This window comes from Marmota monax, unplaced genomic scaffold (genome assembly GCF_021218885.2).
Source record: "Marmota monax isolate L192 unplaced genomic scaffold, Marmota_monax_Labrador192_F-V1.1 WCK01_AAM20220418_F8-fsc00009, whole genome shotgun sequence".
NCBI lineage: Eukaryota > Metazoa > Chordata > Mammalia > Rodentia > Sciuridae > Marmota > Marmota monax.
The window spans coordinates 28,947,074-29,228,524 of NW_026694710.1; the positions used below are offsets into that span (position 1 = coordinate 28,947,074).

A 281,451-nucleotide genomic window follows, 5' to 3' on the forward strand; every position below is an offset into this window, starting at 1 on the left:
CCTTCTTCCCACCTCCCGTGGCCTCCATACCCCATCCCCATGGCCTGGTGGCAGGGCATTCCCAGTGGGTCCCAGCTCACCTGCCACTTCAGCATACCCTGATGGGCCGGCCGGTGGGGTATGGGACCAGGGTCTTGAGAGTGTCCCCAGTCTAGTGGAGTTCTGCTGCTACAGATCCCATCTCCTGCCCAGAGGAAGCACCTGCCCGCCCAGTCCAGTGAGCCCCATGCCTGCTCCAGCGCGAGGTGGTGCTGCATCCAGGTGCCTCCACTGCCCTGTGCAGCCCAGTTCCAGGGACCCTGCGGCCCCTGTGGCCTCAACTCCACGGGTGGCACGGCCTCCACCCGCAGCCTGGGCAGCCTGCTTGGTTCCCTGCCTGTCTGGAGCACAGCGTAAGACCAGGCCGTCCTGGGTCCAGGAGGGTCACAGTTCAGACGACAAATGAGCATGGGTGGGCGCTAGGGAGAGGACAGCTGGTCGTGGCTCCCAGGGAGGAGCTCCAGGCAGCATCACAGAGTCCCACACTGGGACAGAGAAGGGGCACGCAGGATGGCACTCCACCCTGACACCGCCCCAGCCCACCCACGGGGCATGACTGCTGGTTGTGGGCCACAGACACACCATCTCCACAGACTCAGCCAGCGTCCTCACTATCCAGCCACCAACAATCCCAGCCATCCTCAACGAAATGACTCCTCCTCCTCCCCTCCTCCCTCACTCCCCCTCCTCCCTGTCACTCCTCCCCCACTCCCCTGCCTGTCACTCCTCCTCCCCCTTCCTCCTCCCTCACTCCCCCTCCTCCCTGTCACTCCCCCTCCTCCGTCACTCCTCCTTTCCGTCACTCCTCCTCCTCCCCCTTCCCCCTCCTCCCTCACTCCCCCTCCCTGTCACTCCTCCTCCCCACTCCTCCTCCCTCACTCCTCCTCCTCCCTCACTCCTCCTCCTCCCTCACACCTCCTCCCTCTCACTCCTCCAACCTCATTCCCCCTCCTCCCTCACTCTCCCTCCTCCCTCAATCCCCTCCTCCCCCTCCTCCCCCCTCACTCCTCTTCCACCTGACTCCCCCTCCTCCCTCTCTTTTCCTTCTCCCTCACTCCCCTTCCTCCCACACTTCCCCTCTTCTTCCTGAGTTCCTCCTCCCCTACTCCTCCTCCCCTGCTCCTTTACATCCTCCCCTGCTCCCTCTCCTCCCCCTCCTCCCTCACTCCTTTTCCTCCTCCCCCACTCCTCCTTGTCCCTCGCTCCCCCTCCTCCCCTCACTCCTCCTCAGTGTGAACAGCCCAGGGTGAGGGAGGTACATCCTTGGGTTCCAGTGCTCTCAGGACCCTGGGATAAGAATGGGTGGGCTCCTCACCTGGGTTGCTGTGTGCCAGGTGAGGGCCAAGTGCAGCCCGACTGTCCCATACAGGGCCAGTCTTCCTCCTGGGCCTCAAGGTAGAGCCACCTGCCCCTGCTGAGGAATGCACAGGAGCCACCTGCTCAGCCGGCCTCTCAATGTCCTGTCCAGGTCAGGGGCTCTTGCCTTCCCCCAGCCACCGGAAGCCTCCAGTCCCCTTGAGAGCAAAGATCCATCGGTCCAGGGAGGACAGCATCCTTGGATGTCCAGGTGGTCTGGCCCTCCTCCCCTCCCTCTCCCCTCATGATGCTTTTCTGTCCTGCGGATCTGTGTGGCCAGGGAGGGCATCTGAGAGCCCTGGGTCAGGGTCAGGGCACCATCCTCCCTGGGCCTGTGCATGGAGGGCCCCAGAGTCTGGCTTGGGCATGGGTAGAGCTGAATAGGAGGGCCAGCTGGGCCTGGGAGGCAGCTTGTTGGCCATCCAGCAAGGGGTGGCATCCCCTCCTCGTCCCCAGTGCTTCCAGGCCACCCACCTGAGCCAGGGCTGTGCAGGGCTGTGTGTCCAGGTGGTGGCCAGCCTGGCCGGGGCCTCACTCTTGGGACTGCATCCCTGCCAGGTGCAGGCCTGCTGCCCAGTGGCGGGTGGCTCCGGTGCTTGTTGATTTGCTCTTGGAAGGCTCTGTGCGCTGTCTACATCTGGATTCTGGGGTCTTCACCCCTGATCTCTGCAAAGGCAGGATCTAGCTGAAGCATATCCGGTGGCCCTGTGGTGCCCATTACTGGCGTTCAGCCTGCCTCCTCCCTCTCCTGACATTTAAGAAATTTGAATTATCTTGTGTATATATCTGGCCCCAGGGGTGCTCTGCCACCAAATTCACACCACCAGCCCCTCCCCGCTTTCTTTTTCTTTTCTTTTTTCTTTTTTAATTTTGAGACAGGTTCCAGCTAAATTGCTGAGGCTGGGCTCCAAATTTTGACTCTCCTGCCTCGGCCTCCTGAGATGCTGGGATCACAGATATGTGTCAACACACCTGGTTCCTGAACTTTTTCAAAAACTGTAATCTTGTTTTCCCAAATCTTTCCTCCCTACTAGGCACCCTGTCTCAAAATAAAAAGGGCTGGGTGTGTAGCTCAGTGGTGCAGCACCCCTGGGTTTAATCCCAGCATGGCAGAACAAACAAAAAGACCCTCCTGCCCACTCTCCTGGGGCGGCAGCCAACAAGGAACACGTCAGGGGTGGTTATTTAGTCTCAGATGTCCCACAGGCTGCTCACCCTGTCAAAAGCCAAAGGAGGACAGCGGCACTCCTCTGTCAGCTCCCAGGCTGGGCTTGCAGGGACCTCAATGGGCTCAGCTCATAGACTTCACTCCTGGACTGGGGGCCCTGCTCTTCCCCCTGCCCAGGGACACTGGCTTCGGCACTCAGTGCCACCTCTGCTGTCGAGGAGCTCCGTGCCTCCCCATTTTCCCAGCAGCCAAGTGGGCAAGTGGCATGGCTCTGGGCCTGGGAGGAGCAGCCTCATGGCAGTGTGGGCCCAGGGGCCTCCCTCCCTCTGCTGTGTGCTGCCTCCTGCTGCCCACCTGGGCCTTGCTGGACGGGTGCCCTCCTGGGGCAGGTCCTCTGCGCTGGCACAGCACACACCCACTCCTGCTGCACCCCAAGTCCCATCTGCCCGGTCACTCCCCACACACCAGGGTCTGCTCCAATTCTGTTATCCGCCCATGCCCTGTAGACACAAGGCCCATGACGCCAAGGGGACCCAGTGACAGCTGGCGCACCACAGACTTCCTAGGGTCCCGGTGCTGCAGGGCCAAAATAGCTCCTCCTCCTGCCTCCTGGGTGGAAAGCACTCCCAGAAATACCCACACGTGACACGCCTCACTACAGTGTCACTGGAGGGGGAGGGAAGCCATGTGTCACCAAGAAAGGCTTATCTCAGCTTTCCTACCCTGCCTGGCTTGGCCAGGGCACCAGAGAGGGAGACAGCCCCAAACTCTAGCACCCCCTGTGCTCATCATGTGAACAAGCCTCTGCCACATCCATGCCCCTGAGGACTCACAAAGCCTCCTCCTCCCTGCCCTCAGCTTTGAAACCTGCTCCTGGGTGGTGGCCACTACCAGCAGGTCCCTCAGGCACTGGGAGTCCCAATGCCACAGCAAGAGCTCTTTGTTCCCTGGCTGCCGCGTCTGGGAGCTCCCTTTCCATAGGGCCAGCTCTGCTGTCCACAGGCTGTCCCCATGCACACCCCAAGCTAGGTGCAGGGCAGAGCCCCAGACTTCTGACTGAGCACCTAGCAGTTGGAGGGCTCTGGCCCAGGGTGGGCAACCCAGGACCCAACCCTGTGGCCCAGGAAAGCCATCCAGTAGGGGCTCAGTTCTGAGCCTGGAGAAAGTGGGGTGCTGGACGCTCCAATGGCTGGGTCAATCCCGTTCAGCCTGGAGCCCCCTGTCCACAGTGGACATGAGCCCCTGGCTGCCTGCAAGGCCCTGAGCATGCCCCAGGCCCTGAGACCCTCAGGGGTCCCCCTGCCGTCCCATGTCGAACTCACTCCTACATCTGTCCAGGGTCTGCCTGGGGTTGGCGTCCGGGGTTTCAGAAACCAGAGAGGTGGAGCAGTGGGCTGTGGGCTGTGCTGAACCATGTTGGCCATGCTCTAGGCACCTGGAAGCAGAAAGAAGGGGCTGTCCAGACTCAGCTGACCTCAGACCCCCTCAGTGAGGTTCTCACAGCCACTTGGCCAAACCCCAGACCTGTGGGGTCTCTGGCAGGCTGGAAGCAAATGTTCATGCGGTGAATATGTTTGCATGTGTGTGGGGTGACCAGGCCATCCCTGTGTTCAGGGGCTGGACCAGCCTCTGAGAAAGTGGAAGGGAAGGTCACAGTAAATGCCTGAGAAAGGGGACAGGTGGTCAGGGCTGGCCTTTGGGATTGTAGAGAGCAGAGCTGGTGGCCTGCAGCAGCCCCACTTTGGCCCACTTCTGGGGCAGGGCCCTCGGCTTTCCAGCCAGGAGGCTTTTCACCAGAGGCTTGGAGGCAGTGATTGCTGGTATTGAAAGCCAGGGCCCTGAGGCCAGGCACCCTGGAACACCCACGATGCCCCAGGCCACTGCCCATCAGGATGCCCTTCCTGTTTTCTGGGGCAAGCCCCACTTCTCGCAGCCTTGGGGAGCACATGTGGTGTGAAGGGTGCCAGACCTTTCTGGCTAAGCTCTGGGTCTGTGGCGAGGTGGGCCAAGGCCTTGATGGTGGTCACTGCCCTTCCACCAGCTGGCCATTGCAGTCCAGACCCAGAACAGGGTCCAAGGCAAAAGAAGCCACTGCAGGCAGGACAGAACCTCTGGTACTGACACCTGGCCAGATGCCTCGCCAGGGCTGCAGGTGGACACCAAGAGACCCTGGAAGTGCTGTGAGGGCTCTTCCCTGGCCCAGAGTGGGTGGAGCCCTGACACGTAGGAGCTGCTGTGGCAGGGCTGTGGCGCAGCCTTTCTGGGGCTCTACAGGACCTGGGCGGAGGGCTGGGGTGGGCCCTGGGTGGAGGGCCCTGCCAGGGCAGGGGTCCTCACAGAGCCCTCTGTTCTCGTGGGCCTTGCCGGGTTGTTCTCTGGAGGGTGGAGTGTTTGAAGCCAATTGAAGGGCAGCAGAGGAGGGGGCTTAGCAAGGTGCACACCAGGCTTGACTGGAAGAGTACACAAGCCTTCATGGCTGGCCTCTGGGTGGGACCCTCTCGTCCTGGCTACAGCTCCTGTGCTGCTCCTCCCTGGCCTCTGGCCTTTCCCTGCCCAGGAAGGAGCCCCATACCTATCTTCCGTATCTGTGCAGAAGCCTCTGCTTTTTGGTCAGCTGGGGGTTGGGGCTTCAGCAACACCCATATCTAGCTCTCAGGTCAAGTGGAGCCTATCTGCCTGCAGTGCCACCCCCTTGGCCCCAGGAGCAGACATGTGGTGGGGGGGCTCCTGCCACCCAGCTGTGGCCCCTGCTTGACTGGGCAGGCAGTGTGAGTAGCTCAGCCCCAGAACTTCCTGAGAAGGCTTCTCAGCCCCAGCAGCTTCCCCTGCTCAGGCCCCAGGTGCTGGACCTGGGACTGTCACCACCCTCATCTGTCTCTGCCAGGAGGGTCCTGGCTGGGCTCTCTCCCCTAGACCTGGATGAGTGAGAGCAGGAAAAGGAGGCTGGGTATGGACAGATGTCAAATGAGATGGAAGAGGCAGAGATGGGGGCTAGGGGGGAGGAGGGACAGGGGGAGAGACAGACGGAGGAGAGAGAGAGACATGGGGACAGAGAGAGAGAAAGAGATAGAAAGTGAGACTGAGGGGAGAGGGAGAAAGAGAGACACAGGGGAGGGGAGGGACAGACAGAGAGGGACAGAAAGAGAAAACAGAGACAGACAGACAGAGAGACACAGGGACCTAGAGGGACCTAGGGAGTGGGGATCAGAATTCAAAGTCCAGCAGAGATGGTTGGGGGGTGGTGCTCCCCCAGGCCTGGGCTGTGCAGTGGGTGCAGTTGACCTTGAAGTCCAGCACTGATGCCCTGGATTCCTAACTAGAGGACCCTGTCCTCCCTAACCTTGAGTAGACCATCTTAAGACACTGGGTTAGCTCCCTGCCAGGTGTCTTATAAAGGTGGCTGAGGTCAGCTGTGGGACATACTCCTGGGCTCAGGAGGTCACCCTGGGGTCTTCTGTGGGGTGGGTTCCACCTGATGGAGGGGTGGAGAGAAGAGGTGCTTGTGGAAAGAAGTGACCACTCTCTTACCTGGACTACTTCTTCTCCTTTGCCCCTCTCCCCCTAGATTCTGAGTATCCTGATGGCCAGGCCAGCACACCGGGAACAAGGACTTCCACAGAGCAGCCACCTGGACTGGATGGGGTCTATGTACCCATCCTCTAACGTGCAGGGTGAGGGTGAGGTGAGACTGAGTTGAGAGGGACAGTGCCTCTTGTGGTCAGCCAGGGTCCGGGGGTGGTCACTGGGTGTCTTTGGCCCTCTGGGGTGCTGTGGGTCCTGCGGACCCCCCCACTTGGTCCAGACTCAGTGCAGAAACCTTACTTATCAAAGGGAGCCACATGCTGAAGGGCTCCTGGGGTCCTGGACATGGGGCCCCCTGGGAATGGTCTCCCCTGGGTTGGTAATGCTCAGTGGAATGACTCAGGCTGGAGGGAATAAGGACAAGTTAATGCAGTGTCCACCACCACCTGCTGGCCTGGAGCCAGGCTCCTCAGGAATCTGAGCAGCTCTAGGTGGCCCCAAGCAACCAAGGCCAGGGCTGAGCCATGCCAGGCTGGGAACTGCAGAGACTGCAGGGCCAGGGGCTGCAGCGACCCACCAGCCTGCAGTGCAGTGGTGGGGAGCAGATGGGCCAGGGGAAGGGGTGGCTGACCCGCGGGACTACTGCGACTCTCTGGGGGAATGAGCACCCAGTCGTCCTCTGGGACCTTCAGAAGTACCCCCCACCCCTTCCAGCTCCCCAGGCTTGGGAGTGGGGCAGCAGGGTCTCTTGGCCTCTGTCCCACCGAAGCCAACCTTGGCAGCTCCGCTGCACAGCTCACAGCTTGGAGGAGGGCCCCTCCCGCGAGGGTCTCGGTGGGTCTGGGGTCTGAGGCAGCTCCTGCCCATCCTGCCTCTGCAGGGCCGGACCGCTCGCCAGGAACCCCGTCCCGGGCCGCGGGCTGGGTGGAGACGGTGACCCCAGCCATGCCCTTGCCCTCCGAGGGGTCTCAAGGCCCCGCGGTGCTCCGCACTCCCACAGACACGGGTGGGATTCGAGCCAAGTCGCCCAGGCACGGAACCAGAGACCCCGGGGCGCGGTGTCGCGCCCCCCCCCCGCCCCCGCCCAGCCCGCTGGCGCCCGCAGAACCGCCGCGCCCCGCCCTCCTCGTCATGCGGGACGCGGGCGGGGGGCGGGGGCGCCTCGGCGTGACGCGCCCTCCTCGCGGTGCCCTTCAGCCGCCGCCGCAGCGCCCAGGCACCACATGGACCCGGCCGGCCCGAGCGCGCGCTGCCGCTGACCGCCGCCGCCCGCCCGCCCGCCCGCCCGGGAAGGTAACCCGCGCCCGCGCAGCCCGGCCGCCCGCTCCGCGCCCCGGCTCCCGGCTCCCGGCTCCCGGCTCCGGTTTCCCCGGCTCCCGGCTCCCCTGCGCCCCGGCTCCGGGTTCCTGGTCCCTTCCCGGGCCCGGACCCGCCTGGCCGAGCGGGCGCTGTCCGCCGCGCGGTGCTGAATCGGCCCGGGGTCCCTCGCTTCTCCAGCGAATCCGCGCCCCTCTCCGGTGCTCTCTTATCCCTGGAGCGCGCCGCCCGAGGCCTCTCGCGAAACCGAGGGTGCGGCGGCCCTGAGCCCGAGCGCCTCCGGTTCTCGGTTCTCGCCGCAGCTCCCGTAGCGCCCGCACCTCTCTGCGGCTGGGCCCGCGGTCCCCTCCCCCAGGAACCAGGGGAGAAGTTTGGAAGAGAACAGGCTTTGCGGCAAAGGCGCCCTGTTCGCCAGCACTTAGGGGGTAGATCCCTGCCCTCCACCGTCCCCAGTCCCCACGCGGTCTCCGTGGTCTGCAGAGGGAGAACCATGAAACAATGGATCCCTAGGGACCTGGGGCTCCCTTAGAGGAGAGATCCTCACAAAGAGGGGCACTGCAAGGCTGTGGCTTTGCAAGAAGGTCTCGCCACCAGAATCCACCCAGCTGGGCACTCACTCCTGGCCACTGACCTCACAGGGACACAGGTGGGGGCCATCTGCCCACTCCCACTGAAAGGCTGGCCCCTGCCTTTTGTCCCCTCAACTTCATCCTCCTGCTGCAGGCATTGGGATCTCCCCAGGGACAGAGACTGGCCTCCTGACACTGACCAGAAACCACCTTCCCCAAAGGGCACCACTCAGGGCCTGCCCATCCTAACCCTTCTCCACCCCGCAGACAGACCCCTGCCCCATTGTCCAGGGACCAGCAAGGAGGCTGAGCAGCCCCATCCTGTGCTGGGAAACAGAGCAGTGACCTTCAAATGCCCCCTGGGCCCTGCCCCCACTGCACGCAGACTGGCGCCAGGCTCCTCTGAGCAGTGCCCCCGGGCTGGGAGCAGCCCTCCTCCCTGCAGTAGCTGCTGAAAACAGCCTTCAGAGCCGGGTGCACCTGCAGTGCTGGACCTGCCATCCTGGCTGGTGTGAGGACAGACGCCTCCTCACACACACACTCTCCCAGGTGCCCTTCCTGGGTGGGTCGGCCCTACAGGGTGCTGGGAATCGGGGATGAAGATGGTCTCTGGGGAAGGTCTTGTCAGGGCGCCTGTGACTGTGCACTCTCCCCTAGGTAGAGGACGCCTGCCCCACTTGAATGTGAGATCCAGGAGTGGTCCCAAGGAATCAAGCCATCACCATGGAGTTTGTGATGAAACAGGCCCTGGGAGGTAAGAGGTGGGACAGGCAGGGAGGGGGCTGTGGGACTGGGCCACCAGGGAGGGGACTGGCAGATACAGGGCACCCAGAGGTGTGTCTCCCAGCTGGCACAGACAGCAGGGCCCCACGGCCACCTTGGACTTCACACAGGCCAAGGCAGCACCCTCGTGCCAGCCCCTCTGAGCCTCCTGGGCAGCCTTGGGGGCCTGGAGATGGAGGCCGGGGGCGGCATGGTAGGACAGAGCCTCTTAAGGGCTGAGCAGCCGCACCCCCACTTGGGGAAGCAGCACCCAAAGGTAGGCTTGGAGTTGGTCCTGTAGCAGAGCTCCAGAAAGCCAAGGGGAGGTGTGGGGTCTGTCTGCTGTGGGGTTGGGCTCCGTGGTTTCATGCGGATAGGGAGCCTACCGTCCTCACAGAGGCATGGCTAACTGGACACAGGAACAGATAGGACAGCTCTGTGGCCTCCTTTGTGTATGTTGGGAAGGGCAGGCTCCTGCAGCCTGCAGAGTGCTGTTGAAGGAGCCCTGTCCCCACTGGCCCAGGGCCATCACTGTGGCCAGAGGCTGCCTGGACTGAAAGCTGCTAGAAGATAGTGGGCTAAGTCCCTGACTGGCGTGCCAGGGCAGTGGACAGAGGGTCTGGTCCACGTTGCCACAGGTGTACTTGGTCAGGTCTGTTGAGTCAGCTCAGGCCCACAGAGTCTTGGGACTGTCCTGGTTGGGTCTCAAGTCCACCCACAGCTGTCCACTCTTGGCACCTCAGCTCCCTTGGTGCCCAGAGCTCCCTGTGAGAGGAACATGTGGCCAGTGCCCAGTTCTCCCACTCCCTTGGTGGCCTGCATGGGGAACATCCTGGCCCTGTGTGGCTTCCAGCTGGGTGTTGGGCGGGGGGGAGGGGTTGAGAGCTGCAGTGCCCAGGAGGAGGAGGCTGGGGCAGTGCCACGCAGGGCACCTCCTGGAGGCAAGAGCACTTCTGCCCAGACATTGTATGGCAACCTGGCCCGTGCTGAGGGTGCACGGCTGAGGCAGGCTGAGGTTGAGTCTGATTATAACCACCACGTCACCAGACGTGATTCAGGGACAGGCTGGCACCCTGCATCGGGAGGGACCCGGGCTCCACCAGCCCATCCCAGGCTGTCACAGATAATTAATCAGGTGGCTAATTCAGGCCTGAGGTGGGCTTTTAGGGAAACTGAGCCGTCTGACTTGCTGTCTGCGAGGCTGGAATTAGCGGGTAATTGCCAGCCGGGAGTCCCTCTTTGTTCCATGTCAGCCCAAAGTTTTTCCTGCAGTGGTGCCAGGGCGGGCTGTGCCAGCTCCGTGGGAGCCCTGGGGGTGGCCAGTGGGCGTGCGCTGGGCTGCGGCCCCATGCTGGGTGCCAGGCTGCGCAAGGTGCAGAGAACTCTGGGTTTGTTCTGTGTTCCTGCTGTGGAGACTGCAGTGGCCAGCGCTGGGCGGGGCTAGCAGGCAAGGCTCTCTGGCAACCTGTCTGGGCTCCAAGCTCTTCTCTCCCTGCGGGCGTCACTTTGGGCTCAGAGTGCATGTGAGCAAGATAGAGACAGAGACTGGGACGGATGGAGGAAGGGGGACAGCTCCACAATGAAGGTCAGAGGTCGGCAGAGACCCCAAGGGACAGACCAAGCCCCAGACCTGGAGAAACCGGCAGGTGGGAGAGCAGGAGAGGCCCAGGAAGCCACCAGAGAGCCAGGGACAAGAAAGGAAAGAAAAGAGCAGCCCAGAACCAGAGATCAAGGAACAGAAAGAGAAATGCACTCAGGATGCAGGGGACAGACGGAACGGAGCTGCCGGGAGTGAGACTTTCAAGCTGAGAAGCAGAGTCGGCCAGGACCACACAGAGGCTCACGCGGGAGGGGCCTGGGGAGACTCTGGGTCCTGGTGACCTGCTGCAGACAGGCCTCACTGCCATGCTGCCTAATTCAACCTTCCTTCTCTTCTGCAAGCTGTGTCCTTTGTGAGGAGGGGGACATATGTCTCAGGGTCTTGTCTGCTCTGTCTCAGGCAAGGCTCTTGTGGGGACAGAAGGTGTGGGGCAGCAGCTGAGGTCGCAGGCCACAGGCTCTGCACGTACGAGGCCCTCTCTGTTGGTCTGGTCCCCTCTGGGACTCCAGGTCCAGGATGGCATGTCCTGTTGCAACGCAGGGCCCTAGACGGGGGAGGAATGGACTCTGGATCGGGCTGGGCCATGGACACACAGTGCCCCTCCTTTCCAGGGAGACCCAGCCCTTGCACACACCCCTGAGCTGGTGGACCTGCAGGGTATGGGGAAGGGCCTGGCCAGCAGTGCCTCCTCCAGCCCGGGCCCGTTCCCTGGTCAGCTGCCACAGAGCTGGTACCATGTCTGCCAAGCTCAGCCTGGCAGGCCTCTCCCACCCTCCTTTCCACCCAGCCCAACGGCCCAGTTACCGTCCCTGGCCTCGCCACGTCCTGTGACCTCTGCACCATGGTCCCTGCACACACAGCCACCAGTGTCTCCTGCACTGCATTCTCATGGCCCCCTGATGTGCCTTCCCCACCTGTCACCACCAAGGTGCCCTGAGGGAGCAGCTGACTCCAAGGCCCCTCTAGTCCACGTCCCCAGAACTGGGCAGTCCTGTGTCCCTTGGGGCTCACAGTGTGCTATGGGTTGACCCCTGCCACCCTTAAGGCCACAGTTCAAGGGCAGTGCTGCCTGGCAGGCCTGTCCACACTGCCAGCCTGGCCATCGTGGACACCCTGGGATCATGTGCCCCTGGCCAGGCAGGGCTGGGAGGAGAGTTCTCTTGGGACCAAATTGGGGCACTTGGCATCCAGCTTGAGGCTGTTGCTTCTCGTAGGAGAACGCCCTTGTGGCCTCAGCAGGCCTTGGACCCCCCAGGGTGCATCATGGCCGTGATTCAGGCCTCTGCCACCCTCTGTGGGGACAGGCCACCTCCTGTGGTTTTGCCCCCCCTGGGACTCCAGTTCCAGGATGGCATGTCCTGTTGCAGGTGGCCAGGTGCTCTGGCCACATCTGTGAGGACCTGGGGCTGGCTCCTGAGCCATAGGGCACACATGTCTGGAGGTGGCCTAGGCCCCGGGCTGTGTTTTCACCAGGGGGAGAGTGGGCATTGCGGGTGGTGGCCCAGATGATCTCGTTCTGCCATACCACCTTAGTGTGACCCTCTGTGTCCAGAGCATGCCCAGGTCCTCGGGAGTGGTGCAGGGATGTGGGGCCCTGGTGGGTGAGAGATGGGACGGGGGGTGTGAGCATGTGTAAATGCCAGGACCTCAGGGGCCAGGGCAGGCTGGACAGTGCTAGCCCACACTGTCCAGGCAGCTCCAGGACCCCCCCAGCATGGTCATTGTGGACAATGTCCTATGGGGAGTCTGCCCTGGGCTCTGTGTCAAGGATGAGGCATGTCCCTGTCCTGTCCCACCCCCAGGGCCTGGATGGGCTGATCTGCTGGACCGTTTCCTGTCCACTCTTCCCTTGATTGGGTCTCAGTAGCTCTATGTGTTGGGGCCTCCTGGCTGTCCCTCCCTGGCTGACCCTGAGTTGGGCGGTCGGGGGATGCTGCCCAGGCCCAGGTCCTCAGGAGTCTGGGAGGACACTGGAGCTGTGTGCTGAACTGGGCAGCATGTGAATAGTTCCAGGTGGGGAGATGGCTTTCAGAGGGCAGTAACAGAGCCAGAGGGAGAGCAGCTCGTGTGGGTGACAGGGGTCAGGTGGCTTTGGTGCCTTAAGTGTAGCTTTCCACTCTGCCTGCTCCTCTAACTTCAAGGTGACTGCTGCTGCCCCCACATTGCATCACCAGTCCAGGGAGGCGCTGAGGCACAGCCTGTGTTACCTGTTCAGCGCTGTGTTAGTGGAGACTCTTAGTTTCCATTTAGGCATCCCTGGCTAGAGGGCTCACACCCAAGAAGGGAAGTACTAATTTCCAGGACCCCCAACCTTGAGCCCCTGCGACAGGTGTGTCCTCCTCCCCCACAGGTAAGTGCTTGAGAGTGAAATACCCACACTCGTGCCTCTCTGAGGATGCCGCGCTCCTTGGCCGGCAGAAGCACCTCTTGCCCCAGATCCCTGGCAGCCTGAAGGACACTCCAGGCAAGAGCCTCCCTCCGCAGCCCTGCAGCTCCCCTCCCCTCCGGAGGGCGCAGCTCACGAAGGCTGGCTGGTCCCCTCATTGGCTGGCAGGAAACTGGCTGGGATGCGAGCTGTGTTTTGACAGTGCCCGCGTGGGGGCTCTCAGCAGTGTTTGCCAACATCCCCCGCTGGGGGTGGGTGGACGGGCGGAGATCCACGATGCCTCAAACAGCTGCAAGTCCAGGCCCCCCACCCTGTGCCACCAGCCAGGGGCCAAGGAGGGCGGGGCCAGGGGACATGGCACCCCTGCACCCTTGGGCCAGGGGAGGCCCTCCTTCCAGCTCCACCCAGCCCCTGGGGGTGCTGAGGCTCCCGTTCCAGGTGGCACGGGACAGGACGCAGTCCTTCTGAACTGCCCTGCCTTTGGCTGGGGACTCCCAGAGGTGCAGCCTGCAGGGCAGCAGGGAGGGGGACTCTGGCAGGGGGCTGTGGAAGGCCCAGTCAGGCCCCGTTTCTCCTGCCTCTGCTGCAGGCTCCCAGTTTCTCAGTGTTGTCCTTGTCCTCAGCTGGTGCCCTGGGGGTGTCCAGTGACACTGCTGAGCCACATTTCCTCTCCTCCTGCACCTGGTGAACATGGTTCCCCCTCTGTTCCATAGGGCCAGGGCCTCTGATTTCCTTTTTGCAGAGTTAATGACCTAGCAGGGTGTAAAACGTTGTTTTAGTAGCTCCTGTGTGAGGGGTCTCAAAAATGTTCCCATGGGAATAGGGATGGGCTCTGAGGCTGAGGTGCTAGGTGCTCATTCTGGGTGCTGAGCACTGGTACTGGGTACAGGTACTGGTGCTAGGTGTCAGTGTTGAGTGCTGGGTACAAGTCTGGTACTTGGTGCTAGGCACAGGTGTTGGGTGCTGAGTGCTTTGGCTGGGTTCTGGTGCTGACTACTAAATACTGATGCTGGGTGCAGATGCTGGTTCTGGATGAGGAACACTGGTGCTGAGTGCAGGTGTTGGTGCTGGGTGCAATGTTGAGCACTGGGTGCAGGTCCTGGTATTGGGTGCTAGGTACTAATGCTAGGTGCTGGGTACAGGTGCTAGGTGCTGGGAACTGGTTTGGGGTGCTGGATGTAGGTGCTGGGTGCAGGGCCTGGGTGCAGACTGCAGTCCGGGAGGTGGAGGACTGGTTGACGCAGCGCCTGCTCCTGGCCTCTGTGTTCTGACGTTTCTCAGCTGGCTGCACGCTGCCGGAGGGGCAGGCCCCTGCTGCTGAGCCTGTGGGAGCTCTCCAGGGCCCCATGGGCCCTGCCCAACTCTGTCCTCTGCCCCCTCTGCAGAAGAGGTGTCAGGCAGCACTGCCTTCTTTCCCACCAGGGCTGGTGCCCGGTCCCATGAGTGGCAGCATGAGTGGAGGGAGGTGACGGCCATCCCGAGGCTGGTGGCTGTGCCATCTGTCGCCATGCCTGGCAGTTTGGTTTCATTGATTGGCGTTCTCATCTCGCCTGTCTCCTTTGTCCTCTCCCAAAGGCCAAGATCAGACCCTGCCTGGCGCCCAGCTCCATGGGCAGGGACGCAGTGCTGGCTGGGCATTCCTCCGAAGGAGGCCTCCCTGGAGCGTGCCGTGGGTGTGGCGCGGTCTCAGGCCAGCACACGAGGGTTTGCAGACCACGGGAGCAGAGGAGGGGAGAGGCTCCTGGCACGTGGGGCACAATCCAGACCAGCAGCAGGCAGACCAGGCTTTGCCTTCATCCCCTGCCCCCAGGACTGGCAGAGCCGGCCACTGCACGGTCCGAGCTGCCCAGCAGGGTGCCCTGGGCCATCCTCACAGGTCAAGGTGAGGGCGGGGGAACCGGGGGGCCAGGGCCAAGCAGGTGACCAGGATGGGCAGCAGGCTCAGCCTCACAGCACTGTCCAAGTGCCCCCCACCGAGGGCATGGCACTGGGGCTCAGCAGGCCCAGCTCTCAGAGGGGCCGGCAGCTGCCTCAGTGCCACGCAGGGGAGGGGTCTTCTGACCTTGACCAGTGGGCCGAGAAGCAGAGGCGGAGGGGCCTGCTGGATGGCAGCCCTGGCCTGCCCAGCGCTCTGTCTCCTTGATCTGGTCATCTGTCCCCCACCCTCTCTGGCCACAGGGTCGACTTGTTGGATGGCCAGGGACGGGCAACTGACCAGGGGATGTTCCCAGAGGAAACCGGAGGGTGGCTGTAGAGCACCCTCTGCCCTGAGTGGCCAACACACAGAGACCCTGGCATCCTGCCTCATTTAAAATTCCTCTGCAGAGCCTGGCACCGTGGTCGCTGTGGTTCCAGCTACGGGAAAGGGGCCCCCATGAGCCTAGGTGCTCAGCTGGCCTCGGCAACACAGCCAGGCCCCCCTCTATACCCACAACTAAAAGCCCCTTGTACATAGCCTGGAACCGCCCCTCTGGGCTCGGCTCTGCTTGGACTCTGCTTGGACCACTGCTCCTCCGGCTAAACCAGCAGGCCCTGGGTGCCTGGCTTGGCCTCCTTCAGAGTAGCCCACCTCTGTCCATGGGGCCTGTGCTCAGTGAGGAGGCTTGCAGCCCATCTTGGGTCTGACCTTGGTCATCTTAACTTGCAAAAATTTTTCCTTAGGCCTGGGGCTGGGGCTCAGTGGTAGTGCACTTGCCTGGCAGTGTGAGGCAGTAGGTTTGATCCTCAGCACCGCATAAAAATAAATAAGCAAAATAAAGGTACTGTGTCCAACTACAACTAAAAAACAATGCTCCCTTAGAGGCTCCATGTATGTCATCTTACTACAGGAACAGAATTCTGTTTCTAAGACCCACACACCCTTTAAACCCTCACCGCAGCTCTAGCTGCCAAGAGGGGCCGGAGGTGCAGTGTCCTTGCCAGGGAGCCAGCCAGCTCTGTGTGCTTTAGAAGGTGTCTTTTCATTCCTAGTGGCCAAGAGCAACTGACGCGGAGACAGTGCAGGACATGGCCCGTGTCTGGTGTCACACAGGGCACTGCCAATGCCCCCGCCAGACCCGTGCCACTTCTTTGTGTGACATTCAGAGGCCTCCCTTCTGGCCGCCCTGTCCTTTTTTTTAAACATTTTTTTTTATTTGTAGAGAGACAGAATCTTTGTTTTATTTATTTATTTTTTTACATGGTGCTAAGATCGAACCCAATGCCTCACGCACGCGAAGCCAGTGCTCTACCACGGAGCTACGGCCCCAGCCCCTTCCCTGTACTTTATGTTATTTTAATCATTTTTTTAGTTGTAGATGGATGCAATAGCTTTATTTTATTCATTTATTGCATGTGGTGTTGAGAATCAAACCCAGGGCCTCACGTGTGCTAGGCAGGCGCTCCACCACGGAGCCACAGCCCAGCCTGTGTTTATGTATTGCATTTTACTTTGTGGTCCTAGGGGTGAAGCCGGGGTGCCTTGCACTGAGCCGCCCTTGCTCAGCATTTTTGTTCCCTTTGAGGCGGGGTCTGGCTGAGCTCCCTGCCGAGGGGCTGGGTGACAGGAGTAGTCGTGGCCCCGGCTTCTCCTGCTCCCTCCCACCTCTCGTTCTCTGGAGTGCAGAGGTGGAGACTTCACACGACCTCTCTTTTCTCAGTAGGTAGGAAGCGTTTTGATCTTGGCTCTGGTCACACAAGTGGTATTTACGAGCACCTTTAACACACAAGTATATTCTTATAAAAGTAGTGACTTCCACTGTAGAGAGCGGAGACAGCAGCAGAAATGCCCAGCTCTGATATGGAAAGCAGCTGCTGGGCCTGCCGTGGGCCTCTGCCAGGGGCTCACCTCTGCCCAGCCCGTCCTGGGCCTGGCCTGCACTCACGCGGGACCCCAGGATGCCCCAGGCTAGGGAGCGGAGTGGCCGGAGGCGACTGCCCGTGAACTCCACAGTGGATTCCCCGTCCTGTGGAGGCTGCAGGATGGCCTCGGGATCTGGGATATTTTAAAGGGCATGAATGAGTAGCAGGGTGAGGTCTGGGTGGGTCGCCAGGCAGGGGCCCCCCCGGGCCACCAGCCCCCTGGCCGCAGAGGCCCCTCTGGGTGCTGCACAGGTTCTCCAGCTCCTCCCGAAGCACCCTGTGACCCTGGAGCTGCCTGCTCAGGGAACTCTGTCCGTCTGGCAGGGTTGGTGGAAGCTCTGTCCTTTGGTGACGAGGTTCAGGATAAGTGTGGCCTGAATCCAGGGACAACCTGGTGTGGGGACTGGCCAGTCCTGCGGCCCTGAGGCCTGAGTCAGCAGGTACTTACGGAGTTTTGTTGAGTACCTTCGCAACTTGTGGCCTCTGAAGTCAGCGGTGACTTCAGCCAGGATGGAAGGAGGAGCGGGCACATCCTCGCCCGCGGCCGCACTCAGGCCGTAACCTCTCCCTTCGCGGGTTTCTTCTGATGCTCAGGGCATCACACTCCCCACGGCCGGCCCTCAGCTGATGGCTGAGTCACTGGACTGTAAAACTGCCCCCGAGGAGCCAGACAGAGCGTGGCTGAGCCTCACCAAGCCCTCAGTCTGTTCGTGGTTAGCCTTGGGCTCCTTGGATCCCTCCCTCTCCCGGCAGCAGCCCCCAGCACAGTATTTTTACGCAGGTAACCGTGCCAGCCACAGGGTAGGCATGTCTCCCTCCCGAGCACCTTCCTGCCCTTCCTTCTGACTGGTGGCTCTGGAAACTGTCACTCAGTACTGTCACTGCGGAGCTGTTTGTGTGCCTGTCCTTTCTGAGACAGGTGCGTGGGTGGTAAGGAGGGATCTTTATCTCCGCTCTGGAGAGGCATTTAGGCTGGGTATGGGTATAAAACTGCAGGTTGGAAGAGTCCCTTGGACTTTGAGGCTCCTCTCTGCTGTCCTAGACCACGATGAGGCTGGGGGGAGTTGGAGCCAGTTCTGGTCCAGGGCTTGGGTGCGACCCATATCTCTCTGCTGGCATTGAGAAACCGCCAGGTCTGGAGGCCTTGCCTCGCCCACCCCCTGGTGTGAGCTGGAGTCTGGGAGCCCTGTTCCCATTGCTTCTTGGTGGGATCTGTCTCTGCCCTGCTCCTGCCCTCTCTGGAGCTGGCACTGCTGCTTCCTGACATTCTGTCGACATCTTTCATTCTACTTTCTGGGATAGTTCCAAAACCTTTTCTTCTAACAACCTGATTTTCATTTTCTACATTTGTCATTTCAAGGCTCTTCACTCCTGGGGACTAAGCTGGGCTCCTTCTCATCTGAGCCTTGGTGCTCTGTTTATAGGGAGCATTGGAGTGGCAGATCCTGGCCTCCGGCGCGGGCCTGAGCAGTGTGGACGTGGCATTGGACTTCCAGTGCCTCGCTGTGTCCTCCTGTCCTTTCCTGGCCTGAGTGTTTGGTTTGCTTCCTGCTGGGAGTGTCCAGGTGCACGCCCGGGTTCCACGTGCCGGGGAAGCCTGGCTGGCAGTCCGTCATGCTCCTGTGGGGCACTTGGGCTCTGAAGGGGACTGACATGGGTGTGTTCAGGGACTTCCCCCTGGGCAGAAGGACCCTGGGGAGCTGGACAGCCGTTGGAAGCAGCTATGGGAGGGGCTGAGTGAGGACTCTCCTTTCAGGACATAGGTCTCCCCACTGCCCACCTGCAGCTCCACGGTCCCCTGCCCTGCACAACACCTGGGGACTGGTCAGCTGGGCATGTCCGTTCTGTTTCTCCAAGGAAGTGACCTCTGGATATCCCAGTAGGGCTTGGGCACTGGGGTCTCCAGGGAGGGGAGCCCGTGGCCTCCCACATGCCTCAGCCCCAGGCCTCGCCGGGTGCTGTGCTTGGCCAATGGCTTCCACTGTCACTGCTCTGGCCTGCACATCAGCCCCCACCCAGCTTGGTACCTCTGTGGCCCTGTTCTCATGCTGTCCGTGGCCTCTGGGAACTGTGTGGTCGGGTGCCCTGCTCTCTGCCCAGCCTCGGTCAGCATGCGTACAGCTCTTCTGCCGGTTGTGGTGGGGGTCTTGGCGCAGCACTCTGAGGGTCACTGGGTGCAGGTGAGCACCGCAGCCCAGGTGGTGGTGCTGTGTGGGAAGCGGAGGGCAGCAGCTCTGCTGGCCATCTGCCATCGTTTTTCTTTAGGGAGCTGAGCTGGGCCTGGGCCCCAGAGTGGGTTTGGCAGATGCTAACCTGAGCCCCACCCCTCCTGTCATCTGGAGGTACAGCTGTGGCCGTGGTGGCTGGTGCTTCAGGACATATCCTGTTGGAGCATCCACAGGTGGGCTCAGATCCCCGGTGGTCCTGGGGGGTTATCTGATGTACATGCCCCCCACTGTGCCCCAGCATAAGGCCTGGGCACACGGCTGCTGGTCCAGTGGCACGTCGGTCTCACCTTATTTTTTGGGAAAGGGCCTCACAGAGTTGCTCAGCTGCCTCTGGCTTCCATCCCAAGCCCCATGCATTTCTGTGGTCCGGCTTCCCCCCCGGGGTGCGCTGGCCTGGTGACGCCTGACTGGCCCAGACGCCCACCTCTTGGGGTGTAGGTGCTGGTTTCCTGGTGTGTCCCAGGCCCTGCACCTGGGCCAGCTGCTGGGACCCACGGGCTCCTGTCTGGCCTCCAGGGTGAGGGTGGGCAGAGCCCTTTGTGCCTTGCTCCCGGTGCTGCCTGGTACAAGACCCAAGGCTTCCTTGCCTCTGGAAACTCTGGTTAAAAGGCAAAGCTTTTCAACTTGGGTAGAAACATTACGCTCCAGCCCTGGGAGCTGCAGACAGCCCATGTGAGACGAAGACTAGCAGAGAGAGGGGACACGAGATGCCATGGCATCCACCCAGAGAGCTGCACGGCCAGCAGGAGCCCTGCCCAGGAAGGAGTCACTTCCATGGCCAAAGACACAGCTGTCCTGCCCAGCCCCACATGGAGCTGGGCTCCCACCGCAGGGACCCAGGAAACACGGACACACTGGGTCTTGGGTGAGAGTGCAGGCCCACCCTGGAGAGGCCCGGAGCCGAGCACCGTGAGCAAGTGTGAGGCTGGGCAGCACTGGTACCATCCAGCCACTGTGGACATGCACATGCTCTGAGAGTCACCCGCGGGGGGCGGTGAAGCTGGCCCCACAAGGTATTGGGTTCCAGGGCTGCACAGGGTGCCCCTCGACTACAGTGGGACGGAGGAAGAAGAGCAAGGAGCCGCTGGCCTTCCCAGCCGTGACTCACACTGCAGGCCTGGCCTGGAGGAAGCAGCTTTCTCTGCTCACAGTTCAGAGGCTTCTGCCATCGACATCAGGCTCTGTTGGTGGCTTTTAGCCTGTGGCCCTATATCCCACCCTGGCAGAGTGCAGCGGAGGAAGCTGCAGGAACGGCCAGCCCTCAACATGGCTCTGGCCCCAGCCCTGGCCTGGCCCACCTCCTGAGCCCCAGAATCTGAGTGACAGACTTCCTGGACAGCCAGGGGGTCAATGGCGATCCCAGGGGAAGCAGAAAGTACCGTGAGTGGATGGACACTGGGAGATGGACACAGTGTTTAGAGGGGAATCTGGGTGATGTGACTGTCCGCGGGCTCCTGGGCCCACGTTAGCGTGGGCAGTGTGAGTGGAGGACGCCGTGACTCCAGCCTCACGGTGGGGAGGCCCTTCTGAGAGACAGCAGGCAGAGCTCTGAGAGGTGCTCCTGGGACCGTGAGGACCCCAGAGGCAGAGTGCCATGATGGAGGAGTGGGGCAGAAACCAAGAAGACCCAGTGTCCACTTGCTCAGCCACTGCAGTGGCCCCTGAGGGGTGCTGGCGTTGGGGTCCTGGGTGGCAGCAGAGCTGCCGAGCCACCCTGCCATTCTCCTTAAAGCTCCCCCGTCCTTCTTTGTTGTCCAGGGACTGAACCCAGGGGAACTTGACTATGGAGCTGTATCCCCTGCCCTTTTTATTTTGAGACAGGGCCATGCTAAATTGCCTTGAACTTACAGTCCTGTCTCCCGAGCTGTTGGATTACAGGTGTGGCCACCGTGCCTGGCTGTGGCTGTTCTTAAACAGTTTATTCTTGAGAATACAAACCATGAGGTCTATATTCTCCAAAGAGGATGAGGATGACTAACAGACTCACTGGAAGATGCTCAGCCTCCTTAGTCATGAGGGAAATACAGATTCAACTGTAACCAGGAGCCACATCACACCCACTCAGGATAGCGAGGACCGAGAGGCCGCGACAGGTGGTCAGTTTGTGGGGAGGCAGGCTGGGCACACCACACTGGGGGAAGCGTGGCAGTTCCTTAGAGGTGAAACCTAGACTCACTGCACAACCGCACCATCCCTTGCTCAGAACTTACAGGCAGCTGTAGTGCACTGACCTCCCCGCGGGCACCAGCAGAGCTGCCGGCAAGCAGGTGTGTCCACAGGGTGACGAGGGCCAGGGCCGCAACACTCTGCATGGGTGCAGCTCCACATGGGAGCCCTTGCAGCCGTTGAGCCAGCCGCCGGCCATGAACTGTGATGTCCTGAAGGAGGCAGTGTCAGGCGCTGGGGTGGAGGGGCCCCTGGGCCACCGTCTCCATCAGGATGTCTGCAAGATGTGTGCAAGTGCCCCAGCCCTACAGGGTGCCGAGTGTCGCTCACACCTCCATGCGGCTGCTTAAAAAGGGGTTCTAGCTGGTGTGGTGTCGCACGCCTGTAATCACAGAGACTCAGAAGGCTGGGCAGGAGGATGAGAAGTTGCAGGCCAGCCCCAGCAACTTACTAAGGTGCTCTCTCAAAATAGAAAGTAAAAAAGCATGGGGACATGGCTCAGTGGCCCAGCACCTGGGGTTCAACCTTGGGTACCAAAAAGCAAGTAAAAATAAAAGTGGATTCTGTGCACATAGCACACCTGCCCCTGTTTGCGGCAATTCTGTCGCGGTTGTGTCATGGGCCCCTCTGTCACCGAACGAACCCCTTGGCCATGTGTAGAGAGAGGGGGCAGTAGACAGGCAGGGCAGGGGTTTCTGCTGGCCCTGGGCCCCTTGCAGAGGAGAAGGGAGAGCTCACCAGCCCTACCCGGCCCATCCCTGCCCGGCCCCAGCAGTGGGGATGCAGGACATTGTCAGCTCCGAGTCTGCAGGAACAGAAGGCAGAAAGCTGCTGGGGGCGTGGGGTGCCCGGAGTAGCACGTGGGGCACGCGGCTGATATGGTGGCTGTGCCTCCGGACAGTGTGGGGTCAGGAGGCGCAGGACACTGTCGTAAGAGCTGCTCTCAGGCCCTGAGAGAGTCCCTGGCTGTCTTCCTGTAGAGTCCTGGGGACACAGAGTGCTGCCCCTTCTCTGATGGCATCTGCGCTGCGATGCAGGCTGGAGCTGGTCCTGCGCCGTCTCTGTCTCGCTGTCTGACTCTGGGTTGATTGTTAGCACTGCTTGTATGCTAATTTCACAGAAATAACCTGGAGGATTTCCTTCTGTCTTCTCCATTCCAAGAACATTCTAAATATCACGGGAATCATCTTCTCGTCAATGTTGAAAGATCCCATCTGTGAGTTCTTAGAGATCGTTGCTTTTTACATTTTTTGGAGAATGTACTTCATTCAGCTTGCGGCGTGTTAGGACAGAGAGTGCGGCTGTTTCTGCTGGCCCTGGGCCCCTTGCAGAGGAGAAGGGAGAGCTCACCAGCCCTACCCCGCCCATCCCTCCCCGGCCCCTTTCTGTCCACAGTATCCCCAGCCTTTTCCCCTGCTGCGGGGCATCTCATACTTGCTGCCTGCCCCGGTTTGCAGAGCCACATCCTGCGCCAAGAAGTCTGGGCTGTTGTCTTCTGAGGCTCAATGCTGCTGTTGGCTCCAGGTCCTGTCCTCTGTGGAGGCTGTGGGAGCAGTGTGGCCCTGGTCCCCAGCTGTCAGGAACCTGCCTGCTCAGGACCACATGGCGAGCCCAACCCTCTGGTTCTGCAGGGCTGGAGCCTCACTATAGATGCCGTGCTGGGCTCTGCACGTGCTGGTGCATCTGGTGTCTGTCCTGTTGTTCCTGGGCCAGGCCCTGTCCGGCCAGGTGTGCTGACTCTGAGAAGCACGTTGAGTCTCTGAGGCTGGCTGTTGTGGGAGACAGAGTTATGAGTCATCTGGGATTTACATTTCTCTTTCTATAGTGATAAGATACATATGACATGGAATTTACCATTTCAGTCTGCTTACGTGCAGGGCTCAGTGGCAAGAGCCCAGCCACAGTGCCATGCAGCCAGCTACTCTGCTTCTAGAATGTTCTCCTCCAGCCAGCCCAGCCTCCACCTCTGCTCCAGGCCTCACACGGGGAGTTGGCAGGACTGCCCTGAGCACCTGCTGGCTTCTTGCTCAGTGCAGCCTTGCTGCTGTGTCGATTTCTGTCTGAGCTGCTGGCCACGTCCACTGCTCTGTCGAGGCATGAGGGTGCCACTCTCCCTGCGTCTCTGCCCGCACTTCCTATTTTCTGCTTTCTGGTGGTCATGCTGGTGGGCCTGGGGGTCTTCCCTTGTGGTGCAGACTAACTTCCGACTGGTCTTTGTAAGAACCCTGTGAGACTTGGAAAGGCCCCCGACACGTTTCCAGCTTGGTTCCATGCCAGCCTGGCATGCAGCCTCTGCCCTCCTCGACCACAGGAACCTGCTGTGCCTACCCAGAGCTCCCGCCTCGCTTTCCTGCAGCGGGATCTGTGACATGCCCATCCGCAGGTGTCCCCCACCCATCTTGGCATGCTGCACCCTCCGGGATGCCTGGGGTTCCCTTGGGCTGTGTCCACTGCCCAACACAGTGCCCTGTGTCCAGCCATGTACAGAGGCATGGTGTTAGGGCTGTGGTGGTCCTAACGCCTGTGTCCCTGTGTCCCTCCATGGAGTGTGTGCTGTGTGGAGCCCACGTGTGCTAGATTCTGCAGGGTGCCTTCCCCACGGCCGTGGTGGCCTCTTTCCCCACAGAGCCTGAGCTTCCCCAGCAACGGCAGTGGACATGAGCATATTGGGACACCTCCAGCCAGAGAACCCAGTGCCCCTCTGCCCTGAGGTCCCCAGTCCCGGGAGTTGCTTTCCCCTGAAGGCACATGCTTCTCTGGCATTTATTCTGCCATGGGAACCTGAATTCTATCCAGACTCCAAAAACAGAGGCTGTGAGGACTTGGAGGTTGGATTGGAGGTGTGAAGGCTGCTCATGACGACAGGCTGGCCATGGACACCTTCATGACGCCGCCATCCACCAGGACCCGTGTCTCTCCCAGCCTTAGACTTTAAATGGATGATATCATCTTCAGCTACAGGTTTCCTCATCAAATTTATGCTTAAGCAGTTTGTGTCCTCTGTGCCCAGCTTGGTGTGAATGGACGGGCAGTGTTGTGAGCTCTCGGGGGTCTTGTGGAGCTCTGCAGGGGTCATCAGGGCTCCAGGGACGTTCAGACACTGGCGCCCCTGCCCTGTTCCTCAGGCTGCTCGGTGGGGCCTCCAGGAAGGTGGCCTGTGCCTGCTGAGCCCTGCCCTGGGTCCTTACCGCAGGTGCTCTCACCTCTCTCAGGGTGAGGTGAAATTGCCCTTTTCCTGTTTCCCTACTGTAGAATTGGGTTGTGGTGGTCCCCACAGCCTCAGCTGTGGACCTTTCTCATAGACACAGCATCCCACGTTTGCTAGAGTTAGCCAATCGAGGATCAAAAACAATGTGGGAAGCCCTGAGTTGTCCTGAAAGCATAGATGACCCTGGAGGCAATGGTGCAGGTTCTGTGCAGACTCTGGCCACTGTTGGAGGGCAGGGGGAGCGGTGTGCTGTCCGAGGGAACCCACTGGCCACAAGGAGCAACTGGGTCGTGTTTATTTATTTTTCCCTTATTTTTTATCTGTGCATTGTAGTTATACCTGTGGATGGGATTTATTGTTACATATTTGTATCCTGTCTATTTTTAACTCTGTCTCAACTCCACAGTTTGATTTGTAACAGCCCCAAATGAGCTGTGTCAAGAGCTGAGCACCCAACCTGGCATGCCTGGGATCCCAGTGGCTCGGGAGGCTGAGGCAGGAGTCCAAAGCCAGCGTCAGCAATGGAGAGGCACTAAGCCACTCAGTGAGGCCCTGTCTCTAAATGAAATACAAATAGGGCTGGGTTAGGGGCTCAGTAATTGAGTGCCTCTGAATTCAAACCCCGGTCCCAAAAGGAAAAAAAAGAGAGAGAGAGAGAGAGCGAGAGCTCAGCACCCATGGGAGGGCTCAGCTGCCCTGACAATGCCCTCAGGGGAGTGGGGGGAGAGACACTATAAGGTGCCAGCACTTCCCAAAGCGGGAAGAGCTAATGGCCTCCCTCATTTCAGTGTGAATCAGCTTGTTCTAGAGGCAAGGTTTGCACAAAAGCAGTCCAGATTGCTGCTGTGGTGACGTAGGCCCCTTCCTGGGTGATGCCCAGCCCTGCTCCCCAGAGCCACCACAGGGCCACGGCTTGCCTGGCACCTGCGGTGTGGGCTGTGTTATAGTCTGCCCTGTGGCCCGTGACACAGGAGATCAGGGCCATGTTGGGGCCTGAGGATCAGGAGCTTGTGAGGACAGTGGTGGCTGGCAGGGCAGGAACTGGGGCCTTGGTGCCAGTGCCAGGCAGTGTCCTTGCTGCTGCCATCCTGGCCCAGACTTGGTGTCTGCATGCCACCCTTCTGCTCACACCCTGGAGGCCACCCTCTACGGGACCCGGGACCCAGGAGGACACAGGCCAGCACTCGGGGGCTCAGACACACATGCGTGGCCACACTGCGCCTGCCGACACAAGCCCTCCCCACTGGAGGGCGCCAGGGCCTGTGGCCTGACTCTGCCTTTCTGTCCCCAGGAGCCACCAAGGACATGGGGAAGATGCTGGGTGGTGACGAGGAGAAGGACCCTGATGCCGCCAAGAAGGAGGAGGAGCGCCAGGAGGCGCTGCGGCAGGAGGAGGAGGAGCGCAAGGCCAAGTATGCCAAGATGGAGGCCGAGCGCGAGGTCATGCGGCAGGGCATCCGCGACAAGGTGGGCACCACCTGGGCCGCCAGCGGGTCACCACAGGCTCTAGGATGTAGTCCTGGGGTCTCATCTGTACTAGGGGCTTGCCGTGGGCTGGCCCTCCTGCTCCTGAAAGGTTGGCCCTTTCTCCCGGGGCCAGGAGAGCCCTGCAGGAGGGCGTGGGCAGGACCCTGGCCTCCCTTGGGGTCAGTCCACCCCCAGGGAGGGGGCCCAAAATTTTGCATCTATAGGTGGCTGGGCAGTGAGGCCTGAGGAGATGTGACAGCCAGTCATGCCTGCTTCTCAGTTCTCTGGGTGACCTTTGACCTGGGGCTGCCAGAGAGGACTGTATCCTTGTCACAGGTGGGGAAATAGGGGCAGAGTGGGCTCTGAGTTCAAGACTGTGTTGGCAGAGAGGCCCATGTGTCTAGACTCTGACTGCCACTGGGTCCGTCCCCCCCAGGAGCACAGCCCTGTGTGTCCACCCTCCTCCCTGCAGATGGGGTGGGGGCTTGGAGGAGCCTTGGAGGACGGCAGAGGCCCCACCCCCTCTGTGGGCCTGCAGTGGCTGGGGGAAACCAGGTGCAGCAGTGGGAACAGGGGTCTCTGTCCAGGGTCGCTGGGTGGAGCTGGGTGGGCAGAGTGGCCATGAGGCCACCCATGGCCCATGTGCCCAGTGGGGATCTTTGCCTCCCACACAGAGGTGGGCTTGGGGTAGGTTGGGACAGAGCTTTTCCTGGGTCCCTCCTGCAGCTGGTCTAGTGCCTAGCTCTGAGTGCCATAGGCCTGGTGGCCAGGAACATGGGGAGGGGGCGTTGCCGTAGTCCTCTGGCTCAGACTCCCTGTGATGCCCAGGCTGGGGGTGGGACAGCTCAGACCCTGGAGACAGCCAGCTCTGCTGAGCCTTGCGTAGAAACTAGACATGGGCAGAAGAAGTGGGTCGGGGTAGGTGACACAGCCAGGGCCCACAGAGGGCCATTTCAAGGGCTCCCCTCCCCACCCTGCCCCAGGAGCCTGCACAGCGCAGAGCCCTGTCCGTGTACACCCCAGTGACACCCCCTCCTCTGTCACGACACCCCCTTAGTCCCTGGATGGTTTCTGGGGTCCTGCAGGAAGCACCTGCTGGTTTTCCCTGGACAGCAGCTCATGTGTCCTCCCTGGCCCCACAGACCTGACCTGCTGCAGCCTGAGTCAGGCTGGGCCTCAGTCAGAGGTAGGTGGGGAGGCAGACCCCACCTGGGCCGTGTCCTGGCTGGCAGTGTATCAGGAGAGGGCATGGGTGGGAGGAAAAGGGAGAGGGAGTCACAGACAGAGACAGCCATTCAGAGGAGAGACAGGCAAACAGGAAGAGACAGAGACAGGGAACAGTGATGGTGGAGAGCACAGAGGCGAGCGGAGGCAGGGATGGTGTGGGATATGCAGAACTCGGGGGTCAGGAGGAAAGGTGGAGGAAAAGGCCGGTGCCTTCTCTACTCTGTTTCCTTGTTTCCTGGAAATTTTAAAGAAATTCATCTTCCAGCAAGTTAAGCAGGGAGAATCTACAGAGGCCTAACCCCCTCCACCGCACCCCCACCCCTGCGCCAGGAGCTGCAGGAGGAGCCCTGCTGTGCTGCCTGGTCCCACCCAGCAGGGAGCTCAGGAGGTGGTGGGCTCCCATCCTCACACCTGCTGCCCAGACCCACGTCCTGATGCTGGCACAGCCCCTGACCTTGGGCCTTTGCAGCTGGTGCCCCGTGCCCTGCTCCCCACAGGTGCAAAACCCAGCCCTGCCAGTCAGTTGTGCCTCCCCAGATGCCCTTGCTGGCCAGACCCTGCTGCTCACTGGCCCTGACCTCCCCAGCCTCCCCTGGGCGGCATGTACCCCATCTCAGGAGCTGGGGGGTGGGCAAGCTGCTGTCTAAGGCTTCCTGAAGATGTGGGGCTGAGGGCTGAGCCCAGCTCCCGAATCTGTGAGCCTCCAGTGACCCAGGTTCCAACAGAGGGAGAGAGGTGGGCATACCATTTGGGTCTGTTTCAGGTGGTGGAGATCATTCCTAGAGCAGTTCCCTCAGTCCCCATCACAGAGCTGTGGAGTGTGTTGGGGCCAGGAGGGGAGCCTGGCACACCCATGCTTGATTTGCATACGCATAACCTGATCTGTATGCTTACCATCTGATTTGCATATCCTCACCTGATTTGCATGTCCACCCCCTGTTTGTGTGTGAGCTGCTGGATTTGCATACGAACCACTGATTTGCATGTGCTTCCAGCCACCCTCGGTAGGTGGCTGAGCCAGAACCTTCCTTCTGGGAAGGAGATGAGGCTCTGGCAGGAGTTGGCCTGTGTGGGTGCCCACCCAGAGTCTCCCTCCCTGAGTCCCCTATGCTGGCTCAAGGCTCAGCCCGACCTTGTGCGGATGCTGACAGGTTCCACAGGGTGGTCTATCTGGTCATGTTTGGGGCTCCAGTCATGGATTGGCACTTGTGGCCTCTCAACAGAGCTCTCAGGACTGCCTGTCTGACCTCCGATGTCAGCCCCTTGGGGCCTTGTCGTGGTCTGGCCAGTGGCCCTTGAGCTGGCTAGTGGCTCCCAGGTTCTCTTCTCGGGGTGCTGCGGAGCCAGTCCTATCTGTGTGCTGGCCTGACCTAGTTTCTGGCTGCATCTCTGTCCAGCCCACACACATCTCCCCCCTCCCCTTCTGGCCCCAGGCTGCCGCCTGTGTGGGGCAAGGCTGTCCTAGGAGGCAACCTAGGTGGGTGTGACGAGTGCCCGTTGCTGTCCTCTCACCCCACTGAGCTCCTGGTGCTGTAAGGTGCTGGCAGGTCATCCCTGTCAGCATGTTCTTGGGCTACCCTCTCACCTGTCACTGAGACCCTCCGCTCCCACCTCTGTTAAAGATGAGAGGGGCTGAGAGGACAAGGAAAACCCCCTTTACCTCTCCTTGGTTGGCAACCTCTGGTCAAGGTGTCTCTTCAAAGCCACTGTCACTGGACTTAGGGCCTCACAAACCCAGAATGATCTCATCTCCATCCTTACCTTATCACACCTGTGAACACCCTGTTTCCACCTGGGTTCAGTGGCTCACACATGCAATCCTAGCTCCTTGGCAAGTTGGAGGCCAGCCTGGGCCCCTGGGCAAACTCCTGTCTGGGGATGGGACTCAGGGTAGAGTGCTTGCCTAGCATGCTTGAGGCCCTGGGTTTTCTCCTAGCACTGGAAAAAACAGGAGACCCTGGGACAGCCCAGGAGATGAGAAGTGGGGTAGGCAGAGATGTGCAGGTGTGTGGGCCAAGGTCACACGTAAGTGGGATTCCAGGGCATTCTGGCAGGGAACAGCTCACTGGCATCTAGGGCCCTTGGCTAAGTTGGGGGTGTGAGACCAGGTGGAGGACAAGGGACTGGGATGGGAGGCTACAGTGAAGGCTCTGGTTCTGAAGCTGGGCTCCAGGCTTCAGGGAGCAGGGCTGGAAGAATGGGTTTGGGCCCACACCTGCCCAGGCTATGCCCCACCTCCAGCGCCTTTTAGATGCTCCTCTGTTCTCTGGGTTTCCCTCCCCACAGGGACCCCTTGTGGTGGGATCACTTCTCCTTGATGGGTCCTCCAGTGGGTGGTGGGTTGGGGGATTCCTCTCAGGCCTTTCTCAGCCACTTGGAGCACATTCTGGGTCCCTGGCTTGTCCCCCAGTGCAGGCCGTTGTCTCGGTCCCCTGGCCCTTTCTGCCTGGTGAGCCCCACAGAGGCAGGACCATATGAGCACAGCCCCTTGCCTGACCTGCCCTCCCTGCCTCTCCCTGCAGTATGGTATCAAGAAGAAGGAGGAGCGGGAGGCGGAGGCACAGGCGGCCATGGAGGCCAACTCCGAGGGCAGCCTGACTCGTCCCAAGAAAGCCATCCCTCCGGGCTGCGGGGACGAGCAGGAGGAGGAGGATGAGAGCATCCTGGATACGGTCATCAAGTACCTGCCTGGGCCACTGCAGGACATGTTCAAGAAGTAGCGCCTGACCTGGACAGCGCCGGGAGCCGGAGCCCCCGCCCCGCCCCCTGTACAGACAGACCCTTGCGGAGGCCCGGAAAGGACATCGGGAGCAGAAGCAGCACCCCCAATGCCAATATAAGCCATAGTCCTAGGTCCATCCTGCCCGCGCCCCTCCCGCCTCGGGAGCCTCCACCCTTTCCCCGCACTGCCATCAACACCCCCAACCCTGGGTAAGGGCGCAACCCGGGGCCCCTGCAGTCCGTGCCCCTCTCCGTGCTCCTTTGCCTGCTGGTGGTCGGCCCACCCTCCACTAATGTCCTTGAGTTTGCCATCCACCCAGCCAGGTGGAGGTCAGGGACCTTAAGGGTCAGCCCCTTGACCCTGGGTGCAATAGCCCTGCATGGGTGGCGCTTGTGGGGGCTCAAACTCAGGAGCACAGCCATAGTGGGGGTGGGAGCTGGTTGTGCTGATTGGGCTGGGTTTGGGGGGTGAGCAGCTGGTGCCTGTGCCCCTCCTGAGGCCGGCCAAGCTCCAAGCCCTTACCCCATGCACCAACCTGGGTCGCTGGACCCTGCTTCCGTCTTCCTGTCCGCTGGCTGCCCACGCCCCCACCTCTCCATTGCGGCCCCAGCATTCTCTGTCCCTCTCTTCTAAGGAATACCATGCCATGGGGAACAAAGCAATAGGTTTGGGGGATTCTTAGACAATCCTCTAGTCCCTAGGCACCCCTTTGTAGCACGCACCAAGTCGGGCCTCTCCCTGGTGGCCTGTCCTCCATGGGGGTGGCTGTTGTTCCCCGGGGAACCCGGTAGCCACCCACTCCACTCCCACCTTCCAGAGCTAGGGAGGCCCGAGGTGCGGGACCGACTGTCTTGGTGGCCGGAGGGTGCGGGCCCTGGGCTGGGGCCACCAATTGGTCCCTCCTGCAAGCTGGTGGAGTTTAGCCAAAAGGCCCGGCCACCTCGAGCCGCCCATCCCTGTTTGCCTCCATCCTGTTTAATTTGCATCACAATCCGTTGAATCTCAGGTAAATGAGGTCTCTGTATTTGATGAGTTTTATCTCCACCGAAAGGCCGTTGTCTTGGTCCCCTGGCCCTTTCTGTTCACATCAAAACTTCATTAAGTGTCCACAGAGTTGCGAGCCAGGGGCGTGGCCTGGGGCCTTCATGACCTTACATAGCTCTTTAGAGAAGCCATAACTATTAGACTGCAATACTAACTATGATCGCCCCTCTGTCTGTGGCAGCGAGAGCTCACCTGGCACACATGCGCCGGGTTTGCCCTGCGCCGCCCCTGCGCCTCTGGGGTCCGCGTCTTTTTAAAATGCCTGTTATTACACGTTGAGCAGACTGGGCGTTCTCTCGCGTTAACCCCGCATCCTGTTCCCAGCACACGGGGCGCCCGGCCGCCAAGCTTATCGTAGACTGTGGGTGTTACCTGTCCGTCTGTCCCTGCGCCTCCTCCTGCATGCCGGGGGCCCTCACGTGTGTTCTCTCCAGATGGAATCACAGCCAATAAACAGTGATTCATGCCATGTGGCTACTGCTTCCAGAGTTCCCACTTCGCCTGAGCGTCCCTTTCACCTGTGGGCACCTATGCCCTGCTTGGTAGGCAGTACCTCGGCTCCTGCTGCAGCAAAAACAAGTTGTCCCCAAGATCCTCACCCATCTCCCAAGGGCAGACGTACCCTTTCAGGCCCCACAGGTCACCTGCAAAGTCTCCTGACGGTGACAGGCTTCCTCCCTCCCAAAGCTCTCCCAGGCCTCAGGGTCCAGATCACTCTGTTGCCCAGGAGTGGGCCCCCCAATTCTTGCCTTGTCCAAAGGTCCTGTCCTGAGTCCTCCCTCCTCCCTGCAGCACTGGGGGACCTGCCAACTCTCCAGCCTGGGACAAGCACCTGGATCCCAGCCCAGAGAACTAGCTGGTCTGCTTCCCTTCTGGGTGTCCTGCCATGACAAACCTGCTTGACACTCAGCCTCCCTGAGGTGTATGACTGCTCATTCTGGGGGGCCCTCTCCAGGGAGGCAGCAAATCTGGATGTTCTGTGACCTTCCCCACACAAGGACCTTCCAGCAAACCTTGCCCAGAGTTAGAAGGCAGAAAGGCCCCCCACAGGAGTCCCAACCCATTGGGTCCTCCTGGGTGCAGGGTGGGGTCCCAAAGGGAACATGGTTTCCTCCAACCACTTGAAGCATCTCCCACAGCCCCTCTCACTGCCTCCAGGGGACACTACTGAGCTTCCCAGTGAGTCATTCCATTTGTTGGCAGGGAGCAGTTCTCTCTCCTGGGGTCTACATCTGTCTACATCTACATCCACATCTCCGATAGGACTCGGTAGCATGCTCTGCACTTTGGCTGCTACCCACTATCCCAGCATAGCTGCTCATAGAAGGGGAAACCAGGTCTACCCACCACTCATCCTGCCCCATCCCTGCCCTGGTCTGGATTCTGCTTAGGCTTGAGCAGTGACCTGAACATGCAGGTGACCCAGAACATTAGTCAGCTGGTCCTCTAGTTATTGATGGGTCAGACTCTGGCCCCATTGTTCACCCTCAGGTAATGGGGTCTGAGGACTCTGGGGAAGTACACTGGGGTCCCTAACATAGCTGAGCTGTGCTCTAGGCCTGGGGATAACTAAGGCCTCATCCCTCCAGACGGGTTTTTGTAGTGATGAGAGACATGAGGCATGATAAATATGTACTGTGCTCAAAGTGGCGATTTCTATTTTGGAGGAAAATTGAAAATTGATAAGAGGGCAGAGTGAAGGCAACAGCTTCCATTTATTTACTTATTTTTGTGGTACTGGGGATAGAACTCAGGACCTCACACATGCTAGGCAAGTACTCTACTACTGAGCTACACACCCCAACCCTTTACATTTTTTTTTTTTTGTTTTTATTTTGAGACAGAATTTTGTTAACCTATGCTGAGGCTGGTCTGGAATGTTCAGTCCTCTGCCTCAGCCTCCAGATTACCTGAGAATACAGGCATGCACCACCATGCCCAACCAAAGCTGCTATTTCATGAGTGGTCTGGCGGACCCTCCGAGGAGAGATGTGCAGAGGCCTAAAAGGGAGGGAGCTAGGAAGCCCCCGTGGGCTCCAGACGGAGGGTCAGATGCCTGGGGACGGGTTGGCAGAGCAGTGAGACAGGTGTTGCAGGGAAGCTTGCCCCATGCGTTGCCAGGCCTGGAGGCCCACTCTGTCCTTAGGAGTCTTTTCCTTCTGGAGAGTTTAGCTGTTATCTTCAACATTGGAACTGCATTTGCAGCAGAGACGACCGCTACCCTCCAGGCTCTGCAGGGGGCCAGCCTCCCAGTGGGCTGCACTGCTGGTACCAGTGCTGTGACCTCCTTCACTCAGTCGTTTCCAGTTACAGCCACTGAACCAACCATCAAGGGTTCCGGAGAAATTCTAAAAGGTGCAGCAATTAACCATTTTGTCTAGCTCTGTTAATCCGCTGCTAGACTAATCCCTCTGTACACCACGAAGCCAGCGGGGCCGGGGAACCCTGGGTCTAAGCCACCTGTCCACACAATTCCCAAACAGCCCGGCTCCTGTGGTCACCGGTTCCTGAAAGGGTGGGCCAGGGTGTGTGAGGGTGAAGCCGGGAGGGAGGGGGCCGGGCCGACGAGGAAGGAGCCTCAGAGGAGGACCCCCTTCCCGCGTCGGGACTGACGCCGCGCCATTCAAACCCGCCACCGCCGTGATCCGCGCGGGGTGCGGAAGTTCCGAGGGCCGCGGCGGAGAGGGCGGGGCCAGGGAGCAGCCTGGGCCAAGGACCGCGTACCCCAGTGGGTTTCCTCAATTGGCTGAGACGGCCACGTGTAAAATTCTGGCCAATCAGAGACGTCGTCCCGTTTTGGCTCCTCCTCTCCTCCAAGGCCCTCCTCCTCCTGTTCCGAGGGCGCTCCGGGTCTTCAGGCTGGTGTCCAACCTCCCGCTGATCCTGCTGCTACGCCCGTGGGTGACGATGCCAACGGGGTCCCTCCCTGGGCACCGAGTCCATGTCCGAGGAGGGCACGACCAGAGTCTATCCCACCCACCTTCCTGCTCTTCTCAGCTCCTGAACTCCCACCCTGCCCCAAGCTCTGTCCCGGGGAAGAACAGGGCGGGAACTAGCTTGGCCTCAGCCTGAGCTGGCCAGGAGGAGGGCCCCTCAGCCAAGGTATGCCCTGGCACTCAAGACAAAGGGCCAAAAGGGGCAGCACAGGCTGGTGGCTCTGAACCCACCTTAAGGTGGAAGGTTATTCAGAGACCCTCACCTGCATGGCCATGACCTGGGGCCCCGTCCCACCAAGCCCCTCGGTGTCTCCACACTGTTCCCCACTGCCCCGCACTCAACTGGCCTGGTCCTGGACACAGGAAGAGGGGGACAACCTCTGTCCTTCCAAGTCCCCAGTCGGGGGGAGGGTGCAGTAAAAGGTTCATGCCTCTCCTTGCCAGGTTGAAAGGCCTCCTTCAGCATAGACCCTCTGCCCCATGGACAGCACCTGGAAGAGCCTTCCTGCCCTGCTAGTGGAAAGGCCATTCTGACTTACCCATTTTTCACAGTCCTGGAGACCACTGTGCCCCAGGGTGGCCACAGGGCTGAGTTGGATGAAAATACCCACAGGCTTCACAACCCAACCCCAGCAAGGCACCAATTCACTGGGAGGGGCTGGCTGGGACGCCTGGGGTTTCTCTCAGCCCATCAACTGATGGCCCTCCCCCTGCTGGCCCAGGGCTGGGCTGAGGGAGAAAGAGCAAGTCAGCTTTCCTTCTCCATTTTTTCTTTTTGCAGTACTGGGGATTGAACCCAAGGCCTTGTGCATGCTGGGCGAGCACTCCACCACTGAGTTTGTCCCCAGCCTTGTTGTGTGAGGCCTTGAGTTCAGTCCCCAGTACCTGAAGGAAAACCACCACAACAAAAAGCCCGTCATCCAGCAACAGTAGGATCACAAGCTAACGTAGGATCACAAGTTCTGGGCCAGCCTCTGCAACTTAGTGAGAGCCCATCTCAGAATTTAAAAAGAGAGTGTTCCTTGGTTAAATCCTGGTCAGCAGTGCTTCTTTACTCTGCGGTCAACTGGCCAGTAGGGTGCTGAAGCTCAGGGAAGACCATGGCCCACGAGATGGGCCAGAGTGTGAACTGTCCCAGCACTGTTTGTGTGTGGTGTGCTTCCCTGCACCTGGACCCAGGATCATTGGTGCCTGGGATTTGCCCCACAGATAATAGTCATCAGATTTTAAATTCAGTTTTCTTACAAAACAAAAAAAGACTATTTTTTTTTTTTTTTGCTCTTTAGTAACTGCACTGAGATTTGTGCTGCACAGAGAACAAAGGGAGGCTGGACTAGGGCCTGGAGAAGTACTGAGGGCAGGGTCTGCTGACTCAGGCAGGAGGCCAGGAGGGGACGGAGGTGGGTAGCATCTCTTGCTCTGCAGTGAGCATGCACAATGGTGCCTTCTGCGTGGCTGTGCACAGGGCCTGCCCTGCAGTGCTTCATGCGTGGGATGTGTCACAGATGCACCCCCTCAATGACCCACCCACGCCAACCCAGGATAGCAGCCTGGAACAGAGATGGTGCTTGGCTGGACCCCTCACAGAGTGGTAGACAGGTACCCTGTGTGGCTACAGCTGCAACAGCAAGAGCAGAAATATAGCTGAGTAATCTGAGTTCACCACTGAATCCTGGGCATGGATTAAGCAGGAGACTCTAGAAAGCAAACAGTGATGGGTGTCAAATGGCCAAGAGAGATGGCCAAGCATACTAGGGGTCAGGGCTGAGCAGGATCACAACCCAGGTAGAGAGGAGAATGCTCAGGCCCAGGACACTGCAGATACCAGTGGGTGAGGACAGATTCACCCCGTAGGGGACTCCCCGCAACCTGTGGGGACAGGGCCCTCAGGAGGGGTGCACTGCTCATCCAAGAGTGCAGGCTGCACAGGGGACCTCCATCAAGGAGTGCAGCATGTAAAGGGGAAAGGGTGACACAGGAGCCACACTGAAGTCACCAGTGGCACACTACATTGGCAGCATAAAACTTTGAGGTGCTGAGCTGATGGCCACACGACTCCTGCTGACTCCCTCTCAATGCCCACCATCCTAGCCTAGTCACCAGAACATCAGGCCAACCTCAGATGAGGGCCATCCTCCAAAGTGCCTGACCAACGCTCCTCAAACCATCAGGGCTATCAGGAGCAAGGGCTGGGAACCTACTACAGCAGACAGCACTTGGCAGATGACTTCAGGCCAGAGCCCTGAGCAAGAGCTCAGCTGGCATCTTCCTGGGCTCAGAACTGCACTCGACCTCAGGGTCACATCTGACCTTGAGCACGGGAGGCCTCCGCCAGCCATCCTCTAGGACTGGCCCTGAAGGGCATCAGTATCCAGAACACAGGAAGGCCTCAAACACTCACAGCCCCAAACAGTCCCATCAATAGCTGGGCAAAGGACTAACAGACCCTTCTCAAAAGAAGAAATACAAATGGCCAACAAATACATGAAAAAAATGTTCAACATCATTAGCAATCAGGGAAACAAAATCAAAACTACCCTGAGGTTTCATCTCACTGCAGTCAGAATGGCAGCCACCAAAAATACAAACAATAATAAATGCTGGAGAAGATGTGGGGGAAAAGAAACACTTTTACACTGTTGGTGGGACTGTAAGTTAGTACAACCACTGAGGAAATCAGTGTGGAGGTTCCTCAGAAGACTTGGCATGGAACCACCATGACCCAGATAGACCCTTTTCATCTTACTGCAGTGACACATTCACACCCATGTTTACAGCAGCACGATTCACGGTAGCCAAACTATGGAACCAGCCTAGGTGTCCATTAGCTGATGAATGGATACAGAACATGTGGTATAAATACACAAGGAGTTTTATTCAGCTACAAGGAAGAACGAAATTATGTCCTTTTCAGGAAGATGGATGGAACTAGAGACAATCGTGCTAAGTGAGCTAAGGCAGACTCACAGTCAGATGCTTTCTCTCATATGGAGAACTAGAGAGAGAAGGAAAGAGGGTCCCAGTGAGACAGAAGGGAGCACAGAGGAAGGGGACTATGGTGGGGGGGTGACAAAAAGGACCCAGGGTGCTGCTTCCCACTGGCATGAGTGAGTCACAGCAATCCCGGTCAGGTAGAGTCACAGTGTGTGAACAGAAGAGCACAGGCTGCTGCCTGGTCTCCAAAGTGTTGGCTTCTACCTCCCTTGGCAAAAGCCAGGAGCAGGCTGCCTGAGAGCAACTGTAGTCTGTTTGCCAGTGTGATAAGTGTGTGACCACTGGGTCAGGGGTCAGCTCTGCGAGGAGTCTGGCTTTCAATACTGGTTCCATTGGCATTTCCGCACAGCTGAGGGACAGAACACTTTCCTGCGCTGCTAGCCGCCATGTATCTTCCTTTTGAGAAATGTGGACTCAAATCTTTTGTCTACTTTAAAATGGGTTGTTGTCCTTTTGGAAAGTTACTGGACTTAATTTTGTGAGCAGCTTTAGGGTTATGAAAAGTCGAGAGGAAGCACAGAGCTCCGTGTGCCCCTCGGTCCAGCTCTAGTCCTAACACTGAATCAGGACAGCCAGGTGCCAACGGATGCTGCTGGGAGCAGAAGTCCAGTCCACCCCCGGACTCACTGGGGCAGTGCAGGGGAAAGCTGTGCAGTGGAGCTCCTGCACCATGGCGGCACCCCAGGGGGGCTCCACTGGATGGTCTCCCTCCCTGCCCCTCACCAGAAGGTCCTACAGGTGCTCTCAGGGTTCACCATCTTTCACCCAGTGGTGTGCATCAGGTCACCTGGGCTGTGTGGCTTGGCAGCTCAATTCTTTTCTTCCCTCCCTCCCTCCCTCTTCCAGCGCTGGGACAAACCAGGTCTGGCGTGTGTTTGGCAAGGGCTCTCCAGTGCCGCAGCCCAGTCCCATTTCTTTCCTCACTGCCTCGTGTTCCTGGCTCGGATGGACCACATTACCACTGAAGGATGTCTCAGCTGTTCCGGGTCCACCTCTCCCCTTCCCCTCCCCTTGCAACATAGTGTAGGTGCTCTACTGCAGGGCTGCATCCCCGCCTTTTGTTTTTTGAGGTAGGATCTCTAATGGTTCCACTGGCATTTCCGTACAGCTGATGGGACAGAACACTTTCCTGTTGCCCAGGTGGCCTAGAACCTGCACCTCCTGCCTCAGCCTCCAAGTGGCTGGAATCACAGGTGGTGGCTGCACCCAGCTCTGAATGAAGCTGCTGTGGATGCTCATGGAGAGCACTGTGCACCCAGGTCTACAGAAGGCAGCACGACTGTGTCCACCGTGGCAGTACCTCTCAGCCAGCCCCTCCAGCAGGCCTGTGGCTGTGCCTCCACATCCATCCAGCTGGCAATCCCCGATGATGTGTGACTCTGAGCACCTATTAGCATGCCTATTTGCCATCTGCATCTCTTCTGGAGAGCTCTCTGTTCAGGAGTTCTGCCCGTTTTAAAAACTGGGTGGTTTGTTATTGTTAAGATGGTGTTCTTTGTGCATTTAGACACTAGTTCTTTAGGAGGTGACTTGCAGATACTTTCTCCTGTTTGGGGATTATTTTTCATTCCACTACAGTGTCTTAGAAAAGAGAGGTTTCTAAATCATGAGGAAGACCATCTCACCAGCTATTTCTTTGAGGACATACTTTGGTGCCCTACCACAAAGCCACTGCATAATCAAGCCCAGGGCTCCCGTGTCTTCCTATGGTGATATACTTGAGAAGCCACCACACACCCAGGCCCAAGTCTCTCTTGCCTCCTTTTTGGGCTCAAGGTTTCAGTTCTCCCCCAGGGGTGTGGTCTCTCACGACCTGGCTCCTGTGGGATGGTGTCCTCCCACTGAACGCCGCTGCTCCCATCACTGCGTAGCTGGTCGTCGACCACTGCAGCCAGGAGGACCTCACCCCAGTGAGTGTGCATCCCTTGGGTGGTGCCTTTCTCTGTTCCTTCTGTCAGAACATGTGGCATTCCTTGTGCACACTGCGTCTGTTTTGTCAGAGTTATATCTGTGAGCTTCATTTCTTTTAGTGATAATGATATTGTATACTTAATTTCATATTCCAATTGCTCCCTGGTTGGTGGTGCATTTTATTTTAAATTTCTTTTTAAAATTTTCATACTCAAGATTTAAGTGTGTGTAGCTCTGTTTTGGAGATGGGTCTTGCTGTGCTGCCTGGTCTGGCCTGGAACTGCTGGGCTCCAGGGATCCTCCTGCCTCAGCCTCCTGAGCATGGAGCCTCCCCATGGAGGCTCCCCTTGGGCCCAGCACTGCATCCAGCTTCAGGTCTAGGGACTCGGACACACGTGCAAAGGCAACGATCAGTTGGTGAAATGCCGAACGCTGTCCTCCCGAGGTGGGGAACAAGGCAAAGGCATCCTTCCTCCACTCCTGGTCAGTGCAGTAAGGTAGAAGGAGTGGAAACCATGCAAGTGGGTAAAGGAGCTGGGCACTCCCTGGCTTCCCTCAGTAGAGTGCCAGACTGATCTGAGACAGCAGAGCCTCTCTGAGAGCTGACGCTGAGCTCCACACGTTCACAGGACCACACACCAGAACCATCTTATTGGAGCTGGTGCCGTGGCACATGCCTGTGATCTCAGTGATGTGGGAGGCTGAGGCAGGAAGATTGCAAGTTTGAGGCCAGCCTCAGCAACTTTGTGAAGCCCTGTTTCAAAATAAAAAATAAAAGGACTGCATAGAGCACTCCTGGGTTCAATCTCCAGTACCAAAAACGAATAAACAAACAAAGCACAGTTATTAGTATATATAAGCAATAAAGAGTGTGAACACTGAAATTTAAAAACCAATAGGCTCCCTGAAGAGGGGAGGGAGAATGAGAATCAGGCATAAGTAGACCAGATGTGCAGGGGATCATAGAGCCAGGAACTTCAGAATGCTGACAGAAACCAAAGTGGCCCCTGTGTGGAAAGACGCTGCGGCCCAGGACTGGGCATCTCCCCAGAGTGACCTATGAACTGACACAGTTCCAGAAACCCCAGCAGGGCTTTCTGTAACGTAGACAAGACAACTCTAGAGTTTATATGCAGGGGCAGACAGAAAGGGGCACTAGAACAATTCTTTACAAAGAAGACCAGGCGGGGTGTGGCTCGGGGGTAGAGAAACTGCCTCCTATGCAGGAAGCTCTGGGCTCCACGCAGCACCACACACATACACACGTATACCCATGCTATAGATGGGGGGAGAGGAAGAGGGAGGGTTTGGGAAGGGGTGAGAGAAGGGGAGGGAGAGGAGGGAGGGAGAGGGAGGGGGGAAGGAAGGGAAGGAGGTGAGGGAGGGAGAGGGGGAGAGAGGGACAGGGATAGGGATATAGATATAAATAAAAGAAGAACAGAACTGGACCCAGCCCACCACTCATGTTGACATGTTCCAAGCATTGTGGTCTGGCACAGGGACACAGTCGGAGGTCAGAGCAGAGTGAGGGAAAGACCCCACACAGGGCCACTTGCTACAGTGGTGCAAAGCAATCTGTTTAGCCAGTGGTAATGGTACATGTGGCACCCAGACCTGAACCTGAACCTCAACCTCAACCTTGAAGTCACTTTTCACACAATCAACCGAATACATTACATACACGTGAAACATGAAAATACAAAGCACTTGGAAGAAAACAGAAAAATATCTTTGGGACTTGGCATTTGGCAAATAGTTTATTAGATATGACGCCAAAAGCATAGTCAAAGAATCCAAAAAAGAAAATATGGATAAATTTGACCTCACCAAGATGAAAAAGATAATTGATCTACCAAAGAGAAAGAGGAGAAAAAGACAAGCTGAAGAGCCGGCAACTTGGCCACAGACCTTGCCACTACAGGCCAGGCTCGGGGTGCAGCCAGTGCGGCCCAGAGGACTCAACACTGCTCACAGGGCACAGCAAACCGCACAAAGGACAGCCTCACTGTGTTCCACCAGGAGAGCCACTGTCTCACCTCCTCTAGGAAAAGCAGCTGGGCACAGGCACCCAGGGGCAGCTGCATCTTAGAGGAGGCCTCTGCCCCCACAGGACATCTGGCTGGAGTGGGGCTTGAGTAGCGGCCAGCGTGCAGAGGCCCTGATTATGCCCTGTCACTACCCAGTCACTGCTCTATGGACACAGGCCCCACTGTGTCCATAGAGTGGTGCCCCTCCGAGCTGGCACCACTGACCTTCCTGGCACATGCTGCCCTCTGCCAGCCTGGGTGGCAATGAGCAGGAGGTCCTGAGGCTCTCGTCCCACATGCTCCGGTTCACTCCAGCACCTGGGACAACAACACCAGCACAGGGTTCTGCAAGATCTTCACACCCGTACAATGGGGCCGGCGACCCGCCAAAGGTAAGAAAAGCAGAGGTCAAGTGAGATTCCCAAGATCACACTCACCCCGGCTCCGACTGTAGCCCAGCAGCAGTCTTCCTGGCCTTCCAATGCTCGTTTCCTCAGGTTTTCAACACTGTGTTTCTGGGCAAACCGTCGAATATACAGTGGAACACGGGCCTGTCATGCCCCTGCTGGGGCCAGCACACCTTCCAGCAGCACCCCTGTTGGCAGAGCTGCTCCAAGCCAACAACCTCTGCAAACCCGATGCCCTTCGCTAGGCCACTGAAATGACCTCCATGCCAGGGCAACATGGAGCATGAGGACACAAGCCTGGAAGGACCGTGTGCTTGTGCACACGTGTGTGGTAAGCACGTGCCCTAATGCAGGCAAGGCAGGCCTGAGTGGGCTGCACACTGCAGCATCTCCTGCCGCACTTACAGGCACCCAGGGATTGTTCCCAGGACCCGCCCATGATGCTGCCTACCAGGCTCACTCGTCTCCAGGTGATCTGGACTGCCTGGTATAAGGTGAATGCCAGGCAGATGGCCCTCGGCCACACTGAGGGGTCAGCAAGTCTGCGTCCTCAGCTCAGGCGCAGTCTTCTCTGACGGTTCCAGCCCAGGCACAGGCAGGGCCAGCTGTTCTCCAGCAGGTCAAGGGTCTCATGCTCACAAACACCTGACGTAATAAACTTCCAGCCCAGGAGATGCGGTAGGTTTTCTTCTGCTTTTATTACAAGCATATAATATGGAGTGGCAAACACTGAGTATAAGCTCCACGGCCGTGAAGTCAAGCATCAGGAGTATTCCCCAGAGTTCAGACAGAAGCCGCCACCGAGGTACAAATCACACCAACGAAAGGATGAGCACATGAACTGCAAGCCACACATTCAGTGCCCAGGTCTGCCCCATCACCTGCCCAGGCCAGGGACACCAGCCAGTGCTGTGTCCCAGCCCTGCGTCCCACCTGCAGCTGGGCTGAACCACTGAGGTGACGCTCCCCTGAAGCCAGGCACCTTGGGCGCTCAGCCTGTCCTTCCCACGCTGACCCCTGCCTGGTGGGCACGGGCATGGTGAGTCCACGGTGCAGTCCTAACATTGATCATTTCCAACTTGCTTATCTCCATCTGTTTCCTTGGTGTATTTCAAGATCAAGGCAGAGACACACTTGTGTTTTGAGCTAAGGTCATGTGATATGGGGAGCTGGCGTGGGTTCCTGAGGAAGAGGGGAAATGATTGTGACCTAGCTACCCGACAATGCCCCTGATGCTCTAGACACGCCGCGTGCTCACGTGTGTCGGGGAGGCTGCCCACAGCACACTACAGACCGCCAAGTGACGTCTTGCGTGTTCTATTTAGAAACCAAATCAGACTCCAGGGCCACCTCGGGTGTGGCCCAGCCTGGCCACATGAACTGGGGGCCATGGGCCACCCTGCTGAACACCACTAGCAGATTTCCCACAGCCTCAGGAGCAGCGTCCTGGTGACAGCAACCAAGAGGAATAGCCAGACGGCTGCATGCGTGTGTTTTGGGATCCCATCTGCCCTCCCTTCTCCTGCAGCAAAACCGAGCTGCCATGGTCTGCATGCGGCTCCTGGAGGCACGCTGGGCCTATCGAACAGAAGCAGGTGAATGCACGTCACCTTGCGAAACACAGGTGTGACGCTACGCAGAGCAGAAGCTCCAGACACCTTGAGTTCATCCCACACGCCAGCAAGTAAAGCTGGACACCGAAGCTGGAGGAGGGATGAGAAATAGGATAGAAGGCTTAAAGTAGAATAAATAATTTTATAAAGTTTTCTTTAACCCACCCCCCCGCATTTTAAATCCAATATTATATATTCTATCTGAGTCTTACACTCCTGTGAACAGGGCACCTAGTGGACCACGTGTGGGAGGTGGGTGCCAGTCTGTCCAAGTGGCCCCGCGAGCCACCTCACTGCACTCGCTGCATGAGCACGCCATGAGAAACCGCCCCGCAGGCTCCTTCAGCCAGGAGGCTCTGCAAGGTGTGCTAACTGGCCCTGGTGGTCATGCTGGAACACGGGCGGCCTGGAGTCAGACAAGCTCCCTCAGGCCTGCAGGCGAGGCAGGCTCGTCAGCTTCAGGCTCTGACTAGGTAAGGCTACGCATCAGACCAAGGGTGAAGGGCACTGGCCGTCCTGCAGAGAAGACAGCCACGCGATGGAATCTTAGAAAAATAGGTACTTTTGCTGCTGAGGTTTGGTCAAGTTACTGCAGCGACAGGAGCAGGGCTGCTGGCCGCGGCGTCCACCATGCTGCGGCAGAGCTCTCAACTTAGCACCATAGCACATCCCGGGACTCCATGGCATCCGCAGGCCACACACACCCCAGAAGGCTGCACAGTGGGGTTCATTCTTGTGTGAACCAGCTCGATTCGAATCTGGAGGCTCACGTGTCAAACCTCTCTTTAGTTTCACCACACAGGACGTACCCACATTCTAACGTCACACTTAGAAGTGCTCTGTGACAACGTGGCTCTGTGGGAGGCTTCAGCAGTACGTGTTTTGAGGTAGACAGGTAATGCTTGCTCATAAATCCTTGTAGAGCAACCCTAGAGACCATGTGCTGAACAGCAAGCCTGGAGCACTAACTCTCATGGCCCTGGCTTATTCGAGGAGGTGGGCTCTGACCAGCCCCTCACAGCACGTGTCTGCTTCAGAAGGACCAGGAACTGGACCAGCTACTCCGATGCTTCCTTGCCCCTCACACTAGGTCTCACGGCTGCTGCTTCCGACATTCTGTGTAAGTGAAGCAGGAAGCAGAAGAAAATAAGCAGAGCTGGATGCTGACAGCCCACCACAGCTTTCCAAGCAAATCCCAGGAAAACCCCAGGCCTTGGTGAGGCCTCCTGGTGACCTGGCCTCAGACCGAGACTCCCATTTACCCAACAAGAACTGGTGGGCAGCACCTGGCAGGGACCATGGGGTCAGGGTAATGCTTGCCCTGCAGGGTCGAGAGAGGGGTCCCAAAGCTCCCCAGAAACACCAGGACTCCTATGCTGGAGCTCCAGGACCGCCCCTCTGCCGTGGGTGGGGGTCTGCGTGTACTTGCTGGCAGAACTCATCCTCTAACTCAACAGCAACGCGATACTGGGGAGCAGGGCAGGCTGGCACAAAGCACCCTGCCTGTGACCAGGGAAAGATGTGCTGGGGGAGCTGCTTCCCCTGGGCCTGCCCACCCCAACCCAGCACCTTCCTGGGACAAGGGTGGGAAAGCACAGTGGCCTCCATCTACAGGAGGGAGAACCCTGCTGGTCTTGCTTGGAGGCACCCAGCACCAGCACCCCAACCCCACACTGGTCTGACAAGCCCCTGCCCAACACTCTTCCTTAGCACAGAAACGGGGAGGACAATGTAGGAAACTAAATGATGGCACCAAACAATCTGTGCCCTTTTTAATAAATGAGATTTTTAAAAACAAGAAGGGTCTTTAGGCCCGTGCTGAGCGGGCTGAGCCACCTCTGGTCTGCCAGCCGGTGCGCCAGAGCCACGCTGGGAGCCTGGGTGGCACGGGCCCTCCAGCCCCACACGTGTACCTGGACGCATGCCTGGACTGTGCTGCCCGAGGTGGGGTGGACACTAGTGCCCACTCAGTACCAACGCAAGCCTCTTTTGGTATGCTTTAAATTAAATCTTTATATATCTTCTAAGTCTTCAGGAAGCTAAAGGCAACATAAATATTTACCATGAAAAGACTTTTTCAATAACTTAGGAAGGACTCAATAAAAGTACGGTATTTTTGAGGCTTATTAAGAAACCGATCCGTGAACTAAACTGAAATGAACTCAGATTCTTGAGACCTGGAAAGCGAGCGGAGGTCTGTGGGATGGTGACCTGGAGCCTCGTGCCGCGCCTGCCGGCCGAGGGCCTGCGGTGGGTAAGCACGTGCGGCTGCGCAGAACTGCAAGTGTTTTCATCCTCTGTAAACACGTGCTGGTAGTGTCTTGTAGGGTGTGGATTCTCTTGTACAAAAGTTATAAATATTCTCTATTCAGAAGTCTGGTCCACCCGGCACCCAGAAGCAAGTTCTGTTGCGGGTGCTGCGCATGGCTGTGTGGCCCCTGGGACACAGGGCCAGTCTGAAGAGCCAGGCTCACAGCAAGTCCATCTTGGGTCTGTAGTGCAGCAGGAGGGGGGCCTTCTGTAAGACAAAGTCATGGCGCTCAGTAGGCCACCAGGGTCAGTGGACACGCCACCTCCTAGGAAGGCAGGAGCCATGCCCCATGCTAAAAGACCCACAGTGCCACCCTCGACTCCCCTGGTCCAGGGCCATGCAGGGCTGCTGGGGACTGAGCCCCACATCCTTGGTCCAGGTAATCCAGAGACCACCTGTGCGTTGCTCAGGTCCAGTGCCAGCCCCTCCACCTGCTGCCCCTGCCATCTGTGCCGGCTGTGGTCTGTCCTGCTCCAGGTCTCACCCCTTTGGCCACGGGAGCCCTGACCTCATTCAGCCCAGTCACCTCCTGCCCTTTCTGCCCAGGATGGGGGTTCCACTATGGTTCCCTGCTTCAGTAAGCCACCAAAGGTTTGCAGGTTTGCTGAGCACAATGGTCACTGCCTCCTGCCCCAACAAGGAGCGGGAGGCTGAGGACCCCTCCCGAGGAGGCCCAGCCAGGGTGAGAGCCCAGGAAGACGAGAGCTGCATGGTGGGTTCTCAGGGCAGTGAGCACCATGGAGCACACAGGCACAAGCTCACCTTGAACCTCCACCGTGTGACCACCACGAACTTGAGGGTGTGGTCCTTGCCCAGGATCTCCTCGTTGCACAAGATGTCCAGCTGGTGGAAGAGGGGCTTGCATTAGGGACATGCTGGCTTGTGGCTAAGGCCCCACTGACCTGCATGGAGACCCATGACATTGCCAGCAGGAGAGAACATACTCCCGGGCATCTGTGATGTCCCCTGAGCACCGCAGAAGGGCGTGACTCCCTTGTCCACCTACTCCTGCCCCACAGGAATGGAAACTGGAGCAAGCACAAGGTGAGGTGTCAACTGCTCCTGAGGGGCAGCCTCCCTACACAGGCCCAGGGCTCAGCCACAGGGGACCTGTGGACAAGGCCTGGCCACTCTAGCCCCAAAGCTGCACATGCTGTATCCTGCTCAGGCTCATAGCTTCTTGGGTGAGCCCCGGAGGGCTCTTGCTGTCCTATCTATGTACTATCTATGTCCCTGCCTCCATTCCCTGAGGAGCAGGACATGTGTCCACTCCTGAGCAGACAGCCTCAAGAACCTGGAAGGTCAGAAGCAGTTTGGTCAGCAGCAAGGATGGCACCAAGGTACCTGGACAGTGCAGGTGGGAGGGAAACTGAGAGGTCCAGTGGAGACTCAGTGCACACCTGTAATGACCTTGTCCATCACATTACCAGCCAGGCTGCTTCCACAGAGGTGCCCTGCCCATCGGCCCCCTCCCCACCATCCTGGCCCCCACTGCAGTGAAGAAAAAGGGCTCCCAGGCTTTTCTTACTATACACAGACTATTTTTGGAGCCACTTTAGGTCCCACATCACGCTGATTGGCAGAAGAGCTCCTGCCTGGCCCACCCAGCCCCAACACCCAGGTCCACACCCCAGGGTGCCTTTGTTTGGTGCGTGAACCTGCACCCACACAACAGGGCCTGTCTGTAAGGAGCCGCTCAGCGGCTGCTCAGCATCCACATGACAGGGCTCTGGGGTGCTCCTGGTTCGGAGGCTTGCAGCTGGCACTCTCTGACTGCATGCAGTGGTGATGCAGGGGGCATGCCAATGGCTCTGCTTTCATACACCCTGTGCTACGCAGAGCAGTGGCTGCTGTGCCCTGCGAGGCAGGGTGTCACCTGTGACGTGTCCTGCGCCTCTTGTCCTCTCACACAGGCTCCTCTGTCCTGTGAAAGTGGCTAGAGAGCAGACTGTGGGATCCCGGAGCTCTGGGACCACAGCAGACACCCCAACGCCTCTTGCCACTCCCAAGGACAGCTCTCTGTGCCAGGGAGAGAGGCTTACCCAGGACCACTCCCCTCCAGGGTGTACTCGTGCTCCCTCTAACAAGCTCTGCCTCCTCTTACACAGAACCCCAAGTCCCCTCACCCCTTCCAGGCCAGCTACCAGTGGGGCTGCTGTTCAGCACAGAAATGCAGGCCAAGCCACAGCCCTTCCCTGTTTTCTCCTCTGCTTTCTTCCCAACACAAGCTGCATCTGGACTTGGTTTCTCTGGGTTCCAGGTGGCTGGCATGTGTAGTGTGTCCTATGGGGCTGTGCTGGGCCAGGACTGGGTCCCTTCCTGGCCTCCTGAGACTTGGCTTTGTGGCCCTGCAGAGGCCCTTGGGGCCTCTCACATGGCCTCTGTGGCTGTGTGCAGAAGCAGACTGGGAAATCAGCAAGGAGCAGGGGCCTTCTACAAGCAGGGCTGCAACTGCTGAGGGCCTCTAGGCTACATCCTCACAGGCCCCAAGAGCAGCAGACAGCAGGAGAGCAGTAAGCCTGTCCTGACACCTGAGCCACCCTGGGGTCAAGTCCCGACCCGGGGCTGAGGGACTGAGAGGACTCCATGAGTCTGTCTCACCTTCTACCGCCTCATTCCCATACAGGGCTCTTTTGTTATTAGATTTAGGGTCCAGAAGATAATCTAGGATTATTTCATTTCAAGATCACTAACATGATTATGTCCACAAAGACCTGATTTCCAAATAAAGTGCGTCCGCAGGTTCTGGCTAGGCCATGGTTCACCTGCCAGGCCATGTCCACACACTGCTCTCCTCAGCACACCTCGTGTCAGCCACCTGGGTCCTACACAACACCTTGACCTTTCTCTCTCACAGCTCTTACCACTGGCCTCTCCTGCCCCTGTGTCTGTGCCCCAGAGCTCACTTTTCACCCAGCCCGAGGGGCCTATAATGCTATACCACCAGTCATGGAGCCTGGCCTGGGCCCAGAAGAACTGGCTCCTGCTGGCCATCTGCACCTCCATGTGAGGGCCATGGTTGCTGTGGTGACGCACTCTCTTCCACAGCCCCCGATGCCCAGGCTCTGGGTCAGACAAGTTTCACTACTGTTACAACCTCAAAGCTGGCAGCCACCCACCCACTTCACCCACCCATCCTGACCATCCACGCAGGAGGCAAACTGCAGGAGCAGGACTGCTCCTCAGGACAAGTCTCCAGCCTACTCCAAGCACCCTCTCTTCCCACAGCCTCTGTTGCTTTTCCTGTGGACGACCTGGCGGGGCAGGAAAAACCAGCAGGAATTTTGTTGTTATTAAAATTTCCAAAGTTGTGGGGAAAAAACAACAACAACAAAGAACTTGAGAAGGATCTCTCACGAGTGGGGAGCGACGCCTATCTCCTCTGCTCAGAGGAGCAGTTACCTCGTTGAAGGAGGAGAGGTTTAGCTTCTTGGCGATGAACTTTTTCAGGTGTAGGACCGTGGCCTGCGCTGAGCAGCGGATCCATTTCCGCTTCAGACCCCGCAGTTTGCTGCTGTTGCATTCCAGGCAGATGCTCACCTGGGGACAGAGGGCCATGTCAGCAGTCAGTTGTCAGCAGGTCTCTGATCTGCAGGCCTCCACTGATGGCCCTGCCTTAAGGCTAGGAGCCGGGCCTCTAAAGTCAGAAGCTGCTTTTCTCCATCGCTGCAGTTCTCCTTCAGGTATTTGGACAGTCTCCTCAAACTGCCTGCTGTCACCCTGCCCTCTGCAGTCAGCCCGCCCATCCTGCCTTTGGCAAACAGATGCCCTGAGGGAGCCTTGGCAGAACCCTGGCAGGGTGGCTGGAGCATTCAGAGAAGCTCGGAGGGACGTGGCATTAGGTGTGGCCTTGAGGATGAGGCAGACATGGAGACCAGTGTGGCCTTGGGGAAAGGCAGTCCCTAGCAGAACCGCAATGTGGTTGTGCAGTTCTCTGGAGGAGCAGCAGCCTCCAACTGTCAGGGCAGGGGTACCACAGGATTCTAGTGCTGTGAGCCACCCACCCACTTCACCCACCCATCCTGGCCACCCACAAGGCAAAGGCAATCTCCCAGGACTGCTGCGGAAGCCTACCACCTCAGGAGGTGGGAACAGAGTACCTGGAGAACACTGAGGCCCCTTAAAATTCAGATAAAAGAATCAACTGACACATGATGTCTAAAGTGGTAAGAGACGCAAAAGGGAGAGTTACAAGTGTGAGATGCAGGCACATCATCAACTAGCAAACATGAAGCTAGAACCCAACAGCGGCTGGCCGTGGTCCATCTCAGTGTGGAGGGTTAACCTCCGAGAGATCTCTAGAGGAAGCTAACCACAAGAGGCACAGAGACAGGCACCAGTTGAAGTAGGGAAGGAAGCAGAGCACCAACAGAGGTGAGCTGGAGGGACAGCCATGTCCAGCCAGTGTGTAGGAGCTGTGGGGCTGGGGCAGGGCCCCACATGGGAACACTGGACAGGCGTCCTAAATGGTGAGGCACAGTGGACCTCAAGTCAGGAAGAAACAGAACCAAGCAGATAAATAACCGAGAGTGTCAGGATGGTGGCACCCCTATCATCCCAGTGACTCTGGAGGTTGAGGCACAGAATCAAAAGTTCCAGCCTCAGCAACTTAGTGAGACCCTGGTCTTGAAATAAAAAAATGCTTTAAATAGGGCTGAGGGTGACCCTGGTAGAGCCCTGTGGGTTCAATCCCAGTAAAAAAACAAGACAAAACCAACAAAGAGAATGAAGCAAAGTCAGCAGCAAGCAACTGTGAAAAGCGGAGCTCAGGGGGAAAGACCCTGGGGAGGAAGAGAGATGAAGGAGGAAGAAAGAGAGGGTCCAGACAGGCAGGTGGGCAGGTGCAGAGCGATGCTAACCCTGGACCTTCAGCATGCAGACGTTTGTTCACTTGAGTGATCTGTGGCCACTAGACGAGCTGAAGCAGAACTTACAACCTGCAAGCGAGTGGCAGCAAACAGATTACAGAAAATTTAGCAATTCTGTCACCAACAGCACCTGGTGCCAGAAAGGGGAACAGAGAAACACGGGGCTGTAGAGTGGCAGAGACCTGCTCATACTCACCTGTGGTCGCGGGGAAGCAAAGCTACTTGCCAGGTAAGGAAAACTTCTGATTTGGTTTAAAAATCCCTAGCAGATAGCTACAGAAAGCATCACAGTTGTTTAAAAACTAACTCCAGGCACATGTCAACCAAAACAAAACTGGAGAAACATCTGAATCTGTGTGCACCAGGAGCTGAGCCACAGTGACAGCTTGGAAGCACCCCCCTGTGGACACCCATGGGGTGGACACCCACTGGCACAACTCAGCGCAAGGGCCACTGCCCTTGCAGGTGTGTGCTGGCCATGTGTGGCGCTGGTTGAGGGGCCACGTGTGCTCAGGAGGGGACTGATCACAGACGGCTGACCCCAGGTTGGGTGTGGCCCAAGTGCAGTGGCAGGCACAAGGCACCCTTCACGGTGTGGGGTCTGAGCCAGACCAAGACACGGGTCTGCTGGGCCCAGCTGCCTGCTCCAGCCAGGGTTCTGGTGAGGAAGCTAGCCTTGTGCCCAGCCTGAGCTCAGCTCTGTGGAAGACAGAAGGCAGGCAGGGCCTACTGACGGCCACATCAGGAGTCCTCCCCTGCCAGGGGCTGCTGCCCAGACCCTGAGGCATGTGGGTGTGCAGAGGCCACTGGGGCAGAGTGTGCTTGGCTGTAGGATGAGTTCAGCGAGGACTTGGCTTTACAGCAGTGTCCCCAGCCATTTCAGAGCACCCAGCAGAGGCAGTGGCAGGATCAGAAGCAGTGCGCAGTCATCGGCCAGGCTGGTCTCATCTGCTCATACCCAAGTCCATCAGAGCTGCACATAGAAACCTTCCCCAGGCTTCCTGCACAGCCCTGTCGAAGGCAGACCCCTGCCAGGAGGCCTCAAGGCTCACCAACCATAGAGGCCCAAGGACGAGCACTCCTCTCTTAGAACTCTGCCTTTTCCCAACAAGAATCTACAGACACTCGGATTCTCTCTGGTAAAGGTTCCAAGGACTTGCTGAGGAAAGCCGGCAGCTGGTTCCCAAGGCCATTCAGAGGAGCAAAGCGCCAGTTACTCAAGACAATCTTTCTCTTTCCTTTTTTTTTTCCTTTGGCATGAAGCCCAGGGGCACTTAACCACTGAGCCACATCCCAAAGCTTCTTATTTTTTTTCATTTAGAGACAGGGTCTTGCTAAGTTGCTTAAGGCCTGGCTGATTACTGGAATGACAGGGTGCACCACCACCTCACCTGATTCTCAAGATGATCTTGGGAACTGTCCTACTATATCACAGCTCAGGTAAATAGTTCAATAATGAGGCGGGGAGGGTTACGTGGGGCTTGCTGGACAGAACAGACCCGTGTGGTTTGCAGGTCTCCTGGTAGATACTCCTGTAGCAAATGGTGGTGAATGTACTGGTCGACTCATGATGGCCAACTGCACCTCCTTCCACACAGCCAGCTGTGGGGGTTATAGCCTGACCACAAAAAGCCAGCTTTACACTGGAGAAAAGAGCCTTTTTAACAAATGATGCTGGGAAAACTAGTTACCCATATGTAGAAGGAGACTAGATCCTTATTTCTCGCCTTGCACAAAAATCAACTCAAAAATGGATCAAAGACCTCTGAATTAGCTGGGCACAGTGGTCCACACCTGTAATCCTAGTGGCTTGGGAGGTTGAGGCGGGAGGATCATAAGTTCAAAGCCAGCCTCAGCAAAAGTGAGATGGTAAGCAACTCAGTGAGATCCTGCCTCTAAATAAATACAAAATAGGTCTGGGAATGTGGCTCAGTGGCCAAGTGTCCCTGAGTACCAAAATCCCTGGTACCCAAAAAACAAAACAAACAAAACCAAAAAATAACAAAAACAACCCAGAAACTAAGCAACTCCTAGAAGAAAATAGGGTCAACACTCCAGCTTTTAGGTACAGGCAATGGCTTTCTCGGTAGGACCCCTAAAGCTTAGCCAATAATTCCAAGAGTTGATAAATGGGACAGCAACAAATTAAAAAGCATCTATACAGCAAAGGAAACAACTAGGAATCTGAAGAGAGAACCCACAGAATAGGAGAAAATCTTTGCTAGCTACTGTTCTTACAGAGTATTAACATCCAGAATATATAAAGAACTCAAAAAAGTCACCACCAAAACAATGAATAACCCAATCAATAACAAATGGGCAAATGAACTCAACAGACACTTCTCAAAAGAAGAAATACAAATGGCCAACAGGTACATAAAAAAATGTTCAACATCGTTAGAAATTAGGGAAATGCAAATCAAACTACCCTGAGATTTCATATCATACCAGTCAGAGTGGCAGTCATCAAAGATACAAACAACAATGCTGAAGAGGATGTGGAGGATGTTGGTGGGACGACCACTGAGGAAATCAGTGTGGAGGTTCCTCAGAAGACTTGGCATGGAACCACCATGACCCAGCTAGACCTCCTTGGTATTACAGTCATCTTACTGCAGTGATACATGCACACTCATGTTTACAGTAGCATGGTTCACAGTAGCCAAACTATGGAATCAGCCTAGGTGTCCATTAGCTGATGAATGGATATAGAAAATGTGGTAAAAATACACAAAATAGTTTTATTCAGCAATAAAGAAAATGGAATCATGGCACATTCAGGAAAATGAATGGAAGTAGAGACCATCATTAAGTGACATAGCCAAACTCAGAAGGCTAAGGGTTGTGTGTTTTCTCTCATGTGCTAAAGCTAGAGAAGCAAAAGGAAAACAGAAGTGGGGTAGATTTCATGAAAATCAAGGGGCGATCAGTAGAGAAGAGGGATCAGGAGATGGAAGGTGGGGAGGGAGGGGAAAGTGCTGGGGAGTGAGACTGGCCAAATCATATTGTTATATTGTGTATTGTGTGCATGTACAACTTTGTAACAACAAATCCTGTCAATATGTACAACAGTGATACACCAGGAAAAAATGTGGGAGAGAAAAGCAAAACTTTAAAATGGGCTGGCAAGAGAGCACACAGCACAGGACATGGGGCACCCGTGGCACCCGTGGCACCTTCAGGGCAGATCCCCCACTGCAGGGCAGGCCACACAACACGCAGCAGGCAAGAGCACACAGGAGCACGAGACCAGTGAAGGCACCTGTGGGAAGTGAGCAGAGGGCAGCAGGCTCTAAAAGTGCTGTGGTCTGCATGTGCGGTGCCCAGAGCTCCTCCCAGACATGCTAGAGCATCCACAGATGAACAGCTGGACCAGGACTGGGCTGAGTGGGCGGGGACTGCAGGCAGGGGTGTCATGGCTAGGTGTCTCTGGGGCAGGCCCCACAGCACTGCCTTTCCAGGGGCCCTGCCCCTTCCCACTGCTGCCTGGCCACCGAGAATGGAGCCACCACCATGTCTGTCTGCCAAGAGGTGCTGCCTCATCTCAGACCAGAGCCCTGGAGTCGCCCAACCCAGAACCAGACCGAGCTTCTGGAACCATGAGTCCAGATCGACTTTTCCACCTCCAAGGTGTTCTTGGGTATTTGGATCACAGTAACTAACGCTGAAATAAAACATGCATTGTCAAGCATAAGGGCACAGCAGACAGGACTTTTCAAATTAGAGTTGAGAAAACCAGTGTGTGTGTGTGTGCGCGCGCGCACAACAGGGCCTGCTCTCATGCACACAAGGCCACCTGAGCATGGAGTTCCAGGCACTGCGTGCGGCAGCAAAGATCAGTAGGTCAACAGTGGAAAAAACTTGAGCTGCAAAGTGTAAGTCAAATAGAGCAGAACACTAGGTACAATCCTCCACCACCTATAGCACTAGGTCCAGGCGCAAGACCACATGGTCCAGGCGCAGGGCTGAGTCCCAGGGAGCAGAGGGGCTGCCCCCAGACCAGGGGGACAGGGCTAGGAGACAGGGCCTCATTTGAGCAACCCTCTAAGCCACCTTCAGATGGTGACTGACACTCATAGACTCAGGACCAGACAGCAGCATGGGCTGGGGCCACACCACCAAGGTGACCTCTGCTCTAGGGCTCGGGCTGCAGTTAGAGCTGCCTTCATCATACCCAGGGCACCCGCAGCCCTGTCCCTGCTTCTGGCAAGGCCCACCAAGTGTCATTAAAGTGCAGACGTGGATAAAGAAACATCAAAGGTCCCTGTGCTCTGCCCCAGCCACATTTCAGCCAAGCTGTGTTCTGCTGTGGCCAGCCCAACCCTACCTCTGCAAAGGTCCTGAACTGAGTTGGCAGGAGTGTGCCCGGGGGTGTACCTGGCAGCTGGTTACTACCTCCCAGCTGCTGGGACCACAATACAGGGCAGCTGGGGACCGCCCCTCACAGCTCCTTTCCATCTAGGGACGTTGAGCGAGCCTTTTTGGCTATGGACAGTTCCCTGCAACTACCCGTTCCCGCATGCTGAGCTCATCACCCTGGAGCAAGATCAATTCTAAGCATTTGCAGGTGACTGCGTGAGGCTTTGAGAAAGCTGCCATGGGTGGGCACCAAGGCCCATGTCGCTCTCCCACATGTCCTGGTTCTCTCCCCAGCATGGCCAGGGTCTCCAGACCCACTGAGCAGCAGCTCACAATAGTCCCTGGCCCTTGTTTGAGTCAGACAAGGCTCTGCTTCACCATGAAGCAGGAAGACTGCTGGAGTTTGCAGAGGACGATGCATGTTAGGGAGGGCTGGCAGCAGGATGTGAAGGCTCCCTGGTTGCCTGGTCATGTGGGAGTAGCCCAGTCCCTCTTACTGCCCACAGGTGCTCCTCACAGCACAGAGCGTCTGGGAGGAGGAACCTGAGGGGACTGTCATGTTTAGGTCTGGAATATATAATGGACAGCACATACGTGTGTCTGGTAGTACACCAAAGGGAAGAAAGAACAGCCGGCATGGCGCTGGGAGACTCGTGGGGCCCACCTGCTCGTCACTCCGGTGGTAGTCGTCATCCTCCTCCTGCTTCTCCTCTGTGGTGGCTTTGTGTGAACTGTCGTCTGCTTTGGTCTCACCTGTCACACAAAGAGAAAACACTGAGAGTTGGGGATTCCCTCCACTGAAATCCAGAGGCCCTGAATCCCAAGCCACTGAGCAGTGGTGGGAACCCAGGGGTGCTAACTGCATTGAGAAGGCCTGATGCCATGCTCTTCTCAACCCTGAAGCACAAAGTGCCACCAACAGTCTCTCTCTGAGACTGGCCACAAGAGCCCAGTGGAACTCAAGCCTGTGCAAAGGTCTGCCAAGACAAGGTGCCCCAGGCTGCAGGGCTCCTGAGGCTGCCCGAGGCTTGGGGAGCCTGTCTGAGAGCACAGAGATAACTGAGCAGTGGGCAGCAGGACCAGCGCCAGGCTCCCACAGCACCTGGCTCCAGAGCCTGCCCCAGAACCCCAACAGGGTTAGGGCCAGACTCCGGCCACCTCCCCGGCCTGGGATGACTCCTGAGAACCGGGTGGCTGGCTCTCCACATGGCGGTGGCCAGGGTCCTCCCCCGTCTACACATTGTCAGGTGTACTCAGGGTCCTCCCCCGTCTACACATCGTCAGGTGTACTCTGGTGTGGTCCACCAGAAAAATACCAGGCCTCAAAGATTTGAACAATGTTCAGTATGCAGAGACTATAAGGTGCCATCGACTTCATACCCAAACCAAATGTTATTTTGCCATTTTATGGTAAGACAGCACAGTCCAACCTTAGGAAGCTCACCTCCCTCACCTTCTTCTTCCTTAGGCCCTCTGCCCTTTGACCATGACCTCCAGGCACGTTCTGGTGTCTCTGGCTCTCTGACCCACACCCCATGCCCGCCCAGCACCCCTAAGGGCTGCCTCATGGGTGGTGAAGCCACCTAGAGCTGCACCAGAGGCCTGACGGAGCCCAGGCATATGCAGCCACGGAGCCACTCACCATTGCGGGGATCCAAGTGCTGTCTTGCGGAGCACGCCTCCCCCTTGATGTCGCCCGGCACCTCCAGGCCCAGCTTGTGGTAGAACTCCCTCTGCTTCCTCATTTCCGCTATTAAAAGTTAACAGACAGCCTTCAATCTTCAATAGGAAGGGATTCAGCAAGACTGCACAGATGCCATAGAAGGAATGCAGATTTTGGTTATGAATCCTGAAGACTGCTATTGCCAAGAAAGCAGCAGGTGAGGCAAGAGCTCCTGGTCAACGCAGCACTGTGGGACCATGCAGCGGCGCACAGGAACCAGGGCGAGGCCCTACCACACAAGAACCTGGCGAGTGGAGAGGCTCCCTAGCCCTGTGACCCGACCCCCTCCGCTGCCCACAACATCATGGAGTGGCCCCACAGAGTGCCGGGGTGTAACAGAGGGAGCTTTGGTGATCCTTGGGTATCACCACTGTGCGTAAACAGCTCAGCGATCCAGATGTGCCGTCTGGTGCCCATGGCCATTTTACCACAGGCAGTGCAGGAGTGCTCTCACGGGCCGAGGGTGGGCTTGCCAGTAGGAATGGGACCAGGGCAACAGTGCCTGGAACCTCCCGGGTACGGACAGTGTCCACCCGGCACTGGGCCAAGAGTGCCCCCTGGTGTCAGCATCCAGCAGCAGAACAGGGCAAAAATGGAGGAAACACTCCCCAGAGAGAAACTCCCCCTGAAGACAGGCAGAAAGTCCCTTCCATCCTTCTACCTCTGCCAGATCTGCCAGACTGCTGGCTGACAGGGCAACTCCGCCTGCCCCAGGGCAGGCAGCATGCAGCTCCTGCTGGCTGGGTGTATGGAGGGCCTGAACACAGCTGCCAACCTGCACCCTCACTGGACAGCAGGCCAGCCTGGCACCTTTATTCCAGGGAACCATCAGTTCCCTGCTACTGAGTGACTCTTAGCTAGTGCTCCACCCATGTGACTAATGCTCAGACCTCAGGAAAGAAGCAAGAGGCTGGACACCACCACTCAGGACACACAGGTAGCAAGAAAATTTAAGGGAGTTGCTCAATGACGGCCCTATTAAGCATCTCTGTGATAACTAATTTGTGTAGCTGACACAAAAGTCCTTTATTGAATTTTTTACCTGCATATCTGTTTTTCCCTACAGACAACGAGCCCCAAGACCACCTGGACAGAGTCCTGGCTGTGTCCAGCCCTAAACAGCTGCTCTGAAAATGCCCAAGTGTGCAGAAAGGAAGACGTATAGGCTGAGCACTGCAGGAGCCATGGGCATTGCTAGAGGTGAGAGGCATGTGCACTCTAGCCTGAGAGCCAGCAGGGTCAGCTCAGAAAGGGGTGTCCCCCCACTGTACAAAAGCAGCCCAGACGGAGGCACGGCACCCTGTGCATGACATGGGACAGCATGGCAAGCCCACAGGACATGGGGACATGAGGCAAAGCAACTTGGGTTGGACACCTTGGCTCCTGTTGTTTCTTTACTTCTTACCCATGAGGACACAAAAGAATAAAAATAAGGGCCCCAATGCCATGTCTCTACACACTGAAACATTAAATGGGGATTGTTTTTGGTGTCATGTGCCTAAAACACTTTACACTTTAACAATGACATGAAAATCCTACCATTAGCCATCTATTCCCAAAGAACCAGGGAGATCAGGAGGAGGAGATCAGAATCCAGCTATCTGCTGAGTCCTGTTTGTAACGCTGTAAGATTGGAACTGCTTTAATGCCATGGGTCCCACCGCGGGGCTGGCCCTCCAGACAATCCTCAGCAGCACACAGTGCCTAAGCCTTCATGGCTGCTCCTACAGAAGCTGAAGCACTGGCCAGTCACAGCAAGGCAACCCCACGCACATGCCGCCCTAGGATGAGCAGCCATTCACCCAGGGGAACCTCTGTCACAGTCGGACAGAGATCACATCTGCTACAAAGGAGCACACGCCACAACACACATGTGCCATGACACGCAGACTTAGACTCCATCTGCAAGATGCCCCTTAAGGAACGGAAAAGGAAGCAGCAATATTGAGACCCACAGCCACTCCTAGGAAAGCCATCGGCCACCTGGGCCAGTCTGACAGAGGTGTCCCTGGGCCCATGGTGGGAGCCAACCTGGGGGTGGGAGGCTGAGCCCGCAGACCAGGGCAAGCCCTGCTCAGCATGTGCGCCAGCCTGTTGTACATCACTCAGGGCAGGAGCTCTCCCTGTAGAGGGCAGAAGGACAGAGGGCAGAACTGAGGCTCTGCACAGCCCAGTTAACAGGTGAGATACAAATCCCCAAAAATTTTTATTGAAGAAATTCAAAATACAGTGACAGCCACCAAGGGCAGTTTTCCAGAGTGAGGATGGAGCCCCTGTGGGGCGACGCTATTCGCCTGGCATCAGGGTTCACATACATGTCCCCATGCTCGTCTGCCACGAGGCCTGCGTGTCTCACTTGAGGTCCCCACACAGGCTTGTGCTGTGAACCTCTCCAGTGTGCAATGAGGCAAGCTCAGAGGCCTGCTCTGTGCTGGCCTTTCACCACACCCAGAGCCGCGGGCGTGGTCCTCCAGCTGAGGCCGGGTGCAAGCCCCTCTACCATGTGGCTGACTTCCTCTGGACTTGTGTCTAGGCCCCAGACGGTGCTGCACCAGGAAGCACAGCTGCGGCAAGTCTGGACAACGAGGTCCTGCCTCTGTGGTGTGGACCAGCAACCCCCAAAGGCCCAGTGCTCGAGGCTTGGTCTCCACATCGGCCCTTTAGGGAGTGGTAGAGAAGAGGCTGAACCTAGCGGGAGACCCTCTGAAGGGACTGATGTGGGGCCGCAGTGCTCGCAGGCCTGGGGTGAGCAGCTCTGCTCTGGTCACACTCTTGTCAGGTTGTGCCACTTCTCCAGAGGCCTGAAGCAACAGGCCAATTGGCCACAGACTGGAACCTTCAAAACTGAGCCAAACCAGCACTTTCTCTTTGTGGGCCGACTGTCTCGGCACTCTGTGAGGGCGAGGGAAAGCTGAGGGCAGGAGCGCATGCCAAGGTCCCCCCCACACACTGAGGTCCTGCACTCTGGGGTGAGCGTGGCTTTGCCCTGTGGCACCAGGATGGGCAGGAAGAAACAGTAGGTCTGAAGTGAGAGGCTTCCAAAGTCACTCAGGGTCTGGTAGCACTAAGCAGAGATAACTTCGGCCCTTAGATCAGAACAAAACCAAAGACCCAGATGGCTGCTGCCAAGTTGCTGAAATCCGTGTGGCCGTGTGGCTGACGTGTGTGGCAAATGTGGCTCCTGCCAGCAGACAGGCCAGTCAGGCCTCACTTCAGCCTCACCGTCGCTTCCCACTTTCACGAGGTGGTTCTGCTTGCTAAGCAGGTCTGCTCTACGTGCTCTCAGGAGGGCAGTCAGGTGTGGGCCCGCTTTCCTCCTTCCCCAGCTTGGACATTCTGGGTGGCATGATGACAGAAAGCTTGACCAGCACTGGTACAGGTGCTCGAAGGCTCTCACTCTGCAGGCATGAGGCTGAGATGTGCAGAGTGCTGCCTGCAGCTCAGAGCAACGAGCGCACGACCCTTGGCTTGCAGCAGGCACCAGCCTGCCACTGGGAGGGAGGCAGACCAGAAGCCAGGCATGGGCTGCCGGATGCCAGCACCTGTGCCAGCCAGTGCAGCAGGGCATGAGATAAAACGACACGCAGGCACCATGTCCCCAGCAGCTCCATGGCCACAAGGGACCATTCAGAGCAGAGGAAGAGGGGCAGGGAGGTCTGCTGCTGAGTGTGTGAAAACCCTCCAGGCCCTAGGCACGAGGGGAGGGAAAGCAGGAAGGTGGCCTCAGGTGTGAAAGAGGCAACCCAGTTAGCTCAGAGTACAGGTCTTGCCAGGGGGAGGCAGGTTTAAATACCACAGAGCCAAAAAGAAACAGCTGGCAACTAAATGGATTCCGGCCTCTCACAAGCAAAGCAAGAGGAGAACCCAGGAGCTGTCCCAGGGACACAGATGCCACACTCCGCGATCCCAGGTGTGACTCATGGGTACGAGGCCCTGCTTACTTGGAGACTTTGGCCTGAGAATGAGGTTTACGAACATTGGCACAACCAAGGAAGCCAGATGACCTGCAGCCTACCTCCACCAAAAAGGAAGTGAGCTGCTGCGTCAGGGTGAGACTCACCCGAGGACCACCTTGACAGAGTGAGAATACTCGAGAAGGACATCCACCCCAGAGGAAATGTGCCGGTCAGAGAAGAGTGCTTAGGGTTGCGCCAGCAGGAGGGCTAAGCCCAAATGTGCGAGCCTCCTGCTCAGGACGTGAAGCTGAGAACCTGGCTCTCCAACTCGGGTCCTCCAACTTCCAAGTGGGGCCAATGGTGCCATGCTGGATGGGTTGGTGTGGTGGGGGAGATGCAGTGCCCAGGAGTGAGCACGTGCTCAGTCCAGCTGGCCTCCCACACCACCACTCTCCTCCAAGCAGCAGTGCCAGAAATGGCAGTGGAAAGGCAACTGCACTGCCTACGGCCTTGGTGTGTACTCCCATCTGTGGTGAAAGTCGTGGGTAGCCCCAGCACCTCCTGCCCTGGGAGCACTGGCCACCCAGGCCGCCAGGATGCCACAGGGACCCTGGCCCAATAGGAGATGTCTGCTGGCCATAGACATGACCCAGCTTCAAAAGGACCCTAACGGCAATGTACAGGTGGCCAGGGTGGGCGGAGTGTCGGGAAAGAGGATGGAGGATTCTGTGTCTGTCCTGCCTGCGCTACAAACAGACCTTCAGGGAACCTGAGCAGCAGTGTGTCTTTGTCAACATCTTCCAGCCAGGAGAAGAAGGGAACAGCAGGAGCAGTACAGCATCTCCACTGCCCGCCCAGAAGCAAGGACATGGTGAGCCCCTCACCTCCAGAGCCAGACAGCACCTGCTCAGGGGTAGCCAGAGCAACTTGGAGCTACCGCCAATTCCACCCACCCCAGGAGGCGGGTCCTCTGCAAGTCCAGACCTGGGGGACACCCCAGGATAAGAAGTGCAGAGGCACCCTGAGGAGGCTGTGGGTCAGTCCTAAGCACAAGCCCTGTGTTCATCCTGCCAGAAACAACCAGAAACAAACACAAGCCAAAAGCCAGAGCATTCACAGGATAACCAGAGATAACAGCAGGAGCGGCATCTGGCAGGAAGCAATCCCCATGCCTCTCCCACCAGTCATGTGGGCATTGGGTTAAGCAATCCTAAAGGACAAATGCTAACACCATGGATGAGCCGCAAGGTGCAGCGGGTGGCGCAGGAGCCTCGTGGAGCTGCTGGACGGCTGAGCACACAGCTCCTGGTGAGCTTGTGGAAGCAGCTCAAGCACTGCTGCAAACACATTTTGAGGTCTCAGCGTCTCCCTTGGGGGTGTTTTTGCCTTTTCCCAGAACTGAGACAGTCCGCACCCCTCAGAAAGAGTGGAGGAGAATCCAGCAGGAGTCGGGAGCAGGGTGCACAAGACGGTGCCACTGGGCTCTGCGAGCTCGCCCCTCAGTCAAGGGTCAAGCCCCCGACCTAGCGCAGGATGTGAGTCTTACCTTCCTGGAGGCCTGGCACCAACTTGTAAACGATGTCCTGCATGGTTCTGTCATGACTGCAGAGAGAAGAGTGGGGTGTCAGGGGACATTACTCTGTGACTCTCACATTGTCCATGTGGTCAGCACAGGTTTTGGTGGGGTTTTCCTTTCAGTTTGCATATGAAAAAATGTGCTGCCCAAAGTTCTCAATGACCTGAACTGAGGCATCATGTAGTTGGATTCCAGCTGCTTGTGAGTGTTTCAAACAGTGATGGCAGGTCAGAAGGTCACCCCAGCAATGATGCCTGTCCTGCTGGACCTGGGGCCAACTCACGGGGCAGCTCTGGCCTACCCACACTCTGCTCCTGCCCTCCTGCCTGGGGCCCCAGCTCCATGAGGTCAGGCCTGATCCCCTTGGAAAATTTCTGACATTGAGCTGGGGCTGGGGCTCAGCAGTAGAGTGCTTGCCTAGTGCATATGAGCACCACATAAAAATAAATAAATAAAACAAAGGTTAAAAAAAAGAAACTGTTTTCTTTTTTAGGTCAAAAACGGTTACAGAATTGTTAGTTTTCAAATCAACTTTAATTTCTAAACATAATTTCCACAAAAACAAAGCCTTTATGCACCAAATTAGTGATATCTAAATAACTGACAAATTTTAAAATTTCATAAAATTCACAGAAATCTAGCCATCAAGGGCCAGGTGCAGAAGCTGTTTACAAGGACGGCGGTCTACTCCATGAGCAGAGTGGAGTGTGGAGGGCCACGTGGGCTCTCAGGCCCCCCTCGCCCATGTCCTGAGCAGGACACTTGTGCTCAGCAGGCCTTCAGTGCACACAGTGCCACAGACACCTCCCAGCACGATTCTCTCCCACCAGATCTTGCCCACCCCAGGACACACTGGGCTATGCTGCCTGCCACCAAGCTCTACATCTGGGTCCCTCATGACGCCAGGCTTTGCCACCTGCCTAGGAGTTGCAGGGACCTTTCTTCAGAGCAGATGCCAAACAGATGGGGAAGAATGGCAAAGAGGGCTTTTGAGTGGCAGCCCCTGGAGTGAAGCCCCTTCTCTGACACAGGCTGAGAGCCGCTCTCTCTCCCTTTGTCACATGCTCCATGGCCTCTGCCAGACCCTGGAGCCCAGGTCCAGCACCTATCTGGGATGTCTGCCAGGCTGGCCACTGTAAATCCTGAACACAAATGCTGAAGCTGAGAAGACAGTGCCACACCCAGCCTTGGTGTGGCAGTCCCTGGTCAGCCTGCCTTGCCCTGTGAGTGCAGGGTGGGCACTTGAGGAGGGTATAGGGGCTGCCACCCAGGTTGTGAGGAGGAAGGGGCTGAGGGCCCAAAGGCCAGGGACCCTCCACAGGGGAGGTTCTCCACCCAGCTCACAGCCATGAGTCCTAACCCAGAGATGAACTGGAGACGAGAAGCAGGACCCAGCCCTGTGGACCCAAGCCCAAGCCCCCAAGGCCTTGCACCTGGTCAGCTCCAGTCCCAGCCCCACCCCTACTCTCTCCACATTAGCACAATAGCCTGATTCTTCGAGGAAAGGGTCTGTCCCCCAGGCAGTACCTGGAGAAGGGGCGGCCAGCATGAAGGCCCTTACATCTCCTGCCATCAGTAGTTCTTGTGGGGAAACCCCTCCCTCAGGTTTGCACAACTGTACCCCAAGAGAGCAGACACAGAGCCACTGCAATCAGCCCATAGGAGGACCTCTATAAGGCAGAACCAGAACAGCAAGGCACCAGAGGTAGATGGCACCTGGAGAAGAGAAGCCCAGACTGCCAACTGACACCCGAAGGGCCACAGGACCATGAGGGGCTGCCTGGAGGCTGGCAGGGCCTCTGAGGACTGGTACCTTCCCCTGTGTTGCACACTGCACAAGTTTAAGCAGAACACAGACATACGCCAAGCCCTTCGACAGTTGCCTTTAGACTTTTCTTTGCTCCCACAGGTGGTATAGGGGCACTGTGTTTCCTCCAGTGGCCCCCCAAATCTGAAACTCCACCTGGCGAGCTCCTCACCTCCTGGCCCCATTCCAGGTTCAAGTTATTTCCACAGAAAGTGGGTCCCAGGCCTGACTCACACTTCAAATTGAACTTCAGCCACTCCATTAAAACTCGTGAAACCCCAAGTGGCCTGGAGATCTCTCCAGCAACCTAGGCCACTGCATGGCCTGATGTCTAGGTGCCTGCGGAGCGGCGGCTCCACAGGGAGGGGCAGACGCCTGTGGCTGCTCACTCCCATTCCACCTGGCGTGGTGTGCACTCACCCAATGTACTGCAGCGGGTGGCTCTGGTGGATCACTATCCTGCAGGTGGGACAGGTGTTGTTCTCCTCCAGGTACTTCACCAGGCAGCTCCTGCAGACTGTCCAAGGTGCACTCGGTGAGAAAGCAAGTCCAGAAGGGAGACACTGGTTCACACCTGCCCCCCCCCCCAATGGCAGCCAAGGAGGACACCTCTGACTCATTTGCAGGTGTGACACAGAAGAGTCACATTCTTACTCCTGAAAGAAAGCACCGCCCCTTGGGCTTTACTCAGCAGTGGGAACTGGGGTCCTGGCTGTCCCGCAGGCAAGGGCACAAGGGTGGAGAGCTTTCCTAAGCTGGCCTGAAAGACTACAGCATTTTCTTTGTACAACACAAAATGATAAAATTCAACAAAAATCACCTGGTTATGCCCAATGGCTTCTAATGCAATTAACTTAATAAAGTGTGTATTGAAATGGGTGAGTGTTTTCTAAAGGGAGCAGTGCGGAGTGGGAGGTCATCTGTGCAGAGCCTTTGCGTTAGCAAAATGCTCCTCAGCGGCCACCAGAGGCACCATCACCCTGTAGGTGACCAGTACCTGCTTTGCAAACAGAGAAACCCACACAAGCCCAGATGGTCAGAACAGGTAATCAGTCCCTAGGAGCAAACCAGTAGACACCCACCTGAAAAGTGCAAGACTTCATTTGAAATGTAAAACAGGCCTCTCTGCCTGCTGAAGGAGAAAGTCGCCATGCCATAGGCCCTATGGCAACAACACAGTAGCTCTGTGTCCCGTGACCCTAGGGAAGTCTCATCTCCAGGAATCCCAGGGTACTTCTTGATCTCTCCTGGAGTCCCTGCTCCTTTCCTGGCCCTGCTGCCCTTGCACATGAACTAAAAGCTTTTGGTAAGACACAGCCAAGTCCCCAGGAACACATAGGAGGAGCTGCCTACCCACCCCCGTCACTGTGGTCCTTGGAACCATCTGGAAGGCGCAGAGTTGTAGGCGGACTTACACGTGTGCAGACACTCGGTCACCGTGGTCGCATCAATGAGGTACCCACTGCACAGGCGGCAGGTGATGTGGGCATTTATGTCCCAGAGCTTAATCTTCCTGGTCAACATCTTTGGCTTCTGCAAGAGAAACCTATGACAACTTCCATCTAAACCACTCCGATGTGTTTCACCTAGCCTCCAGCAAACACTGTCTCTCCAGGGATGGCACAGTGTGCCATGGCCTGGTGTCCACAGATTAGCTGCTTGGGCCAAGTCCTCTTCCTAACTGGAGGCCCATCCCTGCCTCTCAGGTGGGCATGGAGCCAGGCCAGCCCTCTGGTCCATGGCCTAGCCCCTGGATATGATAGTAGGTGGAGGATGGCCCTGACTCTAGGAATCCACCACCAGCTACTGCTGTGCACCAGGGCCTGTGGCTGCCAGGAAGACACCAGAGCCCCAGGGTGGGGAGGACTAGTGCTATCCTGTGGGCTTGACCCCCTCTGCGCCAGTCTGAACCAGACGCCACCCCTGACCTGCAGGCACTGCAGCTGAGGCTCAGGCCCTCCTGCTCGCAGCTCCCACATGAGTCAGGAGGGGAGTGCAGTTCAACCCCTCTGCACACCCAGGAGACAGCTGGTGGCTCCCACAAGGTGTCCCACACAGCCCCGTGGGCTCCAGGTACACACCTGCTCTCCGCAGTCACAAGTATGGCACGAGTGCTGGCGAGGCCATCTGACACTGCACCCCTCCCCATTGTGCCTCACCCCCACAGTCTGAGACACCACCATCTTCACCCCCCACCATCCGGTGGGCCTCACCTCCTCTGGACGTCTGCGTGTCCCTCCTCCCGCGTGGCATGGAGGCTTCAGGCCACCACGCGGATGCGCCGCTCCTCCCTCCCTCTGCTCTCTGGCTCACTTGGGCACCTCCCTCCTGGCTTCTGCTCTGCTTCCATCTCCTAGCACAGAAATGGCACTGTTACTTTAGTCACGTCACTGAAACTCCTGCATTCAGTCCTGCCACTCCGTTCTCAGTGGACCAAGCAAATCCTGCAGCAATGGGGACAGAGTCCACTGGACACATTAACCCAGAGGAAGGCACTGGGCACTGAGAGTTGCTGTCGTCGACGCCACCAGGGAACTGCAGACCTGCCCGTGGCCACGACACACTGACCCAGCATGACTCTGGGAATTGCCCATTGATTCAAAGGCACAGGAGGAGGGAGGCCAGCTCAAATGCACTCACCTGAGAGTGGGGGCCGGGGGTCCCGCTACATCGTGAAGCCTGAGGAGAAGCAGAGACAGGCATCACTACAGGACACGGGGCAAGGTGCTGCCCACACAGGGGCCCACCGCCAGCAGCTCTGAGCCTTGGGTGGTTAAACATGTCTGCTCATTTACTTGCTTAAAAAAAAAAAAAAAAATTGAAAATCAATGATGGCGAAGAAGGGGGATTTACTATGGAGACAGGTGAAGTATCTGCCTAGTGTGCCCAGCCCAGCCCAGCCCAGCCCAAGCCAAGGGAAACTATGAGAGCAGAAACCTGGCTCATGGGGACACAGAATGGAGGTGGGGGCTCTGTCACACTGCTTTGGACCCAAGAAGGCAGGAAGGGGGTCCATGGACTTCCCCAAGAGAGGCAGTGGATTTCAGGGTGAGCTGCGCAGGGATTCTGGAGAGGGACTGCGAAGAACAAATCTGTCATTAGATTCCTGTGATACCCATGACTTCTGCAGCCTCATGCCCACACTGAGCACTGTATTCTTTCCTGGTCAGACTTCCCACCCACTAAGAGAATGTGCATGAGGAAACATGTGGGCACCTGGCAGGTGCGCGGCTCAGGGGAATGAGGACATGAGCTGGGCGCTTGCAACAGTGAAGAACCAGAGCAACCCTGGCAGAGCCACATGGGCTTCCAACCACATGGCCACCAGGGACTGTGCTCTGGGACAGGGCTAGCAGTGATTGGCGACCGCTGTATGTTGAGGGGAGCTCAGGAGCCCAGCCAGGCCCCCCTAGGTGCGTCTCCTGAGCACTTGTCCAGGGCTCTGTTCTGACATGGGAGCAAGTGTCCCCAGAGAAGGGCTTGAGGATTGCCTGGAGCAAAACTCTGGAGAGCGCCAGGGCTCCAGGACAGAGTGAGGCATGAGTTTGAGAACAGTGCTCAGATATGGCCTTACATGTGCTTACACCCATCCTGTACCATGTTCTGTTTCAGGTATTCCCATAACTGCCTTTGACTAACAATCCTGAAGCTCCGTTAACTTCCCCAAGGAAGGGACAGAGGAGAGTCTGTCTTCCCGGCAAACTGAAGCAGAACCAACAGGCCTGTGTGCAGCCCTTAGAAGGTGGGGGGATGAGCCAGCTTGTGGCCAGGGCTGTCCTGAACTGTCCCCGCCCAGTATGGCAGCCACTGACCACCCAAGGCTGCTGAAACTCCAACGGTGGCTCATGTTACAGAGGAGATGAAGTGTTAGCACATGTAACTTTTAACAAGTCACAACCAGTGGGTCCTGAACTGGGCAGCCATACACATAAATCCCCACTGCCTACGTCTTGACAGCACCAACAATAACAAGCAAGCATAACTGGGTGGGTTACCGAGGACATGAGAAGATGACATGAGCAGGCATACGGGTGGGCATCTGCAGACAGCCTAGTGAGTGAGCACAGAGCCGCAAGGAAGGCGCCTGGCAACATCAGTGCTGTGCACAGCTTCAGGGTGACAGAAACCCAAGTCCACATGCAACTGGCAAATTCCTCAGAAATTGACTCCTGCCTGGAAGTCCCCAGAGGGACCTACAGGGCAGCCAGGACACTCCGTCCTCTCAGGAAACAAGGCAGCTTGGGCAAAGTGCTTGCCTAGCACATACCAGACCCAGGCTTCTGTCCCTAGCACCACAAGAAACGCAAAGACAGCTCTTCCAACTCAGTTTGCGGACCAGTGATGCACACACCAAACCCTGCCGAGGTCAGAGCAGAGGGAAAAGGACAGACGCATCACCCAACAGGACCAGCTGCCTCAGCCACCGCTCTCCACCAGGCAGAGGCTGCCTTGCACTATAGGGAGAACACCTCCTTAGAAGAAAGGCCACATAGTCTACAACAGACACACAAACCACTCGACAAAATCCAACACCCGCTAGTAATTTTAAACACTCTTAAAACTTAGAAGGAAAAAAGTTCTCCAAGAGTCATTCACTAAGAGGGAGCCACTCAAGTGTGTGTGTGAGCATGGGCAGTGCTCTTGGGGAGCCCGGAGGAACTGAGGACTCCCTGGGCAGAGGCAAGCTCCACAGAGAAGGCATGTACAATGACAATCCTTGGTCCTCTGTGACATGGAGTTCAAGCAGGCAAGACTCAAGTTAGGACTGTAAGCTGGTGGACCTTGTGTGAGTGACCTCAAGAAAAGAACAGTGTTCAGTTTACAGCAAGATGCAGACATCACCACAGACCTGCCTGCCCGTGTGGATGAAGCCATGTGGGAGCAGACCCTTGCACCTGGCAAGGCCTTTCTGCCCCTGGAGAGCCTGGTGAAACAGAAAAGAGGCAGCAGGTATGAGGGAGATGGCCAGCCGGACTCCCTGAGCACAACTTCACTGGATTACTGGAAGCTGTCACCCCACTGCAACAGTGACAGCAAGGCACGTGCGGCAGAAGGCACACAGCGAAGCTGACCCTCTGGGTTAGCAACACCCTGCAGGGCCTGTTCTTGTCCTGCCCACAGCAGCAGCAGAGCTCAGCTTGCCCTCAGCCCAGGCTCCTCAGAGTGCCATGAGGTGCCATGAGGCCACTGGGATGCAGGGCTGGCTGGGTACTTAGTGCTCCCTCCACTAAGGCTACTTCCACTTTACACTGAGTTTATTGGGTCAGGACCCATTCTGGGGGTCATCAGGACACCAGGACCACAACCAGGGCCAGCAGCTCAGTGGCTCCCAATGGAACAATTCTGTCCTTTGCCCTTCTCTAGGCACAGAAAGAGCGTCAGAAAAGGGAAACTCCAAATGAAAACGCTTAAAACACTGAGCTTCATCCGTAAACTGCAAGTGCAGATTTGACACTGGGAGATCCAGTGACAGGCCACCATGCTGGCAAGAGGAGCCCTTGGCAAGGTGTGCTAGCCAGCAGTGGAGCCTGGTATCAGCTCAGGAAGTGGAAAGGCACAGCCAGGAACCAGGTGGCCTTCCTTCTGCAAGAGCCCCCCTGCCAGCCTCTGCCCCACGGCCCCTTCCTAGGGGCTCTGGCCTCAGGCAAGCCTGCCTCAGCAGCCATCCCAGCATCCTCTGGAGGCCCTCTGAGCACCACGTTTGCCTAGTACCCCACTGCACTCAGCTGTGTGCAGGGCTGCAAGGGCAAATGTGGGACTGAGGAGAAGGCAGTGATGCATCGCGAGTTCTGGGCTGGGGAGGCTGGGAAGGAATGGGCTGGTGGCTTGTTGGGCATGAGGAGGTTGTCAGACAGGGACTCCTGTGTAGGCAGCCTATAAGCCACCCATCCTCACCTGCTTCAGGACAGGCACCACCGTGTGGTGTGTCTCTGGGGATGCTCATGCACTATATCATGTCTGCTCCATGATTGGGGGACAGGAGCAAGGGACTGCATGCTTCTTATAGGCAAATGAGAGCAGAGTTCCCTCTGTGGCAGGCCTGGGCCCTGGGGCTCTCTCCTGCCCACTGCACGCAGATCACTCTGCCTCTGCCTTAGCTGTTTACACGCCCAGTTCTATTTGACCCCTGGTCATGGGGTCTTAATTTACAGTTTCTAGACATGTGGAAACTTAAATAAACTTCTAAAGCTGAAAAGTTAAACTCTACCTAAAAATCCTGGTTCTGCTCACATATTGGTGACTATGTGCCTGGCGCCCAGCTGCATCTTCTGCCATCAGCAAGTCGGAAACACCCTTCAAAACCCACTCTTGACGAGATGCTGTCATGCTAAAGCATGTGACAAGAGCCTGCTCTCCTGTGGGCCCCAGAGCTTGTCCCAAGGCTCTGATGGGGACCAAGCTGGCCCCCAAACCCCAGGCCTGCACACAACAGGGCCATGGTGGTACCAGACTGAAGGAAGGTTTCCAACAAGAAACAAAACACGTATTGATCTATCTCATCTTCCTTTTTCTTTTTTAATGGTCCTGAGGTTAGAATTCAAAGGCTCTCTTCTCTACCCATGAGATACACCCCAGCCCTTTTTACTTTTTGAGACAGGGCCTCGCTACGTTGCTGAGTCTGGCCTTGAGCTTGTGACCCTCCTGCCTCCGCCTCCTCAGTCACTGACAGTACAGGTGTGCACCTGCACTGTACCTGGCAAGTACAGACCCTTTTACAAAATAGAGGAGCCAGGCAGACCTTCAGCTGCTCTGACAGGTACCTCCCCGGCCTGTCCCAGAGGCAAGGGCTCTCCATTCTGAGCCTTGAGACCCACCCACACCAGTGCTATCCTGCACAACCTTGTGTGGCGATGGAGGCTCCCACTGTGCTGACCATCCGGATGGCTGGGAGCGACTGGCCCTTGACCTGGGGCTGACGACATCAACACGTCAGCCCTGCCCCTACCTCTCCTGTCAGTCCAGCCTCTTCCAGCACTCAGTGACCTGGGAGTCTTGCAGATTTCTCTCCCCTGGCTAACAGATGGGACACGTCCTCAGACAGCTGTCCTTTGGGAGGCTGGTGGTGGGCCCTTGGGCAGCATCTGGGACTCGGCTGGCAAGAGCGCTCTTTGCTGAATGAGAAGCACAGGCTGGGTCTAAACACAGCCATGAGGTACTGTGTGGATTGTGCTGAAACTGCATCCTCCCAGTCTAGAAATCACTTCAGTGCTGGGACAGTGGCTCCCATGTGACATCATAGGCTGGTGCTACAGAGGGAATAAGTGTGTCTGACCCCTGTGCCTCTCCCCTGAATAACTAGCCAGTCCTCTCATTACAGCAAACGTTAGCCAGGAGGAGAGCCAAGTCCTGAAAAAATGCCCAGCTGCAGGAGGACATTGGTCCAGAAAAACATACTATTAGAAATACTCTGTACCCAGAATGTCTCACTCCATACCCACCTAAGTGTGGTCAGGAGGGACATGACACCAACCAAGATCAACCCCCACCCCCGAAGTGGTCAGGAGGGATGGACACCAACCAAGACTGGCACCTCCCCAGTGTGCTCAGGAGGGATAAACACCAGCCAAGGCTGGGACCTCCCCAGTGTACTCAGGAGGGATAGACACCAACCAAGGCTGAGACCCCAGTGTACTCAGGAACGACGGACACCAACCAAGTCTGGCACCTCCCCAGTGTACTCAGGAGGGATGGACACCAACCAAGGCCAGAGAGGACCAATCAAGTTAAGGGAAAACATTATGGAAAAACTTCCTAAGACCACTAGGGAAAATACAAACGGCCTGAAAATGAATTATTATGTGGATGGCATGACCGCTCTCTTGGTGCCACAGTGGTATTGCAGTTGTGTGAGGGACCACTTCTGACACTCTATATTGTCTGAGTGATGTGTCATGCTGTCTGTAGCTACTCTCCAATGCTTCCATTAGCAAGCAGTCACGTACAGCAAAAGACGAAGCAAATGTAGTCCATAACAGAACCGAGTTTCTGAGCATGGGCTTCAAGGGTCCTGCTCCACCCTGTTCAGGCTAAATACCCTGAACTGAACAGCGTGTAAAAAAGAGAGATTTTCTTGTCCATGCTGGAGGCAAGAAGTCCAGTCAAGGTGCCACAGGCTGGTGGCTACCTAAGGCTCCTTCTCCAGGGAAGCTTGTGAGGCCCACTCCCACCGCTATCAAGAGGGGCTGGGATTTCAACATAGGGACTCGGGGAACACAAACATCCAAACAATGGCAGAATTCCCTATAGCTTTTCTTCAGGCCTTTTTTTCTTAATGAACATTTGGATAAAAGTAAAACAAACCCTTGAAATAAAAGGAAGCTTACCCTTCTTCAATTTTGCCTCCTAATGTGGGGGTACCTGTCCCCTATTCCCACAGCAGGCAAATGGGTGTAATCAGGGAGTGTCCTAGTTGACTTTGGCAAACAGGGTGGTATGTACAAGACCCTCAGAACTGGGCCACAGAGGTGTCCCGCAGGAGCATCCACATGGTCACTGGATACAGGCCAAACCCTCCTAGGAACCAGAAGATGGAGTAGCTGACAAGACCCACGGACCTCCAGACCCCCCCACGAGACCCAGGGGCCGCCTCAAGTCCTGCAGGACCCCCAGGACCCATAGGCAGTGGGGCTTCATGGCTACCTATCGACCCCTTTCTAGTGTTCACATGCTTCTTATAAATATCTACCAAATCCAGCAAATATCAATGAATTTATCCAAAAAAGAGACAAATTAACCTGTACATTCATTTAAATGCTAGAGTTTCTCTTCAAAACAGCAAGTTGGCCTAACCACTATCGAGGAGTCCCCACTCCTGATGAGCTCACTCCCAGAGGTGGGGTTCTGCTTGACTCAGGGGGCGAATATTCACTCCTGCCCTTCATCCTGTCCTGAAGTCCACAGCTGTAGGAAGAAACTCAGATTAAAAAAAAAAGAATGTTCTTATTTTTAAAGGCCTCACACTTTTTAAATTTAATGATAAACTGCCCACTTGTAGAACTGAAGACTAGCTCCAATTTTTGAAGTCCAATGAATTGTGCAGCATTTTTGTAATACAAGCAGCACACATCACAAGACACTAGAAAACTGTCCATGAACCTCAACATTTCACAGTAAAGGAAAATTACAGCTTCAACTTAAAATCCAATATCAAATTTGATATCTGAATATCAAACAAATAAGGCTGCAAATGAATAACAATCCTGTCATTTAATAAAGAACAACAGGTAGACCCAAATGAGCCTTGCTTTATGGTCCAAACAACCCACATACACAATTCCAGTTAATAGCGAAGAGTCCTTCCTCACCCAGCCGCCCTGGGTGGAATACCCCAAGTCTAGAGACGGCAGACAGGTGAAAGGTGGCCAGAGGGCCGTGTCCAGGGCAACCCTGAACGGGTGCCCAGGTGCAGCTCTGGGTCTAGGCCCCCCCTGGGCAGGCCTTGGCCAGGGAGCCCACAGAAGACAAACATTCCACTTCAGAGATGCCACACCTCGTATACTACTTTGAAGAGGACACATAAAACAAGTGCACAAGGTCCAAAATGACAGGAGAAACTTTCTCCACATTTAAATGGTTGAGACAAACACTTCTCACAACATTCTTTCTTTGGACCAGATCACTGGTAGAAATACCAGTGAGACTGTGGGAGACTGAAACCCTTGCACCCGGGCAACCAAGGACCCCACGGCTCTGTACCCTCACGACTCCTGAGGGCAAGCTGACACCTAGGGATCTCTTCTGTCCATGACTCATCTCTCGTCATGTGCCAGATCCCAGGCAGCACAGCCAAGCCGGAGCCCCCATTCCACCAACATGGTTCTTAACTTCTTATGGGAGCTTTTCAAATATCACTGATGAAACCAGCTAAGTGCCATGCTCACAATGCTGCTGCAGAGTCCACCCACCTTGCACCACCCTGAGGGGCCCCTTCCCCTCAAGTCTGCACAGGGCCTCACTTCTCACTTCTAACAAAAAGAACTCACCAAAGTTATGGGACACCACTTCCAAGGTAGGCTGCAAAGCCAGTGGTCTCCTTCCCCTCCCCATTCCTTCTCAGCTGCCTCTGAGAGGCCTACAGGAGGAGCTGGCCTCTCCTGCAGGCAGCATGGGAGGGGCCTGAGGTGGGTGGCCCCTGGGGAGGTGCCCAGCCAGCACCTGACTGTAGGCCTGTGGGTGCTGAGCCAAAAGACCTGGTCGGCCACCTTGCGTTCTTGACCCAGAGACTGTAGGATCATAACTGACTGTTGGCTTAGAGAACTAAGTTCTGGGGAAAACAGCTGCATGATGACATAAAATAAAACCACTCAGCACTACCACACTTTCAAAAATACAAAAAGGAAAACGTAGGTTCTGAACACTTACTCAAGTTTGCATGTCTTTTCAAAACTTCAAAAGGCAAATTAAGTTTTAACCACAGTAAAAAGAGTGTGTCAAAAGAACAAGTCAAAAGTAAGCACCAAGGACAAAGTCCCAAATGCAGTTATGTTTGGCAATGCACGCTGGACATGCAGGGACACAGTGTGGTTGATGTTCAGTGCTAGGAACCTAAGGTGGTTTTCTCCTGAGTAACCAGAACTGACTGTGGCTCAAGATGAAAAAATGGAATTGACCAGTTCAAGCATCTCTCAGGAGCCCAGAGTTTGAGACTCACACCTCATCCTCAGTTTGCAGCTGACCTACAGGTGCACCTGCCTTCTACTCTTCTCTGGCACCCACTCTTCAGTAATATGCTGCCTGCTGCCCACACCAGGCAGGCTTCAGGTGCTGGGTAGAGCCAAGTTCCTGCCCTTGGACTTTCCATTCTCAGAGAACACACATGGAGACTGCCCTACTCAAGTGCAGCACACTGCTGGCCCATGAATACCTCTCACAGCATAAAAGCTGCACCCACTTTTCATGGCCAATTCCGTGGAATGTTTCAGAGAAAGAAAGACCCCCTCCCCAAGATCCAACAATGCCCTCCTCTCCTGGAGTGGAACTAGCCTCTGACTTGCTCTCCCACGCAACCTTGCTGTCCAGCTTTCCTGCCCAAAGCCTTCTGCCCCAGCTTGCAACCCACCCTTCCACCCATTCCTGAAGTCCCCCGGACACTGGAGACATTTCTAGACTCAGGATACACCTGTACAACCTTGAGAAGGATTAGGGGAGGGACAAGAGGGTAATCCCGGGGTCAAGACAAGGAAAGGACAGCATCGCCAAAGGAGGGGCTAAGAGCAACAGGAGGCAGCTTTCCAAGTCAGTGGCACAGAGCACCCCTGGATGAGGAATTCCCCTGAAAACCTGAGTCCCAGAGCCAGAAGGATGAGCCCCAACCTTGCCTTGCACCTGCCTCCAGGTCCCTTTCCAGGCAGTACTTGCTATAGGTCTTGGGCCCAGCCCAAGAGTTCATGATGTCAGGGTGCTCAGGGTCTTGTGTAAAGAGCCTTTTGAACCTGTGGGGCTCAGGTGAGCAGGATCCCACATGCCTGCACCTGCACAGCAGGGAGCCAGGTGGTGAGCTGGACAGATTTAGGACACCTCTGGATCCCACTGAAGGCTCAGCACTTCCAACCCAGTCTAGATGCTCAGAGTCCCAGGCCACCCTGGGGACCTGTCTTAAAAGTTTTACTTCTTATCAGGGTCCTCTATGAGTCTGTCCATGTCATGAACTTTTCTCAGGTATAGACTCAGGGTCCTGCCTCATGGGGACAAGAGGCCACCTTAGGGTCCCCAAAGTGCTCACAGGCCTGCACCAGGGCTGTGGACCTCTGGGGCCAGTCTGAGTGCCCCAGTCCTCCCAGTGAGCTTTTCCCGGAGTCCTGACCTTCCTGTGGCTTTGTTCCAGGATCCTGGCCCTCCTCTATGACCTGTCTTGAGTTAGACACTCCTCAGTTTTCTTGGCATTCTCTGGGTCCTGTCTGGTCCTGAGGTCAAGTCCTCCTCAATGATCCTTCCCAGAGTCCCAGACTGTCAGGTCCCCAGGACTGACTGTCCCTGGTGGCCCATCCTGGAATCCCAGCCCTTTTCAGTGACCTGTCCTGGGGTTGAACTCTCCTGAATGGCATGTTCTGAGATCCCAAAACTCTGTGGGTCTTCCCTGGTCCCAAGGACTGACCCTCCTCAGTGAATGGCCCTTCAGTGACTGGTAGGACTCCTGTCTGTTCAAGGGTCCCACCCTCCCTGGGTCCACCCTGGCCCAAGGTCCTGCTTGGTTCAGGGTCCTGTCCTCCCCGGATCCTGCCTGGTCTGGAATCCTGCCTTCCCGGGATTCTGCCTGTTCCAGGGTCCTGTCCTCCTGGGCTCCTGCCCGGTCTGCAGTCCAGCCTGGTCCAGGGTCCTGCCCTCCACGGGTCCAGCCGTCTGGGGGTCCGGCCCTCCCGGGTCCAACCTGGCCTGGGGTCCGGCCCTCCAGGGTCCCGGCCGCCTGCTGGCCCTCGGGATCCCGCCTCCCCGGGCCGGCCGAGCGGCGCCGGGCTTGCAGCCCTCAGCCGGACACGGGCCGAGGCCGCGGCCTGAGGAGCGGGCGCGCGGGCCCAGGCCGGGCGGGGCGGGCTCACTGACCTGCGTCTCGGGCGGCGGGCGAGCGGGCGCACGCGGGGGCTCGCCGGGAGGGGGAGGGGGCGCCGCTCCCTCCGGGTCCCCCCCAGAGGAGGAGAAAAAAGCCGTCCGGAGTTTAAAACAAAGAGGCGGAAATGCCCGAGCCGAGCCGAGCGCCGGGTCGGGGGCGCCGCGCCTGGAGCATGCGCGGTGCGCGGCTCGGCTCCCACCCCGCGGCCGAGCGGGGGCGGGGCCCGGAGGGGGCGGGCCCGGGCGGAGCCTGAGGGCGCAGGCGCGTGTGGTCCGCGCTCGGCCGTAGCGGCTGGCGCGATGGGAGGGGCGGGGCCGGGGAGGGGCCACAGGGTAAGGGGCGGGGACCGTCGGGCGTGGTTGGGCGGGGCGTGGACGGAGTGCACCGGGCGCGCTGCGGGTCGGCGTGCGGGCGCTGGACGCTGACCTGCTGGGGTGTGGGGCTGGGCGGGGCTCCCTGCTCTGAACGTGGCAGGTGCGCTGTACGCCGCTGACCTACAGGGCCCCTGCCTTCGGTCTCACGGACCTGAAACAGCCCGGCTGACCCCACAGCTCCTCTGCTTGTCGACCTGTGCGAGACCCACCCTAGAACCGTGAGCAGTGACCGAGAAGTTCACGCCCTCTAGGGTCTTCACTGTAGTGGGAGAGGCAGCAAGAGGGAAAAGGAAGTGTAGTGTCTTTAGGAGACTGAGTGGCACGCTGAGTGGATTTCCGCATGGGGCTGGGGCAAGGAAAGGACTGAAGGAAAGGAGCTCAGCTGGAGTCTGGGGTGGTGAGGTGCGCGGCAGGGAGTCCCGCGCATCCTGGGTCCGGAGGGGTCGCTGGAGCTCCTCTGTAACTGCAGGCGTTAAGGTTAGGGCTGGGATTAGAGCGTAGGGAGCAGGAGTCAGGTGGTCTGGGGGTGTGGGAGCACACGGGGCAGAGCTGGGCGTGGGTCAGCAGTGCCCCTGTGGGTGACCAGTAGACGTGGGCATTGAGTCCTGTGAAGCTCCTTAGCTTGTAACACCTGGAAATGGTTGGTCAAAGGAGTGACCACTGAGGTGACTATATGAAATGGAGTCCTGGAGTCCTGGAGGAGCCCACAGGAAAGACCCAGCTGGAGCAGCCCAGGGCAGAGCCACCGCCTGTGGGCGGGTCTGGCTTGAGTTAGCTGCTGGGGGTGTTTGAGAATGCCCATGGGGCTTTCAGAGGCCTTGGCAGCAGTATGGATGCATCATAGTGTGGAAACTGGATCATGGCAGGTTCGAAAAGTGCATTTTCGAAAAAGACACATTTTAAGGCCTTTTGCTGTAAAGGAAAGCAACAAAATGGGGCTCTGTCCAGGGGAGGTGAGGGGCAAACAGGACTGCTTTCTTTCTGGGTGGGAACTCTGGTGGCCTTGTGGTGCTGCGGGGACAGCTGACTAGAAGGACAAATTGGCCATACTGCAGAAAAGGAAAGGCTGCATAGACGTGGGACCTGGGCCCAGGTGTGGCAGCCGGCCTCTGAGAAGCAGGGGGCCCTTTGCTGTCATGGGGGGCAGGGTCCTGATGCAGGGGTGTGGAAGTGGGGGAGGGAGGCAGAGCCTTGGTGTTGGGGGCAGCATAGAGGTACAAATGAGCAGGCCAAGAGCAGTCCTGGGCTGAGGACAGAGTGACCCCAGGAAGTTTTCTAACTTGATGGATAGATGGCCCCCATGACTTTCTGTCTGTCGGCTACAGGTGAAACTGTGTTGAGAATTCATTCCAGGCCCAAGGTCCCTTCGTCCAACACCTGGGCTGCCAGCTGCTCTTCCAGGTGAGCTCATCTCACCAGCAGCACCAAGGCCACTACTCTGAGCCCAGCTCTGGTGTATAGCCATCCACTTTTCCACCAGGAGATCTTCACAGCGTGACAACTCCAGGTCATTCTTAGAGACTATGCCCTCATCCCACGCCTGCCAACGCTGAGGACAAGACATGGGGCCTTCCTACCATCTTTCTCTGTGCCTACACCAGCCTTCTGCTGACCTACCAGAGCCCATCAGAATCAGGCCGTGTGACCCTTAACTCCACCCTGATTCAACCCCCTGGGGTAGTGAGTAGCTTCCCTCTTCTGTCCTTTGCTCTGTGTCCGTTTTCAACATGATATAGAGACTCTCATAAAAAATTATTCAGGGCATCCCTCCTCTGCTCAGAACCCTCCAGGGCTTCACTCAGCAGAAGCCTGAGGGTGGGGAACCCCAAAGGAGGATGGGAATCTGTGTTGTCTTGGTGGTGAGTTCACAGGGTTACACACATCCCAGCCCACAAAGTAAATGTGTGTAAAGATGGACCCTAAAATCATGGCTCCAGGTCAGACTGTGGGGAGGGGAGGTCCTCCTCCCTGTGGATGAGGGGTCCTCATTCCTGTCTGTGACCAGCCTTCCAGGGGTGCTGGCCTGTCCTCCTGTGATCAAGTCTCATTTTGAGGAACCATTCCAGTTACCCACAAACCCTCGGTGAGGCATCTGGCTCTACAGAGCAGGAGGAATCGAGTTCTTTCTTGATCCCACACTTCTCTGCAAGTTCTCTCTCAAACCCATCAGTTTTTCTCCCCCATCCCCAGGACCCTACTCAACAAGTGCCCTGGTCCAGATCACCAGGACTTCCCAGGGCTAACTCCACCTCCATAACCCCTACATTTGACTGTGTCCTGCTCTCCTGGAAAAACCCTAGTTCCTGACCCCAGGCCATCCTGAGATGAGCAGTCAAAAAGCCGATCCCTAGGCGCCGGGGTCCAAGTATGCCAGCTCTACCAAGCTACTCACTGGCTGCCCTGCCTTGTGCACCACCCCTGTCCCTGGAACTCAATTCCTCCATGCTCCTGGACATGCTCCCACACTGCGCCTCCCTCCCCCCAGATGTCTTCTTACCACCAGCCCCCTCACCCCCCAGCTCATCTGCTGACAAAATCCCCAGTGTCAATACCCTATTGTCAAGACCCAGAACCAGGACACGAGTGTGTCAGTGCTGAGTGGAAGGGAGCTTGGTGGCATCCAGCAAGTGACATAGGAGTCTAACTGTTAGCCCAGCTGTCTCCAGGGAAGAGTGTACCCCATGACACACCAGGAAAACTGCAAGCAGAGCAAGACTGTAAACTGCAGCATGGTTTACAGTTCATTTGGTGCTGGGGATTGAACCAGGGCATGCCACCTCTGAGCTTCATCCCCAGCCCTTTTTATTTTTTTGAGACAAGGTCTTGTTAAATTGCTGAGGCTGACCTTGAACTCGAATCCTCCTGCCTCAGCCTCCTGAATTGCTGGGATTACAGGTGTGTGATCACTGCATCCAACCTGTGGCAAAATTTATAGTAGGAAAAAAAGGCAGAAAACTGTCTACGTGGCTATCTACATGGGATTAATTGGAAAATGATCAAACCTGCACACCTTGGGCACCTACAGCTGTAAAAAGAAGGAGTGAAAGATGCGGCCGTACTGTTAGAGTGACCTCCAAAGCACACCATTCAGAGGTGTGAGATGGACCCAGGTGTGCAGCAGCTGCACCTGCCTGAGAGCTAGTGAATATGCCATGCAATTGCCCATGTCAGAATCCTGTGGATTTGGGGACGATTGTGACAGGAGTGGGAATTTTTGGATCTGCCCCAACCCCCTCATGAAATATAGAATAACAAAGCAGAACTCTGGTGGGCAGCAGTGATGACAGGGAGGACGTTCTCACAGGCAGTGGGCAGAGCTCTTGTCCTCCTCCCTGTGGCTGCAGCCCTGGTGCCATCAGCCTCTCACCATGGCAAATAAAACAGTGGACAAAACAGATCAAACAGCAGGTCTGCTCTCAGAGACAGCTTTAGGACCTTGGACATCAGCAACCAGGCCTATAACCCTGAGAAACAGCGAGGAAAAGCCTTACGGAAGCCCAGCTGTGTCCCATAGGACAGTGCCTGGGAGAGGGAGATCTGTCCCGGTGGAGCTCTGAAGATGCACAGAGGGTCCCAAGCCTTAGCCCAGCACTGTGCAGACACATGACGACTGCCTGGGTTGGGAAGGAAGGCCTGAAAGGAGGAGCGTGCCAGGCAGGAGTCCCGTGTTCCCACTGACCCAGGGTATCCCCACAGCCCACGGTGCCCACTAGGCTTCCAGCAGTGGGCAGGAAGCTGAAGGGCTGCTCTGTGCAGCCCAGCAGGGTGGGAAGGATGGAGGAATTTCCTGTCATTTACTCTGTTTAGCACACAAGTATTTGGGATGCTGACAGTGAACATCTAGCTGAGAGCTGTCATTCACACAAGAGAATGTGACCTGCAAAAGGAGCTGTCCCTGAGAGCAGACCTGGAGCAGTGGTGGCAGAATGAGAAGCACAGCAGAGCCGTGGCTGACCCATGTTCCAGTGTGAGAGTGGAAAGTCCAGTGGTCCATTTTTAGAATATAGTATTTAGCTTTAATTGGTAAGATCTGATGGTAGCCATTGTAACTATACCCACTCCCTTTGCCAATCATGTAGACTGTAACCCTGAGCTCCTCCTAGCAGGGCAAGAGGCAGTGATATGTTCAGGATAAATGCAGGTGGACTGCCCTGCCAAGGTGGGCTTGCTACCAAGGTTAGGTAGCAGCCCTTCTGCAGAAGTAAAGTCTGCCTTGCCCACCCACTTCTGAGCACATGTTTGATTCCTTGTGGCACCCCAGTATTTCTGCATGTTTTGGTGCCTGGCATAGGGCTCCATACACTGCCTAAGGGGTCATGGGAACTACCTCCTTAGAGGAGACATGTCCTGCTGCCTTATTGTTGTGGCCTTGGAGTGGAGGAGAAAACTACAATCCTCAAGGCTGACAATAAGCCCAAAATGGAAAGTGGACCAGCAATGCTGGAAAGGGCCCAAGCAAGCACCCCACAACCAGGTGACTCTCTGCATGGACCAAGGAGGAAATCTGTTCTTGAGAAAAAGTACCTCTTTGGTGGTTGGGACATCCCGGAGGTTGTGTGAGTGTGACTGAGACATGAATGCAAAAATCCCCAAAAGGGGGATGGAGCCTCTACGTAGAAACACAAGACTATACCCAGGAAAGTGGAATGAGGGGTGCAGGAAGTCTCCAGTAAGTGGTGGTTGACCACACAGGGGGAAACTTAATTACAGGAACCTACAAAAAATGGGGAATAAAAATACTAGGTTTGGGGACATAGAAGAATAATGAAAAGATCCCATCTTCTTTTCCTTTGAAGAAGAGCAAGCACGGAAAATAAACAGTAGCGATTGTGGGATTAACCTGTCCCCTGGGGATGAGTGGCCACCGGATCCTTTGATTTCAGTGTTCACCACGGCTGCACAGCCCTTTTCATGTCTGGGTAATACTGTAAAAAATCTGCGCCAGGGTCTATTTTAATGTCTAAAAGCTGAAGTCTGATAGTTCTTTTGCCTCCTACTTGTAGGGATTTAATATCTGGCATAGAGGCACCAAGTCTTTGCTTCCTGTCTGTTTGATGGATGTTTGTGCATACCTGCAACCTGTATGTCCTGTCTGTATACATGCTTGTGTATTATCATGTACATAGCGTCAACATTGGCTTACAGGTAAATGAGTATTTGAATCCATTTTGGATTCAAATGCCTTTCAGTTCACTTAAAAAAAAAAAAAACTAACAAAAAGGATAAATCTGAATTGGTAAGAGTAAAGATACCTCTGAAACTACTACTACTCACACGTTCTAGGTAGCCAGCCAATCAGACTGTTGGTTTCCATAAAATGTTTTAAGTGCAATGTCCATTGCTTCTGAAGGTTTTTTTTTTTTTTTTAGTTGTGTATGGACTCAATGCCTTTATTTGTTTTTATGTGGTGCTAGGATCAAACCCAGTGCCTCACACTTGTGAGGCAAGTGCTCTACCACTGAGCCACAACTCTAACCCCTTCTGAGTGTTTTTCTTTGGCAGAAATACTGACTTAAAATGTTAACTAGACTTGTTTGATACCTTGGTTTTCATGAGTAGCCTAAGTAAGAAATGTATAAATTAGTTTTAACATAAATGGGATTAATCTTTATAAATGTGTTTGTTAGAGGAGACATCTGATTAATTTGCAAAGTTAAGATACTAAAACATCAACTAAGTATTTGCAAGTATTCTTGGCTTCTTGAATTCCATAAGGTAACATATATTTGGGTCTATTAAATATGTTTTTATAAATTGGTTAAAAATAAAAAGGTTCAAGATTGCTTATTTCTAGGTCTTAACCTAAAACAAAGTCACTAAGAATTAAAATTTTAACAGGTATGATTCCATATGTGTACAAAAAAATTAAGCTGTGTTTTTATTAAAGTACTATAAAAAAAGCAAGGTATCATCTTCTAAAAAAGGAGTAAGGTTTGCTTGAGTGTGAGAGGATGGAGCTCCAGTGATGTGAGGCAGAAACCTAACAGAGGGTCCCCCCCACTTGGGTGTACTGGCCTGCGGACTTACAGCGGCTGGATAAAGCATTGGTCAGAGTCTGCGCTGAACAGATATTTTAAAAAGTTGGGGCTAATGATTGGACTCTGTATCTACAGGCATTGGGAGGGTACCAGGACAATTGGCTTGGCCCATGACTTTCTAATTGACTATGCCCGTTTAGTCTTTAAGTCTGGAATTTTTCTATGACTTCATTTGGTTTCACCCCCTTCCCATGTACCACTGCTCTGGGACAAAGGAATTGACTGGAATGTTTAACTCCATGGGATAGCCTTTACCTTTGGAAAAAGCCTTAATTGGAGGCCATTACCCTGAGTGTCTGATGATTAACTATCCTATCTTATTCAGAATGAAAGCTACCAGTCACTAAGGACAAATCAATGGATTCCAGCACTATTAGGTCATAACCTGGGGATAAAAAAATGGTCTTCCCTTCTAAGATCTAGCAGGATGCCCCATTTGGCCAGGGGATACTTCTGGGTGGAAGCCTCCCTGCTGTCCACAGAGCTAAAATACAAGGGCCTCCTGGAGTCCCCATGTATGCAGGCATCTGTGTCTTGGCCATGCTGATTTCTATATAGAGAGGTCCCTAATAGTCTCTGAGGGTCATTATGACCTTCATTGGACAAAGGGGACAAACTGACATAACCCCCTCACAACTAGTTAATGGTGCATTTATGATATATAATGCTTAGGAGGAACAGAAACAAAAGTCAACTTATGTTTTGTTGGCAACCTATGCAAAAGGATCTTCAAGAAAGCCTAAAGGATGAAAATGGCCTCCTCCACTGAATATCAATATGCCTCGTGTAATAAAAAGGCCCCAAAGGAGCATCTGAGTATAATCGACAGTGGGGAACTCACTTAAAGTTGATGGCATTATGATAGTGATAAAGGAGACAGGTCAGGCTCAACAATATCCTGTGCTCCAACCCCTTGAATGCAACCTGGGGAGAAAAAGATTTAGACTGTTTGTTTTTTTGTATATATCCAGATTGTCCATCCCTCTCCTGGAATAAAACTTGTTATGTGAATTAGATGCACAGATAACATTCTCACCCAAAGAGCAACAACTTCAGTTGCAAGTGCTGCCCAGGAAAAGGAAACAAAGCCTGCTTTGCTGGAGGTCTACTAACAGTAAAGCCATCTGGGCCAAAGGGACCCTGAGAAAGGTGATCAGTGTTATCTCAACCAAGATTTTGTTTAAGGAGGAAGTAATAACTTGCCCCAGGAAGAAGAAAAAATATATAATATAATATAATGTGTATATACATTTTTTCAGAGAGAGGCATTAATGGGGATCCATTGTCTTTCTGACAAATTTTTAAAACATGAATTGAGTCAGTTTTGCCAGACACACTAAATATACGTGACTAGAGAAATGCACAAAACTAAAAGCTTAGGGGAACACTTTACCAAGCTGGTATTCTCTAAACTAAAGTGGCATATAGAGGTAATCTCCTTCAGATTTATATAGAAATAACAAATTTAACTGGGGATTTATTTATGTCATTTAGTGCTCTGTAAGTGGATAAAGGTAACTTGTTATCGAAAGTTACACACACACTCACACAAACACATATAATTTTGTCTTACTTTCAACGTTGAGATGGGAATTTAGATGCATTTTTGAAAGACAATAAAGAGACTCTGATTTGTTTAAAGGTTGACACTGTGAAACATGAAAGCATTTTGCTACTTTTCCCACAAAAATAAAGTTAGTTCTCTTAGTTTTTTTTTTTAATTCATGTCTGATATAATGCTGTATTGTGTTATGTGTCAAGGGGCTGCCTCACCTGAGTCTCTCATCTTATTGCATGTTAAGATGGCTCCAAAGTAGGCTAGACTTAACCTCATGTAAATTTTTGCTCAAAGTATAGATTTTTGTTGTAAAGCTTACTGAGATCTCAAAAATAAGCAGGAGATATAATATAAAACATAAAGCTTATGTAAAGAATTGGATAAATTATAAAAGGTATCTAAGGAGGTAAAAGTTTCAAAAGAAAGTAAAATTTGTAAAGGCTCTCAAATGTGATTGAGTTGATAAATTTATAGGTCTTTGTGGAGGCAAAATATATACCAAAGATATATTAGTGTTTTTATAAAAATTATGTTTTTTGGTTCAAAGCTGTTATGTAAACTAAGTATGTTTTGATGTCTTGTTAATTTTATTTTGTATTTTCCTTATAGAACTTTACAACTAGAACCTGCTAGTGTTTTGAAGAAGTACTACTTTTGATAGAACAACCTGGGTTAATTTGAGACAAGAAGCCATCACGTAAAGGACAGATAGGATATAAAGTATTAGTACTGGAAGTACTGGAAGAATACTAATAATATTAGAGTACTAATAAAGTATTAGTACTTCCAGTACTAATAGTGACCACAATTAAATGGAAGGGGTAACTATAAAATTATAGACATTGAAATTAAAACCCAGTACTCCTACTCCAAGACTGGTGAAACTGACCTGCTGGATGTTTCAACCCAAAACATGGAGACCAAAATCAAGGAAGTAAAAGGGCCAAGGAAAAAGCAGCCAATATTCTGGGTCTTGCCTTCTAAGGTCAACCAGGAGAATGACAGGACCCTTCTAAGGATAACTGCAGTGAGTCATCTGACCTCCCGATTGGGGGATCACGAGGACCCTAGAGAACAGGAAGCCACCCAGTGCACATTCTGCAGAGGAGGGTTGCTAGAGAGGGGAATGTCTCTGATGTTTCCAGGGAAGCCACATGTGGTCAGCAAGACCCTGGCCCATCCTGGCAGATGGCACAACTGGTAGAGGAAAAGCTAAAGGAGCCAAGAGGCTTTTCACAAGTTCCCAAGAGTGATCCCTGACAAATCTCAGCTAACTCTAACAGTAGAGAGGGAATAAAGGCCAATTTTGACCAACTTGGTCTTAAACACCCAGCAGGAGAGCATAACCAAAGCACAGCTGCATGTGGACATTTAAAAGATAAGACAGGTTCTTTTACCTGAGATGTACATTTGTGTCAGTCCTCCTGAAAGTAAGTAAAACTGGGAGGTTATAAAGGAAGCGTCTTTATACAGGAGTGTCTGATAAATATTGCAAAAAGCTCTGTCAGAGTCACAGGTGTGTTCTGAGCCAATCTGAGACCTGTCTGTGCTTTTTTTTTCTGGTATGATTATCATGAGCTGCTGCTCAGACTCCTCTGGAGTTTGCAGTTCACTTCCAGCCTGGAGACTTGGTTTTAATCAAGACCTGGAAAGAAGGCAAGCTACAGCTGAGTTGGAAAGGACCTTACCAAGTGCTCCTCATCACCAGGATGCCTACCTGGTCTCCTAAAAGGGGAGAACTCATTACCATGGGTGATTTCCACTCAATATATCTAGGATGGATGGCACAAGAACAAAAATGAAAACGTGGCCAAAGGGTATAAAAAGAAAAGGGGGAACTTGTGAGAGACAGAAAGTCCAGTGGTCCATTCTCAGAATATAGTATTTAGCCTTAATTGGGATGAAAGATCCAGTTGTAGCCAATTGAACCATGGTCCTTCCCTTTGCCCTCCCCAATTTTGAAATTAGCCAGTTGTGTAGATTGTAACCCTGAGCTCCTCCTATCAGAGCAAGAGCAGCACTACATTCAGGATAAAATTAGGTGGACTACCAGCACAGTAGTGCACGCCTGCAATCCCAGTGGCTCTGGAGGCTGAGGCAGGAGGATCATGAGTTCAAAGCCAGCCTCAGCAAAAGCGAGGCACTAAGCAACTCTGTGAGACCCTGTCTCTAAATAAAATACATAAAAGGGCTGGGGATGTGGCTCAGTGGTTAAGTGCCCCTGAGTTCAATCCCCTGTACCAAAAAAATAAAATAAAATCAGGTGGGCTTGCTAGCCAGGCTGGGTAGCAGCCCTGCTGCAGAAGTAAAGTCAGCCTTGCCAATCCACTTCCAAGCACACGTTTGATTCCTTGTGGCACCTGGTATTTCTAACAGGGGCTCAGGGAGCAAGTCAGGAAATGGGCAAGAAGACAGCTGTGGAGACTAAGACCCAGCGAGGCTCTGCCAGTGAAATGGGGTCGCAGGTCAGCGTAGAACAGCAGCAGCAATGGAACAAAGCACATTGGTATGTTTGTACTACCAAAGAGTAATGCTCCTTCAGCAACCAGCCAGAGGGCTTGTAGGACCTGGGGACCAGCTCCCCAGGGAACAGTGTCACGGGAGATCTTTATCTTCCTGGGTAGCTGCAGACTTGATGAACGTTGGCTTCTCTATGTGTACTCCGGCTAATTAGTGAAGAAGGGACTGTGGATTAAAATGGCCACCTGAGGTCATGGACATGGGCAACAACTGGGAGCCATGCCTGCATCTCCAAGACTGTCAGCCCATGAGCCCCTGATGGCTGCACAACCCCCTGTACCCTGTGGGTTCCTGGGAGTTGCTCCAGAGGGGCCTCCTCATAGACCTCAGCTGGCCACTGACACCGTTGGCCTCCCTGCAATGCCCATCAGGACATTTCCTGCCTTCCTGTCTCTTCTCTTCTGTTCTCACTTCCTAAGACCCTCTCCCAGATAGAGCCCCTGCCCATCCTTGCCTCAAGCTCTGCTTCCCAGGGGCCAACTGAGACATTGACCAGACCTCCAGTCTCACAGCAATTTTTAGGAAATGCAGGGCATGGCAATGGGTGAAGACAGCTTGGAACACAAGCAGATATGCAGGGCCTAGCTGTGTGAGCCATAAGCAACCCATAGGGATTAAAAATGCAAGGAGAGGGGCTGGGGCTTAGTGGTAGAGCACTCGCCTTGCATGAGTAGGTACTGAGAATGGAGAAGATTGATACAGTATGTTTGTGTCTTGTTTTGTCTCAGTGTATTGTATTGTCTTTATGATGAAAATATGGAAGGGGTAAGAAGTAAATTACTAAGGGAAGAAGGCACCCCAGTGGAACCAAGAATAGTTAGGGCATGTGTTGATAAGAGCCCCGGAACTCTAGTCAGAAAGAAAAAGAAAGTTCAGAAGAAGAAGGATTATCAGGAAAAAAGTTGCAGCAAAAGGCTATTACTAAATACTTTTCGTTACCGGAGGGTGCGTGAAGCGGAGAGGTGGCTGCCAAGTGTGCAAGCCTGTCACAGCGCAGCAAGGATTTTCCAAGAGGCGGCGGCGACTGGCCCTTCCCTGCCTCCTGGCCGGGGAGCTGGCTCTTCCACTGCCGTGAGCCCAAATCTAGACCTGACCTGGAGGCACAGTCTCGCAGGCTCTTGCTCCCTGTGCCCAGTAGCAGTTTGAGTCCGGGACACTCCCCAGGGCCATCTGGGGCTGCCCAGGACACTGCAGCCGGCAAAAGAAGCTACTGGCGTCCCTGATGTGTGGTCATTTTCAATGCCAATAACTAAGCTACAATGGCTCTCCCACACCTGGAAGCTGATGAGTAATGAGCACTATTAATGCTTATTTCAAATGCAAAAAAACCCTTGAGATAATGTACTAAATTGTTCAGAAGGTTGTTTTCTTAGTAGAATGCTACAGGATTTTCTTTAGCCATCCGGAGTTCCTGCCTTCCTCCCAGTGCCGATGAAAACAAAGGTGGAAGAATTTCCAGTGTTGCTGAGAACCAGACGAAACTTCAGCTGAGAAATGGAGGAGACTTCAGAGCTGTTGCTGTTTCTGCTACTACAGCTTAGGCTAGCTGCCTGCAGAACTTACCTGGACTGTGATTTAAGCTAGCTGCCTGCAGAACTTACCTGGACTGTGATTTACCTGAACTGTGAGTTAATCTATTGAGACACTGCTTTACCTGGACTGAGACAACAAACTGTAATCTACAACAAATTGTAACTCTGTATCTTTGCTAACGGTGTCATTGCTGGTATAATTTTTCCAAGGGCTTCTTGCATGGAGCCATCAATTGGCTTGGTATTGTGGCATTTTGTATCCTCCCTTTCTGTTTGTAGCAGGTTATTTATGGTGTTTCTGTAAAAACCACTATGGTCGTTATTTAAATTAAACAAAAGGGGGAAATGTTAGAGTCTGTAAACAAGTCAAAATAACACCTGGCATTTTGCCAGGGGAATGTTAGAGTTCGTAAACAAGTCTGGATGGTGCCTGGCAAAATGCCAGAGGGAGTGGTTTGAGAAGTAACAAAAGCGAGCCATTAAGTGTGGAGATTCCTGATTGGTTGACTGATGTATCTAGTTTATGCTAATTAGATAAGCTGTGTGGAATGTATAAATACTGCTCCTGTCCTGCAATAAACGGCTTCCACTCCTGCTGTATCAATCTACACAAGTTGCTCGTCACCCCCCGGTTATTTTGCTGCAGCCGGACTGCGGCAGAGATTGATCCTCAGTGCCACATAAAAATAAAGAAATAAGAATATTGTACCAACCACAACTAAAAAAATATTTTAAAAAAGTGCAAGGAGACACTGGTCAAAAGGAAGGGGGCACCACTGTCTCGGCTTCGGTCCTCCAGGTCAAGGCCATGCAGTGTCTGAGACACGGAAGACACAGGGGTCTCAGGGTGTGCTGGCCATGCTGGGCATTTCTGGAGGCCTCGACATGTATAGAGAGACTCAAATGAGAGCAGGGGCCATTTGGAGGAGCAGAGAGGGGCAGACTGGGGTGAACATGAGACTGGCCCTTAATGTGTCCGAGCAGGAGATGGCAGTGGGTCTGGGGGTTTATGATTCAGTTCTCTCTCCTGGTCTTTGAAATATTCCACAAGGAAGACTCCAGAACTTGGCCCACACTGGCCATCCCCCTGCCCTGTCTGCCCGCCACTTGCCTCAGTTGCTGCTCTAGTCCCTTGCTGTTGCCACCCACTCCCTAGGGGATGGCTGTGCCCCTGCCACCTGCCACCTGGCCAGTGCCTGTGCGTGTTGAGCAGATACACCAGCCGGGCTGTGCAGCGGGGGCACATTTTGGAAATAAAATTCATGGTTTTGACCCACCAAAAAAGCCACAGATGGGGATCAGTCAGCAGGCGTGTGCCCATGCAGAGGGCAGTGAGCAGGACAGGGAGGGATGGGTCTGAGGAATACAGGGCTTTAGGGCGGTGACACTACTTGGGTAGTGCTTAATAGCGGACACATCTGTCAAAACGGAAGGCTTAACACAAAAAGCACCCTGTGTAAGCCACAGACTTCAGTTGTGACGGTGTCAGCACGGGCTCCTCACCATACCAAGGCAGACCTGGGGAAAGTGATGGTCAGACCATTCGTTTAAATAGCAGATTACTAATAAATGCAATAAAAGTGCAAAACTTAATTCCAAAAACATGTAAACATTATTGAAAGAAATTAAAGTACACCTAAATAAACAGAGTTCCCATGTTTGTGGATAGGGCATGTGGCTATGATGTCTGTACTCCCCAAATTGGTAATTCAACCCAAAATCCCAACTGGATTGTTGTCAGAAATTAATAAGACATTGAAATTTGATCCCCAAATTTGGAGGTCAATTCAAGGGACCCAGAATAGCCAAACAATCTTTAGGGGAAGAAGCAAGTTAGCAGGGACATTTCTTGATCTCAAAGCTTGCTGAAGAGCTGTGCCCATCAAGACAGCGAGGCACCTGGCATGCAGGTGGGCCCAGACCACAGGACAGAACTGGAAGTCCAGAAGTGGACCCTCGTGCTTGGCCCAGTGTCCAGAAGGGTGCCAGGATGATTCAGGGCAGGGAAAAAATGTTTTTGTTTTTTTTTTGCCCCCAGCAAACACCGCTGGAAAAAACTGAATGTTCATATGTAAAAGAATGAAATTGGATGCCTATCATGACATACATAAAACTCAAGTGGGTCAAAGATGTAAATATAGGAGGTAAAATTGTCCATCTCAAAAGAAACTGAGGCACAAACCTTCTCAACCTTGGAAAAGGCAGGATTTCTTGGGAAAACAAAGGCACATTACCAGAGAAAACAGGTGGAATAGGTTCCTCAGACTGAGAAGCTCCTGCTTGCAAAAAGCATCCTGAGCAAAGGAGAAAAACGACTCCGGTGGAGGAGAGTCTTGGAATGGTGTCTGGCGAGGGCTTGAGTCTGACACTGTGAGACTATGTAAGGACATAAAGAATGTAAAAACTATGACTCAACAATGAAGATACAAATACATGATTAAACATGAACAAGATAGCTGGGCACAGTGGTGCACACCTATAATCCCTGCAGGGACTGAGGCGATGGGATCGAGAGTTCAAGGCAGCCTTAGAACTTAGTGAGACCCTAAACAACTTAAAAAGGGCTGGATGTTTATCAGTGATTAAGCACCCCTGGGTTCAATCCCTACTACCAAAAAATAAAGGAACAAGTGACCCAAATAGATGATTTTTCAAAGAAGACTTACAAATGGCCAACAAGCCTGTGAGAAGCTGCCCATTACCATTGGCTATCAGGGAAATGCAGATCACCAACAGGGGACGTCACTGCATACCCAGCAGGATGTCCATCATCAACAAGATAGGCAAGAGGTCTAGTGCGGCTGTAGGGAAATTGGATCCCCTGTGCACCATTGGTGGTAAAATCAAATGTGCAAGTGCTTTGGAAAACAGCCTGGAAGCTCCTCAAAAGGCTGGTCACAAATCCAACACAGGTGCAGAGCGGGAGGCCTGAAGACAATGTCCACACTAGACCGGCTCACAAGTGGTCACAATAGCCCAGAGGTAAAAATACACCAACTGTCAATCACCTGAAAAGTGAATAAATACAAAGTGCATACCCAGACATTAAATATTAGTTGGCAATAAAAATGAGGCACTGACACCTGCTATGACGCGGATGAACTTTGGAGACCTTCTGCTGAGTGGAGAGGCCATGCTCCACGAGCCTCTCATGTTCTTGCAGGACCCTGGCCTCAGAGCCAAGCAGTCAAGGCCAAGTTGGGGCTGTCCATCTAGGAGACGCTGTGGCAGGGGAGGCCGAAGCCACCCTCCTGTTCCCAAGTGAAAGGGAAGCTGTGACAGGTTTGGGCCCATTCCAGAGCAGAAATCAGCCTCTGAGAGGAGGTGAGGGGTCGCCATGACCCTGAGAAGAAAGGCATTCCGAACCCAGGCTCTCCTGGAAAGGGCCCTTCCGAGTGCAGGAGCCACCAGCAGCACCCGGGAGACTGGGCTGTGGAATCCGAAAGTGTCCCCAGTGACCTTCACCTCAAGAACCGCCCTGCTCGTCTGGGCCCAGGGTCCCAAGATTCCTGTGCAGGGAGGTGTGGCGCTGTGTAGGCACCTGAGCTGAGGGAGAGCCCGGCCCTGCATCTCACATGCAGAGTGGAAGCCCACTGGCACATATGCCCACAGACGCCCACACAAACAGAAGTAGGGGATCACTTCCCACCACTTACACAGAAGAGAACCACTGTCTCACCACATGCCAAAGCCTACATGGCCTACATAACACACGAACTCAAACCAACTCCCAATCTAGACACACACACCACACAGGAACCTCAGATCTTTCACAAAACCAGATGCGCAGGGCATGGCTCACACCACGCACACATACAAGGCTGCCTGACCCCCTGCATGCACATGGGTGAGAGAACCAGGGCCTCGACCTCTCGAGAGATGGACAGGCTTCAAGGGCAGGGGCAGATGTCAGGGTGCCTCTTGGGGTGGGTAGGGAGCAGGCTGAGACTTTGGGGTTGGGTGGGGAGGACAGGAGGTGGACACCTGAGGGACCCTCTGCTGGGGCCAGCTGGAGCCCAGGCAAGAGTGACAGAGCCCTCAAGACTCAGTGGCAGGCCTGTTTTCAGTCCTCAAGCCCTTGCACATCTGGGGATCGAGTTGGGTTTCATTCCAGGCAGCTAGTCCAGACCCTGAAGTAGCCTGCGGGCCTCAGCATGGGCCAGCGGGAGCTCTGGGGGACAGGTGAGTCACAGGACGTGGGAAGCGAAGTGTGCTGCTGGGACAGGCGGTGCAGGTGTGAGTGGGGACGGTGCCTCCAGAGCCTGCCTGGCAGGCTGGGCCAGGGGCCCGGGTGGGAAGGCCAGCCTCCGCCTCGTTGGTTTTTGCCTAGGACATGTGCTGCCTGGTTCTTCCTGCAGGCTTTTGGGTGGACAGACAGGCTCCCGCCCTGGCAACCCTGACATTCCCTAGGAGGAGCAGAAGAACCACGTCAGTGAGCAGCATGGCCACACCACCTCACAGTGGGGTGTCCAGAGAGGGTGGCCTTGTCTGGGCTCCAGCTGGCCAGGCAGCCTCAGTTGGTTGCCTCTGAACTAGATGCTGTTGGGGGAACACAGAGGTGGGAGAGACCTTGGGTAGGGTTAGTTTGGGATGTCGGCAGAAGTCCACATTTGGCTGAGAGATGATGAAACCCTAAAGGCAGATTTAGCCACAGTGAGGGGGAATTCTAAGGAAGCTCTGAAGGCCATTTCCCTAGAAGGCAACAGGTGACCTTGTCCAGTTACCAGAGGACCTCTGCAAGATGTGGCTATTCCAAAGGGGAGAGGACATCCTGTGGCCCATGCGTGGTGCTGTACCTGGATTCAACACACCAGCAGCTGACGCTTGTGCTGAAACTCTTGTCCATTTTGATACAAAACTGTTAGCACTGAGTGAGAGAGAGGAATCCATTGCTTCCAAGACTTCATACTCTGGGATCCTTAGAACTGAGCTTCTTGTTGTGACACTGGTAGATTCCATGCAGTTGAAAACACAACACAGAGAGGGCCTGTCACCATTGCCAGTGTGCCCCAGGGTGACGTCATGTAGAACGCACAGACAGCTCCCGCCTCCCTTGGTTTCTTCAGCCCTGCTTCACAGGTTGAAGCCTGGGCAAGGTGCAGGTCACACCCTGTTTCTCTCACTCATGTGCATGTAGTGGGACAGGCAGCCTTGTGAGTGTGCACGGTGTGAGTGTGCCCTGCGCATTGCCTGTTGCCCCTTCACAGCCCAGTCCCTGTCCCTGGCAACTGATACCTGAAGCAGGAACTTCCAACTTAGTGATGGTGAAAAGGAAATCGAGTCCAGTGAGAGCAACCTGCAGGCAAGGCTTCAACTGGAGCTCAGCTCAGGGGGCAGCACTGATGGAGTAGCCAGGCTGCTCCCCGAGCAAGGGAGACACGAGCTGTTGTGGCCTTGCTGGGGTGGGCTAGGGTCCAGTCAGTGAGTTCCACTGGCCAGGGGCAGATTCCAAAAGATGTTTCTTCTCATGGTGGCCTTATTGGGGGACTGCTGGGTTGTGATGCAGCTGGTCCCTTTGTCCTGTGCACACACCTGGCCTGTGGCTCCATCTGGGCTGATGGCAGGGCTGAAGGGCTTTGGGTGCTTGGGCTACTGTCACTCCTGGACAGGCACAGGGCAGGTGGAAGAAAACACCTACCAGCCTCCATGGTCAGCTATGACTACCCACAGGACCCAGTAGAATCGACCCAAAGGGTAAGGTGGCCAAGGGGACAGGACCAATGTGAAGACAGAGACCCCACTCCAGTCACCCAGCAGACTCCTGCAGGCCTGGGGAAGAGCCAGAGTCTCCAGTGAAAGAGGCCTTGGGGTCCCTGAAGAGCAGCTGGGCCTCCACTGTCCACATAGCCCACGCAGCAGAGGTGTGACTCGCAGCAAAGCCCTAGGGAACCAGTCATATGCCCTAGCTGTGTGACCTCCCAAACAGGCAAGTCTCAAGTTAACTAAGAAAAGGTGAAGCTAGAGGATTTATTAGGTTTTCTCAGGAGAAATCTCATCTTGTGCAAACATTCTACTTCTCTGGTTGGATTGGGTCTTGTGACCCATTTGTTCAGGAGGGTAGAGAAGCAGCAGGTCCTGCCACTTAGGGGACTCATTCACTGCACCCCAGGGTCACTCCCTGTTCCCAGCCTTTTGTCCCGTCTCATGGCCCTGACAGATCCATCCAGACTTGTATGCTACCAGCTTCTTGCTCCTGAGCTGTGTTTCATGCTACGGAGGTGAGCAGCTAGCTTAGCCATCCTGCTAGGGGATACCAGGGGGTTTCCAGTTTTGACTCTCACAGAGAAAGCGGCTGTGGGTCTGGGCTCAGGCTTTTGAGGGATGAATTCAGGAGTGCAATTGCTGGCTTATGCAACAGCTGCATACTTACGTGTATAAGAAGCCGCCGCCTTGTTTTTCAGAGACTTGATAGCATCTGGTGTTGTGCTGTTCTATTTTAGCCATTCTGAAAGGCGTGTGGTGACAGCTCACAAAGATTTAACTTGCATTCTCCTGGTGGCTAATCAAGTTAGTCACTCATTCCTATTGCCCTCTGTGGATCCTCTTCCATGAGATGCCTCCTCATGTCTTGGCCCACTTTCATGCTGAATTTTTTAAACTGTTGAAATATATATCCTAGCTACCAGTCCTTTGTTGGCTATGTGGTTTTCGAACATTTTCTGTCAGTCTGTGTGTTTGAAAACCTCTGATGGGAATTGCATCAAATCTGTAAGTCAATTTAAGGAGAACTGGCATCTTTACTCTGCTGTTTCCCAATCCATGGACACAGTATACCTCTCTGTTTATTCGGTCTTTTTGATTTCTTCTGTTAATGTTGTATAATCATTAGCATCGAAGCACTACACTTGCTTTGCTAAAGTATTTAATTTTCTTTGAAGTAATTATATATGTACCCTGTCTTTAATTGTGGTTTTCACATGTGTTGGCACAGTTCAAAGAAATACAGTTCATTGTAGTGTGCTGATCCTGTGTCCTGCAGCCTTGCTGAGCTCACTGCTCACCCCAGACCCCTGAGGATATGGGAGGAGGAGTTGACAGAGACTTGGATAGGTGGAAATAGCCACTTGGTCACCCTGTTTTAGGGTAACAGGCTGAGACTTTACTAGGCCTGCAACTGGTGAGGGGCAAATCCTATCTAGCCATGTCCTCGACATCGATACCTATGCTGTCCCTCCCTATCTGCCAGGAGTGGTAGGAAGACATGGAAGTCCCCAGTCCCAAGCAGTACCAGGCCTTGGGGGAAGGCTGTGAGGGCCAGCTCCTCGGGGTCAGGGTTAGTGGATGGATGGGGTGGGGGCAAGTAAGGAATGAGGAGAAGGGGACAGGGGAGCTGGAAGGGACAAAGGTGAGGTGAGGACAGTGGCACTGAGCAGGAGGACCACAGGGCCCCTTCAGAGGTTTCAGAGAGTGGGCTGTCCTTTTGGAGGGCACTGGGGAGAGCCCCATTTCCCCTTGGTTACTCAACAGTTCTTCACAAAAGAGACCCCAAAGTGTGTGACTCCATCTGACGCACACACGACCCTGGTAAGAACACACAAGGGCTGGGACCACGCAACTGCTTGTTCAGAGAGGGATGTGGGACAGTGGTGAGTAAGAGAAGCAATGAATAGGCAGAAGGAAACTTGAAGGAAACAGGGACAGAGACAATTTTAACTGAGTGTCACCTGCCTTTCCAGGCCGGTGCTTTGCATGGCCTGTCACCCACAAGCTTCTAGAAAACCTGTGATTCTCCCTTGTCCTCTGTTAACTAGCCCACAAATAAATATATCAAGTAAAGAGATATATGACATTTAAAAAACCCCTATAATTTGGGGGGGCTTTCCAGCAACGATTACTGATCAGACAGATAATGGAGACCACGCCGGCCTGAGGATCTGGAGAATGACCAGACCACCATAAACCATCTTGAGATCCCCAGACTGACGCCAACCCCACACCTCCTGTGCCCACCCCTCATCAGACTTCTTTAGAAGAGCCCAGAACCCAGGAACAGGGGCCTGTTCTCTCTGGAATGTGTGCCCCTGCTTTCCTAACCCTAATCCTGCTCCCTGATAGACAGTGCTGTCAATCTTATCTGTCATGCATTTCAAGGACCCCACTTGTGCTGCCGGAATCCCCCCTTCCCTGGGAATTCTTCAGATGACAACCCTCTTCCAGAGACATCTCCTGTGACAGTGACACCTGCCAACCCTTAAGACTAAGAGCAGGAACAGCCTGCTCCGGACCACAGAGGCGAGCCTGAGGGACAGGAGGCCTCCTTGTCCACCTCAATCTGGATAAGGAGACCCCACTCTACATGGGCCTGCCTGGCAGGGCCAGGAACCAGCCAGACACAGGCCCTCTGAGCCAGACTCACGCCCACTGAGCCAGACTGGCCTCCCTCCTGCCTCCCACCCATAGGCCTCTGTGGAGACAAACAGAAACCTGCCCAGCTGCTGGGCCAGCTGACTCCCGGGGGAAGCAGCAGAAAACATCCGGGTGGGAGGGCAGGCTGCCTCCCCTAGGGGCTGGGCCGACGGGATCTTCAGGCCTTGTCCTCCCCAGCTCCCACCCTTCCGGATTCCCCTAGCGGGAGGTGTAATGGCACTCTGGATTCCAGGCTCTTTGCAGACTGACACCAGTTTCCTCTTCCAGGCTGGCCTCTAGCCTCTCCCTGCCGCTTGTTTGGATCTCAGTAGCTTGGGGGCAAAGAGACTGCAGGTCCCCTTTCCTGCACCCACCCCCGCGAGCATGTTCACGACGGGTCCTCACAAGCTGTGACCCGATTGGCCACTACAAGAAGGGACTTTTTCCTGCCTCTGAGGCTCGGTTTCGATCCCGGCTTCAGCAAGACACCCAAAGTGGGGAGGGCAACTCCGCCCACTCGCCCCTCCCACACGACGCGTCGCCCCAGCGGATCCTTGGGGGCGGGGACTGACCCTATTGCCCCGCCCAGTCCGGCGCCACCCGGCCCGCCTACGCGGGTGCCTTTAAGTCCTCTGGAGACCCTCGGCCGGCCGCGGCGATGGCGGGGCCCGCGGGAACAGTGGCGGAGGCTGCCGGGGGCGCACCGCGAAGCCCCCGCGCCTATGCGCGCCGCTGGGTCTTCCTGCTGGTGGTCAGCTTGCTGAGCTGCTCCAACGCCGCGGTACCGGCCGGGCGGGCGTGGAGCGCTGGGGCGGGCCGGTGGAGCGCTGGAGCCGGCCTGCTGCACTGTCCCTCAGCCCCGGGGCCGGGGCCGCGCGTGTCCGGTGCCCGGGTACGGGGACCTGGGCCTCGGCCTCGGGCGCCTTCTCCTGGTCCGCGCTGGCCGCCCAGTAAGGGGCCAACGTCTGGCCCAGTCTGCCCCAGCTCCAGGGCACTGGCAGTCGGCACTGAGAGGGACCAGCAGAGAGATGGGCTTTGCCATTTCAGGTGTCCCACCCCACAGCCTGCAGCTTCCTAGACTCTCCGCAGCCCCCACCCCTGCAGCCAGAGGCCTAGGCTGCCTCACAGCCCTTGTACCTAGGTGGGCTGTGTGTGACCCTCACTTCCTCTGTGCCAGGCTAGTCTTGGCCACCTCTCCATGTTGCTTAGACAGGCATCCATAGGTGGAGGGAGGGCTTCCAACCACCTCACCACCATCTGACCTGGTGGCTGAACAGAGTGGACTGTGATGGGGGCTCCCAGGCTGTCTGGGGTGTGCACTGGGGTCTGCAGGCTGCAGTAACTCCAGAAACCTCTTCCCTCTGCCAAAGCTGCCTGGATGAGCCCTGATTTGCTGCTGTGGCTTGGCTCCCAGGCCCCTGTGTCTAGACAAGGCTGTGGCTATGCCATCTGGGGATGTCTGGACAAGGCTGTGGCTATGCCATCTGGGGATGTCTGGACAAGGCTGTGGCTATGCCATCTGGGGATGTCTGGACAAGGCTGTGGCTATGCCATCTGGGGATGTCTGGACAAGGCTGTGGCTATGCCATCTGGGGATGCACTCGGGCCTCCTCTGGAGCTTCTTCCATGGGTCTGAGAAGTTCCTGGGTCGCCCAGGTAGGGTCCTGCCATTGTGGAGCAGACAGGAATTGTGGTCCCTGCTGGGTCTCCACTGTGAGCACTGGGCTTCATGTTTGCCCTGGCCAGGTTCCTGTGCCCCTGGGTCACTGTTTGCAGCTGGTGACCAGGGCTCCCAGGTGCTGAGGGGACAGGTAGCACAGAGCTTGGGGTGAGGCCTGGAGACAGCCCAGCATTCTGAACAGGGTTCTGTGTGGGGCTCTGCCTGCTCCTCAGGAAGATGAGGGGCGAGCAGGGAAGGGCTGGGAGCTGGTTGAAGGATTCCTTGCACAGCAGGTGAGTTGGATAGGTCATCTCCTGCCATCCAGGGTCACAGCTCTGGGAGGAAGACATGGAGCTGCTGCTGGCTGTTTAGGGAGGAGCTCCAATCAGTTCTGTAGAGCAGGCTCTGTAAACAGATGCTGACGCCTTCAACTGCTGGGTTAGGTCAGGCAGGAGGCAGCTGAGCCTGTTTGCTGCTCTTTCTGAGCTTGGGGATCAGCCCTTGCACTGTCCTGAGGAAAGAGGAAGACAGTCAGCCCTTGCTTAGCTGGCGGTCATGTGAGTTTGGCAGTGGGAGCCTGGCTCTCACTGCCCACCATGGAGGGTGTGGCCTAGAGCTCTGGCATCCTGAGTTGACTCATCGTGACCTTGGACCGTGATACACCCTCGTGGTTGGTCCATGTGCCACCCTCCCACCCCACCTCTGGGTTAAGCCTTGATGACCCCTCCTTTCCTCCTGCCCCCTCGTCTTTTCCAGAAAGCCTGCCCCATGGCCCAGTGTGGTGAGTGTGCTGTTTGCTGAGAAACCATGGGTTGCTCTCAGCATTTGGTAACTCCTACAGTTGAAGAATGTCCTCTGCCCTGGGGATGGCCTCACCTGCAGGACACCTGTCTCCTGTGGGGTGGGGCCCGCACACAGTGGAGGTGTTTCTACCTGAGATTCCATCGTCCAGCTTGCAAGAGATGACCTGCCCCCCTCAAAAAATGTTCCAGAATCTGAGCTCTGCTGTCCCTTTGGCACTGTCCTCAGCCCTGCTGGGGCCCTCCTTGTCCCTCTGGGTGCTGCTGCCTGCAGCCTCACTCACACCTAGGCTCCCAGGGCTTCCCGCCCTTGCTATCTGGACGTCTGGCATGGTGTCTCCTCTAGCCACCGACTGCCCAGACTGTGTCAGCTTAGTGCTCATCCATGTGTTGGGGGGCCAGGGCTGCCATCTTCCCTCTCCCCAATGTCCCTTGCCTTCTGTGAACTGGTGCTGTGTCCAGGCAACTCCATCCCTCCGAGGTTCTGCTCTTGCTGCCTCTCCCTGCCCACTTGGCAAGCCTCAGCTGCCCATGTGCCCTTTCACACCCATAGTCCACACAGCGCTTCCCAGAGGGTGGGTGGTCCCCCTGCTGACAGCCCTCAGGCTGTCCTCAGGGGTCAGGTCCAGTCCCAGTGGGGCTCCTGATCCTGCAGGCTCTGGCCATATCATCAGCCTCAGGGCTGGTCCAACCTCCTGTTGCCCTTACAGGCGGACTCATGCTGTCCTGCCGAGGGATGGATGAGAGGGGCAGCAGGCAGCCAGGGAGGAGTGGCGGGGCAGTGTCTGTGGGCCCTAGGCTGACTCCGCATGTCCCCACAGCTCTGGCTCAGCTTCGCCCCAGTTGCAGACGTCATTGCCCGGCACTTCCTCCTGTCCATGGCACAGGTTGGCTGGCTCTCGCTGATCTACCTGGTGGTGTCCATCCCATTTGGCATCTTGGCCATCTGGGTCCTAGACTCTGTGGGGCTCCGAGGGGCGGTGAGTCAGACCCCACACCATGGCCTGCCTGGGATTATTAGCAAGGTCCTCTGCATTTAGAGGTTGGGTGCATGTGCTCCCCAGACCAGGGCCCAACAGCCCTGCTGGCTGGGACCCCAGGCAAAACTGCCAGGGAGGAGGGATGGCTAGAAATTGGGATGTGCCTGTGAGCTAGGGTGGGCATTTGGGGACATGGGTTGGGGAGTCCGAGATGGCCAGCAGCCTTCTGACTGTCCTGCAGACCATCCTGGGTGCATGGCTGAACTTTGCTGGGAGTATGCTCCGCGCCCTTCCCTGTGTGGCTGCCTGGGTCCCCAACACATTTGCCTTCTTCATGGGTGGCCAGAGCCTCTGTGCCCTGGCCCAGAACTTGGTAATCTTCTCTCCAGCCAAGCTGGCCGCCTTGTGGTTCCCAGAGCATCAGCGAGCCACAGCCAACATGATTGCCACTATGTGTAAGTGCCAGGGCTGAGGCCTCTGCCTGCCTGGGTCTTCCACCCCTTGAGCTCATGAGCCAGGGCCCCAGGGCCAGGAAGCCTTCCCCCTGGGCTGGGGATGAGGCCAGCCATGGCTGAGCTGACCTGCTGCCTGGTTCATCTCTCCACCCAGCAAATCCCCTGGGCATCCTTGTGGCCAATGTGCTGTCACCTGCCCTGGTCAAGAAGGGAGAGGACATCCCTCTAATGGTGAGGAAGCTTGTAAGGCGCACATGTGTGGTGTGTTTCTGCTGTCTGCTTGTGCATGTGTAAGTGGTGTGTGTGCATGTGTGGTGTGAGGGGTGTGCATGAGTTGTACGTGCATGTGTGTGGTGTGTGCACACTGTGCACATGTGTGCACATGTGTGGTATATGAATGTGTGCGTGCTGTGCATGCATGTGTGGTGTGTGGTGTGTGCACACCTGTTCACTTGTACTCTGACATGCCTGGGTGTGTTTGCATGACCTTCTTCCTACGTGATTGTGCAGCTGGCCCTTAGGTGCTACTCTGTTCTGGGTGGTCAGGCTGGCCTTGTCAAGGTGGGAGCCATCCTTGAGGAATATTTTGATAATCAGGGCTCTTCATGAAACCCCCAGGAGCAGGTGAGGGTGGTGCAAAGCAGCCCACCACAGGCCCTGGGTTTACTGGTGACTCTGGAGGTTGGAGGGTGGACAGAGATCACAAGGGGATAAGGACCTGGGCCCAGAGCAGGGCAGAGGCATGTGGGCACAATTACCTGTGTGGCTGTTTATGACACCCATGCCCTCTCCCAGCTTGGAGTCTACACCATCCCTGCAGGCCTGGCCTGCCTGCTGGCCACTGTCTGCCTCTGGGAGAGTGTACCCCCCACCCCACCCTCTGTGGGAGCCGCCAGCTCCACCTCGGAGAACTTCCTCCAGGGGCTCAAGCTGGTGAGTGTGGTGGGACTCTGGGGGTGGGAAGGCCCTGGCTGGAAGCACCTGGGCTTCTGGGCTAAGAGGCACCTCCCCTCCAGCTTCTGCAGAACAAGGCCTATGTCATCCTGGCTGTGTGCTTTGGGGGTGGCATCGGGATCTTCTCCAGCTTCTCGGCTCTCCTGGAGCAGATCCTCTGTGCCAATGGCTACTCCAACGTGAGTTCCTGCAGGGCAGGGACTCTGCCTCTGCTCGGGTTACCCACTGCCTCTGAGTGTTCAGTGTCCACGCTGGAAGAAGCATGGAGGGCCAGCTGTAGGACTTGTGCATCCCTGGGCCTGACCCATACCTGTTGCCCTCTGCCCTGTTCCCTTTGGCTCAGAGCTGGGTGTGGGCCTGGGGCATGTTTCCACTTCTGCCCTAGGTGCAGGGCACTGAGGGCCTGTGGATATCTCTGGTGACTGGCTCTTTTCCTTAGTGGGGTGCTCAGTAGTGGATCCCACTCTGGCAGACAGCCAATAGTGTTGTCCTGCTTTGGCCTTGGGTACTGCCCTGGTCACAGGGTATGTCCCAAGGAACTCTGGTGGCTTCCTGCCCCAGGATGTTGCCTGAACTTTCCCCTCTTCCAGGGGTTCTCGGGCCTCTGCGGGGCTCTCTTCATCGTGTTTGGGATCCTGGGGGCACTGGTTCTTGGCCTGTATGTGGATTGGACCAAGCGCTTCACTGAGGCCACGAAGATAGGTCTCTGCCTTGCCTCCATGGCCTGTGTGGCCTTTGCCCTGGTGAGAGTCCCCTGCTGAGCCCCGCTGCAGGGGTGGAGGAGTGCCCGGGCAGGTGGCAGGCAAGAGGCCACTGGCCTCTCAGGCATGGCCTCTCCTGCTGGGGGGCCCATGGCGGGTGAGGTGTCCCTGCCTCCAGCCATGCGGCCTAGTTGGCACAGCTGGCTGTGCTGACTGCTGTCTCCTCTGTTGCCTGGCTGCTCCCAGGTGTCCCGACTGCAGGGGCAAGCCCTTGCAGTGGCTGCCACCTGCTCGCTGTTTGGGTTCTTCGGCTTCTCTGTGGCACCTGTGGCCATGGAGCTGGCGGTGGAGTGTGCCTTTCCTGTGGGTGAGGGTGCAGCTGCAGGCCTGGTCTTTGTGCTGGGGTGAGTGTCCACCTGCCCTGGCTGCTTCCCTGGGCCTAGATGCTCTCCCCTGGCCCACCCCAGGCTGCATGGCCCAGGCCCCTGTTTGGGAAGAGAGGGGCCTGTCTGCTCTGGTAAGGGTGGGCCATACACAGGCCTGGGCCAGCCTAGGCCACATGGACTAGGCTCCATGCTGCTCTTGGAGCGTCAGCGGGCGGCGCAATGTCGGTCCCTCCCAAGGTGGCATTGGCTTTGAAAGGTGGACAGTGCCGTGGCCCTGGCTGAGGGCTGTGCATGTCCAGGCAGGCCCAGGGTGTGCTCATCATGGTGTTGCTGACGGTGCTGACTGTGCGGCCCGAAGATCCATCCTCCTCCACCTGCCAGCATGGCGAGGACCCGCTGGACTGGACAGGTCAGTGTCCATACCCATGACCCAGGGCCCTCAATGAGTAGAGGTAAAAAGGCCAGGCCTGGCCAGTTGGGGCAGCCCTGGAACCCCCATTCTGGGCCCTGTCTCTGGGTGCCCTTCACATGCCACCTACACCTGAGCACCTGAGCTCAGCGGGTGGGTGCAGCCCAAAGACCCTGAGAGAAGCCCAGTCTCAGTGCCCCCTCGTGAGCTGTTTTAGAGCCAGGAAAGAGAGAGAGAAGTGGAGAGACACGGGGGCAGAGAGTGGGGAGGGTCTGAGAGGAGAGGGACAGGGACAGAGAGCACATTCGGAGCTGGAGTGGGCAGTGATGACAGTGGGGGTCAGGCACCCTGGGCACAAGGCCTGTGACCCCCAGGACTGTCAGGATGGGGAGCAGGGCTGCTTTGGGGATGCATTGTGGCCATGGTGGGTCCAGATCCCCTGGGCTCTGCCATGGCCGAGGGCTCCTCTGGCTAATTGGGCCAGCTGAGAGAGAGAGCTGTGTGTGTCCCCAGTGTCTCTGCTGCTGATGGCCAGCCTGTGCACCCTCTTCACCTGTGTCTTGGTGCTCTTCTTCCACACCCCATACCGGCGCCTGCAGGCTGAGTCTGCAGGACCCCCCTTGCCCTGGACATGTGCCCCAGAGCTGAGGGCACCACCTGAGGCTCCTGGCTCAGCACCTCCAGCTCAGAGGCTGCAAGAACCTCCTGGCCCTGCCTCCTGCCTTCAGGAGCCCAAGGACTCACAGAGACTGTGAGCAGGGGTGTCTCATGAAGGGAGGTGGAGAGGCAATCTCTGGTCACCGGGACTGTGACCACCGGCTCAGGGTTTTTGGCACACCCAGGGCATGGCAGGATTTGGCACTATGGACCCTGTGCAGACTGTATAGCTGAAGCAAGAAGAGCTGCTACTGTATGGACACTGACCAGGGAAGACAGCCCAACACAGGGCAGTGTAGGTTGGTGAGGTGGCCTGGCACAACAGCAGGGGCTGAAGGGGAGCTGGGTATGAGGGACCTGGAGTGGACAGGTGTGGGCACTTGCTAGAAGGAGCCAATCCCTGAGCCTCTTCTTCTCTGCTCAGTATGGGGTGACCACACACTGAGGCTGATGCTAAGACAGGTGGGCAGGGCTGCCAGCACAGGGGCCCCAGGCCGATGCAGACTCTCGGGCAGACACTGGCAGGCAGATGTGTGGGTCCACATTTATTGAACTGGACACAACCAGGGCTGAGTAGCCTCACTCCTCCTTCTCCTCCCCATGGGTGAGCACGTAGCTCAGCGCCTTGTAATCCAGGTTGCCCGCTGCGTCGATGGAGGCGAACTCCAGCATCTGGTCCACCTGAATGAAGGCGAGTTGGTGGGTGGGGGGTCAGGCCTGGTGGAATGGGTGGCAAGAGGTCCCCACACCTCAGCCTCCTAGGTGCTCTGGATTACAGGTGCTGAACTCCAGAGGCTCCTAGTGTTGCTTCTCTGCCAGGAATGGGGAGGGATCTTGGAGGGGCAAGCAGGGTGGGCATGGGGCCAGAAGGAGAAGCAGGTTACCGAGCTGGTCAGTGGTGCTTAGGGTGGCCACCTGGGCAATGTGAAGAATGGGGTGGAGTTCTGAAGTACAGATGGGGGCTACCCTGTCCCCTTGGGCTAGGACAGTAAGTCTGTCCCCTCAGCTAGGTCAGACCACCAACTGGCCAGTGGCTTCCAGCCCTGACCTAGCCCAGGGCCACCCCCCTCTCCCAGGAGCCCCTGCCCCAGGGACTGTTCTTACTCCTGCCCACCATGGTCCTGCAGCCTGGGGCTGCTGTCCCTCAGTGGCCCTCTGGGGCTGCAGGCCTACCTCAGTTGCAGTCATCTTGTCAGCCTGGGACATCAGCAGGCGCTTGATGCTGAGGCCAGGAGGAGCAGGGGAGTGGTTAGGCTCCCTGAGGAAGGGCTGGCAGCTCACACCAGGGCACCTCCAGCGCGGCTCAGAGTGGCGTGGGCTCAGTCCTCACCCCACCTTCCCAGCACCTGGTGATCACCCCAGCCCATCCTGACCCCCATCGGTCATCCCCAGTCCGGAGGAGGTGTTTTATGGGTCACAGGCAAGTGCTTGGGAGGGACACCAGGCTATTCCCTCTCCCCAGCCCCTGGATGAGGTGGCCCTCCTGTAGCAGGGTCTAAAGACAGTGACACCTGGAGGGACCTGGTGGCCTAGTCATGGAGACTGCCCCACTGGGTGGGACTGGACTTCCTGGGTCATCCTGAAGGACTCCGCTCAGGCCACAGAAGGCCCCGAAGCTGGAGAGACCAGGAGATGGGCTTGGGTGTGGGTGCTGCAGCCCCTTCTGCCAGCTGGGACCCTCCCTACAGCTGCACTCACTACTCCTTGTGGATGCTGCCTTTGCCGTCAGGATCGAGCATCTTGAAGGCATTCAGGATGGTCTCCTCAGTGTCTGTGCCTGCAGCAAAGAGGCCATAGGGTCCCCTACTACCCCAGGGCTCTGAGCCCCTGCCCAGCAGCATCACTGCCAGGAAGCCTTCCCACTCCTGAGCCCCAGGGAGCCTGCCCTGTTGTTCCCACCTGGGGGAACCATTCTCAGGGTCCCCAGAGTCAGTCCATGCCTGCAGCTGGAGCCAGGGATCTAGGAGTGAGGGACAGAGACCACTGGACAGCTGGGTAGATGGGAGGTTTGGAACTCAAATGGCTCTGGGTGGCTGACAGGATCTTAGGGCATGGGGAAAATACAGGCTTCTATGTGCAATGGCTGGATTTCTAAGCACTGGGAATTAGCTAGGCACATACACACAGCTGTCTGATTGGCCTGAGGGCTGCCCAGGAGTGCTATCCCTGAGAGGGACCAAAGAGCTCACCAGTCAGCTTCTCCCCAAACAGGTTCAGGAACATGGTAAAGTTGATGGGCCCTGAAGCCTCCCGGAGCATGGCGTCCAGCTCATCATCCTTGACGTTGGTTTTGCCTGTTGCAAAACCAGGAGGAGGGTTTACCAGAGCAGGAACGTCACCCCCTGCCCCTCTGCCCTTGTTGACACTGGCTACCCACTCCTGTTGTTCTCCAGGGTGATCCCAGAACAGTGCTGGGCTCTTGGGGAGAGTGCTCTCAGCCAGGTGTGTGGGGTACAGGCTGGGGCAGGTGAATTCACCCCAAACCCTGAGCCTGGGACACAGCTGCTGAGGAGGAAAGGGGAGATCAGAGGTGGGGAGAGGGGAGGCTGGGTTTGGGGACAGGGGAGGTGTCTTTTCTATGTTTAGGCTTAAGGAGGGTTGAGAGGGGACTCTACCATAGGAAGAAACCTGCCCACCTTCCCCAGCTCCTGGGGCAGGACCGGAAGCCTCAGGCCTGGCCTGAGGAATTCCCCATGGGGAATTTTGGTGCAGAGGCTTTGTGCCCCTAGGTGGCCTTGGAGAGGGCTGGAAGAACTGGGTCCAGTGTGACAGCATAGGCAGGCCCCACGCCCTCTCCTAGCTCCATGAGGCTGGGCTGAGGCAGGGTGGGCTCAGCCTGCATAAGCTGTGGCTGTGGCAGCCCACTGGTGTTGTCCGCTCCTGGGATCCCCTGCTCCAAGCCCATCCCAAGTGGTCGTGTGTGGGCAGTGGGCCACTGGCTGGTCTGCCCTGGGCACCCTGTGCTGACCCTGAGCAAGCCAAGTGTGCAGGATGTCACCAGCCTGTAGGGCCAGTGCCCTTGATCGACTCGAGGCAGAGTGATGATGTCCAGGTTGGATGTCACGTGCTCACCTTCTAGTGGCACTTACCCAGGGAGGCGTAGGTATCCTTCAGGTCCTCCTTGTCAATGAAGCCGTCTCGGTTCTGATCCATGAGTGTGAATGCCTAGAACCCGGGCTGCTGGGAGCGTTGCTGGTAGCCCAGCTCTGCCTCCATTCCTGTGCCTCTCCTGGCTCCTCACCCACACCAAGGCGAAAGGCAGCCACAGGCCTACATGGGATCCCCCCACCCACTGGAAAAGGGACTTGGACAAAAGAGACAGACCCACCTCCTTGAACTCCTGGATCTGGGTCTGTTCGAAGTTGGAGAAGACATTGGAGGATGCCCTCTGGGCACGCAGCGCCCCGCCCTCCTTCTTCTTGGTCTTCCTGCTGGCCTGAGGCAGGAGCACCAAGACTTAGAGTCCTGGCCAGCTGCGGGAACCCCAGGACACCCCATGATCCTGCTGAAGGTCCCTGGCCAGCTGGAACCCCAGGGCATCCCAAGATTCAGCAGGCTTAACACAGAGGAGAGGATCAGGCAACATGGTGGCCCCAAGCCCAGGTGTATGGGGGAGGACAGGGACTCCTTAGGCCCTGGCACAGCACAGGGCTCAGACTACCTCACCGGGCTTGGCCTGGGGGCTCCAGAGCAAATGGACTCCATGAATGGGCCTGTCCTGGGCACCAGGTCTCCTGTGGCCCAGACTCTCCCACATGCTTCCCCGACTGTCACCAGGGTGGCTGTCCCTGGGTGGCCGAGGCACATACTTCTCACACCCACACTGAGGTGCATGTTCACATGCTCTCACACACTCACATGCACATCACACTCGTGTGCACACACAGCTCTCACATGCCCCTGCCCAGTTGTCTGCCTGCTCACCATGCCTGGGTCCTCCCTGCCCAGGGCTCCAGTCCTGCCTGTCTTAAGCTTCTGCCTGGTCCCCCAGGACACTTCAGACTTCAGCTGCCACTCCCTACAAGGACAGGCTCAGGGCCACCCCAGGGGACTGGACAACTGCAGAGTGAGCCTGGGCAACCTGCCGGTGACTCAGACACCCCTCTGCCCCCAGGCACCAGGAGGCTTTGTTCTGCATAGGAGGCTGTGTCTCCAGGGCCATCTGCCAAACTTTTGGCCAGGGCCTTGGTGTTGAGAGCCCTCTTAGGCACTGTGGGCCCTGCTGGGACTGCAGGAACTGTAAGTGTCAAAGGAAATTTGGCTTCTCCAGATCTGTACAGAGGTACTACAAGGAGCCCAAACATTGCTGAGCACTCATTTTAGTATTTATTTATTTATTGATATTGGTGATTGAACCCAGGGGTACTTTAACACTGAGCTATATCCCCAGCACTTTTTATTTAGAGACAGGGTCTGCTAAGTTCCTGAGGCTGGCCTTGAATTTGTGATCCTCTACTTTAGCCTCCCAAGTTGCTGGGATGACAGGCGTGTGCCACCGGGCTCAGCCTGCTGAGCACTTTGAGTATTAGAGCTCCCAAGCACCACCGTCCTCACCTCCCTGTCTCATTGGTATATACGACAGTGGGGCCTATGACCCTGGCCTGACCCTTTGACCTCATGGTGGCAGCTCTTTAGTTTCTGTGGCAAGAGACTTGGGGATGGCCAGGCTACCCAGATGACCTGGTCTGGGTCACTCTTGGCTGCCAGGTCTCCCTCCTACTGCCTGACCTGAGTTCTGGGAAGGGACACAGCCTCAGTCACACAGCTCCCTTCGGGTGCTGCTACCTAAGACCCCCAGAGCCAAAGGGGTCTTCAGGTAGGACCCTGTGGAAGCATCACCTGCTGGGAGGACCTGGGGGACCAGGTATAGGGGCTAAGGATCCAGAGCCAAGGGCCCACTTCCTGGGGCAGGGCTGGGTGTGGCCCTGCAGGCGTCTTGGCTTGGCTGCAGGAGGGGGAGCTCCAAATGTGAGAAGGCTGCAGATCTCCAGGGAGCATCCTGGCCCAGTTGGGCTCTAGGTCCCCCTCCAGGACTGAGTTCAGCTCTAAAGATAGTGACACAGACAGGGGTATCAAGATTCTGCACACATCTGACCCTGACAGGTGCAGAGGCTTCCACTGGTATTTCAAGACAAGAGAGACCCTCCTTCCCTCCCCTAGCCCCTCAAAGAGCCCTGATCCAAGCCAGGTCTCCAGCAGTGCCCATGGGTGGTCTTGCATGCACCAATGTGCATGTATGTGTTGTGCACTGACCCCCAAAGCTGCTGGTATGTCCTGTCCCCTGTCGTCACCTGGGCCCCAGAGACACTTATTTTCAACTTTGGAAGCTTCAGCTGCTGAGGAGTGCAGTTTATTTTAAAATCTGGTAAAGAGAAAGCCCACTCGGTCACTTGAGGTCATTTGGCCAGTGGCCCAAGGGCAGGAAGGGGTGGGGGGCTCTGCAGGCTGATGTCTGTGTGAGTGGAGAGCTCTGTTTTGTGCACTTGTGGATTCCCCAAAAGCCAGAGGGCTCAGGAGGGCCAGGGTCTGCATCCACCCCACAAGACTGGGCTCTAGCAGGAGTCCTCAGGGGCTCCAGGCTGGCCTCATCCAGGGCAAGAGAAGAGCAGTTGGCCCTGCAGGATTGGCCAAGGTGTTCCCATCTCCAGCCCTGACTTCCCAGCTGGGGAGGCTGAGGGCTGGGACTCCAGAGCAAGCTGAAAAACGGGACAAGCTCAGCCAGGGCTCTTAGAGGGCCAAGGCAGTTGGGCTCTAGGTCCCCCTCCAGGACTGCTGAGCACCCATGGGCCTTGAACTTTTCATTGCATTTATTCACTTTAGATTCAGTTATGTTGTCTTTGGAAACAGGAATTCGAGGAAGAGTAAGGAAAGGTGGACTTCCCCAATTCCCAGGGAGGGGGGGGGGTATGGACTTGGATGGGACCCAACCCTTGGCCTTCAAGACTACCTGCCCAGTAAGGCAGGGTGGAGGAAGCACAGGTAGGCGTGAGGTCACTGCTGGGGTGAAGACAGCTGATGGGGTGGTAGACCACCAGGCTACGGATGGCCCCATTTTGGGCAACCGCAGCCAGGGCTGGCTCAGGTGTGGGGGACAAGCAGCCATTCTGAGGTACAGAAGCGAGCAGAGAGACTGGAGAGGTGGCCTCGGGAGAGGTGCACCTGGGAGCTCACAGCTGCGAGTTCTGAAGGCTGGGTTGGGGACCTGGGGGGGGGGGGCTTGCTCTGGGTGGCCTTCTCATGAAGGTTCCAGTCCCTCCTGCTATGGGAGTAAGCAGGGCAGGAGAGCTCAGGGTGAACAGCCTGGAGATAGATCACTGACGAGCTGCAGCCATCGCCGCCCGGATCCCGCACGCCTGCGCTCCAGGCCTCCGACCCCTCGGGCACGCGCTCTATACTGCTGGTTCGTGCCTGACCGAGCGTGGGGTTCGGTTAGTTCTCCTCCAGGTCCAAACCCGGGCAGGCGGGGCGCGGACGCTCGGCCCGTACACCCAGGGCCGGGTCGCTTGGTTCCCTCGCTCCCAGGGAAGGGACACAGTATGCGTGCCGTACCCTTCCCTCCCGGTCGCGCGCAAACTTTCCTTGTGCACGAGCGCGTCCCGTGACGTCACCCGCCGGGGAGGGCGCTCGGCCTCTTCCTACCGGCAGGGGGAGCCGCTCGCGCTCCGGCGCATGCGCCCGGCTAGGCTGGCGCCCCACGGTCTTCCGGGCCCTCGCGGCATTCACCTCCGCCTCGGCTGCGCTTCCGGTGCGAAGGTCAGGGACAAGATGGTGCCGCCGGTCCAGGTGTCTCCGCTCATCAAGGTGAACCCGGCTTCGTGGCAGCAGCACGGTTGTATAGGCTGGGACCCCGATCCCTGCCCACTACCCTCATCCCCCAGACCCTGCAGGCCGCGCCCTGCCTTTCCGCGTCCTCGCCTTCCTTCGTGCCCGACCCTGCAGGCTGCGCCCCCGACCCCCACACCCTGCAGGCTGCGCCCCCGACCCCCACACCCTGCAGGCTGCGCCCCCGACCCCCACACCCTGCAGGCTGCGCCCCCGACCCCCACACCCTGCAGGCTGCGACCCCCCGCGTCCCCCGCCCGCGGCCTGCGGGCTGCGACTCCCGCCGCGCCTGACGCCCAGTCGCCTTGTTCTGTCCCGCAGCTCGGCCGCTACTCCGCCCTGGTCCTCGGTGTGGCCTACGGAGCCAAGCGTTACAGTGAGTGCCGGGGCGGGCGGGCTGGGCGGCTCGGGCGCAGGGCGGAGGGGTCGCAGCTACCCAGCCTCTTCACGCAGCGTTTTTAGGGAGGAGGTTAATCGAAGCCCCCACCCCTCCAGGTTACCTAAAACCCCGGGCAGAAGAGGAGAGGAGGGTAGCCGCGGAGGAAAAGAAGAGGCAGGATGAGCTGAAGCGGATTGAGAGAGAACGGGCCGAAGGTAGGAGCGAGCCTTAAGCTGCCCATCCCGTTTTTAGTGGAGGGAGGGGTGCCGCCTCTGGCCTGCCCTGTGGGGAGCAGCCCTGGAGAGTAGGCGTGCCGCTGGCCCCAGCGTGCTGATCCCCGTAGGCTGAGTCAGGTCGAAGGGAGGAGAGGCCAGGATCCATTTTAGTGAAGTGCAGTGGGGGTCCTTGGATTGGATTCCGGGTTAAAGTCTGAGGTTCTGAAGGGGCCTCCTGGGTTGCCTGAGTGTGTCTTTTCCAACCTTTCAGCCCAAGATGACAGCATACTGAAGTGAGGCTCCCCAGCCTGCCTCTCCCCAGCCCAGCAGATGAATAAAGCTTCCTCCTCCGTGATGTTTGGCTCCCTCTCATTACTGCTTCTCCAGTGGTTAGGTTCCTGGACTCTGCTCAGCAATTGTGCTGTCTTTTCCTCAGGGTGAGGCCTCTTAGAGGGGATTTCAAAGGGATTAACGAGCATCACTCATTACTGACCCAGAACACAGCTCACAAACAGCAACAAGTATAGAAATGGATGCCTATTTTCTGGGGTGTTGAGGGGGCCTTTGAGTAGTCAGTTCTAATGGAGCAGTCCCTAGAACTGCTCCTTGCTCTACCCTGCTTCTGCCAGCAGCCCAGGCTCCTGGATAGGCAAAAGAGGGATTGGAAGGTGGGTGGAGGTGCTGATGGAATTTTAAGTTGGAAGCTGGGTCTTCTGTCCTCAACTCACAATCCTTTTCTGTTATTTCAAGGTGGCCAGGGCAACCTTGAGACAGAAGCCCAGGGAGGTGGTCTCTTAAAGGTGAGCCCTAACCTCCCCAGACTGGACTCCTGGCCACTGAGGCTGTGAGTTGGAGTTGGATGGGTGGGGTATTGCTGCTTCCCGGCTGTGTGCCAGGAGCCAATCCCTTAGGCAGAAAGCCTCAGTTTTTGTAAAGTGAATATATTTGTAAACATATGGAAATGGCTTACAAATGTTTCAGAAGCCTATTATTTGGTTTTTGTGGGTGAACGAGCACTCCCACCCCCCAACCTTGAGCAGTGGTGTCCCAGCACCTGGGTCTTCAATGGTTGCTGTCCCAGGCTCCTGTCTGAGGCTGTCACCAGGTGTCACTGAGGTGAGATGAAAACCGGCTCCCTGCTGCAAGTAGGCAGATGGTCCCAAGGAGTGACCCTATCCTGCAGAGTACTGTCCAGTGGGGAACACACATGATGCTCACTGAGTTAGTAACCCTTGTTTTCTGCAAGATGATACTCACTTCAAAGTCAAGGCCCACTGGACTTTCTGCCTTTGCCGGTCCCCTAGTCCACCAATATTAAGTCATGAGAGGCAACAGTTCTTCCTTAAGACTCCCTGGTGCAGGGTCTGAGCCAGCAGAAGCTTGGCCTCAAGTCCACCCTCCAGTGTTCATTACAGACCACTGCCATCTGACTGCGCTCTCTAGTCCTGGCCTTGAGCTTGCCGGCAGAGCTTTCAAGCACTCTTTTGTGTCCTCCACAGTAACTAGTGTGTAAAAATGGACAATTTGATCTGTGCTTTATTCTGAATTCTTGGGCATGTTCTTCCTGAAGCAGGTGAGACAGGGATGCTACATTCCTGTGTACACACATCCGTGCAGTTCTGAACGTTCCCCACTCAGCAATTTCAGACAGTTCACAGGCCTCTTTCAAAGATCTCTGTGGGAACTGTATTCAAAAAAGAGTGATGTAGGCTATACTCTTTAATAAATGATTGAGAGTTTGCTTAAGTTTATTAAAAAAAACCTTATAAAAATTCAAAATATTTCAAACTGTCTTCAGTCATTTTCTTGGCTTCCTAACTTTTTACTCCAAAGTGCAGGAGGCAGAGCCCATGTTCCAGAGGTTGAGGGCCTGGAGGGAGCTACCAGTCCCCTAGACCAGGGCTTACAGGATACAGCAGGTGGAAGACTTGGGTGCTGGGTCACCATTGCAGATTTCTGTGCCCACTGTGAGAGAAAACAGGGTGAGTGGGGAGCCTTCGCCCTCCTGCTTTGTGTGCTCTCTCCCCTTCAGGGAAAGGGTGGAGTGCAGGTCTGGCCAGCCCAAGCAGGTTAAGTGGAGCTGAGCTGTTCTTAGTGCTTCACCTCTCTTGACACCACACCAAGATTGCTCTCAGTCCTGGCCTCCCACAACCCTATGGCTGCCTTCTTCATGCTGGTTTACCCCATGGCACAGCATGCAGGGAGTAACAAGGCCCAGACTAGGGAAGCCAGACAGTGCATGGAGGCTCTGATCTGGGTATGCTGACTTGTCACCGAGTCAGGCCCTGTGACAGGACTGTGGGCACTGCAGGACTAACTCCTGCGCAGCTCACTAGTTTCCAGTTTTGCTGTTTGGTTTCTGAGGGTGGCATGGGCATGTGGGTGCAATTTACAAGCTACTTAGGGTTCGACTCCTCGGTGGTGGAAGGGAGCTGCTGAGAGTTGAGTGAGCCTGCTTCCCTTTACAAGGGCAGCAGCGCAGTTACTTGGAGAGACTTGAGCTCAGCCAGGAGCAGTGAGACCCTCCTGGCTCTGTCACTGCACAGGTGACCTCCCCACTGTGGACGGCATCCCCCGTGGGGCCGCTGGGCATGCACCCTTCCTTTCCCTAAGTCTCACAGCTTTGTCGGGGGTAAGCCGAGTCCCTGCCCCAGGCTGGCCAGGGCCCAGACCTTTCTTGGCCGCCACACTCTCTTCCTCCTCCTCCTTCTCCTCCTCCAGGGCCTTCATTTTGGCCTCGTGCTCGTCAGCAAGTGCTTTCCACTCCTTCCTGTTGTTCTGTAGTTGGTCAAACATGGGCAGGATCTCTTCATGGAAACGGGAGAACTCCTGGAGGAAACAGAAGCCACATGTGTGTCCCCTCTGCTCCTGGAGGGCTAGGATGGTGGTCTCCCTGCCCAGCCCCTGTGGATGGAGTTGAGGAAGGCAGAGGGAGTCACCCTTGCTGGACTGTGACCTTTGGCCACTTTAAAAGGACATGTCCATGTTGACCCTGCTTGAGTGGCTGATCAGGGCCACTTCACCTAAAGCCAAATAGCACCCTTCTTAGAGAGGGGGGTGGGGCATTGCCTGGTCAGGGAGTCAGTCAGACCCCCACCAGGTCAGTGTCTTCCCAGTCCCTCCCTGTGTCCTCAGAGGCCCAAACAACAGAACTCAGGCCCAGCAGGGCATTGGGTCCCTGGCCACTGGGCAGGAACATGGCTGCATTCCCATGTTCTGTAGGTCATGTGGGCAGGGCACACTAGCAGGGATGGGCAGACCCAGGCCCACTCCTGAGGGCTTACAGACACCCCCAAAGGAACCCATAGGCAAGTGGCAGTCATTGCCCTGAAGACAGGTGCCCACCATTGTGCAAGGGCCCCACAGAGGCAAGGTCCCTGAAGAGAGACCTCGTGGGGTGGGTTGGGGGGGCATTCTTGGTGCTTCTAAGGACAGCTGGTGGCAGGTCTCATCCCCAGTGCAGGCATGAGTACACGCCATGGCTGAGCAGGTGGGGGTGAGGCTGGGAGGGAGGTACCCCCATGGGTGGCAGTCTGCACAGGCATTCCTCCTGCTGTGAGGTCACTGCTAGTCCCGCCCACGCCCCCTGTGGGCTCCTGGCTGCTCTGTCAACACCCACGGCCCCGGGATTCCCACCTTGTACACGAACGTGCACACGAAGTCAATGAAGCCAACCTGCAGCTTGGGGAGCTCATCCGCCTTACTCCTGTCCATCATGGGCTTGTGGAGGAAGCAAAGGCAGCTTACCCAGTGCCATCTCCTCAGGCCCTTCAGGCCCCAGCTGGCACCCACCCCTACACTCTAGTGAACACATTCATGAGAGAGAATGAGCAGAGCCCAGGGGCAAAGGTGCAGCCCATAGAGGGCCAAGCTCAGCTACCAGAGCTGGCCTAGAAGCAGAGAGCCAAGATGCCCCTCCTTGCCAGCTGCCCAGGCTGCCCCTTCCTACTTCTGAGCCTCTGACCCTCATGTGGGATACTGCTGGTTCATCTAAGCGTCTTCTGTCCACAGGGCACTGTCCCCAGTGTTGCCCTTATGCCCCAGCTGCTGGCCTGTCACTAAGCTGACCAGAACCCAGATGTGCTGTGGAGCCTATACTTGGCATGCAGCCTGCTTCAGACAGCCATTTGCGCTGGTTGAATCTGGCTTTGGGATCAGACTTCCCATCTTGTGCCATGGGGCTGAGCAGGGTGGCCAGGAGCTGTCCTGTGCTAGCAGTGTGTTCTGACCGCACTGCACGTACCTTTCTCGCACGGATGCTGGTCTTGCCCTGGACTCTCACCCCGGCTTTCCCTGCCCTACACTGTCCCTGGGGCCATCCTGCCTGGCCGGGGAACATCTGGGAGCTGCCTGTACTTGGCTTCTGGTCCTGAGACCACCTCCATGCCCTGTACTCCACCTCACCAGGGGTGAAGCCATCCATTCTCATGTGGCACAACTACACACAGGAGGCAAAGACCTCAGAGTCCCTGTTCCCCAGCACCACAATGGGGTCTTGTCCCCTCATCAGGGCAGAAGCTTCTGGAAGCAACACTTACGATGGGCTGCTGATCCAAAACTGTCCTTTCCAAGTCACCTTGTTCCCAGAACTCAGCTGCCACCAGAAGAGCAACCTGGTGGCACACAAAGGCAGTGCAGTTGGTTCTGTGCTCTCGGGCCCTGCCCTAAGGCTGCACCCCAGCCTGGGCCCTCACAAAGGTGGCATGGTGCAGTTTCACCTGGAGCTCTCAGGCTCTGCTGGTTTAGGCGCTAGGCACCCCCACTGCTGTACCCTGGCAGGCCCATGGCCGCCTTCAGCATGACTGCAAGCTGCATTCTCCCCCCCTCTGAGGCTCCCCAGATGCAGACCCAGGGGCCCTGGAAGGGTGAGTTTGGGTCTGGCCAGCCAGGCCTGACCTTGCTCTGGACTTCCCAGGGCTTGGTGATGGCAGACAGGTCACAGGCAGTCATCATCATGGCCCTGCCGGCAGACAGAGCAGAGTCATGAGTTCTTGCTGGTGTCCTGGGCTCCTGAGACGGCCTGGGGAAGGCGCTAGTCCTGGGGCACCGGATCGAAGATGAAGGAAGGGAAGCTGAGAGTGAAGTGAGGGTTGCTAAAGGCCAGAAACCAAGGACATCCCATTTGACCCTAGATCCTGCACTGGCTCCTCCAAACCCAGCAGTGCTGTCCCTGAGGGTCCTCTCCCAGGTCTGCAGGAGGGAGTGCGCTCACATGACTATCTCCTTCCGCGTTGTCTCCAGGGACAGGTACTCCACCCAGCTCTTCTTGTCTGTGTAGTTCTTGGACTCATCCACAATCTTCTGGAACATTGTCCTCTTCCTGGACACAGGAAGGAGGGAGGGCAAATGGTGGCGAGTCTCGCACCAACATGCCCCCGCTCCCGCCCCTGCCATCCCGGGGTGGGGTGTGCACTTGAAGTAGAGGGCCAGGTCCGTGGCGATAATGGCGATGTCCATGAGGTGGATCACATGCTCATGCTGCCGCCGGTTCAGGTTCTGGTAGATGTTCAGGCTCTGCGAGTGTCAGTTGGTGCAGGTCACTGTCAGGCTTGCACAGGGCCCTTGGCTGCAGCTCTCAGGCTAGGCACCTCCTCTGCCCCAGGCTCCTGTGTACTTCGCCAGGCTTATGCCTGCTCCTGCTCCTTGGGAGGGCGGCCCCCTTCCCTCCCAGCTTTCTGCCCTCCCTGTGGACACAGGGAGAAGCTCTGAGGCAGCTTCTGCTGTGGCTGTAGTCTCTGGATCTAGAAGGCCTTGCACCTCACTTCACAGGGAGAGTCCTGGGCCCGTTGCCCTAGTACCCCAAAGCCCCAGGCCTACCCCACTGGACACCATCTGTGAACCTGTCCTGGCTCCTCACACAGCCACAGGTCTCTTGCAGCCAAACCCACCCTGACCCACCCAAGCCCTGTGGGTCCCCGGAGCCAGTGAGGGGCCAACCTCCTCTGCCAGCAGGAACTTCCCAAACTCCAGGTGGTGCCGCTCCAAGATGGAGGAGCCGTGAAGCTTGGCTAAGGGATTCTGGGATCTGTTACAGAGTGTATTCAAAACGCAAGCAGTCAGAAAGGCAGTGGGCCAGGCCAGCTGTGCAGATGACCCCAGGAGGGTGACCCCAGGAAGGTGACCCACGGCTGTGCCAGGCACCTACTTCATCTGGTACAGGTTGTTGGTGCCTCGGTGGTCAATGTCATGGCACAGGCCTGCTGTGACCATGGCGAAGGCTTCCAGGTCAGTGTAGTAGCTTTTCAGCTTGCCTGTCTGTGGGGGCATGTCCATGCCTGGGTGCTGTTTCTGGCCCAGCTCCGTGCTCCAGTCAGGCCAGGGCAGGGGTATCTGTGGGCTGGACCCCCTCCTGCTCCCCTGCCCAGGGGCCCTCTGCCCACAGCCCGGCTGGGTAAGCACTGGCTGGAGGGTGTGGGCTGCCTCCTTCCCTTGGCCTAGGGAAGACTCCCACCCCAGGAGCCAGGCAGGTGGAAATGGCTGTGGTGCCCTGCCCACCCTGCCCTGTCCACACACCATGAGCAGTGTGAACATGGTCTGGGCCACGTTGAAGCCGTGGCGCCAGTTGTGGTAGGTGATTCTCCGGTAGGCTTTGCTGACAGAGAACAGGAACCGCACCAGGACCTGGGGCAGAGGACATGCAGGTCTTTGATCAGCATTGAATCCCCAAACCTCATGTGTGAAGGCTGGTCCCCTGAGCCTCCCATTCCCCTAGTTCCCAGTGGAACTGCCTGAGCTTCTTGGGTACCTGCAGGGGTGGTGGGAAGCCTGAGCTGGGTGGGAAGAGCTGGCTGCAGCCATTAGGAGTTGGTGCCTTGGCCTATGGCCTAGCCCGAAACTGGGGAGGGGACCCTGAGGAGACCCTAAGAATCAGTTTTAGGTGTGGATATTTGAATGGACCAGATATGTGGTCTGTGGACAGAAGGGTAGGGACTCTGCAGGCAGTTATCATTGGGGCTCAGAGGAGCCTCTTGCTTCCCTTGTGATATTTAGGGTCAGAAAATTATTTGGGAATATTTTTATTCTGTTAGTATTTTCTATAAATTCTTCTTTTGTGTTTTCCCTTAGCATTTACTAAAGCTTCTTCCAAAAAAAGACAGCCTGTGGCTCCTGTTCTCTGAGGAGCATGAGGAAAGGTGATAGACTCCCTCATCTGGGCTGTGGGAAGCAGGTGTGGAGCTGGACGCAGGACAGAGCAAGAAAACTGCAGGTGGAGCAGAATTGTGGCCCAGAGCTGAGAGAGCCACCCCTTCCCTCCAGGGCCCGCCTGTGGCCAAACCCAAGGGACACTAGGTACTTTCTTCTTGGGTGAGGAGCTGCTTCCATTCTGCACCCCATGCCAACTCACTACTGCTCAGGGATGCACCCAGTGAGAAGGTTGCCTGGATTCTTACTAGTCAAACTTTCTGTCCATCCTCCCATCATCCATCTGTCCACCTGCCCACCCACCAACCATTCATCTACCAACCATACCCTCATCACTCATCGTGCGTTCACTCACCCACCCACCCACTGGCCCTTCCATTGTCCATACTCCATCCACCCGCTCACCTACTTTTCCACTGGTCTGTCCATCACCCACCCCCACCCCCCACATCCATTCATCCATCTGCCCATCCATTCATCTGTCCATCTATCTACCCAGTTATCCATCCACCCTTCCATCCAGGCAGCCTCATCCACACATTCTCCATCTGTATACATCCATTCTCCATCTATCTATCTACCTATCCATTCATCTATTCTAGGCATACTTTGTGGTTTTACAAGAAAATGTCCCCAAAACTTCCCGGGACACTGATTACCACATTCTACTCACCTCCTGGAAGATCTGGGAGCCCCAACCATGCCCCCCAACTCCTGGAGATCAGGGATCCTCAACCATGCCCTCCCACCTCCCAGGGGATTAGGGACCCTCGACCATGTCCCCACCTCCTGGGGGATCTGGAACTTGCGGACCACGCCCAGCTCATAGTACATCTGGATGCCACACTTGACCAGCTCCAGCTCAGTGCACTCCAGGTCAGAGAAGTGGAACTCATAGATGTGAAACTTGGTGGGCCCTGGCAGCTCTTCCTTCTGCAGGGGGGTTGTGAGCTGAGGGAGGCAGGCCCACCAGCCCTACTTGCTCCCCATCCCTCCTCCTCTCAGAACCCTCTCTCCAGCTAGATGCCCTGGGCATCTCTAGTGTGATCTTCAGCCTATGGCCTGGGATGTTCACATCCTCCTAACTCAGACGGTCCTCCCTCTCCTCCCACCCAGCTGAGCAGACATAATGATGTCGGGGAGGCAAACTAGCAAACACAGATGTGTGCAGGAAAAGATAAGCACACATGGACAGAGGCAGGTAGGCGTAGGCACGTATATGCAGACTCATGGCAGACACTTTCACACAAGCACAGGTGACACAGACACTGGGGACAGTCATAACTTGTCAAGAATGATCACATGCTCCAAGACCACACAGTGGTAAATCACACAGATGACAGAGCTGGAGGTGTCACACGACTGCCAGGGTGATCTGTGATGTTCTCTGGGAGACACACAATCATATGTCTGTGTGTGCTGTGTGTGCTGGCCCTCCTCTAGGGGCAGCACAGATGGACACTTGGTCCAAGTCATGCCTGCAGAGACTAAAGCGTGGACAGTTCTGGAAGTACAGAGGAGACAGGCGGGCATACAGATGCACTTGGCAGTGCAGAAGTCAGGTCAGCCCCGGCTGGACGTGAGCTCAACACACTGGCCAAGAAAGATTCAGAGCCAGGGTCCTGTAGACAGAGGTCTACTGAGGAGTGCAGACACACCCGACCACAGGCCCATTTGGATGACAGCCAACATCCTGAGATGGCATCCTGTCCCAGGGGAACTCCCCTGCTGGCAGGAGCTACCAGCACCCACTGAGGAGCAGAGACAGGTCCTCACCAAGATTTTCCCCAGCTCATCCTCCTCACAGTCAGCAGGCTCCTTCCCCAGGCGCTCCCTCGTTGGCTAAAGGGAGCAACAGGCAGGTCATGGGAGAGAGAGATGGCACTGCTCTCACCCCTTGAGGGAGAGAGGGACCACATCGCCTTCACACGTGAGCACATTGGACAAAGGGACCTCTGAATACTGATGGGCAGCCATCTCCTTGGGCCAGGGTACCCTCGATTCCAGACAGATAGGCACCCCCATGGGAGGGAGCAGGTGCTTGAGAGCCCCAGTGTGTGTGACTGTGTACGTGTGCATGATTGTGTGTGTGTGTGTGTCTGTGTGTGCACGTGTGCACCACTCACTCTCCTGCCTCTTGGCACTGATCTCAGCACTCTGCATGGATGACAGATGGAGCCTTGCGTGATAGGCAGGAGGGCATTGGGCACACCCATCCGCAGCTGAGCCCGTGGCATTGGACAGATCCTAGGGCTGGGCAGGCAGTATGTGGGTGCCAGGGCAGGTCCCGGAGCTGGACCAGCAGTGTGTGGGTCCCGGAGCAGGTCCCAGGGCAGGTGCCAGGGCAAGTCCTGGGGGAGGTCCCTGGACAGGATCGGCAGTGTGTGGGTGCTGGCGCAAGTCCTGGGGCAGGTCCTGGGCTGGGCGGGCAGTGTGTGGGTGCAGAGGCAGGTTCCAGGGCTGGCTGGGCTGGCACTGTGTGGGGCCCTGGCCTAGGCAGACAGTATGTGGATACTGGGGCAGGTCCTGGGGCAGGTGCCAGGCCAGTGCCTGGGGTCGGCCCGGTATGCGTCCCCGGCTGGGCTGCCTGCCTCCCTGTGCAAAGGCACTGTGGAATGCAAGTTGCGGTACCAGTATCATCTGGATCTCGTCCTTGTCACATCTCACGTGGTATAGAACCATGTCCTGGGCGATGTCTCTGCGGTTCTCCAGCTTGTTCACCTTGTCGTAGGTGTCTGTGTTCAGCACCGACCAGCCCAGGAACTGTGTCAGCGACTGGAGACAGAAGAGCAGTGTCACCCACCTCTCTGAGCCCCCTGAGGAGCCCTGCTGACCATTCGGTGGGCAGTTGCCTGGCCACCTGCTGCACAGCTAGCGCCTTCCAGTGGGGCCTTCAGGGACAAGGCCTCGCAGTCTTCCCTTATCCGCACTCTCCCTGCCCTAGTGCTGGGGAGATGCCGAATGCAGGGAGGCACCCCACTTGCGGGCATGTCATACATCACGCAGGGCCCCCTCTGCTGGTTTACCTCCATGAGGACTTCATCCTGCTCGTCAAAGGGCTTCCCGTCTTTTCTGTTGTAGAAGGTCGCCACCCCCACAATCTCCTCCTTCTTGTTGACGATGGGCATGGAGAGCACATTCTTGATGACCCACCCAGAGTCATCCAAGGGCCCCTCCTGTAGGGGCATGAAGAGCTGAGGGTGGCCTTGGGTCTGGCCAGGGCCAGGCGTGTTGCCCAGGGAGAAAGCCTGATTTGTGCCGCCCTCAGGCCTGGAGCCAGGCTCCTTGCTGACTCTTCACCCCCCACCTTGTCTGAGGACTTGGTGTCTATGGTCTTTGTGTCATGATTTTTCCAACTAAGGAGGGTATTTTTCCATGAGAGCTGGCTTCTTGGGCATGTGAGGGTGGTAGTCCCACAGAAGCCCCTCTCAGAAGGCCCCAGGCCACCCTGCTGTCGATGTTGTCCACGACTGCTGGACACGGGCCTCACACTTCCAGTTTACCCTGGGCCCTGCGTATCATGTAACTGGTCCTGTCTGCTGTCCCAAAGACACTGGGCCTGGATGGTGGAATAGGGACTGTAGGCTGGTTCTTACAGGAGGCGTTGAGAGACAAAGCATGTTCCCATCAGTCCATGTGACCTCCCCAGAAAGAGCCTGCCCTGCCCGTGGTCCCCAGATGAAGACATAAAGAGCAGAGAAGTGCTTGCTGGGGCTCAGCCTGGCCCAGCTGAACCCACGTAGCCCATCCAGTGAGCCCAGACAGGATCAGCTGAGCCCAGGCAGGATTGGCTGAGCCCTGCCAAGATAAGCTGAGCCCAGTGGAGCCTAGACAAGACCAACAGAGCCTCAGCAGAGCCCAGCCCACCTGCAGATCTGAGAGCACAAATTCATGCTTCTCATCAGCCACTAGGACTGAAGCAGTTTTTTAAGCAGCAAGAACTAAGTCAGCCTATCATTTCTGAACTAAAATGCTTTCTTTCCTAAGTGAAACACTCTCTTTCCATCAATGACTAGACAGATACCTGAAACTTGAACATTTCGTCAGTGGAGGTGTTCATGATGTTACAGATCTGGAAAAGGATCAGAATTGGTGTCACTTGGAGCAGCTGCATGCACACTGATTCTGACCGCACTCACCAGCCCAGCCTTGCTTGAGAGAGGTGAACTTCTTAGCAAAGCAAAAGGGTGGCAGGAGGGACAGGGGTGGGGGAGGCAGGGTGTGCAAGCATCAAGCACCAGCAGGCACAGGTCTGGGTCCAGGGTCACGGCACTCACAAAGCCACTTTCTGCCACATAGGTTGGAAGGCCGCTGGCCAGGGCCCAATGATCATCTGGGGGTGTGCTGGGGGAGGGAAGCAAAGGATCAGATGGATAGACACTTGAGTTTTTGGTTGTGAAGACAAGTGACTGTTCACATCATGCCCTTCTCTGAGCTCAGGTGGAGGTGGGGATGGGGCTGGGAACCTGGTGAGAACTGGAGGAGGCCAGAGGATGAGGCTCGTCTCACTCTGTCAAGCTGGGGACTCTCACTCTGCGAGGACTGCTCCCCGTGCAGAGGAGCTATGCATAGCTCTCAAGCTGCGGCTTCTGTCAGCCTCCTGGGACTCAGTGTCAGCCACCTGTCCTGCAGTCCTGGCCAAAATTACTTGGGCCTGGTACCCAGATCCTTGTGCCTGTTTGGAGCCTGGGGTGGGGTCTTGTCAGGCCTATGGGTCATAGGGTCACTGACCACACAGTGTAGGAGTGAAGAGGGCACCCCCTCCCCAGTCCCTCTAGCCTGAGCTCTGTACTGAACTTCTTGAGGGTGAGAGGTCAACCTTACCTCTGGGGCTCCATCTGAGACCGCTGGGCTGGCCAACCAAGAGACCCTTCACACTGACCTCTAAGCCACCTACACAGCTTACCTGATCCCACTGAATGTCTACTCTGGATGTCCAAGTGCTCAGGCTGGCCACTCCCTCCTCACCTCCCAGGTCCCTCCACGCTGGCTCTGAACAGGAGGCAGCTGCCCTGACCAAGTTTCAGGGCCACAGGCCAGGTGGGAACTCATTGCTCCAAAGGCTGGGCCTGGTCTGGGGGACCCCACTGATGCTGATGCTGCAAGAACCCGGCACTTACGGAATGACCTTGATGTCCTCCTTGCCGTGGAGGATGTAGTCGATGACTTTGTAGAAGACGATTTCCTGAGAACCAAAACACAACAGGGTGGGGTCCTGGCCCAGCTCCTCGAGAGGGGAGGGAGCCAACACCCTACCCAGACATGCATGTGCACAGCACACACAGGTGACAGGTACACACGTCCACAGACACATGCCCCAAGCAAGTGTTTCACACTCACTTTCACACGCCCGCACCCGGCATTTCACCTTGTGTGCCTGGTCAGGGATACACATTGCACACTTGACTTAGAGCCAGCTTCCTCTGTCCCCCTGGACCCTGAACACCCCTTGGCCACATGTGTGTGTGTGTCTTATGAGGGGACATGCTGGTGAAGCCATCCCACCCTGGGGCAGGCAGGCTGCAGTGGGGAGATGGCAGACAGGCAGGCGGGTAGGAGTCCCCTGCCCCACTTCCCTCCGGAGTTGGGGCCAGGGAATCCAAGCTATGAGCTGGGTGTGGCCCTGCCACCACCACTCACCCGGCCATCGGGTGTGCATGGGCCTGAGTATGGCTGGGCTTCTCCCATCAGCACAGGCCACACATCAAAAAATTCCTGGGCAGAGGAGAAGAGAGGAGAGAGTCACCCTGCAGCTGGGTCAGGCTGGGCAGGAGGGCTCCCGAGAGCACCAGACCTCACCTTCTCCTTGGTCATGTCCAGGAGGCCCACAGAGTACCGGTCACAGTTCAGATAAGCCCGCACTGTGTAGAAGGCCTTGTGGAACTGCCTCTCGATGTCTGTCAGCTCCTCAAACACCTTGTTGGCTGACCAGAGCAGCACCTGGAGGGGGTGGCACACCTGTGGACCTGCAGACCCCAGCTGTACACAGAAGCACACGGACATCTGACCACAGAGCCTGGGAGGACACTGATCCCTGTATGCAACCCAGGGTTTCATCTGAGCGTAGGACTCTGTTTCCTGACCCAGGGGCACCCAGGGATCCACAAGGTGACAAGGTCTCTGGGTTTTGGTCATGCCATGCACTGCCCAGCATTGGCCTCACATTTGGTTAATGAGTGAAACTTCAGAGGGAGGAGAGAGTGAAATTTGAAATTAATTGCTCTGGGCTTGCAAGACAAAAATCTGATGGCTGTGCCTCCCGCTGCCTACTCTGCAGTTGGCCTCGGGGAGGCTGGGGTTTGAAGATGTAAAGTCACTGGACAAGAGCCTGTGCCTCGGCACAGGGGAGATGGGTTGCTGATATGTTCCCTCTGAGCCTGATTGCTTGGCCTCTGGCTCCCTTCCTCAGCCCAGCCTGCCTGGTTCAGAGATGTGGGTGAAGCCTGGCTCCCAGCCTCCTTCACACTACGCATCTCAGCCTCCTTATTATCTGTGAAGGTGCCTGGGTGTCTCCTCTCCCCAGCGCTCAGCCTTTGCTACCCGGGCTCCGCTGTGTCCAGGGATGCCCGTGCCTCCCACACTCAGCCCCCTGCACCAGGACTGCTAGTCAACAGCGCTTGGCTCCACAGCCAGCTCTCCCACCCTCTGAAGCTAAGTGTGACCTCCTTCCACCTGTACCCATCACACTCAGACACAGCCACAGGAGTAAAGGAAACATGGATTCCTGCAGCACTCACAGCAACTGAGGGATGAGTCCAACCACCCACCCCAAAGTTCACAGGGTAGAATGCAGACACCCTGTGCACTGAGGAGAAGGACATACCACCACCCACGGGAAGACAGACATGCCAGTCCACTGTGCTGGTGGGGACACTAGGAGGAAGCGCTCTGGTTGCCTCTCACTCCCAGAGTGGTGAGGGAGACAAGTGCAAAGGGACAATGCACCCTGGGGAGGGCACCACCCCTCTCCCCTGCCCTGGAGGCAAGGAGGTGTTCCACCTGCAGCTTCCTCCTGTCCAGGGCACCCCCATGCTCAGCGATGTGCGATCCTCTCCCTCTCCTCAGGGGCCAGCCCGTCAGTGCTGCATGTCCCACCTCCTCTGGAGGGAGGTCACTCCTTCCATCAGCCCCCCTCCTCTTTCTCAAACCGTTCTTCTGTGTGCCTTCCGGGATCCCACCCAGGAGCCACATTCCCCTCACCCATGCTCCTGCTCTTCTCATGGGGTGATGGTGTTGACCCTCTGCCTCCAGCATCTCCCAGGCTTGCTTCCTCTTGCCTCTGGCTGTGGCCAACTGGTCTGCCTCATCCATGGCTCTCTGGCCTCGACTGCTCCAGTACCATCCCCCTTGGTGCCCTGTTGCCCTGGTGCCTGCTGCAGGCACAGGCCTGATCAGTCCAGTCCTAGGGTAGTGAGTCTAGATGAAGACTTTTTCTAACAGTTGAATATGAGGCACTCTCTTGTAGCTACAGCGCCTACTGTTCTGTCGAATCTTGTTGCGGTGGCAGATGTGTCAGAATGTCAGGTGCATTTTTACTGTGCATCTGACCCTTCATGGGTGGCTATGGGAAATGGGCTCCTGAGACCTGGCCCCACCCCCACCACTCCACAGGGAGGGGCTTTGCTGACATGGCCCCACCCACCTTCCCCCTAGCTGGACTTGTATGTAGGGACTGCTCCCACCCCATTTGGGGCTCGGCATAGGCTCTGTCCTCCATCCTCAGAGCCCTGTGCCAGGGCTTTTCATTCTGTAGTTTCAGCCTGATTTCCCCAGGGCCTCCCTGATGATCCACTGGTGCTCCTCGACAGCGCCTGTCCCAGCATGGGGGTGCTGGACAGGAGGAAGCTGCAGGTGGAATACCTCCTTGCCTGGGGGGCAGGGGTTAGGGCTGGTGCCCCACGGGTGCCTCTCTGTGGTCTCTCACTAGGCCGAATTTCCATGGAGTCAGGATGCCTGGTTTGTTCATGGCCAGAGCAGGCCTCACACTCAGTGCCTGGAGGCGGGTGCTGCCTGAGTGGAAGGGTGATCCAGCAGCTCTAGGGCCAGCAGCCTGAGTCCAGGTGCTTGTAGCAGCAGCTCCCGCGTGGCTGTCTGCACAGGCCTTAGAAGTTGGGGTGGTCAGCCACCTGCTGCTGGAGAATCTTGGCCCTGGGGAGGAGAGCCTCCAGCAGAACTCCGACCAAGAGCTGACCCTTTCCCTGATGGCAGGGGTCAGGATGTAGCGCCGCCTCCAGCTGGCTGTGTGCCTCAGAAGGCTTCCTGGCTCTGGCGGGTCCCCTGGTGTAAAACCCACAGTGGTGATGTGCTCTCAGGATGCTGGGAGGACCTAGCCAGCCTTCCAGGTCGCCTGACTCAGGAGTCCAGTGTGGACCTAAGAGTGTGTGAGTCGCTGTGTGTCTGTCCCGTGAGCTTCCAGGCCAGGACCACACCTGCAAAGGTGTCTACAGGTGCCAGCCATAGCTGTTGACTTTCCTGTTGGAGTAAGCTCAGCCTGGCTGCATGTCTGACTTTGGAACCACTGGCTGTCAGTCCCCCAGGTGTGTTCTCACAGGGAGAGGGATAGATGGAGCTCACACTGCAGGTAAGGGCTAGACTTCTCTCCCACCCCTGTGCAGGGTCTCCTGTCACCCACACTCTCTCCTGGTCCCTGCTGCCACCAGCACCACCTTTGTTCACCAGCGTCATTTCCTACAGCCAGGGAGCAGGTGCCCAGTGAAGGAGGCCACCTGTCCAAGTGGTCTGAACCCAGGCAGCCTGCCCCCGGCCTCTGCCTCCCCCACCTTGCTTTTGTCTGACTTTCCAGGTGGTGCCCGGTGCACACAATGAGGGAGGTGCAGCTTCTCCCTTCAGAGCACAGCTGGCACATCTACACACGTTTTCCAGTGCCGATGACTGACCGAGTGCACGATGAACTTCATCTTAGCGACTGCACTGTGTCCAGTGCTCCAGCCATGTGCAGCACCTTCTGTGAGGTCTTCCTGGGGAGCTGTCACCAGGTGGCCCCTCTCTCCCTGCTGGAGGGCACTGCCTGCTGGGAGTTCAGCATCTCAGTCCTGTGTGAGTTTTGCGCTCCTCTGTGTCTGCACAGCCTTGATCCAGTCCTCTGATTCCCCATACCGGCCTCTCTGTCCCGGTGTCTCCGGGATGAGGCGTGTCTTCACCCATGCTCCTTGGCTGACTGCAGGAGAGGTCTGCCTGAGGCTAGTGTCAGGGACTGCCAGTCCCAGGAGGGCGAGGCATTCGAGCCTCAGCTTTTTTCAAGGATGCTTTGAACCACATTCTTATTGCTTGACTTCAAAAGGTAGGAAACTTTCCCCATTTTCTTCTTCTTGTTTTATAATTTCAGGTCTGTGATCCATTTGAGTTGATTCTTGTATAAGAGCTGAAAGGTTCATTTTGATTTCTCTGCATGTGGATAGCCAGTTCTCCTGGCACCATTTATTTCCATGTTGTATGTTCTTAGCATCTTTTTTGAAAACCAATCAATTTGGGTTTATTTCTGGACTCCTATTCCATTGGATGTGTTTATGTTGGCAGCATGCTGTTCTGATTACAATGTGATCAACTTTGTAAGACATTCAGAAATCTGGGAGGGTGATACCCCCACTTTTGTTCTTCTCAGTCAGGCTTGCTTTGGCTATCTGTGGTCTTTTGTGGTTTCATGTGAGTTGTAGGGTTGTTTTTCTATTTCTATGGAGAATGACATTAAAATTTTGAAGTGGATTGCATTGAATCTATAGATTGCTTTGGATAACAGACATTTAAACTATGTTAATTCTTCCAACCCATGAACATGGGATGTCTTTCCATTTATTTGTATTCAATATTTTTCATCAATATTTTGTAGTTTCCAATATGCAGATTTTTCACTTTTTTGGTTAAAATCATTCCTGAATATTTTTGGATGCTATTGGAAATTAAATTGTTTCCTTAATTTCTTTTACAGTGTACTTTTATAAGTTGATTTTGTATCCTGCAAAATTTCTGAATTTGTTTATCTGTTCTAACAGTCTACATGACATAGGTCTGAAAAGGGTTTTGGGTTTTTTTTTGCATGTACTAAAATAGTATAGGCTACAAAATAAAAATAGAGACATAGGACTTTACCAAATTCCAAATTAAATAGCCCCTTTCTCAAGAGAAGATGTACAAATGGCCAACGTATATATGAGAAAATGCTCAACATCTCTAGTCAGATGCAAATTAAAACAACAATGAGATATCACCATTTGTCGAACTGGCTATTTTGAAAACATGAAAGGTAAGTGCTGATGAGGATTCAGGAAAAGGGAGCCGACACATTGTTAATGGAAATGCAGATCAGGACAGCTGTTTAGAACTCAAGGCAGAGGTTCCTAAAACACTGAAAGGGAAGTACTATATGATCCAGCAATCCCATTTCTGGGTATTTACCCAAAAGACTTGAGTCAGTATGTTGAAGGGATGCAGCACTATTCATGGTAGCTAAGAAATGGAACCCACCTCTGTGTCACAGGTGAAACCCTGAGTGAAATGGGTTCAGGGACAGATGCTGCACCATCTTGCTCGTGTGGAATCTGGGGAGGCTGAGCTCAGCCAAGTGGAGAGCTGGGTGGGTGGGGTGGGGTGGGGGGAAGCAGGCTGCAGCACAGGTTCCAGTTCCTGGGAGCAGTGGCTCAGCTGGGGCTTCTGCAGGACTCAGCCCCATGAGATCCCACCTACCATGGGGACTGTCTGTCCCCAGCAGAGCCCCACCAGCAGGAGGCAGTCATTATCCAAGGTATGCAGAGTCACCTTAAGAGCTAAGACATCATGGCGGATTCCAGAAGGCCCTGCTCAGAGGCTCCCTGCTGCTTCCTGGTTTCTGAACTCCCACTTGTTCCCAGTGAGTCCCTGGCGCGGAGGTTGCTGGGCTCGCTCTTCCATGCCTGTCCTGGTATGCTGCGTGTGCCCACAGGCCTCTGTATGAGCCATCAGGCCCAGACACACAGAGGGTTGGCTATTGGCCACAGACTGCACCCATTGGGCCTCGTCCAGTCTTTGCAGGTGATGGGCAGTGGGAATTGTTCAATGGAAAGTGACCAGGAGCTGGTGTGGTAGGACAGAGAGGTGTTCCCAGGTCCAGGGCCAACCCTGTAGCTTCCTTTGTTCTGTTGGCTCTGAACAGAGTGGTCAGGAGCTCTTCAGAAGGAGCTCAGCTGGGAGGGAGATGGGCAGGGGGAGCACCTGCAGGGCCTGTGGTGCTACCAGCAGGAGGGAGGGGCAGAGTGAGCTCCAGCTGACCATAAGTGTGGAGGCACCAGCGTCTGTCTTGTGCCTCCACAGTATGGCCTGCGGCCTGAGAGGCTGGGGGGAGCTGCAAGGTCTGTGATTCCTGCCTAATTCACTTGCTGCCTGGATTAGGGATGGGGAACCACCCACAGAACAGGGGACACGGACCCTGCGGCTTGCTCTCTGATGCAGGGTGGTCTGGGGTTTGTGCTCCTGGTAGAGTGGCCCAGGCTACAGAGGGGCCTGCGGTCATGTGCAGAGAGGGGCCAGGCTGCAGGGGAGCCCCAAGGCCCAGCAACAAGACCTGAGTTGTAAAGTGTGGCTCTGACTGCTGGGGGGTGGACTGGTAGGGTGTTGGAGGAGAGGGATGCTGAAGCACAGGGCTAGGGAGGGACTAGAAAGGCAGGAGGTAGGGCAGTGGGACGGGACTGGTTGTAGACCTTCCAGATAGAGAATATGCAGGGTCCCTGAGATGTGGCTCCTCGGGGGACAGTGCCCTGGTGAGACCCTAGAGGGCTGTATGTGAAGTGGGGCAGCCCTTCACAGCCCCAAGACGGCCCCCACAGTAGCACCTGGGGCGTGTGGGTGGCTGTGTCTTGGACAGGGTGTCAGGGGCCCAGCAGCCCTCCTCACTCCTGGCAGTGTCTTCTGTCCAGGGCCAGGGTTGCTGGACTCAGGACACTCACTTACGGCATTTCTGTACCTGGACAGTGAATTCCCGGGCTGTGTCTGCCAAGGTGCCCCCAAAAGCAACTGTGCTTTTCCACAGAGATCAGGGAGTTCTGGGGAGCCAAGCTGGACACGCCCATGGCACGGGAACCTGCAGCCCTGGTGGTCTCCAGGTTCGTTTTGTGGGGGAATAAACACCTCACGAACATTGCAACTGTGTTTTATTTATGTTTTCTTTGTGGTGCTGGGGATGGAACCCAGGGCCTTGAGCATGCTAGGCAGGCCTCTGCCACGGAGCCGCACCTCAGCCTGCAATTGCTGTTGAGGTTATCAGGGTGCGGACCAGACTGAAATGACTTAGGCCCATGGGGATTGAGGACTCAGCACCTTCCAACTCCCGCCCAGGCCACAGACACAGTGAGATCTGCAAACGGGGACCCAAGCCTGCACCCACGGGGGCAGGGGACGAGGTGGTGTGTGGACCATGGTGGGAGGCGAGGGGAGCCAGGGGCCCCAGCTCAGTCTTGGGACCATGCCTGTTTTTATTTCTGGGATCCTGGCAGGTCCTTTAGGTGAAGATCTCCTGACTGTGCAGGCAGAGGGAAAGGGAACCAACTGGACGTGGGCCCAAGAGTTCCCATGACAACCACCACCTGGTCTGAGGGCGCCGTGAGCAGCCCCCTCCATCCCTCCTGTCTCACTCAAGGGAGGAGAAAGACACTTGGAAGGCTCTCAGCCGAGGGATACAGCATGGGCGATTCAGCCCAGTTCTTGCACGAGTTTCCCATCTCCCGGGCTCAGGCTTCATCTCAATGGCAGAGGGCAGGTGGGTGAGCGTCAAGGCTCAGATCCATTTAAGAGAATGGCACCTAAAGCCACTCCTTAGAGGAGATGCATCCTGCTGCCTTTTTAACAGTGGTCCACTTCACCTTTTGAACATAATTCTGAGGCTTATTTTTAAAAGGGCCATATTTTCCTTTATCTCTTCTCCCTCTCCCCCGCTAACCCAGGGGGCAGGAAATAAGATTTCCTTGAGTTATCTGTGCTCCACAGGAAGGAGATGTCTGCTAGAGGGTCCAGGAAGTGAATATCTCCCAAGATTAGCAAGTAAATCCTAACAGACTACCAGGACGCTCTGGGACCCCCTGTGAGGGCACACCTGGAATGTAGCCTTTGAATAGCTCCTTTAAAAGCCCCCTGTTCTGACAGGCATGGTTGGCACACACCTGTGATTCCATTAGCTCAGGAGGCTGAGGCAGGAGGATCATGAGTTCAAAGCTGGCCTCAGAAAAAGCAAGATTCTAAGCAACTCAGTGAGATCCTCTCTGTAAATAAAATACAAAATAGGGCTAGGGGTGTGGCTCAGTGGTGTAGGGCCCTGAGTTCAATCCCTGGTACCAAAAATAAAAATCCCCCTGTTCCCCTGGATGGGCAGAATCACAGCCTCTGGGACAGGAGTCCCCGTGTTTCTCCTTTGCTAGCAAAGCAATAAAACTTCTTTTTCCTTTTCCTCAAAACCGTGTCCTCATTATTGAATTGGCATCAGGGACAGGGACTGAGATTTCAGTTACACCTTGTTGTGGTGGCCTCGGAGCCACACACAACCTTCTTCTCAGAGGAAGCTGCCTAAGGACCTAAAATCCAAAGTGTATCAAAAATGGATCGGCAACACGAGGAAGGACCCCAACAAGCACCACAGTGATGAGGTAATTCTGAGCACGGACCAAAGCGGGAAAATCTGTTCTCATGCTTGAGAGAGGAGTACTTCCTTGGTGGTCAGAACATCCTGGAGGTTGTGTGAGTGTGAGTGCCTTGAGAAACACAAGGTCACCCCCAGGAGAACAGGAGGGGGCTGTGCAAGTCACCATTAAGGGGGCTGAGCACAGAGCAGGGCCCAAGTCATAAGAAACCTCCAGTAAAGTGGGTGGGTGCACAGGGGAGATTCATTGCAAGAGACAACAGGGAGTAAAGACCCAAGGCCTAGGGACAGGGAAGGACAGCAGAAGGTCCCCTGTGCACAGTGGCGATAGTGGGAGTGAGACTGACTCCATGAAGCACCAATGGCCACGTGCACCTGGGTTTCCACGTCCACCCTGGTACGGACTGCACGCCCAGCGCAGCTCTGCTGAATGTCTAGTCAGGGTGTGGACATCTGTGACAGGCTGTCTTTTAATTTCCAGAGGGTTAACTCTAATAGAGACTTTAATAAACACCTGCAGCATACTAGATCTCCTACCTGTGGAGATCTAGTACCTTCTTAAAAGCTACAAGGTCCCTGCTTCCTGTCTGCTTTGTGTATGTGTGAACACCCATGTGTTGTGTGTTGTGTCTGCATACCTGCTTGTGTCCATATATCATGAACATAGTATCAATTAGCTTATAAATGAGTACTTATTAATTTAATTAATGGATCCAAATACCTTTTCAGTTCATGGGACTTAAATAAAGTTTTAACAAAAAGGGTTGATTTAAATTGGTCAGGACAAAGATACTTTTGAAACTACTAACCCATATTTTTTTTTCCTAGTTGGCCAATCAGAATGTTGGTGAGTAAGAAGAGTCAATGGTCAGCAATCAGAAGTGATGGGCCCCAGCTGAGGTCTTGTTCAAATGCAGAGACCACACCTGGAGCCCAACCAAACTCAGGCTAAAGGATAGAGCCCATAGCCTTGATGACTTTTTCCCTGCCTGTTTAACAGATGTGACCCATGCGCACACCCCAGAACCATACACACCCCTAAGCTGGAACACCTAAATGAGCTTTCCTGCTACCAGGCCCCTTTCACATGGTGGGAGTTCTCTCTCTTCTCACTCAAGTAAATCCCACTCTGTTTACTCTTCCCTTCTGTTAATGTCCATGGATCTTATTCTTCAGATGTGTGAGACAAGAACCCAGAAGGCAATGGGCAGAGTGGGGACTCTGGTCTCACTCAGAACTCTGGTTTCATCTTGGAGGCCCACAGGGGGATATTCAGAAGGTGAGTGAAATGGACTAAAGCTCTTTCACTTTGCTTTCTTCTAGGAGTCCTGTACTCTGTCTTGTACATTGTCTTTATCGAAAACCCCAGACCCTGTCAGCCAGTTGTTAAAAGTGAAAAGCAGTTAAGTGTGGCTGCCGGACCCAAGGCTCAGGGGATGCCTTGCTGGAGCAGGACTCTGCAGTCCCTCTCTGTCTCTGCAGAGGGTCTGATCTTGCTTCAGTCTCCTTTCATGGCCATCCATTCAATCGAGAAACAGGTCTCTCTTAGAAGTCCCCTAAGTCTCTGGCTGGGGCTACCCGCTGGTGTGACTGCAGCGTCTCTAGAGGTGGCCAAGAGCCAATGGATGGCACACAGAAGCTCCGCCTCGGCTTTACTCTCCCTGCACGGCCTGGCCTCTTGCCTGAAGGCGGAAGGAGGGCCTCACTCGGCAGCCCCTTGGGTCCCAAGCTGAGGTGACTTCTCGGTGTGATCTGACGACTCTGAGCAGAGCCTTCCTGGCTACCTGCCAGTGCCTGAGTGAGTTGCCCCTTTCTTTCTCTTTCTCTGCCTTGCAGCAACCTCCCCCAGGAAATATGAAGTCTAGTCTCAGATCCTGCCCCACTGATCCTCAGTTTTTGCCAGTTTCTACTTTATTGGACTACAGGGAAAGATTTTATCCTCTTAGGAATAAAGTTTGTCTACTACCCCTACGTCCGAGGTTAGGCATCTTGAAACTCAGGTCTATTACTGTGGGGACAGCAGCCCTGGCTGTATGAATGAGATTCCTTTATGTAACAGCCAGGAGGACAGTACTTTGGTGGCCCTAATCATGAGTAAAATGGCAAATACAGACACTAGCGAAGACCAACTTGTCCAGGGCATGTGGCTCTCAGGAAAGCTATTGGCCTGTCTCCTCTGGGATGCTCAACCCTGTCTACAGGGCTTCCAGAGTTGGGGTCAACACAGTGTCAAACAAAACAAAACAAAACAAAACCCCCAAAACCCTGGGGTTTCTCCATTTAAGAGGGAAAGGACACACACACACAAAAGGGGGCCTAGGTCCTGCCTTGGTAAGAGACACTCAATCCAACTGCCCAAGGTCTAGTCGGGCCTCAATATGAGGTCACTAATCCTTTGTATCTTTATTGATTTGTCAGGCTAGGGTTCGAAGCCAGGGCTTGATGCATGCCAGGCAGACACTCTACCACAGCCCTTGCTAATGTCTTGACACTCACAGAAGATAAAGGGGACTTTGAGGGCTGCATCAATAAAGGGCATCTAGTTCTGCTGACTCAAGCGTCCTCGTCAGGCCTTAAGGGTCACCCCCCACAGCTTTGGGGCCCACAGAAGATCAAGGTCACCCTCTCTGTTCAGATGTCGAGGATGCCAAGGGCCCTTCTGCACAAGCGCTCCCACACTGGGGTTCCACTGACTTTCAAACCCTGTGGCAAAGGCCTGACGTTTTCTGTGCTCAGTTCTGGTCCTACTACCAGTTGGAGGACAGGCAGAGCTGGCTCTTTAGAGAAGGAAGAACCTGCACAAACAAGTACCCAAGCCAACCAGAGACCAGACAACCAAGTGTCACTTTTAAATCCCAACCGTTATGGCACACCCTCATACTCTGGGGTTCTACTCTCTCAGTAAGTTTCAGAAAAGGAGGGAAAGGGAAGAGGGTGGAAAGGCCTCCTCCACTGAAGACAACATGCCTTGGGTAAGAGAAACGCAGATGATAATAAAGGAGATGGCTGAACTCAAACAGACCCTGGGCTCCAACCCCTTGAATGGCACCTGGGAGAGAAAAAAGATTAAGGCACAGCTTTGTACCTGCCAGATTGTCTGAACCTCTCCTGGGATGAAATGCATTGTGTAAATCAAATGCACAGAAAATATTCACAAGAATTGTTTCAGAATATGAATTTAAGAAAAGGTCTGAAACTAGAAAATATAAAAGAAAAGAAAGTTATAAGTATGTAAATATATTTTAACATGGAAAACTAGATGATAAAAGAAATGGCTTTGGATGAGAAAGTATTTTGTGTGGTAAAGTAATATTCTTGTGCTAAAGTCCAAGATAAAAGAGGGGGTGAAGAGAAGGATGTAAACAAGTTGTAGAATGTCTAAGTCACAGAAGGTTTAGGGTAGGTAAATCTCAAAAAGTTTGTGTATGTGATTAGATTGGCTATAATTAACACCATCGGTTAAAGTTATTAAAATTTTAATTTACTGATAGGAATCAAAGTCTAAACATTGATCTGCTCAAATCTATCAAGATAATTTTCTCATGTCTGTTAGGTTTTATTATTTAGGGAAGCTAAGTCTTAAAAGAATTAGGGTTTGAACCTGTTTTAAAGCATTTTAAATGATTACTTCATAACTGGCTAAATAAGCAACAGTTATTTTAGGGTATAATAATATAGTTGACACCCTAAATACATGTAACTAGAGATATGTATACATCCAAGAATGATGTTTGTATGAGCTTTGTCTAAGTATTATGTAAAGGTTTGTAAAATGAAAGTTTTTGTAGATTTACCTGCAAGGTAACAAATAAGTGCTCTCTCTTTTTTTTTCATTTTTTAAAAAAATCGATTGTATTTTTTTTTAAATAACAGCAGAATGCATTACAATTCTTATTGCACATATAGAGCCCAATTTTTCATATCTTTGTATGTAAAGTATGTTCACACCAATTCATGTCTTTATACATGTACTTTGTTTTTTTTGCATTACAATTCTTATTGCACATATATATCACAATTTTTCATATCTCTGTTTGTATATAAAGTAGGTTGACGAACTGTGTCTTCATACATGTACTTCGGATAATGATGTCCATCACATTCCACCATCCTTGCTAATCCCCTGCCTCGTCCCTTTCCCTCCCACCCCTCTTCCCTATCTAGAATCCATCTATTCCTCCCATGCTCCTTCTCCCTACCCCACTATGAGTCAGCCTCCTTATATCAGAGAAAACAATCGGCATTTGTTTTTTTGGGATTGGCTAACTTCACTTAGCAAATGCCGTGATTTTATTCTCCTTTATTGCTGAGTAATATTCCATTGTGTATATATGCCACATTTTTTTATCCATCCATCCACTGAAGGGCATCTAGATTGGCTCCACAGTTTAGCTATTGTGAATTGTGCTGCTATAAACATTGATGTGGCTGTGTCCCTGTAGTATGCTGTTTTTAAGTCCTTTGGGTATAGTCCAAGGAGAGGGATGGCTGGGTCAAATGGTGGTTCCATTAAGTGCTCTTTTTTACACACTGTATCTGACATAGAAGGGCCACACTGCCATTTAAAGACCTGGCTTATATCTGTTTGCTTTGACTGAGTCTATTTCTGATCATTAACAATGTTTCCTAATGTATAAGAGATTTAAAGTTACCCTTTAATTTTTGCTACTACTGCTAACCCAGGAAGACCTGTGGTTATTGTTACTATATACTATGGGTTCTATATTTTACTTTAAAAATCTAAACTTAATGTAAAAATATCTGTGTAACTGTGACACTAACCATTAGTGGCTTCTTTGTATAGTCAGTGCATTCATGATCTTCAAGTTTACAGGCCTTTTAAAGCATAAAGCCTGGAGAACACTTTATCAAGTTGCTGTTCTCCAAACTAAAATAGTTCATAGCCAATAGTCCCCTTCAGATTTATATAGAAAAAAATTTGTTGGCATTCATTTATGTCATTTGATGTTTTATAACTGGATAAAGGTAACATGTTGTCAATAAGTTATATGAAATTTTATGTTACTCTTTACAATGGAAATTTAAATGTATTTTTGGAAGGTAACAAGAAAAGCCTGATTTGTTCAAAGGTTGACACTGTAAACCAGAAGCATTTTTGCCTCTTTTCACACAAAAATAAAGTTAGGAGCTCTCTTAGTTTTTGTTTGATTCATGTTTCAGATGTAATGTTGTGGGATTGTCAAGAGGCCTGTCTTACCTAGATAAGGCTCTGCCTTTCACCCTATTCCATGTTAAGATGGCTCCCAAGTAGGCTAGACTTAACCTCATTTAAAGTTATGTTCAAAAGATTTTTATTGTAAAGATTACTATGATCTCAAATTGATACAAAATTAAGTAAAGTTTTGGGTAAATTATAGAAGACATGTAACATTAAAAGAGATTTTTTTTTGTTGTTGTTGTCATTGGGGATTGAACTCTGGGGCACTCAACCACTGAGCCACATCCTTAATCCTATTTTTGTATTTTATTTAGATACAGGGTTTCACTGAATTGCTTAGCACCTCACCATTGCTGAGGCTGTCTTTGAACTTGTGATCCTCCTGTCTCAGCCTCCCAAGCCACTGGGATTATAGACATGCTCCACCTGACCTGCAGAAATTTTTTTTTTAAAAAAGTAAAATTTGTAAGGGATCTCATATGTGATTGAATTGATAAATGTATGTGTCTTATACCAAATATATATTAGTGTTGTTATAGAAATTATGTTTCTTGGTTCAAAGAAAATAACAAACTAAATATGTTTTTGGTCTTGTTAATTTCAATTTTGTATTTCCCTTATAGAGCTTTATAACTTTTGCCTCTTAGTGTTTTGAAGAAGTACTGCTTCTAACAGGACAACCTGAGTTGATTTAGGATATTAAGCTGATACCTACAGGACAAATGGGATATAAGGCTGACTTCTAGTACTAATACTAACCCCAGTTAAAGGAAGAGATCACTATAAAATCATAGATATTAAAGTTGCTGGTGAAACTGACCTGCTACATGTTTAAAACCAAAACTTGGAGACCGAAGATAAGGAGGTAAAAGGGCCAAAGAAAAGGCAGCCAATATTATGGGCTTTTCAGGAGGCATCACGATACCAGACCTTAAACTATACTACAAAGCAGTAGTAACAAAAACAGCATGGTATTAACACCAAAATAGACATGTAGGCCAATGGTACAAAATAGAAGACACAGAGACAAACCCACATAAATGGTCATCTCATACTAGACAAAGGTGCCAAAACATACACTGGGGAAAAGATAGCCTATTTAACAAGTGGTGCTGGGAAAACTGGAACTCCATATGTGCCAAAATGAAATTCAACCTCTGTCTCTCACCCTGCACAAAAATAAATTCAAAGTGGATCAAAGACTTAGACACTAGAACAGAGACCCTGAGCCTAATAGAAGAAAAAAGCAGGCCTAAATCCTAAATCCTCATCATGTTGGCTTAGGACCTGACTTTCCAAACAAGGACTCCTAGAGCATAAGAAGTAAAGTCAAAAAAAATGGGATGGATTCCAACTAAAAAGCATCTTCTCAGCAAAGGAAACAATCAATAACAGGATGAGAGAGCTTATAGAATGGGAAAAAATATTTACCACACACAACTCAGATAGAGCACTAATCTCCAGGATATACAAAGAATTAAAAAAAACTTAATACCCCCCAAACAAATAACAAGTCAATAAATGGGCTAAGGAACTGAACAGACACTTCACAGAAGAAATATAACTGATCACCAAACAAATGAAAAAATGTTCAACATCTCTAGCAATTAGAGAAATGCAAATCAAAACTACACTAAGATTTCATCTCATTCCAGTCCGAATGGCAATGATCAAGCATACAAGCAATATTAAGTGTTGGTGAAGATGTGGGGAAAAGGCACACTCATACATTGCTGGTCAGGACTGCAAATTGGTGCAACCACTGTAGAAAGCAGTATGGAAATACCTCAGAAAACTTTGAATGGATCCACCATTTGACCCAGCTATCCCACTCCTTGGTTTATACCCAAAGGACTTAAAAACAGCATATTACAGTGATGCAGTCACATCAATGTCTATAGCAGCTCAATTAATAATAGCTAAACTATGGAACCAGCCTAGATGCCCTTTGACAGATGAATGGATGAAGAAAATGTAGTACATATACACAATGGACTATTAATCAGCCTTAAAAAAGAATGAAATCATGATGTTTGCAGGTAAATGGATGGAACTAGAGAATATCATGCTAAGTGAAATAAGCCAATCTCAAAAAACCAAAAGCTAGATGTTTTCTCTGATAAGTGGATGCTGATCCGTAGTTTAGCATGGGTACAAGGAAGAATGCAGGAACTTTGGTTTGTAGAGCAGAGTGAGGGGAGAGGTGGGGCTGTGCGGAAGGGAAGGATGGTAGAAGGAGACAGACATTATTACCTATATTCATGTATGATCACACTAGGGGAGTGACTCTGCACCATGTACAGCCAGAGGAATGAGAAGTTGTGCTCCATTTGTGTACAATATGTCAAAATGCATTCTACTGTCATGTATGACTAATTAGAACAAATAAGAAAAAAAAAAATCTGGTTTTTGCCCATGAAGGTCATCCAGGATCCAGGGAATGACAAGACCCCTCTAAGGGCCCTGCAACTCCAGCCAGTCACCTGACCTCCTAAATAGGGGGATCACGAGGACCCTAGAGAACAGGAAGCCACCCAGTGCACATTCTGCAGAGGAGGGTTGCTGGAGAGGGGAATGTCTCTGATGTTTCCAGGGAAGCCACATGTGGTCAGCAAGACCCTGGCCCATCCTGGCAGATGGCACAACTGGTAGAGGAAAAGCTAAAGGAGCCAAGAGGCTTTTCACAAGTTCCCAAGAGTGATCCCTGACAAATCTCAGCTCTTACAGTAGAGAGGGAATAAAGGCCAATTTTGATCAACTTGGTCTTAAACACCCAGCAGGAGAGTATAACCAAAGCACAGCTGCATGTGGACATTTAAATGATAGACAGTTCTTTTACCTGAGATGTACATTTGTGTCAGTCCTCCTGAAAGTAAGTAAAACTGGGAGGTTATAAAGGAAGCGTCTTTATACAGGAGTGTCTGATAAATATTGCAAAAAGCTCTGTCAGAGTCACAGGTGTGTTCTGAGCCAATCTGAGACCTGTCTGTGCTTTTTTTTTCTGGTATGATTATCATGAGCTGCTGCTCAGACTCCTCTGGAGTTTGCAGTTCACTTCCAGCCTGGAGACTTGGTTTTAATCAAGACCTGGAAAGAAGGCAAGCTACAGCTGAGTTGGAAAGGACCTTACAAGTGCTCCTCATCACCAGGATGCCTACCTGGTCTCCTAAAAGGGGAGAACTCATTACCATGGGTGATTTCCACTCAATATATCTAGGATGGATGGCACAAGAACAAAAATGAAAACGTGGCCAAAGGGTATAAAAAGAAAAGGGGGAACTTGTGAGAGACAGAAAGTCCAGTGGTCTATTCTCAGAATATAGTATTTAGCCTTAATTGGGATGAAAGATCCAGTTGTAGCCAATTGAACCATGATCCTTCCCTTTGCCCTCCCCAATTTTGAAATTAGCCAGTTGTGTAGATTGTAACCCCGAGCTCCTCCTATCAGAGCAAGGGGCAGCGCTATGTTAAGGATAAAGCAGGCGAACATCCTGCCCAGGTGCCCTTGCCAGCCGGGTCTGTCGCAGCCCTCCTGGCAGAAGTCTGCCTTGCCCACCTACTTTTAGCACTCGTCTGATTTCCAGGGCAGCTCAGGTGTATCTAACAAGACTGCAGGTGTGGCGTGCTCCCCCGGCATGCATTCCACATGCAGTTGGTCATCACTGTCATGGTGTAAGAGCACTTCTGGTGAAATTGCCCAAGGACGTGCCTCAGCCACACATGGCCACACTGTGATGACAATCTAAACTCGATGTCTTAGATAAAATAGATTGATTCCCTCAAAGACACGAATACTAAAACTTACCAAGAAACAGAATAGCCTGGACAGACTTTGAAGTATCAAATAAACTAAGGTAACAGCTTAATTAACAACAGCAACAACAACAACAAATGCACAGTTGCTGACAGGTGGCAGGAGAATCCCAGCAAATGTTGGGGTGGGGCCCAGGATCCTGTCTCTCCCAGGACGTGGGCCGCTGGTGAGTTTCTGAAGGTGTGTTTGTGTGTGGTACTCATGTCTGTCAGACCACCCTGGGGCCCTAGTCCTGAGCAGGACTCTTTCTGTTTGCTGATGACTGAGAGAGCCTGGTGGCTCCTAGAGAGGGCAGGAACTTGGAGCATTCTCTAGAAAAGGGAGGGACACAGGTGGAGTGACCACAAAGTGGCCATTGGAGCCAGTCAGACCTGTACTTGAATCGCAGCCTCTGCAGCCTGAAGGGACAGCCTAGTCGGGTAGCAGAGAGGGAGCCCCATGGCCCTTCTCCCAGCCCTCCACCTGGGCATCTCCTCCTTTGTGTGCGGTCATATTTTTTCCCTGAGTTCTGTGAACTGCTCCAGCAACGTAACTGAAGCTGGCGAGGCATCAGGGGAGATCCAAGCCTACAGTCTGGAGGTGGTTTGGGTGTGTCCCACAAAGGCTCCTGTGTGGGAGACTCAGTCCCTATAGTGGTGATAGAAAGAGCTGTGAACCTTTAAGAGGTGGGGTCAGCTGTGATTACCTCAGGGGTGCTGCCAGGGAAGGGATCAATGCTGGACTTGCAGGATTGTGGGTGGCAATAAAGAGGCAAAGGTGGGTCCTCCCTGCACTCTGGTTTTCTGCCTCACCTGATGGCCTCCTGCACATTCCTGACACTGGAGATACCAGCCAAACCCTCACCAGAGCTAAGCAGAAGCCAGCACCATCCTCTGGAACCTCCACAGCTGTGACTGAAATAAACCTCTGTTCATCAAGTACAGAGCCTCAGGTATTTTTTTTTTTTTAGAGCAACAGAAAATCCTAGTACCCCTGACCAGTACCACTGCTTCATAGCTGGTTGGTCACAAGCACAGGTAAAGTGGTCTGGAGCTAGTGATTGGCATTGGGAGTTGGGGGAAGTCTTGGACTGACCTTTAGCCTGTGGGATCCAATTCCATCTCCAGGTGGGTAGTGTTGGACCTGAAGTGGATCAGAAGACACCCCACTGGTATGCCCTGCAGCTGGGGGTCACAGAAGCATTCTGTTCTGTGACAGGGTAGGGGACAGTGAGTTTGCGACTTCATTATACCCAGGATGGGAAGCACTTTTTAACACATTCTATGACCTGGCACTTCCCTACTACCAGCACCAGATAAGACAATGCAATAAAGAGAAACTGCAGACCAAGGTAGTTCATGAACATCGATGCTAAAATTCTGAAGATCTTGGCAAAAGCCAATTTAACAATGTATGAAAAAGATGATATTTCACGACCAAGTGACATTTATTCCAGGTGTACATGGCTGGTTCAACATTTAAAAATCAATTAATGTAATCCATCACATGAAAAGGTTAAAGGAAAAATCTTACCAATTAATGCAGAAAAAGCATTTGATCAAATCCAACACTCATTCAGAATAAAAACTCTCAGAAACTAGAAACAGGAAGAATTTCCTTAACTTTTGTGAGTTGAGCCCAGGGGTGCTTAAACACTGACCCACATCCCCTGATATTTTGATATCAGGCCTCACTAAGTTAATGAGGCTGGTCTTAAACTTGAAATATTCCTGCCTCAGCCTCCTGAGTGTTTGGAACTACACACATGTACCATTGTGCCTGGAGGAATTTCCTTAACCTTTAAAAAATTTTTTACCTGCCCATAGCTGTTGTCACACATGATGAAAAGACACCAGATGCTTTCCCCTAAAACTGGGCCTGGGGAAGGGATATGCCCTCTCATCACTCCTACTCCATACTTCATTTGATTCACCACTCAGCCACAGAGAGCAGAACAGAGAGGAAGGGAGGGACAGAGACCCAGAACCTCACAGGACTCATCACAAAGCCACAGAGGGGAGAACAGAGAGGAAGAGAGGGACAGAGACCCAGAACCTCACAGGACTCACCACTCAGCCACAGAGGGGAGAACAGAGAGGAAGGGAGGGACAGAGACCCAGAACCTCACAGGACTCACCACTCAGCCACAGAGGGGAGAACAGAGAGGAAGGGAGGGACAGAGACCCAGAACCTCACAGGACTCACCACTCAGCCACAGAGGGGAGAACAGAGAGGAAAGAAAGGGACAGATACCGAGAACCCCACCAGAACTCATCACAAAGCCACAGAGGGGAGAACAGAGAGGAGAGGAAGGTACAGATGCCCAGAACCTCACAGGACTCAGCCCTCAGCCACAGAGAGCAGAACAGAGAGGAAACGGGGGAGCAGACACCCATAATCCCCATGAGGTCTCAGTACCGATCCACAGAGTTTTACCACATGCATAAAAAGCAGAAACAGAGACCCATATAACTGTTGACACCAAGACTTCTGAACTTTGATTCGGAGGGACACCATCAAGACAGAGATAGTACTGTCTTTCCTAAATGGTTGAAATTGAGCAAGTAGACACCTACATTAAATCATGAATCTAGGGCTGTAGCTGTAGCTCTGTGGCAGTGAGCTGCCTAGCATGCATGAGGCCCTGGGTTCGATCCTCATTACCATATAAAAATAAATCAAATAGAGGCATTCTGTCCATTTACAACTACAAGAAAATTTTAAAAATTAATCTAGGCCATAGTTTACAACTTTTATAAGATGAATCTGAGCATATGTAAGACATAGGTCTATAAGACATAGGTATATAGGATATTGACACAGGAGTAATTTGGGCCTCCTGTGGTTTGAGAGGAGATTTCAGGTGCAGCATAAAGTACGATGCAATAAGAAAATATATATATTTTTTGTTTTTGGTGATGGAGATTGACTCAGAGCCTTGTGCATGCAAGGCAAGCACTCTATGAAGTAAGCTACACCCTCAGCCCCACAAAGAATATATATGATATAGCATGGATCCTGGTTTAGTGGCGCCCACCTCAATCCCAGCAACTCAGGAGTCTGAGGAAGTTGGATGTCAAGTCCAAGGCCAACTGGGACAACTTAGAGAGATTCTGTCTTGAAATAAAAGGGCTGGGGATTCAGTTCAGGTTACTGAACTGAATGGAAATTCAGTTTCTGAATTCCCAGATTCTGGGTCTCTGTTCCCCTGGTTCCTATCTGTTCTAAACTGAATGCAGCACTCCTCAGTTAAATTCTCAGTGTCCCCCCTCCAAGGTAAGTGTGTAAGAAACATGCTCACTTGTCCAAATCCAAAGAGTGGACTGAGACCACAGGCACAGAGAAGTGAGGCTACTAATGGCGGTCCTGCCAGAGCGGATGTCAGAGAGCAGGCACATCCAGACCAGTCTCAGTCAGTGCTCACTCCCTAGTGCACAAGTCCCGCCCCTTATGCCTTGCTGGTTGACCACAAGGTGCGTGGTCTTCTCCAATGTCCCCTAGGTCTTATTATCTCCTGGTTGGGTCACTTGAAGAAACATTCTTTTGGCTGTCCCCGCCTCCCTTTGTGCCCTGGGGAAGTGCACTGTGCCTTGATCTTCCTTGACCAGGTCAGTCCTCCCCCACCTCCTGTTTGTCACAGGGCTGTGAATCAGTCACACTCAGGCATTAACTGCTTGTAACTTTCCGTCCTGTTCTCCCCTACTGCTGTTTTTCCTACATCCCAATATTACATTCAAGGCTAAATACTCATATTCTGAAAACGGATCACTGGACTTTCTATATCTCAGAAACTGGACTTTACTAAAATTTAAAATTTCTTTTTTTTTTTTTTTTTTTTTGCCAAATATACTATTAATAGAGTGAAAAGACAAGCCACATCCTGGGGGAAAATATGTGCAAAGCACATATATGTTCATGAGCTTGTGTCCAAATATTCAAGAAACTCTTAAAACTAAGCCATAAGAAAAAAGCCCAGTTTAAAGAAGAGCCAAACAGACACCTCAATAGAGAAGAAGACGTGCTGGCGACAGATAAGATTGCCGCCTCCTGACCCTGGCACGGTGCATCAGTCACGGGCCCTAGGCCCCACTCGGTGGGCACGGAGTGCGCGGGCATGCAGCCGGGGGGTCCTCATTCACTGCTGCCAGGAATGAGGTGCAGCTTCTCGCACTTGAGCATGGTCAGTCCCTGTGAGCTGGCAGCGGTGCCCCCTGATGCCCAGCCTACTGAGCTGAAAGCTCCTATCACAGAAAAACCTGCACACAGATGTTCATGGCAGCTTTAGAACCGCCCCCAGCTGGGCTCTAGTAAGACGCCCTTCAGTGGGTGAGGGGTAAACAAACTGTGGTCGATCCAGACCAGGAAATACTCCTGAGCAATACAAAGAGAGAGAGTGATCCCGTTACAAAGACACACAGAGGGACCTATGTGCATGTTGCTAAGTGGAAGAAGCCACATGGAGGGCTACACACTGGGAGATACCAACTGCCTGTGGTTCCAGAAAAGGTGGACCTGTAGCAGCTCTGTGGCTCCCTGGGATCAGGTGGGTGTGGGGGAAGAGAGCAGGTGGCTCGGTGTTTTTAAGGCAAGGAGGTCCTCTTTATGACACTGTGATGGTAGATATATGTCATTATGCATGTGGTGAGGCCCACTGCACTTTTCAAAGTGCAAAGACTAACCTTAATGTGTGCAAACAAATCAATTAAGTGGGTTGACAGATTCAAGGCTTCCTTGACAGGAGACTGTGACAGGAGACTTTCACGACATTACAAATGTACTACTATACTCCCTTTCCGCAGGGTCTGGGGAAAAGGGGTTTGTTTCTGTAACTTTGGAAATGAGTGGCATCTGTGAGATTGAGGGCACAGGAATCTGTGTAGTGCTGTGCTCGGCTGGATAAAGGCTAACAATCCTTACACCAGGTTCTGAACAAGCGAGTGAGTGGTGAGGGGCGGGAGGCAGGATGGGTGGGAAGTTACACATCACAAGAGGAGCAGGCTGAGCACTCATGTTTAACCTCATCCAGAAGCAGACAGCTGCATGTAGAAATACAGACATGTACACTCAAGTTAGCACTCTATGTCAGCAGACAGGGTCTGGAAGCAGGACTCCCCTGCAGCAGAGAGCATGCGCAGCACCTGGACTTGTCTCCTAACACCACGTTCGGATCAAGGAAACTGTCAGGAGCTACCTCATAGGAACTGAGCGCCTCTTAGCCTTGAGTGATGAGAGTGAGGAGGTGTGGCAAGCAGCCACAGGCTGTGTGTGTGTGAACTACGGGCACTGAGCGCACAGGGTGGACTGGACTGACGTTGCCCCTCTGTTTGGGCAGGCCTCGCTCTGGTCTTTTCACTTGCTCTGCCATGATCCCCACACGGCTCCTGGGATGGGCATGGCCTTCTCAGATGTCAGTCAACCTGCTGACAGCAGATATCCAAAGCTAGACTCAACCCCCTGAAACCTGACCCCTTGCCTCATTTGAATGGCTTCTTCCCAATAAAAGGGTTCAGCGTGTGCTCCATGCTCTTCCACGGATCCGAAGGTCAGGGGAGCCCTCACAGGACCCAAAGAAAAAGATATTCCTCTGTCTCTGATTATTTCTCGCAGCGCAGTTCACTTGGAGTGACCCTGAATGTTTAGTTGTGGAACATGACAGGGAACAGGTCTCCTTGGAGCAGGAGCCAATCCAGGACTGGGCAGGAGGCGTACAAAGAAGCCTGTATATCTAGTAGTGCCAGAAAGTTCAGACCCTAACTTGAGGCCAAGAGGTCCAGGAGCCAAAGGTGAGTTAGGGTGGGGCTGGGGCAGCACGAGGGGCCTAGGCAAAGCGGCCTCTCATTTTTTCTAACAGGTTTGCAGCAGGGGACCAGGGCCTGGCTCACTGCAGCCGGAGCAGAGCGAGAAGTGGCACAGAGGGCCTGCTGCCGCCCATGGCCCTGGGGCACCCTGGGCATGGTTTTCTCCGTCCTGGACCCTTGTACTGCCTGCTCAACATTTATTCAGGCCTCAGGGTGAGGGGGACTCAGGCTGTAGGGTCCTTCAGGCACCTCTGCAGCTCAGGAGGCACTGACCCTAGGGCACACCCCACCCCCACCCCGTGTCCCTTGCTCTCACAGAAAGTAGATTCCAGTCTCAGCCAGGGCCAAACCTGCCAGGGAGCTCAATCACTAAGCTCCAGGACTCCGAGCCATCAGCCCCTCCATGGCCGGCAGGATGTGTCTGAAAATTGTGGGACCTCCTGCACTTCTGCAGGCACCTCTCCCTCCATGGCTAGGATTCAGGTCAGTGGAGGGTCCTGACCCTGCAGAGTTCTTTCCTGCCCCCCAGCTTCAGCTCAGTCACAGAAGACAGTCCCTCCCTCCTGGGGCAGCCCCACCTGCCCAGGTGAGCACAGCATCTCCACCACCCAGCTTCATATGGGCAGGGGCAGGAGCAGGGGACTGGGGCCCGCCTGACCAGAGTCATGTCTGGCCCACACAGAGCACATGGTCTTGGCCACTCATGAGGATGGGCCAGCTCAAGAGCACGGAAGGCCAGGGCTGGAGGCCAGCCCTGCCGCACTATACATACCTGGCCTCGGCGTGTCTCACAGTTGTGAAGGTAGCTCAAGTGATAGATCTTCAGGTTCAACCCAGCGAAATTCAGGTATTTCTTGAAAACCTGAAAGAGCCATTGTGCATCAGGAGTCAGCAATCCCAGGTTGCAGAAGGAATGAGCACCCAGGCTGCTGAGGACCACCATACATGCACAGACATGCCGGCAGCCAGTTCACACACCTATTGGTGTGGGCTCACACAAGCTCAGGTGCATGGTGCAGGCCCATGGCTCACATACACCGTGTGCAGAGGGATGTGACTGACAGGTGTGCAGACAGACATGGCTCACACATAGGCATGCAGAAGAGATGTGGCTCATGAATAAGTGTACAGAAGTGTGTGGTTCTCATACATGGGTGTGCAGAGGGACGTGGATCACGGGTATGCAGAAGGGACGTGACTCACAGTTGTACAGAGAGACATGGCTCACACCCGGGTGTGCAGAAGGGATGTGGCTAATGCATAGGTATGCAGAAAGGCATGGCTTTCATACATGGGTGTGCAGAAAGAAGGGATGTGGCTCACACATAAGCATGTGGAGGGACGTAGCTCTCCTATGTGAGTGTGCAGAAGGGATGTGTCTCACACACAGGTGTGTAGAAGGGATGTGGCTAGTGCATAGGTGTGCAGAAGGGTGTGGCTCACACACACAGATGTACACACAAGTGTAGGCGGGTGCTAGCACAGCACTGCAGCTAGGAGACCGTGCAGCAGGAGCATGTAGGGATGTGGCCTCAAGCCCTGCACACTCACATCTTCGTCTTCGCTGGTGAAGCAGGGGCCGCTGAGCTTGTTCACTGCCACCATCACTGCGACGACTTCCTTGCCGTTCATGATGGGTGTGGCCAGGATGCTCCTGGTCACGTAGTCTGTGAGCTCATCTGCGAAGGGGCTGAAGTGGGGATCCTGTGAGGGGAGAAAAGCCTGCTGAGGACGGAGCCCTGGCTACGGCCGTGCCCCCTAGGGTGGAGCTCTGAAGCCACTGCCCAGTTCTGCACTGAGGCCAGGGCCCCTGCCTTGGGCCTGGGATGTGGTCACAGGACAGGAGCTGAGAAGGCAGCCCGGGCCTGTGGCTGCACCAGCCTGCCCCACCTGGGCAGGTGAGCCCTGACCTCTGACTCCTGGAGAGGGCTCCCTGGCTCCAGGACGGCTGAGTCTATCTGTCCACTCCATCCCCACGCCCTCCTAGGCAGGCTTTACCCCCCAGGCCAGCTGCCCTCACTCTTCCCAAAGGGTGACTGTTGCTTCAGAGCCACAAGCCCTATGCCTGACACGTTGCCTGGGCACTGTCACCAGGACGGGAGCCGCTGGTGAGTCAGGCTGAGGACGCCATTCCCCAGGACCTGTCTGGCAGCCCCTTTTGCCCCAGGGTCTGCTCCATGGTTGCCCACCACATTACTCTTTTTCCTCTATGATTGGAGCTTTGTCCACCTGAGGCCCCCAGGGAGGCTCCTCCTGCTCCCCCAAGATATAGAGGGACTCCTGTCCCTGGTCTTGGGTTCTGTATCCAGAAGCAGCAGTTGGCCAAGCCCTGTTCAGCCTGGACGTACTGAGCCAGGTAAGTCCCTAGAGGCCTTAGAAGATGGGACATGACCCTGCCTCCTCCACTGCTTTCTGGTTCTGATTTTATTGGCATGAGGCGGAGGAGGTCTGGCACAGGGACTGCAGTGCATGGCTATGGCCTCTGCCTTGCTGGGTCTGGCGTCCCCAGCAAACAGGGCCCAGCCCTGTGTTCCCCCATCCCTGGTCACCAGTGCAGCTGCCCAGGTTGGCTCCTGGGCTGGAGAGGAATTTCCTGCCGGTGCCCTTGCGTGGGCTATCACTGTGCTGTGACTTCCCACCCTTCTCTGTGACTCAGTCCCAACACGCAGCCCAGGAAGTCCATGCTGTGTCCCACTTCCTGGAGAACAGGTCATACCCAGACCTCAGGTGGATCTCCCTCGCCCTGGCACCCAGACCTCAGCTGGAGCTCACCCCCCACACCTGGACCTCAGCTGGACCTCACCCCCCACCTGGACCTCAGCTGGAGCTCACACCCCACACCTGGACCTCAGCTGGAGCTCACCCCCCACCTGGACCTCAGGTGGAGCTCACCCCCCACCTGGACCTCAGCTGGAGCTCACACCCCCACCTGGACCTCAGCTGGAGCTCACACCCCACACCTGGACCTCAGCTGGAGCTCACACCCCCCACCTGGACCTCAGCTGGAGCTCACCCCCCACCTGGACCTCAGCTGGAGCTCACCCCCCACCTGGACCTCAGCTGGAGCTCACCCCCCACACCCGGACCTCAGCTGGAGCTCACCCCCCACGTGGACCTCAGCTGGAGCTCACCCCCCACCTGGACCTCAGGTGGAGCTCACCCCCCACGTGGACCTCAGCTGGAGCTCACCCCCCACCTGGACCTCAGCTGGAGCTCACCCCCCACCTGGACCTCAGCTGGAGCTCACCCCCCACCTGGACCTCAGCTGGAGCTCACCCCCCACACCCAGACCTCAGCTGGAGCTCACCCCCCACGTGGACCTCAGCTGGAGCTCACCCCCCACCTGGACCTCAGCTGGAGCTCACCCCCCACCTGGACCTCAGGTGGAGCTCACCCCCCACACCCAGACCTCAGCTGGAGCTCACCCCCCACACCCGGACCTCAGCTGGAGCTCATCCCCCACCTGGACCTCAGCTGGAGCTCACCCCCCACCTGGACCTCAGGTGGAGTGGCTCTCCCTGGCACCCGACCTCTGATGATGCATGTTACTGGCCATGGATGGTGAACCGTGGTCCCAACTCTCTTCTCTCAAGAGCTTCGTCGCCACCAGTTCTTTCTCATACTTGGTACCCCACCTTGTCACTTCTCTGTTTTCTAAACACCTGTTAGGCCTGATTTTTAAATATGACCTAGAGTCGTTTGGGGCCCTGCCTGCACCTCATCATGCCCATCTTACTGTATTTGTCTCCTCCCTTACCCGTGCTCTCCCTCTGCTGAGACTCCAATGTGCCCAGAGCCTGGTTTACAAGGCCGTCACCGTCCCCCTCCTCTGCCTGTGCTTTCCTTTAGCATTTGCCAGTGCTGAGCTCCCTTCTCCTGCCACAACTTGCTTCCCCGTAGTCCCCTGGGGTCCCTCCAGCTCTCCTTGCCCTCAGTGCTCTTGGCATCCTTATGGCCATAGCCTCTGTCCTCCCTGGGTGATCTGCCCCTGTCTCAAGCACCTGGGGGCCACTCACCTTGTGCCAGACACCCTGAGCCCAGCACTCTAGGACCTTCAGCCTGTGGCCTATGACAGTCTCTTGGTGTGTCCGTGGGTGTATTAGAAGCCCATCACAGCCCTAGGAGCAGGGCAAATGACCCTGGAATCCAGTTGGTGGCCACAATCTTGGCTCCCTGGAAGGTCTGTCAGAAGGTGTCCCCTTGAGCAACAGTTTGAAGAGGTGCCCTCTTCCCTTGGGAAGGCTTTGCCAAATCCCGGCTGGCACTGTCCTCCTGGGCTCTGGGAGCCTGGAGGAAGGTTAAAGCTTTAGACCACAGAGCACTCTGTGATGACCACCACTGACCTTGAGTGAAGTATACCTTTGCTCATTGCCCAGTTCTCTCCTTTCCTCAAATCCCACCACTCTACTGCTCACTCATAGCCTGGTGGCACTCAGGTCAGCCAGGCTGCTGCTGCCTCTGTCTCTGGCCTGGGTGGCTCCTTCCCATCACCCAGCAACCCAATGTCAGCCTGCTTTTCTTACTGACCTTCATCCCCAGGATATACATGGGTATTTGAAAGCAAGGGCCAGCATGCGGGCTCCCTGCTGGGCTCCCGCCTCCCACCTTGCTCCCCATGGGGCTGTACCCCTGTGGTACAGGAGACTCCTTGCCTGCCCATCTGATCCACTCCACTGTCCACCCTGAACAGTGAACAGTGGCCGAGAACCCTCCAGCCCCAGGGACCCTGAATCAGACTCTGACATGGACAAGTCCAGTGCAGTGGGGTGGCCTTGCCTGGACTTCTGGGACCCTTTTGCCCATGGAGGCTCCTCTTACGTGCCCCGACTCTCCAGAGTCTTGCTGGTTCCTGTGCTCCTGCCTGTTGTGCCCCTCTCTTGTCTGAGCAGTGTTTGGGTCCAGTAAAGCACGTTTTCCAGGCCGTCCTGCTGCCTTTTGTGCGGGGACTCAGGAGTCAATGGAGGAGATCTTTGAAGACCCCAAGTGTCCCTCCCAGCTCCTGCTCTGTTTCAGATCAAGCCCTCCAGAGGAAACCACGAGGAGCCAGACAAAGCCAGCCAAGGGCTGCCTCTTCTAGGTGTTTGAAGTAAACTTTGCTTATTGTAACCTCATCTCTTTTTAATTTTTTTTTAAGTTGTAGATGGACACAATGTCTTTATTTTTATTTATTTATTTTTTTATGTGATGCTGAGAATTGAACCAGGGCCTCACGCATGCGAGGCAAGTGCTCCACCACAAGCTACAACCCTAGCCCTATGTCCTCTCCTTAACACTGAACTCCCCACTCAAAGTCATTCCTGTTCACTATCTTTGAACTTCTGTGTCTGAGGCTGCATGAGCTGGAGTCTCCCCAGTGCACACACCCAGGGGGGCTCTCCCAGGAGCCTGCCTTGCCTCCTGTACTGGAGATGCTATCTGGGGAGTTGCCCCAGCACATTCCTAACCAAGGGAAAGAGATTTCCTCTGCAATTAAGGGCAATTTCCAGATAACTTGTTCCTGCAGGATTCAAAACAATCCCTGAAAATTGTTTTAAATTCTGAACTTCCTCATCTGAGAATAAAATCTTCCTCCTGCTAGGAAGAGACTGAGATGCCCTGGACAAAACTGCAAGAATGGACTTCTTGTCTTTTATCTGGCTTTGATGCCTCTTCTTTTGTAAAAGCTTTCTTCACCCCTGATTTCTCTGATGATGGTGATTTCAGACCAAACAAAAGGTCCCCTCTGTCTCCCTTTAAAGCTGAGTTTATATGAACCTGTTTTTCTGCCATTTTGAATCCCAGTATTTGTGGCACAGCCAGTGGCAGGGTTTAGCCTCTTTCCCCATGGTAGCAGTTTGGAAAATTAGCAGCCAGAGCAAGGATGGTGCCCTGGGGCTGCATAGCTATGGCGGCAGTGTCTCTAAGGAAGAGGAGCTCCACTGCTTCTGGCCAGTGGAACCTACCTGCAGGTGGAACTCCAGGGGAATCCCAGCAGCTTCCAGAAATGTCATCCATCTTGGGTTTCCCATCCTTCCTGTGGAATACTCAGCCTCTCGAAAATGTTTTGAGGGTAAGGACAGGAAAGTTTTGGTTTGGACCGATGAGTCCAGCTGGGTTTTCTCATCAGGGAGCACACTGAGACCCTGAGTGGTTCTTTTTGCTGTACTGGGTGTTATGCTGTCTTGTGGGGCTGTGATAAACCATTTGCTCTTGAGGTACTGGTTGATAAGATGACGATCAGAGGACAATATTTCCCAGTAATTATATTTATTTGGAGTTCATTGCTTTGGTTTGAAAAAAGATTACAGCATGCCCTGTGTTATGGTTTGGACGTGAGGTGTCCCCCAAGGCTCCTGTTAAGGCAGGAATGTTCAGAGCTGATGCAACTAGACTGTGAGAGCTGTAACTAATCAGCCATGCAGTGAGAATGGGCTGACTGGGTGCTAACTATAGGCAGGTGGGGTGTGGATGGAGGGGTGGGCACTGGGGTTGGTCCTGGGAGATGCATCTTCCCTGTGGCCTCCTCCTTCCTCACTGCTTCCTAACCCACTGTGAGCTGAGCAGCTTTCCTTCCCCCATGAAGTGATGCCTCACCTGGGCCCAGAGCAATGGAGTTGGCCGTCTGTGACTGAGACCTCTGAAACCATGAGCCAGCCCCAATAAACCTTCCCTCCTCTACGTGGTTCTCCTTGGGTATTTTGGTCACGGTGAGGTAAAGCTAACACGATCTATATATCCATGGAGAGCATGCTGTGCCCTGTTCTGAGATACTCCGTGACGTATAGAACGGCAGTTTCCAGGCTGTGTCTAACCCTTTGTTGCTCTATCTTGTAGAGCAGTAGTTTGCCATGATCTACTCCATTTTGAATTCAACTGCTGAGGTGGATGATTCCACACTTTGTCCAACCATCACCTGCTGGGCACCACTATAAGGCACAAACTGGTAAATAAATTACTCATGCAAACGAGAATGACTACCTCTAACTTATCAAGTTAATCAGAAGCACAGAGTGCAGGGGTGTACAGATTCATATCAGAAAAACCAGGCTCACAAGCTTATTGAATAGCCCAGACCACGAGTTGATGCAGCCCCCTCACTCAAGATCTATAAAATGAGGGGCACCCTGAGACTAGACATGCAGCACTCTGACCCTGTCACCTGGTCACTTGCCATGTACCTTGCCCAGGAAATTGCCACAATGACAAACCTCCAAATCTCTGTCCTGGGCTTTAGCATGGTGCAGTTTCTCCTGCCTATGATGGCCATGGCCACACATGGCCCACCCCAAGCTGACACTGTGAAACTGCTGTCAGGACCTCGACCTAGAATAAGTTCCTGTGCTCTGACAGCTCCGCCCTGAGAGAGTCCTTCTGGGCTCCTCATCGTGTCTGACCACCTACGTGACACTTAGCCTCTCTGCCTTGGCTCTCAGTTCAGCCTCCAGGACCTGTGGAGGCCTTGACCCTTTCTTAGCCTTTCTGTGACCCTACGTGTGTAATCATGTCACGTGTCACGTGTGACTTGAGTGTTACAGATATTGAAAAAAGAAAAGGGAAAAAAGAACCTGTGGCTGCAGGGCTTACGACTACCAGGTGACCTGCAGGTATTCAGTGAGCTGCCACAGAGGAATGTGGGACAGCTATTCAGTAAACTGTGATGTGGAAAGACAGACATGTCTGCTCTGTTGATGACAGGGCTTACGACAATATTGAAGGTGTGTGCTAATTTTTGCAACTTCCTTATGTGTGTAAATGCCACGGCTGGCTTAGTGGGCTACAGTCCCCATAGCTGCAGAGACACAGCTCCACCTACTTTGCTAGATGGGGGTTTCCATGTGAGAATGAGCTCCGATGCTGGGTGGAAGGGACTCCTGCTTGTCCCCAGGTTGGTCAACAGTGCTAAGTTTGCTTTTCCTTTTTCCACGCCACCTGTTTCTCATGGGGGCCGGCAGAGGCCTGGCCAGGCGGGACCCAGGCAAGCTCCCTGGGCTGGGCTGCTTGGAAACAAGTCACAACCCCTTCTTCACTCCCAATCGCAGGAGGTGCTCCAGCTTTGCTCCCACCAGAGCGACCCGTGCTCCCTGCTCCCTTGGGCCTGAGTCCCACAGCAGGCCCTGGCTAGGGCTGGGGAAGGTGTGGGTGGAGTCCCAGGCCTGGGCGCCCCAGGAAGCGGGGAGGTTGGGAGGAAGTCCCTGTGTACAGAACCGAGGTTTCCAGCTCCATGGGGTGTAGAAGCTTGCGCAAAGCCTGCAGGTGCTTGTGGCCAAGGTCCTCTTCACTTCCAAGCCCTTTCACCTGCTGCCTTGGCTGTGCCTTCTTGGCATCTGGGACCAAGGAATGATAGGTGGGGCCTCAGGCGTGGACGCTGTCCAGCCCTGCGGCTGCTTTCTCCCCTCCTCCGGGTTGTTTTCGCATTGCTCCTATAGACCCAGGCAAACTGGGCTGGGAGTGGTGCCAGGGCGGCTCTGCCAGCCTGAGGTAGCTGCTATCCCGAGGATGCCTGGGCTGCTCCACCCCGGGGTCTGTGTGCCGCTGGCACTGTGTGACAATCCTCCAAGGAGGCTTCTCCAGCGCTCTCCAAGGCGGCATCTCATGATGCTCTGGGCACCTCCCTGGCCAAGCTGGCTGCTGCCTGCACCTGCAGACCGCCGAGCTCCACAAGCCAGCAGCTTACTGTTCTCTTTCTGTCCAACATCTCTGCTAGCCTGGACCTGCTTGAAGCCTCTCTTGGTGCTACCTGTACTCCATGGCCAAGCTCTGCTGTTCCCTCAGTACACTGAACTCCAGAGTCTCTCTGATTATTAAGGGTGATACATCTGGTGCCCATAAGTGGGACCAGAAGCAAGACCACCTTGGAAGGACCCTGTGGCTCCCGAGACCACAGTGCAGCATAGAGGCCTGGGTCTGTCCCCAGGGCTCACCTTTCTGTCTGGGGAGCCTTCTCCCAGTCCAGGCCCCCCTTTTGGTGGAGGCCCTGCTGACCTTATTTGAAGTCTGATTTAAATGCCTTGAGTAAGGGACCTTGAAAGTCTGTGGGGACCCTGGGAGCCTCTGTCTTTCCTGGGCACTGCTGTGTCCTGCTGGAGTGGTGCCTTGTGTGGCTCTAAGTGCCTGAGTTCATGGCTAATCTGAAACTGGGAGCACTCTTGTGTGGTCTCTTCTGGCTATTTGTGCATCTGGGCAGCCTGGACAGCCTCCTGGGACATGGCTGGCTGGGAAATCCATGCACATCTTTGATGGCACATGGCACCGGGACATGTTTGTTTCCCGGGGCCATGCTAACTCCCAAGCCTTCCTCAAGCACAGACACTGCTACACTGAAATGCAGTCTCAAGGCCAGAGTGCAGCCCTTCCCTTCCCTCCCTACAATCACCTCTTCCTGCCTGACCCCTTCGTGCTGAGGGCTGAGGTCCTTCTCTCCAGAGCCGTGACCCAGCGGCCAGCAGGAAGCTTCTGAGGGAAAGTGGAGATGCAGGATGCCTAGTGTCTCTGTGCCTGCACTTTGGCTGTGTAGGGAGCAAGGCTGATAACTGCTGTTCCTTAGGAGCAGGATGTGCAGCTTCCATGTGCGCCGGGCCCCTGCTGCTATGCAGAGGCAGCACCTACCCTGGAGGGTACAGGGTCCAGGCCAGAGGAAGCCTTAGGCTGGGCTCAGCAGGGTGGCCTCTCCACAGCCTCTCAAGGAGGCTGTACGCCCTGCTTTTAGGAGACCGCTGTCTCCTCTAGCCTCCCTGATTTAACTTCCCTGGGGTCTTTGCTCCTACCAGGGCTCCGTACCACATGAGACCTGTGCTGTTTTCATCTGCCACGTTAGGGTTAACTCTGGACCAGTCAGGACCTAAAAGGCATCAACCCACGTGCTCGGAGACTCAGACAAGACCCGAAGACCCCAGAAAGGAGCCAGAAAATGTTTTATCACGGTCTGCTCTCCCAGACTGCTCTCTAATGCCAAGCTGAAAGATGGGTTTTATTTAAAAGGAAAATTTGAAATTATGTCTGTGAATTTGTTTTCTGTCTATGTGTGTGCTCTGTATCTTGAGATTTTTCTACCATAGATTTACAAGAACTCTATTTTTAATTGTCTTAGAGATAAATGGGTGCTCATAAATTAAATTTACTTAGAGATAAATGGTTGCTCATAAATTAAATTTAAGCTTGCTAAAAATATATAGTAGTTAACCCAAATGCTTTTCATTCACGTAACGTAGATGAATCTTTCATAAGTAAACTGATTTTAAGTTTGTCAGATGCCCAGTACTGTCCTGCACACTTCTGACTTGCTGCCACAAAGCTCTTAAACGTCAATCCAACCTCAGAGTAAGACTGTCTGCTTTTGCATCTCTGATAAGCAGCCTTGAAAGGCACCATTGGCTTGGTGAAACTAAGCTCTTCTAGGCTGTGAGTACTTCAGCACCAACACTGGGTGGCAGAAGCACAGTCTGACCCCAGGGCAAGCATGCAGACGAAGGGCCATTGCTCCTGGGCATTAAGTACACCCAGGTAACTTGTAGGGCTTTTCTGTGACAGAGAAATAACTTGAAATGAAGCTTATGCTAGCCTGATGTTTAGTTTTCTTATGCAATAGAGATATGATAGTTAAAAGTAAATAAATTAGGTAAATGCAAATGGAGTAGGTGTTCATAAATGGACTTTTCATGTAATTAGAAAAAATTAGAAAAAGTATCTATTAAGTAATAGACACTCATAATATGTCTATGTCACTTCTAAGTTGCTGACAATACTGAAATGTCAGTTGCTCTATGAGGAATCGTGTTTCATGAAATCTGTCTGGTGAACTGTCAGTGTGGGGCAGGCAGTTTGAAATGGCTCACTTCCTGGGTTTGTTCAGTGAAAATTAAAGTTACCAAGAATTAAATACCCTGATTTACACACACACACACACTGTAAAGAACACAAAAGGAAAATGACTTCTTGAACAAGAAAGAATAAACTTAGGGCTAACATATGTCACAAAAGGGATTTCTGTGTGGTCAAGTTGTTAAAGTTGTTGAGAGGTTTCTGAAAATCTAGCATGATATACTGGCACAAAACCAGAATCTAGCCCACTATGCTGAAATAAACAGATGTTCTTAGAGTAACTGATCTACTCAGGAAGAGTTTGCAAGAGGTCTTGGTGTTTAATTCTGAAGTCAGTCTCTTTAAGGCTCAGCTGCCCGGAGCGGCCCCTCTCTGCCTTGCCCTGTGCAGTTGACTTCTCAGCTGAGGTGGTGGTCCCTTGGCCCACTTCTGTGAGGCCCTGGGTCTTTCTCCCCTGTTCTGTCCCTGTTCTTGTGGCCAGGACTGGAGCTCTGCTTGTCTCCAGGCGCCCCTTGGTGTGTCTGAACAGTTGGTGGCAAGCCCCACCTGGCATACTCGTGGACCACACGTCTGGTCACACTCAAGGGCCCCTCCAGGGGTGGATCCCAGGCTGTCTGAGCAGGGGCCCAGGGCCTCCGCCGGGTGGCAATCTCTCTTCCTTGTCGTAACTGGCCCAGGAAACAAAGCCTTTTGTGTCTTTGTTGGTTTTTCCCCTTACTAGAAAAACTGAGCCTTAAGAGAGTTGTTTTGCTTTGCTTTTTCTGACTCCTAGTTGTCACTCTGGTTAATGGCTTTTTCTCCATGAACTGTGATCCTGCTCTGAACAGATGTCTTAAAAGCCCTGACAGCTGTGGCTGCCAAGGATCCACTAAGGATCAAGGTTCTACATTAAGTCTTTTCACCCTAACCTAACTGGAGGCCTTCCAGCTCAGCCCTGGAGGACCTCAGAGGACTCACCATTCACCTTGTAGAGGTGGGGCCCGAGCCTGGCAGGCCATGGGGCAGGTGGGCTGTGAGCGGGGCCGTGTGCCCATCTACTCCGTGTGTGCTTGCTGGGAGGTGTGCTGGTGCGAATGTGCTGAGCTGGTGAAAGGGAGTTGGTCCTGGTGTGACAAGGCCAGAGTGCCCGTGCCTGGAGATGCCAGGTGACGAGGAGCCAGCCCCGTCCTCTTGCCCAGATTCCAAGCGCAGCTGCTCTGTCTCGCCCCCAGCTTTGATTCTTCTACAAAAAGCATTTACTGTCAGATTTATGGAAAGGACTATGACAGATACACCTGAATACAGGTTTCCAATAGCCCTAAGACCACTGGACAAACGGAGTTCCTGGAACTCTGGTGCTGGCCTATGTCACTGCTCACTAGGCCCAGGGGACCAGCTCAGGAGACCAAGGGGCTGCTGGAATCTGGGATTTTATGTCTAGTGTTTGAAACATTGTTGCTCTTTTCCTGACTGTTACAGTTTCCTAGAGTGGAGGAGACTTTTTTTGAGCTCTCCATGGTCGCTGCAAGTTGGTAAACAGACTTCTGTAAACAATGGCAGCAGCATTTACTTTCCCGAATTAAAAACCGTGTTTCTAATGCTTATGGAGATGCAGCTGCATGCAGAGCTTCAGAGCTTCAGTGGGACAGTTCTCCCCACGGTGACTACCCCGGCTGGGAGGGTGAGAGTACACAGCTGTCCACTCCCAGGGCCCCAGAGCCCTGGAGGCAAGGCCCTACAGGCCAGCTCAGTTTCCACCTCCTTTGGCTTTCTGACCTCCTAGGTCTCTAGGCCCACATTACTGCATGGCAGGGCCCTTTTCTCATTGCATTTATATAGGCGAGCACGCCAAATCTGGTGAGACTAAACTAATTTGAGAATTAAAGAGGTTATCTTTGGTGAGAATCAGTATGAGTATTGGAAAACTCTGTAAGGAAAATCTAAATGCACTTGTTATTAGTTAATCGCTCTGCTCACTGTTTCTGTTTTTACAAATTATCAACCTGTGGATCAGACTGGATCCTAAATTCTTCCAGCTTTCTCTAATAATATCTGCTACAACTATCAGACCTAGATCAGAAACTGCTCTTTCCTAGGGCCCCAGAGCAGGGTCTGGACCACCTGAGGTGACCAGAAGGGGACAGCATGTGCCTCATATGGCTGCAGAGTCTGTCCCCAGCTTGTTGGCGCACGGCCAGACGTGTGGGAACCACAGTGACACTCTCCCCCTTTTCCTTTGGGCCTGTCTTATGCATCTGGTGCCAAGGTGACAGTGACGTAGTGACAACCTCATAGCCAACTCTGTGACTCTGACGTAAGAAGCCCTATGGTCCATCCAATGGGTAACTTGGCAATATCACTTTTCTGTTCAGAATGATATTAGTGTCCTCTTATAAAACATTCTCCTTACTGGGAACGCGGCACGTTGGACATTAATGGGTAACCCTGCTGCAGCCTGTCTATTGCTTAAATGATACAATGTGCCAAGACTCTTACACACAGTGCTCCAGGGAAGCCTCAGGGAAACTGAGATCAGCTCCACAGAATGAGCACATAGGCTCTCGCTGCCTCCGTTTCCCCAGATGCCCATGTGGGTGTCTGACTCGTCATCTTTGAGCCAAGGTCCACAGCTCAGAAGCATTATGAAAACCAGGGTTATCATATTCCTGTTATTTTGCATATTTCCTTGTAAAATTGTATCTGCCGTCTTTGCAGAAATACAACTCCCAGCATAATTATGTTGGCCCAGCACTGAGATGGTCCGGCAAGGCCACACCTGGCAACAGCAGGCAGATGGACTCACCAGGACTCTTCTTTCTGGCTTCTGTGTTGCTCCAGCATGGTTACAGGGTTTCAACCCAGTCTTCCATGTGGGACCTGGCCAACCAGCTGGGACAGGTCCATTCAGTACCCAGGGACATGTAGGACCTGCCTGCGAGTTAGTTCATCAGCAAAGCTTTGGAGCAACTTTGATCAAAATGGGGGAGATGTGAATGTTGACCCCAGGATGAAATCATTCCTGGCAGTCCTGGGCAGGATTGGGTCTGGGGAGCAGGGGGGGGGGCTCCTGCCTTTTCTCGAGATGAACACCTTCTTAAGGGCTTTCCAGAGAGATCCCCTCCCATTGCCCACATGCCCCATGACGGCCGCGCCCGGCACTATGTGCAGGGATTTCCATCACGTGGCTCTTAGAGCTTTCCGAGGCTTCCACAAGTCAGCAAGTCGTGGATACCTCCACTACACTGAGCAGCTGCTGTCTAGACTGGGGACCAAGGGACTCCACAGGTAAGCGGCTACACGAACCCTCCCTCTTGGTCTTTAAAAGTCTTTGCCTGGCCTGGACTCCTGCAGTGTGTCCCACTCCCTTCCCCTCTGGTGGTTTCATAGCTAGTGCCATTCCATTCTTACAGCTTGACCTCCTCCTTGTGAAAGCCTTGTCCAGGGGCCGTGGACCATGATGCATGGCTGGATTCTGACAAGTCAGGGGCAATAGAGACCCAGCGTCCTCCTTCTGGGATTGTGGGCCCTTAGGCCCAGGCCTGTGAGCTTTGAGACCCTGTCCAGTCCTGGGCTCTAGGAGTCCTGGGCCTGGCCTAAGACCTGGAGCAGCCTGCCACCTGGTCTTAGGTTCTGTCTCCACATAGGCAGCCCTGGGGTCCGGAGCAGATGAAGCTGGAGACCATGGTAGCCCCCCAGCTCCTGGCACTGTACACTCCTGAGCTGGTGTTTGAGCAGAGCCCCACCAAGCAGCCTACTCCCTCTACACAGCCACATGTAGGACAGACCGCTGGAGAGCAGGGCCACCCCCCACCAGCCTGACCCCTGGAGGTCTGAGACCCTCAGTGGCAGAAGGATGGCCTGGTGGCTCAGGGAGCCATTTTGTCACAGCCTGCTGTCCCCACCCTACCCTACACTGAGTATAAGGATCTGCCTGCATTTGGGAGAGAGGGGAGTGAGGAGAGAAGAGAGGAGGGAGGAGAGGAGCGAAGGCCGGAAGGCCGGAGGAAAGAAAGGAAAGGTGAGGGTGGGGGAAGGGAGAGGGAACCAGGGTGGAGGGGAAGGCGATCAGGGTCCCAGACATCACATCCTGGTTTTCCTGGTAATTCATGCGCCTGACATTCCACCTGACTCACGGTTGACCCATTTTTTAGAAAGAAAGTGAGGACCAAGGTAATCCTGGGGATTACCAAATCCAGGTCGACGGTGCTGCTGTTTATAGCAGACAAGAGTAAGAGGATTGCCGCTGCCTGCTCCTTCCCTGGGTCCAGGAGCAGGGTGGCAGCTGCACCTGGGGAGTGGGCAGCCCCACTAGGATTCCCTCTCCAAGGCTCCTCTTCCATTCTGAGCCCCGAACCTCATCATCCCCCTGCCCGGCCTTGGACCTCATGCATCCCCACCCAGCAGCATGGTGTTCTATGGGGTCAGGTCGCTCCTGCTTCTGCCAGGGCTGGGAGAATGGGGCTCCTCTTCCTGCTGGCCTCTGCACCAGCCCTGGCTCTAACCCCTCCAGGGCTGCCACCTCGGCCACTGCAGAGCAGGACTCTACACGCCTGCTGGCCAGTGTCCCCACCAAGATTGCCCTGCAGTTGCCTCCTGAGAAACCTCAGGGTCTCGTGGTCCACACTCCTACTCCATGCACCAGGGGTCCCTGGCTTCAGGACCTGTATGCAGAAACCTTGGTGAGGTTTCAGCCAGACCTGGGTAGCCCTGGGCCTGGCCAACAACTTCAGCTTGAAGGACTTTCCAGGACCTTTGAACTGCACGTGGTGGGAGCTTTCCTGGAGCTCTTTCTACCGAGTGTGCAGGTGGCCAGCTCCTAGGAGGCCAGGCAGGAGACTCGGCACAGTGTGACTGGGCACCAGCGGGGGTAGGAGGTGGGCACACCAAGAACTCCTCTGTGGGGAGCAAGCACTGCCCAGGACAGGAAGCCAGGACCTGCATGGGCACCTGCGGCTGGGGTGCTCACCTGGGTCACGTCCGGCACGTTCACCATCTTCTTGGTCTGAGCCACGTGGCCCACGACTCCGATGTCCAGAGGGAACACGATCTCAGCATCAGGGGGCACCAGGCAGTCCTCTAGGGTGCTGCCCGGTTGCACGCTGAAGAGCCGCGTGGCGAGCTCAGCCATGCCGTTGCGCTGGCGGTACATGAAGAGGCTGCAGCGGTCAGCCTGCAGGATGGTGCAGAGACGCTGCAGGAGTGTGAAGACCACGCGCTCCATGCTGACGTTCTCTTGCGTGTCCTGCACCAGCGCAAACAGCGCGGCACTCTCCTCCACCTGGCACAGCTCTCGGAGACTGCTGCAGTCCACCAGGCACCCGTCCTCACAGGCCCCAGCCACATGCTCAGGGCTCAGCTGCTTCTCGAAGTACTGGTGGGCAAAGTCAGGGTTCCCGTCCAGGAAGCTGCGCACCTGCTCCTCACTGAGGCTCATGGTGTCTGCGGCTGTGCGCCACTGCGGGGTTTGCATGGACTCTGCAAATACCTTCGTCAGCAAAGTCTTTCTTAATGATGATTAGGGAGCCGGGGGGAAACAGCTGACTCACATCCACAGAGGGGGCTGCCCCCACCACCCTCAGACCCAGAGTCGTCCCTCCTCTCCTGAGAAAATCGGCCCCCGGAATAGGGGCTGGGGTGCCGCGGGGGCTCCTGCCTGTTTCAGGAGCCATGGGCAACTGGGGGCAGGCATGTGGCTTCTGGTGGAGCAGGCCCTGAGCTCTGACCCCTAAGAGATAATCCCAGGAACACCAGGACTCCTGCTTCGGGAGCCCTTGGGGATTCGGTTGGTCTGACAGGCCATCTTGGGTCCTCCGGAGGTCCTGGCCTGGGCTCAGATTTGCTGGGAGGCAGAGGGCACTGGCTCTACCTCCAGGAGGTACAGACTACTCTCAAAAGGGAGAGGGAGGTTGGGGTAGCCATATTTGGGGGAAGGTATTGGCCAGGGGTAGGGGTGGGACTGATGTGGGGCTCCAGGCAGACAATCCCCAGCACCTGACACATTGTGTCTGTGTCTCAGATGGAGTCCAGTTGCCCAGACAGCCCCTGGATAAGGGCTTCAACAATTTGCTCCAGGTGTCCTGCAGATATTAGCAGGAGAGTTTGGGTAAGAACTAAGGACAGAGCTTCTCTGCCTGGCTCTCTTGCGGCAAGCAAGCCCTTTTTACGCAAAACAAAGGAGACTTCGATGCTGGGCATGTTTTGCATGAGTGTGCAGGCATGGGTGCAGGCATTGGACTGGGGTGCATGCCTGGGGGTGTGTACATGTATCCAAACACATGAGCTGGGGGCAGGAGCAGCTCTGTTTCTGGAGGTGCGAGCAGATATTTTCATTGACAGGATTTCTGGATACTCTCCTAGACAAGAACCAGGAATCACAGCCCTGAGTCACCAGCCCGGCAGCAACCTGGGATGTCTTTGCATCATCCTCATCTACTTCTTCTACGTGCTACTGTACTTTCAACGAAGGCACGTGTGGTTCTCACACCCTGTGCACTGTTGGTGAAGACTGAGTGTACGGCATGTGCCTTTGGCATCTTCTCAGCACAGGATTCTGCTCTGGAAAGCTTCTCCAGGCACTCTGCTGGCCCCGTGGCTGCCTCGCACTGGGAAAACTAATCTGATGCACAGCTGCCTGTCCACAATGGGCCCAGCTGGCTGTGCTGCCTTCCCAGGGCTGCGAAGTCCCTGCCTCCACCTAGTCACGTGGCTGCTTCATTTGGGGTATTTGCTGGGAGGTCTCCCCTCTTTCCTAAGAATAGTGAGTTTGGGTTGGGACTGGGGAAGTGGGGTGTGGGATAAGGTGGTACTGTGGGCAGGGCTGCAGGGCTAGGGCTGGGGCTGCGGCTATGGGTTGCCTGCTTTGCATTCAGTCTGCTAACTACTTGGAGCTGTTCAGGGCTTTGGTCTCCGGCTCTCAGTGCTGGAGCCCAAGCAGCCTCCATGCAAAGGAGACGCAGCAGACCCAGGGGCCAGGCTTTAGGAAGGTGCTCCTGTACCTCAGCTCCGGGTTTCTCAGTTCACCTACCCTTGCCCACTATCCCAACTCAGCTTCACCCCAGGTCCTAGGCACCCCTGTGTGATTCTGTACCCCCCAAATGCACCCCTTTGCTCTGCTCATTGCTATGCTGTCTCTCCTTGGCCCACACTTGCCCTGTCCTGCAAGAATGGAGCTCACCTGCCCGTGGAATGGGCTCAGTCTGCAGTGAGTGACTGCAGATGGTTGAGGGCAAGCTGCAGCACGGCCTCGGCCTCACTAGGGGCTCTGCAGGCCCCTCACCATAACTGCTGGGCCCTGCCAGCCTCCACCTGTGGCATCTGCCCTGCTGTGCCTGCCCTGGAGCCACAGAGCTCCCAGGTATGCAGGCCCAGAGTGCCAGGGGGGCCACAGCCCTGGGAGGGCCAACCTCTGGCCACAGAGTCATGGTGAATGCCCAGCCTCCCTGCCTGCAGGCTCTAAGGTGCTGCCTGGCACTCCCCACTCACTGTGCTCCTTCCCACCTCACTCCCCACACAGCTGTGGTGACGCCCAGTCTCTGACTGGAGTGGCTGTGATGAAGGCAGAAAGAAACACCTGTGAGGCACACCTGTGAGACACGCCTGTGGGACACACCTGTGAGGCACACCTGTGATGCATGCCCATGAGACGCCCGTGAGACACACCTGTGGGACACACCTGTGAGGTATGCCTGAGAGACACGCCTGCGAGGCACACCTGTGAGGCACACCTGTGAGACACGCCTGTGAGACACACCTGTGGGACACACCTGTGAGGTATGCCTGAGAGACTCGCTTCTAAGACACAAGTGAGTCATGCCTGTTAGTTATGTCTGAGATGTGCCTGTGAGGCACACCTGCATGACATGCCTGTGAGACACACCTGTGAGGCACACCTGTGAGGCACACCTGTGAGATACACCTGTGAGGCACATCTGTGAGAGACACCTGTGAGACACACTTGTGAGACATGCCTGTGAAACACACCTGTGAGGTACACCTGTGAGACACACTTGTGAGACATGCCTGTGAGATGTGCCTCAGGCTTGTGAGGTATGCCTGTGAGACACACCTGCATGACATGCCTGTGCTGTGAGGCACACCTGTGAGACACACCTGTGAGGCATACTTGTGAGATACACCTGTGAGATACACCTGTGAGGCATACCTGTGAGACACGCCTGTGAGGCACGCCTGTGAGGCACACCTGTGAGACACATCTGTGAGGCACGCCTGTGAGATACACCTGTGAGACATGCCTGTGAGACACGCCTGTGAGGCACGCCTGTGAGACACGCCTGTGAGACACGCCTGTGAGGCACGCCTGTGAGACATGCCTGTGAGACAAACCTGTGAGGCACGCCTGTGAGGCACACCTGTGAGACACACCTGTGAGGCACACCTGTGAAGCACGCCTGTGAGGCACACCTGTGAGGCACACCTGCGAGACACACCTGTGAGGTATGCCTGTGAGACAGACCTGTGAGGTATGCCTGAGAGACTCGCTTCTAAGACACACGTGAGTCATGCCTGTAAGTTATGTCTGAGATGTGCCTGTGAGACACGCCTGTGAGACACACCTGCGAGACACACCTGTGAGGCACACCTGTGAGGCACACCTGTGAGATACACCTGTGAGGCACATCTGTGAGAGACACCTGTGAGACACACTTGTGAGACATGCCTGTGAAACACACCTGTGAGGTACACCTGTGAGACACACTTGTGAGACATGCCTGTGAGATGTGCCTCAGGCTTGTGAGGTATGCCTGTGAGACACACCTGCATGACATGCCTGTGCTGTGAGGCACACCTGTGAGACACACCTGTGAGGCATACTTGTGAGATACACCTGTGAGATACACCTGTGAGGCATACCTGTGAGACACATCTGTGAGGCACGCCTGTGAGATACACCTGTGAGACATGCCTGTGAGACACGCCTGTGAGGCACGCCTGTGAGACACGCCTGTGAGACACACCTGTGAGGCACACCTGTGAGACACATCTGTGAGGCACGCCTGTGAGATACACCTGTGAGACATGCCTGTGAGACACGCCTGTGAGGCACACCTGTGAGACATGCCTGTGAGACACACCTGTGAGGCACGCCTGTGAGGCACACCTGTGAGACACACCTGTGAGACACGTCTTCAAGGCATGCCTGTGTGACACACCCCAAGGCCGACTCTGGCTGCTTGTGCCACACTGCAGAGGGACCTGTGTGTACCAGGAGCAGTGTGTCTGAGAACAAACCTGGCCGGCTGGGGGGAGGCCAGGAGGTGGGAGGGGAACCTGAGCTTGCCCTTGGGTTCCAGCACGTCTGTGGGCAGAGGAGGGGCAGTGCCACAGGGTCTGGCGCCAGGGCAGGACGAGCAGGCGGAGGTCCTGTGGAGGAAGGAGGGGTGGCCCTGGCCCCAGCCCGCCCACCGGCAAGGCTTTGGCTCTGTCTGGCGAAGGAGGCTCCTGCAGAGCCACTTCCCAGTGTGAAGTGCAGGTGCGGTGGGCAGTGGGGTTGGCACACCCTGGAGAGCACAGCACTGGCCAGAGGGGCTCGCTGATAGGAGGCTGGGGTGCGTGGTCAGACCCAGGGGAGGAGCCACGTTGCCGCAATGTGCAGACACCGAGCCCCAAACCTGACCTCACGGTGCTTGCCAGGGACATGGAAAGCCAGCCCTCAAGGGGCAGCGGCAGTGCTCTGGGCAGTGGTGGTGGTACGAGTTTGCTCCTCACCCAGACTGTGATGAGCCAGGTGATTACCCACTGGCCCAGGACATACGGTGTGGGGGACACAGAGCAGCGGCAGAGCTAGTTCCCTGATGGCCGGGGTCCCTATCCACATCACAGCACTTGTGCTGCCCCCAAGGGCAACTTGGGGGCAGGCCAGCCTGTGCCAGCGGGCAGAACAGATGCTCCCCAGGCCAGTCCTGGCACTTTTTCAAAGGGTCATGGGGCTCCTTGATCTCCCAGGGGAAAACCTCCGTCCATTTGTTTGCTTTTAGGCTCTGGGGGCACAGTGTTGGAACTCCTTGCCTCATGCACAGAAGATCTGGTCAATGGCCTCACAGGGCCTATCATCCAACAGGGCGAAAGTCCTCTGCAAAACCCTCACTGTACCCTCGGCCCAGAGAGACATGAGATGCCCCTGGGCAGTCATTCCTGAGGGTTGGCCTGCTCCATGGCCGCTGGAGCCCTCGGAAGCCTTAGGAGAGTGGGGTGGGTCGTGGGTAGCACCCCTCGGGACAGATGACCCTCAAATGTGCAGCCCATGTGGCTTAGACCTGGCCACAGTGTGGAGGTTTGTGCCAGGAGGTGGGATGGAGTCTTGTGCCTGACAAGCAGGCTGCTGCTGACCCTCAGGGCCAGGACCAGCAGAGAGCCTCTGCTTTGTGACCTTGTGGCTTTGTCTCAGTTTTTCACAGTGGCCTGTGTGGGCTCAGGCTTGGTGCTGGGCAAGCAGCTGTGGGTGTGAATGAGCTGCGCCGATGCTGGCCCGGACGTGCCATCTGGCCATCACGTAGACTGTGTGCACAGTATCTGTGAGACCTGGAGCAGTGCTTGACCGCAGAATCACCTCTGCCTTTCTCAGCTGACAGAGAAGAGAGGGTCCCCTCTGTTTTAAGCCAGCTTTTTGGCACTGTGACCAAAAGATCTGACAAGAACAGTCAGAGGAGGAAAAGTTTACTTGGGGCTGATGGTTTCAGAGGCTCAGTCCATAGATGCCAATTCCATTGCTCTGGGCCCAGGTGAGGCAGAACATCATGGTGGGAGGAGGTGGGGAGGAAAGCAGCTCAGGTCAAGGCACCCAGGAGCACAGATGTATAGACAGAAGCTCGGCTCGCCAAGAACAAAATGTGAACCCCAAAGGCACACACCTTCAGGTGCCCTCCTCCTCTGGCCATACCTGCCTGCCCACAGTTTCCACCCAGTCCTCCATGTCAGGGATTAATGTACTGATTAGGTTAAAACTCTCGTAACCCAATCATTTCACCTCTCAGCTTTCTTGCATTGTCTCTCACACACGCTTTTCTGGGGCACTTGAGATCTAACTCATAACTCCCTTCTTCTTTGGACAGTATCTACCTCACCAGAAATCAGAAGAGGGCGGACAGGCTGGAGGGCCTATGAGAGAACCCCATTAGTCAATGCTAAGAGGGGACAGGCCAGAGTCGGGAAGCCCGGAGCCCATACAATGTGATGAGAAAGCCAGAAAAGCACCACTGACATGAAATGTGGGACTCGCACGGTGACGTCACGGGTCCTGGCAAAGCAGCAGAGGAAGGAGTGTGGGCAGGAGCCCTGACAAGGGCTGAGCTGCAGCAAGGCGAGGACAGGCGGGGCCCAGGGTGCAGCTGCGTCTGAGCAGCAGCTGGGAGAGCACCACAGGACAGCCCTGGGAGGGGGCTGGGGCCACAGCAGGCACATCCGAGTGTCCTGTGGAGGGTCCAGTGGGAGAGGGGCTGCGGACACCGTCTAGCCAGCCAGTGGAGAGGAGGGCAGGGGAGGACGGAGCTGAGGGAGCACAAGGGTGCAGGGGTGGAGGGGCAGCTGGATGTGGGCTTCTGGAAGCCTTGGCTCGTGGCTGTGGACGAGGTTGCTGCTGACTCAACTTCCTGTCTCAGGACGATGCTGCTGCTCTCACTCATCCCTTCACTCTTGGATAGTGTGAGGAGCCCAGGCCTTGGCCATAGCCACCGTCAGCTTCTTCTAGGTGCCCCGGGCTGGGGGTGGTGGGGGGCGGCCCTGGCAATGCTTAGCCGGGGCAGGAAAGGTAAAGCCCCGTTTCTCTGGGAGGTTGCTGCCTCTCCCTTGGCTGTGCCCTGCCATGACGTGGGTTTGCTGGGCCCTGTGATGGGCACAAAGAGAGTGCTAGTGGACGTGGACCCTGGTCAGTGCTGGGGGCTGCTCCAGACAGGAGTCATCTACAGTGCTAGTGTTCAGGGGGCCAGGCCCCAGCTCTCAGCACAGACCCCCACGCGCCTCCACCTGAACCTCCAAGGCTGCCCTCATGGCATGATGGGGAGGAGCTCATGTCTGCATTTAGGGTGTGTCTGTCTTTGTTGGTAAAACTTGTTGGGGCTGTCTGGGCTTGTCCACGGGGAAGGGGTGCTGTGGGTGAGATCAGGGCAGGCCAAGTTGCATGCAGCCTGTATCTGAGTCTGGGGCCTGGCTCAACTGCCCACCTGGGGGATGACATCTGCTCTCAGAGGGTGGGGCTGCCTTCCCACAGGCAAGTCCCATGTGGAGAGGATAGCAGGCCTGGCCCAGGCACAGCAGCTGGCTCTGGTCTGTCAGAGCCCCCCTACAAGCTGGTGGAGGCCATCATCCCCTGATCCAAGCTATTTGGAAACATATGGACTTTGACGAAGCCAGGTCCTAGTCAGCATCCACCATATCTGCTGTGGCAGGATTTCGGTGAAGCACTGAGAAAACTAGTGACAGGACTTGACCACTCCAGGGTCAGGTCCTCTGTTGTCCTATTCCTTAGCCTGGACAGGAGATCAATAGGTCACAAGCCCCGGTCATGCCATTGGGCTGGAAAATCTGGGGAGCTAGGCACGAAGAGATAGAAGAATCGTTTAATGAACAAGCACAAAGGGCTGGATCTGTGATTAATGAGGACCGAGGCAGATGGTCATAAACCCGAAGGCCAGGAGGGACATTCTGAAAGGTGGATCATTCTGGCTCAGAGAATCAGTGAAGGAACTGCAGCTGGGAGTGAGGTGGCCTCAGGACCCCGGGCCAGAGTAAGATGCTCAGAGCCGCAGCTGGCTCTCCAGAGGAGGATGGAGTTCCACCCACAACTGGCCTCAGGCAGCTGACCTGTGGAGGAAACAAGAAAGCCACTTTAAACAGCCAGGGTAGGTCCACTTTGTCTTCGATCCTCACCCATGTAAACCTCGGGTCCCCAAAGGGATTGTTTCCACAGTCCGGGCCCCACCACAGCCATCCCGTGACCTTGAAATGTGGGGATAGTCCAAAGGATAACTCTGGTGGTGGTAAACCACACCAGTGAGTATGCTTACAGTGTGCAGCATTTGGCCCATGGAGGACTTCTTCTTTAACCCTGACTTAGAGGGTGTAGTCAATCATGTCCCCATTTCCTGAGACACTGTCATCTTTCATTCATACATTGGTCCTCTCATATCTAATTTTATTTGTCCACCTATCTAGCCATTATTCATCCATCATCCATCCATCCGTCACCTCTCCATTTACATACCTATCTATCCATTCTTCCGCCTACCTACCCATGTATCCCCCCATCCATCATCCACCTATCCATCATCATCCATTCACTCATTCATCCTTCCATTCGCCTTTCTGACTTCCTCTTCTTTCCATTATCCATGTACATCTTGCCCACCATCCATTCACCCACCACTCTGTCATGGTTGTGTATCTTGCTCTTTTAACATGGGTATCGCTCTGTATGCATCCAGTAGGAGGATTGAGTTCCACCCACAACTGGCCTCAGGCAGCTGACCTGTGGCCAGTTCCGAAGTTCACTGTGCAACCCTGGGAACATGAATTGACTTCGTGGACTTCAGCTTCTGCTTGTGTAAAAACCTAACGTACCTCAGAGGCCTGATGGGAGGATTAGATATGTAAATGTATGCAAAACACATGGAACTGTGCCCAGCTCATGGCGCAGTCGCATGTGTGTTTAGCATTATGGCTGCAGTGTATTTGAACATAAATGGTCAAGTCACACAGATCCCACTTTACCCATTTGGAGCTAACTGTAAGATGCAGCCCTATTGGACTGCTGCATAATATTTCACAGTGAGGCTCCAGCACATTTTTTTCAGCTGTATTGAAATAATTTATAGCAAACAAATAAACCTGTACAGATTTAATTCGGCACCCTGAGCTCAGCTCTGTTTCCTGTACTTGCTGGGCTCCTCTCCTGCTCTGCAGCCGGAGACTCTCTCAGGGTGGTCGCCATGCATGGAGAGCTAGCATTCTTGTTCCCTAACTTTAGGGGTCACCGTGCCTCTGCCTCATGCCCAGCATCTGAGAGCCATGGTCTACTGTGTCTGGCCATGGTTCTGAGGACAGGGAGGCTCTGACCCTGCTGGACAGAACAGCTCTTTGGCTATTGTTCCAGGTTTCTTCTCATGTTCCCGTCACCATAAGCTCCTGTGAACATCCCAAGCACCTCTCCTAGAATTCATCTGCCCCAGGTTCACATCTGCCTGTGAAGAGCAGTGGCTCTGACTTGGCAGGTTGGCTGGGGTAAGGAGCCGGTTAGGCAGACACTCCTTGTCCTTAATTACAAGTGAGGACATGGATATGGGGATTGCAAGGACCCTCTTGATGCACACAGGCAGAGCCAAGTTCCAAACCAGGTCCTCGTCCCACACTGCTTACCAGTTGGCCCTGTGGGGGGAAGCTGCTGTGTGTCTGGGAGTTGGAGCCATGGGAAGGCTGTGGTGCCCGGCTGTTCCTGTGTGGTGGTGGGCATCACCTGCCCAGTGTGGGCGCCTCCCCTGGTGGTTCTCTGCACTGTCAGGAACAGAAGTCAGAGGAGAAACAGGAGGACCTTCACTAACCAGTGGGTGGGATTCCAGAAGGGGCCTGGAAACCCTGTGGCCACCTGTTGCGGAAGGGGACTGTTGACCAGGGCCCATGGAGAGGGACATCTCACACTTCTCTAGTCACTTCCTAATTCATCAGTGTGGTGGGCTCATCTGGTGAGGTGTGGCCATGGGTCCTGGAGCCACACTGGAGCCTACCCAGGCCGCTTGCCTGCCTCTGCTGTCCTGGGATGGCAGCTGTGCTGGGGCACACATGCCTTGTCCCCAGACTCCCCCCATGCCTCATTTGGGTGGTGGTCCTGAGGTTACAGATGTCCTGGTCACACTCATGCCTGGCGCTGGGTCATAAGTCTCCCTGTCCACCTGCTGAGCCAGCTCCTCCCTGCAGTTCAGTTTCCTGCAGGGAGGAGCTGGCTCAGCAGGTGGACAGGGAGACTTCTGTGATTTGACAGTGATCAGACTCTTGTCCCAAGTTCCCTCATTGGCCAGCCTTGAAGCCTAGTCAAGGTGTGCAGGTGGCCACATCTGTGCTTCCACATCTGTTTGCACAACCTGGGAGCCGGAGACCATTCTGGTGAGGCTGGGCAGGGAACCTGACTGGTCCAAGTGGCCGCCTTCCACGGGAAACCTTGAAACTGCCTGTGAGCCTGGGGTCAGCTCTGGTCCTTCCTGGTAGTCTGTGCGAGCCTGTGGGATCCTCTGCCTTCCAGCCCCGGGCCAACACAGAGCCATCAGAGCTGGTGGGTATGACAGGATTGGGTGGCTTCCTCTTGTCTGTCCCGACGGCTGGGAGGAAAAGGGCTTCTTGTCTACCATCTCTTTGATGACAAGAGCAGGAGGGGATGGCAGGGTCTCTGGGCAGCTGAACTCTGCCAAGAGGGACCTCAGTGTGCTCAGCCTGAGAGCTGCTGGTCTTCAGCAGAGCAGAGCACAGGAGGGGCCCACACTCAGGCCTGCCCCAGCAGCCTGGACCCTCCAGCTTGTGGCCAGTGGGACTTAAGAGCAGCAACAGCTCTGCAGTCCCGAGACTCCAGGGGTGCTTCTGAAGTCCCACTCTCACTGCTGAGGGCTGCTTTAAGTCCTTATTGGTGCACCTTGATTGCACATAGGAGGTTCACTGTGACAGGTCGGTACAGGCACTGAGCCATATTGGCCCATGTCATTCTCCTTACTCCTCTTTCCTTCCTGCCTCTCTCCGGTCCCTCTCCTCTACTCTACCATCTCCCTTTGATTTTCACAAGATCCTCCACCTTACTTTCCCTTTTTCCTCTCTAGTTTCCACATATGAGGGCAAACAATGACCCTTGATCTGCTGAGTGTGGCTTATTTTGCTTCACATGATATTCTCCAGTTCATCCGTCTTCCTTAAAATTTTGTAATTTAATTCTAACGAAATGTGGTGTAATTTCATTCTAATGTAATGTGGTATTTAAACCACACTTTCTGTATCCACTCATCTGCTGATGGACACCTAGGCTGGTTCCGTAGTTTGGCTACTGTGAATTGTGCTACTGTAAACATGGGTGTGCATGTGTCACTGCAGTAAGATGACTGTAGTTCTCCAGGGTAAATACCGAGGAGTGGTACAGCTGGGTCATAGGGTGGTTCCATGCCTAGTCTTTTGAGGAGCCTCCACCCTGATAAGCTGATTTCCATACTTGTTTCTCTAGTTTACAGCCCCACCAACGTGTAGGAAGAGTTTTCCTTTCTCTCCTGCATCCTCATAAGCATTTATTTTTATTTGTATTCTTGTTGCTTGCCACTCTGGCTGGAGTGAGATGAAATCTCAGTGAAGTTTTGATTTGTTTTCCCCAGTTGCCAGGGATGTTGAGGTTTTTTTCCATGTATTTGTTGGCTATTCATATTTCAAGAAATGTCTGTTTAGTTCTTTTGCCCATTTACTGATTTTTTTTTTTTTTTGGTGTTAAGTGCTTTGATATTCTGGATATCAATCTCCTGTTGGAAAGTAACTGGAAAGGTCTTCTCCCATACTGTAGGCCCTCTCTTCATGCTCCTTCCTTCTCTGTTGTGCAGAAGCCTTTTAATTTGAAGCCATCCCACTTACTGAGTCTTGTTTTTTCCTTGAGCTTTAGGGGTGTTGTTAAGGAAGACTGCACCTATGTTGGGGGGTTGAAGGGACACTTTCTTCTAGCAGTATGGGGATAACCGATGTGTGAGTTTCCTCACCGAGTTGGGGGCTGGGGTCACCCAAGGCAGGTGCAGACAGATGGCTGGTATCTACCTCTGCTGGTCTTCAGCAGAGCAGAGCACAGGAGGCTCTAGGGACAGGTCTGAAGTCAATATTAGTTTGGGAGTTATCCACATCTAGGTGTTTCTTAAAGCCTGGATGGGCCCTGAAGGAACAGTGCAGACAGAGGCAGGTCCAAGGCTGAGCCTTGTGGGCACCTGCTGACCCCAAAGGAGTACATCCTGCCTATATCTTATGTTTGACATGTTGGACTATGTTTGTAACAAGGCATTCCTGTGGATGAGATTGATGTGGATCTCTCACATGAAGCTACCTTCAGGGAGCAGGAACGGAGCCTATTTGTTACCACCTCATCCCAACATCCAGAGCACCTCTGCCCACCTCACAAGAACTACACAGACTCTTCTTTATTAAATGAGTAACTGCATAACCAAGGGCAAGTATTCTTTTGTGTTTGTTTTCACCTTTAAAAAAACATGATAAATAACTGTTTTGTTGGCATTTGGGGGATGAAAATATGAAAAAAATATATATATTTTGCTACCGGGGATTGAATTCAGCAGTGCTTAACCACTGAGCCACATCCCCAGCCCTTTTTAAATTTTGAGACAGGGTCTCACTAGGTTGCTCACTAAGTTGTTGAGGCTGGCTTCACACCTGAGATCTTCGTGCCTCAGCCTCCCTAGCCATTGGGATTACAGGCATGTTCCACCACAACCAAGTTAATTTTTTGTTATCTAACTAAAATTCATGCTACTACTTGAGAGTTAACATAAAAAATTGCAATAACATTTTTATATAAATTTAGAAATAAAATTTTAAGCTAAAATATTTATTTTCCTTTCATTTTATAACTCTAGCTTGCCTTGCTATTTCTTGCAAAATTCACTCAGTTTTTATAACTATCATCAGCAGTGGTGCAAAATTAGTCCATGAATAAAGGCCTGATTGTGGTCTGACTCAGCAGGGACCTTGCTCCCTTCCCATGGGTGCGAAGTGCTGGAGCCAGGGAAGTGAGGCTGCAGGCATTTGCTGCCTGGGCTGTGCCTCCAGGCTTCTTGGGTGCTTGTGCTGTTAGGGGCAGAGGCCAAGGCAGCCTCACGCCTGCTCCTACCACCTGGGTAAGCCCAGTCAGTCGGCAACACCAGCCAGGCCTGAAGTGCACACGGCCAGTTCCTGTGGTGAAGATTCTGCTGTTGCAGCCTTCATGCCACCACACGGAGCTGCTGAGCACAGGGGCTGGGACACAGCAGCATGCCCTGTGTTTCCGCTCCGTCAGAGGCAGTTTACATGAGCAAGCCAAGAACACAGATGACTGCAATGTGGGAAATAAGAAATGGATTTGGGAATTCATTATCTGCATTTTAACAGACTTTATTTAATTGTAAGTTTATATCATTCAATTCAGTAATATTTATAATTAATAACTGACTCACAAAATTCCTAAGGATTTAGCACTAAGCTCTAAGAGCCAGTTGGAGCTGGCCCCAGCACATCTCTGACTCCCAGCCTTGCTCAGCGGGTCAGGCCTAATCAGTTGAGAAGAGGCAAATGACAATACTGGCATCGTCAGGTAGACACACAGTCCCTGTGAGGGCAAGCAGGACTCCCGGGAACCCAGCACCTCAGGCCTGCGGCTTGAAAGATAACTGCCAACAACCTGAACAATCTTGGAAGAGGATCCTGTAGCCCAGAAGAAATCAGGATTCTGGCTGGCACTTGGCCTCAGCCTGGTGAGCCCCAGAGAGGACCCAGATCCCTACCTGGTCTCCTGGCCGACAGAAGATGGTAGGGATAGTTTGTGTTGTTTTAAGCTATTAAGTCTGTGATAATTTTTTATGCAAAAAGTGAAACAATGAGTGAATTGGATCCCCTAGTTGGAACTTGAATTCAGAAAAGAAAAATATCCCTCTCCCCTCCCCCCCTTTTTTTTTGGTATTAGGGATTGAACCCAGGGGTATTCTACAACTGAGCCACATCCCCAGCCTTTTTAAAAACTTTTTTTTTTTTAAATTTTGGGACAGGGTCTTGTGAAGTTGCTGAGGCTGGCCTGGGACTTGCCATCCTCCTGCCTCAGCTTCCCAAGTTGCTGGGATGACAGTCATGTGCCACTGCCCACAACCATTTAAAATTTCTTATTCCCCTACAAATTTAAAGCAGGAATCATGATGCAATGGAAGATGCTCACAGTGGAAGACAGGATCTGGGTATCAGAACTAAACTGCTCCAGGGCAGGAGCAGGAGAATTGTAGAGATGTGGGCAGGGACAGGAGGGGATGTCTAGCCAGGAGGGGACAGGCCAGGGAGTGGAACCACTGGACCAGGGGACACTCCCTGAGGCTGATAGCCAGGAGTGGCAGGACATACAGGAGATGCCCTGTGAGTAGAAACTCATTTCCCTTAACATCCTGAGCACACTGTCCTGTTCAGTGACCTTTCAGAAGCAGAGTTTTGTTTGGGGGGGATTTTGTTTGTTTCTTGTTTATTTTGGGTTGTGGGTGAAGTGAAACTCAAGGATGCTAAAATGAAGACAGGTGACATGATGGGCTGTAGAGAGGGATGCAAGGTCTCCATCAATGAAAGCAGGGCTCACACCTCCCCACCACACACCTGCTAGCAAGCACCTGAAGAATGTTAGAGGAGGATAAGCATGTCTGGGACCCTGAACCTCAGAGGAGGAGCACCAGGCGAGACCTCAGAGGAAGAGCACCAGGTGGGACCTCAGAGGAGCACCAGGCAGGACCTCATAGGAACACCAGGTGGGACCTCAGAGGAGGAGCACCCAATGGGACCTCAGAGAAGGAGCACCAGGTGGGACCTCATAGAAGGAGCACCAGACAACAGCCCTGCTGAACAGAGGAAGAGTGCTAAGTCTCACAGCAGAACCTAGAAGAAACTGAATTTTCATACAAAACACACAAAAAATACAACAAAAGTACAAGACAACCCATTTTTCCCCCTTTGGCACTGGGGATTAAACTCAGGGATACTGTACCACTGAGCTACAGATACATCTCCAGCCCTTTACTTTTATTTTTGTTTTGAGACAAGCTCTTGCTAAGTTGATAAGATTGGCCTCAAACTTGTGATCCTTCTGCCCCAACCTTACAAGTTGCTGGGAGGCATGCCACACTGTGCCACACAGATAACACAATTTTTAAAAAATCAACAAAAGATCTGAAAAGACCTTTTTATGGAGAAGATATATGAAAAGCCCAAGATCATTGGTCATCATGGAAATTCAAATTAAAACCACAAGTTACCACTACACACCCACAGACTGGCCAACATCATTAGGAAGGCTGATCAGCTGGGCTGTTAAGGATGCAGAGCCTGGGACGCTCATACATCAGTGTGGGAAATGTAGTGAGCGGTTTGGCTTCTCTGGAAAACAGTCTCTCTAAAGTTTAAATGTAACTACAACCCAGCAATCCCATTTCTAAATACATACCCTTAGAGGTGATGCTCACATGACTCATACCTAAATTTCACTACTAACCACCACTAAGCAGCACCTGTGTGCATAATAACCCAAAGGAGAAATCCCAAATTCCCAATATGGTGTGAATGGATAAGCACATTTGGTAGAACTTTACTCAGCAATAAACAAATGATCCATGACTTCTTAAATGGTATGGACAGATCCAAATAGCATCATGTCAGGTGAAAGAAGGCTGTGGTGAGTCTTTGGTAGAAAACCATGTACTAGAACCACTGCTGCAGACCAAGGTGAGGGCAGCATGACTGAGAAGGGCATGGGCAAGTCAGAACACTGCACCAGGAGGTGGCAGTGACGTAAGCCAATGCACAGTCATCCAGATTCACAGTCACACACTCAAGAGCTGGTGACTATTACTGCACATGAATTGCATCTCAATACAAATGGGCCCAAAAAGGCGAGTATTACTCATGACACAGCAATTTTCTTCTTAGATACATACCCCGAAATGCATGCCCAAGTGCGTCGGGGCACATAGTGAGGATCACAACTTACTCATAATATCGCGGACTAGACATGCCGTTTCACTAATGGGCTTACAGCCAGTGAGCTACAGCTGCATACACTGACACAGGGAGACATCACAGACATGAAGCCGGCAAGGGTGTCAGGTGGGGTGTCACGCCATGCCAGTGTTTGTAAACATTCAAAAGATAGGCAAACCTGGACACACGGTTAACCATGGGTGCCTTGCTGACAGACACAAATAAGTACAAGGTGCTTACATGACTCATACCTGAATTTCACTACTAAGCGTAGCCTGAGAGCTGGCAGGAAGGAGCTGTGCATTCAGGCCCCACAGGCTTCTGCTCCCTGAGTGCAGGTGACAGGTGCTCATTCATAACTCATTGTGTTGACTTCTCGCTGCAGATTTGTTATATTCCACAGGACCAAGGCTTCTAGAATCTCGACTTGGAGCATAGCTGTCTCTGAGCACCGGCCGCTATGGTAGCACAAGAGCCCTTGGACAGCCTGCCAGCTGTGGGAGTTTCCCAGAGATGCCTACTGCCCTGCTGTGAGTGGCAGCTCGACAGCAGCCATTCCTGGTGGGCATGGTAGTGAATGAGTTCAGCTATTGCACTAGTGCCGTGTTTGACTGCTCATCTCCAGAACTCATGTGCTGGATACCTAATCCCACCCCCTGCAGTTTGCCGTGTGCCAACAGCGTCTAGGAGGTGATGGAGTTGCATGGGCTCTGTTGTACTGACCATCCCTGGCTAGTGGGTTGCCCTGAGAGTGGCTCTGTTATAAAACAGAGCCCTCTAGCCTACTTGCTCTGTGTCCTTGTAATGCCCTCTACATGCCACAACCCAGGAGGAAGAACCTCACAACTGGCCCCTGTGCTTGCCCTTCCTAGCTCCAGAACTTTGAGCTATGTGAACTTCTATTCTGCAGCATTCAATTATAGCAAAAGAAAATCTTCTGAGACAGCCAGTTTAAAAAAAAAAAAGGATGCAGCCAGACATGATGGAGCAGGCCTGTAATCCCACCGGCTTGGGGGGCCGAGGCAGGAGGATTGTGAGTTCAAAGCCAGCCTTAGCAACAGTGAGGTGCTAAGCAACTCAGTGAGACCCTGTCTCTAAATAAAATACAAATTAGAGCTGGGATATGGCTCAGTAGTTGAGTGCCCATGAGATCAATCCCTGGTACTAAAGAAAAAAAAAAAAAAAAAGAAAGATGCAAATTCTAAAAGTTAAGTGATAGATTAGAAAAAATAATCAATTGAAATCAATATTATGGGAGACTGAATTTTAAGTGCTAATAAATGTGAATATTAAAACAAGATTTAAAGGTAATCACAAAATGTTCTTTACTTATCACATCTTTATTAGTGTTGTACTCATACATGGAAACATGATTGTTTTAAGAATGTTGCCTGAGTTTCTAGACCTTATCTTTAAGTGGGGCAGGGATGTCTTCCCTGGAGAAGGTGGCTGCCAGGACCGCAGAAGGCTCTGTGTGAACTTGCTGGGCAGGGCTGGCTCTGTGACTGTAACAACTCCTCCTTCCCCAGCAGTCTGGAGGGAAGTTATCTCCCACTACTGCGGTGCTTCTCCCCAGAACCAGCATCTCCTTGACCCCCGATCTCCAAATCACTCTGCTGGCTGCAGCTGCTGTGGGGTCCTCTCTGCTGGGGAAAGATGTGACAGTGCACAGGGTGATGAGAAGGAGAGGAGCTTTGCTGGGGAAGGCTGCCAGAAAACTCTAAGATTGTGTACAGGTTGGCTCCAATTTCTACCCCAGGTTTTAGGTGTCAGAAACGAGGTTTGAGTGTGGAGGGGTGTTTGAGGGGTCTCTGTGACTGTGACAGAAACCCTGAAAGAAAGCTCTGTACATTTGGGACCAGGACTGTCCTCCCGTCTTTGCCTACATAGTGTCCCCCACTGGGGAAGTTGGTGACCTGTCACAAGCCCGGGAGGGACTGTGCATGTGGGGAACCTGTGGCTGCAGTACCTGGACGCTGGAAGGAGGAAAGGACCTTTCCAGCCCACCCAGGCTCCAGGCAAGGCTCCTCCACACACAAACAGGGTGTCCCTGGCCTCAGGATAAAACTGAACTCCTGTCTCAGCCTAAAGACGCATCTCAATGGAATACCTGCTGCCTGTGGTCTCAGGCTGCAGCTTTTCTGCTCTCCTCGGGGGCCTTTGCTTCTGCTGCCCCAGCTCCTCCTCCAAGCCCCTCCCCACCCCAATACAGAGGTGCCCTGCACCCCTATGAGCTATGTGCTTCCAGAGGCAGACCTACCTGCAAACTTATTGACCCGTGCAGACCAGGTGAAACTAAATCCTGATGTATTTGGACCCTGCCTCTGCTGAAACCCAATCTGAAGAGAAAGACATATTTGGACCCCAGGGAAATGCTGCAATATGGGGGCCACCTACCACGGACTTGGAAGGGCAGAAAGGCAATTGGGGGAGTAGGGAAAAGGCCAACAGAGCCACTGACTCCACCAGTGAGTTTAAGAAACCGGGAGGTGGTCCACGGGATGGAAGTGCCTAGTGAGGGGAGAAACTCCACTGGAGGTACTGCCCTCTGCGGGGTCTCTGACGACAGGAGCTCTCCCCGCACAACCCCAGCCTGGGCTCTAGCTCCTGAAGAACGCAGCCCACCCCTTCAGCGAGGGAGGCAGCGGCCAGCAGTTTCTTCTTTCTTTGGCCGGTAGGCTGCGCCATCCCCACGTCCGGAGCAGAGAAGTGGCTCCATACACCGGCGGTGGTGGCAAACGTCGTTTCCCTGGAAACCGCAGTAACCGCTGGGAGTCGGCTCTGAAGCTTCGTTCACGCGCGTGGGCGCCACGACCCTCACACAAGCTGGCTCACACGCGGCCCTCCCCAAACTCACACCCCGCTTGCGCAGGCCGAATCGCCATGCCTGTTTTCTGGCTAGTCACCCTGCAGAGGCGCAGGACCCACTGGCTGCTATTCCAAAATGTGCATTCCCTGCTACAGAGAAAACAGCTCGTTCTCCTCGCAGCTAGGGATCTGAAGTGAACCCCATGCAGATGTCCAGGGAGCGCAGGAAGGCCTTCACATGTTTTCCCATTGGGCGGGTGGTTTCGGCGAGGCGTGGGCAAGGGCCTTTTGCTTGGCCTCAGACCACGTGGGTGCGGCTTCTCAATGCGCAGGCCTCCCGCCCACCGGGAGCCCTGGACCCTTTAGGACCAGGAAGCACGCACTGGGCTATGCCTCTGGCAGCCGGAACCTGCGGAGCCGGTGTCTGGCGCGCAGGCGCGTCCTTGAGCACTCCCAACAGCACCCCGGGTGTTCTGCCACCGCATCCAGTGGGGTCTCAGACGCTGCGCAGGCGGCTTGAGTCACCAGCACCAGGGACAGCGAAGCAGCTCAACTGGAGCTCCAGAGGGTTTGGGTCCTAGGAAGCTCGGGACCGGCCCACGGCGCCCTCCAGTTTTTCGCACCCGAGAGGCGATTTGCCGCCCCACCCACTTCACGCAGGTCCAATCAATTCACCTGAGCCCGCGACTGCGGAAATTTCCTGCCTGATCCGCAGACTGGACCCAAACCCAAACAGATTCACCCGTCGTTTTCCCCATGACTTTACCCCCGCTCCGCTCTGTGGCTGGTCCTACAGCCTACCCAGATCGCACACAGTGCAAACCGCACACAATATGCACGACACCCCCGCATTGCACATATAACACAGCACACTGCAAACCGCACACACAACATAGTACTGCACACTGCACACACTACACCCCTCACAACACACCTCACACAGCACACACGCAACCCGCAATACACCACAACACACAGCCTCACAACCGTAACACCCCCTCACACGTACTGAATACATGACACACAACGCCGCACACGCACTGCGCACTGCGCACTGCACACACGACACGACACACCACATAGACAACATTCCCAAATGCACACACCCCATACATACCCCTCACACACAAAGCACACCGCACACACTCCCCTTCATCGGCACATGCCAGCACTTCCCAGAGATCCAGACTCCGTCCTGCAATCCCCGAGCAGCCCCTCAGCACCTGGGCTCCGCTCACACCATTTCCCAGCGCCCTCAGCTAACTTCTTCTGGCCGAGGGTGGGCGTGGAGAGCGGTCGGGCGGGGTGGATAGGGAGGTGCGCTCTTAGGCACTGAAAGGTGGGAGGTGCTGGAGGTGGGGCCCCGGGGGTCTGGGAGAGAAAGGCCGTTGTGGGGTGGCGCTCCCAAAACGGCGGGCGCTGGAGTGGGCATCCGCAGGGGGAGGGCAGAAAAGCTAAGACTAGGCGGCAAGAGGCGCCTCTTCTTGGGCGGGGCAGAGGGGCGTCCTGGGGGCGGCCGGGGGCTGGAGCGAGTGGAGGGGGGCGGCGCCAGGGCGAGGCGCTCGGGGCCGCGGGCAGGTGGGGGGGCACGCGTCCGGGAGGAACGCCAAGGGCTGGGGAGGGGGCGCGCGCGCCCTGCGGTGCTCGGCGCCGCCTCGGTTCCCGGCGCGGGGTCGCGGCGGCGGCGGGAGGCGGAGGATGCGGGCTCCGGCGGCGGCGGCGCGGGCCAGGGAGGACGCGGGAGGATGAGGAGGAGGCCGGCGGTCCGGCCGCGCGGCGCCGGGAGGAGGCGCAGGCGGCGGGGGCGGCGGCGGGCGGCGGCGGGCGCGCGGGGTGCGGGCCGGCTCGGGCGCGGAGGATGAAGTGGAGCGTCCGCGGGGCCTGCGCCGCGCTTTCCTCCTGCCTGCTGCTCGCCTGCGCACTCAGCGCCGCCGCCGTCGGCCTTAAGTGCTTCTCGCTGGGCTCGGAGCTGCGCGGGGAGCCGTTCCGACTGGGGGCCGCAGCCGGCGCCTTCTACTCGGGGCTGCTGCTGGCTGCCGGCCTTTCACTGCTCGGCGCCGCCCTGCTCTGCTGCGGGCCCCGGGACGCGCCCCTCGCCGGGCCGGGACCAGCGCCAGGCCCGGGGATAGGGGTTCCCGCGGCTCCCGAGGGCGCTCCGGAGGCTGCACCCGGTGAGGCGGGGGCGGCGGCCGGGCCCCCGGGGCCGGTGAACAGCCAGAACCTGCTGCTGCTGGGCGTGCTTGTCTTCATGCTCGGGGTCCTGAGCGCCTTCGCGGGCGCAGTGATCGACGGCGACACGGTGTCCCTGGTGGAACGCAAGTACTCCCATTACTGCCTGCCCCCGCGCTCTCCGGCCGCAGCCCCCAGCCCCGCAGCCGCGGCCCCGGGTCCGGCCCCAGGGGCGCCGCGCTCCCGCAGCACCCTGGACAGCGCCACGTCCGCCAAGTGCCGCCAGCTGAAGGACTACCAGCGCGGCCTGGTGCTCTCTACCATCTTCAACTCGCTCGAGTGTCTGCTGGGCCTGCTCAGCCTTCTGCTGGTCAAGAACTACAAGTCGTCGCAGGCCCGGAGGGGTCGGCGCGGCCGGCGGAGGGCAGGTCGGGCCCTGGCGCGGCCCCGTGGCATCCCTGGGCTCCGTGCGCAGCCGCCATCCTCCCGCGCGCGGCGGGGACGACGGGGTCGGCGGGGGCGAAGGCTGCAGCAGCGGCCGAGTGAGGCCTCCATCCTGTCCCCTGAGGAGTCCGACTTTGCCGCCCCTGGGGACTGCGCGGGCTTCGCGGCTCACCACGCAGTGTCCTACATTAACGTGGGCGTCTTCCACGCATTCGACGAGGCGGGCGTGGAGGTGTGCTGCGGCGGACACCCATCGGTGGAGCTGCCCGGGTACGCGCCCTCGGATCCCGACCTCAACGCCTCCTACCCGTACTGTTGCCGACCGCCCTTCGAGGCGGCGCGCCCCTGGGAGCCGAGGCGGGCCTGCTGAACCCCAGGCTGGGTCCCAGCGCTCGCGCCTCCCGCAAGAGCCCAGGGGAGGGTCCCAAGCCAGGCCTCCAGGGCGCAACAGCTCCGTGACCACTGGACGGTCCTCTGATGTTATTGTTTCTGTGTCCAGGACGTTTCTCTTCTCTGTGTCGTTCGTATCCGGATTCCATTTAAAGTTTACAATAAATGTTTTGGGTCGGCTCGCCGACTGCACTTCTCTTTGGCATCGGTTCCCTGGGCGGCGCTGAGGTCCCAGGTCGAGGGGCAAGAACAGAGCGCGCAGCTAGCGTGATTTCCTGCGAGGACCTAGGCTGAGCGACAGACAAAAGCCAAGGTCCTGTAGGAACTCAGGGAGGAGTGCCATCCGGCAGCAACACTGCGACCCCACGTGCCTGCTTCAGCCGACACTTTCTTACTGTAAAGCTCTCCATAAACAGTGACTATGTTTGGTATGTTTATTGCAATTTGAAGTTGGTGAGTTCCTTTATTAAATTAATTGCTATGTTATTGGAGAATGTTCATCAACTTGGAATTAGAGGGTGTCTACACGTAAATGAGCATGGGGAGGAAGGGCAGAATTGGGTCGGATTCGTTAAGTTTGAACCTGTGTTCTGCCAGCTGGTCCTCTCTGTCAGCCCTGTCTCTGAGCTAACTCGCTGAGTGTGCAGACACTGACACCAGACCCTTTCATTTCTGTTTTTGGAAACTGGCTGTGTGGTTTCTACTGCAAAGCAGTAGAATTTATTTTTGGTTAATACATATGAACAATCTAATCCTATTTTGGAGAATCAGTCATAATTTTTCTGCAAAGATAATTTTCCTGTAAACTCATTACTCTGGTAATTTTGAATATTATAGCATTTCATCTAAAATATACCCCTTAAATAGCCTTAATGAATGTGAAGGTCATACTTTTAAACAACTAGGGTGTGTGTGTGTGTGTGTGTGTGTGTGTGCATGTTTGCACACTGTGGAATGAGCTTCATATGATGGCGGAATGTGTGTCCATCCTTCTGGGGGGCTGGTTCCTAGTCTTGGAAAAAGGTTATCCGACTTCCTTGAGCCTGGAATCCTAGGGCCGAGCCAGGGAGTTGACTGATCAGCTGGGAGCAGAGTCCCACCCTGATCCCCAAAGGTGTGTGTCCTCTGCAGATGGGAGTGGAGGACAGTGTACTTTGCTGTGTGGGCACCAGCACAAAGCACGTGGGGTGAGGGGAGTCAGGGAGATTGTGTAATATCTTCATGGTTCAGTAGTCCACTCGGTGAAAAAAGTTGAAATTTAAGGATGGTGTGCAGTTACTTGGTGCAGGCTCTGGGGTTGAACCTCTCCTCAGTCCTCAGGTGCCCTGCCCAGAGCTCCCCTGAACTCCTGGTGACCCAGCCCCCTGTCCCATCTGGGAGCTTGCTGGGCTGCCCTGACCTGTTCCCACTCAGTGGGCTTATTATGGAGTGCAAGCCTGTCCCACTAATGCTCAGACAGTTCCTGTGAGACGTGGGGTTCTTCCCAAGAGGCAACAAGTGCAGCGCTCACCTTGCTGTATTGAAGCTGCCCCAGGGGTAGAAATGACTTATGGCCATCTTACTGGGGTCCCACCTACAGGGCACTGCCCATATCAGGCCTTTGCTGTCTTGGGGGCAGTGGGAGCAAGAGGGTTCAGTCTGACTTGCTGGTCCTACTGCTGGTCTATTTGGTCCCTCCTGCCCCAGGATAAGCAGCCTTCTGACCATTGGCCTAAGCAGAAATGTCACAAGTGCAGCACAAAGTGACCTAAACCACCTCATATCTACTTAATTCAAATCCACAGGGCAGGTATTTTCCTCTGGGAACAGAGGCTTCCTGAGGCAGCCAGGCCCCTCCCCCTGCTGGGTGAGCACTGGGTGTTCCTGGGCAAACCAGTGGATGTGAAATCAGCCCCCACCCTTTGTTTTCTGAGCTGTTTCGTTTTACACACTTTATACAGCTCAAAATGACAAATGCCTTATGGATCTTTTAAGTTTGCTATCAGTTCGGTCTCTAAGGCTTCAGGCTTTCCTTGGGGTAAAACAGAAGGCCAAGGGTGGGGAAGGCAGGGCCTGCAGCCAGGGGCTGACACAGAAGGGAATCAGCTGTGTCCTGGGGTAGCAGGGGAACCTGGGGTGCAGGAGGGAGGGGATTTCCCCAGCCTCAGGTGAGCTAGCCTCTTCCCAACCACCAGCACACCAGGTGGCGGTTTAAGACTGAGCTTCCCAATTCCAGATGCAGTAAGTTTCACTTTTACAGAGTTGGATAGGAGATGTGAAGTATCGAGGTTTCATTTTTAAGGTTAACTAGAGAAAACAGAATCCCACTCTCTGTAAACTCAGATTGTCACAAAGATGAGCTCTCAGGGAAGGAGTGGGGGGTATGGAAGCCACCTTGTCTCCTGATTAGATCAACTTCCTGTTGCCCCTCCACACTCGACTCCTGGCCGTAGGTTTTGCACATGTTCATTCTGCTTTTCTGGAATGTTCAGTTAGCCACTCAGAACTGAATTGTGCTACCTAGAAAATAAGGGCAGCTTTTGACCTTTCTTCTATTGAGTCTTATTCTGCTTCCTGCCAGGAGTTTATTAGGATGATGAGATGCCAAAATTAAACAAACACATTCTAGCATATTTTAGGAGGCTGAAGGTGGAGTTTGTAAGTTATTATTTTATGGTAAAGATGTGATTTGGTTCAGCAGGAGTTCACTGTGAATATGGCTGGGGTTTAGTTTTAAAGGGATTCTTCATGATGCTGTGTACGAAGTTGGGCAGTGAAGTCGCCTGACAAGTTGTGTTTTTCTTAGGCTCAACAAACCTTCAGATATCTGGGTTTTCATGACCTTCCATGGTCAGAGGAGGCAGGCAGGTGGGTTTTTCTTCCCTGGGTGCCTTTAACCTGAGCCACAAAACTGGCCTTTTGACTGAAAATTCAATTAAACAATCATTTAATTTGAAAAATTAGTCAGATGGTTGATTGTTGTGAATTTCAAAGACTTACGACTGAGGCTGGACCCCTGGCCAGGATTTCGATGCAGTGCAGGAGCAACTGCGAGCAAACACGCACACACATGCACGCGTGTGCCTACCACCACCAGCACATGCGCTCGCGCACATCCTCGTGCGCAGCACAGATGCACACAAAGACACATGCACATAGACACACAGGCACAAAGAATGAGCACATGTGTGTGCACACACATGGTCTTCTGGGCAGTGTTTGAGAGCCAGGCCAGCAGCTCTGCCAGGGGAACCCAAATGGAACCCACTCAGGGCATGTAAGCTGACCTTGCTGCTCTCTTGCTGTGGCATCACATGCAGGATGAGCCTAAGGGGAGCCACTCCAGGGCCCCAGCAGTTGTTGAGCTACTGGCCATATCTGGAGGGGCAGGCAGGTGGAGCTGGGCAGGGAGGGTGGGAGGTGGGGGCAGGCAGGTGGAAAACTCCCATCTGTGTCAGTACAGCTCAGTGATTCATGGCAGCGGGTATGTTGGGGTCCAGGTAAGAAGAAGGCTGCCAGGCTGCATCCCAGACTCTGTGCAGGTGTGCCACTGGGACATTGCTAGGACTCTGGTGCTGACCCACTCTGCACCTACTTCCATCCTCCAAGGGCCTGGCACCTATGCAAGTGGGCAAAGGTGACGGTCCTGCAGTGCCCTCCAGGTCATGATCACCCCAATGTATGTTTTCTCACTGAGATAGGAAAGTAGGGAATGGTAGAGACCTGAGAAAGTGAGCTCTGCAGCTGAACAGGCACCAGCCACGTGTAGACCTGTGTCCCTTCCTCTTGTCTGAGATAGACACAGCAACCTGATGTGAGCAGGTTTAATTTCCTGTTGACTCAATGTCTTGGCCTAATTTGCTGTCTTGTAGTACTGTAACCAACAGGAAAAAAAAAAAAAAACACCAACAAAATGGAAAACAAGATTTAAATTAGCAAAATAGAGCACACCAATCTTGTGCCTCTGCTCGAACCCTCCTGAGCAGTCCTTGGGTGACAGGAGGAGCCTGGTGGTCCTGCAGCAGACTTGCTCCTGACAGCGGTCTGTGAGCCTCTGCATTTTGAGGCACTGGAGGAGCCCTCTTACATGCAGCTTCCCTGGAGAGGCCCTGATTGATGCACATTTCGCCTTTTTGTCAGCCTTTGGTCCTCAATGGAACGTCACTGTCAGACCAATAAAATGTTTTGAAAACATAGTATACTCCACAAGATTCGTGCTTTTCTGGCTACTGTCCTGTTTGTGACTGACTGTGTGGCAGAAAGTGGCCAACTGCCCAGCGTGCTGAAGGCGGGATGTGGAAGGGGAGCAGGCTTCTTTGGGCCCTTTCTGGTTCTCCCTCAGTGGTGCTGGCCACCTGGTTGCCCTGCCCTGGACCACTGGCAGCTGTCCTCTCACCCTCCAGGCCTTGCAGCACCTGCTGACTGCCATGGAGCAGGCTTTGCCTTTCCCTTTGATGTGATGCTCATTCCCTGCTGATCTCACTTATTGTCACTTGCCAGGCCACTTGATGCAACATTACCTGAAACATATCAAGTCATGTGACCTTACTCAGAAGCATTCAAGAAGGAGAGGAACCAACCTTCCAGCTTTTATGCAAATGATCTAGGAATGGGGAGGAGCCAACAAAGGCTACCCTGTGGTAGGAAGAGGTGGGAGGCAGGAGTTGGAATGCAGGTGCTGGGATGCAGGAGGTGGGAGGCAGGAGGAAGGAAGCAGGAGGTGGGAGGCAGAGGGTGGGATGCAGGAGGTGGAAGCAGGAGGTGGAAGCAGGAGGTAGGAAGCAGGAGGTGGGATGTAAGAGGTGGGAGGCAGGAGGTGGAGGCAGGATGTGAGATGCAGGAGGTGGGATGCAGGAAGTGGAGGCAGGAGGTAGGAAGTAGGAGGTGGGAGGCAGGTGGTGGGATACAGGTGGTGGGAGGCAGAGGGTGGGATGCAGGAGGTGGAGGCAGGATGTAGGAAGCAGGAGGTAGGAGGCAGGAGGTAGGATGCAAGTGGTGGGATGCAGGAAATAGGAAGTAGGAGGTGGGATGCAGGTTGTGGGAGGCAGGTGCTGGGAGGTGGGATGCAGGTTGTGGGAGGCAGGTGCTGGGAGGTGGGATACAGGAGTTAGGATGCAGGTGCTGGATGCAGGTGTTGGATGCTGGATTTGGGTACAGAAGGTGGGATCCACAGGGTAGAGTGAACATTGTAGTGTGTACTGTACCCATGTTTTTTTTCCCTCCAATTTCAGTTATCCATGGTCAACTTCAGTCTGAAAGTATTAAATGGAAAATTCCAGAGTGATGCAGCCCATAAGTTTCAAATTATGCTTCTTTCTGAGTAGCATGATGAAACCTTGCACCATCCCACTCTTTCCTGCCTGGGACATGAATCATTCCTTTGTCCAGCATATCCCCATGTCCACCCTACCCATCCATTCATCACTCAGTAGCCGTCTCAGTTTTCAGATGAACTGTCTGCATCGCAGTGCTTGTGTTCCAGGATTAATATTTTACTTAATAATGGCCTCAAAATGTAAGAGTAGTGAAGCTGACAACTGGGACATGCCAAAGACAAGATGTATAATGCTTTCTTGAAGTGAAAAGGTGAGAGTTCTTGATTGCAGAAAAGAAAAACATATTCTAAGATCCACAGTAAGAATAAATCTATTCATAAAATTATGAAGAAGGAAATAAATTCCTGCTAGTTTTGATGTTGCACTTCAAACTGCTAAAGTTATGGTGATGATATATGGTAAGAGCTTAATTTAGATGGAAAAGGCATTAAACGTGGGGGTAGAGACATGGACAGAAAACAACTCCAACCAGCAGCGAGGTGTTCTGTTCCAGAAAGCATTGAGCTGCATCAGTACTTCAGGAAGGAGTCCCCTGGGAGGAGTGACAGCTGACCATTTACTGAAAGTAAGGGATGTCCAGATTTGAGCTGGAAATTAGTTACTTTTGTTAACCTCTTACTGCATTTAATTGTAGATTTAAATTCATCATATGTATATATATGAAAATGTGAAAACCACATATTTATGGTTTGGTATCCTTGGAACATATCCTATATATAAGAGGAGAATGCTGTACATTGTGGAATGTCATGGGTGAGATGCAGAGGTAGATATCCAGGTATAATATACATGGTGGGAGGCAGGAGGTGAAAGGCAGGAGGTGGGAGGCAGGTGCTTGGATGTAAGAGGTGGGATACAGGTGGGGACATGGAGGCAGTAGGATGAAGGAGGTAGGAAGCAGGAGGTAGGAGGCAGGAGGTGGGAGGTAGGAGGTGGGAGGCAGGAGGTGGGAGGCAGGAGGTGGGATGCAGAAGGAGGGATGAAGGAGGAGGGATGCAGGAGGTGGGAGGCAGGAGGTGGGAGGCAGGAGGTAGGAGGCAGGAGGAGGGAGGCAGGAGGTGGGAGGCAGGAGGTGGGAGGCAGGAGGTGGGATGCAGAAGGAGGGATGCAGGAGGAGGGAGGCAGGAGGAGGGAGGCAGGAGGAGGGAGGCAGGAGGTGGGAGGCAGGAGGAGGAGGCAGGAGGAGGGAGGCAGGAGGAGGGAGGCAGGAGGAGGGAGGCAGGAGGTGGGAGGCAGGAGGAGGGAGGCAGGAGGAGGGAGGAGGAGGAGGGAGGCAGGAGGAGGGAGGCAGGAGGAGGGAGGCAGGAGGTGGGAGGCAGGAGGAGGGATGCAGGAGGTGGGAGGCAGGAGGAGGGAGGCAGGAGGAGGGAGGAGGAGGAGGGAGGCAGGAGGAGGGAGGCAGGAGGAGGGAGGCAGGAGGTGGGAGGCAGGAGGAGGGATGCAGGAGGTGGGAGGCAGGAGGAGGGATGCAGGAGGAGGGAGGCAGGAGGAGGAGGCAGGAGGAGGGATGCAGGAGGAGGGAGGCAGGAGGAGGGAGGCAGGAGGTGGGAGGCAGGAGGTGGGAGGCAGGAGGAGGGAGGCAGGAGGAGGGAGGCAGGAGGAGGGAGGAGGAGGAGGGAGGCAGGAGGAGGGAGGCAGGAGGAGGGAGGCAGGAGGTGGGAGGCAGGAGGAGGGAGGCAGGAGGTGGGAGGCAGGAGGAGGGAGGCAGGAGGAGGGAGGAGGAGGAGGGAGGCAGGAGGAGGGAGGCAGGAGGAGGGAGGCAGGAGGAGGGAGGCAGGAGGTGGGAGGCAGGAGGAGGGATGCAGGAGGAGGGAGGCAGGAGGAGGGAGGCAGGAGGTGGGAGGCAGGAGGTGGGAGGCAGGAGGAGGGAGGCAGGAGGAGGGAGGCAGGAGGTGGGAGGCAGGAGGTGGGAGGCAGGAGGAGGGAGGCAGGAGGAGGGAGGCAGGAGGAGGAGGCAGGAGGAGGGATGCAGGAGGAGGGATGCAAGAGGTGATATGCAGGTGGTAGGATGCAGGAGGTGGGAAGCAGGTGGTGGGAGGCAAAAGGTTGGAGGCAGGGAGTGGGATGCAGGAGGTAGAATGCAGGAGATGATAAGCAGGAAGTGGGATTCAGGTGCTGGGATGTGGAGGTGGGAATCAGGAGATGAGTGGCGGGGGGTGGGATGCACATGGGGATCCTGCAGGATGCTTGCAGCAGGAGGTGGTTGATGGGATGCCTGGGGTGAATGGGCCTACCCTGACAAGGCACAGGCTTTCTGAGAGCACACCAATTTATTCGTGGTCCGAAATATCTTTGTTCTGGCAGCACATAATGTGTTCATTTACCTGAGCGCTCACCGCAGCTGTCCCCCGTCCTGAGCAGGAGAGTCAGACTTCTGCTCCCACCAGTGTATGAATGGGCAAAGTGCCTCTCCCCCAGGAAGAACCCTCCCTCTGGCCGGGGTGCTGGAAGGACTCCTGAGACCAGAGGTGCAGGCTGATGAGTCCAGTGCACGTCAGACAATGGTCGTCCACAGACCTGAATAGACATGCCAGATGAGGGGTCTAAAAAGGAAGAAATATTAAAAGCAGTCATATGAGGGGGAAACCTTTCTGAAAATAAATTATGTTTGGCTTAATCGCCATGTTTTCCATATGGCCACAAATAAATGGAATATTCTGCAGATCAGAGTGTCCATCCCTCGCCTCTCCAGAAGGACCCCTGAGGCCTTCCAGGGACTGCCATTCCATCTAGGCAGGCTCCACTGGGCAGAAGGCTTGGAACAGAGCTGCTCTGGAAGGGCTGCTCCCCTAGGCCGGGATGCCTGGGGCCCGGGCCCCCCTCTCACACCCACCAGCCTCCGGCAGAGCAGAAGCTCAGAGGCAGCCCCACCTGTTCATGGTAGGAGCGCCCAGGGGAGGTCACTGTCACTCAGATTCCCAGTCTCCAGATCCCTTTGCCACAAGGCCACATATTTGTCCCCCACCCCAGGGGAATAGGAACGACCCTGGGGGAGGGTCTTGGACACTTGCTGGTGACAGTCCTCTTGCTTTGGTAAGCATAACTCAGGTTATTTTTTCCTTAAGTGCGTGACTTCGCGCTCTCCCACACTGAAGCTCACCCGCCACTGCGCGCCCACCCACACATGCTGCTGCTCCTGCTGGCGCCCACTCTCCTTCCCTGCCATCCCTTTCCATTCCTCAAGGCTGGGCTGGGAATGGGAAGGCTCTGAAGCCTCTCTAGGCCCAAGCAGCAGTGCCCTTAGGTGCTTGTCACCAGATAAAGGTGAGGGTACCTCTTACAGAGGACCCTGCAGGAGCCCCTGGGATCTTCCTATGTGGCACGTGTGCCCTGGACATCAGCTCCTCACAGCTAATGGTCAGGAGGGCATACCACTGGGGCCCTGTGTGCCAAACCTTGTCCTAAAAGCAGTCACTTCCTGGAGGAAGATTGGGCTTAGGGCCTGCCTCTGTGCTCTGTGGTGCTGGCCTGAGTCTTGCTGCATGCACCAGGAGCTCAGTTGCTCTCCTGGAGTCTGAGACAAGGCAGGAGTGACGCTCTGCCCTGGGTGGCGTGTGTGGGAGTTCATAACCCAGAGAGCAGGTGGGCAGTGGGACAGACTTGATCTCCCTCCAGACACATCCTGCTGCTGCTGCCTGCTTACTGTCCACCCTTCTGTGCTCACGGTCCCAAATGCAGCCTTCTCTAAACTCGACATGGTCCTTCTCAGATGACTGGTTGGCCCTAGCCCACCCACCCTGGAGTTCTGCCCACATATATCACCAAGCCCTTCATCTCAGCACTGTCTGCAGAATGATCTCACTCACTGTATTCACCAGAGGCTGTCAGTCATAGCCAGCACTGCCCGGTGCCAGGAATGCCAGCGTGCCTGTCTGCAGTGCCTCCCCTGATTCAGGCCCTGACCTGGGATAACTGGAGGAAGCAGAGAGCCTTCACCTTCTTTGTCTCATTCAGACCCTGGAAATGCGGTCCTATGATGCATGCAGAGCACACTGCCTGTGAACCAGCTATATTTTGCACAATGCAAACCACGTGGGGCCAGTGGCTGCTGACCACCAGCCTAGAACAGCCTCTTGCATACAGGCTTCCTGGTTTTGAGTTAGGACGGATGTTGAGCATGTAGTGCATGATGATGTGACATAGGTGCATGCAGCCACCTGTTGGCACTGTCATTAAAATTCAGACATTTAAAATTCAAAGTTTGATTTTCTTTCCCTCACTTGGTCCATGTGTCTTCTATCTTTAAAGATGTAAATAGCCTGAGCTTTCCTGCACTCTTTCCCCACCTGCAGTTACCGCACACTTGATGTGGTGGTGTGCACCGTCCCAGGCCTGTTTCTGGGCTCTGTGTAATTGAGTGTGCCCACACATGGTACCTGGCATTTTTTGCCCATCAAACATATGAGAGTGCAGTACACCACATTTAATCTTTTGAATATGCTTTTTGTACTTGACATGCATTTCGAGTCTTGTGTGGTACGTGTGACTGACACTGGTCACTGGCTCACTCCTTCTGATGTAGTGCCTCCCGTTGTTTGGTGTCCCCTGTGGAGGGGCTTTCAACACATTTCCTTTTTCACTATTATAATTGGTACTGCAGTGAAAATCCATGTCCCCCAAAGGTTCCTGTATGGGAAGCTCTGTCCCCAGGGTGGCAGTAGAAAGAGGTGTGGGAACTTTAAGAGCTGGGGTTAGTGAAAGGTCCTGAGGTCACTGGGGCTCCTTACCCTCAGATGGGAGCTGGCCTCTATAAGAATATCAAGCCTGGTCTCCCTGTCTCTTGCTCCTGTCTGGCCAAGAGGGCTCTCCCTCTCACACCCCACCATGATGCCATCTGCTATGTTGGTATGAGGCACAAGAACCCAGCAGATGCTACCCCATATCACCTCCCAAACTGTGAGCCAAGTAACCTGCCTTTTTTAACAAAGCACCCAGCTTCAGGCAATGTGTTACAGCCAAAGAAAACAGTAAGCATCTGCCTTCTAGCTCACCTGGGCCCTAGGCCTAGATGTGGCTGGGGTATATATACTGGGCTCTGTGGGCACTGCAGAGTTGCAGTGCACAGTGAAGGTTCAACAGTGCAGGTGTATGCTGCTTATACCCATGGGCATAGGGTGCCACCCCCTGCCTCCCAGTGCTGTGCTGCTCTCAGTGCTGTGAGGTGTTGTCTCATCCCTAATTTGCATCCCCACGATTGCTAATAAGTGCCTTTCCTGACTATTCAGCATATTTTGTGCTCCTATCCTCTAGCTTTTAAAAAAATTGCTTTTTAAAATTTTGGATTGATTTTTAGGAGTTCATTACCCAGGCTCTAGACATCACTGTCTCTGTCCATTTTCTTTTTTTTAAAGAGAGAGAGAGAGAATTTTTTTAATATTTATTTTAGTTTTCGGTGGACACAACATCTTTATTTTATTTTTATGTGGTGTTGAGGATCGAACCCAGCGCCCCGAGCATGCCAGGCGAGCGCATTACTGCTTGAGCCACATCCCCAGTCCTGTCTCTGTCCATTTTCTGTTGCCATAACAGAACAGCTGAGGCTGGGAAACTTATACACTAGAGAGGTTACATGGGCTCCTGATTCTGAAGGCTGGGAAGTCCCAGGTTGCTGGCCAGAGCTGTGGAGCTGAGCCACCCTGGACAGAAGGCAGAAGAACAAGAGAGCAAGGAAGGCCATTGTACTAGGGTTCTCTAGAGGAACAGAATCAACAGGAAGTGTGATTATAAAAGGAGGACTTATTAGGTTGGCTTACACGACCAGAAGCTGCATAGTCTACAATGGCCGTCTGCAGGCTGGAGAGCTGGGAGAACCAGTAGCTGCGCAGTCCAAGAGGCTGAAGCCCCAGAACAAGAGGGATCCACGGTGCTACCCTAGTCTGAGACCAAAGGCTTTTGGACAATCACTGGCAGGGCCCACTTTGAAAGAGTGAAGGAGGGAGAGTCTGATATCCTCAGACGATTGCAGCAGCAATCAAGAACGCATTCAAGAAGAATGGAGCTTGCATTTATTGCTGTTTCCTTGTTCTTCCAATTTTTGTTCCATCCACACCATTATTCCATTGGTTGGTGCTGCCCACCAGGGAGGGTCTCCATTTCAGTTGGTTATCCCACATGCCAATCATTCCTAGACACACCCTCATTGACACACCCATAAACCTCTTAATCATTGGTAATCTTAATCCAATCAAGTTGACAATTCAAATTGACCATTAAAGCTGTGCTGGCCCTTCCTGGGTCCCATGCCACCATGCATGGACCTGCAGTAATGGCACTGATCCATCACCTCCAGGAGGTCCTGCTTCCCAGCACTGCTGTTTGGGATGAAGCTTCATGTTCTGCTATAGCACCACTTGCCCCACAGCAAGTGTCCTCATTTGGCAAGAAGGCATTCGCATTCATTAAGCTGTCCTGTGAGGCCTGTGTGTTCCAACCATTGCTGAGGAAGTCCTCCCTCCTGAAGTAAGATCCTCCCTCCAGAAGGGCTTCCTCCTGAAGGTCCTTAACCTGAAGTCCTTTCTCCTGAAGATCCTCCCCACAATCTTAAGTCAAACTCATACTGTGGGGTGTATGGGTTTGAAACTGTCCCAGCTTCTGCCTGCTGCCCTGCACTTAGGCCCACAGCAGTGGTGAGAAGGCGCCCCTGTGCCTGCCTGCCTCTGGCTCCCTCAGCCAGGCTAGCTGTCTTCCCAAGGCTCCAGTACGGCCTCTCCTGGAGCTGGGGTGTCTGTGGAGAGTGTCGTCACTGCCCCTATTGGTGAGTCTGAATGTTCTCCCCAGCAGCTCTGAATTGCTTCCCACTGTGGTTTTCTTCCCCTTTCCCTCAACATGAGCAGCTAACGGACAGGATGTCATCCCAGGTTTTGACAGAGGGAAACCATTTTTTCACTGAGCTCCAGGGTGCTGGGCGGTTCAGGGTTTCTTCCTCGTGCCACCATATCCTTGTGTCTCTGGATGTGACCTCTGCAGTCAGTCCTGGGCCTCCTTTCTCTCCTCTCAAGTCCCTGCACACAGCTGCCCTGGGTCTGCCCCAGTGTGTCCTCCCTGAGGCCACTGTCCTGCACTTGCCAGAGGACCTACCTCTGTGGGCCAGTCACCTCTGTTCCCTGTTGCCACCTACGCCCCATTCCTCCCTCTGCCAGCAGTGCTGGAGAGGCTGCCTCAGAGTCGAGGATGCCATCCTGTGCGTCAGAGGTGGGACTGTGGCTGTGGATTCTGATCTTTCAATCCCACCTTGGAATGTGAGCCGTGCTCTCAGTGTTTCAGTGAGTGTCTGATTCCCTCAGCTGGCTTTCAAGGGAACCCTTCACTCTGGAACTGCAGGGTCGGTTCTGGGAGGGCCATCTTATTTTATTTCTCCAGTGATTCTCTTCCTGTTTTCTCTGTTCTGCACGGTTGGACTCCTGCTACTGGAAGCCTGGACTCTGGGTCTCAACCCTCCATTCTCTTTGTTATTTTCCTGCATCTATCTTTTTTCTGCCTAATGTTCCCCAGAAGCCTATGCTCTGAAGGCTTTGTACCCAGGGTGGCAGTGCTAAGAGGAGGTGGGACCTGTTGGGTGGTCTGTGGTCACTAGGGCTACTCTTGAAAGGACCATGGGGCCCTGGCTCCCTCATAGGCTCCTGTATGTGCCAGCCATGAGGCAAGAAGCTTTGTTCCCCCATGGGCTCCTGCTGTGATGGGCCAACTCTCCAAAGGACCAAAGCCATGGATCCAACAGAAACCTCTAAAATCAAAACCACTAAAATTGTGAGTCAGAATAGACCTTTTCTCTTACCAGCTAATTATCTTAGGTATTGCAGTATAGTGATGGAGAGCTGACTAAAGCAGAAAACTCATACCAGGAAGTGGGGCCTTGTGATTACTATATGCCTGATGCTGTGGAAGAGCCTTTGGAACTGGTTTTCAGGAGGAATTTAGAAAAGTTGGAAGGAGTGAACTAGAGAAAGCCTGGAATGCTGCTATCAGAGCTTGCTGAAAAAAAAAAAATAGAACTGATCATTGGGCAATGATTTAGCAGATAAAACTACACATGACATACATATTTTCTCTACACTAGAAGAAGCTATAAATTTTCATAAAAAGTTCCATGTCAATGCTAATACTTTACAAAAGCGTTTTAAAATAACTAAGGAACAAGCTAGACAAATAATAAAACAATGTCAAAATTGTGTGACCTTTTTACCACAAGTTAATCTTGGAGTCAATCCTAGAGGATTGATACCTAACCATATTTGGCAGATGGACGTCACACACTTGCCAGAATTTGGAAAATTAAAATATTTGCATGTTACAGTTGATACTTCTTCTGGATTTTTGATGGGCTCCCTTCATGCCGGAGAAAAAACTAAAGATGTTATAGCTCATTGCTTACAAAATTTTGCCACTGTGGGTGTTCCAAAACAGTTAAAAACAGATAATGCCCCTGGTTATACTTCTACCTCTTTTAAACAATTTTGCTCAACATTTGGCATTACTCATATAACAGGAATCCCATACAATCCACAGGGACAAGGCATAGTTGAAAGAGCTCATCAAACTATTAAAATGTACTTATTAAAGCAAAAAGAAGGAATTGGGAAGGGGTATATATTCCCCAAAGATAAACTTAAAATAACCCTTTTTACTCTAAACTTTTAAAATTTGGATTCATCAGGACTTAGTGCTGCGGAAAGGCGTATGTGTCCAAAAAATGTACATAAGCCCAAGGTACTTTGGAAGGATATTCTAACAGGACAATGGAAAGGTCCTGACCCAGTAATTGTCTGGAGTCGGGGGTCTGTTTGTGTGTTTCCACAGGGAGAACAGCAGCCGATTTGGATTCCAGAGAGATTAACCAAGGTCCTGACCCAGTGATTGTCTGGAGTCGGGGGTCTGTTTATGTGTTTCCACAGGGAGAACAGCAGCCGATTTGGATTCCAGAAAGATTAACTAAAGCGATTTCTACAGACCAAAAAGAAGATAATTTGGCTCAAATCCATAACAACTGATATCCAAAACTCCAGTTTGGCTATTCTTACATCTGCAACAGAACCAGGATGCTTTTTTCAATATCTATTTTATTATTGCCCTTTGCCATATCATGAAGTTCTATTTTGTTTTTTGAGCTCATACAGACCTAGGTTAATGTTTTGCTGATCAGTTCTATTTTTTGACTATAGAGTTTTTAAACATTGCAATGGAGATTTCACCTGTAAAAAGTTATAAGGCCTTTACTATAATGTTATGTGTTGTATGTATTATATTATGTGTGCACACTTGTGTTTTGTGTTATATGTTTGAATGTACGTATGTCCATATATCATATATGATGAGCGCTCATGATAAAATGGATCCAAATATTTTTTTTCACGTGATTTATATGGTTTAATTTAAATTGGGTAAACAACTGTTGAGGATTGTTTTAATACGTAAACAAAAAAGAAGGTTAACAGATCTGTTTGTTTACTTTCACCTTTCCTTTTCATTATATTTAATAATTCTCTTAAAGATAATGTAAATTGTTAAGAAAATTGTTTTCTTTTAGTGCCTTCTGTAATGTTACATAATTTTTTCTTTAGCCATTATTGCCAGAATTCCTATCTTCATCCCAGTGCCGGTGAAGACAATGTAAATTGTTAAGAAAATTGTTTTCTTTTAGTGCCTTCTGTAATGTTACATAATTTTTTCTTTAGCCATTATTGCCAGAATTCCTATCTTCATCCCAGTGCTAGTGAAGTCAAAGATAAAACCAATCTACAGCTTCTACAATAGCCATCACTGAACTGCTTGCAGAACTTGCCTGGACACATTGTGAGCTCACCTGTATGCATTGTGAACTATCTGTTGGTACAGCGAATTGTGGTAGTGCTGGAGTATTTTTGCTGATGGTGTCACCGGTGGTTCAATTTTTCAAAGGAGCCCTCAATTGGCTTAATGTCATGGCATTTTGCATCCTCCTCTACTAGTGATGGTCTAAAATTTGGGGGCCAACAGAGGTGAGGCAAAGAACCTCACCCCCCCCACAGGTGCAAAGGCCTATCCACAAGTATGGCTGTATGCTGGACCGGTAGTCAGTGATGGGTATGATCCAATTGCAGTGGTACCAACCTAAGACAGGAGGCTGACGCCTAGAGGTCAGTTCATCCGATGATGGGTAAGGACCATATGTTGAATTGGACTGCCTAACAGGCACGGTCCCTAAGCCACATGCTTGTTGTTTAAACAAAGAGGGGGAGATGTTGAGAGCCACAGCCAAAGGGGCCCCAGCAAACTTCCAGCTGCCAGCAAACTTCCAGCTGCTGGCTGATGATTGGCTCACAGCGGCCCCAGCAACATCTAGCTGATTGGCTCCTCTGCGGTGATGCTCATTGGGCTGTTTCCCTGCCCTTTCAGACCACGGAGCTGCTCATTGGGGGACTTTTTTGGCTCCGCCCACGTGACCCAGCCAATGGGCCTCAAGAGCAGGAGGATTGTGGGAGGTGGGGAGAAGCTTGTGTGGGAGAGAGAGGCTTGTGGAAAGCCGGTGGTGGCAGTTGAGGCTCTGAGGGTTTTTCCTGAGAGGCTGTTTTGTTTGGCGTGTGTGGTTCTAAAAATAAAGTTAGTTTCTTTTGACAAGTGGCTCCTGATTGTGCCCAGCCAGACTGCGGCAAGAGCTTTATCAAGATTCTGGTGGAGGGCTCATAAGACCAGAATGCTGATAGTAATATGAACAGCAGAGGCCACATTCCTGAGATTTCAGATGGAAGTGAGGATTCCATTGGGAACTGGATTGGGAAGGCCACCTGCATTGCACCATGGCAAAGAACTTGACTGTATTTGTCCATGCCCTGAGACTTCATGGGAGGCTAAGCTTTTGAGTGACAGGTTTTGAGGGGATTCAAGATGGCAGGCTAGAGGGAGGCTGCGTTTCCAGTGGCTCCATGGCTGGGGATCCAAGCAGGGGGAGTGTTGCTCTCAGTGAGGTGGGTGAAAGAGGGAATTCACTCAAATTCAATATCGGACAGTCAGTCTCTTAGAGACTCAGAAATTCGGTGCATTAAACCAAGAACAAGAAAGAGCACGTTGGGGGCAGTGGCACATGTCTGTAATCTCAGAGGTTCAGGAGGCTGAGGCAGGAGGATCATGAGTTCAAAGCCAGCCTCAGCAAAAGAGAGACCCTGTCTCTAGATAAAATACAGAAAAGGGCTGGGGATGTGGCTCAGTGGTTAGTGCCCCTGAGTTTGATCCCCGGTACCCCACCCCCTCAAATAAGAAAGAGCACATTGGGGCCAAGCTGGTTGCAGCAGCAGCAAGGCTGGTTCACCAAGGTGAGGGAAAACACGGAGAGAAGCACAATGGACAGATCTGGCACAGGAAAACCTGCAGATCCCACAGCAGCCTGGACTTGGGATCCAGAGGCGGCACAGTAAACTGGTTGGCCACGCGCCCTGTTTCCCAACCTGCTGCAGAGAGTGGAGGCAGGAGCCTCGCTGCAGCTTGCTGCGGGAGCTGGGAGCGCGTAGCCAACACTGCCCTGTTGTCCTGGCAAGCGCCTACAATGTGGCCTAGGGTGTACCTAGCAGAACACAAGTGACGCGGCACAGAGAAGACTGTACCCAGGGGAGCGCGAGTCAGAAAGGAGGAGAGTGCAGCTCACTTTCCCTTGGAGCCTGGGGGCTCAGGTGACCAGCTGAAGAGGGCCGGGAACCCAGACCTGTTGATGGGACATACGCTCAGGGACTAAGCCTGGGAAGACTGCGTCTTGGGCAGTACCGTGTGGGACCTGAGAGGAATGGCTCACCTGTCCCTGAAGTAGAACCCGCAGGAGCTCCTGAGATCCAGACTCCCAGCAGAGCCCGGCATCTGTGAAGGCCTAAGGTGGGTTGGTCTAACCTCTCCAGAACAGATACCACCCAAAGGTCCCAAAGGCTGATTAGTCCTGATCCCTATCACCAGAACTTCCCTCTTGGGACTTGCAGCAGCTGCACCCTGGGAGTGCACTGATCTGGTCTCTTTGGAGAAAACTTCAACTGACAATACTTCTCATCCCATCCTACCTCATACTCAGGAGAAGAGAAGCTAAGAGCTTCACTCTTAGGCCACTCCAACTGGCAGCTCAGTGAGCAACACAAAAAGAGGTAGGGGTTAACAATGTCCAGACCCTTGCCTGCGCTCTCCTCTCCCTTTCTCTCCATAGCAAATAAGAAACAGAAAGAAGGGCAGTCAGGCATAGGCAGGGACCATCCAATTGTGTCCACCTCAGTAGAAACAAGTCTTTCATTTTTCATAAAGAATTTTTTTCCTTTTTTATTTATTCATTTATGTATTTTTTGGTGTTCTTGCCATGCTGATTGGTTTGCAGACATGCATATATATACATATTTGCTTCTTTTTTTCTAATTTTTAGCACTTTTTACAATAGGTATTTTTCCTTGTCTTTCAAGAATAGGGCTTTTGGGGTTTTTTTAATTTTGTTTTTGTTTGTTTCTACCATTTCTCTTCCTCTCCGGTCTTCTCTCACTAACATCCATTCTGTTGTTTTCTCTTTCTTGCTCCCTTTACTTTTTTTTTTAATCTCCCTCTCCTTCTTTACAGCCATCACTTGTACATCTCTTCTGCATTATTTCCGTTCACATTTTGAACACTCTAAACTTTCTTCTACCCTCCTTCACATTGTTTCTCTTAATGAACTGTATTTTTGCCATTATTTCTATTTGCTTTTTGTAATTCCTGCCCTCACCATTTATGTTGTTGCACTTATTAGTTCTGTGGATGACGTCGTTGACACCTGCTGTTTACTTTGTGTGCCAGATTTAGTTCATGACTACTTGTTGCTTTTGTTGTTGTCAACTGCTGACACCACCATTCCTATTTTTGTGATGATCAGTGTTGTAGATGTCATAGCAGTCACCAGGCATTTATCTTAATGCTGTATATTGTTTGCTTCAGTTGTTACTATTTGTTTCCCCCTTTTCTGTGAGGTGGTGAGAATCTACAGGGATGATACAAGTTCCCAGGATAGATATTCTTCTGCTAAACCAAATCTAGCCAAAAGACAGTAATCTTACTCCACACACAAATTAACCACACTCAAACATCAGCTATACTTTAATGCAAAGAACATAAGAGACAACCCTCCCAATCTAATGACTAAGCCTCAAGTAGGAATGTTTCTGGGGCACTCCAGGTCCCCCTCACAGACATCCACTCCTATAGCAAAATGAGAGAATCAACACAAAGACCATGGATATAATACGTACAAGGGATCTCAATCTAGATTACTCAGGACACTTTGGCAAAAGAAAGCTGTGCCCAAAAAAGTATCCCCCCAAGAATGAAGGAGAAATCCATCCTAACATATATATATAAAACCCAACACAGGAATGTAAAAGATGAAAAACCAAGGTAAAATGGTGCCTCCTAAAGTTTATAATTGACCAGAAACTGACTAAAGATATTGAAGTGGAAAAAATATCAGAGAAAGAATTTGAAAGAATGATTGTAAAAATTATCAAGGAACTCCAAGAGAACACAGAACAACTGAATGAATTAAGGAAGTTAGTACAGAATATGAATGAGAAATTTAATAAGGAGATAGAGATATTGAAAATAACCAAACAGAATTCTTAGAAATTAAAGACACAGTAAATCAAACAAAAAGTTCAGTTGAAAATCTAATAGAGTAGATCAACAGAATCTCAGAGCTGGAAGACAAAGTGGCTGGCCTTGAACATTCAGACAGTACTGAAGAAAAGAAAATAAGAACCATGACCAGAAGAACTCTAGGACAATATTAAGAGACCAAATTTAAAAATCATTGGAATTGAAGAGGAGTGTGAGATGTAGGCAAATGGCATAAATAACCTCTTTTGGAAAATTTCCAAACCTTGAGTGTTGCGAGCCGTCCATGGGTTGTGGTGTGAGCTATGTGCATCTGAGCATATGAGGGGACTGTGTGGCGTTGCACACTGATTGGGCGGTGTAATGCAAATATGCCTTTTCTCTTACTGTGCCTGTGACCCCACACCACACCTGAGATGGTGTGCCATGGTGGTCTGAACTCTTCAATTAATCAACATAGGCTGGAAGAATGGAATACAACAACTATATATTGTTACCTTATAGGCAAAGAGAGCCTTGGGCTGAAAGTGAGAGGGTGGAAATTGATATATCTTGCAAATGAAGCCTGCAAACAAGCAGGAGTTGTTACGCTCATATTTTACTATTTTGGTCATCTTTTTCACTGCCATGACCAAAAGACCTGACAGGAACAATTTCACAGGAGGAAAAGTTTATTTAGGGGCTCATGGTTTCAGAGGTCTCAGTCCATAGACGGCTGGCTCCATTTCTTAGGGCTCGAGGTAAGGCAGAACATCATTGTGGAAGAATGTGGTAGAGGGAAGCAGCTCACATGCTGAGCAGAAAGGAGAGAGAGAGAGAGAGAGAGAGAGAGAGAGAGAGAGAGAGAGAGAGAGAGAGAATTTTTTAATAATTATTTTTCATTTTTTTCAGTGGACTGACTCTACTTACCAGATGCAAAATATATACTCCAAAGGCACACCCTTTGACCTACCTCCTCCAGCCACACCCTAACTACCATCAGTTACCACTCAATTAATCCTGTCAGGGCATTAATTCAGTTTAGGTAAGGCAAGGCTCTTGTTTGTTTTTATGGTGCTGGGGATTGAACCCAGGGCCTTATTAAGGCAAGGCAAGCACTCTACCAACTGAGCTATATCCCCAGCCTTCTTTCTTTCTTTCTCTCTTTCTTTTTTTTTTAAGAGAGAGAGAGAGAGAGAGAGAGAGAGAGAGAGAGAGAGAGAGAGAATTTTTTAATAATTATTTTTCATTTTTTTCAGTGGACACAACATCTTTATTTTATTTGTATGTGGTGCTGAGGATCGAACCCAGTGCCCCGCACATGCCAGGCGAGCACTCTACCACTTGAGCCACATCCCCAGGCCGCCTTCCTTTCTTCCTTCCTTCCTTCCTTCCTTCCTTCCTTCCTTCCTTCCTTTCTCTCTCTCTCTCTTTCTTTCTTTCTTTCTTTCGCTGGAGATTGAACCCAGGGTGGGTAAAGCTCTTGTAACACAATAATTTCTCCTCCAAACCTTCTTGCATTGTCTCACAGGAGCTTTTGGGGGACACCTCACATCTAAATTAGAACACTGACAAAGCATACTTCAAGCCAAAGTTATTCAGAAGAGACAAAGAAGGTCACTTAATGCCAGTGAAGGGAAAATTCAGGTATAATGATAGTAAATATTTATGCCCCAAATGTTGGTGCACTTAATTGCATAGAACAGACACAACTTGAATTAAAGACTCAAATAATTCCCAGTACAGTAAAAAAAATACTGGGTGATTTAAACACACCTCTTTCACCAGTAGATAGGTCATCCAGTCATAAATTCAGTAAAGGTTCTTTGGACCTGAAAAATATAAATATAATTCCATATAAATCAAATGGATTTAACAGGTATCTATAGAATAGTTCATCCCAAAACAGCTGAATATACTGTTTTCTCAGTGGCTCATAAAACATTCTCAAAAATAGACTATGTTTCAGGACACAAAGCAACTCTTAGCAAATACAAAAAAATTATATAATTCATTGCATCTTATCATATTATAATGGAACAAAATTAGAAATGAACACCAAAAACCCCCAAAGAAATTATATAAAAACATGGAGATTGAAAAATACAGATGACAGAATAAATAAGGAGAGAAATGAAAAGATTCTTAGAATCAAATAAAAATAGTGATACAACATAGCAGAACTTCTGGGACACTAAGATGGTTGTTCTAAGAGGAAAGTTTATAGTTATGAGTGCCTACATAATAAAATCAGAAAGAGACAAAATAAACAATCTAATTATGAATCTCAAAATATTTGAATAACAATGACAAACCTATTCCAAAACCAGTAAAAGAAAGGAAAAAAATTGAGATCAGAGCCAAAATCCATGAAATAGAGAATAAAAAATACAAAGAATCAATGAAATGAAGAGTTGGTTCTTTGAAAAGATAAACAAAATTGATAAGCTTAGTCAAACAAATCAAAATAAATAGAAAACACAAATTAATAAAATTAGAGATGAAAAAGGAGAAATCACCACAGACATTACAGAAATTCAGAGGATCATCATTGACTATTTTGAAGACTTATAATCCAATAAATAGGAAAATCTAGAATAAATGGACACATTTTTAGAAACATGTGACCTGCCAAATTTGAATCAAAATTTAGGAAATCTAAATAGATCAACAACTAACAATGAGATAGAAGCTCTAATAAAAAGTCTTCCAACAAGTAAAGCCCAGAACCAGATGCATTCCTACCTGAATTCTATCAGACCTTTAAAGAAGAATTAACACCAATACTCCTCAAATTATTCCATGAAAGAGGGATGGAACATTTCCAAATTCATTCTATGAGGCCAGTATCATGCTCATACCAAAAACAGATAAGGACATATCAAGGAAAGAAAATCACAGACCAATATCACTGAAGAACTTAGATGCAAAAATCCTTAATAAAATTAGCAAATTGTATTCAATAGCATATTAAGAAGATTGTACATCATGACCAAATTCTTTTTATCCCGGGGATGCAATAATGGTTTAACACATGCAAATCAATAAATGTAATTCATTACACTGTCGCATCTCAGGACTAAACCAGTCAGGGCAACTCCAAGTGAATTTGGGGAATAAATAAAGACACAGAACCAGAAAGTACCTTTTCTTTGGGTTCAGTGATGGCTCCTCAGCTATAGCTCCCACAAATGGGGGAAGACAGGCAAGAAAGAGAACAAGGAGCATGTGCTGAACCCTTTTATTGGGTGAGTGGAACTCAACGCCCCCCCCCCCGCCCCCCCCGCGGGTGACACCTATATCTGAAGTCATGCTTCATTATCTGAGTGGGGTAATGCCCAAGTTACTACTACCTGGCACTGCTGTGCCAGACCAGGCAATTATTGGTCAGAACCTGGTGCTTCAGGACTTAAGGGCATTTGCATCCAGGGCAGCTCCCAACATCACACAACTAGACTTAAAGACAAAAATCACTTAGTGATCTCAATAGAAGCAGAGAAAGCCTTGACAAAAATTCAGCACCTATTAATGATAAAAACACTGAAGAATCTAGGAGTAGAAGGTGAAAGGAAAGTGAAAGGAAAGTGACCACGACACTCGGAGCAACCAAGAGGTCTTTATTGTGGTGGTGTCTGATTAACAGGGCAGAAAGAGAAAAGAGAGAGAGAGAAAGAGAGAAGGAGAGAGAGAGAGAGAGAGAGCGAGCAAACTGGGGGGGGGAGGGAGAGAAAGTGTGTGGGGGTGCAGCAGGAGAGAGTTTTTATAGCCAAAATCTAATGGGGTCTCTGGGTCTGAAAGCTGCCTTGTTAGCATACAGTGATTGGATCACACAGTAGTTGCTAAGGGTGTGTCTTCTGCCTTTAGGCAGACTGGGCAGGGATCAGATGTGAGTTTCTGTTTCACTAGATGGGTGGGGATCGAGTGTTCAGCCTTGAGTGGGGTTGAGTGTTCAGCCTTGAGGCAAACAAGTAATTAGGAACCAGACAGGTGAGGGTCTGGTATTCAGCCCACCCTGAAACTAACATTTGTTCAGCCTGCCCTACTGAATAAATGATATATCTTAATATTATTATGTATTAAGATATTAATATATCTTAATATCATAAAGGCTATATATGAAAAACTCAAAGCCAACATTACAGTGCATGGGGAAAATCTGAGAGCATTTTTTGAAAATCTGCAACAGCCAGGCACAATGGCACATGCCTGTAATTCCAGGAGCTTGGGAGGCTGAGGCAGGAGGAGCGCAAGATTAAAGCCAGAGTCAGCAACTTAGCAAGGTTCTAATCAATTCTATTTCAAAAACTTCAAAAAATGGACATAGGATGTGGCTCAGTGGTTAAGCACCCCTGGGTCCAAATCATAGTACCAACAAATAAATAAATAAATAAATATATTAATTATGTAAATAAATAAAAAATAAAAGCAGGAACAAGACAAGAATATCTGCTCTTACTACTCCTATTCAATATAGTGGTAGAAATTCTAGCCAGAGAAATTATTCAAGAAAAGGAAATAATAATGATGAAGATAGGAAAGGTTAGAAATCAAATTATTGCTGTTTGCAGATGATATGATTCTATTCTTACAAAATCCAAAAGGCTCCACCAAAGACTGCTAGAGCTAATAAATAACTTCAGCAAAGTATCAGATTAAAAAATCCATGTTAAAAACTCAATAGCCAAATAGATTCACCAATAATGAATCTACTGAGAAAGAAATCAGGAAATCAATCCCATTCACAATAGTCTGAAATAAATAAAATACCTACTAATAAATCTAACCAAATTTATTCTGATTATTCAGATTTTTATAGAGGTGAAAAGACATCTACCGTGGAAACTATAGAACATGAAAGAAATTGAAGAAGACACAAGAAGATGGAAAGACCTCCCATGTTCATGGATAGGAAGAGTTAATATTGTTAAAATGGCCATACAATCAAAAGCAATAGACAGATTCAATGCAATCTCCATCAAAGTATCAATGACATTCTTCACAGAACTAGAAAAAGCAGTCCTTGGCTGGGGTTGTGGTTCAGTGGTAGAGCACTTGCCTCCTACGGGTGAGGCACTGGATTCTGTCCTCAGCACCACATAAAAATAAATAAATCAAATAAAGGTATTGTGTCCATCTACGACTAAAAATGTATTCTTAAAAATTTTTTAAATATATTTGGAAGAAGAGAAGACCCAGAACAGTCAAAGCAATTCTAAGCCAAAAAAGCAATGTTGGAGACATCACAATACCTGATTTCAAATTAGACCACAGAGATAGAGTAACAAAACTGCATAAAAACCGGACACACAGACCAGTTGTACAGAGTGTGAAGAGAGCCTCCTGGGCTGCCAGCGCGCTGTGCTGCAGTCCTCTTTTCTCCCCAGCTCCTCCCTGTGGGGTGGAAATGTTCACCTGTGCCTGTCCTGCCATCCTGTCCTGTAAATTTGTCACTTTCTTTTTTGACCTTTACAGAGCTCACAGCTGAGTGTGTCTTGAGTCTCAGGGGAGACTGTGAACTTGGGACTTGGGACAGTGCTGGAACAGTCAAGACTTTGGGGGCCCCAGAGCGCGAGCTGGGTGAGTTTGCATGGTGAGATGGACACCAGACTTTGGGGGCCGGGGCAGAGTGCTACAGTTTGGATCATGAATGTCCCCAAAAGTCCAAGTGTTAGAGGCTTGATCCCCGAGGAGTTCTGCTGGAAGTGGAGGAGCCTTTAAGAAGTGGACCTCGTGAAATGTCTTCAGGTCATGGGGATGTGTCGTGGATGAGGACTCTAGAACCCCAGCCCCCTCCTTGCTCTTCTTATTCCTGCCATGAGGTGGGGGTTTTGCTTGGCAGTCACTCCTGCTCCAGGACGTGGAGCCGGGTCACAGACCCAAAGATATGGGTCAACTGATCATGGACTGAAACTTGCAAAACTGTGAGCTAAAATAAAAGGAATTTTTTTCTCTGGATAAGTTGATTATTTTAGTTAGTTATTATAGTAACAGAAAGTTGCTGAACACTATAGGACATTTTACACCTTTATATTCCAATCCTTTTGTTAACTGTTAGGTGTGTGTGGTGCTAGGGATGGAACCCAGGGCCTTGCACATGCCAGGCAAGTGCTCTATCACTGAGCTACACTCCAGTTCTTTTTAACTTTTATTTTGAGATAGGGTATAGCTAAATTGCTGAGGCTGGCCTCCTGCCTCAGCCTCCTAGTAGCTGGGATTACAGGCATGCACTACCATGCCGGGTTATATTTTGGATTAACAACAAATTCTGTTTTGCAGGGCTGGGGTTGTGGCTCAGCGGTAGAGCGCTCGCCTAGCACGTGCGAGGCCCTGGGTTCGATCCTCAACGCCACATAAAAATAAATAAATAATATAAAGGTATTGTGTCCAACTACAACTAAAAAATACATATTAAAAAAATTCTGTTTTGCTTTCTAAATGGCCCTTTTATAAGAAACCTTACCCTTCTGGTGTCTCTGAGGATATTCACTACAGGTTTCTAGAAAGTTTCCTTTGTCTTCATTTTCTCAGTTTCTTCCGGGTTCCTTCCATTCCCCACCTCTGCCTGGATGTTGGTTTAGAGTTAAGCGGATCCCTGAGAGCCGTGGTGCTGGCTAGGCTGCTCCCTTGGGTTTTCCTATGGATGCTGGGCAGGGAGCCCTCTATGACGGAGGTCCTTTTCTCTTCAGTGGGGTGACTACAGATGGTCTCTACTTAAACACTGGTTGGACTTAGCAAGTTTTAACTTTATGATTGTACAGAACAGACACTCCTTTGGTAGAAACACACACTTTGAATTTCAATCTCTTCTCAGGCTGGTGACACGGGGTGCCATTCTCTTTCCAGCCTTCGGTGAACACAGAGAAAGGGAACCAACACAGTATGAAGTTCAGGGAACCAGGTGTAGGTAGGTTCACTGAATGAGTCCGTTGGGATGTTGTCGATTGGAAATTGAGGACAATCAGTACATGATTTATCCTCTGACACTGTGAAAAAGGAAGGGCTTCTACCAGTAGTGACTCAGCACACATTGGGCTATAGCTGCCCAGGCCAACCAGGCAGTGGCTGCCCCCAGGGAGCACTCAACCTCAGCTGGGGCCGCCTTGCTGCCTGTCCTCTGGCCTCTTGGCCCCTTTCTGAACCAGCACACAGCCTTTCAGCCCCACAGCAGCTCTTCAGGGCATCTGCCTCCAGGGCAGCAGGCCAGTCTTTCCAAAAGCATTGCCCACCTCTTCTGCTGCTGGAGAGGGCGCTGCACAGGGAGGTGAGTGACTCGGGCTAGTGTTCCTTTCCTGGCCTTCTAGTGCACCCTCCTCACTCCCAGCCTGCAGGCTCCTGCTCCTCCTCTGGAGCTTCCTGGGGAAACAGCTGGTCTAGGAGCATCTCTCTGGCAGCAGCCAAGGACCTCACCCCTGGTCATGAGTGGGCTGCGCTGAGGACTTGGTGGAGGCTGTGGATGGCACAGGTGTGAGTCTCAGCCTTGGTGAACCTACTCCAGCATCAGGCCATGAGGAGGAAGGAGGGGGTGCCCTGTGTCTGAAGCCTGAGCTGGGAGAACTCATGCCCCTTTCTGGAGACACCAGCCCCTGACTGGAAGCCTTGCAGACCCAAGAAAGATGGAACTCTGTCAGCAAAATAAACTACTGTCAAGTCTCAGCATGGAAAACCCAGGGAAGAGTGAGCCTTGTTCATGGGGGAATGAGTTATCTGGGGGGCTGTAGGCTGTGGCTGACAGAAGTGAGCAGAAATAGGAGAAACCGCTTGGAGAAGATTAGCATATGTGTGGGTGTGGGTGTGGGTGTGCATGTGCGGGTGCTGAGATAGAAACCAGGAGCACTTTACCACTGAGCTACAGCCATAGACCTTGTTATTTATAGTCTGACAGAGGATCTTACCAAGTTGCTTGGGGCTTTCCTAAATTGCAGAAGCTGATTTTGAAATTGTGATCTTTCTGCCTCAGCCTACCTGGTGTGCACAACTGCATGCAGCCTGGAGAAGAATGTGGAGGGTGATGGATCATGTGCTTGGATGGAGAGAAGCTGTGTGTGTGTGTGTGTGTGTGCACAGATGGGCTGGAGATAGTGTGTATTTGATGGAGATGAGTATGTATGGGATGGAGGTGGTGAGTGTGTATGGAATGGAGATCATGAGTTTGTATAGGGTAGAGAACTTGTGTGTGTATGGGGTGGAGATGGAGATGGTGAGTGTGTATTGCATGAAGATGATCAGTATGTGTGAGAGTGTGATGTTATGTGTGTGGGATGGTGCCGGGTTTCTGTTCGAGACTAAAAGGCTCAAGGGTCACTCCAGTAAACTGAGCTAATTGGGCTGTGCAAAATAACCACACAAGACACAAATTCCTTTTTCTTTGGGGTCGCTGTGAAGGCTCCTCTGATCTTAAGCATCGGCAGGAAGACAGAGAGAGAGCCCGCATGTGCTGACCCCTTTTATTGAGGAGAAGCTATTCAAATGAGGCAAGGTGTCAGGTTTCAGGGGGCTGAGTCTATCTTCATGATGTCCACTGTCAGCAGGTTGACTGACACCTAGGTAGGCCACACCCAAGGGCAAAGCAAGAGAAGGGGTCATACACAAGGCACTTCCATGGAACATTCTGTCCTAAACAGGACAAGGGGTTATATCACAAAAGAACAGGTGAGCATAGCTCCACCCATGGGGCTGTAGGAAGCCACGCCCAGGCACAAAGAAGACAGTCACTGGAACCCTAGAAGAGCCGGGCAGTCTAGCAGCATGGGTGCCTGACACCGCATGGCCCAGCAGAGGAGTTCACTCAGTCACGTGCGAGGTTGGTCTCCCACTGGATGGAGATGTTCAGTGTGTATGAGATGAAGATGATGAATGTGTATAGGATAGGATGGATTTGGTGCAAGAATGGTTGGAGGTGTGTGTGTGGGGGATGGAGATTGTCAGTGTGTATGAGATGGAGTAGTGATTACGTATTGTGTGGAGATGGTGAATGAGTTTGGGATGGATACCTTTTGCCTAATTGGGAATTACGTGACATTACAGCAAACAATGACCGCACAGAGAATGTCCATTAAGAGAGATCAAGTGCCAGGTCATAAAGGACATCAGGAAGTATTTTTAACTGCATAATGAAAAATGTGAAATATGAGATATATTTAGTCTAAGTTCCTTTTACCTATTCCTTAAAACTCTAGGAATGTTCTTATGAATGTGATTGTCTTGTTCTTAGCCTTTCTGATCCTAAATCCATGAGATGTCCTTATCAATGTGATTATCTTTGTCCTAATCCCCTCTGATCCTAAACCAAGAAATATCCTTATTGATATGATTGTCTTGTTCTAAGCCCTTGTGATCCTAAACCCAAGGGACATCCTTATGATGTGACTGCCTTGTTCTAAGCTCTTTGTTCACTAACAAGGTGACTTAGGGTAGGGCCACTAGATAGTTTCAGGATGGGTCTGGTCAGAAGACCAAGAGTTTAGAGGGTTGGAACTTTCAACCTTACCCTCTGGCCTCAGGTAAGAGGGGCTGGGGGTGCAGCTCTGCAAGAGCTCTGGAGAGACAAGGATGAGGTCTGAGTACCCGACCACCAGAATAGGCATGGGGCTCTGTGCCCTCTTCCCCTTGCCTTCACTTCATCTGACTGTTTGTTTGCATTCTTAATAATGACCTTTATAACAAACCAGAGTGTAGGTGGACTGTGAGCCACCCTAGCTAATTATCACACACCAGGAGGAGGTCATGGGAGCCTGGATCCAGAGCCAGGGGGAAGCACAGTCACAGTGGGGCTGCCTGGTATCTGAGTGGGTGCAGTCCTACGGGAGGGAGCCCTCCACTGTGGGACTGGATTGTCCCAGGGAGGCAATACGGCTCTGAATTCAGGTACTGTGGAATTAAAACAGACCTTATGTGGGGTCTTGGGAGACTCTGAGCCGTCATTCTGAGGAGGGCAACCTTCTGGGTGGGAGCTTACATGGGCTACTGAAGGCCGAGAAGGACAGGGCTGTGCAGCCCACCAACTGAAAATAAAGAAAGTACAGACAGAATGGAAATGACCAGAAACAGCAGCCCGTGACCTTTCGGGCCTTACCTGTCTGCTTTTCCTGGTTGCTCTAAAGCCTGTGATCCAAGCAGAGGTGACCTGGCTCCTGCTGCACACAGCAGCTGAGTCCTGAGTACCTTCTTCCCATTCTGAAAGCTCTTTCAAAGGTGCTTTCATAGGTATTTTTTTGACTTCCAGGGCAGTGTCAGAATTGAATGGGGCTATGAAGTATTCAGTTGGTGTCCACTGGAGAATCACTGAATGTGTGAGAATCTCAAGGAGTGGTGAAGATATGTGCTGTGTCGTGAGAGTGCAGTAAGAGGAGATACAGGTGTCCTCCCACCCCATAGATGGGGAAGTGGGCAGTTTTAAATGATCTTATTGGAAAGGGGGACTAAGTTTAAGAAGGCAGAAAAAACAAATCAAAGTAAGGAGAAAATAGGAATAAGGTTAATAGTAAAAATAAATAAAATAGTGAATAAGATAGATAAGAGAAAAGTTGATTCTTTGAAAAGATTAGCCCCCAGAAAAATCAATGAAGATGAGTAGGGGAACAGACAGAGAAAATACCAGAATTAGAATAAACAAGAGACCCAAACAAATCCTACAGGCAGCATCAAAAAGATATGGAGATTGGGGCTGGGGATGTGGCTCAAGTGGTAGTGCGCTTGCCTGGCATGCATGCGGCCCGGGTTGGATCCTCAGCACCGCATACAAACAAAGATGTTGTGTCCGCCGAAAATAAAAACAACTAAAAAAAGAGAAATATTAAAATTCACTCTCTCACTCTCTCTCTCTCTCTCAAAAAAAAAAAAAAAGATATGGAGATATTATGAAAAAAACATGTCAATTTGGATAAAATGTAAAAATACAATTTACACACACACACACACACACACAAATACAATTTACACCACCAGGTACAGTGGTGCATGCCTGTAATGCCAGTGGCTAGGAAGGCTGAGGCAGGAGGATCCCGAGTTCAAAGCCAGTCTCAGCAATGGAGAAGCACTAAGCAACTGGGCTGGGGATGTGGCTCAGTGATCAAGTGCTCCTGAGTTCAATCCTTGGTAACCAAAAAAACCCCAAACAAAACCCCAAAAAACCAATTTACCAAAATTGACACAAGATCAAGTAGAAATTTTTTTTTTTAAATTTTAATATTTATTTATTTTTTTTTAGTTTTAGGCAGACACAACATCTTTGTTTGTATGTGGTGCTGAGGATCGAACCCGGGCCGCACGCATGCCAGGTGAGCGCACTACCGCTTGAGCCACATCCCCAGCCCCAGAAAATCTTAATACAGTGAAAAACCAGCCTCTATCTCAGAGCAAAGCCTGTCCAAGGAAGGGACATCACCTTTGTCCTTGGAAAGACCCACAGAGCACTCCTAGGCACATTCCCACCCTGCTGAGTGGTTTAGCTACAAATAACAGGAGAGATCTGCTGCGCCAGGTGTCCCTGACTCAGTCAGGCTAGGTGGGGACCCATAGCAGCCCCCTAGCAGCCACCAAACAGCATGAGACAGGGAAATACCTGGGATGCCAGATGACCCTCCCAGTAGTTTATGGTGGTTGATAACGTGTTGGGAAACCATGTAGTTCAGCACGTCCTCCCCTCTTGGCTTAAACCAATCAGTTCAAATGAATACCCCTTTTGTACTGACCAATCACCCCTACCTAACTTGTTCCCGCCAGTGAATGTGCTAATCATGTTTTAGAGTTGTTATTTGATTTTCCTGCAGTGTGTGATGATTTGCTATGATGTATGTGAAGTCCCTGCCCTCTCCAAAGAATGTATAAAACTGCTGCAAACCCTGGGCTGGGGCCTCTCAGCGTCACCAGTTGCTGTGTGTGCGCGCGGAGGACCGAGCTAGCTCTCAATAAATACCTCTTTGCTGCTTACATCGATCTTGGGTCTCTGGTGGTCTTTGGGGGTCCCGGATTCGAGCATAACAACGGCAGTTACCAAATACCAAAAATATCTCCACAAAGAAAACTTCAGGTTCAGATAGTTTCACAAGTAAATTCTACAAAGTATTTAAGGAAGAATTTTATTGAAAACCCTTTGAGAAAATAGAGGGGGAGGGGATGTTTTCCCACTTACTTTATGAGGCCAGAATAACCCTCACATCGAACCTTGTAATAATAGAAGACATTGCAAATGTGTCAGTCAGGTTTCTGTTGCTATGACAAAATACTTGAGAAAATTAACATCAAAGGGTAAAGGTTAATTTGGCTCAGTTTCCCAGCTTTTAGTTTATGCTTTACTGTGTTGTTTTGGAGCCCATGGTGGCCCAGCACATCTTGGTGAGCACAAGACAAAGGAAGTGGCTTACCTCCTGTCGAGAGAGAGAGAGAGAGAGAGAGAGAGAGAGAGAGAGAGAGAGAGAGAGAGAGAGAGAGAGAGAAACGAGTGCACGCATGAGCACAAGGGTGGATGTCCCAGTGTCCCCTTCAAGGGCAAGATCTGCCTTCCTCCCAACAGACCCCAGGTTGGCAGCCAAGCCTTTACCACATGGCTTTTGGGGGTCATTTAAGATCTAAGCTATAATACTAGGAAAGAATGCAGCCTGCCAATAGCCCTCATGAACATGCAGAAGTCTTCACTAAACAATAGTGAATCAAGTCCATCGACATGTAAACCACATATCACCACCACATGGGGTTTATCCCAGCAATTTAAGGCCATGATAATTTTTTTAAAAATAAAGTGATCTACCATATTGATAAATTAAAAATTCTGGCATGTTTTGAATTTAATTAAGACTAGAGGGCAGCTGGGCATGGTGGTGCACACCTATAATCTCAGAGGCTTGGGAGGCTGAGGCAGGAGCATCACAAGTTCAAATCAGCCTCAGCAACTTAGCAAGACCCTGTCTCTAAATAAAATACAAAAATTTTAAAAAATGGCTGGGGATTGCGGTTCACTGGCTGAGCACCATTTAACATGCAGGCACTAAATAGAACATGCAGACGCATTGACCTTGCCTCCTGAGCCTTGCTAAACAGACTCAGAATTTCACTCATAGTTAAAAACAAAAAAAACCGGAAGGAAGGAGAGATGGAGGAGGTTAATCAAGCCAGGGGTGAAAGCAAGGCTGCTTCACATCCAGAATGTGTGTGCAAACCTTCCCCGAAGCCCCTGGTGGCTCTCCACACCTCTCCATCCTGCTAGATCCCCAACCAGCCCAGAAGCACCGAGAGCAGCCTTGACCAACTGCCCTCTGCCTTGGAGCTTTCTCTAGTGCATGTAGTCTGCCTTGCTTGTCTGCAGCCTACAGAGGGTCCAGGCAAACAACTGTGCCTGCCTTCTCCAGATGTTCATCATCTAAAAAATTATCTTAGCTCTGGTCTGGTGAACCTAGTCCTGCTGCTGGTAGTTACAGGAACCTGTTCCTTTTCCTGGCTAGGAGCTGTTAGAATCCAAATAAACCCTATTAGATTAGAAATCCATTGGTATCAAGAATTCTTGGTTTAACAATTTAACAGAATAAAGAAGAAATATATGACTAACATAATACATGCAGAAAAGCAGTTGACAAGGGGCTGGGGTTGGGGATCCGTGGTAGAGCACTTGCCTAGCATGTGTAACGCTCTGGGTTTGATCCTCAGCACCACATAAAAATAAATAAATAAAATAAAGATATTGTGTCCCTCTGCAGCTAAAAAAAGAAAAGAAAATCAGTTCATAGAATCCAAGATTAACTCATGGTAAGAACAAATAGAAACTCAGCAAAGGAGAAGGGAGCTTCCTTATTCTGGCCCAGGCAACTCTGGCACAAGCTGAGTCACACTTGACGTGGAGACAGAAGAGCGTCCCACCCCTGGGAGCAGGGCAGGGACTTCTTCCCAGTACTGCTGCTCAACACCACACTGGGGGTTCTGTGCAGTACAACACGTCAAGGAAAATAAATAAGAGGCAGAGAGAGGAAGGGGGGGGGGCGAAACTGTTCCAACTCACAGGACGCAGTTGCTAGTGGAGAAAGGCCAAGGAATTGCCACAACTGCAAGTGAAACTGCATCCTTCATGCAGGCCTCAGGAAGCAAGGGCAGCCCGACTGTAGGTTCTGTCAGCAAATGCCTGGAAAGTTGACACCAAATTCACATCTTCATACATGTACTTTGTGTAATGAGGGTCTCCTTCCCACATCCATGCTATTCCCCCTCTCCCTCTATTTCCCTCCCACCCCGCTTCCCTATCTAGGGTAATCTTCATCTTATATACAAACAGAGATATGATAAACTGTGGTATAAAGGTGTATTAAGAATTGTAATGCAATAATAATAATAATAATGAGAGAGCGTATGTATAATGGCATAATTTGGCATGAACATATTACAGAGTTACGAAAAATTGTGCTGTGAATGGATAATTATGATCATAATGCACGCCACTATAGTCATGTATGTAAGAAATAAAAAAAAAGATAGCTATATCTAAAAAAAAATGACGGGAAAGTTGTCATGAGGGGGCAAAATTGCCATGTATGCAGTCGAGGGGAGAAATAAAGAATGAACACACGCTTCTGCCCCTTTTAATGCTTTATTCACTCAAATTACTCCATACAATTTCACTCTATAGGTTCTTAATCAAGAAAACCACAATCCTTAATGCTAGGCACTGCAATAGATTAATAATCAATTCACAGCAAACAATTCTAGATTAATTCTAAGCACTGCAAAACACATTTAATCATGACAGGTTAATGACAGACATTTCCTCTGCATGCTAAGTTCAAAAGTCTTAAGCCTTAGGCTTTATGTCCAGCAGATGCACAGTCACTTAGACCATGGTGATCAGGTCCAGAACCAAGGCAGGCTTTTCCTGGTGTGGAATGGATGACTGTTGAGGAGAGAGTCATAGGGAGAAACCAGATTTAAAGATAGGTAGTTAGTGTAGTTTAGGTAAATCGGGTCTAACATGGAGGAAGATAAAGACAATGGAGACCATTATGGAGAATGGAGTCCAGGAAACCAGAGCTGCAATTGGGGAAATTGGAATGTTAATGTCCCTAAGGCCCGGGTCCCATCCTAAGGAACTGTTAATGAAGCAGCTCCCAGCAAACAGAGAGGTACTAATCAAAAACCGCCCCAGGCCCATCCTGCCCAAATTACTCCTTCAGCCCACCTACCTCCCACCTTTTGGCCTTCCCACCTGCATTCTATCACTGCAGGATAGAGGGAAACAAAGGACAGAAGTGTGGGAGGACTAAAAGAAGACCTTAGCTATAAAAAGGGAAGAACTTACCCTTCCAAGGATTCAGCCTTTCGGGTCCTTCTTCCTGCGGGGAGAAGTCTTTTCTGCTGTCCTTTAATAAAGCCTTCCACTTTCCACTCTTGGCTTGCCTCGGCGTGCTTCTTGGTGTTATACTTTGGCATTCGGGAAGCAAAGACTCATCACCGGTAAACAGCGGTAACAGTGATCAGGTCCGGAACCAAGGCAGGCTTTTCCTGGTGTGGAGTGGATGACCAGTGAGGAGAGGGTTTTAGGGAGAAGTTGTGGCTCTCACCAAGGTCCAGATGAGGCGGTAGAGTTTGAGAGTGTCCCCCCACATACCCTCACGACCTCCCACCCAGAGCTGTGAATCTAGTCACTGAATGTCACTGACTGCCGCTCCTGGGTGATGAAGCTTCCTTGCCTTAGTCCTCTTGCCTAGCTCTTCTCAGGCTGCCTTCTTCTTCTGAATCAGTAGAGCTATGGAGGCCAAGGCAGCAGTGCGGAAGCTGCTGGCCTGGCACAGAGGAAGGCCGGCCCCACATGTCCTGGGCTCCCACGACGGGTGCCCAAGAACACCCCTGAGCGGCAGCAGGTATATCTCACTGGATCTGCAGGTCCAGGAGGGGAGGTCATGAATGCTGTGCAAGGACCACTGGCCAGTGCCCAGCACCAGCACCCTGTGGGTGTCAAGGGGGACTGGACCCATAAAACACACAGACTAATTTCATAGAAAGAGTGGTCTCTGGATGTTGGAATCTTGATGGTCAAGCGTGCTGACGATCACCACCACTGAGATTTCATCATGAACTAAAGTCTGGAAAAACGTGGAGATGCAAACCCTCAGGACTTAACTGATGAGTTGGGTGGGGAGCTGAGAAGTGCTTAGGCATTGACTGAAGACGATCCAAGCATGTGCAGCATATGCACAGGCCATTCCTTAAACAGAAAGGTACCTGCCCTAAACCACCTGGGCAGGCACCAACTCAGGGTCAAGGAACAATCAATTGGCTGCAATGCACAGGGCATGAAAGATCCTGCACACTGTAGCAGGCTCCACTCTGCAATTAAATATCCCTCTTTAAGAATAATGTGTATTTGAAAGTAGTTCAAATAAAAGGAAAGGAAAAAATTGAAGAGACTATACTCCTGTCCATCCACAGGTCTGTGTGAGGAGGACACTGAGCTCCCCTGCTGTCCATCCACAGGTCTGTGTGAGGAGGACACTGACTCCCACTGCTGTCCATCCACAGGTCTGTTGAGGAAGACACTGAGCTCCCCTGCTGTCCATCCACAGGTCTGTGTGAGGAGACATTGGGGCTCTCATTCCTCTCTATCCCTAGGTCTGTGCAGTTCTCTTGCTTCTTACTCTGTAAACACCTCACAAGAGGTGTATCTTCAACTGAATCAGATATAAGACAGATTTTTAAAAATTTAAAATGTCATTCTTACTGTTATTGTTTGGATGTGAGGTATCTCCCATTATCTCATGTGAGAGAAAACAGCAAGGTTTATGAAGTGATTGGATTTGGAGAGTTAACCCAAAGAGTGAATTACTACTCTGGTGGGATTGATTGGTGACTGAAGGCAGCTATGGTGTGGCTGGAGGAGGTGGGCGTGCGTATGGCTTTGGGGTGGATATTTGTATCTGGTGAGTGGTGTATCTGGTGTATCTTGTATCCCTGTTTACTGATTATGTGAGCTGCCTCCTGCTGGATTCTGTTGTCTATGGACTGAGACCTCTTAAACTTTCTTCATCTACTATTGTTCTGGTTGGGTGCTTAGTTACCGCAGCAAAAAAGCTGACTGAAATACTTGCTAATTTAAAAAATTTTTTTTTTTTTTGGAAAATATAATTATTTTTCTTGAAAATGTTATATTTAATTTCTTTTAGAATGCTTCAGATATTTAACAAGCAGCTCTACTTTTCTCTAATTAGGCAAAGATGTAACTTATAATGAAACTCCCTTGTGGGTATATGTACAAAAACCCCAGAAAAAAATCCTTATATTAACAAAAATAGATTATTTTTAAAGGAGCAATTTCTGTGAAGAGTGTTCATTTAAATGCTATCAGCAGTGATGGACTCCTCCCACATAAGCCAGTGCCCCTGGGTGTCCACGGCTTTGGAGTGTTCAGGGGCCTGGGTGCCATAATGTGGCTCCTGGAGCAGGTAACCCCCTGCCCAGGGGCCCCAGGCACTCTGAGGACACTCCAGGATCTTTGTTCATCAGTTTAAACACACATCATAACATGCATAACATCAGAGGAACTTAAAAGTGCACAAGTTTCTGGAGTGATTGGCAATAGGGAAACCACAATACACACTGAAGTATTTTAAAGTCACCTTTTATTAAAGTACTTACTCCTTAATCTAATTTCAAGTACAGCTGAAGCTGGTTACCAACTTTATAAGTTTACATCTTTTTTTTAGATGGAACTTGAATCTAATAGATTGTTCAGTACTCAAACCCACAGGGCAGACAGCAGACTTTAAGAGCCACCCATTTCCAGTGTCCACCTCTGTATTGGCCCTGCACGGCTGTTCTGATCTGCAGCTGTGAAGAGCGCACAGAGGGCCGCTGTGATGAGCAGATGCATACCCTCATAGAGGAGCTTTGGAGAAAACACACTCCATATGAATAAGTGGTAGCGCAGGGACGTCACCAGGATGAGATACGTGGCGACTGGCACGGAACAGATTAGCGCATAGCAGAAGCAAGCACGGCTCAGTGCAGGACCACTGTCAACAAGAGAAGTGGGTTAGCTCCTGCCCCCAACTCGGGACCAGACATGAGGAAGACTCTTCTCCTGTACTGGAGAGCACTGAGCACCTCCCTGTGCTCACCCATTTCCAGAACCTGTGCTGATTTCCTGCAGGTGTACCAGAGAAGATGTACCCACTGAGGGCAGGGTGCATCACTAACAATAAGCTCTGAGAGGGAAGAAGGCACGTGAGGGTTGTGTCTCCAGTTCTTGGAGAGGCCAAGCTTGACTGCTTGCAGACCTTCCTTGCCACTCAGGACCTGCCCCCAAGGAAACTGGACCTGTTGTTTGGGTGGGCCGCAACTCTGACCCCCTTCAGAGCCGCTAACACAACCCAGTGGTCGTAGCCTTCACATTATGGTCAGTTTATGTCCCCTCATTGCTCCCCCCCAACTGTGGCACTGGGGTGCCCTGCTGGACCCAACAGGGGCTGCCTCGTCACATCCTAGGCAACGGCACCAACACCTCTAAAAGGTGCACACTCTGCACAAGCTTCATGGTATGTGGGCTCTGGCTGGCCCCCAGGGGAGTGTACAGGACCCACAGCTTCCTTCCTACCCAAGGGCTCATGTAAGGTGAGCTGCCACACAGCCCTACTCTGCCTCGTCCTCCAGCTGACAGTCCAAAACACCATCCCTTCAGAAGCCACACCTCAGTCCCTGAATGGTAACACATTTCTTACTACTCTCTTTTCGCCTGGCACGGGACACCTGTGCTGCAGGGAGCACGTGGACGCAGCTTTGACCTATTGGAAGTATTGCTCTGTGCACCATTTAGATCTGCTCACAGCTTTCTTACATCACTGGGACAAAAGGGAGGCGGATTCAGCTTGATGTTTTAAGCTTTTGAACATGAAGGAAGAAACCAGTTCTAAAGTGCAAGATAACTCCTTAATTAGAGAAGCCATCAAATCGATTAAAACTCTTTTTGGAAGATGCTGTCTCTTCTCCAAAACACAGATGTGCCTGCTGTGCATGTTGGTCATCAGCTCCAAGGCGCCAAGACTGCTGCTCTTTACAGAAGGCCTGCCAGGCAGACGGAGGATGAGCCGCATCCTTTGCACCGGTGCAATTGGGTTCCACCCAAAGTGTGCTCAACCATGTGCCAGTCCCTGCAGACAGAGGTGGACAGACCCCACAACTCCTGGCCCTCTTGGTGTTTACTGCCAAGGAAGGGGCTTCTGTTTCTCTAAGTCCAGTGTCCACTTGCAGCCTGTCTCCAACCCACCCACACAGCATCCTAGACAGCTGCAGAGAGGCAACTTCCAGATTTGTGAGCAGGAGCTCTGCCCCAGAGCTCAGTTTTGGCCCTGATTGTGGGTTGGGTGAGCCTCACTGTGGGGTCTGTCCACACATTGCCCTGAGTGCAGCTGACTGTTTTAGGTGTCCCTTATCTGCAGAAAGCTAGGGTCTGGCTGGAGATGAAGTTCTCACCCTCAGAGGGCTGTGGGTCAGCTGGCTGGAAGGCACTTGGCTCTCACCTGCACCCTGATGTGCACCTAGAGCTTGGGGTGGGAAGCTCTCTCCAGGGCTGAGGCCATCTCATGGCTCTCTAGTGGATGACACTAATGCCCACCTTTGCCCTGATGGAAACAGGCTGAGTATGAACACAACTCCAGGCCTGCAGGATACCTCCATGGAGATGCTGAGAGGAGGCTAGATGCTTGGGCTGGAGCCTCGGGGCAGTCTGAGCCATGCATAACCTGGGGATCTCCGAGTGGTTCTGGGGTTGAGGAAGGACGAGGACCTGGGGTGGGACGAATGCAAACCCACAAAGGTGGCCACACAGCAAAGCCAGAGGACAGAGCAGACCCACAGACACTGCTGGCAGAGGTAGGGATGTGGAGTTTGTAGGGTCACTGGGTGGTCAGTGGAGCCTGGGAATCTCCTGAGGGTCAGCCCATAGCCAACAGTACAGCAGCCGCAGCCAGAGCTGCTCTTCCAGTCATGGCTGATGTGGAAGCCCCACCAGAAAGACTGGCAGGGCACATGAGTGTCACAGCTCCTAGGGTTGGGGCCACTGGTCAAAGTGGTATGCCGGTGAGGCTCTGGCTGACCTGGTGTGTCCACCAGAGTGTGTGGGAGGCAAGTGCAGTGCTGCTGGCTATATGGCTTAGTGAGTGGACAAGCACCTGGGACCAGGGTTGCAGATGGAGCAAGTTGTGCGTCTGCAGACCAGGGACGGGGGCACTTCCCAGTGATGCCACACTCCCTCTCCTGCCCCAAGCAACCTCTGTTCTACGGATGGGGAAACCAGGCACAGACGAGTCCAACAGCTTTATGGGCGGCTCTCTGGCTACCCTGGGGGACTCAGAAACAAGTTGCCCACACTCTGCTGTGGCTGACTCCATCAGGCGGGCTACCCAGCACTGAGGCTGCCTGGTGAACAAGCTGGCGAAGGCCAGATCCATGGAGCCTCCTGTCAGGGAGGAACTGAGCACAAATCCACAGGTAAGGAGGAAACAGCAAATCCTAAGGAGGTAGGGCTGCAGCCGAGAGAACAGGCAAGGAAGGGTGAGGGCATGCTGTGCAGGTGGGAGGCACATGTGTGCAAATCCCCCAGGAGGGCCTTGCTGGTGTGCGATTGTGTCTGAACTCTCCCTGCTTGGCTTCAGCCTCTTGTATGGGCGGAAACCCCTTCTGGGGCCTTTCCCTTGTGGCAGGGCTTTTGGAAGCCAAGAACCAGCATCTTTTGTCTTCTTGCCCCCAAGGGGAAGAACTAGCTTCCCTCCCAATACCAACAAGCAAGAGAAATTTCCACTGTGTGGTTTGAACTGGGAGACCTGAACTTGGCCCACAGAGCCTCAGACCCACCCAGGCCTCTGAGCTACAAACTGTGCTTATTTAAGGAAAAGAAAATCTGTGAAAAAAAATGGTCTAACCCTTGGGGTTTTGATGCCCTTATCCAGAATAAGTTTCACTTTTCAGAACAGGCAACCTGCCATTAGATTTATGCTAGAAGACGGAGAAAGCACCTCACCTGCTTGCTTCTGAGCTCAGGAAGTGTGCCAAGTGGCTGGCCCACAGCACAGGCCCCACATATGTCCCAAACACTGTCAGGAATGTGGCTGGAATTTCCATATAGGTATCTAAGCCCACGAAGCCTGCTGAGATGTCAATGGTGGCAATGTTGTTGGAGTTTCCCTGGAACACAGGAGAACAGGGTTGACACTGGTTTAGCAATACAGACACCAACCACCACTATGTTAACGTGAAACACACACACATATGGCTCAGATGAGCACACCAATGCGGACACACAGTCAGAAGAGCCAGAGGCTCTGGTGAGCGCCAACTGCCTGCCATTTCTTCAGGTTACTAGGCTGGCTGTGGGTGACCTGTCCATCTGCCTGCCACATGATATAGGCCCAGGAGGAAGGAGTGGAGTACTAGGTCTTGTGCCACTGGCATAGGCCAGTCTGCTGGCTACTGAAGCATACCCACACCTCTGGCAGACCCAGAGGCTGACCTTGATACACGTGTGGATGTCCTACAAGGGCCTTCCAAGGTGATACATGTGGCCCTGTGAGGCACAGCTGCCCAGCGTGTCTGAGGGGACACTGGGCTGGAGGTCAAGTGCTGTCTATACAGTGGGTCCTGATGGATACTGCTGAATCATGTGGCAGAGTGGGCCAACTGCTCTGGGAGGGAACATTCTGCTACTGAGGGTGGCTTTTCTGACTGCTGCCCACATTCTGGCTGGTTGTAGCCCAGCTCTGGTGGGCCATAAGATATGGGACATGGGGGACAATGCCACATAGCTCATCCTGCTATGGGATTTTGGATCAAAAAGTGGATCTGCCAAGATTCTGCTACTTTACTGTCAGTCTGCTGGCAGTGATGACCCTCTATCTCTGTGTCATGAGGACCCTCTTCAGACGCTGAGGAAGCATATGGTCAGTGGCACACTTGCGTCCACAAGGCGCAGCCAGGGCCCCTCTTGGAACTGCCTACCTGAGCCCTAACTGGGTGTCCCAAACCCACTCCCTCATCCTTTGGCAGGTGTGGTTCCAGGAACACCTGTGGCAGAGGTATGCACTGCTCACTCCCTGCTCACCTGTGTGAGGCCATACCTGTTGCAGACGCCACTGCACATCTTCCCCTGAAACTCATTCTGCTCACAGTGAGCTGTTCCCTAACTCCTGGTGGGGGCAGTGGGGAGGGGCTTCCATGGGAAAGAAGCACGAGGGAGGATGAGGGGCAGAAGAAGGCCTGGTTGGACAGGAGCAGGTCTGGTTCTGGGAGACTGATGGCAGCCCCAAAACAGCATCAGTCTGCAGAGAGGGCTGACCTCGTGGTTCAGCAGCTAGGCTGCACGTGCTGAAGCTCTCCTTGTATGAATTCATAACCCTCAACCATGCTGATGCGGTGCACAGGGAGGAAACTGAGACAGAGACCAGGACCCGGCACAAGTGGACACCCATGTTCCCATCCTCATGCTGTGGAGGAAACGAAGGGCTCAGAGAAGGATGCAGGAGAAGCAAAGCTTCTGACTCTTCTCCCAGGAAACCTGACAGTGAAGGGAAAGAAGCTCAACCTGAAGGTCAGGGAGGGAAGTGAGGGGCAGAGAACAGAAGGACAAGAAGACAGCAGGAGGGTAGCTAGGGACTCCTCTGGCTGTCAGTGTGAGGCCTGGAGTCCAGCACAGGGGGGTACCTGGTGCAGAAACACTAGTGGTGTGGCCTGCAGAGCTCAGAGGGCACGGCTTGCTGCCCATGCTGCCTCCTGCCACACTGTGGAAGCTGGGCCAAACCTGGAGCAAAGTGTGCTCCAGAAGCTGTCTCTTCGACCAGCATCAAAAATGTTCAGTACCAGGGCCAGGCACAGCTAAGCTCCTGGCCGCACTACAACCTGGGATAAGGGCACTATGTACTGTTCCCAGCTTATAGATAAGGAAACTAAGGTGAAGCAGGTGCTTGCCAGAGGTTACCAGGTGGGAAGTCCTGGATATTAGCATCTGTGCCTGTGGCTCTCTGCATTCTATTAAGGACCCCTATGCTGGCATCCAGGGGCCCCTGCCTTCCACAGGAGCACAGTCTACAGTGGGGAAGCTTAGCTGGCATATGGAGTGAGTGACCAGGGGCTGCGATAGTTGGGAGGCCAGGGAACTCTACAGCATGATGGTCTCCACCTGGTCATGCTACACAAGGACTTAAGAGAGTTCTCTAATTTCACCTACCACCCTTGGGCTTTGAGGTCAAACAGAGACAAGCCATTTAGTTGTGGGCTGCTCCACAGGTAATGCTGGGAGCTTAGGAAACCAAGAGCAGAGGAGGCTGGGGAAGAGACTGACCTGTTGGGACACACAGCCAGACAAGCCTCTGGGAGCCTCTGGGTCTGTTTGGCATAGGAAGGCTGATGGAGGAGACAGAGAGATGTCCCGTAGCTGATCAGTCAGGGAGCTGAGTTGGGAGGGGATCAGAGGAGAGGTGGCACCTGCTCTGGGGATCCCAGGAGGCTGGTGGAACTGGATCCCTCCTAGGCTTGCCCCCTGTCCAGGAGTTGTCCTACCCCTGCATACCCAAAGTGGGCTTGGCCTGCTGCTGATGGGTCTTTGAACACTGGAGAGATGCCCTGACCATCCTTCAGGCCCCAGGGTGGACAGCTCCAATACCAAGGGTAAAGGGATGAGGAAGCACAGTGACTAACTGTTGAAGCCAGTGAAGGGCACACCCGCCTCCTAGACTGTCGGTACTAGGTGACCCCCTGACCCTGCAAAGCAGCAATCTTGTCTTATACCCATTCATCCACACCTTGGAGCTGTACTCTACTCTTAAAGTTTCACATGAAATTGAAGCATAATTCATCATGCATACTGACAATTCTTCCACTGAACAAATATCACTCTACAACTTGTAAAATTTTCTCAAAGAAAACTAAAAGATTAAATGACGTTGAAAGTTAATAGTCTTCTACCCAGATAACAACAACCTACCTGAAAATAGAAGAATGCTTGACCGAACCAATAATGCATTACAGTAATCTCAGCTGCATCGTGTCTCAGAGGCTTCCAGATGAATTTAGTCATTACAGTCTGAATCAAGAGACTAAAGGCTAATACCGGAAGATTATGTGGTCTCAAGAGCAATGCTGCCAGAAGAACTAATCCACTATATATCTCCCACAAACCTACAGTCTTGATTTTGAAGTCTGCAGCAATGACTTGGGATTTAAGCAAGTCTTTGGTGCCCGTGAACAGAATGCCAAGGACAAAGACATAAACAAAACGAGCTTCAATAATACCCCTAAAAAAAGAGCAAAACAAGTTAATTCATTCATACCAGCTAGAAAAATTCAAATACATATTTTCTCATGAAAAACATATATAACTGGGGAGTGCCTGAATGTGCCCAGCCAGCTAAGGGGGCTGTGACACCCTTGTGGAAGGAGTGTCACCTCCACCATCTTCCTGCAAGGGGCAGCCTGATGTGTGCCTTCCTTATGGAGTTGGTGAAGTCTTGCTCATGTGGTCCCAGGATCACCTGGTTGCAAGACCACAGCCACACCCTTGCAGCATACAAGAAAAGCCACCTACCTGCTTTGCATCGTTAACGGAAATCCTCTGTGCTAGCCCAGCTGTCAGGAATGTCTACAAGTTCACAAATGTTCAGTGTGCGACTGAGCGTGTCACTGTAAGGCAAATCTAAACGAGGATCTGCACAATTATATGTACACATGTGGAAAATGGACCATGGTCCAAGCCACTCAGTCCTGTCTCTGCTGCTTACTAGCTCTATTTTTGACTTCGACACTCAGCTCTGCCATTTGTGGAAAGAACAGAGCAGCATCAACAACTCACATGCCTGTCCTAGCAATTAGCAACAGAGAGCATATAAAGTGTTTGGCAGATAGTAAACACTTGATACATACTAAGTGCTATGATGAACAAAGTACTTGAGAGCTTCATTTAAATCTATAAAGGATATAATTTATGATACCATACTTGAGAACTTCATCTTATGAAACATATATTACTTTTTTTTGAGGAACTGGGGATGGAATCTAGGGATGCTTTACCACTGAGCTCTACCCTAGCCCTTTTTTATTTTGAGTTGGGGTCTCATTAAGTTGCCCAGGCTGGTCTTAGACTTGTGACTCTTGTGCCTCAGCCTCCTGAATTTCTGGGAGTAAAGGCACGTGCCACCATGCCACATATATTCCTAAAACATATATATTTTATATAAACTAAAAAAGCTGATCATTTAAAATAATGCTAACTAAGTAAATTTTAAGTGAATACCAACATAATATCAGTTTTGAAAAATGAGTTCCTATATTAGGTTTTCTTAGAAATGTTTATGCCTTAAAAAATATTCATTTTTTAATTTGATTGGTTTAATCCAAACAGTGTGGGCACTGTGTGCCATGTGCCTGTTACATGGCCCTGGTTTGGGCAGCTGAGTTTAGGTGTCCTGCCATGCCCAGGCCAAGACGAAAGTGAGAACAGTCCAGGTGGGTTCTGAGGTCAGAACCACTGAAGAAGTTTCAAAGAGAAACAGGGTCTAGAAGAGGGCCTGCCTGAGGACAAGATGACAGAGCTGCTGGTGGTGAGCAGGAGGGAGGTGTCACTGGACATCTCCCATGGACCCGCCTCACTCTGATAATCAGTGCTTCTGGCACCCCCAGGACTACCCTGCTTGACCTCACACTCCAGCCAAGCCTGGCTTCTGAGTGGAGAAGAGAGTGAGGTACCAACAGCAAGGGATCTTAAAATACTGGATAAATCTAGAACCACAGCAGATCCAGAACCAGGTGGATCTGGAACCAGGAAGTATTCAGAAGCAGGACAGATGAGCAGAGGGATGGACGCATTTTATAGGAAGCACACTGGCAGGCTGGGGTTGTGGCTCAGTGGTAGAGCGCTTGCCTGGCATGTGTGAGGTACTGGGTTCAATCCTCAGCACCACGTAAAAATAAATAATAAAATAAAGGTATTGTGTCTGTTTACAACTAAAAAATAAAGAAAAGAAAGGCTATGTTCTGGACACCAGCAAAGGACATGCTGCAGATAGCAGGCAAGACAAGGCAAGGTGGTTGAAGTCTTGAAGTGAGAGATGCTGACATCAGGCACATAAACCTGGGAAGAAACGAGGAACTCATTCACATACTGCACTGTGTGACAGTGTTCAGCCTGGAAGTCTGCCAGGTCTCAGACTGGGAAGCCAACAGCTTTTGAGGTGTCTCCATGGATTGCTCTGGCACTGACCTCCCCAGCCTCTGGGGCAGGAAGCCCTACCATGCTGCTGCCCCCCGCCAGCAGGCACTGCCTCAACACCATTTCTGTCAGCACGTGCTTCTGGAATGCCTCCGAACCCCACAACCACCTGCATAGCCCCGCCACGACCCCTGCTCAGAGCTGGACCTTTTGCTTAATTAGAGAAGCAATACTTGTGAATTCTAGACACACATAAGTTTTAATAATACGTAAAAAGGAAGATTACAATCCACCTATGACCTCAGGTTCTAAATATAATTACCAATATTTTATTTCAGTCTTTTATATAAATATGAAAAGTGAAACACACTTGTTGGGGTCATATGACAGTTTTACAGACTGCTGGTCCACAGTGTCCTGCCTGAGAGCTTCCATAGAACTGTGAGGGTCACCACTCTCATCAGACAGCTGCCTTGTCCTGACTCTCGCAGCTGTAAGGGATGCCTCAGGGAGCATGCCTGCGTCTCCATCCCTCCTGCCCTCTGCCTTACCTCAAGAGCTGCTTAAGAAGAAAGACAGCCTGTCAAAGGGGTAGCTATGGTTGCCACCTCTCAGGAGTAGGCAGAGCCTGTACCACCATACCCCCAAGCAGAAGAGTGGCCACCAGCAGGTAGAAACAGTGGTGACTGAGTGCTCCTGATAGGCATGGCACGAGCTCCTGGCCCTCTGGGAGCACACTGTAAATTACGAGGCTCTCTGCTTCCTCTCCTACCTGCTGGGGAGCAGCACTCACTGTCACCTTCTCATCTCTACAGTCATATCTCAATGACCTTATTTCCAAGTTTTCTTTCTCTCCTAAAAGAATTAACAGAGTAGTTCATTAAGGTTTGGTAAGCTCTAGTAGCTATCGATGAAATCACCATTCACAAAAACCAAGCCCTAGTGCTGTAAGATTGGCATGGCATTTTTTAGGACATAAATTACCATAAAATACAAAGATACTTCTAAAATCAAGTTCTCATGTGTCCAGTGCACTTACTTTGAAAAGCCTTTGTCCCCTGGTTGCCATGGAAACAGCACATTCCCAATGGCTGCCCTGTAGCAGAAAACACCCAGCAGCCCCAGTGCCAAAGCTGCTCTGGACACTAGGGAGCACCCTCTCTGAACCAACAAGAAGATCACCAGCAGGGACAGAGCGGCCAGACCAGAGAGCTCCACCTTATGGTCAGAGCTGAAATGAAACAGAAAATGCAGAATCATTACCAAACTAGTGACCTCTGAGTCTCATAGTAATGATAGCTACGTAAAAACAGCTAATTTTCCTGATAAGGGGGAAAAAAAAAAAAAAAGGCTGGTTGTTTAAATTCAAACAAAGGTTCTTCAAACGTTACAAATAAGACTGCCAAGTTGAAGTCTCCCTTCCCCTCACAGATGGACTCAGAGGTGCACACGGTCCCAGTCCCCTGGACCCTCCTCTCCTGGCCTGTGCCGCTCACTCACACAGATGAACTCAGAGGCTGCCACCCCACAGTCTCCTGGATGAGGAGGAGTGGGCAGAGCACATGGTACACAGAGTACATGGTACACAGCTCATACTCACACAGCTCAGACTGGCAGCAGTGGTAAAATGGATGAGTAACTTTCTTCCAAGGCACACACAGAAAGGGGAAAAGACTTCAGAAATCTGAGGAGTGATGTGGCAGTGTCAAGTCAGGAGGATGGTCAGCACTGTGGACCTTCCTGGGGTCGCCTGGTTTGAACTGCGCCACCATCTCGGGTGTCCTTCTGCACTGCGGCACACCACCACAGAAAAGGCAGGGGCCTTTCCAACAGGATGCTGCTGCCTCTTTACCATCAACAGGAATGCTCAGACAGTGCAAGGACAGCTCAGGAGGCAAGCGGCAGCATGTCCATGCCTGAGACGACAGGCCAACAACATGCCAGGACTGTTCCAATGCTTCAATTTCCCAAGAAAATATGAAGTGGGGGTGTCACTGTGCTCTTCTGGGGCAGGAACTTCACACAGTCGGGCTCAGTGGCCTGGCCTCTCTCTAGCCCTGCTCCTTAATCTCCAGCTTGGGAATTCACTTCCAGGGCTGCTCTGGGACACACGGCAGACACCAGCGGTCTGCTGGAACATGCAACTTGCTGACTCAGCACTAGGGAATCCCAAAGGAGAGGCCATGTGGGGCCAGGGTTCTTCGGCTCACCTGTGCTCAAGCTGGGCTTCATCATCACAGGTACAAGATAACCTGCGATGTGAACCTGAAACTCCCTGGGCCCCAGAGGAGCAGCACTGCTGCTGTGTTTTGCAGTTATGAGGTCCACGAATTGAGCAGATGGTCCCCGTCTGCTCCTCTTGCTGTTCTTGTCCATTTTAGCCCCCCAGTAAAAGAGCCATCTTGACTTCTGCCTCAGTTTCCTTCGTGTGTACCATCCTTACTTTAAATGCTCCTGTCCGCTATAGTTCACTTTCTCTGTGCTCTCCAGCCACAGTAAGAGGCTCATAGTGCTGACCATCGTCACACGCTCTGTCCTCCCGGATGGAGAAAGAGACATGACAAGAGGAAGAAGGAGCTACAAAGGGCAGAGCTGCAGCAGAGGCCCCAGCCCCCTGCCCAGCTGACCTCATCCTTCCCATCCCAGGCAGCAGTGCAGATTTAGCCACTATGAGCTCAACCTAGAGTCATATCTTAGGAGCAGTCACTCTAGAATTCAGGGTCTTAATCATGATCAGTTATCTGTAATTCAGCACCGAAAACCTATCAGGCCACCTTTCAACACTCGTTCCTGAGTTACATTTGCTCATTTCTTTAGATTCCTTACATTATCCTATTCATAAGATAAAACAGGCCTAAATGTAAAAGACCTAGTGTGTGACCATCACCTACAGAGGGTCTAGCCCATAGCTGAGGCTCATGCTTACCTGGTGAGCCAGAGGCCGAGGTCAGGCCTGTGGGCTCCCTGCACTCCCGTCTGGTTCAGGGACCGCAGCAGTCGGCAACAGGCCAGCACCAGCCAGGGGCTTGCCAGGATAGCCCACCGTGCGTGGCCCCCAAGTGCTTCTGAGGAGGGGGAGGTGTGGCCTGCTCTGTGGAGTATGGGGGCTCTGTAGACTGCACTGTCCTGCAGCATGTGGACACTGTGCTGAGGCTTGCTGTCATCTCCTGGAAAGCAGCTACGGCAGGCTTCTTGGCTCAGAGCCAGACACAGGGTATTGACCAGGAAGTACCAGGTCTGATGCTCCTCTTCCACAAAGCTGCTGGCACCCAGGCTCAGGACGTGGCCTGCTGTGCCCAGCATCAGGAGAAGGTCCATCTCTGACCACCTGGAGCTGGGGAGAGCTGCATTCTGTGAGGAGGAAATGCATTTTCCGTAGTAATCTGAAAATGACATGTGTCTCTTTGCATGTGCTAAAATCCTCACTCACAGTGAAGAACCCCCTGTGACAGACACCTGCTGGTCCTCAGCCCAGTGCCTGCTGCCCATTCTGGAAGACCCCTCCCCTGCTTCTGGGACATTGACACCACATGGCCGGCCAGTTGTCCTCACCCTGGACTGCAAGTCATAAGCTCGGTGGCAGAGACTGAAAGCACCTGGGCTCTCTGGACAGTGATAGAGCTTGGGGCACTGGCCAGTGGCTCCTGACCCAGCCCTCCTGCTCCCGCTTCCAAGCCAGTTCCTGTTCAAAACCAAAGGACCCTGATAAACTCCTTAAACCACACATCTAATTTCTCCATGAATTTCCAGAACTCCATGATCCCCACTACAGTGGTTTCTGTTAAGATGACAAGGGTGGCACACAGTACTATCCATGAAGCAGGCTGGCCAAAGACCGTTCAAGATGAGGGCGCAACTGTCCGCATTCTTTTGAAACCATTGCTTGTGAGGTACCCAGGGAGAGTCACCACGAGCCCAGCCAGGCCCTAGAGATGCAGCTGTGGATGAAGAGCATCATGCCCTAGGGACACATGAGTGCCTGGGCCCAGACACAGCAGAGGGCCTCCGAAACCCCTGCAAGGAGGGATGGGGCTGGAGTCTCTGCACAGGGCACTCTGGACCCAACTGCAACTATCCATTCTTCCTGTCACCACCTCTAAGCTCACAAACAAAGGTGCCAAACCAGAGACTAAGAATTGCAAAAGAAAATGTCAGCCTTGAAAAGAAAACTGCACTTGGTGAAGCTGACCAGATGAGCAGGGCCATCCTGTGTGTCTACCTGAGACTGTCCCTCAGTCACAGGGCAAGGGCCTACTAGGACTCAGACTCACACTCCCCATCCTTGTGTAGCAGCTCTGCTTCTACTTCCTCCCCAGTTCAGGAAACCTTTTTTCTCAACTGAGAATAAAGGGCTGGGACCTGACTACAACCATAACCTTGCAGTCAAGATGCCAGAGGTCTGGGTGGCTGCTGAGGTCCTTCCCAACTAACCCCTTTGGTATGCGGCTATCCCAGGGAACTGCCCTACCAGAATTATACTGGAACATGCCAGGTGTTCAACCAATGTCTGATGACTGGAAGTCTGGCTGACATAACGAGAGCGTACGTGGATACAGCCTACCTTCCTCAGGAGAGTGCTCTCGATGACAGTCCGGGTGAGAGTGGAGACAATTGCACAGAGCAGTGCGGAAACCAGAACCATCAGCCCTCCTGCCACCAGCCACGGGAGGCTACAGAGGTAGCAGGAACTTGTGGCTGAGGTGCACACTATGACGTGAATGGCCGAAAGAACGAGGAATACCAAATAAAAGAGCAGGGAAAACACAGGAGACCACAGAGGAACTTCCAGGTCAGCCCCTCTGCGCAGCGCCTGTGGGGTGCTGAGGAGGAGCAGGGTGAGAACCTGGAACAGAAAAACACCAGTGGTTTCTGTGAGCAGGTGGCATCCCTCTGAGCTCATCAGCTGCTCATACAGCGAGGTCAGAAGAGCCCATTGAAGGATTACTTTTAACTGTCTACCCAAACCACATGCCTTATTATTTCTCTTCCCATGGCAATGCTGAGGGTAGACACCTGTTGCATGCACTGCTTTGTGTCCAAGTCAAGGCACAAAACAAAAGGGTTGAAAAATTCAGTTTTCTTGTTTAGCAACAACCTTATTATATATATTTTGAACTGTCCTATTTTGGCTGAGTTACCAAACAAATTTAGCACCTGAGCCATGGCTCCATGAACATCCGTACCTCCAAAACCACGACAGTCCCCACTGCCATCGAGTAGATATCGTACTGGGCCACTTGTGTGCTCAGAGACAGACTCAGGGTCTTCAGTGCACCCAGGTACTGCCTGAGCACCTTGGTTCCAAGGCTGAGCAGGACGTCTGAACGGTTTTCCTCCAAGTGTAGTTTGACCCAGTTCCCATGCAACCTTTCGGCCATCTTAAACTGTTCAAATCCGGGATCTAGCAAGAGAACCAAAAGATCACACGCATGTCAGAACAGACACAATTCCAGAGTATTCGGTTTTTCTTGGCACATTTTTAGAACAGATACCTCTCTGTCCCTTTAGGGGAGGGGCTGAGGAAGCTGAGGAAATGTGTGTGTCCATTATCAGCAATGTCAGGCCTGGGTCATCAGCACACACAGTGACAGAAATGTCTGCTGCGGCTCCGCCTGGATTCCTTCTTCACCTCCCTCACTTGCCTTTCCCCTTCCTCCCTGTTGTCTCTTTCCACTCTTCTCGTGCAGTATTAAAACTACCCTGAAGTGCATTACTGACAGGCCCTGTTTTGCAGAATGCTTGTCTTGGCAGTGTGTGTGGGGACCTTGCCCACCATGCCTACCTGCCCAGCAAAGGCTGGCCCTCTGTCCTTGCACTAGCACCACTGAGGCCTGTCCCTGCTCAGGATGGCCAGTGGTGCAGCCTACATGGAATGCCAGCTCCCAAAAGAACCCAGCCTCATGTCTGCTGGAGACCAAGGCTGACATGGCCCTTTTCTAGAGCTGGCTGGGCTAAGTCTTTGCTGGATCACACTTACTAGTGACCAGATGGGTCTGTAAGCCAAGAACTTCCTCTCTGAGTCTTCATGCTCCAGAAGGGCCACTGGAGGGCAGTCTTAGTGTGCCTATCAGCAGGCTCCCCAAACAGACACTGAGCTTGGGGGATTCTGTGAGCACACCTCGGGCCTTGCCCAGCAAGTGACATTAGCTGCTGAAGTCTAGAGCCTGTGGCACAAGCCCCAGACGTGTACCCCGAGGCCTGCAAGCCAATCTGGGAGAACTGGAGGATGTGACCTGGAAGAGGCAATGGCCAGCACCACGCCAAGCAACTTATTCCTTGTTTTCCATAGCAATGAGCTGGGAGTGTCATGTGAGCATCATGCCTGTTTCCAGAGGCAGCATCTAAGACAGAGGGCAAATCACCTGCTACTCACAGAGCGGTGGGAGTAGACATCTGAACTAAGGGTGAAACTCCAAAGCTGGCAACAAGATGCTGCACCTCCCACCCTGAAGTGGGCCACTTGTGTCCACAGTTCCTCTAAGAGAGAGAAACACAGGCACCTGTGTCTATACCCCACAACGTCCCCATCTAGGAATCACAGAGACATGGGGCCACCTGTTCATTTATCCAAACAAACACTTCCTGAGCCCTGACTATAGGCCAAGGGTGGTATGTTGGGTAAGACACATGGTGAGTGAATAGGTACAATTCCTGCTTCCTTGGCAGGATTCTGTAGGGGTCACTCACACACACACACACACACACACACACACACACACACTCTTATATACTGAGAAGAATGCTGCAAAGGAAAAGCAGATGGTATAATGCAAGACCTCTGGTAATGGGGAGGAACTGATTTAAGATTGTAAGTGGGGTGGGAGAAGGATAGTCTGACTTGTAAGCTGAAAGTTAAGGACCCCAGGCATGTGCAAAGATCCTGAGGCAAGGAACAGCCAGTCCCACAAGAGTAGAAAGACTGCCCAAGGACAGGATGGGTAAAGTGGGTCTCTATAGGCTTTTCTGAGAGCTATACCATTTCTGTGTTAGCACATGTACGGACAGTGTGGACACAGGCTTCTTGGGGGTGTAGGACCCCAGGGATGTTTCCTCATTCCAGAGGCCGTCCTGAGTTTGTCTGGCAGGGTCATCTCTTCCCCTACTCACTTTGGCTCTCCATTTCTCCTACCCTGATATTTCTGAAATAGGCAAACAATGCTTCCATTGTTTCTTGCTTTCATTGGTGTTTTTTCTAGTGCAAGAGAAAGGGTACATATTAACAACAATAAATATGAAAAACTATCATGCTAATAAAAACTATTTTTGGAAAAAATAAAAACAAACAACCAAAAGTAATAGTTGGGTCTGGTCTGGACTGAAATGTGTGCTGCCTAGGCCTCACCTGCAAGAAGCTCCTCCCTAGACACCTCAGAGCTATGCGCTGGCTCAGCAGGTCCTCCCGCCCTGTTGCCCGTGGCTCCTGGCCAGTCCCCAGTTGCAAGGCCTGTCTTCTACATGTGACACTCACAGTGTCACCTGCTGCTGGCAGCACCCCACAACCTCCAAGAGGAAGACCTGCTAACATCAGGTCAAGTGCTGCCTCAAACCGGAGGCACCTTCTCTAGACTTCAGATGGGGCCTGGGGTCAGGTGAGTTGGTATTTGATGTGCTTGGACGTGGCAGAGTAAAGTATTTGAAAATACAATTCAACAAATTATAAAAAAAAAAAAATGTTCAACATCCCTGGAAAACAGGGAAATGTAAATCAAAACTACACTAAGATTTCATCTCATTTCAGTCAGAATGGCAATGATCAAGAATACAAATAATAATAAATGCTGGTGAGGATTAGGGGGAAAAGTACACTCATACACTGTTGATAGGACTGCAAACTCATACAACCATTCTGGAAAGCAGTATGGAGATTCCTCAAAGGGCTAGGAATGGAACTACCATATGACCCAGCTACCTGACTCTTTGATATTTATCCAAAAAGTCTAAAATCAGCATACTACAGTGACATAGCCACATCAATGTGTATAGCAGTGCAATTCACAAAAGCCAAATTATGGAACCAGCCCAGATGCTCGTCAATAGATTAGTGGATTAAGAAAATGTGGTACATACACATAATGAAATCTTACTTTTTTCAGCAAATGGACAGAACTGGAGAACATCATGCTAAGTGAAACAAGTCAGACTCCGAAGATCAAGGGTCAAATATTTTCTCTCATATGCTTAAGCTAAAGAAAAATAAGGGGGAAAAGGTGGGGTGGGGATTGGATATCATAAAAATATACAGGAAGACCAATGGAGTAGAAGAGGGAGATTGAGAGGGAGGGAGGAGGGAAGGGAAAAGGGAGAAAATGGGGAATGAATTTAACAAAATCATGCTATATGCATATGTCAGTATACCACAGGGGATTCTACCTGTATGTGTAGGTAGAAAACACCAACCAAAAATAAGTAAATGAGAGGAAGGATGATCAGTGGAACAGAAGGAGGGAGAAAAGGGGGCACCCGGGACTGAAATGGAATAAATCAAATTCCATGCATATGTGATTTTGTCAAAATGAATCCAACTACTGTGTATAACTCTAATGCTCTAAAATCAAACAAAACAAAACTCAAATATCTACAGAGGGCCCCAGGAAGGCATATTCTTATTCAGGGACCATTTTTTAAAATTAATTTAAAATTTTTTGTTCCTCCCAGGACCATTCCTATTGGCACATAAACATCCTTTGTAGCTCTGGCTTAAATTGAAAACACTTGCTCTCAGCCCCACATCAACCCAGTCCATTTCCCTGCTCACCTTCTGTTGTCCTCACCTGTACCACCCCAATCAGGCTTCCCCAGTATCCCATTGAGCTGGTCTGCAGGTCCTGATGAGCCTGTACTGCCAGGTCAGCAGTCAGTTCCCAGTAGTTGACACATAGCCACATCAATGTGTATAGCAGTGCAATTCACAAAAGCCAAATTATGGAACCAGCCCAGATGCTCGTGGGCAACACTGCTTCCTCATGAAACTCTGTTCATGGCTTCCTGGTCACTGTGCCCCACGACCCTGCCTTGCAAACTTGCTCCTGTCAAAGTCTTGCCCACAGCAGTGTATGATAGCCCCCTTTCACTGCCACGCTGAGAACACAGAGGCCCATCCTTCCCATGGGTCTTCTATGACCTTGTATCCCAGTGCTCCAGCAGATCCTGTTTCACTCCCTTCAAAACATCCACAGTGTAACTGCCTCTCCCAGATTCTACTGTTTCTCCCAGATTCCACTGCCACCGGCAGCCTCCTCTTTCCCCAGAGCACTGCAATTGCTTTCTGACTCATTTTCTCCTGAGAGCCTTGGAAAACACACGCCCAAGATTCTGGGTTTGGTGCAAAACCCTGCAGTGCCCCCCACCTTACCCAGAATAAAAGTCAAAGCCCTCCGATGCCCAGTGGGCCCCCATATCTCTCTGATGTCCCTGCTGCAGCACCTGGTCTCCTCAGCCTGTGGGGCTCCCTCTTGGGCATCTATTCAAAGGTAAGTCCTGTCGCCAGCACCCACTCCTGCACTCCCCTTCCCTGTGCATTCTTTTTCAAGGTGGCCATCTGGCATCCACCATGGTACTTTTCTTTCCTCCCTCTGGAAGGTTTTGTGAGGACAGAAACCTTGTGCCATGTGTGCTTACCTTTAACACTCCTTGGCTCATAAGAAGAACATGGTGAATGTTAGCAGAATGAATACGGTTATGAAGGAACCACACCTAGATGAGGCATCTGTGGGTGCTGAGGCTGACAGGTGAGGTTCTGAGGGTCAGGAAGGCAGGGACATGGTGGAAGAGCGTGAGACACAAAGTAGCCCATGACAACCACAATGCACAGCACAAAGCACATGGGAACACGGGGCACAGATGGTGACCTCAGAGGCTGGGAACTGCCAGTTAGCTTACCTTTCTCATAAGATGGCATGTTCTCCTGCAGCAACTTGCTGAGCTGCACTGTGTTCAGGTGTAAGAATCTCAGTTGATCCCTCACTGGTTTCCCTTCTACAACTGGGAATAAGAGACTCCCCACACTGTCTTTAGGAATTGGCAAACCAAGTCCAATTGCCAGTGTTGCAGCCAAATCAGTCTGCTGGACACGCTTTGGGTGTCGGATGTCCCCTAGAGAAGAGAGAACATTCTAAATGACAGGGAGATGGTATGCATTCTTGAATTTGGCCTTCTACAAATCTCTTCAAAACATTCACCACAGACTCACATAGAAACCACATCCTTGCTTTGTGTGTCAAAAAAATTTACTGAATGATACTTTCCTGGGAGAGACTAACAAACAATTCAGTACTGCATGAGTTGCTGAGCAGGGCTGAGCATGGAGGTGGCAGGCAGTCCTGCAGAGGCCAAGAGTGGTCACTTCAGTGATGTCAACAGTCCACACTAAACCTGACTATATTAGTTTCAGAACACTCTGGGTTCTCTCTAGGCCCCCTGGCTCAGCTCTCTGTGCCCCCTGAGCAGATGCTTCTCCTGGGGAGATCAGAATGAGGCTGAATTTACTGAGCAGGTGTCACCCTTGACTTGGAGCTGCAAGATGTCCGCCTGTAATGAAAGGTCTTCAAGTCCAACAGCAGCAGGCCAGGCTGCTAGCCCCTTGCAAGGATGGTGGGTGTGGTGTCAGGACACTGCAGCTGGCTATCCTGCTGGTTCCTTGCAAGGGTGGTGGGTGTCATGTCGGGACATTGTAGCTGGCCATCCTGCTGGCTCCTTGCAAGGGTGGTGGGTGTGGTGTCAGGCAATAGGTCCGTTCAGGTCCTGCTCTGCCACTGTCCGGCACAAACTTGAAGAAATTCAGCCTGGTTGAGTTTTCTCATCTGTAAGGAGAGCCAGCAGCCCCATCCCCGCCAGAGGCTTTGAACAGGCCTGCAGGTCTTCCTCTGTCACTAGGAAGTCTACCCAGATGGCCCAGCAAGGTGTTGGTCTCTTGGATACTCAAGTGTGACTCTGTGCAGATTTTACTTTAATTGTAGTAATTTGTGGCTGTGCAGACTTTTTCATTTGGTCAAATTTATTTTCTCGACTGATCCTTTAACAATGGCTTCTGGGTTGTGCTTAGAAGGAACTTTCCACTATGATTTTATTATTTGTTTACTTCCAGTGTGTGTGTGTGTGTGTGTATTTAACAATAAGCTAAAACAAAACAAAAGCACAACACAGATCCACCCCCACCTGCCCAGGTCTCACACACTCCTGAGATCATATATCTGCCAGAGATGGCACAGGTGAGTCATACGCCCCTAACTATCAACTTTGGGTGCTGATAACCAGGTTGGGAGGTTGAAAGTGAGGGAGATGTAGAAGGGCTTAAGCAGCCAGGGCAAGATGGTGAATGAGGAGGTCAGAGGCAGGACCAGAACAAAACAGCATGGAGAGGGTTTTCTGATGTGGTCAATATCCTGGTTAACAAAAGGGCTTGTGAACAGAAGCACTCTCTTTTTTTTTAAATTTAAAATTCCAGACAGACACTTCTGTACTTGTGCTCGTAAGCAGGGGATCTGATAGAAAAACTGAAGTAGACAGGTAGACAGAAGGAGCACCCATCGATAATAGTGAGAAGAGTGTGGACAGGGGAGGAAAAGAGGAAATTCCAGAGACCATAAAAAGAACAAGCCAAAACTCCCCCACCAGACACCCAGCTCTGGGGCCCCTTCTCTTTAGAAAGTCTATCTCTATCACTTTTAGAATAAACCTGCTGCTTGCTTGCTCTCTCTGTGTCCTGTTCTTCAATTCTTTGCTGAGTGGAGACAATGAACCCAGTACTCCTAGAGGGTAATGAAAGGACAGAGTAAGGTCTAAGCAGTTCATTGCATCATCCTGAATATGAACTGGAAGAATACAAACTCAAGCCTGTTTTATCTTAGATTTCCTTACTCTGTCCAGAGAACAGAGGGGCCAGCATCAGCAGGCACCTCCCTCTCTGAGAGGGTGGCCCTCAAACAGTACTTCCACTCAAAGGAAAAGGTGGAAGCTGATCAGGTCTCAAGGACACCGCACAATGGACTAGCAACACTGCACAGACCAGAGGGCCAGGAGAGCGGACAACTACCACCAAGGCCTTGTCTAAAGGACTCAGAAGATGATACAAAGATATTCCCACTGGCCAAAGATGTGGCAATTGAATACTAAAAATAACTGATGAGTGGAATCAAATCAACATGCCTAACTCCATAAGTTCACAACGATACTAAAAAGAAGAGCAAACCTAGTTGTGAACTCATTCATCAAAATGAAATTGGTGAGGAATAACCCCCATTTCTTGTCTCTTTTTTCTAAATTTAAAATTCTTTTTTTTAATATTTATTTTTTAGTTGGACACAATATCTTTATTTATTTATTTTTATGTGGTGCTGTGGATGGAACCCAGGGCCTCGCACATGCTAGGCGAGTGCTCTACCGCTGAGCCACAACCACAGCCCGCTTGTCTCTCTTATATAAGTGATAACATTGGGCAACAGAAAAGCAGGCACACGGGGGAGCTTTCTTTATAGCATTATTCTGGCTGCTTTGGTTTGAAGGCATCTCCCAGAATTGTGTGATGGAAGCATCATCTCCAATGCACAGTGCTAGGCCTGGGTCCTCTGGGCAGGCGTCAGCTTATGAGGCCAATGCTGTTATTAAAGGGCTTGGCAGAAGGAGTGAGTCCTTCTTGCCCTTCTGCTTTCTGCCATGTGAATATCAGCACCCCTCCCCTTGGTAAGAGGCAGCATTTAAGCTCCAATGTGGAGATGGAGTGCTCCATATTTCGTGTCTTGGCCTTGGCTTTTCCAGGCTCTAGAACTGAGAAATAAACTCATTTTCTTTTAAGTTATCTATCTGTGGCATTCTATTATAGCAGCTCTCATGGACTAAGGCACTGGCTAAGAAATATCTATAATATATTACCTATAATTACGTATAATATAATACCTATAGGAAATACCTATAATAGTTAAAACAACATGGTTTGCAAACTCCACTGAACTACTGGACCTAGTTGACATTCAATGGCTGCCAGAATCACAAAACAGCAGATAGCCAGAGACTATATCCTTCCTGGGGCAAGCAGCCCTGCTCAGACCAGACAGGACAGACCAAACAGACCAGAAAAGGACAAACCAGAACAAACCAACCAGAGCAAATGAGACCAGACCAGAATAAACCAGAACAAAGTAGACCTGACCAGAACAAACCAGACCGGACCAGAAAAGAATAAATCAGAATAAAAAACGAACCAGAACAAACAGACCAGACCAAAGCATACCAGAACAGACAGAACTGAACAAACCCACTGCCTGAATCTGCTTGGTGTCTGGGTCAGAGGAAACCCATAGGATGGATAGAGAAAGTCTCAGTTAACAGTGAAGAGAACAAGCAGCAAAATCCATTGCAGGAGACTCCGTGGGACAAGTAACCGGCTTCTTCAACAGTAAGTTGTGGTAAAATATAATTTCAAGATATTGCCGCTTCTATCAAGGGATAACAATAAGGACCTGGTAAGAAGTCACCAAGGTCCCTGTGGGCCTGCTGCACCAGAGGTTTCTCTACTAGGGGTGCTAACAGTTATCCTGTCGCTGAGGTAACGGAGTCTTGCATGGGGTTGCTTATCTCTTGTTTCTCCTACTAACAGCTAATTTCTTATGATTACCCTCTCACTAGTCATATAACCTAATACCTCCATATTCTCACATCCTACCTCATACACATCTCAGCCAACCCCCCAGGCCCCCTTCTTCCACTAGAAACTGTAAACCATTAAGCAAACCTATTGACTATATGGTAGAAGATAACCGGACTCATCATTTCTGATTATAGTGACAAAACTATAAATGTAAAAATAGAAGCTAACTGATATATGGCTGCACGTTGGGTACACTGAGTGCTGTAAATTGATTTCTTCCTTAATAGTGAGGTATAGATAACCTATAGGGACACTATAAGACAATAGGGCAGAAGCTATGATACTTCAGATAACACTGCAAGAGAGAAAGATACATAGACATCATGAAAAAATAAGGGAGGAAAGTGCCCCCAACAAACCAAGATACTACAACAATAGAATCCATAGATAGCACAATAGGTGAAATATCAGAGAAGGCATTCAGAATATACATAACTAAAATGATTTGGGAATTAAAGAACGACCTAAGTGAGCAGATAAAAGCAAAAACCGATCACTCCAACAAAGACATAAGAGACCAAATACAGGCAACCATCAATCACACCAACAAAGAGATAGGAGAGCAAATACAGAGGTTGCAAGATATTATTTCAAGAAAGAGATACTGAAAAAAAAAAAAACCAAACAGAAATCTTTGAAATGAAAGAAACAATAAGACAATTAAAAAACTCAACAGATAGCATCACCAACAGACTAGATCACTTGGAAGAGAGGACCTCCGATAATAAAGACAAAATATACAATCCTGAAAATAAAGTTGACCTCACAGTGAAGATGGTAAGAAACCATGAACAGAATATCCAAGAATTATGAGATACCATCAAAAGACCAAATTTAAGATTTATTGGAATAGAGAAAGGTTCAGAGATTCAAACCAAAGGAATGCACAATCTCTTCAATGAAATAATATCAGAAAATTTCCCAAGCATAAAGAATGAACTGGAAAATCAAATATAAGCAGCCTACAGGACATCAAATGTATAAAATTACAACAGATCTACACAAAGACACATTATAATGAAAATGCCTAGCATACAGAATAAGAATAGATTTTTAAATGCTACAAGAAAGAAAAATCAGATTACCTATAAGGGAAGACCAATTTCGATCTCAGCAGATTTTTTTAACCCAGACTGTCAAAACCAGGAGATCCTGGAACAACATATACCAAGCTCTAAAAGATAATCGATGCCAACCAAGAATCTTATATCCAGAAAAATTAAGCTTCAAATTTGACAATGAAATAAAAACCTTCCATGATAAACAAAAGCTAAAAGAATTTACAGCAAGAAACTCTGCACTTCAGAACATTCTTGGCAAAATATTCCAGGAGGAGGAAATGAAAAACAATAATGAAAATCTGCAAAGGAAAGAACTACAGTAAAGGAAAAAACAACCAAAGGAGAAATCAAGTTAAGCTAAATACCAAAAATAACAAAAATGACTGGTGATACAAATCACGTCTCAATAATAAGCCTAAATGTTAATGGCCTAAACTCACAAATAAAAAGACATAGGCTGGTAGATTGGATTATGAAAAAAAAAGACCCAACAATATGCTGCCTTCAAGAGAATCATCTCATAGGAAAAGACACCCACAGACTGAAGGTGAAAGGTTGAGATAAAATGTACCATTCACGTGGCCTACGTAAACAAGCAGGGGTTTCCATCTTCAAAACAAATAAAGTAGACTTCAATTCAAAGTTAATCAAAAGGGATAAAGATGGACATTTCATACTGCTTAAGGAAACCATTAATCAACAAGACATAACAGTTATAAATACATATGCCCCAAATAATGGAGCATCTATATTCATCAATCAAACTCTTCTCAAGCTCAAGAGTCAAATAGACCACAACACAATAATTCTGGGTGACTTTCACACACTTCTTTCACCCACTGAATAGATCTTCCAAACAAAGCTAAAAAAAGAAACTATAGAAATCAATAATACAATCAATAACTTAGACTTAACTGACATATATAGAGTATATAATCCATCAATGAGCAAATACACTTTTTTCTCAGCAGCATATGGATCCTTTTCTAAAATAGACCATATAGTATGCCACAAAGCAAATCTTAGTAAATAAAAAAGTAGAGATCGGCATTCTATCAGACCACAATGGAATGAAATTAGAAATCAATGATAAAATAAAAAATAAAAGATACTCCAACACCTGGAGACTAAATAATATGCTATTGAATGAACAATAGTTGCAAAAGATATCAAAGAGGAGATTAAAAAATTTTTAGAGGTAAATGAGGACACTGATACAACATATCAAAATCTCTGGGACACTATGAAGGCAGTTCTAAGAGGAAAGTTCATAGCATGGAGTTCATTCCTTCAAAGAAGAAAAAGTCAACAAATAAATGACCTAACATTACTTCTCAAAGCCCTAGGAAAAGAACAAATCAACTCCCAAAGCAGTAGAAGACAGGAAATAATTAAAGTCAGAGCTGAAATCAATGAAATTGAAACAAAAGAAACAATGGAAAACATTGACAAAACAAAAAGTTGGTTCTTTGAAAAAATAAATAAAATTGAAAAACCATTAGCCATGCTAACAAAAAGAGGGAGAATACTCAAAATTACTAACATCCGTGATGAAAAAGGAAATATTACGACTGACACTACAGAAATACAGAAGATAATTAGAAATTATTTTGAAAATTTGGACTCCAATAAAATAGAAAATATCAAAGGCATCGATATGCCCAAACTAGATTAGGATGATATACACGAATTAAACAGATCAATTTCAAACAAGGAAATAGAGGATGTTATCAGAAGCCTATCAACTAAGAAAAGCCCAGGACTGGATGGATACACAGCTGAGTTCTACAAGACCTTTAAAGAACTAACACTAATACTTCTCAAACTATTTCATGAAATAGAAAAAGAGGGAACACTTCTAAACACATTCTATGAGGCCAATATCACCCTGATTCCAAAACCAAAGACACACCAAAGAAAGAAAAATTCAGATCAATATCTCTAATGAATATAGATGCAAAAACTATCAACAAAATTCTGGCAAATTGAATACAAAAACATATCAACCCCATTTTCATAACCACACAGACTTCTTCTTTGTCACCTGTTCCTTATCAAAAGAACTCTGTTAAAAGATAGAAGACTCCGGGGGCCCAGATCTTCTGCAATGCCAAATCCATCATTTTAAAAAAGATTACAGGTTCTATCCAAAGCCAGACCAAAGTGTGAGAGGCATGCACTATCTAATCGAGAATCAAAGAATGCTGAAAGTTTCCAGATTTCTATCAGGCAGTAAAGAGATTAATGGAGTCAAGTCAAAGTGTGAAAAAGTTAATTGCAATCAGGGTAAGGATAGAGAACTTTAGCTACCCCGGTAAGGTGATTAAAATTGGTTTGCAAGCTACACAGACTTGTTAACAATGTTTGTATGAAAAAAGATTCAACAACCACAGATATGAAAAATTGTGCTCTATATGTGTAATATGAATTGTAATGCATTCTGCTGTCATATATAATAAATTAAAATTAAAAAAAGAAAAAAAAAACATATCAAAAAGATAATGCACCATGATCAAGTAGGGTTCATCATAGGGATGCAAGGTTGGTTCAACATACAGAAATCAATAAATGTAATTCATCACATCAATAGACTCAAAGATAAAAATCATATGATCATCTCAATAGATGCAGAGAAAGCATTTGATAAAATATAGCATCCCTTCATGTTCAAAATGCTATAAAAACTAGGGATATTAGGAACATACCTCAACATTGTAAAAGCTATTTATGCTAAGCTCCAGGCCAACATCATTCTAAATGGAGAAAAACTGAAAGCATTTCCTCTAAAAACTGGGAAAAGACAGGGTTGCCCTCTTTTACCACTTCTATTTAACATAGTTCTTGAAACTCTAGCCAGAGCAATCAGATAGAAAAAGTAATTAAAGAGATACAGATAGGAAAAGAAGAACTAAAATTATCACTATTTACAGACAATATGATTCTATACCTAGAAACCCAAAATATTTCACCAGAAATCTCCTAGAACTAATAAACGAATTCAGTAAAGTAGCTGGATATAAAATTAACACCCATAAATTAAAGGCATTTCTGTACATCAGTGACCAATCCTCAGAAAGAGAAACTAGGAAAACCACCCCATTTACAACAGCCTCAAAAAATAAAATACTTGGGAATAAACTTAATGAAAGAGGTGAAAGAGTTTTACAATGAAAACTATAGCACACTAAAAAAGAAATTAAAGAAGCCCTTATAAGATAGAAAGATCTACATTCGATAGGCAGAATTAATATTGTCAAAATGACCATACTACCAAAAGCACTAAATCAGATTCAATGTAATCTCAATCAAAATCCCAATGATATTCCTCACAGAAATAGAAAAAGCAATCATGAAATTCATCTGCAAAAATAAGAGACCCAGAATACCCAATGCAATCCTTAGCAAGAGTAAAGCTGGTGGCATTATTATTCTAGACCTTAAACTATACCTCAGAGCAATAGTAAAAAAAACAGCATGGTATTGGCACAAAAATAGTCCTATAGACCAATGGTACAGAACAAAGGACACAGAGACTAACCCACATAACTACAGTTATCTTATATTAGACAAAGATGCTGCCAGGCATGGTGGTGCACGCCTATAATTCCAGTGGCTCAGGAGGCTGATGCAGAAGGATTGCAAGTTCAAAGCCAGCCTCAGCAATTTAGCAAGGTGCTAAGCAACTCAGTGAGTCCCTGTCGCTAATAAAATACAAAATAGGGCTGGGAATGTGGCTCAAGTGCCCTGAGTTCAATCCCTGGTACCCTCCCCCCGCCAAAAAAAAGTGCCAAAAATGTACATTGGAGAAAAGATAGCCTCTTCAACAAATGGTGTTGTGAAAACTGGAAATCCACATGTAACAAAATGAAATCAAACCTCTATCTCTCACTATGCACAGTATTCAATGCAAAGTGAATCAAGGACCTAAGAATTAAACCAGAGACCTTGCGCCTAATATTAGAAAAAATAGGCCCAAATCTCCATCATGTCGGATTAGGCTCCAACTTCCTTAATAAGACTCCTATGGCGCAATAATTAAAACCAAGAATCAATAAATGAGATGGATTCAAACTAAAAAGCTTCTTCTCACAAAAGAAACAATCAATGAGGTGAACAGAGAGCCTACAAAATGGGAGAAAATTTTTACCACAAGCACATCAAATAGAGCACTAATCTCTAAGATATAAAAAGCACTCAAAAACCTTAACACCAAAAAACCAAATAACCCAATCAATGAGCCAAGGAACTGAACAGACACTTTTCAGAAGCTGATATACAATCAATCAACAAACATATGAAAAAATGTTCAACATCTCTAGCAATTAGAGAAATGAAAATCAAAACTACTCTAAGATTTCACCTCACTCCAGTCAGAATGTCAGTTGTCAAGAATACAAACAACAATAAGTGTTGGCGAGAATGTGAGGGAAAAGGCACACTCATACACTGCTGGTGGGACTGCAAATTGGTGCAGCCAATCTGGAAAGCAGTACGGAGATTCCTTGTAAAACTTGGAATGGAATCACCGTTTGACCCAGCTATTCCATTCTTTGGCTTATACTCAAAGGACTTAAAAGCATATTACAGGGACACAGCCATATCAATGTTTATAGCAGCACAATTCATAATAGCTAAATTGTGGAACCAGGGCTGGGGTTGTGGCTCAGTGGTAGAGTGCTTGCCTAGTACGTGCAAGGACCTGGGTTCGATCCTCAGCACCACATAAAAATAAATAAATAACATAAAGATACTGTGTCCAACTACAATTAAAAATATTTTTTAAAAAATTGTGGAACCAACCCAGATGCTCTTCAGTAGCTGAACGGATAGGGAAACTTTGGTACATATATACAATGGACATTACTGAGAATTAAAAGAGAATAAAATCATGGCATTTGCAGGTAAATGGATAAAGTTGGAGAATATAAAGCTAAGTGAAGCGAACCAATCCCAAAAAACCAAAGGCCAAATGTTTTCTTTGATATGAGGATGCTGACTCATAATGGCAATGGAGGGGGAGCCTGGGAGGAATGGAGGAACTTTAGATAAGGCAAAGGGGAGGGAGGGGAAAGGAGGAGGCAAGGGGGTAGGAATGATGGTGGAATGAGTAGACATCTTACCCTAAGTACATGTATGAAGACACGAATGGTGTGAAATACTTGTGTACAATCAGTGACTTGAAATATTGTGTTCTACATGTGTAATATGAAATGAATTGCATTCTGTCATCGTGTATGACAAATTAGAATAAATAAATAATAATAAAAGGAAAGAACAGCAGTGGAGGTGATCATGTAGACCTAAGAGATAGTGCAGAAGCACATTTCTTCTGCTTCCTCTGAACTGATTAGAAAAGCAATGATATAAAACTGTATGTATACCATCCTGCTGCCAGCAGCCAGCTGCCAGCAAACAGAAATGCAGCATGTCTGGCAGGGCAGAGCTGCCCAGGAGGAAAACACTGATGCCCTCCCAAACACAGCACACAGTGTTCACAGCAGCAAAACAGAAGCAGCCAAGGGCCCCTCCACCAGTGAATGGGAATGTGGTCTGTCCACACCACGGAATATGGTTCCACAACAGAAAGGAACAAAGACCAATGAGCCTGGAGAAGCATTACCTTAAGTGCAGCACTGAGGCTACAATGGGACTGCTTCCCTGCATGTGACACATTCAGGAGGCCCATCCACAGACACCAAAAGCAAAGCAGTGACTGCCCACACTGCGGGGAATGGAGGGTAGGGGCCAAAAGCAAGGGGCCTCTTTTTGAGAAGATGGAAATGTCCTAAAATTGACTGTGATGACTCGCCCATCTCTGTGAAGATACAATAGGGCACGTAATATGGCTCAAGATGTGGCCAATGGCGGTTAAGAAGCACCTGCTGCTGGGAAGCCACACAGAGCCACTATCAGGACCCAAGCCCGTTGTACCCACAGCACTCATGGACAGTGCCACTGATTCTTTTTTTTTAATATATATTTATTTTTTAGTTGTAGATGGACACAATACCTTTATTTGTTTTTATGTGGTGCTGAGGATCGAACCCAGGGCCTCACGCTTGCTAGGTGAGCACGCTACCACTGAGCCACAACGCCAACCCTACTGATGCTTAAATACAAGCCTTAGAGATGAAATGTTGGCATTCTGTTACACAATGACTCTAACATTCCCACATAAAGAATGTCAGCTTGACAGTCTCTTTTTCACCTTCTCCATGGCAAAGGCTGTGCCTGCTCCTTTTTGTTAATCCAGTGGTGCCCAGCACAGCAGCTGGCTATCAGAGGTGCTCAATAAACCCCTTTTGAGTGACCAAACAGTGGATGAAGGAAGGGGCCCTCTTTCAGATATGAGAGATGCACAATGACCTTGCCCAGGGTGTGGATGTGGAATCAGGCACCAGAACTGGTTGCTGTGGCTCAGTGTGTACACCAACCAGGAGGCAGGCTTTTAAGCTGTCACCGGGAAAGGCTGGGTTATAAGAGCCAGTGATACATCTTAGGGGCCAGACACCCAAGAGGAGAAAGCTATGAAGAGCCAGAAGCAGGTGGAAGCACTTCCCGAACCAATCCTCCCTTAGTTTGAAGATTCATTCATTTAGCAAATAATTCTTGGCACCTGTCACACATCAGGCAATGTCTGGGGCTCTTGGCATATAGTGGTCCTGCCCCCCTCTGGCTCAGTGTGGAAAGAGAAGGCAGATTGTTGTGAACCCCACAAACAAGCCTATAATGACAAAGCTGGTGAAGAATGATGCAGGGAGCAAAGGGTGCAGTGGAAGAGCTGATAGGGGATGTGACTTAGACTAGGACCAAGGGGCAGGAGACCACAGGGGTGAGGACAAGGGTGTTGGCAGGTGAGGAAGTGCCTGCTGAGGGCAGAGGTAGGGTACATAAGCAATGGGGAAAGTGGTAGGATGAAACAGTAGGGCTGGCAAGAAGCCTTTATGGGATCTTTATCCTAAGTTTAACCACTGAAAGGTTTTATGTACAGGGAAATTTGATGGAAAGGAATGTGGAGAGTGAGGAAGAAGTGGGGCAAGAGGGACCCATGTGGACAGTGGTGACATCTGCTGGCAGGGATAAGGAAGGACAAACTTGGGAGACAGTTCAGGTGTGAAGCTGCCACACTGGCTCTATCTGTGAGATCCAAGTTCAGGGGCAGGGGAGCAGCAGGGTGTATATAGTTTTGGAGGTCAGAGAGTGGAGGAAACCTGGCAGGTGTGGCCTATCTGTGGTATTTTCAACCACTGATGAAGAAGTGGACAAGCACACCCTTAGGAGCTAGGGTAGAATAACACAAAAAGGCAGACTGCAAAAAAGATCAGGAACGAGGCTGAGCTAGCAATAAGGACTGAGAAAGAGAGCTGGGAGAAAAATCAGAAAAATGGGCAGCTCCAGGAGCTTTGGGGCCAGCATGACTGATACTGCAGGGTGGGTGAGACCAGAGTTAGAAACTATCCATTGGACTCAGCTGCATAATATAAATAATTGCTGCATCCACTGTGAATGTGTCAGTCAAGTTGTGGAGGCACAGGCCAGACCCATGGGGACTGACAGGATGGCAGGGTGGGTAGCCCTGAGGAACTTACAGCACTGTGGGTCAGAGAGGGTGTCACATCAGAAACTGAGGAATGGGCCTCAGCCAATCCTGCTCTGACTGCGTCCCCAACTGGCCGACACTGTTGTTCAATGTGTGGCTTTACACAGCAGATACATTTTTAAAAGTTTACATATTCACATTTCCTTCAGTCATACATGCAGTTCAAATTTCTAAAAGCTGCTGGCAGGTTTTTTGTGGGTCGAGGGGTACCAGGGATTGAGCTCAGGGGCACTCAACCACTGAGCCACATCCCCAGTCCTCTTTTGTATTTCATTTAGAGACAGGGTCTCACTGAGTTGCTTAGCACCTCACCATTGCTGCAGCTGGCTTGGAACTCGAAATCTTCCTGTCTTAGCCTCCCGAGCTACTGGGATTATAGGCGTGTGCCACTGCACCTGGATGCTGGCAGTTTTCTTTTAATAATTCCAGATACCCAGGCAGTAACTTCCAACAACAAAATTCCTATACAGAGTATTTGTATTTTAAGAATTACAGCCAGGGGTGTGAATTCCAAATCCTTACTGCCCCTCTCCCCTTAATTCTTATTCCATATGGCTTACAATATTTGAAACCTGTTTAGTTTTTAAAAATTAAAACCAGACAGTTTCACAATGTTAAACGCTGCTAAGTTCTCACCGGGTCTCCTTTCAAATGAAGAGCTGATTAGGATCAGAGGTGTGCTTACTTCCTCTGTGGAAGAGGCCCCATGACTCCCCGTCTCCGACATGCCGTGGTCCCCACAAAGAACCAGCAAACTGGGTGAGAGAGTCTCTCTCTCCTGAAAGGCAAGGGGACCGGGTCAGCTGCCATCACACTGCAGAGCATGTGATCCTGCCAAGGAGCAGTGCAGATTTTAGCTCTCCTTCATCAATGGGCACTCCTCAGCAAACTGGATTTCTTTTTCCATGAGCCTAGAGCCAGACTGAAGGGTCTGAGTCAAGTGATGGCATGGGAGAAACACACTGGACCAAATGTAGCTCAGAGAGTGCAGGAAGGCTGTTTGTGGTCTCCCAAGCTAAGGATTTGTCATTACCACTTCCATGCCCCAGGCATGAGACTCCCAGTTTCCTCATCTGACAGTGGATGTATTACAGGACGGTTTGAGGATAAAACCCCAGCACCCAGAGAGAGCTTTGAGCCACGTGAGGAGATCCCATGGGCCTTTACTGCTCCTGTTGTGGCAGCCAGGCTCTGCTGGGCCTCTGCTGCTTCTCTGGCTGGCACCCACCTGCAGGCAAAGTGTCTACCCCTCTCTCCCTTTAATTCTCTGCTCACACTGTGCAGGTCTTCACAGAAGGCCATTTAAAACTATGGCAGGTCCTCAGAACAGGGGTGCCGCTCCCTCCGCCTGTGTTCTCCTTTGCACCAATTGCTTTTGAACATACTGGTTTCTTGGTTATTACCTTCTTATTTGCCTCTCCTGGACAGAATATGAGCTCCACTGCCAAAGAACAGTGAAATGGAAGGTGTTCAGGATTACTGGGAAGACTGAGCATAGCCAGGAGTGTGGCACTCACCTAAGTAGGTCTGTTCTCTGAAGATCAGCAATGCTAAACCCATCCTCATGCGATGAGCCCCAGAAGTCTCACCTTGGACAGCAGTGAGGTGTGAATCTTCATCAGGATGCTGTCCATTTCACTAAGCTTGCGCCCAATCAGGGGGCTGTTGGGCCCAGAAATGTGGCCAATGTGGTCCAGGCCCAGGTAGTGGAGGATTAGCATGTCCCAATCTCCTCTTTTTAATACTGTATCCAAATGCCTTGTGACGTTATCATCTACCTTTGAAGGGGAAATGTGCATGTAAATGGCTTGCCCAATTTTCCCTGCCAGGGAAAAAGCAGCCGCCATTTTAAAATCTAGGGGTTTATTTTACTTTAGGTCACAGGACTCATGGGAACTGAAAAGACAAAACACAAACCGAGACAAAACAAAAATCCTTATGTCATTAAAAATAAGTAAATGAACATTAATATTAGATTAAGTCTCACTGCTATTGTTTTTATTTCTCTAAGTTGTGGACAGGACATATCATACAGACAATTTAAATGAGCAAGGGCTGATATGACAAAAAATTTTTCTGTGGGATCACTGCTAGGCTTAACTAAAAGCTACCCAAAGGAGCAAGTTAAATTGTCCCCAAGTTGCCATGGGGTAACAAGGGCAACGGGCAGCTAAGACAGGACAGTACCCAGAGTTAGAGTAACCAGCAGTCCCATGAGAAGGCTATTCTTGGAAGGAAAGAGACAGCACTTATGGGCTCTTGTTTCTAAAACAAACACATGATGGAGAGATTAGCAGCTGAGCAGCTCCCGACCTTGCTGGTAGACTGCTCAGCCCTGACCCCTCAGCTAGCCCTTTCCCTCCCCCAATACATCTACTGCAGAGAGAAGTGTTCCTGTGCACAAGCATATACACTGTGGGAAGTGCATTACTGCTGGTAAGTAATGTGGTGCCTGCCCTGGTAGATGGGAAAGGGCACACCTTTGGAGAAGGTACCTGTGTGAGCAGGACCACAGATGCTCCCCAGCTGTGGCACACTGAAATCTGAGGCCATCTGATCCCAGCTGCCAAGATAGACATGCTGGTATACTGGTGCTCCTGCTCCTGGAGCCAACTTCTAGCACATGAGTCTAATCCTACTCTTCCTTTGCTGGAGTCTGCACCCCAGCATAGGCCAGGGCCCCTCAGGACCACCTGCAGAACCAAAAAGCCAGAGGATCCCTGGCAGTGGTGCTACATCTGTGCTGTACTGGTTGCTGCCTCCCTGTTCTGCCTGCTCAGGAAGCCCCCACTCACCCATCAGAGTCTGCCCTGACAGCTCATCTGCATGGTGCCCTTCCCCATCCTCAGTGGGTGTTCAGCTATTCTGTACATGGGTTCCGTAGACTTCTCCTCACACCCACACCTGGGTGCATGTCCCCAGTTGTGACTGATTACACGGATGAATGATGGTTGCAATTTCCCACACTACTCCATAAATTAATAAATGTCACACTCAAAATAACACTAGATGATGGTGGTGCCAGGCTCTATCTAGGATGGCATATTTCTCTTATTTTAAAAACTGACCTCTGTATAATCTGACACAAAAAATGAGGTTGTTCCATCATATTCCACAAAATGCTTTGGAAATAACTTAACCCATGTTTCATCTCCATAAAAGATCACTCTCTTCCCAGCTGCTTTTGCTTGTCTGATCACACTGTCTTCCAGTAGTGCAGGAGAATTGAGGTTCCTGATGACATCTACAAAGCCAGGGAGGCTCCCTGTCATCAATGCCTGTGGGAGAAAACACTTTACAGTTAGACTGCTGAATCCAAAGGCACAGCAACAGAGGCAAAAGACTACCTGACAACCTGACAGGTGAAATGTCTGCCCAATACTGGAGGCTGAGCCAACATGAGGATAGCACCTGTGTGAAGCAGGGCAAGCACAAAGATACTGCTCAAAACCAGCCAACCCAATAATGCAGACCTGACTAAAACAAAGAGCATGGCACAGAGCAATTCCTTCCCTGATAAGACAATAAAGGAAGAGGCTAGGAAGAGTCAGACAACAGCAGTGGCCAGAGAAGCCATGCGTTAGTGAGTTGAAACACCTCATGTGGCTAAGTATGGTGTACGTAAGTCACAAACTTGAGTTCCACTCCAAACTCGGACAATCCAGCAAGTCTAACTATCTCTGAATGATAAACAGGAGGAAAGCCACCTATACACATGACTCCTAGGAGCTCTCAAAGTGAGCAGGGCCCTTTGGCCACCTTCCCCAATGTTGTGTCATGTTTACTGGAAGGAGAAGGTGGGTGTGACATATTCTTGTATCTTTCTAATAATGGAGAATTGAGTCAACAACCACCCCCATTTTTTAGCATAGAACTTCAGGCCACAGTGATAGATCTCCATGGTTTGGAATTACACAACCACCCTCAACATCATCATCCAGGGACCTGTGCCACAGAAAATAGGAAAATGGACAATTCCAACAAGTGCAGGAATTCTGCCAAGACTTCTTCAATAGCAAATAGATGTGAATGTGTGTGCATGCATGTCAATGGAGATCAAGCTCGGAGCTTCACACATGCTGGGCTAGAGCCCTACTACTGAACTACACCTCTTACCGAAGAGAAATGTGAATTAACCAGACATCTGGAATGCCAGGGGGCTTAGCAAATACTCTCCCCCAAGAGCGATGGAAAACAGGCAAAAATATCAAAAACAACCATTCAAGAAGTTTGAAATTGACCAGAACTGTACAACCAACTGAGAAGCATGTATTCAAGAAAAACTACTGTACCTGTGGTTTCTCATAGGGCTGCTCCTGCCTCTTCCTATCCCAGTTCTGTGACATGGCAACCATGAAGAACCTGACCTAATGTGACTGTAGAAAAGCCCCATGCCCAAGAAGTTGTACAATCAGGAAAGGCCAACGACACAAGCAAAAGCCCAGCCAGACATTTAAAATGGGGATCTAGAGCAAGAGACAGTTATAGCTGACATTTTTAAGCTCCACATATTTCTGGGAATCCAGAGTGGTAGCAAGAACCCCAGTCACCTGCTCCTTCTCCCTGAGCAGGGAGCCCTACTTAGAAAAACAGCGACAGAGCAGGCTTGACTGAACAGTGCCTGTGAGTTCCAACCTACAAAGAGGGTGGACACCATACTGCATGATGTGCTTGGAAAAAAAATGATAAAAAATAACAAAACAAACAAAACCCTAACCACAATTAAGCAGAGACATCATTTGCTGCATACTCTGGGGGAGAAAGACTGTACAGACTAGCTCAAACAAATTCGTACAGAATAAGAGCAACAACTACCACTACTGCTCCCAGCATGGGGGTCAGAATTCAGATTTGAAGTAGGGTTGACTGGATATACGTTATCTGCTAAATCTCATCATATTGTATATACAAAAATATGTGTATGGCACTGTATGAAAATCATCTCAGCAAAGTTATTCTTTAAACTCTGAATGCAAATTCCATCCCCAAATCCTACTCTTATAGGCAACCAGGGACTTGAGGTGAGTGCCATTTCAGATTCTTTCCTATATGCAAACAATCTCAAATTCTAGAAACATATCATGAACCTCTTTCCCCAGGAAATATACCACTTTATTTAAAGACACTTAACAGTTTCAAAGTGATCCAGTGTATGAATACACAACATATTTAACCAAGACCATCTTAATGAACATTTATTTTCCAATTTCCTGTGGAAGTGCCATTTGAGCTGAGGAACTGTAGAGGTGATATAGAGTTTTCTAGGAGAAAACAGAAAACTGCAAAGGCCCAGAGCAGAAAAGAACAGTGCACTTAAGGACCTGAGTCAGGCATGGCCAACATGAAGGAAAAGCATGGAAGGGGGTGAGCAGCTTGATACGGATGGGGACAAAGGGAGCAAAACCACACAGAGCCTTGAAAGTTGGAGCTCAGAGAGGACAGAGGCTAAGCCACTAGAAGGTTTTAAGAATGGCAGGAGTGTGATCTGACTGAGCCATACTTTGGGCAGAAGGAGGTGGGGGGAAACGTTTGTTGTCCTGGCTGGAAACCATGGCAGATGGACCACAGTGCTAACAGAGGAAATGATGGCCCAAGCTAGGGACACCCACCCACACCCACAATACCTCATAGCATATGTTCACCTCATTCCTTGTGAGGAACAGACACTACCAATCTTTTAATTTTTACAGTGTGACAGACAGACCTGGTGTTATGGATTGTTTTTAATTTGCCTTGCTCTGATTACTAGTAAGGTTGAGAATTTTCTATGTTTACTGACCACTTCACATTCTTCCCTCATGGGTTTCTTTATGTCCTTCCCAGGTTTCCCCTGGATTGCCCATCCTGGATCTGATCCCACCTTACATATCATGGACTAACCACCTTATTTGTTTTGTCTACTGTAAATAATTTTTTCAGTTTATCATCTGTTAGCAAACTTTTTTGCCACATAAAAAGTGTCCTGCTTTCATACAGTCAAATCTACTCGCCCTCCCTTTGTGGCTTTTACAAAGCCATTCCTTGCTCTCACTCTAGTTTGAGTTCCCACTGATTAAGGATAGCTGGTTCTACTTGGTCATCCCTTGGCTGTGGAGAATGCAGCTGGCAGCTGGGTTGCAGTTGCAGCTCCAGGAAATCTGAAGGAGACATCCATCTGTCATTAATGGTGTTGCTGTGGCTTTAGGAGGAGTGGACTCTTGACTTCTCAGAACTAGGGAAAGCTATGCAGACACGCTTTAAAGAGAACTTACTTTGTTATTCTATTTTTCAGTACAGTTGTAGGACACCAGAGGCTCTAGAATCAGACAAATAGGGCCATTCTCAGTTCTGATGCTGTGATTTTACCTCCATGAGTCTCTACTCCCTCCTCTGGAAATGGAGCTGAGCACAGTACCTTTCTCACAGGACCAACTCATGGGGCTCATTTGAGGGGAAGCCAACATGCTGGTCTGGACAGAACCCAAAGCTTGCAGAGTACTTGCACATTTTCTCAAACTGGAGTCTCAATGACATTTTTATTAAAAGAATAAAGGAGAAAAGGTTCCTTCCACAGTTCTGACAGGGCTTAATCTCTGAAATAAAGACATCAGTGTCCCTGGTGAACAGGAACCTGACACCTTTCTTTTAGCTTCGACAGTACGTTCTGCTTTCAACAAAAGAGCAGCTTCTGAGACTGCTCCTGAGCATGGTGATGCAGATGCCCTCCCTCACCCATCACTCCATCACTGTCCCCCTTTTCAATTCCTTTCACATACTTATATTTTCTGTCTTTCCCATTAGAAAGTAAGCTTCATGAGGCTGTTGCTGTCTTGTTCTCCACTGAATCCTTCTAGTCTAGAACATGATGAGGTGTGTAGTAGCTGCTCAGTATCACTGAGTGAAAGACATACCACATCCCAAGGTGGCAGACAGCATGGGAAACTCACAGACAGAGTCATGGAATGATACAGCACTTACCTGCCTTCAGTCCAAACTTTTTCCATCAAGTGGACAGATTTACTGAACACCCACAAATACTGCCTCCAAGTCTTAAATCAAGTAGCAGCTCATTCTGATCCAGTCTTCGAACTCACATTATCAATCAGACACAGATTTTATACCACACAGCATGCAGTACAGCCACACTCAATGCCTCAGTTTCTTCTGCCCCCACTCCCATACTCATTCTACCAGTCTCTGTTTGAATGTCATTTCCTCATACAAGCCCCATACCCACATTGGGTATCACATTCTATTCTTTTCCATCATGTGCTCATCACACTTTAACACTTTATAACTGCACATTTATTTTATGCTTATTTGTTGAATAGAATGTCTATGTATCTCTCCAGAGACTAAAAGCCCCAGGAAAGCAGAGATACTAACCCACCCCCAGCGTATCCCCATCACAATATCAACATATGATAATCTATAGATAAAAATTTCCTTGGGCTGGGGATGTGGCTCAAGCAGGAGCGTGCTCGCCTGGCATGCGTGCGGCCCGGGGTTCGATCCTCAGCACCACATACAAACAAAGATATTGTGTCCGCCGAAAACTAAAAAATAAATATTAAAATTCTCTCTCTCTCTCTTAAAAAAATAATTATTAAAAAAAATTTCCTGAGACAATCAATAGAGTTTTATGTTTTTATTTATCCATGATTCTTGGGTAAAGCACTAGGTACTTGAAAACCACTCTTACCAAGCTTAATGGGTTTACGTAGTAGAATTGTAAGGGCAGGTGATACAGTTTGATCTTATGTATTCTGCAATTTTGGGCAAGTCAAATAATTATCTGAGTTTGCCTTCTTATGCATAAAGTCAAGATTAGATTTGGCAACTCAAAACTTTCCTTGCAGGGTTGTAACTAACCCATTGGTGATTAAAGAGAGTAGGCTACAGAGAAGGATGTCTCTTGGGCTGGCCTGGTTGATCTGGCTTTAAATCCTTTTTACTTCCCATGATGCCTGAGCTCTGGCTACTTGACAAGGGACACAAATCACAGGTCTCAGCTCCACCCTGACTGTGAAGCATCGTTAATGTTCTATCACCCCAGTAAAACTGACAGCACCAAACTAATTTTCACTTAATGGAAACTGGGACTCCAAACAGAGGACTACAGAATCCCTGTAAGCCTTCAAAGGAGCCAAACCATGATTTACAAAAAAATCAAGTCAAGCTTACCTTGATTCGAGGCATAGTCACTGTGGGTGGCTTTGCTTCAGCCACAAAACTGTGAGATGCTCCTTTTTCCACAAGATAACTTGTGTAGGGCATATACTTCACACCCTTTGACCCAAACACAAAATCATCTCTCAAGGCGTCTATCAGCACAATGACAACTTTATTGAAGAGAGGAGGTGGTAGCTTGGTCCAGTTGGAACGGGCTCCTAAAAGCGTTTGAAAGAAAAAAGGGAAATTACAATTTAAACTTACCATTCAAGCGCCTTCAAAACCTTGCTTCTGTGTGCTTCTCCAGCATACAACCTGTCCTATCTGTGTATGGCAACCCAAAAGAAGGGCTGTTCTTGGTAGGCAGTGCTGGAGAGAAGAAGGTGTTGATAGTGAGTAAGCACAGGGAGCCCCAATAATAAGCAGTGGATTGCCCTTAGTATGGCAAGGAGTAACTGGGGCAGGGGAAGTCCCTACATTAAAGTCCCTGAGTGTCCCATTCAGGAACACTGACCTTGACCTAACGATGGGTGGCTTTGCAAACTGCATTTACATGGCCGGTGGCTGGTATTCTGTGGTCCTGGTCCAGAACCAGGGAGCTTTTACCTAGTGGGTACTGCTGTGTAGGTGAGGGACAGGAAGGGGCCTGATGCAGAAAGGCCTTTAACTACCGTGGTCTAAAAACAAGGGGGGCCGGGCTTGGGATAAAACAGAAAACGTGAGGGATCAGCAGCAATGTGACCTATTCGGAAAAGTTGGGGGGGGGGCCCTCTGGATGGGCAGAGGGAGGGATGGGGCCTGGGTACGCGGAGCTGACTGTGGTAATCCAAGGAAAGTGGCGGTAGGGTGCCAAAGTTGTAGGGCACTGAAAAAGGCACCAGGGCGGTAAAAGCGGTTTCTCGGGCTGGGGACCACAGGGGAAGAGAAGCCCCTCCCCCGGGAAACGTCGGGCTCAGGGGGAGCGTCCTCTGCAGGAAGCAGGGCCGGGGGACACTGGCGAAGGGATCCGTACCAGCAGCAGGCTCGGGCGCCGGGGGCTCTGCTCGGTGCTCGGTCCTGGAAGAGGAGCGAACGGGAGCCGGGAAGAATCCCCGCAGGAAGATCGCGACCCCAAGCACTTCAATCGCTACGCAGCTGGCAGCGAAGGCCCCGGAGCCCAACCGCATCGTGTCCACTCGTCGGGCTAGGGAACGGGCGGGACTCCACCGAAGCCTCGCCCAGCGACCGCCGCTCCCGGTCCGCTAGCGGCTTCTGAGCAGGAACCGGCAGCCCTGACTGACAGGCGTCGCCCCAGCTTGGCGTCACGTCCGCCCGCGCGCCGGAAAACGCGAAAGGGGCGGGGCTCCCGAGTTCTGGGGCCGCTTTTCCCACGGGTCTCCGCCCTCAGCACCTGCCCGCAAGTCACTGTCCTCTGGCAACGTCCTCCCGAGCCCCAGCGGGTCCCGGTCCCTGGGAACGCTCCAGCCCCGCCCCCTGGCAACGCCCCCACAAGCACCACATCCTCCGCTAACGCCCCCGAGTCCGAGGTCCCCGGTAACGCCCCACGAGTCCCCGCCCATCCGGCAAAGCTCCCAGTCCCCGCCTCTGGCAACGCCTGCAGTTCCCCCTAACGCCCCCGCGAATCCCCGCCCCCGGCAACGCCCCCCAAGCACCACACCCTCCGCTAACGCCCCCGAGTCCGAGGTCCCTGGTAACGCCCCCAAGTCCCCACCCCCTGGTAACGCCCCACGAGTCCCCCTCTACCCGGCAGAGTTCCCAGCCCCCGCCTCTGGCAACTCCCGGAGTCCCGCCCCCGATATCCCCGGCCTCTGGCAACGCCCTCGGGATTCTGGCTTTAGCCGCGTGCGTGCTGCTTAGCGAGGGCCTCCCAAAGGCTGACAGGTGACTGCTCGGCCTGCACTTTTTTTGCCTCACATTCCTCAGTGCTGGCTGAGGCTGGCAGATGAAGGCCCGGTATTTCGCCTCAGAGGGAGTCTGAGGCCACGGAGCTCCATGGCACCCTGAAATTAGGTCAAAGCCAGTCTCCATAGGCGACTACGCACCTGCCGCCCACGCCTAGGTGGTGCCTTGCTTTCTTCAGGCTCTGAGAGCCTTCCCTCCACAAGTCACATGGAACAAAACCTCTTCTGTGGTTCTGCTCCGGGACACCAGGCCCAAGGCCAGCTTGAAGTGTGTCATGGCATTAAAGACGACGGTCCTGCGACAGGTATGTCGCCCTAGGCCATGAGCGCTGCAAGTAGCCTTCTACTTCTCCCCAGGTCGACCCAGCCGGGCGTGTTGGTGGTGACCACCACTGCGATGGCAGCTGAGTTTGTGTAGTTCTACGTGGACTGAAGGCACTGGTAGGCAGTAGAGCAAGTCCTATATTTTATTTGTTTTTGTACATAATGTTTACAACTCAGTGAATTTGGGGTAAGATACACTAAGTTACCATCACCACCATCAAGGCTGTAAATTCCTCCTCCAAGCTTTATGGCTTTTTTCTTTTTCTTCTTTTTCCTTTTCATTTTTGTGGAAAAAAAAAAAACCACATTGTGAGATCCACTTTTTTGGGCAGGGGGGTTACTGGAAATTGAACTCAGGGGCACTTGACCACTGAGCCACATCCCCAGCCCTATTTTGTATTTTATTTAGAGACAGGGTCTCTCTCAGTTGCTTAGTGCTTCATAGTTGCTGAGTCTGGCTTTGAACTCCTGATCCTCCTCCCTCAGCCTCCCAAGCCATTGGGATTACAGGACTGCGCTTCCACGCCTGGCTGTAAGATCTACTCATTCAGTGCATTTTAAATATGCAATATTGCCATAGGCACTATGCTATATAGTAGTAGACCACAGAACTCACCTAGCATAATTGAAACTTTGTACCTTTTAATTTATTTCTTTTTAATTTTTCTTCCCATTTTTTCTTGTTACTATTATTGATTGGTACCCCCCTCTGACCAGACATCTGTTGTTTTTGTATTGGATCCCCCACTTAGGAGCACAAGTATAGAAGTGTCTATCTGATTGGGTCCCCCACTTGTGTCCAGGAGCCTTTTGTCAAACAGGAAATTGACCTCATTAGAAGACCCTCTCCATGCTCCTTTGTTCTGGCCCTGCCCTTGACCTCCTCACTCATCACCTTGCCCTGGCTACCTAAGCTCTTCTACATTGACCCTAATCCCCTCTCTCAGAGGATACCCCAGCTACTGTTGGGAGTTGGGGCAGTGACTACTTACTTCAGGCTGACAAGGGGCATCATCAGAGTAACAGGGATATCCTTCTGAGGAAGTTCTAGGACAAGTGAGAAGCAGCAGGCCAATCCAGAGGCCAACACTGATGGTATATATCAGTGGGTCTGTTGATGGATCCATGGTAGAAGTCTGGAGGGATGGCCATTGGGACTCCATTTTATTGCCTTTACACGAAAGGAAACAAAGTGAATAAGCAAACAGATAATGTAAGGACCAAAAAGAAGAATAAGCAACAGGGCTGTAAGAGCCCAAGGAAAGGCAAAAAACATAAGGCAGCTTTTATGGCTTTGGATGATCTGTTGGACTGTGTCCCTTAAGCCCTTTTCTGAAAATATTTTCTGTTTTAGGGTAAGAGTGTTATCTCTTCCCAAATAGTAGAAGTGATCAACTTTAGAATCTTCCACTGGGATGCTTCAGGGAGTAATAGGGTGTCATTAGGAGAAACCCACCATTCTCTATGGTCTACTTGTATCCCTACAGCCTGTTGAGCCTCTTCCATTGGGAGTTCAGAAGACAGAAAATAATTTTCCCATAGGAATGTGGCAATTGAAAAACCCTGTAAAGCAGGCTTTGCAGGGCTACATCTGCAGCCATATTTCCTTTAGCTATTATGTTCATAGTTATTATACAAACTCAATATGTTTTTACTTTTGTTAATTTTATTTTGTATTTTCCTTGTATTTTTTATAACTATCGTCTGTTAGTGCCTTGCAAAAGTACAATTTCTAATATAACGACCTGAGTTAATTTGAGATGATAGGACATTACCTACAGAACAGACAGAATGTAAGTCTAACTTCTAGTACTTTTACTGACCCCCAGATAAATGAAAGGGTAAATCACTATAAAGTTATAAACATTAAACTTAAAACCCAGTACTCCTACCTTAAGACTGGTGAAACTGGCCTAAACTTGTATACTAAATTTAAGGAAGTAAAAGGGCCAAGAAAAAATAGCCACGTCTTACAGTGGTGCAGCTGCCTCCTGGCTGTGGAGGAAGAGCCTCTTAGTGAGGGATGGAGCACCACTCAGGCCTGCACAGGGAGACAGCAGATGCATCAGTCACACCCTACTGCTTCACCTGGATCAGGTGAAGGCAGGCAAGGGAAATATTGATGCAAAAACCTTCAACAAATACAATAAACCAGCAACATATGAAGTGAATAATATGGGATTCATTCCAGGAATGCTAGGTTGGTTTAATAGTCAAATAAATTATAATACAAACCATGTCAAAAAAATTAGTGAAACCACATGATCATCTCTAGATGCAGAAAACAAGTTTAACAAAATTTTACAAAGTAGGAAGAGAAATGATCATACTAAAACAGATAAAGCAAATATAAAACACTACATCATACTTAGTGAAGGAAGCATATACTCTTTTGTCCTAAGGCCAGGAACAAGGTAATGAATCCACTCTCACCACTTTTATTCATCATCGCACTGGGGGTGCTAGCAAGGGCATTCTGGCAACAGAAGTAAAAGTATTTATATTGAAAGGAACAAGCGTAATTATCTTTAAAGATCATATGATCTTGGCAGGTGAGGGGTGGCAGAAAGGATAGTTAGTGTAGGTAATGAATGAAGATGGAAGCTGATTAAAAAGGAATGAAATATTTTTTTGGTTGTAGATGGACACAATACCTTTATTTATTTTATTTGTTTATTTTTATGTGGTGCCAGGGATGAACATAGTGCCTTAGGCATGCTAGGCAAGCATTTTACCACTAAGCCACAACCTACCCAAAAGGGAATGAAATATTAATACCTCTAAAGTACTTCCTTTTCCCCCACCTGTTGCCAGGGTTACCTGTTGCCAGGGTTACTTGTTTCCAGAGAATTGTTCCTCCCTACAAAGAGTTGTTAATTAATGCCCCCTGGGATGCTTCCTTTCTGCCTGTACCCCTGTAAGGCTCCTTCCCCACCCGTGGATCATTCCACTCCACTTTTTGGGCCATCTAGGCACGATGGGGGATAGCATGAGAACAAAGGAAATCTAAAATGTATAAAAGGAGAAGGACACCCCCACTTCCTCAGATACCCAGTTCTGGGGCCCCTTCTCTTCAGAGAAGTGTTGCCACTGTCAATTTCTATATTAAATTTCTTTTTTCATACCAGGGATTGAACCCAGGGGCACTTAATCACCAGGCCACATCCCCAGTCCTTTTTTATGTTTTATTAGAGACAAGGGGTCACCAAGTTGCTGAGGCTGGCTTTGAACTCATGATCCTGCTGTCTCAGCCTCCTGAGCTGTTAGGATTACATAGGCATGTGCCACCATGCCCAGCTTTCTATAGTCCACTTATATGGAAAAATGGGTGATAACATCTCCAAACTGCTTCCTGCTGAAAAGGAGCAAAGTTGGGGGAAGTAACCCAAAGTTCTTGTTCTCTATCAGGTGGGGTGTGGACAGTTAAGGGCATTCAGCATCCGAGCAGTCCTGAGGTACACAGTGGAAGATGGCAGGTGACTGGACAAGGCATTCATAGGGCAGGGATCATCCTAAGACAACAATAAAGACAGCAAAGCATTACTTTTTTTTTTTTTCAAATAATTAGCACAAAAAACAGTATTTCAGCCAGTCTCTGAAAACCATAAGGACAGGAACTCATAATCTTATCAATAAAACAGACCAAGTTCATCAATGTGGGAGATTAGGAAATTTGTAAGTCTATGAAATCAGGCTCAAATTAACTCAGGACAAATTTGTGATTCTTGTGATCATTATTGTTAGGCACTCTCACTCAAGAACCCTTCCTTTGTAGCCTTCAGCTTTACTTACTTTTGGTAGGCCTGACACAAGTGTACATTTTACATTACATTAAAAAAAAGTTTTTCCTTTTAAATGTCCATATAGGAAACCCCAACCCATCCTGGCAAGCGGCACCACTGGTAAAGAAAAGCTAAAGGAGCCAGGATGCTTTGCACATGTACACAAGGGTGATCTCTGAGGAATCTCAGCTGACTGTAGGAGCAAACAACGAGTCAGTTTGACCAACTTGGTCTTAAACACCTGGCAGTTTTGCTGAAAGCTCAGTCCTTGTCCTTGATGCCAATCCAATAACAAAGACACAGTTTTGAGAAAAAGGAAAAAGGTTTATTGCTTTGCTAGCAAAGGAGAAACACCAAGGAGTCCTGTCCCAGAGGCTGTGATTCTGCCCATCAGCAGGAACAGGGAACTTTTTAAGAGGTGACTCAAAGGCTATGTTCCATGTGTTCTCTGTTGGAGCTGTAATTCACTTGTTAATTTTGGGGAGTTTCTGAGATCTTCTGGTACCATCCCCAAAGTTTGGATTACTTCTTTCCTATGGTGGGTGTGTACTCAGGGACCAATAACTCTGCCTAGGATGGGGAAGAAAGGTAATCATATTTTCCCTGAGATTAGGGTGGGAGAGAGATTAGGGAGAAGCAAGGAGAGAGGAAGAGAAAAAAACAAGACCATTTTAAAAATAAGTTGCAGTGTCAAGAGCAGTAAGAGTTGTATTCAAAGCATTAAGTGGACTCCTGTTACACTATCTCTATTCTATTCTATCCTTTAAATAAAACTTTTTTTTCTATGGTTGCCTTGGTATTTCTCCTGTGTTCACTCTTCAAAACTGGGGATGAAGTAGGACAAACAAGGAAGGACACCAAGAAATAGGAGGTAGCAGGTTTATTGGCTGCAGTCAGATTCAAAGGTGTTTGTGTGTGTGTGTGTGTGTGTGTGTGCGCGTGCGTGCACGCTGAGGAATCAAATCCAGGTCTATGTGCATGCAAGCCAAGCACTCTACCAACTGAGCTATAGCCCTAGCCCCAAAGGGAGGCTTTTTGCCTCTACCAAATCACCCCTCTGAAATTCCGAGTTTAGAAAGTTTTAGAACTTTATATACCCAGTGTGTAAGGGGAGGGGCTCAGAGGCTCAGAATCTGTAGAAGTTCACATAAAAGCAGCTTTTCCACTGTTCCGGGGACCCAATTCAGGCCAAGGACACTATTAAAAATCTATGTCTGGGAAAGGGAGAGTCCCTCTCCCCAGTCTTCCCACCAGCTAGCTCTGCAGGACCTGACTATAGTCCTTTGAGATGCAAACACCTCTGTGAAGGCTCCAGAGACCCTCAAAAATTCTGTTTAGCTTAGTTGTGGCAGGGATCTTCTGGGAGGGGGGGGGGTCTCTGGCCTGCTTCAGGGATACAGGACTCAGCTGATTCTCATCACTGGTATCAATAATATGGGCAGCGATGCTTGCCTGTAAACCCCAGCAGCTCTAGGGGCTAAGGCAGGAGGATCAGAAGTTCAAAGTCAGCCTCAGTAACTAAGCAAAGCCTTAAGCAACTTATCAAGACCCTGTCTCAAAAAATAAAATAAAATAAAAATAAAACGGGGTAGGGATGTGGCTCAGTGGTGAAGCACCTCTGGGTTCAATCCCTGGTACCCCCCCTCCCCCCAAAAAAAATCATTCAGAACTCACTAAAAATTATTAGAATAAACAGGTTCAGTGAAGTAACAAGATACAGGATCCATATAAAAAATTAGTTGTACTTCCATCATGGGCAATGAACAATCAAAAAATGAAATTAAGGGACCAATGGTACAGAATAGAGGACACAGAGACTAATCCACAAAGCTACAACTATCTTATATTTGATAAAGGAGCTAAAAGCATGCAATGGAGGAAGGATAGCATCTTCAACAAATGGTGTTGGGAAAACTGGAAATCCATATGCAACAAAATGAAACTGAATCCCCTCCTCTCGCCATGCACAAAAGTTAACTCAAAGTGGATCAAGGAGCTAGATATCAAATCAGAGACTCTGTGCCTGATAGAAGAAAAAGTTGGCTCTGATCTACATATTGTGGGGTCGGGCTCCAAATTCCTTAATAGGACACCCATAGCACAAAAGTTAATAACAAGAATCAACAAATGGGACTTACTTAAACTAAAAAGTTTTTTCTCAGCAAGAGAAACAATAAGAGAGGTAAATAGGGAGCCTACATCATGGGAACAAATTTTTACTCCTCACACTTCAGATAGAGCCCTAATATCCAGAATATACAAAGAACTCAAAAAATTAAACAATAAGAAAACAAATAACCCAATCAACAAATGGGCCAAAGACCTGAACAGACACTTCTCAGAGGAGGACATGCAATCAATCAACAAGTACAAGAAAAAATGCTCACCATCTCTAGCAGTCAGAGAAATGCAAATCAAAACCACCCTAAGATACCATCTCACTCCAGTAAGATTGGCAGCCATTATGAAGTCAAACAACAAGTGCTGGAGAGGATGTGGGGAAAAGGGTACTCTTGTACATTGCTGGTGGGACTGCAAACTGGTGCGGCCAATTTGGAAAGCAGTATGGAGATTCCTGGGAAAGCTGGGAATGGAACCACCATTTGACCCAGCTATTGCCCTTCTCGGACTATTCCCTGAAGACCTTAAAAGAGCGTACTACAGGGATACTGCTACATGGATGTTCATAGCAGCACAATTCACAATTGCTAGACTGTGGAACCAACCCAGATGCCCTTCAATAGAAGAATGGATAAAAAAAATGTGGCATTTATACACCATGGAGTATTACGCAGCACTAAAAAATGACAAAATCATGGAATTTGCAGGGAAATGGATGGCACTAGAGCAGATTATGCTTAGTGAAGCTAGCCAATCCCTAAAAAACAAATACCAAATGTCTTCTTTGATATAATGAGAGCAACTAAGAACAGAGCAGGGAGGAAGAGCAGGAAGAAAAGATTAACATTAAACAGATACATGAGGTGGGAGGGAAAGGGAGAGAAAAGGGAAATTGCATGGTAATGGAGGGAGACCCTCATTGTTATACAAAATTACATATAAGAGGTTGTGAGGGGAATGGGAAAATAAACAAGGAGAGAAATGAATTACAGTAGATGGGGTAGAGAGAGAAGATGGGAGGGGAGGGGAGGGGGGATAGTAGAGGATAGGAAAGGTAGCAGAATACAACAGTTACTAATAGGACATTATGTAAAAATGTGGATGTGTAACCGATGTGATTCTGCAATTTTTATTTGGGGTAAAATTGGGAGTTCATAACCAACTTGAATCTAATGCATGAAATATGATATGTCAAGAGCTTTGTAATGTTTTGAACAACCAATAAAAAAAGGGATCAATTCTATTTATATTACAGTAATATAAAAAATAATTAGGAATAAATTCAACAAAAAAAAATGTGAACTTGAACACTGAAACAATACAACACAGCTAGTGTTGGAAATGTGGTGGGCTGGTCCTGGATTCTCTCCTTGGCTCTGAGTAATGTGCCATTATAGGGGAAAGAAATGGATTACATTAGAGCTGGGTTTAAGGTGGGAGCTAAGGAAATGTGCCTTACTCTTCCCATTCTGGGAGAAAGGACTGAGGTACATAAAGAGAGGGACTATCAACCCACATACAACAGGACTTTATATCAGGCACCAAGGTCCTGTGTACCGACGGTGTTCAAGAGAGAAGCCTGGGATCCAGGGCTCTGAGGGAGACAGGGATTCCAATGTTTGAGGGCTCTGGGAAGATCAAGGCTTAGCTTCTGGATCTGTAGACTACAATCACTGGGGGTTGTAGGATAGGACTAGATAATTCCAACAGAGGAAGACAGTGGTGAGTCTTGGGCAAGGGCGCCAGCCTCACAGCGCCATCGACCCCACCCCTAACTCCCTTCTCCTCCTCTCAAGTACACTGTGACCCTCAAGCAGCATGTCCTGTCTTGAGGAGCCATGGTGGTGGCCCGGATCCAGAAACCCCAGTGCGTGACAGAAATCCAGAAGCGAAAGACAAAGTTCAAGTCCATTTCACAAACTAGAGATCTGATAGATGGCTGGCCCGAAATTGGCAATTTCTGGGCAAACAATTAGCAGACTTCGGAAATGCAACCTGCAAGAGGCTCCGGAGCATCGACTCCGTGACCTGCTAGAGCAGGATGTCCGCCCGTGGAACACGGTCCGCGGACACAGGCTAGTGGCAGAAAACACATGCCTTGCAGAGGTGTCCAGAGGGGCCGTTATGATTCCTAACTGCGGTGTTTCAGGGCGCACCAGACAACGACCACACCCTTCGCAGCCACACACCTCCGCCTCTGGGTGCGGACTCCGGCCACCTCGGGTACCGCCGCGATCCGCGAACAGTTTCTTCCCGCGGCGCCAGCGCACGGCGCAGAGGCTTGTGGGAAATGTCTCTCATCGCGAGAGGCCGCCCACGCGAGACTCGGGAGCGCGTTCCAGTTTCCTCCTGCGCGTGCGGTGCCCCGCCCACTCCCGGAGTTTCCCGCCCGGAAGTTCCGGTCCCTGCGGCCCTCCGACGCGGCCAGCCAGAAGGTTGGTGCGATGGGGGCAGAGGCACCCCGGCCTCGGGGCTCTGGGAGCCGAACCGTGAATGAGTCGCAGGCGGGGCACCGAAGTGCAGGTGCGAGCCGCGGTAGGGCTCCCCGAGGCGACGCTCCGTGAGTTCCTCGGGGCGGGCGCGGGGCCGCGGCGCTTGGGTGGGCTGTCGTGACAGCCTTGTCGGAGTCCAAGCGGCCGGAGGCCCTGTATGCCTTCTGTATAAGAAGCTGGCCCAGCGAGCGGGCCTGGTGGGGCTGTGCAGACCGCTGTGCCACGGAGCGACCTTCAGTTTACCGGTCTGTGAGATGAGGCTGGCAGCGACCCTGATGAACTACCCCCCAGTTCCCAGAGGGTGGTGAAGTGTACGTGGACAATCCTGCGATGTGGCAGTTGTATCCCCCGCCACCGTGTAGCCCGCCTAGGGCTCTTGGTTTGAGTCTACAGAAGATCATACGCAGGAGATTGGGGTGGCCCTATGTTTTTAAGAATTAAGTAGGTGTGGTAAAGCTTGAAGGAGGGCGCCCTGTGGATCGGAATCCCTCCTGAAAGAGTACCCCTCAGGTCTGAATTCTCTCACTAGCACTTAAGATAAGAGGAGTCCCAGGAAGGGGAGGATACTAGCCTTGCATGACCTAAGCAGTTGGTCCTCCTGCCCAGAGTGCGCAAGGTTTGGGTAGTGCTACCTCATCTGAAGCTCTCACCCACAAGGTGCTGTTGGGAAGGTGTGGACCAACTTTCAGGAGAGAGAGATGAACTGGGCTGAAGGATAAGTCATAGCCTAGCAAATGTTACTTATTGGAGGGGGCATAGGATTGTGATCTGGAGTAGAGGGATACCCTGTTGCACCAGAGAGGATCTGGCTACAGTGCTCTCTAACCACATTCTAGTTCCTCCAATCCGTGCCCCCATTGTTTCCAGAATCTGAGCTCTTTCAAAGCCAGTCTGTCATCAAATTTGGCTTGTAGAGATGTGCAGGTGCTCCCTCTGTCCTGATGGTTCTCGCTGGTAGCTCAGGAAGGGCTTGCCAGGGTCCTTCTGTCTTATATGAAAGATGAAGTAATTGGTTCTAAGATGATGTGCCTCACACAGGATCACATGAGAATCACGTAAATGTTAGGCATCCTGACTTTTTAGCTAATATTATTAATTTTGCTACAAGTTTAATCAAAACAACTAGTATTATTTTCACTGTTGGAGATTGGTTTTTTGTTTGTTTGGAAACTATCCATGTAGCATAAACTGTACTTTAAAACACATTGCCTTAAACACGTCTCTTTTTTTATCCCTAGTACTTCTTGTGGATTGTCACCTTAAAATGTTGATAACACAAGTGTTTCTTGCCTAATGTAATTTGTCTATTTTTAAAAATCATAAATTTGGTAATAAAATGAGCCTGTAACTTAAAATGGGAAAATTATGCTGGATCACACTTCTCCAAACTAATTTCATAAATGTAAATAAAATATGGCACAGTGTGTTCTTTTAAGTATAGATTAGGCATCCTTAATCCAAAAATATGAAATTTGAAACAATTTTGGACTAGGTATATAACCATTAAAATCTATGCAGAGAGCTGGGGTTGTGGCTCAGCAGTAGAGCGCTCACCTAGCACTTGTGAAGCCCTGGGTTCAATCCTCAGCACCACATATAAATAAAACAAAGGTATTTTGTCCACCTATAACTTAAAAAAAATCTATGCAGATATTCCAAAATCCAGAAAACTCTGAAATTTGAAATAATTCTGGTCTCAAGCATTTGGAATAAGGGACACTTAACATGTAACAAACTATTTTTTTGAAGTAAACATACCTTTTATGATGTAGCAAAACTTAAAACAGTCTATTGATCTGCAAATATTTTGTTTTTAATGATTTAGGTGGCCTCCACTTATACCAGTATTCTTACTGAAGTCCATGCAGTTGACATTGCTTGTGATTTTCAGTACTTGTACATGTGGCCATGCAGCTAACTTGATTGTATTTTAAGACTGTCCCTTAAAATACACTGAGTTCTTGTCCAGCTTGGTGGCACATGCCTGTAATCCTAGTGGCTCAGGAGGCTGAGTCAGAAAGCATGAGTTCAAAGCCAGCCTCAGCAAAAACGAGTTGCTAAGCAACTCAGTGAGACCCTGTCTGTAAATAAAATACAAAATAGGGCTGGGGATGTGGCTCAGTGGTCGAGTGCCCCTGAATTCAGTCCAAAGTACCACTCCCCCCCAAAAAAAAACCCCAAACAAAAACATTGAGTTCTTGGGCTGGGTGGTTGTGGCTCAGTGGCAGAGTGCTTGCCTAGCATGTGTGGGGCACTAGGTTTGATCCTCAGCACCACATAAAAATAGGTAAATTGTGTTCATCCACAGCTAAAAATATTTTTTAAAAATTGCATTCTGGATGATTAGTATATAAGCACTTACTAACCCTAACCAACTGATACATACTGAGAAAAATATGCACTCATTTATTTGAGGTTCTGTGGCTCCACATTTTGGAAGGAATTCAGCTGGAAATTTTTTGCTAGTGTTGTCTGGATCACACATGAGGCTTTGGACATCGGGTGCCTCAACTGAGGCTGCTTGCCTTAACACTTGCATGGTTAGTAATTTGCGCTAGCTCTTGGCTAGAGCAATGTAGCCCCAGGCTTCTTCACAGCATGTCTTTGTCCGAAGAGACCAGCACCAGTGGGCAAGTGCTTTTCAAACGTGTGTGTTTGACATTTCCTGTTGTCTCATTGGCCAAGGCAGTAACATAAATAGCAGAGTCCAGGTTTGTGGTACTGTATGAGTGCTTGCATACAGAGAGATGGCTTGTTGGGAACCACTACTGGAACAGTGTACTATAAGAAGTATATATTATGTATATTTTTCCTATATAACTATGGGTCCAAAATGATGGGTTGCAGCAAGCATACTTTTTTTTTTTTTTTTTGGTACCAGGGATTGAACTCAGGGGCACTCACCATTGAGCCACATCCCCAACTGAGACAGGGTCTCAGTTCCTTAGTGCCTTACTTTTTTTAAATATTTATTTTTTAATTTTAGGTGGATACAATATCTTTCTTTTATTTTTATGTGGTGCTGAGGATCAAACCCAGTGCCTCACACATGCTAGGTGAGCACTCTATCACTTGAGCTACAACCTCAGCCCCAGTGCCTCGCTTTTTGCTGAGGCTGGTTTTGAATTTGCGATCCCCCTGCCTCAGCCTCCCAAGCTGCTGGGATCACAGGCATGTGCCATCATGCGCAGCACATGCATACTTTTCATGAAACTTAAGTATGCAAACCAAGGGGTGTGGTGGAAATGCTCACATGGGGTCCTCTGGGGTATCCTGCCTCAATAGTAAAATAGTTCACTTGTGAAGTATATATCTGTAACAGTTTTTGTTAAGTTTTTATTTCTTTGGGAAATGTTAATTTGTTGCTAAATCTGTAGGTAATAGTTGTTTTAAGTAACTCAAAATGAATTGTATTTCTAATCTTTACCAATTAGTGGGATTGTAGGTGTGTCTTCAGTGGGAACTTTGGTGTCCATACTGAAACATAGAGGGTTCTCTTCCATATAGAGGCTTTTTAAAATTTCTGTTTCAGCTTCTCTCTAGTGTTTTGAGCAGGAGAATCTGAGCCATACCAATTCTCCATGACTCCACTCCATTCACCACCTTTCCTAGCTATGCTTCCAGAGCCCTCTGTGCATTTCCAAGAGCAAACAAAAATGGATACATCTCTGGTGAGTTGTTTCTCCATTCTGTTTTACATTTTATTTAATGACCTTTATGGGGTCTGAGAATTAAGTGGAAAAGTGGAAAAGTAAGATTCAGCCTCTAGGAAATGCATACAAATAAGATAAAATTGGCATGTAGTTTTAGCAGATTATAAGACTTTAGAATCATCTAAGTTGAGTGCATATATGTCTCTGGTCTTTCTGATGTTGTGGCAAAAAAAGGGAGGCATAATTTTTACATAATTCAACAAACCCACAAGGGTGGCATGCTAACTTCTGGGATATGAAGACTTGCTGAACCCAAGGTGGAAATGCTGTCTTCATTGGTTACATTTAGCTACCTTAATGAGGTTTTACTGGAGTTGCTAAAATAGTTGATCCCAGATAGCTTTTCGGTGGCCTGGAGGATTGAATTGACCATATGTAATGAAAAAACTGTCTACACATCTCTCTCAGCTTGTGTGGCTGTAAAGTATGCAGCTAACTGCAAAGTTGGATTTTCTGGTGTATATTCCCACTCATTTGTACTTTAGTCCAGTCAATGAAGTCTCAGTTCATTTTGTCAAACGCTTACCGGTAACCTAAATTATAGTCAGACCCATTGACTATTGAATCTTTTGCCATATTTAAGACCTCTGTCCATGATCTTTTAGAAATCCCATCTTTTATTTTCTTCTGTGGCCTCTTGTGATTTTTTTCTTCCATGGATTTTTTTTTTTGCCTTTTTTTTTTTTCTTCAAGTGTTCCATCTGAGGCCCCATTCCTCTTACTCTTGAGTTTTTTGACTGATGTGGCCCTCCGATTTGACATTCCTATTTCCAGCTTGGATCTTTTCCCACTGTTAGACTATAGATTCATCTTCCTGTTGAGTGCTTCTCTGCTGCTATTCCAAAGGCACCTCAGGCTTCATGAATCCAATCCTCTCATTCATATCCTCTCATCCCTACGCTAGCAATTGACACCTTCCAGCCAGTGACCCAAGCAACAAAATAGAATTTCTCCAGGACTGCTTTCTCCTTCCCTCTCAGTTCTGGTTTTCATGTCAAGTTGCGCTGCTCTGGTTTTTTCTTTTCATGTTAGGCTAATATATGTGTATAGGGCTAATATAGGGGGAGGAGCTTTTGTTGCTCACAAACAAATGTAGTAATCTTGTTGCAGTGGAAATGTTACTCTTTGCAAAATCTGAAGGACATGAGTGCTCAAATGACAGGTTTGATCTCTCAGGAACTATGCTTATTTATTATCCAGTGTTCAGGGGTTAGTGGGGCACATTTGAACAAGGGTTGGTTAAAAGATATATAGAGAATGAGATGCACAGATTTGAATCATTTGTACCTAATGGGTATGGAGGGTTATTTCATTGTGATTTTGATTTGTATTTTTCTGATGACTGTAGTATCAACCATTTGTATGTATTGTGAGGTGTCCCCCAAAATCTCACTTGTGAGCCAAAGCAAGAAGGTTTAGAGAAGAAATTATTGGGCTGTGAGAGTCTTAACCCAATCAGTGAATTAATCTCCTGTTAGGGATTAACTGAGTGATAACTGATAGATGTGGCTGGTGGAGGTGGACATTGGGGACATGGCTTTAGGGTATATATTTTTTATCTGGCAAGTGGAATCTCTTTCTCTGCTTACTTATCATCATGTGAACTGCTTCCCTCTGCCACATTCCTTTGCCACTTTGTTCAGCCTCACCTTGAGCCCGGAGGAATGGAATCTTCTGAATTCAGACCTCTGAAACTGTGCCCTAAATTAACTCTTCTTCCTCTAAAGTTGTTCTGGTTGGATCTTTTAGTTACAATAGTGAAAAAGCTGACTAAACCACAAGGTTTTGGGTTTTTTTGAGTTGTAGGATTTTGTTTTACATGTTCTGGATGTTATTGTCTTATATATGATTCCCGTTCCATTGATTATCTTTTCATTCTGTTGAATAGTGTCCTTTGATGCACAAAAGATTTCAATTTTGTATAATTCAACTTACTGGTTTTTGTTACTTGTGTTTTTGGTATAATATCCAAGAAAGAATTGTTAAACCCAGTGTCATGAGGTTACTTCCCTATGTTTTTTCTTAACATTTAAAATTCACAGTTATAGTTTGTTAGTATAACATAATGTGTGAGATGATTGTCATCCTTTTATTCAGAGACTGATATTCAGTCTGAACTTTAACAACTCTACCTCTCAAGTTGAGGACAGTCTTTCATCTCTAACTTTTACTATTGTTTGAGCTGTGCCACATTCTGACTAAGCTGGCTGTGCAGGCACAGATTCTATCTGCAGGGGCGTTGTTCCCACCCCAAGGAGGGGAAAGAGTTTGTGGCTGCCTTTGACCTGCCATGAGTGCCAGTCTTACAATAAGTATATTTTGTTCCAGGTGCACTTTAATTTCCCTGTGCTTTCTTCTTTTACATCACTTAGTATTTAGGTAAAGTTCTGTTTTTGTTATTGTTGTTGATTTCTAATTTAGTTCCATGTGGACATGGAGCATGCTCATGATTTCCACCTTGAGTCCTCTTCTCTCTGGGTGTCAGGTTAGAGTGGTGCCATTCATGTCTTTTGTCTGGTTGTCCCATCAGTTACTACAAGATGAGTATTGATTCCCAGCCATAATGGTGGAGGGTTTGATTTCCCTCTTTAGTTTTGAGGCTTTTTTTTCATGTCCCATAAGACTTTGTTTTTAGGTGCACACACATTCATAACTGTTATTACCATGAGTGGTCTCTTGTCTGTGCTCTATGTTTTATATTGAAGTTTATTTCCTCTGGTAGCTCTACTTGAGCTTTTTTGTTATTATTTTTGCATAGTGTATCTTTCATCCTTTTGCTTTCAGTCAGTTTCTATATTTTTTTAAAGAGAGAGAGAGAATTTTAATATTTATTTTTTTAGTTTTCGGCGGACACAACATCTTTGTTTGTATGTGGTGCTGAGGATTGAACCCAGGCCGCACGCATGCCAGGCAAGCGCGCTACCGCTTGAGCCACATCCCCAGCCCCCAGTCAGTGTCTATATTTACTTAGTTGGTTTTGTGTCTTTATATTTAAATTGTCTTTATGGAGAGCATATTGTTGAGTCTATTTTTTTGTCAAGTCCAAGATTCTCTGCCTTAAATACTCTATTTACATTAAATCATTAGTATGATGACTTAGCACTACCATTTTACTACCTGTTTTCTGTTTGTCTCATCTAATATTTGTTTCTGTTTCCTCTTTCCTGTCTTTTAAAATTTTTAGTGTAGTCTTCCCTTGGCATCTGTAGGGCACAGATTCCAGGAAACCCCAGAGATACCAAAATCTGTAGATGCTCAAGTTTCTTATGTAAAATGCTGTAGTATTTGCGTATAATCCATGCACATCTTCCCATACACTTTAATTATTTCTAAATTACTTATAATACCTAATGCAATTTAAATGCTGTGTAAATAGTTGTAATAGTTATACTGCTTTGTTCAGGGAATAATGACAATCTAAAAAAACTCCACTTGTTCAGTACAGAGTTAATTTTTTTTCAAATGTTTTTTTATCTGAAATTGGTTGAATACACAGATGCAGAACCCACGGGGAGAGCCTCCTGTATACATTGGAAAGGTTGTTAAGATTATGTGGGGGCACTAACCTTGTCAGTCTATTTAGTCACAAGAAAGAAATGAGGGTGTCTCCATGCAGAGGAAGGCCATCCTCAGGCAGAGCCGAAGCTTCAGAAGCCCACAGCCTGCAGCCCCACCTCCACAGGCGAGGAAAGCTGCTGTTACCTGGGCTGGTTCTTTGCTATGGCAGCCATAGGGAACTATCGTGCTGTATTTGTTCACCATCCTTTGAGGATCTTCAGTTTGTCATACTTATAGTGCTGCCATATAGCTTCCCGTAAAATGCAAGTACTTTTCAGTGGAATGGTTCCCTGTATAACCTCTGTCTTTTCTGCTTTTTTGTCTTTGTACACAGGTAGTTACCTGCTGAATCTGTATACATTAGGAGTTACCTAGGTGTTGTAGTAATTGTGCTTAAACAATCATATATCTTTTAAAGAGATTAAAAGAGACGAAAAGTGCTGGGTTCGGTGGCACATATCTGTGATCTCAGTGGCTGGGGAGGCTGAGGCAGGAGGATTGCAAGTTCAAAGTCAGCTGTAGCAACTAAGTGAGGCCCTGACCAGCATAGTGAGGCCTGATTTAAAAATAAAAAAATACAAAGGGCTGGGGATGTGGCTCAGTGATTAAACACCTGAGTTCAATCCCTGGTACCAAAAAAAGAATAAAAAATGAAGAGGAAAATTTATCTATAATCCATCTGTTGTGTGCGGCGTTTCCCATTTCTTTGATCCTGATCCTCCTCTGTTTGTCTTCGTCAGTTCTTGGGGCAATCTGTTGCAGTTGCAGAACTTCTTTGGTATCTTGCAATATGGGCCTACTAGCGGTGAATCGTCTTAGTTGTGTTTATCTGAAAATGTCTTTAATTTACATGGTCTTTAGGATAGTTCCTCTGGTGTGGGATTGTGTCTTTTCTGTCAACTCTGTGAAGATGTCTTTCCATGATGAAAGTTGGCGTTCCTCACATGTGGCTGTCTCAGGCATGGTGGCTGTCCTTTCTTTGGCTGCTTTCATGCTCCTCTCTTTTCTTTGGATCTCATCAATTCCACTGTTATGTTCCCAGGTAGTTTCTGTCCTGATGAAGGGAGGTTGAGTGTCTTGAGCCTATAAACTGCTGTCACAACATCTGGGAAGGTTTCTAAACTTGTGTTTTGTGTTCTGTACTTGTTTTCTTTTGAAATGCCAGTAATGTACATGTTGAATTATTTCTAAATTTCCCCACTGTTTTCTGAGACTCTGTTTTTCTTCTTTTTTTTCATAAAGGTTAGAAAATATATATTGACCATCTTCAGGTTCTATTGCTTTCTTTTGTCTTCTCATCTGCTGCTAAATCAATTGGCAAACTTCCATTCTGGTTTTGTAATGTTTTTACTGGTAAAGACTTTGCATTTTCTTCTGGTTTCTTTTTCCACTGCTGGTCCTCCTCTGCTTCTTCCTGACATGAAGGTGGTCTTTGGTGGCTGAGCAGTCTGTTCTCCTGTCATAGCTGGGTGGACTGTGTTTGGTCTGGGGATTTTCCACCCTACACATAAGTCACCCACTTCTTCCAATTTCTTCACATGAACAGTGATTCTGAGTTTTATCCTGGGTGTTATAAACCTTAGAGTTTGTGGATACTATTGAATTCTTTGGAGAAGTGATTTTTGTTCTATAAGGCAGCTCACTGACTGGATTCAAAATCCAAACAACGCATTCCTTATGAGGATTAGTAGCTGATTCTCCATCTCTTTCAGCTTCCAGGGGCTGGGTTTTAAAAAATTGATTATTTTTAGTTATAAACATTAGGATACATTTTTTTCCCTTATTTTATTTTTATGTGGTGCTGAGGTTCGAACCCAGTTCCTCACACATGCTAGGTGAGAGCTCTACCCCTGAAGCATGGAATATAATTTGTTCTAATTCAGACTTCCCCCTGCTCCCCTCCTTCTCGTCTCCTGATCCTTCTTCACCTTAGTCATAGTTTTTAAACTAGTGTCTTGTTGATCCCTCTGTGGTTTCCCAAGTAGGTAAGTTGGCCAGTACTCTGGTGGATCTTGTGTGCTGATTTGGTGGCTTGTATTCTTTAGCTCACTCACTCCTAGGACTTGCCCCTCCCCAGTTTTGTGATTGTTGTCTCAGCCTGAACTTTACTGTCCAAGGTCCCAAGCCAGCAGAGCTGCAGCTTTTTTTTTTTTATCAGTGTTGTCCACGTGATGATCACAGTAATCTTTTTTGAAATGGGGCCTCTGCCTGGGCTGGTCTTGAACTCCTGGGCTCAGCCATCCTCCTGCCACAGACTCCTGAGTCATAGTCTTTTCCATGAGCTCTGAATATGATGAAATAAAATTCTTAATATTGAACTTTTTCCTTGTTGCTGGAGTAAGCCTTACACATTCTCTCTCTGTCAGTGAACATGAGTGTCCCCTTAAGTTCTGCACTCATGCCTTTTCTGCTTTGAATCTGAGCTTCTCTTGAGCATGCCATTTACTCCCTGGGCTTCATTTGCCTCTGAGTCCTTACTATTTCATGGACATTTGCCTTCAGTTTCGAGTTCCCTGTGCTTGGGTCACGTGTCCACTGCCAGCAGGACATCCCCATGATGATGCAGAAGCTTCAGCACCATGTGTCCATCACATTCTGTGCATCAGATTCTTGGGCCTTTACCCATTTTCAGTTTATAGCATCAGGCTCTATGGAGCTGCCCATGAAGACAGCCTAGTGGCAAACACCCTCTTAACCCCTACACAGCAGTTAGTATCAAGTTTTGTTTCTGCCATTTCTTTTGTTTTCTTCTCTTTTCCAGGATTGTTTCCCTATTCTTTATTCTTATCTCTCTGGGTCCTGCTGAGGGTGGTCCTGTCCCCTGGTTCTTTCCGACTCTCCTCTTGAGGCCCTTCCCTAATTCTTCTTTCAGGAGTCAGTGCTAATCTGGGCATGTCACTTATTTTTGCTGGCCTCTCATTGTTTACGCCCTCTGGTATAAGAGGTGAGCGATGTTCACTTTCAAGTGCATCAATTCTTGTGGATTTAGGAAGGGAATATGAAGATGCCTATGAGCATGCTAACAACAGTGAGCACAGGCTTTTTATTGCTGGAGTCAAGTGTTAAATGTAGAACACCCACAACCAACTCCTTGTACACTTCAGAGCCGAAGGTCACTCACCTGGACATTGCCCTTTTGCAGTTCTGTTCGTGTGATATGTGTTCTGCCTTGTTTCAGGACTGGACCATTGCTTCCCTGTGTTTGTAACACATTCATGGGGAAGATTGGGGCTCTGCCTCTTCAGTGAAGGGCAGTCTGATAACACAGAAAAACATGGTTTTCCTATTTCCATGTTACCCTGATTTCCATTATACTTGCTTTTAAATTAGCTCAACACCCTAGTTCAGTAGGCACTTACATTTAATGTCCTCATATGATCATAGTCTCGTGGGGGAAGGGGTTTCCATCCCTTTGTCCCTGACAAGGCAATCCCACATCTGCAAGGGAAGCTGCATGGGGCAGTTTTAGTATGGGCAGGATGTTTCTGCTATGACTTCCCCCCCACGGAGTGGCCTACAGAGCATGCTCACACACACAGAATGAACTCCCAGGCTTTTTGTTCTCATGACCTGGTACTGATGACTTGAATTAGAAGCATGTTCCATTGCAGGGCTTGGTGTCATTTGAGGATGTGGCTGTGAACTTCAGCTGGGATGAGTGGCAGGACCTGGATGAAGCTCAGAGGACCTTGTACAAGGATGTGATGCTGGAGACCTACAGCAGCCTGGTGTCCTTGGGTGAGTGAAGGTCTCAGTAATGCCAGGAGCAAGTTTGTTCTGAGGAAGTGTGAGCACCACAGGGTTTACTGCTGTCAGGGTATGGGGTTCCACTAACAAAGGTTCATATTGACCCCTTCATTACCCTCCTCCAGAAGCCATACTGTTGTTGTTCCTCAGAGGGCCCTGGGTAGCAGTGTGGCCAAAGTCCTGCACTATTTCCTCCAACAGGGCACTGCATCCCCAAACCTGATGCGATCATCAAGCTGGAGCAAGGAGCAGAGCCGTGGGTGGCAGAAGAGCCCCCAGACCAGAGCCATCCAGGTCAGTCAGCATATCCTGGGCAGGGGGTGGGAGGGGCAGAGCCCAGCCCATGTGTGCCGAGTGAGCTGGATGAGGCATTTCCCCTGGTCCTACCCCTGAGTCAGACACCTGCATCCTACAGTCTTCACAGGTGGCTCTCCTGTGTCCATCCACCATCCCACGGCTCCTGGGCTTTTTTCTCAGCAAGCTTCTCTAAAGTCTCAGTTGCCCCTTCCCCCTCACACTTCAGGACTGTCCCCCGCAGATATTTATCATGACATTCACTGGTTCTTTCAGTGCTTGCCAGGCAGGTAACTCACAGATGCTAGTGTTTGGTGGCTGTGGGAATAACAGCAGTGATTAAACACATATATCTCCTTTTAAAGAACTTATTTTTTTTTTTTTTTTGAGAAAGAAAAACCAAATATATGTAGTTGCGAGATAAGAACCGCCAAAAATGTTTTTCTGGGATAAGGCAGAGTGAGTGGGGTGTATTTTGGGAAGGGTCCCAAGAGGAAACTGTTTTAGAGAGATTATAGTTTACTTTGGGACTGCTTAATTTTGAGGAGGTGATTTTCCAAATACAACATATAATATAGAGTGTGTATCAGTGATGGAAATATGACTTTGGAAACTAATAGTTTAAAGCTGTAATTTAAAGTCAAGAGCTATTATTTATAAAGCTCACCTAAGGAGTAAAGAAAAATGAGAAAAGAAATCCAGGAGATAGCTTTGTGTACAGGACATGAGATTCTGTGATGCTGAGGAGGACCCACCGTAGGCCAGAGTCCGGCACCATTTCCCCCTACAGGGCACTGCATCCCCA

General features: G+C 51.8%; 9 protein-coding genes across 24 annotated transcripts in view; 5 read left to right on the forward strand and 4 right to left on the reverse strand.

Annotated features, from left to right (window-relative positions):
• The first annotated feature begins 7,358 nt into the window (after positions 1-7,358).
• Cplx1 (complexin 1) lies at positions 7,359-31,090 on the forward strand. 2 transcript variants are annotated; one of them, XM_058572492.1, is made up of 4 exons: positions 7,359-7,378; positions 8,629-8,725; positions 25,453-25,628; positions 29,378-31,090. In XM_058572492.1, the coding sequence occupies exons 2-4, from the start codon at positions 8,695-8,697 to the stop codon at positions 29,573-29,575; spliced, it is 405 nt and encodes a 134-aa protein (XP_058428475.1). In that variant the 5' UTR covers positions 7,359-7,378; positions 8,629-8,694; the 3' UTR covers positions 29,576-31,090. The 2 variants fall into 2 exon arrangements, with proteins under 2 accessions (XP_058428475.1, XP_058428476.1); XM_058572493.1 differs by lacking the exon at positions 7,359-7,378 and adding an exon at positions 8,395-8,520.
• A 13,151-nt stretch (positions 31,091-44,241) lies between these two features.
• Pcgf3 (polycomb group ring finger 3) lies at positions 44,242-75,772 on the reverse strand. 2 transcript variants are annotated; one of them, XM_046423704.1, is made up of 11 exons: positions 75,590-75,772; positions 65,690-65,728; positions 65,263-65,402; positions 64,465-64,595; positions 63,470-63,566; positions 61,213-61,268; positions 55,690-55,797; positions 54,712-54,800; positions 48,223-48,360; positions 45,583-45,663; positions 44,242-45,027 (listed from the first exon to the last, which is right to left on the reverse strand). In XM_046423704.1, the coding sequence occupies exons 4-11, from the start codon at positions 64,571-64,573 to the stop codon at positions 44,980-44,982; spliced, it is 726 nt and encodes a 241-aa protein (XP_046279660.1). In that variant the 5' UTR covers positions 64,574-64,595; positions 65,263-65,402; positions 65,690-65,728; positions 75,590-75,772; the 3' UTR covers positions 44,242-44,979. The 2 variants fall into 2 exon arrangements, with proteins under 2 accessions (XP_046279660.1, XP_046279658.1); XM_046423702.2 differs by having other exon boundaries at positions 64,465-64,582; positions 75,590-75,771.
• A 20,776-nt stretch (positions 75,773-96,548) lies between these two features.
• Positions 96,549-103,757, forward strand: Slc49a3 (solute carrier family 49 member 3). Of its 6 annotated transcripts, none has more exons than XR_006846995.2 (10): positions 96,549-96,745; positions 99,246-99,404; positions 99,646-99,859; positions 100,014-100,090; positions 100,655-100,792; positions 100,876-100,992; positions 101,404-101,556; positions 101,761-101,918; positions 102,204-102,309; positions 102,909-103,042. XR_006846995.2 is itself a non-coding variant. In XM_046423585.2 (10 exons), exons 1-10 carry the CDS (start codon positions 96,623-96,625, stop codon positions 103,062-103,064), a joined length of 1,491 nt encoding a protein of 496 aa, XP_046279541.1. In that variant the 5' UTR covers positions 96,550-96,622; the 3' UTR covers positions 103,065-103,757. The 6 variants fall into 6 exon arrangements, 4 of the variants coding, with proteins under 4 accessions (XP_046279541.1, XP_046279542.1, XP_046279544.1 ...); XR_006846994.2 differs by having other exon boundaries at positions 102,823-102,958; XM_046423585.2 differs by having other exon boundaries at positions 96,550-96,745; positions 102,200-102,309; positions 102,823-103,757.
• Myl5 (myosin light chain 5) lies at positions 103,499-109,914 on the reverse strand. 5 transcript variants are annotated; one of them, XM_058572498.1, is made up of 8 exons: positions 109,690-109,914; positions 108,220-108,328; positions 107,806-108,011; positions 106,295-106,402; positions 106,056-106,131; positions 105,156-105,260; positions 104,665-104,743; positions 103,499-104,188 (listed from the first exon to the last, which is right to left on the reverse strand). In XM_058572498.1, the coding sequence occupies exons 3-8, from the start codon at positions 107,962-107,964 to the stop codon at positions 103,978-103,980; spliced, it is 738 nt and encodes a 245-aa protein (XP_058428481.1). In that variant the 5' UTR covers positions 107,965-108,011; positions 108,220-108,328; positions 109,690-109,914; the 3' UTR covers positions 103,499-103,977. The 5 variants fall into 5 exon arrangements, with proteins under 5 accessions (XP_058428481.1, XP_058428480.1, XP_058428478.1 ...); XM_058572497.1 differs by having other exon boundaries at positions 103,499-103,647; positions 104,140-104,188; positions 107,806-108,328; XM_058572495.1 differs by adding an exon at positions 108,914-109,374 and having other exon boundaries at positions 107,806-108,328.
• On the forward strand, positions 109,632-110,737 carry Atp5me (ATP synthase membrane subunit e). 2 transcript variants are annotated; one of them, XM_046423599.2, is made up of 4 exons: positions 109,632-109,767; positions 110,110-110,164; positions 110,284-110,382; positions 110,654-110,737. In XM_046423599.2, exons 1-4 carry the CDS (start codon positions 109,636-109,638, stop codon positions 110,677-110,679), a joined length of 312 nt encoding a protein of 103 aa, XP_046279555.2. In that variant the 5' UTR covers positions 109,632-109,635; the 3' UTR covers positions 110,680-110,737. The 2 variants fall into 2 exon arrangements, with proteins under 2 accessions (XP_046279555.2, XP_058428482.1); XM_058572499.1 differs by lacking the exon at positions 110,654-110,737 and having other exon boundaries at positions 109,636-109,795; positions 110,284-110,369.
• Positions 110,738-111,738: 1,001 nt separating this feature from the next.
• Positions 111,739-162,123, reverse strand: Pde6b (phosphodiesterase 6B). Its single transcript, XM_046423584.2, has 22 exons — positions 161,656-162,123; positions 147,465-147,617; positions 146,686-146,775; positions 123,325-123,465; positions 123,166-123,240; positions 122,646-122,710; positions 121,803-121,869; positions 121,550-121,597; positions 120,552-120,701; positions 120,157-120,300; positions 119,302-119,367; positions 118,312-118,458; positions 116,896-117,003; positions 116,528-116,637; positions 116,320-116,407; positions 115,796-115,896; positions 115,595-115,702; positions 115,279-115,342; positions 114,921-114,995; positions 114,019-114,102; positions 113,055-113,211; positions 111,739-112,347 (listed from the first exon to the last, which is right to left on the reverse strand). The coding sequence occupies exons 1-22, from the start codon at positions 162,121-162,123 to the stop codon at positions 112,286-112,288; spliced, it is 2,571 nt and encodes an 856-aa protein (XP_046279540.1). The 3' UTR covers positions 111,739-112,285.
• Positions 162,124-182,082: 19,959 nt separating this feature from the next.
• Tmem271 (transmembrane protein 271) lies at positions 182,083-207,793 on the forward strand. Its single transcript, XM_046423631.2, has 2 exons — positions 182,083-183,680; positions 206,906-207,793. Exon 1 carries the CDS (start codon positions 182,083-182,085, stop codon positions 183,205-183,207), a length of 1,125 nt encoding a protein of 374 aa, XP_046279587.1. The 3' UTR covers positions 183,208-183,680; positions 206,906-207,793.
• An 8,849-nt stretch (positions 207,794-216,642) lies between these two features.
• Pigg (phosphatidylinositol glycan anchor biosynthesis class G) lies at positions 216,643-260,087 on the reverse strand. 4 transcript variants are annotated; one of them, XR_006847007.2, is made up of 14 exons: positions 259,727-260,081; positions 258,727-258,932; positions 253,632-253,841; positions 252,153-252,341; positions 251,200-251,341; positions 238,140-238,352; positions 233,444-233,661; positions 232,822-233,103; positions 231,187-231,611; positions 229,300-229,491; positions 226,041-226,350; positions 223,086-223,249; positions 217,374-217,576; positions 216,643-216,968 (listed from the first exon to the last, which is right to left on the reverse strand). XR_006847007.2 is itself a non-coding variant. In XM_046423659.2 (13 exons), the coding sequence occupies exons 1-13, from the start codon at positions 259,878-259,880 to the stop codon at positions 219,834-219,836; spliced, it is 2,883 nt and encodes a 960-aa protein (XP_046279615.1). In that variant the 5' UTR covers positions 259,881-260,087; the 3' UTR covers positions 219,674-219,833. The 4 variants fall into 4 exon arrangements, 3 of the variants coding, with proteins under 3 accessions (XP_046279615.1, XP_046279614.1, XP_046279617.1); XM_046423659.2 differs by lacking the exons at positions 216,643-216,968; positions 217,374-217,576 and adding an exon at positions 219,674-220,083 and having other exon boundaries at positions 253,704-253,841; positions 259,727-260,087; XM_046423658.2 differs by lacking the exons at positions 216,643-216,968; positions 217,374-217,576 and adding an exon at positions 219,674-220,083.
• Positions 260,088-269,214: 9,127 nt separating this feature from the next.
• The window catches only part of LOC124078660 (zinc finger protein 717), a 15,307-nt gene continuing 3,070 nt past the window's right edge, over positions 269,215-281,451 (forward strand). Inside the window, exons 1-5 of the mRNA XM_046423620.2 lie at positions 269,215-269,377; positions 272,947-273,005; positions 280,217-280,343; positions 280,554-280,646; positions 281,437-281,451. The exon at positions 281,437-281,451 is cut by the window's right edge and continues 78 nt beyond it. Of these exons, the coding sequence (XP_046279576.1) occupies positions 269,287-269,377; positions 272,947-273,005; positions 280,217-280,343; positions 280,554-280,646; positions 281,437-281,451 (385 nt within the window). The 5' untranslated portion in view covers positions 269,215-269,286. The remainder of the gene's footprint in view (positions 269,378-272,946; positions 273,006-280,216; positions 280,344-280,553; positions 280,647-281,436) is intronic.

Excerpts from the sequence above, each read along its gene's own strand:
- Cplx1 (XM_058572492.1), top strand. The coding sequence starts at position 8,695 with ATGGAGTTTGTGATGAAACAGGCCCTGGGAG. Across the intron at positions 8,726-25,452 it reads GATGAAACAGGCCCTGGGAG|GAGCCACCAAGGACATGGGG; the intron begins GTAAGAGGTGGG and ends TTCTGTCCCCAG. Across the intron at positions 25,629-29,377 it reads GGCAGGGCATCCGCGACAAG|TATGGTATCAAGAAGAAGGA; the intron begins GTGGGCACCACC and ends CTCTCCCTGCAG.
- Pcgf3 (XM_046423704.1), bottom strand. The coding sequence starts at position 64,573 with ATGTTGACCAGGAAGATTAAGCTCTGGGACATAAATGCCCACATCACC. Across the intron at positions 55,798-61,212 it reads GGTGCCAGGCCTCCAGGAAG|CGGAAATGAGGAAGCAGAGG; the intron begins GTAAGACTCACA and ends AACTTTTAATAG. Across the intron at positions 45,664-48,222 it reads ACCTCTCCTCCTTCAACGAG|CTGGACATCTTGTGCAACGA; the intron begins GTAACTGCTCCT and ends CTCTTCCACCAG.
- Slc49a3 (XM_046423585.2), top strand. The coding sequence starts at position 96,623 with ATGGCGGGGCCCGCGGGAACAGTGGCGGAGGCTGCCGGGGGCGCACCG. Across the intron at positions 99,860-100,013 it reads CAACATGATTGCCACTATGT|CAAATCCCCTGGGCATCCTT; the intron begins GTAAGTGCCAGG and ends CTCTCCACCCAG. Across the intron at positions 100,793-100,875 it reads TCCTCCAGGGGCTCAAGCTG|CTTCTGCAGAACAAGGCCTA; the intron begins GTGAGTGTGGTG and ends CCTCCCCTCCAG.
- Myl5 (XM_058572494.1), bottom strand. The coding sequence starts at position 108,186 with ATGCAAGACCACCCATGGGCACTGCTGGAGACCTGGCTTGGATCAGGG. Across the intron at positions 106,132-106,294 it reads AGATCCAGGAGTTCAAGGAG|GCATTCACACTCATGGATCA; the intron begins GTGGGTCTGTCT and ends CCCGGGTTCTAG. Across the intron at positions 104,189-104,664 it reads GGCAGCATCCACAAGGAGTA|CATCAAGCGCCTGCTGATGT; the intron begins GTGAGTGCAGCT and ends TCCTGGCCTCAG.
- Atp5me (XM_046423599.2), top strand. The coding sequence starts at position 109,636 with ATGCGCCCGGCTAGGCTGGCGCCCCACGGTCTTCCGGGCCCTCGCGGC. Across the intron at positions 109,768-110,109 it reads AGGTGTCTCCGCTCATCAAG|CTCGGCCGCTACTCCGCCCT; the intron begins GTGAACCCGGCT and ends TCTGTCCCGCAG. Across the intron at positions 110,383-110,653 it reads TGAGAGAGAACGGGCCGAAG|CCCAAGATGACAGCATACTG; the intron begins GTAGGAGCGAGC and ends CCAACCTTTCAG.
- Pde6b (XM_046423584.2), bottom strand. The coding sequence starts at position 162,123 with ATGAGCCTCAGTGAGGAGCAGGTGCGCAGCTTCCTGGACGGGAACCCT. Across the intron at positions 123,241-123,324 it reads TGGACATGACCAAGGAGAAG|GAATTTTTTGATGTGTGGCC; the intron begins GTGAGGTCTGGT and ends TCCTCTGCCCAG. Across the intron at positions 116,638-116,895 it reads CCATGTTCACACTGCTCATG|ACAGGCAAGCTGAAAAGCTA; the intron begins GTGTGTGGACAG and ends ATGCCCCCACAG.
- Tmem271 (XM_046423631.2), top strand. The coding sequence starts at position 182,083 with ATGAAGTGGAGCGTCCGCGGGGCCTGCGCCGCGCTTTCCTCCTGCCTG.
- Pigg (XM_046423658.2), bottom strand. The coding sequence starts at position 259,880 with ATGCGGTTGGGCTCCGGGGCCTTCGCTGCCAGCTGCGTAGCGATTGAA. Across the intron at positions 238,353-251,199 it reads TTCATTTGAAAGGAGACCCG|GGGACATCCGACACCCAAAG; the intron begins GTGAGAACTTAG and ends TCTCTTCTCTAG. Across the intron at positions 226,351-229,299 it reads GGGGACAAAGGCTTTTCAAA|GGGTATTATTGAAGCTCGTT; the intron begins GTAAGTGCACTG and ends CTCTTTTTTTAG.